Below are 288,358 nucleotides of genomic sequence, written 5' to 3' on the forward strand. Positions count from 1 at the left end.
TTGTCAGAGTGTGAGAGTGTGTTCAAATGAGTTGCTTCTGTTCCAACCTGGCATTTTCTAAATGTGGAGGGCATCCTTGCGTGTGGCAGCCATTGTGCATATTCAGACATCCCACTGGGTAACTGTCCCCAGATTCTTCCTGTTCTGCAGCTCTCTTGGTGTTTGCATTTATGTGATTGTCATGAAAACTTCCAACACAAATCCTCTTCCTTGGACTCATTGTGGCCTCCTTTAATTCACCAACTTCAACTTGGTGAGCTCATAGGTAAGCAGGCCAAAGACTCTGGTTCTCATACTCACTTCTTGGACTCAGTATCTGAAGAAAAGAGGATTTGGGTCAGGATCTTCTCACCAGGGGCTTCTGAAAGTCGCATATTTTCATAGACCTTTGAAGGGATTCACAAGATGTACCATCTCCATCACTATATTGCTCATGTTAGAAACTAAAGCAGATACTGGAGCATTGTTGGGACATACACAGAGCACCATTGTCTTGAGGAAGTGAAGTGACGGCTCAGACATACAGGTTCTCTGTAGCTGCTCCATGACAGGGTGAGGCCCCATTATAGTGAGAGAGAGAGAGAGAGAGAGAGAGAGAGAGAGAGAGAGAGAGAGAGATAGACACAGAAAGAGAGACAAAGGGAGTGAGAGACAGAGATAGTGGGAGAGAGAGAGACAGACAGACAGACGGAGAGAGACAGACACACACAGAGACAGAGGGGGTGAAAGAGAGAGAGACAGAGAGATATAGAGGGATATATATATATATATATATATATATATATATATATATATATAGAGAGAGAGAGAGAGAGAGAGAGATTGATTTGTTCTTAACAAAGTGCCTGTCTATGCAAATCTCCTCCAGCACCAGTTTTAAAGATCATAGGCAGTGGTGTCTGCTGAGCTCATTTCTCGCTCTTCCACATCTCCTGGCATCAGAACAAACTTCAAAAAAGAGGCAGCGTGGTCCCAGGTATTTAGAGAAGCCAGACATTCAATTGATAAATGATTGTTCAAAGCTGACAGGTGATATCAATTAGCATTTCTGAAGTGGGCAGTTGGCAGGTGACTGTGATTTCCTTCCTCAGTACTTCAATGCGTCTCAAAGCGGGGTCTCTTCTCACCTTCACCAGATCAAAGGCAGGTTGAGTTCCTTAGGAGTGCTGATCATCTCTTCTGTTTTACATACCAACCGCTACACCAGTGAGCCATGCAAATGAGCTATGCAAATGACCTTCCAGGCTGTACACCAGTGTGTAATGCCCTATCTGACTCTTCCATAGGACTCTCCCATGACTTACTATTTGCAGAAAGATCCAGTAGGGAGAGAGGGTCTGTGATATAGGCCACCACTGCAGGCAGTGTGGTAAGGAGTAAGTGAATAAGCACACCTACACACACACACACACACACACACACACACACTTCATTCACAGATGTACATACAAACACTGTTATATATGCACATGCATACACACACATATAGTTCAACTTATATATCCACTTACACATACATGCACACATACATGCACATACACACATATAACCCCATGCATGTACACACACACACACACACACACACACACACACACACACACACACACTTAACAGGAAAAGTGCTTTATAATTGAATGAGTGGCTCATCTGACACTGTATCAGAGGAAGGGTTCCAGTGAGTGTGAGAGAGCAGAATGAAGTGCTGACATATGCATGGATGCTCACCGGGGCAGGGATACATCCAGGTTGAAGGCTGCCCTTGCTCTGATGCCTCAGTTTTAATATGGCCAAAGACATCCCTGGAGTCCAGGGGCGGAGCTTGTGACGTGGGTGCAGTTCTCCGGCAAAGGCAAACGTCTCTGGTGCAAGTGCAATTCAACATGGGGGCTTAAAGCATTTGGGTTTATAATCCTCCCTCCCCGTGCTCTGCGAAAACCAATGTGGTGCACGGGGTTCTGTGCATGATATTTGAGATCTGATATCATCGGTATCTGGCATGGCTAGTCTCAACTCTGAGTTTCTTGGGAACACAAGATGGTAGAATGCCACCAGAAATCAAACAGCAGCTGGGCTCAGAACTGCTTTCTCTGCCTTAGGAAGCTTCGCTCTATCTTCCTTGCAATCAGGTAATATTTATTTCGCCCCTGTGGGCCTGGTGTCACGCAGGGCAATGCTTCTCTTACAGTTATCCCACTCTGCTGGCTTTTCAGATGTCCCTGGCCTATTTTGTTCTGAAATCAATTTCTTTCTTGTTAACAAAAAGGTTATTTTGTGCTCATTAAAATCACCAGATAATTGAATTTGTTTGCAATTTCAGTGAAAGTGTTTCAAAGGATGCTGGGGGTAAACGTCCCTCCTTCAAAGATAAAGCACCAGGGGCTCTTTGGTTACCAGCCTTGCCTCCCGTCTAGGTGTTCACAGTCCACTGTACCCATCAAGAAGACATAAAGAAGCATCATTATTATGCGTCCATTAGAAACAAGCATTTGATTTCCATAAAGACCTGTCCTTATCCTTCATATTAGTTACCTGCTATTTGTAATTGCTAATTTTGTTTTATTTTTTCTCATAAAGTTTCACCCAATGGTGAGTTAAAAAGAAAACAACTTGTAATTCAGACAAAAATGCTAATTGTGGATTATGCAAATAGATATTTCAGGTGACAGGGCCAGCGGTTTTGTTCTCACTGCTGCTGTAAAATTGTTGGATGTGAAATGAATTAACGATTTCAACCTGGTAAAAAATCTTCAGATGATCTTCACCGATGCAAGCCTCTGAGGCAGTCCCTATTGCAGTCAGTGAGTGGACAGCAAGGCCGTCCCTCCTGCACAGTTGTGGGTTTGATAGTCTGTATGTCTTCTGGGCACATCACATCCTGTATCTATCACACAGCCCTTCTTGGGAGGTCATCTCCTCAACCACCAGTCTAGAAAACTTGGATGACATACCCAATGCATACTGCCCTTAGAACCAGAGCTGACTCACTGAAAACCAGACTCATGTCCCCAGCCATACCCTGCCTCTATGTCGGGATGCTCTGGGTATCTCTGCAAACACAGGCAGTTCCCAAGGCCTGGGATTTGTTTACAGATATTGAGATTAACATTAGGTTTTATGGTATAGGTCCAGCTGGATGCTGGGGTGGACAGTTCCCCATCCAGGTAGGGATCAGAGAGATGGGGAGGAAAGAACCACCTAGGGAGGTCCAAGATGGCCAAGACACTGGGACACAGACAGCTAAGACCTCCACACACCATTGTTCCTATACATATATAATGGTGGTAGATCCAGCCTAACATGCCATTTAGAACATGTGAGTTATTTGCCTATGGAATTCCCCATGTAATGTTTTTGGATCAAGGTGAGAAGCTGAAACTTTGGGAAGAGAAGTCTTAGATGGGGGTGAGGTATGTGTTACTGTATTTCTTAAAGTATCCATTCCCCCAGTTATGAATTGGGAGCCACAGACATGCCATAGGCTTGAAGATGTGAAGCTTTGGGTGACAAGTGCTAGTTTGAGCAGGGTAAGATTTAAGCCTGTGACTTCTCATGCCTTAAAACCCCAGGCAGTTTCCAGGAAGAGAAGCAGGATGGTTAACCTTGGCTGCCAGCTCTGCTGTTCCTATGGGCATACTGTCAGGACAGTAGAACACGTAGGTTAACAGAGTAAAAAATTCAGCAGCAGACATCCTTGGGGCTCTTGCCTGGATTTATGGCTGATGCCTCTGTAGGGCTGTGATGCTAAATGTCCCTCAGCTCTGGGCTTTTATTTGTTTGTTTTTAATATACCCAGAACCCCCATTGACACATGCGCCAGGTCCTCTGTTGGTCTGTGACTGAGACACTCAAGTGATCAGCTGATGAAGAGGGAAGGTTACTATGGCTCAGTTTGTGGTTTCAGCCTTTGTTGGTTGACTCTATTACTTCAGACCTCTAGTGAAACATTTGTCCTCATAGAGGGACATAGTAGAATGAAAACATTTATCTCAAATAAAAGTAGAAAAAGAGACCAGGGTACCATTGCCCTTAAGGACATACCTCTAGTGATCTGAAACACTTTCACCAGGAAGGCCCTGCCTCTTGAAGTCCCTCCTGTAACACCTGGGTCTTAGGGGACAATCTCACACTGGAACACCTCAGGTCTGCACTGTGCCTGAATTGCTGTTTCCCATGACAGATGCTTTCCTGGGGTTTGTCTCCTAACTAGCTCTCTATTAACCCTTCCTGACAGTGTTCTCTACGGCAGGCCTTGGTGAATTCTATTCTCTGTTTCTTCCCCCAGCACCTTGCCTCCTTTTCCTGTTTATTAAAGAGAAACTTGAGAAAACAGAATCTCCCACCAGGTAGGAGAAAAAATCCTGGCTTGCTCAGGCTGTGCTTGCTCAAGCCTTGTCCTTTCTGGCCTTATTTCAAGCTTTTGCGCTAGGGACTAATTCATAGCTTCCATCCTCTGTCTGCCACATCACCCAGTCTGAAATGATATTAAAATCTTTGATGACTTTTACCAATTGCTTCATCAAAGTGCTAGAAGAACGTCAGATTTCTCCTCTTGTTTTCTACAGATGCTGGGCATTTTTTTCTTTATCTCTCTCTGCTTTTAGCTTATGATTGAACTAGAATGTCTATGCAAAGCCAAGAAATATCTTTTACTACCGTGAGGTAATTCGATATTTTAAGTGTAGTTTGGGTGTCTTGGCCCCTCGGAACCATGTTTGCTTTTAGACATGGCTTGGTGTCGTGGAAACAGCTGCCTCAGGACCTGACCTCTGCTGTGCACATTCACAGGAGGAGAGATGTTTGTGGTTCTTCTGGCTGGACAGCGCACTCAGCAATCCAGAGTGTGTGGCTCTCAGAGGTGAAGTGAGGCCCCTGCTGCTCCTTCATGGTTATCCTCAACGTTAGTTAAAGTATTTGTTCACTGAAGGTTGTTATAAGTGTACCTGTACCTTGGGGAGTCCATGCCTATATCCTTAGTGTCATCTCCCCATATCCCAGAGCATCCTCCAATGTACCCTACATCACCATCTCTGTGTTGAAACCCTTTTGAGACAGCATCACTTCGAATAAGAAAGTAGTTTTACTAGATAGTTTCTCTTCCTGTTACTGTGGTGAGTCCCTCTTCCTGTTGGTACGGTGGTCTTCACTTCTCTCCCCTAATGCAGGCATTTAAGAGTGACTATACTCTTAAAATGCCAGTCAATCATTGGGTACCTCTCCTCACTTTGAAAGCCTGTGTGGATCCACATTAGCATCACCTTAAAACCAAAACCACAGAACGGAAGTTCCCTGGTCTCTCTGGCCCTATCCACTTCTCCTCTTTGGTGTCCTCTGGCTAAGTTAGATGCACCTTACACAACATCTTATCCAAGGACTTTTCAAGATCACCCAGTTCCCCATATACCCATTCTGATGGGATGACCCTTCTTTGTACTCATGAAACACAAGACATTGCACTAAAGTGTCCCCCATTATTAGCTAATCTCTTTGGAGCAAGGACCACCTACATCCTTTCCAATATTGTGTCTTCAGAAACACTCACAAAGCTGAGAACTCCAGACCTTATGCTGCTAAGTCCAGGCTCAAAAGGATCTCATTTCTGGGTTTTCAATGGGATGGGATCTAAAAGTAAATCTGAATACCAGGCAGGCGTAGGAGCCGTTGACTAACGTACTAGAGGAGGAGAACAATAATGCTATGGGGTGGGAGCGGGCAGAGAAAGAAAGAGTGGTGTGGTTGGGCCTGTAGAGTCTTCCTTTGAGTTATACAGAAACAAAATACATTCTTAAAGGACAATCCAAAGGAGGAAAAGAGAGAAGACAGGGAGATAATGTCCAAGTCTTGGTAAGACAGGCTGGGCGTACATGCCAAAGAGGGCCAGCATGAACCATGGTCTTGTCTGGGGTCTAAGGGAGAGAGAGGGTGCCAAATGCCAGGACAACTCAAGGTACAAAGGTCTGTGAGGAAGATATCGGGATGAGCCTAAGGTTTGAATGGTTCTAGAAAGCAACCTTAAGAGGAGCAGAGCTAATGTGGAGGCGGGAGTCGGAGATGTGTTCAGCCAACAGGTAACATAGCTCCAAGGGAAATGGAGAGAAAAGGTTTGCCCTAGAGGAAGTTGAGGAAGACCGAAGTGAGAGGCCAGGGTCTGTCCAAGGTCTCTGTCAGATTTCTTAAAAAAACTATACATCCTCCAAGAGATTTTATAATGTAAAGAAGTGAACAGGTAGGCATAGTTTCTTTATTTTTTAAAAATATTATTTATGTATTTGTTTGCTTTAAGCTTTTCCATAAATACTGACAGTGTCCTTAATTTTAATAAAAAAACCCAAAATGAACAAAAACAGAAGTATGACCCCTGATTCTCAGACCACCTTGAGCAAGAAAAGCGCATGTGGCTTTGAAATGGTGCACTCAGCCCCTACACAGGGGTCTTCACAAAGGGGCTCTGTCACAGAGGTCCTCACACACAGTTCTTCACACAGGGATCCTCAAAAAGAGTATGCCACAATAAGTCATCATGGAAAGGTCTCCACACACATGAGTTCTTATCACACAAGGGTCCCCACACACAAGGTTCTCACAGAGGGGTTCTCAAACATACATCTCACACAGGGGTCTCTTCACACATGGTACTCTACAGGAGTCCCCACACACATGGTTCTCACACAGGGATCCCCAAACACATGGTTCTCACACAGGGACCTCAAACACATGATTCTCACACAGGGATCCCCAAACACATGACTCTCACACAGGGTTCTCCAATCCTGGTTTTCACACAGGGGTCCCCACTCATGGTTCTCACACAGGGATCCTCACTCATGATTTTCACACAGGGATCCACACACACATGGTTCTCACAAAGGGGTTCCCACTCATGGTTCTCACACAGGGGTCCCCACACATGGGTCATTACACAGGGATCCTCACTCATGGTTCTCACACAGGGACTCCCACACATGGGTCATCACACAGGGATCCCCACATAGTTCTCACACTGGGGTCCCCATACAGGGGCTCTCACAAAGGAACCTCCATAAGGGCCCTCATGCACAGAGTTCCTGACATAAGGCTCCTGACACAGGGGCCTTCATACAGTGCTCCTCGCTCTTGGCTCCTCTGCTGGCTAGTTTTATATCAATTCAACACAAGCTAGAGCTATCTGAAAGGAAGGAGCCTCACTCAAATGAGGAAATGCCTCCATGAGATCCAGCTGTAAGGCATTTTCTTAATTGATGGAGAAGGGCCCAGCCCATCATGGATGTGGCCAACCCTGGGTTGGTGGTCCCGGGTTCTATAAAAAAGCAGACTGAGGAGCCATGAGGAACAAGCCAGTAAGCAGCACCCCTCCATGGCCTCTGCACCAGCTGCTGCCTCCAAGTTCCTTACCTGTTCCTGAACTGACTTCCTTTAACAGACTGTGATGTGGAATTGTAAGCCAAAGAAATCCTTTCCTCCCCAACTCCCTTTTGGTAGTGGTGTTTTGTCATAGCTGTAGAACCCCTAACTAAGACAACTCCTCCCACATGGCTCCTCAGGCAGAGCTCCTCATACACTGTCCACATTCATTTGCTTCTGCAGAGAGCAAGTGTATTGGCAGGTAAAGTTCAGTGGTAAGCTGTAGAAATTCTGGGATGGGCCTTGCCAAATTTTATTTGAAGCTTTAATTGGATCAAGGGAATATTTTTACCTTCAAGCTAAATTAGTGATCACTAATCCCAGAGGAAAGTAATTAGCTATTGAATTTAATCTTAAAGCCAGGCAAGAGTATTTTCCATGGTGACATGAATTTGTATAGGTGTATTTAATACCCAAAACCTATTTTTATGGCTTTTATCCTAAAGAGATGGGGATTAAAATGTTGGGCTACAAACTATACCAATAGTAACATCAAGGCATGTCTGCAGTTGGTTTGAATTATAGCTGAGCTCGAAGCATTCAGAGCAGTAGGGTCCTGTGTGTGTGTGTGTGTGTGTGTGTGTGTGTGTGTGTGTGTGTGCACATGTGTATATGTGTTTGTGTGAAAGGCAGAGCTTAACCTCAGGTGTCATGCCTCAGATGCCGTTCACTTTGTTTTTTGAGATAGGGTTTATCATGGGCCCAGAACTCTCGGATTTAACTGTGGTGGTATTGTGTTCCCCAAAATATTGTGCACGCTAATAAACTTATCTAGGGTCAGAGACAGAGCAGCCACAATATTAAACACAGAGGATAGGCAGTGGTAGCACCTGCCTTTAATCCTAGCATTCCAGAGGCAGAAATCCATGTGTTCAAGGATACAGCCAAGCATGGTGACTCATCACACCTTTAATCCCAGGGAGTGATGGTAGAAAGCAGAAAGGTATATAAGGGGTGAGGACCAGAAACTAGAAGCATTTGGCTGGTTAAGCATTTGGCTGGTTAAGCATTTGACTGGTTAAGCTTTCAGACTTCTAGCAGCACAGTTTAGCTGAGAGCCATTCGGATATGAGGACACAGAGGCTTCCAGTCTGAGGAAACAAGACCAGCTGAGGAACTGGCGAGGTGAGGTAGCTGTGGCTTGTTCTGCTTCTCTGATCTTCCAGCATTCACCCCAATAACTGGCCTCAGGTTTGGTTTTATTAATAAGAACTTTTTAAGATTTCTGCTACATTTAACTGGTTTGGCTGTCCAACAGATCAGAGGAATCCGTGCAGCCCTGGGGTGATGGAGGAAGGTTCCTCCATGCTCTGCTTTTTCATGCAGATTCTGGGGCTCAAACTCAGGCCCTCATGCTTGTGTGGTAAGCACTTTCCCGATGGAGCCATCTCCCCAGCCCTCAACAGGACGTTTTTTCTTCTTTAACTTTTCCACTTTGGTGAGAAGATGCAAAGTCCCACCCAGAACACCATGCTGTGGGTCTATTATTAGAACTGATTTATCAGCCCCCAGGGGGGTACCCAGGAAATGTTTGTGTGCAATATCCTATTTTTTTATTTTTCTAAATTACATGTTTCTGACTTAGTTATTTTTCACTTTGGCATGGAGTTCTGCTGCTGTGAGCGGTCTTGCAGGATGCATATTCGTGTCCAGTATCCTGAAACCCAGAATCTGTCTGGCATTGTACCTTTATGGTCTGTTTGTTAAGGTGGAGACAGAAAAGTGTAAGGCACTGCATCTTAATTTAATAAGGAACAGTTATAAAAATATAACCTGGAATAATTGGAAATGACACTGTACGAAAATGGTAAAGCGGAAATATTTAATTGTTAGTTACCAACTTCTAGTGAGAACATTTCACAAAGACTAACTATAAAATCTGTGATTAAAAAGCTGCTGCCTGTCGAGAGGCAGGATGGACTGCTGTGGATTGCATGGGAAGTGTTATACCTCTGAGTCCGGGTGGAGAGAGCCACGCCCTCAGCCTAAGCAGCTATTGGAAAGCACTTCCGGAAATGCAACCAGGGGGAGGAAGTTAACCCTGCCATCTTTTCTTTTCCTTCCCAGTTCCCGTGAGATGAGCAGCTGTGTTCTACCCAGGGCTCCTACTGTGACACTCTGCCTCTCCTCAGACCCAAAGCAATGGGGCCAGCCAACCATCTCCCAAACTGTGAGTGAGAGTTAACTGTTCTTTTCAAGATGGTCATTTTGAGCATTTTGTCGTGATAACGGAGTTGACGAGTACAGTAGAATCATGCCTCTGCTCACCGAACAATAGCTCACAGAGGATGAGTAAGACGTCATGACAGCGAGACCTTTGCTGACCTTCTTGGGGATGGGCTGAGCACCAGACAGAGAGAAGGGGGGCTGCCAGGATCAATCCATGCAGGTCAGGAATGGAAAAAAATCTTGCATGTTGAGCTATGATTAGCGTCTTTTCTTCTCGAGGCTAATTCCTATCTTAGCTGTAAATGATGCCTGTCTCTTTAATACTTTTGAAGGTATTCACTCTCAACAAACTCTCTCTCAATGGTATATTATAAAGCCTCTATATGAATCATTAAAAAGTATCTTTATAAACTCTCCATCAGTGCTGTTTTTGTCCAGGATACCCAATAAGGTTAAACCTTTACCTGTCCATTTATGAGTGTGCAGACTCTCCCCTCTGTCTGGCTCACTTTCTGTCTCCTGGAGGTGCCTCCTGGTGGCCTTCATTTATTGCCTGCTCCGTGCCCTTGTCTTTATCAGATCCCTGTCTCCTTGAGTTCCCTTGTGAGTCTACTACATTCCTCTGACACTGGGGCCATCTCCACCCTCGCTGTCCCTGGTCTCAGCTCTCATAGTGTACAGACTGTTTCTAAATGTAGATCTCATTGTGAGCCTGGGAGGCTCACACTATCCTGGGGCCTCTAGCTAACGTGACTAAAGCCTGCTCTGTTCTTGGTATCCATACATATTCACACACCTTCTCTCTCCACGTTGCTCTTTCAGTAGCTACATTTAACTTGCCGTTTCTCAAGTTTTCTTTGTTGTTTTATGGCTATAGATTTGTACGGTCCACTTCTGTGTGAAATAGATTCGTGTTTCTTTTCTTCTGGGCAGCTCCTACTCCCTACCTCAGAAGCCCTTCCAAAGCCGCTCTCCCCTCCACAAGGTCCTTCCACCAATGCAACGGCCATGGCGTTTTGCAGATCCTTACATTTCACCCAGCTTGCAGACTTTCAGAAATGAGGCTGTCCTAGCTCCTCTGTACCCTTGGTTGCTGAAGCAGGGTTCAGGCTGAAGCAGACCCGCCCTCTTGTCTTCTCCAGTGAATCCTGCAGTGGGATCAGTCGCTTCTGTCTGGAGCAAGGTCTGCTGGCAGTGGGTTCATACCACTCTGGTTTAATCTTCCTGCACTCACTCAGTTTTAGATTTGCAAATGGCATCTTTTTCCTTTGTGATTTCCTCTTCGAAGCCCAAGGTCTCCAAGGATTTTGATTGTGTTATTGCGGGGATGTGTGTGATTGTCATTTCAAATTTGCACATCCTATGACGAACACTTGTGTGTAGATAGAAGCCAAGCACCATCTGTCATAAAGACCCTGGCTAGTCACAGCAGACCCAGTCATCATGGCAAAAATGTGGGAGAAGCTCCAACATCCCTCAATGGTGGGAACACAAACATGGCACCCAGGTATAGTGGAATACCACTCACCTCTGGAAAGGAAGGCAATTCTGATGAACAACTGAACCCTGAGGACATTATACTAGGTGATATGAAGCCAGGCATAAAGAGCAAAGACTTGTAACTTCCCTCATCTGAAGCAGGAGGGTGGTCCCTGTCAGGGGCAAAAATTATATCGGTGGTTACAAGGGTTCCAGGATCGGCATGGGAACAAACGGAGAAAGTGGGCAGAGGTCATAGTGTGAGTGTAGAACAGTACAGAGATGGTCGGTGAGGTGCACATTACGGTGTGTTGTATTTAAGGCCTCTGCAGACACAGCAGACACTCCACTGGTGTTATTCCATCACACCAGAAAAGAAAAAAACAAGCACAACAAACCCACCCGGGGTGCGTTTGAATCAGCGGGTTCATTTGTGGCAGTGGAAGGTGGATTTTGAGGGACAGTGGTTGAGGACAATTGGGCCTGTGAAGCAAGTAAAAAGGCACTGTAGCAGCCCAGATATTTATTGAGGGTTGCCTGCCTTTTTGAAAGCATTTTCTTCTTTAATTTACGTCCTTTGATAATTTTGAAAGGGCCACTGACCTGTATGTTTTTCAATCTGGCGTCCTGTTTTCTCAGGGACTGCTCACAATAGCAGACGGGCAGGCGTGACATTTCTGTGAACTTCTATTTGCTGCTCCAGCTTTGAAAATATGTTCCCGAGTTGGTCCCACTGAGGGATGGAGTCCAGGTGGATGTGTAATTATGTTTTCTGAGCCTGTGGTGGGTCTCACTCCTGACCAGTCACTGAATTCCGAAACCAAACCAACACCACTTTTTTTGTGGGGGGTGGGAGAAGAATTGATCATATAAAGTGAAGTAAACACTAGACTTGAATTTGAATTCTAGAGAAGGAAGACCAAAATTCTAAGTGCTGCCTCCTCAGAACATACAGACCAATGGCTTATAAAAAAGCGTCTCAGATAAAGCGGCATCATGGGGCTTTGTGCTGGGTTTGCCAGGCCAGTTGGGAAGGAATTATATTTTGTTGAGGCATCTGGCAAAAGATACAAGTAGAGCTAAGAAGATGAAGTCCATGGGCAGGTGCTCCTTGCATCCTTCAGCCATGGTGTCAGCTGGTAGAGATGCTGCAGGGTCCATGTAAGTTCACTCTGTGTGCTCCTGTGGCTTTTATATGAGTGAAAACACGACCTGGAACTCTCCAGTATTTAAAGCCTGGACTGACTCAGTGAATTATTAGAGATGCCAATCCATGATATTCAATTATAGGATTAGGGTATTGCTTTAAACTATCTGGAGCTCAAAGTGCCGCTGCTAGCTTCCCAGTTTCTTACGTTGCGTGTTCACTGCTTCTGTCGCCAGTTTGAGCTTCCTCAGGCACAATGCCCCACCCGAGTCATTGCACTCAGTGACAGTGAACTTGATGACTAAAGTGGAAATGTGCAGAGCAACAGAAAGCCTCCATAGAGACACTGCACTGGGCTGTAGCAACAGGCTAATGGCGGCTTCAGCTTAGCATGAGGTGTGTTTGGAGGATAAAGATTAAGCATCCATATTGAATATGCCTTTCTTGTGGAATGAGTTGATCGCGTTGGCCAGAAAGTCATCTCAGTTGTTAAAAGGTGTTCATTCATTCCCTGTAACTAACCCAAGGCATGCAGAGTGTACATCAGGTCCTGTCCCTAGAGAGAGTCAGGGTGTGGTAGGGACACTTGCCAGATGGCTGTAGCAACGCTGTCACTTAGGCAGAGGATCCCCAGGAACCGTCTGCAGACAGGGACGGGACCGCCATGAAACTGCAGGTAACTCTTGAGGAAGTTGTGTGTTTTGCACAGAGACACATAGGCCAAGGGAAGATTCACAGTGGATGTGAACAGGCATTGAGTCAGGCTTGGGAAACACCTTGTGGTAGATGACGTCACAGGAGAGAGGTGCAGTTACAGCATGGACGTCAACATGACAGGGTTCACTGCACCCCTTCTGCATTTTCTTCAGGGTCTTCAAAACCCAGCAATGTGCAATGGTGGGCGACTGTGCTGTTTTATACCACGTTCCAAGAGTCAGAGTATCCCAAGTTTGAAAATACGAGAGTGCCCCCTTTCTGGTTTCTATCCCTTTAAAAGGCCAGCTCTGTATTTGACTTCTGTGGATATTTCCTCATCTGCTAGGTGTTTCCTCATCCAATTAGAACTGTGATCAGTCCCCCGTTTTCTTGAGACAGAATGCACTGATGAGGTACGAAGCACCTTCTGCAGGGCTTTTGAGTTTCTCAGAATCTTCCCGTCTTCCCATTTTTTAAGTGACACATCTACTCCAGACGCCCAGCAGGTGGCGCTGTGAGAATGCAAATGTAAGGGCACCTTGCACCTCCCCTAGTGAGGATGATGCGGCCCCCATGCCCACATCTTTTCTTCCTTTTCTCCTCCTCCCTCCCCCTCCCCCTCCTCTTCTCCTCCTCCTTTCATAGTTTTAGGAGCCCAGCAAATTAAGTTCCCTCAGCCATTATTCAGCTCTAGTGAGAGACAAGTGGGTGACTGTCCACCCTGGGAACCTCTGAGTCCAAAACCCAGGCCTCTGGGATCACTGAAGCCCAGGCTGTGCCCAGTCAGGCTTGCCTGGAAGACGAAGACATTTCAGGAGACACTCGAAATATCTTACAATTCTGGACAACAGCAACAATAAAAGAAAACATTCTAAGTCTGTACGGTTAAAAATATTAAGTGACCTTACACTCTTTCTATAAAACAGTCAGTTAAAAACCCAGCACCAAGGGTGGAGAGCTGGCTCAGCACATCTGGCATATGGCAGCTCAAAACTGCCTGTAACTCTAGGAGATCTGACCCCCTGCTTCTGGCCCCTTTAGACTCCTGAATGAATATGGCATATATAAACTCATTCAGACATACACATATACGTATAAACAAATCTTTTTTAAAAAACGCCAGCATTGCACCTACTGCATCCAGGAAGCTGGAGGCAGGCCTGGTGTCTGTGGACCATGAAATGCCAAGACTAATACCTTACATGTTTGTTTCTGAGAGGTGGTATGGCCTACAAGGTAGGGTACCTCACTTCATAATGAATGTAGGCTCAGGCCACAGAGGCCCGGGAAACACATTAAGATTCTGTTCAAAATGAACAGTTGCACTTGGACCCAGAACCCCTTCTGAATGAGTAGATTCTGGAGTCTTTCCAGGAAAGAGTATGGCTATGTACCCTGACACTGTGGGTATCTGCCTTGCAACCCCACAGCCACCAGACAGGCAGATGTGCATAGCTCTCCTCTGGGCTTTCTGTGTTAGCACAGCTAGCTCCAATAGTTGTGACTTCCTTTTGCCATTCCATGCATGCACTCTTTGAGAGGTGGAGTACACAGAGGTTGGGTACACCCAGGGCGTGGAAGTGACCGGGCTGCTCATTCTAGCAAAGGCCATGCTCTACCTAGACACACAGGTGAACCCACTTTCCTAATCTCGCCGGCCAGTCCTGTGCATCAGGCAGGCAGAGCTGCAGGTTCCTGCAGGGTGTGGCCACAGCTTGTCATTAGTCAGAATATAAGTTTTAAGACTGGAAGATGGCTCGTTCTGGAAGGTTCTTGCCACAGAAGCCTAAAGACCTAAATTTGATCCTCAGACCCCAGTGTGATAATCCCTGTGGTTTAGGACAGAGATGGGCCGATCTCTGGGGCTTGTCAGCCAGACAATGTCACCTAATCAGTGGGTCCCAGGTCATGATGAGAGTTCCATCTCATCATGCGCATGGCTGCTGAGAAACAACATCTGGAGCCGACCTCTGACCTCCACATGCACACATACCCATGTGCATGTATACCTACCTACATGAATACACACATACATCCAACCATGCATTCACACATGTGTGCATGCACACACACACACACACACACACACACACACACACACACACACACACGCATCCACCCACCCACCCCTCACAAAATAGTAATTGACTGTGTTCAGCTCTTCCTGAGGCTAAAGCAGTTGTTGCAAGGAGCAGAGTGAGGTCATTTTATAACTATTTGATTGATCCAGGGAAATGAGTGCAGTGGGTGATTAATCTCATCTCACCCATTATCCACTCCCCTCCTCCTGAGTCCCCAGTGGCTGCTGGCCTGGTCCAGCCTTCCGCACATGCCATAAAGGAAGGGGCTACACTATTCAGATCGATCTGCTGTGTTGTCTCCTTGATGCTCTTAAAGCTGGCTTGACAGGGAGGCTGCTGAGAGTAACAGGAGGAACACATTAGGGGTTGGCTTGTGCGGTAATTAATCTGAGTCTTGTCCCATTAGTGCTGCTAATTGGCTACATGGGAGGAAAAAGCCCGGCAGCCTTGGAGAGGGGGATCACCCTAAGATCGGTTCAGCAGTTGGGATCCTTAACTGTTTGCTTTTTATTTGCTTTCTTTCCCCCTCAAACCAGCCAAACAGTCTTGTTGTGAATGTTTTTGTGAGTTAGTTTTAGACTGGGACCTCAGAGCAAGCCACTGCCCCTCGGTCATATTCCAGAAAGTTCTGAAGGTCCCTCTAATTAGGGAACTCCATGGAGCTTTGTCTTGAATTTTGTGGTCTGTCTTTTCCTCCCCATTGGTTCCTATTCTGCACAATTCACGAAAGCAAACAGGAGCATATGTCATGACTCTGTCTTTAGGAGGGAAGCAGGTGCGAGAGTCTGGGCTGTGGCTGCTCAACCATTCGTACAGCACAGAGGAGCTGGACTCACAAGTTCCACACTCAGGTCCCCGACACACACACACACACACACACACACACACACACACACACACACACACACGGACGGCCAGCTCTCTCATCGCTGAGCTTGCGGCCTCTCAGGCTTTGCTCTTAATTGTGGTTTTCTTTGATCCTCTTCTTGGCCTCTGTCCTTGTCCCTCTCAGAACCCTTCATGAGGCGTCAAAGGCTGTGTGAGGTGTACTTGAATCTTTCAGAGGACACGCCTGTCTTCCAGGGCAGGAACAATGAAGTCATGTCATTTCTAAGGCAATGGATAGAAGCGGAGATCACCATGCTAAGCAAAGAAGACAGGCTTAGAGGCACCGAGACTGCATGCTCTCTCGCATGCAGATGCTAGATTAAAAAAATAGTCATATGAGATATGACTGTGGGAGAGGGATCATGTCGGGGAGGAAGGGGTTAAACAGAATGATGGATGATCAGGAGAGAGCTACAGGATGGAGATGTGTGACTGTGTGTGTGTGTGTGTGTGTGTGTATGTATGTATGTGTGACTGTGTGTGTGTGTGTGTGTGTGTGTGTGTGTATAGAAAGCAGAAGGGACTCTCTCCAGGAGAGGGTAGAGACCACTGAGGAGCTTGAAGAGGGAGCAGGCGCAATGGTATATGTGTCTGAAAATGTCACAATGACATCTATCATTTTTTTACACTCATGGAAAACATTAATAAAAATTTAGACTAAATAAGAGGCAAAAATGGATGAAGGCACAGAAAAGAGGAAATCACGGAAATCTTATGCATTAAAAACAAAGGCTGAATAAAAACAAATCAGGGTAAAGATGTAAGAAAAAGAGGAGGGGCATGCATAAAGGGAGGCAGTTAAAATGACAAAGTCCTTAAAATTTCACAGACCGCACAGGAGATCAGTAGGTTCCGTTCTTCAAAAACAGATAGATAAAATAAACCCACCTTGGTAAATAAAATGAAAAAGAAAAAGAAATAGAGATGATAACATCAAAACAAGTTTGGGCAGAGCAACAGATTTTAAAATTCAGGAAATACATAATATTATGTTAATTGCTCATAACATTAGATAAAATTCTTTGTTTTATAAATGTCAAAGTACAAATCTTTACAATAGTGTCAAAGTTATTAAGTGGGAAACCCTGCCACAAGTGATTTAAGACTGTGGAGGTCTAAATAATCTTATTAAAGGAATGGAGTTAGTGGTTTAAAAGATTCCCAGGGGAATTTCCCAGCCCCAGATAATTTTACAGGCGAGTGCTACCACACTTAGATAATTTTACGGATGACTTCCATCCAGCCTTCAAAGACAAGCCCAAACTTCCCCAAACAGAGAGGCACGAAAAGAGGGGACATTTTGCTTCCCTAAGTCACTGAGCTGGGATGACGTGGCTGCCAAAGTCACAGGGACAGTTTCCGGAAACGGAATGCCTGGACACTCTCAAAATTCAGAAGTGAAGTCTTAGCAGACAGGAGTCAATACTGTACTGAAACACGGACTTTACAGGCTCATTCATGTTTCCTCATGGAGAGATAGGCAGTTAGGAGGAAGAACATTAGACGTTACTGAACTGGCTACCAGATTTAAAATGGGAAAAGTTTAGTTATGTCAGTAGATCCAGCCCTCTATCAAAATGTGGCATGCATTAATCAATTCAGAAGAACTTCTAGCACCAGGGGCTTCCTTTCCTTAACCCAGAAAAGCTAACTGTAGAGCGCCGATGATAAAACCAGTCCTATGGAAGAAACAGAGGCCCCTGCTTAAATAAGGAGCAAAGCATGTCTGCCCACTCAGCTCCCTCCAGCATGTTACCTGGCTCCCTGGGAACCTTCCAAACCAACCAGATGCAATCAGAAGTAGCTAAAATACCATCTACATCACAGAGGATTTGAACATAAAATTAACAGTACATGTTCAAAACTGTGTCAACATGGCAGACATTATTAAAAAGCATTGAAGGATATTGTAGTTAAGGGGAGTCTGGGCACAAATGTGGTTAGTTCCTAATACTACAGGGCTCTCAGAATTTTTCCCAGATATATAGGTATTAAGATTGAAGCTATATTTTCCTTAATATTAGGTGTTGTGGTTGACATATGGTCTAATGTGTTTCTCCCCATGAAGGTTCAAATGCTGGTGACTTGGTCCTCAGAGTGGTACTATTGGGAGGTGGTGGGGGCTTTTCGAGGTGGAGGCAAGTGTCAGTTCCTTTAGATGAATTGAGGGACCTGATACCCCTCAGCCTTCTCACTTTGAGAGGTGGTCTCTTTCTCACCTCTGTCCTCACCACTATCTATACCAAAGTGATGAGGCTAAAGAGGTCCTCGCAGATTAGACTTTCAGTGTACAATACTACGAACTAAATAGACCTGTTTTCTTGTAAGACACACAACTTAGGTATTCCATAATAGTAAAAAATGCAATAAAACATATAAGTGGATTCTAAGATGTACACATTAGAAAAGGCTGACAGTCACCCAAGCAATATTGGTAAAAAGGATAAAACAGAGGGCATTATAGAATCTGTCATTGACAGTTCAGGAACATGCTTAGGCCGCAGAGAGCCCCCATGTGTCACTGAGATGGCATGGATGGCCACAGCCTTTCTCAAGTCATAATCAACATGTGGTGGAAAGACAGAGGTTCACATCCCTCCCCCAAGGCACAAAAAAGAACTGGTGATGATGAGTTCAAGGCATAAAGTAAGAAAGGCAACATTTTAAAACGCATTGTACAAAGTGAAACAGAGCAGATACATCAAGGTAAAAAAGAATACTGTGATGCAGATAGGTATAAAAAGTTTTTATTTGTAACCTGTATAGTAAAAATTATTACATATTGAAAGGTCGTTACAAATAAATAAGGAAAAGTCAAGCAGCTAGCATAAAATTGGTGGAGACATGTTAGTAAAACCTGAAGTCCAGTGTCCATCTGCATCATGAGTGGAGAGAACAGAACCTGAATCCTGTCTAATTCTGTGTTTGGAGGCTCTGGAAGTTGCTCCAGCATGAGGACATGAGTTTGATTCCAGAACCCATGTGAAAAGAAAGATGGGCGTGCTGGTCTCCCTTGCGATCCTAGCTCTGGGGAGATGGAGACAGGCTGATCCCTCAGGTTCTCACTGGCCACCAGCGTATCCTAGTTGGTGAAGTTCCAAGTCAGTGAGAGACCCTGCCTCCAAACAAGATGGGCAGCATCTGAGGAAGAGCAGCTGAGATTTACTTCTGGCTTCCACATGTACAAACGCACACGTGTGCTGGCACCTGTACATACATGAACATGCCCCCATGCGGAAAAAATAGTTTTATCAAGTAGGCTACAGAAAATTGATTTTTGGTGATACGCTATGTTTCATGTGGTTTGGTCAAGAAAAAAAAGCATACACATGGTGAAAGGGAGGGGGTCACTATGCAGGATATCATATGACACACGTTGTAAAGCACAACACAATCCCAGGGTCCCATAGGAAGAATATACATAGGAACAAGGCAGACGTGATGCCATCCATCCTACAACTAACAGCACCATGTGCGGCTCAATATCAAAACATGAATGAATAGGAGAAAAGTGTCATTGAATTAATAAAGTTTAGAATCCCATACTTTAAAATTATTTTTTAAAGTATGAGATTTAAAACTCATGTCCTCATGCTAGAACAACTTCCAGAGCCTCCAAACACAGAATTAGACAGTACCCAGGTTCTGTTCCCTCCACTCATTTAAATTTAAAGTATAATTTTAAAGTATGTACATCTGTGTGTGTGTGTGTGTGTGTGTGTGTCATCTGTGTGAGTACGTGCAGGTGAGTTTCAGTGCCTGTGGAGACTAGAAGGGAGTGTCAGCGCTTCTGATACAGACAGTTGTGAGCCACTGGATGCCGGTGCTGACAACAGACTTTGGGTCCTCTGCAAGAACACTATGTGCTCTCAAGTGCTGAGCCGTCTCTCCAGCTCCATCACCATGATGCTTACTCTCAGTAAAACCAGACAATGAATTTTGTATATATTAAAGACATACTGAAGCAAAGTGTGTGAGGAAGACGAAGATGAGAGGGTTGTCCTGAAGAGAGAAGGTAGAAAAGGAAGACTAAGGCAAGAATAAACCCAAGCACATGCAGGGACAGCTGTTGTTTGTATAGCACCTTTGACTACAGTAACGCTGTTCACAATGCTCACTAAATTATTATGCCATCTCTGTGTTACATAAGTGATATACATGCCAAAATAATATTTGGAAGATCCAGAATCTGAATAGGTATTCCTAAGCAGACATCTTAATGCCCAACAAGCATACAAAGATGGCAAACCTCTCTAACCATCAGAGCAATGAAAATCAGCTCTTCAGTGAATCACTACATCACTTTACGTCTGTTCGCATGGTCATGATTAACACCAAAGCTAGCTAAGAAGTGTAGACCAGAACACAGGGTAATTACAACTCTTATATACCGTTGGGAATGTCATATGGTGTAGACACTTTAGGAAGACATGGCAAACCCATAAATGTTCATGCAGCAGAGTCACAGCATAATCAACTCCTGGATGCACATCCTAATAAGGGAAGCCATGTCGAGGCAAAAACTCACAGGTGAATGTTCAAAGCAATGTTACTCATGATAGTCAAAAGTGAAAGCCATTCCCAAAAAAAACTATCAGATCTCAAATAAGTAAATAAAGTGTGTATGTCTACATGACAGAATATTATTTGACAATAAAATGAACTATTGAAATATGCTATGATTTGGATGACCTTTGAGAAGAGTGTGTCAAGGGAAAGAAAGTCCCAAAGGGCCTGGGGTACAGAATCTGTACGTCTGTGGAGGTAGAAGGTAGGCCAGTGGGAAGAAGTGGGACAGCTGAGAGATGTAGGTCAGAAGCCCAATATCTTCCCAGATAATGACAATATTCAATGATTGATTGTGGTGTAGGATACATAACTGTGTGAATATGCTGGATGAAATCCAAGTGCACACATTCAGTGGGTGAATTGTGAGGAATGTAAACCACTTCTTAATAAGACTTAAATAAAAGTAAAAACCAACCAACCACTGAAATGATTGGGAGGGGAAGTTTATGTCATATTGATACATGGTCACCAATCAAGAAGGTGCAAGAAGGAAGGACAGGTCTAGGAGGAGGAGATGCCATGGACATTGATCTGGAAGTAAGGCTTCATCTAACAGAGGGTCTTTGGACAGACATGGAAGCCAGCTTATGCCCCAGCATCCTGAATTCCTGGCGATCATCAGTGTATTTTAAAAAGTCATCCCTGGGGTCCTGCCAGGTGATCTTTGATTTCCATTTAAAAATTATTTTTATCTCAAAGGAAATAAGATACATTCTTAAAGCTTATTAATCCCTATCCAGCAGGGGTCTTTTACATTTACAATGTTTTATTAGATCTTGGGGATTTCCAGCCTGGGTACCTGTAATGTAAATTGGCTAAATCACTTGAAGGTCCTTGAAGTTAAGAGTTCAAAAAACTGCAAGTCTAGTTAGTCATAGAGATTCGGGGTAAATTGAATGTGATTTCTTTATGGGCTACATTTGGTCATTTGTGCATCTTTTATCATATAGATTTTTAGAGACAAGTGATCTTGTAAAGTATGTCATTTAGCCCATTAAAACCCAGGCATCACATAAGAGCCTTTTAGATTCAGAATCAAGGGCTCATCATTCAAGTATCTTCCAGAATGATGTGAACCAAACACATATCTAGATGTGTAATTTATTTTTTTTTCTTTGGGAAAAGAAAATGAAGAAAAGTCAAAGTAAGGGCATTTTGCCAGCACATTCAAACCTTTTAAAGGGAGTCATCTGTCTTCATGATTTTCTTGCTCACTGTGAAGTTGTCCTCACATTTAGACTCACTGTCAGGTGCTGGAAGAAGTGTGTTAAGATGAAATATGATTGGATTTTGTCATTTTTTAAGTGAAGATAATTAAATCGTTAGCATAATCATTAAAGTTATGTGATTAGAAGTCGCATTTCTTATTCCCATGAAGCTGTGCAGTGAACACTCTTGCTAAGTCTTCCTACTGGAAAACAAGATAACAATTGCAACCAAAACTTCAGAAGTCAACAGAAAACTGTGCAAATGAGGCTTAGCTGGCCAAGATTTCAGACATCAGGACCCCAAGAAGGAGGTCAAAAGCAGCTGAATGCTGTTTCCTTGGTGCTCTGGCCATTTCTCATCAAAGAGTGGAGTCCTAAGATACTTAGAGGACCTTTTGAGCAACTGGGCTCTGAGAAGAGAAACCAGAAGGAGATTGGAAACTCTGGATCAACAATTAGAGATGTAAGGGTATAGCACCCTAGCCAGGCAGTAAGGAAAGAGAATCAAGTCATATCTATATCTCTATCTACATACAGCTCATTATATGTTATATAAATCATTATATATAACACATATTATATTTTGTGTATTTTATGAAAATGTTAGAGCAGCACATAGGGAATCTCATGATCACATTGCAATCAAACTGCTGTGACCCAAAGGAAAAAGTCTAACTGTTGCTAGAGAGGCCATTGCTTAAAACAAGTGATGAGACCATCAGCAAAGATAGCAGTAAGGCTAAAGTTGACTTCTGGTCCATAGTGATGTCTCATAGACATGAGGACAACACTTTTTTTTTTTTTTTGAGACAGGGTTTCTCTGTGTAGCTTTGCGCCTTTCCTGGATCTCGCTCTGTAGACCAGGCTGACCTCGAACTCACAAAGATCCGCCTGGCTCTGCCTCCCGAGTGCTGGGATTAAAGGCGTGCACCACCACCGCCCGGCAAGGACAACACCTTTTAATACTGAAAGGAACCAACCAACTAACTCAACCTGCTAAGTCAAGGGAAGTCAAGACGAGGCTGATGACTGTCTAAGCAAAACAAATAAAAAGTCAGTAAAAGAGAAAAATAAAAAGGTAATATAACCCACCAAAGGACTGCCCCTAAGGAAATATGAACAGGATTTTTTGTGACATGAGGAAAATGATCCCATTTCAAGACATGGCCATGCAGAAAACGGGGAATGTCAATTGGAAAGAATTTGTTGGTAAGGTATTTAGGTGGGCATCGAGTGTAAAACAATGATGTAATGTCTTATGCTGCTTAAAATCGGAGCAGAAGGGAAACGCCTGACCATGGAGGAAGGTGTGCAGTAGAGGACATCAGTGCTCTGAGTGTGTAGACCCACTGCACAGGCACTGAAAGTGTCCTGAGAAAAGGATAGACACCGTGCCTATGGGGATTTCCAGCCTGGGTACCTGTAATGTAAACTGGCTAAATCGCTTGAAGGTTCCTGAAGTTAAGAGTTCAGAAAAGCTGCAAGTCTAGCTACCCATAGAGATCCAGGGTAAACTGCATGTGGTTTCTTTATGGACTGTGTTTGATCATTCATGCATCTTTTATCATGCAGATTTTTAGAGACAAGTGATCTTGTAAAGTGTGTCATTTAGCCCATACTTAGAAAAGTGTATGGCCTTACTTATAAGCTGATAAAGGAGAAACCTTATTTTTAAAGTTCATTCAATTATTAAAAGTAGGTTTGGGTTAAAAAAATAATAGTTTCTAACAAGTTGTTTTGTCTTCTATCACAAATGTTTTTCTGGGGTTCAGGTGGGACCAAGTGGCAGAGTGCTTGCCTAATGGTCATGAGGCCGTGGGTTCCATCCATGGGACCACAAGAAGAAAGATTGTGCTTTACGGAGTGGTGCTGTTCACTTTTGAGACTATAGGCATTTTTCAGAGGATTCTGTTTCTCTCTGGATAGTTTTTCATGTGTTCTTTATATATTATTAAAATAACTTAGGGCAGCACATAAAACATATATTTGGTCACATTACTTAAATAATTACTGATCAAGTATTTTGGAAAAAACACCATTCCTTCCTCCTGCCTCACGTCCCTCCCTTTGCTCATTCTTTCATCTTCTTTCATTCTTCTCATTTTCTTTGCAGACGTGATGATTTCTTTTCCTGGTCATAACCATTTCCATTCAGATGATCTCCTGATATATTGTGCAGATGTCTTCTGCTCTAGCCATGCCATTGCTTAGTCCTGCCATGTGGAGTGCTGAGGTAGACACCCGTTTATGGTTAGCCGCTGCTCACCTAGTGTCCCCCGGTACTGGCATCATCCTCTGTGGTTAGTATCTGCCAAAACCCATCCAAACTCCAAAGCAGGCATTTCTACTTTTAGTTTTTCCTGTAATGAGTTTGAGGTCCAGGATGTTGCATGCCTGTGCCTTAGATCCTATAGGAGGAGATGGTGGTAACAGGACTCCCACCTGACCTTCTCAGAGTGTGTGGTTTCAATTACTGTAGTGCTTTGCCTCCATCCTGTCTCCATGGTGAGGAGCCAGGGGTGGGCTGATCCTTGGTCTCCAGGTCTCCATCATTCCCAGGCAAAAATAACATTCTGACTGCCTTTGTAGGTTCTTCACAATGATCTTTCTTATTCTTGATCCAGGGACTGGATGATAAGATGGAGAGTTGGAGCATCACGTGCCTAAGCTTTCTGTCAGTCCCAGTGGTGTTGATGTTAACAACTGTCTAAGGATTCCCTCCCCCTTCCATGACTTTCAACCAAATTATACTCAGTTCCCCAGTCATATTTTAACATTTTGCCTTAATAAACATTGATATTAAATTATAAAAGTGTTTCTCATAGTAGTGAACGCCCCACTTTTACACATGAAAACAAAAACCATAGACATCTCTGGCCCCTGCCTATCTGCCTTCTTCAGGATGTTTCTTTCCAGTAATGTCCTTCCCATCAGCTGTTTACCTGAGTTCTGTGATCAAATCAAGGAGCAGACTGTGGGAATCATAACATAGCTCATGGGGGACATTTCATGTCCAAACCATGACAGACTGTTTTTTTTTTTTTAAAAAGATTAGATGGGGGAAAACAGTAACTAATGAATTAGTGAGAGAACACTTTCCATGATATTGAACCACACCAGAGACAGATTCCCAAAATACCATGAATTACATAAACTGTTAATGTGAATTTAAAACCTCAGATGATATATAAGAATTTATTTTCATAGCGTGAACTAGAAATGTCAACTTTGTGCTGTTGTCTTTAAACAGGGTACAAAGGGATATGTTCCCCTAATACAGCTGGTAGCTATAATCATTTCCACCATGGAACAACAGATGAAAAAATATAACTGTGAAATCAGTCTATGAAAATATGCAAATGAATATACATAAAATTTGAAAAATCAAATACCCAGTTTCAAAAGAGCTAAACTCCTACTTGCTTTTAAACATGGCTAAGGAAGGGTTTTCTCTCTCTGTCTCTCTCTCTCTCTCTCTCTGAGTGTGTGTTTTCCTGATTGACTATCAGAAATCAAGTGAGCATAGAATTCCTTTTTATTGGATAAGGAGCCCTAGGATAATCTGGGTCATAGTGAGGACGTATATGCTTCCCTGTGCATTTGATGTCTATCACTAGCATGAATCTGAATTTTTAAAGTGACCTTAAATCTTGCTGTCCACCTTTTCCATCTTGCCTAAGCATCTTTCCAATTGCTTGTGGATTTCTCTGTGCTCTTAGAAAGAAAGCAAGCAAGCTACTTCCTAGGGTCAGGGATGCTGTGCCATAAGCACACTGTGAGGGATGACCATGCAGGGAGGCAGCTTTCAAACCTGCGCCGGCAGCCTAGATGTGCGGTGATGCAAAGCTGGGGGGAGGGGGCAGTCCCTGCTTAGTCACCCCATGTTCCATCATCCAAGGATGCAGCTCATCCTCTTTTTGCCTCTCTCTGGAGCTCCTGGAGGAATCATGATTTAACAAGATTATCCTTTCCGGCAGAAATGCGTTTCAAAAACCAAGTGGGGAGTTGCATGCTACAACTGGCATCCCGAAAGGAGAAAGACTATTTAATGCAAACACATAACCGTATTAAAAAGAAGGCTTTCACTTGGCAAGGGACAGACTTGGAGATGTCATTTGACATCAGGTCTTGAGGTCACAGCAAGAAAATTTCACATCTTTTATATTTCAACCCTCATCTTGAGTGGGGGCAGACTCAATAGTCTTCATAAATGAACCAGTTCTTTGGACCGTAGTGCGCAGTGGTTTTTGTCAAACAGCTTTCCTTGTCTGTTGTGGAGTTATTGGCAATCAGTAGACTGAGCAAGGCAATGTTCTGTACATGTGTGACCTTGTGGACTCAGGGGAATACTTCAGAACGAAGAATGAGGTTTCTCAAAGAACAAAACTTTCTGCCTCCAGAACTGAAAAATAGTTCTTGTGGGTTTTCCGGACTAGCCACAATTTTAAAGACTCAGACTCAATGATTTCGCTGTCACATAAAGCAGGTCCTTAAAGCCCCACCTTCTGTGAACGCATGAATGTGTTATATTTCAACAGGTGTGAGCAGACCTGTCTATGCTCATGTATATCTTATCTATTTGTTCATCTATTATTGATCATCTGTCATCACACATCTGTATATATATTGTCCTGGTTAGTCTTTTTTCCCCTATGACACAAGGTAGAGTCATTTGGGAAGAGGAAACCTCTATTAAGAAAATGACCTCAATAGACTGTGCTATGGTAAGCATATGGGGCATTTTCTTAGTTGATGATGGGTGTGGGAGTGCCCAGCTCACTGTGGGTGGTGCCATCCCTGGGAAGGTGGACTTGGGGTGTGTAAGGAAGCAAATGGAGGAAGTCGTGGCAAGCAAGGCAGTAAGCAGTGATCCTGGAGGATTTAATAACACTCGTGTGGCACAATTCTGCTACTTCTTGAGGCCTTCAGGCTCCGTATCAATTCAGCAGTGTTATTCTCACACTTCTCAGCCTCTCGACTTAGCCTGTTGATCCCATAGGCTACACAGTGGGTTAAAACAGTGGTTCTCAACCTGGGGATCGCAACCCCTTGGGGGGATTGAACAACCCTTTCACAGATATCTTGCATATCAGATATTTACATTATGATTCATAACAGTAGCAAAATTTCAGTTATAAAGTAGCAAAATTACAGTTATATAGTAGCAATGAAATAATTTTATGGATTGGGGTCACCACACTATGAGGAACTGTATTAAAGGGTCGCAGCATTGTGAAGGTTGAGAACCACTGTACTGAAGGCTGTGGACATAGACCAAAGTTCTAGGACAGCAAGGCCACTATCATCTATCTATCAAATATCCATCTTTCTTTCTCTCTTTTTCCCTTTCTCTCTCTCTCTTCTTTCTTTCTTCCTTTCTCTCTCTCCCTCCCTCCATCTCTCTCACTTTCATTTTCTTTCTTATTTCCTTATTCCTTCCTTCCTTTCTATCACCTATATCTATCTCTCTATCTATATTCTATCTATCTATCTATCTATCTATCTATCTATCTATCTGTCTATCTATAATGTATCATATATCTATCTTTGTGTTATCACTGTATTTATAATCTATTAGTGTGCTGTTTGGGAGGATGTGCCACAACGTTAGATGTTGCTGATTAATGTAGCAGCCTTAGTTCTTGCACAAAAGCCTTTGCGTTGCTGCAAAACAATATGGAACGTATATTTTGTCCATTGGAGAACTTCCTGTGACACCTCCATTCTCCAGAATCACAAAACCATTGCCTACCAGTGATGCCGTCTCCTCTGAACTCCAGCAAGCCTGAGCTTCTCAAAACATTGGCACTTCACATACAGAGTGCAGCCATGTGACCTTGGATTCAGCCTGGGATGCAGGCTGAGCCTTTGTCTGCTGTCCAGGACCTCCATGTATGTGTCACACACCTTCTTATTTGTCATGTGTTTCCTTCAGTGTCATTGCTTATACCTGTTGTAACTGTGTGTTTTGCATTACTACAATGCAATACTCTACAGTTAAGCTCTGGGTAGAAACGTTTATTTGTTTCACAGTTTGGAGGTTCAAACCATGGTCAAATGCCTCCCCACCAGTTTGGACTACTTTTGAGGGCAGTATATAAATGCAAGGGTGTGAGCCATAGAGAGTGTTCACACCACAAACCAAGAGAGACTGACAGTCTCCTCTGAGGACATATATATTGTAATATTTGGGCTTCTTACTAGCCCCAACCTCCACAGTGCCTCCTGATATCTCTGCCTTGAGACCCAGGCTTCAGTGCATGGACATTAGGTGACATTGTTCATATAAAAACTATATAGGACTAGTTGCAAGAAGATGTTATAGGAAAAATATGTACTTCTATTAGTGAGTGAACATTAGCGAACCATAAAAGTTAAAAAAAAAGCCTGGTATATATGTATATGTGCATGTGTGAGTCTGAATAAGTGTGGGTACAAGCATGTGTGTTTACATGAGTGTGTGTGTTTGTGTGTGTGCATGTGTGAGTTTGAATGAGGGTGTGTGTGTGCATGCATACACATGTGTGAGTTTGCATGAGTATGTGCATGTGTATGGATGTGTGAATGTATGGGCACATATACTTGGGTATATAAATAGTAGCACAAAATTGAAGAATTGAAACAAAGCATCAACTAGATAAAGAAATTGGCTGCAGGCAAAAGTTGCTATGCTTGAGGAAAATTAAAAAAATTAGAAAGGTATCAGTGGGCCACGAATGGGCCCCAGGTTTGAAATTGATGGACACAAAGATATGACATCAAAGAGAGGCTACATCAAGAGGAGATGTTAGGTGAAGAAGATGAGAGAGAATCTTCTGAGAGGAATGAGGGATCATTTAATCTCTCAAGAGAAAAGGAAGTCTGGTGAGAAGTCATTGAGACACTGAGGGGAGGCGGGTGGTGGCAGCTCTGTGGTTAGGGACAGGAAAAGGGCCTCATCCTAGTGGGGAATAGAGATGTTGTACTGGTCCATCTGTACGGAGAGGTTGAGTGGTTTCCATGGGAATGGCTGTTTCTCCTTAATGAAGGATAGTGAAATAGGGGAGGCTGCAGAGGATGTAGGAGATGGGTGCTGCAAACTGGTGCACACTTGCAGGGAAGGAGAACCAGAAGATGCTGCAAAGAGATGAGGCTCTAGGAAGCAGGGAGCCCCGGGCATGGTGGAGAAGTGGGTATTGGGAAACAGGAACGGTTGAGTGGAGGGTGTGAAGGGGAGACTCTGCCTGGACTCATGGCTCTCTCCTGGGACCCAGCGCAGGCTGAATATCAGCACGGATTTCTGAACAGGCAAACACAAGGGAGACAGTGCCTTGCTGCGAAGGGCGACCAAGCTTTGCGAACAAACGCGCTGTCCCAAAGCTTCCCCAGCAGTCAGCAAGCATACTTTCCCGTTTGTTTGGCGACGTGTTGATTAAATACCCACATAGAAGCAGTGCCTGGTCATGCAGACATGTATGTCCAGTCCATGCTATGCAGGAGGCTGAAGCACAAAGGCCACAAGTTCAAGACCAGCACGAGCAACTCAGCAACACTTTTTGTCAAAATAAAAATAGAAAGCAGGTGGGAGGTGTGGTTTAGTGGAAAAACACTTGGGCAACCCACTAGGGGCCCCGGGTTTAATCCCCAACATTGCAAAACAAAATGACATGTCCATTATAGAAAAGTCCATACATTCAGAACTATATGTCTTCCCCCAAACACCGAAGAGCATACCAAAGTACTGGTGCCAGTCAGCTTTCCTTGGCTGTGACAAATACCCAAGATGAGCGACTTAAAGGTGGGAAGGTTTATTTGGCTCACATTTCAGTCCATGGCTGCCTGGTCTGTTCCTGTGGTTCTAAGTCTAGGCAGAGCTTCACAGTGGGGGGAAAAGCTGCTACCATTAAGGCGGTAGGAAGCAGAGAGGCAGAGGGAGAGGCTGGGGCCAAGGTATATACTCTGTCATCGGTTCAGTAGCCAGTTGTAAGGATCAGCTTGGCCTAAAGGGCTGAGTTTTCATTGGAGGGGACCAAATACCAGAATAAAAAGCCAGGGTGGTAGCTGGGCGGCGGTGGTACGTGCCTTTAATCCCAGCACTAGGGAGGCAGAGCCAGGTGGATCTCTGTGAGTTCGAGGCCAACCTGGTTTACAGAGCGAGTTCCAGAACAGACACCAAAACAACATGGAGAAACCCTGTCTCGAAACAAACAAACAAAACAAAACAAAAAAGCCAGGGTGGGGGCAAAGCACACTCTCTGGGAAGATGGACACACTGGCACCGAGCCACGGAGCCAGTGGCCGTGGCTTGGCTCAGGTTCCCCATCCCTCTTTGGAACGAAGAAGCGGCGGCCTCAGCAGCGGCATGGCAACTGGTGTTGCTGTTTGGATTCTTCGTCCTATTTTGTAATTACTATGCATGGATTTTGCCTATTAATGAAAGGTAACGCATTTCCCCTTAATTACTTCTTTACCTGTGACCTACTTCCTAAAATTAGGGTCCCGTTTCTAACTCTCTACGACAGCCCTCTAAAGCGACCCTATCAGGAATCCACCGAGGAGGTCACAGCCCTCCAGACTTAGTCATTTCACAAAAGCCCAGCAGCTGATAACCAAGCCTTTGGCACATGACCCTTCAAGGAACATTCCAGCCAAACCGTAACTACTGCTGCAGTGGACCGGGCATGTGTCCTTCGGATGCTTGCTGCAGACTTCAGCTTAGGGGGTTTGCTGGTGAACCACACTATGTGCAGTGTGAAATGTCAGTTGTGTGAAGGTGTGCTCACTGGATTGTGCTTGTAGCGGGCACAAGAAAAAGAAGTATCCCTTTACTAAGCAATGACTTCATGTCTGACGTACAGGACTTTGAATCCAAGCGACTCACATGCCCCAACACTATTGACACAGGCCAGGGTTGCTGAGAAGCCTGGCTGCAGGGAGTAGCTGTGGAGACCCGGGATCTCCCCTCTGCGGGCAGAAGAGCTGGAGACGCGGCTGAAATGCTTGGGATATTCACTTGTGATGGGCTCACACACAGGATGAATTTAATTCCCAAGATTATCTGACAAATCGCAGGATACTCCCTCCCCTATGAAGTTTTAACCTGCCGTCAGAAAGCTCGCACTCGTAGTGATGACTCTGTGTTCTGAATCCTGGGGACAGTCCAAGGTTGATTGACACTGCACTTTTTGACAGTTCCCAGCTCTGCAGCCCTAAGCCAAACTGTCGTTTGACTGAAATACATAATCACGAGGTCAAATGAGCAGAGACACTTTTAAATGGAAAAGTTTAAAAGGATGGTTTCTGCCGCTGCTTTCCCTGACATCAGGTTTTAAAATGCTTGAAAGTCTTCAAAATATTCCTTTTGAATCTTTTTCACTGTTGTTGTCTCCCAGAAAACCTGGCAATGACCTCCTAACACTGAGATAAAACATGATAGAAAAATAAGAGGCTATGAAGCAGCCATTTCCCCCAAGCTGTTCAAATGAACCACTACAATAGGAACAAGGGGTCGAGAAATTTATCCAGCAAAGACCATGCCATGCTCACTCAGGGTTAATGATGTGGTGTTGGGTTACTAATTCCTGCCTGACTGGCCTGTAGTGTTTTCAGTTATCCATAAGTAATAGGTAGACCAAAGGACTGCACACTAGCATCGTTTGAGCCACCTCCAGTGATCAATCTTCTAAATGTTTATGTAGATGGTTAATCATAGTTTTCAAAGTCAAAGCAAGATTTAATCACTTATGTATTTCGAGGAAAAAACAACAAAAGTAAGTTAGAATTAAGTGTGAGGGAAGAGCTGGACAAAGTTGAAAAAGGAGCTGTCCTTATCAATGAAGAAGAATGATGTCATATAACAGTGTGGTGGTCTATAAAATGAAGTACTGGTTGTCTTTATAGATGTTCACAATGTCATCAGGAGTATATACTGTGCGTGCATGTTTGTGTGGGTGCATGTTCCTGTGTGTGTGCCTGTGAAGTTGTGCCCAGTGCCACAGTGCGTATGTGCAAAGAACTTCCTTCCTTCTTTCCTTCTTTCCTTCCTTCCTTCTTTCTTTCTTTCTTTCTTTCTTTCTTTCTTTCTTTCTTTCTTTCTTTCTTTCTTTCTTTCTTTCTTTCTTTCTTCTTCCTTCCTTCCTTCCTTCCTTCCTTCCTTCCTTCCTTCTTTCCCTTTCCTTTCCCTTCCTTCCTTCCTCTTTTCCTCCCTCCCTTCCTCCCTCCTTCCCTTCCTCTCTTTCTCTCTTCTTCCTTTTTTTTTCCAAGTCAGGTATCTATTCAGAAAAATCTACATTTTTTGTAACTATCCCCACAAATGAGGATTTCTTTTGCTTTGAACAGTTTTTTTTTTAATTTATTTTAATTTATTTTGCAATACAATTCAGTTCTACATATCAGTCACGGATTCCCTTGTTCTCCCCCCTCCCGTCCCCCTCACCTTCCCCCCAACGCCCCCCCCCATTCCCATCTCCTCCAGGGCAAAGCCTTCCCCACAGACTGAGGTCAACCTGGTAGACTCAGTCCAGGTAGGTCTAGTCCCCTCCTCCCAGGCCGAGCCAAACAATCCTGCATAGGCCCCAGGTTTCAAACAGCCAACTCATGCAATGAGCACAAGATCTGGTCCCACTGCCTGGATGCCTCCCAAACAGATCAAGCCAATCAACTGTCTCACCCATTCGGAGGGCCTGATCCAGTGGGGACCCCTCAGCCATTGGTTCATAGTTCATGTGTTTCCATTCATTTGGCTATTTGTCCCTGTGCTTTATCCAACCTTGGTCTCAACAATTCTCGCTCATATAAACCCTCCTCATTCTCGTTAATTGGACTCCCAGAGATCCACCCAGGGCCTAGTCATGGATCTCTGCATCCAGATCCCTCAGTAGTTGGATGAGGTTTCTAGCACAACAATCAGGGTGTTTGGCCATCCCATCACCAGAGTAGGTCAGTTCGGGCTGTATCTCGACCATTGCCGGCAGTCTGTTGTGTGGGTATCTTTGTGGATTTCTGTGGGCCTCTCTAGCACTTTGCTTCTTCCTGTTCTCATGTGGTCTTCATTTACCATGGTCTCCTATTCCTTGTTCTCCCTCTCTGTTGTTGATCCAGCTGGGATCTCCCGCTCCCCCAAGCTCTCTTTCCCTTGACCCTCGCCTTTCATTACCCCCACTCATGTCCAGGCTGTTCATGTAGATCTCATTCCATTTCTCTGTCATTGGGCGATCCCTGTGTCTTTCTTGGGGTCCTGTTTTCCGGGTAGCCTCCCTGGTGATGTGAGTAGCAGACAATTCATCCTTGTTTCATGTCTAGTATCCTGCTATGAGTGAGTACATACCATGTTTGTCTTTCTGAGTCTGGGTTACCTCACTCAGGATGATTTTTTCTAGATCCATCCATTTGTCTGCAAACCTCATGATGCCATTGTTTTTTTCTGCTGAGTAGTATTCCATTGTGTATATGTACCACATTTTGTTTATCCATTCTTCAGTTGAAGGGCATCTGGGTTGTTTCCATGTTCTGGCTATTACAAACAATGCTGATATGAACATAGCTGAACAAGTGCTCTTATGGTGTGGTTGAGCATTTCTTGGGTATATGCCCAAGAGTGGTATAGCTGGATCTTGGGGGAGATTGATTCCCAATTTTCTAAGAAAGCGCCATATTGATTTCCAAAGTGGTTGTACAAGCTTGCATTCCCACCAGCAGTGGAGGAGAGTTCCCCTAGCTCCACATCCTCTCCAGCATAAGGTGTCTTCAGTGTTTTTGATCTTAGCCATTCTGACAGGCGTAAGGTGGTATCTCAGAGTTGTTTTGATTTGCATTTCCCTGATGATTAGGGATGATGAGCAATTCCTTAAATGTCTTTCGGCCATTTGAGTTTCCTCTGTTGAGAATTCTCTGTTTAGTTCTATAGCCCATTTCTTAATTGGACTGTTGGGCATTTTGATGTCTAATTTCTTGAGTTCCTTATATATTCTGGATATCAGTCCTCTGTCAGATGTGGGGTTGGTGAAGATCTTTTCCCATTCTGTAGGCTGTCGCTTTGCCTTGTTGACCGTATCCTTTGCTCTACAAAAGCTTCTCAGTTTCAAAAGGTCCCATTGATTGATTGTTTCTCTCAGAGTCTGTGCTACTGGTGTTCTATTTAGGAAGTAGTCTCCAATGCCAATGCGTTCAAGACTACTTCCTACTTTCTCTTCTAGCAGGTTCAGAGTAGCTGGATTTATGTTGAGGTCCTTGATCCACTTGGACTTAAGTTTTGTGCACGGTGATAGATATGGATCTATTTGCAGCCTTCTACATGTTGATATCCAGTTTTGCCAGCACCATTTGTTGAAGATGCTTTCTTTTTTCCATTGTGCACTTTTGGCTTCTTTGTCAAAAATTATATGTTCATAGGTGTGCGGATTAATGTCAGGGTCTTCAATTCGATTCCATTGGTCCACATGTCGGTTTCTATGCCAGTACCAAGCTGTTTTTTTTTTTTTTTAATTTATTTTAATTTATTTTGCAATATAATTCAGTTCTACATATCGGTCACGGATTCCCTTGTTCTCTCCCCTCCCGTCCCCCTCACCTTCCCCCCAACGCCCCCCCCCCCCATTCCCATCTCCTCCAGGGCAAAGCCTTCCCCACAGACTGAGGTCAACCTGGTAGACTCAGTCCAGGTAGGTCTAGTACCCTCCTCCCAGGCCGAGCCAAACAATCCTGCATAGGCCCCAGGTTTCAAACAGCCAACTCATGCAATGAGCACAAGATCTGGTCCCACTGCCTGGATGCCTCCCAAACAGATCAAGCCAATCAACTGTCTCACCCATTCGGAGGGCCTGATCCAGTGGGGACCCCTCAGCCATTGGTTCATAGTTCATGTGTTTCCATTCATTTGGCTATTTGTCCCTGTGCTTTATCCAACCTTGGTCTCAACAATTCTCGCTCATATAAACCCTCCTCATTCTCGTTAATTGGACTCCCAGAGATCCACCCAGGGCCTAGTCATGGATCTCTGCATCCAGATCCCTCAGTAGTTGGATGAGGTTTCTAGCACAACAATTAGGGTGTTTGGCCATCCCATCACCAGAGTAGGTCAGTTCGGGCTGTCTCTCGACCATTGCCGGCAGTCTGTTGTGTGGGTATCTTTGTGGATTTCTGTGGGCCTCTCTAGCACTTTGCTTCTTCCTGTTCTCATGTGGTCTTCATTTACCATGGTCTCCTATTCCTTGTTCTCCCTCTCTGTTGTTGATCCAGCTGGGATCTCCCGCTCCCCCAAGCTCTCTTTCCCTTGACCCTCGCCTTTCATTACCCCCACTCATGTCCAGGCTGTTCATGTAGATCTCATTCCATTTCTCTGTCATTGGGCGATCCCTGTGTCTTTCTTGGGGTCCTGTTTTCCGGGTAGCCTCCCTGGTGATGTGAGTAGCAGACAATTCATCCTTGTTTCATGTCTAGTATCCTGCTATGAGTGAGTACATACCATGTTTGTCTTTCTGAGTCTGGGTTACCTCACTCAGGATGATTTTTTCTAGATCCATCCATTTGTCTGCAAACCTCATGATGCCATTGTTTTTTTCTGCTGAGTAGTATTCCATTGTGTATATGTACCACATTTTGTTTATCCATTCTTCAGTTGAAGGGCATCTGGGTTGTTTCCATGTTCTGGCTATTACAAACAATGCTGATATGAACATAGCTGAACAAGTGCTCTTATGGTGTGGTTGAGCATTTCTTGGGTATATGCCCAAGAGTGGTATAGCTGGATCTTGGGGGAGATTGATTCCCAATTTTCTAAGAAAGCGCCATATTGATTTCCAAAGTGGTTGTACAAGCTTGCATTCCCACCAGCAGTGGAGGAGAGTTCCCCTAGCTCCACATCCTCTCCAGCATAAGGTGTCTTCAGTGTTTTTGATCTTAGCCATTCTGACAGGCGTAAGGTGGTATCTCAGAGTTGTTTTGATTTGCATTTCCCTGATGATTAGGGATGATGAGCAATTCCTTAAATGTCTTTCGGCCATTTGAGTTTCCTCTGTTGAGAATTCTCTGTTTAGTTCTATAGCCCATTTCTTAATTGGACTGTTGGGCATTTTGATGTCTAATTTCTTGAGTTCCTTATATATTCTGGATATCAGTCCTCTGTCAGATGTGGGGTTGGTGAAGATCTTTTCCCATTCTGTAGGCTGTCGCTTTGCCTTGTTGACCGTATCCTTTGCTCTACAAAAGCTTCTCAGTTTCAAAAGGTCCCATTGATTGATTGTTTCTCTCAGAGTCTGTGCTACTGGTGTTCTATTTAGGAAGTAGTCTCCAATGCCAATGCGTTCAAGACTACTTCCTACTTTCTCTTCTAGCAGGTTCAGAGTAGCTGGATTTATGTTGAGGTCCTTGATCCACTTGGACTTAAGTTTTGTGCACGGTGATAGATATGGATCTATTTGCAGCCTTCTACATGTTGATATCCAGTTTTGCCAGCACCATTTGTTGAAGATGCTTTCTTTTTTCCATTGTGCACTTTTGGCTTCTTTGTCAAAAATTATATGTTCATAGGTGTGCGGATTAATGTCAGGGTCTTCAATTCGATTCCATTGGTCCACATGTCGGTTTCTATGCCAGTACCAAGCTGTTTTTTTTTTTTTTAATTTATTTTAATTTATTTTGCAATATAATTCAGTTCTACATATCGGTCACGGATTCCCTTGTTCTCTCCCCTCCCGTCCCCCTCACCTTCCCCCCAACGCCCCCCCCCCCCCATTCCCATCTCCTCCAGGGCAAAGCCTTCCCCACAGACTGAGGTCAACCTGGTAGACTCAGTCCAGGTAGGTCTAGTACCCTCCTCCCAGGCCGAGCCAAACAATCCTGCATAGGCCCCAGGTTTCAAACAGCCAACTCATGCAATGAGCACAAGATCTGGTCCCACTGCCTGGATGCCTCCCAAACAGATCAAGCCAATCAACTGTCTCACCCATTCGGAGGGCCTGATCCAGTGGGGACCCCTCAGCCATTGGTTCATAGTTCATGTGTTTCCATTCATTTGGCTATTTGTCCCTGTGCTTTATCCAACCTTGGTCTCAACAATTCTCGCTCATATAAACCCTCCTCATTCTCGTTAATTGGACTCCCAGAGATCCACCCAGGGCCTAGTCATGGATCTCTGCATCCAGATCCCTCAGTAGTTGGATGAGGTTTCTAGCACAACAATTAGGGTGTTTGGCCATCCCATCACCAGAGTAGGTCAGTTCGGGCTGTCTCTCGACCATTGCCGGCAGTCTGTTGTGTGGGTATCTTTGTGGATTTCTGTGGGCCTCTCTAGCACTTTGCTTCTTCCTGTTCTCATGTGGTCTTCATTTACCATGGTCTCCTATTCCTTGTTCTCCCTCTCTGTTGTTGATCCAGCTGGGATCTCCCGCTCCCCCAAGCTCTCTTTCCCTTGACCCTCGCCTTTCATTACCCCCACTCATGTCCAGGCTGTTCATGTAGATCTCATTCCATTTCTCTGTCATTGGGCGATCCCTGTGTCTTTCTTGGGGTCCTGTTTTCCGGGTAGCCTCCCTGGTGATGTGAGTAGCAGACAATTCATCCTTGTTTCATGTCTAGTATCCTGCTATGAGTGAGTACATACCATGTTTGTCTTTCTGAGTCTGGGTTACCTCACTCAGGATGATTTTTTCTAGATCCATCCATTTGTCTGCAAACCTCATGATGCCATTGTTTTTTTCTGCTGAGTAGTATTCCATTGTGTATATGTACCACATTTTGTTTATCCATTCTTCAGTTGAAGGGCATCTGGGTTGTTTCCATGTTCTGGCTATTACAAACAATGCTGATATGAACATAGCTGAACAAGTGCTCTTATGGTGTGGTTGAGCATTTCTTGGGTATATGCCCAAGAGTGGTATAGCTGGATCTTGGGGGAGATTGATTCCCAATTTTCTAAGAAAGCGCCATATTGATTTCCAAAGTGGTTGTACAAGCTTGCATTCCCACCAGCAGTGGAGGAGAGTTCCCCTAGCTCCACATCCTCTCCAGCATAAGGTGTCTTCAGTGTTTTTGATCTTAGCCATTCTGACAGGCGTAAGGTGGTATCTCAGAGTTGTTTTGATTTGCATTTCCCTGATGATTAGGGATGATGAGCAATTCCTTAAATGTCTTTCGGCCATTTGAGTTTCCTCTGTTGAGAATTCTCTGTTTAGTTCTATAGCCCATTTCTTAATTGGACTGTTGGGCATTTTGATGTCTAATTTCTTGAGTTCCTTATATATTCTGGATATCAGTCCTCTGTCAGATGTGGGGTTGGTGAAGATCTTTTCCCATTCTGTAGGCTGTCGCTTTGCCTTGTTGACCGTATCCTTTGCTCTACAAAAGCTTCTCAGTTTCAAAAGGTCCCATTGATTGATTGTTTCTCTCAGAGTCTGTGCTACTGGTGTTCTATTTAGGAAGTAGTCTCCAATGCCAATGCGTTCAAGACTACTTCCTACTTTCTCTTCTAGCAGGTTCAGAGTAGCTGGATTTATGTTGAGGTCCTTGATCCACTTGGACTTAAGTTTTGTGCACGGTGATAGATATGGATCTATTTGCAGCCTTCTACATGTTGATATCCAGTTTTGCCAGCACCATTTGTTGAAGATGCTTTCTTTTTTCCATTGTGCACTTTTGGCTTCTTTGTCAAAAATTATATGTTCATAGGTGTGCGGATTAATGTCAGGGTCTTCAATTCGATTCCATTGGTCCACATGTCGGTTTCTATGCCAGTACCAAGCTGTTTTTATTACTGTAGCTCTATAGTAGAGCTTGAAGTCAGGGATCGTGATGCCTCCAGAAGTTGTGTTATTGTACAGGATTCCTTTGGCTATCCTGGGTTTTTTGTTTTTCCATATGAATTTGAGTATTATTCTTTCCAGGTCTGTGAAGAATTGTGTTGGTATTTTGATGGGGAATGCATTGAATCTGTAGATTGCTTTTGGTAAGATTGCCATTTTTACTATGTTAGTCCTGCCTATCCATGAGCATGGGAGATCTTTCCATTTTCTGACATCTTCTTCAATTTCTTTTTTCAGGGACTTAAAGTTCTTGTCATATAGGTCCTTCACTTGCTTGGTTAGTGTTACCCCAAGGTATTTTATGTCATTTGTGGCTATAGTAAAGGGTGATGTATCTCTGATTTCCTTCTCCACTTCTTTGTCCATTGTATATAGGAGGGCTACTGATTTTTTTGAGTTGACCTTGTATCCTGCTATGTTGCTGAAGGTGTTTATAAGCTGTATCAGTTCCTTGGTGGAATCTTTGGGGTCGCTCAAGTATACTATCATGTCATCTGCAAATAGGGAAAGCTTGACTTCTTCCTTTCCAATTTGTATCCCCTTAATCTCCTTATGTTGTCTTATTGCTCTGGCTAGAACTTCAAGTACTATATTGAATAAGTATGGGGAGAGTGGACAGCCTTGCCTCGTTCCTGATTTTAGTGGAATTGCTTTGAGTTTCTCTCCATTTAATTTGATGTTGGCTGTTGGCTTGCTGTAAATTGCCTTTATTATGTTTAGGTATGTTCCCTGTATTCCTGATTGCTCTAATACCTTTATCATGAAGGGGTGTTGGATTTTGTCAAATGCCTTTTCTGCATCCAGTGAGATGATCATATGGTTTTTTTCTTTGAGTTTGTTTATATGGTGTATTATATTGACGGACTTTCGTATGTTGAACCACCCTTGCATCCCTGGAATGAATCCTACTTGATCATGGTGGATAATTGTTTTGATGTGTTCTTGGAGTCTGTTTGCCAGTATTTTATTGAGTATTTTTGCATCAATGTTCATGAGGGAGATCGGTCTGTAGTTCTCTTTCTTTGTTGTATCCTTGTTTGGTTTAGGAATTAGGGTAATTGTAGCCTCGTAGAAGGAGTTTGGTAATGTTCCTTCTGTTTCTATTGTGTGGAACAATTTAGAGAGTATTGGTATTAACTCTTCTTTGAAGATCTGGTAGAATTCTGCGCTGAAACCATCTGGTCCTGGGCTTTTTTTGGTTGGGAGACTTTTAATGACTGTTTCTATTTCGTTAGGGGTTATTGGACTATTTAAATAGTTTATCTGGTCTTGATTTAACTTAGGTATGTGGTACCTATCCAGAAAGTTATCCATTTCTTTTAGGTTTTCCAGTTTTGTCGAATAGAGGTTTTTGAAGTATGACCTGATGATTCTCTGGATTTCCTCAATGTCTGTTGTTATGTCCCCCTTTTCATTTCTGATTTTGTTGATTTGGATGCTCTCTCTCTGTCTTTTGGTTAGTTTGGATAAGGGCTTGTCTATCTTGTTGATTTTCTCAAAGAACCAACTCTTTGTTTCATTAATTTTTTGTATTGTTCTCTTTGTTTCTATTTTATTGATTTCAGCTCTCACTTTGATAATTTCCTGGCGTCTATTTTTCCTGGGAGACTGTGCTTCTTCTTGTTCTAGAGCTTTCAGGTATGCTGTTAAGTCTCTAGTGTGAGATTTCTCCAACTTATTTATGTGGGCATTTAGTGCTATGAATTTCCCTCTTAGTACTGCTTTCATAGTGTCCCATAAATTTGGATATGTGGTGTCTTCATTTTCATTGATCTCTAGGAAGTCTTTAATTTCTTTCTTTATTTCTTCCTTAACCCATTGGTGATTCAGTTGGGTATTATTCAGTTTCCATGAGATTGCAGGTTTTCTGTAGTTTTTGTTGTTGTTGAAATCCAACTTTAGACCATGGTGGTCTGATAGAACACAGGAGGTTATTCCAATTGTTTTGTATCTGTTTAGATTTGTTTTGTGGCCAAGTATGTGGTCAATTTTAGAGAAGGTTCCATGGGGTGCTGAGAAGAAGGTATATTCTTTTTTGTTAGGATGGAATGTTCTGTAGATATCGATTAAGTCCATTTGAGTCATGACATCAGTTAAGTCCTTTATTTCTCTGTTAAGTTTCAATTTGGGAGATCTGTCCAGTGGTGAAAGTGGGGTGTTGAGGTCTCCCACTATTAATGTGTGGGGTTTTATATGTGATTTAAGCTTTAGTAATGTTTCTTTTACATATGTGGGTGCCCTTGTGTTTGGGGCATAAATATTCAGAATTGAGACTTCATCTTGGTGGATCTTTCCTGTGATGAGTATGTAATGCCCTTCTTGATCTCTTTTGATTGATTTTAGTTTGAAGTCTATTTTGCTGGATATCAGGATGGCTACACCCGCTTGTTTCTTAAGACCGTTTGATTGGAAAGTCTTTTCCCAGCCTTTTATTTTTAGGTAGTGTCTATCTTCGAATTTGAGATGTGTTTCTTGTATGCAGCAGAAAGATGGGTCCTGCTTTCGTATCCATTCTGTAAGCCTATGTCTTTTTATAGGTGAATTAAGTCCATTGATATTGAGGGAAATTAATGACCAGTGATTGTTCATTCCTGTTATTTTTTGGTGGTGATGTGTGGGTACTTCTATACGTTGGGGTTTACTGGTGTGGCTTTATCTGTTGCCTGTGTTTTCGAGGGTGTATCTGACTTCCTTAGGTTGGAATTTTCCTTCTAGTGCTTTCTGTAGGGCTGGGTTTGTGGATAAGTATTGTTTAAATCTGGCTTTGTCATGGAATGTCTTGTTCACTCCATCTATGGTGATTGAAAGTTTTGCTGGGTATATTAGTCTAGGCTGACATCCATGGTCTCTTAGTGTCTGCATTACATCTGTCCAGGTCCTTCTGGCTTTCAAAGTCTCCATTGAGAAATCGGGTGTTATTCTGATGGGTTTGCCTTTATATGTCACTTGGCCTTTTTCCTTTGCTGCTCTTAATATTCTTTCTTTATTCTGTACGTTTAGTTGTTTAACTATTATGTGGCGAGGGGACTTTTTTGGGGGGTCTAGTCTGTTTGGTGTTCTATAAGCTTCTTGTATCTTCATAGGCATTTCCTTCTTTAAGTTGGGAAAGTTTTCTTCTATGATCTTGTTGAATATATTTTCTGTGCCCTTGAGTTGGTATTCTTCTCCTTCTTCGACCCCTATTATTCTTAAGTTTGGTCTTTTCATGGTGTCCCAAATTTCTTGGACATTTTGGTTCATGACTTTGTTGGCTTTAGTGTTTTCTTTGACTGATGAATGTATTTCTTCTACTGTATCTTCAACGCTAGAGATCCTCTCTTCCATCTCTTGCATTCTGTTGATTATACTTGCATCTGAAGTTCCCAATCGTTTTCTCAGATTTTCTATTTCCAGCATTCCTTCTGTTTGTGTCTTCTTCATTTTTTCTATTTCCCTTTTCAGGTCTTGGACTGTTTCCTTCATTTGTTTCATTGATTTTTCTTGATTTTCTCTCAGTATTTTATTGTTTTCTTCCAGGACTTTATTGATTTCTTCTAATTTGTTTGCCCTTTCCTCTAGTTGTTTACAGCGTTCTTCACATTTTTTTGTCTTTTCCTCTACACAAGCCTCTAGCTTCTTCATGATGTCATTCATAAGGCTGTTTTCTTCTGCTTCTTCCAATTTCTGATGTTCAGGTCTAGGTGTTGGAGGAGGGCTAGGGCCTGGTGATGCTGTATTGCTATTCATTTTGTTGTATATGTTTCTGCCTTGACGTCTGCCCATCTCTTTGTGGTTCGTTACTGGCCTTATCCGCACACTTGGTTCAGCCAGAGCAGTGTTCCAAAAGGGAAGTCCAGAGCAAGATGGGAGCTGGGGGCCGGCCTCTAAGTCTCAGGAAGAGGCTTGGGGCTCAGGCGGATGGGCGTGAGGGCAGGGCGTGGAGACTGCAGGGCCTGCCAGGGGTCTTGGAGAAGGGGATCCTTCCCGGTGGGGCTAGAAGGGAACCTGCCCGGTGGCCAGAACCTGGGGCCAAGTTGGGCAGGTCTTCCCTGGAGTGGCTGGTGCCCAGGGATGGGGTCTGGGGCAAGGAAGGGTACTCACCAGTTTTCCAAAAGGGAAGTCCGGAGCAAGATGGGAGCTGGGGGCCGGCCTCTAAGTCTCAGGAAGAGGCTTGGGGCTCAGGCGGATGGGCGTGGGGGCAGGGCGTGGAGACTGCAGGGCCTGCCAGGGGTCTTGGAGAAGGGGATCCTTCCCGGTGGGGCTAGCAGGGAACCTGCCCGGTGGCCAGAACCTGGGGCCAAGTTGGGCAGGTCTTCCCTGGAGTGGCTGGTGCCCAGGGATGGGGTTCGGGGCAAGGAAGGGCACTCACCAGTTTTCCAAAAGGGAAGTCCGGAGCAAGATGGGAGCTGGGGGCCAGCCTCTAAGTCTCAGGAAGAGGCTTGGGGCTCAGGGAGATGGGAGTGGGGGCAGGGCGTGGAGACTGCAGGGTCTGCCAGGGGTCTTGGAGAAGGGGGATCCTTCCAGGTGGGGCTAGCAGGGAACCTGCCCGGTGGCCAGAACCTGGGGCCAAGTTGGGCAGGTCTTCCCTGGAGTGGCTGGTGCCCAGGGATGGGGTCTGGGGCAAGGAAGGGTACTCACCAGTTTTCCAAAAGGGAAGTCCGGAGCAAGATGGGAGCTGGGGGCCGGCCTCTAAGTCTCAGGAAGAGGCTTGGGGCTCAGGCGGATGGGCGTGGGGGCAGGGGCGTGGAGACTGCAGGGCCTGCCAGGGGTCTTGGAGAAGGGGATCCTTCCCGGTGGGGCTAGCAGGGAACCTGCCCGGTGGCCAGAACCTGGGGCCAAGTTGGGCAGGTCTTCCCTGGAGTGGCTGGTGCCCAGGGATGGGGTCCGGGGCAAGGAAGGGCACTCACCAGTTTTCCAAAAGGGAAGTCCAGAGCAAGATGGGAGCTGGGGGCCGGCCTCTAAGTCTCAGGAAGAGGCTTGGGGCTCAGGGAGATGGGGGATTGGGGGCAGGGCGTGGAGACTGCAGGGCCTGCCAGGGGTCTTGGAGAAGGGGATCCTTCCCGGTGGGGCTAGCAGGGCGCTTTGAACAGTTTTATCACTGTATACCTCATATGCCGTACAGCTCCGCTAACAGCACACAGTGTTTTTTGAGGCATACTGTCTCTCAATTTACATCGCCTCACTTCATGCGCCAGGCTAGCTTCCAAGTAATTGTCTCCATCTCTGTCTCCCATTTTTCTACAGACCCTGGGATTTTGGATGCTGCCAACTCTATCTAGATTTTATGTGGGTTCCAGGGACTCAACTCAGATTATCATGCTTGCATGCCAGACACTTCAAAAAATAATTTTTGAGAATATAATTTGGTTCTAACCTTTCCCCCCTGCCCCACCTTCCCTTCAGCTAAACCTTCCATGTGCTCCACCATTCTCCTTCAAATTTGTGGCTTCTTTTTTAAACTAATTGGTATTTCATCTATGTATATATATATGCATATGTATATACATTCCTAAATATAGCCTGCTTACTCAATATAATGTTACCCGTATGTGTGTTTTCAGGGCTGACTATTTGGCACTGGGCAACCAATTGATGTGTCCTTCTCTGGAGAAGACCTCCTCTCCTAATCCCAGCTCCCCTCAGTTGTCTACAGTTCTCTGCACAGAGTTGAGGCCTCATGGGCTTTTCTCTGTCCACTTTGGCATGTTCCTTGATGTCCTCTTGTTCAGCTTGTGTTTAGACAGTTATGTTGGTGAGACTTTGAGTATAGCTTCTGATGTTACTAGGAGACACAATCTCACAGAAAACTCTCTGATCCTCTGACTCTTACAGTCTTTCTGCCCCATCTTCCTCAATGTTCTCTGAGCCTTAGGTATGGGGATGTTTTGTGTCCATGAGGGCTGGGCTCCGTAACTCTGCATTTTGATTGGTTGTAGTTATCTGTAACAGTCTCTGTCTGTGGCAAAGAGAAGTTTCCTTGATGAGGGATGAAGACTACACCTATCTGTGGGTATAAGGACAAATGTTTATAGATTGTTGGTAGGAATAATGCTGGTTTAGTAAATTAACGATTGGTGATTTCTCCTCCAATAACCATGATTTCACTAGCACTGGTTTGCTAGCTGGACTTCCAGTACCATGCATGGTATCCTTCTTGTTAGGCAGGTCTGAAGTCCAACTAGAGAACTGTTGGTTACCAGTCAAAGAATACGTGCCACTGCTGTACCTGTGGGGTTGTTGTGCCATGTTGGTCATTGATGTGGTTCCTAGGAGTCATAGCTATAAGATTGTTAGTTACCTCCCTCTCTTGGAAGATTGCATACTGCCTTCTGGTAGCATAAAAGCTGGTTCTCTGGGAGGAGGCTTTCAGGTCACTTCTAGTTCAGGGTCTCTGGGCCCTGTTTCTGAAGTTGCACTCAGACTTATCCCCCTGGCCCGATACTACGCCTTTTTAAAGATGTGAAGTGTGCTCAAACACTAAGTAAAAACAAATGTAATGAAATCAGGATTCTAGGCCAGATCTGTGAGACAAAAGTAGCTGTCTCTGCTGTGTTCTATAGTTTCTGTCTCCTTACATGAGCCTGTAACACACACATGACAGCTAACTATACATGCATTGTAGACATTTATGTATATTAGAATGCCTTATGACTGTTTGTGTATGTCTTATACATTAGGCTGATTGTGTTACTAGTGGCATCCAGTGTGTCCTTTTGTCCTTTGGCTTCTACCCCATGAGGACACAGCTTCCAGGGTGCTATCCTGCAACTGGGTCATCACCAGTTACCAGAGCTGGCTGCAATTTGACCTTGGATATACAATCACCGGAAATGAGGGATGTGAGTGTTTATTGTTTATTACTCATTCAACACTGGACATTTTGTTACAGTGACTCAGAGAAACCAAACCAGAGGAAATAAATAGGGAGTTGAAGCTAAAATGGCTTCCACGGGAGGCTGGAGGTCAGCAGCAGGTCAGGCAAGGAAGGAGGTAGATGTCACTGCATTGGTAGCATCTGCTTTTAATGTTAGTGCCACTGGTGAATATTTTATTCTTTAGGACCATGTATACATGTAATATATGTTTTGTACATATTGAAAATCACATAATAAAACCACTAAGGCATGCCATCTTTTTCCCAGCCTAGGTTTTCTTTCACCAATTCTCCTCTGAATGTTACCCTTGTCATTTCATTTAGGTTTTGAAATATTTTGTTGTACGCTGTGTTTACCACTTACATTTTTCCTTTCCAGTAAACCCATAGTTCAGAAACCATGACTCATGAATTCTTGGATTCCCAGTGTGCTACTGTGTCTAGAAAGTAGGTCAGCATTTTCTAGGGTGTGAATGGATGTGCTGCTCCAAATTTCATGTATTGAAACGTAATCACCAAGGGATGGTGTGAGGACCTGGTGACTCCAGGAGCCAATGAGATCATGGGGCTGCACTCTAGTGACTGGAAGCCCCTTTTGTAAACAGGATTCCAGGCTGCCGGTCTTTTCTTAGACTTCGTCATTTGCCCATGAGGGCATGGCAACAGCTTGCCATCTTGGATGCAGAGAATAGGCCCCAGCTCACACTGATTCTGCAACACCTTGATGCCCTTTTGGTCTCCAGATCTTATGAGAAACAAAGTCTCCACCCTTAAGAACCATGTTGTGTATGGTACTGTGATACAGCAGCAGAAAAGATGAAGGGGCTGTTCAGTGACTTTAGCTGAATGAATCAACTATACTTCTTTCAAAGCAATTTTAGCTATATAAACCTATCAGTTTTAGGGGATTTCTTTAAAACCCCAAATTTATAGGCAAATACTCTACATTCAGAATTTTTGCTATACATTAGAATAATCCTTTTCCAATTTTCAAACCAACAGAAGCTAACCCTACAGATTCCCTATAAAACATATACACTCTGCAGGCTCCCACTGAGCTTATGAATAAGCCACATGATTCATAATTGATTATGGATCAGGAACTAGAGAGTCTGCTCAATGTAACAAAGAAATACTGGACAAATCCAATCCCTGAGTCTGTAGTTTTTAGGTAGTGTTTATTGATTTTCGTTACGGCAAGCCTGGTTTTCTTGGATTAATTAGTACCACTCTTAGAAGACAGATATCATGTCTAAAGCAATCCATTTTTTTTCCTTCAAGAAATTGATATCCAACAGAAAATGACCAAAGCCTTCTGAGATTACTGTCGTACCAGAATCCATTACCCACACGCTGCAGCACTGTTTTCCACACCTGCAGAGGAGGTGATACTTAGCATTTCAGCATAGAGCCCTGTTTCCCACACCTGCAGAGGAGGTGATACTTAGCATTTCAGCATAGAGCTGGCCTTGACAGGGATCTGCTGCCTGCTTGGAGCTTTGGCGATATTTTTGCTTTGGGATTTTAAGGCACAAAATTTTTGGGTCAAAATTGATTGGTGTGAGAAAAAAATGAAGCCTTGGACAATATATTTTGTTTTAGAGAGGAGAAAATAACCCTACATGCCATACCCCAAATAGGTCGTCAGTTTAACATTTAGAGACCAAGAGACATCATGTGCATGGCTTAGATGTCAGATCTCCATCTTGGATATGATGGCGATATCGATCACAACACAGCCAGAAACTTGACCTGAAAGATAATTTTTCTTCCCATTTGAAAGTAATAAGGACATGTTTGTCACAAGATTTATACACTGGATAGAGCCAGCAAAGAAGACACTCAGTAATTGTGCTCACCTGAGTAGAAGTTTAAAGGTAATTAGGCCAGCCGCCCCTTGGAACACGGTACTGTAGGCTGTGCTATGGATTCCAGTCACTTTTGTATTCATTAACCTTTATTTGAAAACTTGCTGTCAATTGTGACGACAGCCGCATGAGTTATTATGGGGAACGTGGTATAATTAGGCTGCATTCAATCTGGAACTGCTGTAACTCAGATTTGAAGAAACCCTAAGCGTGTATTGAAACATCATCTATAACCTGACAGCCACTGCTGCTCCAGTAAATGAAGGGATGCTAAAAACTTGGTCTGTTTCTCTATTTCCTGTGGCAGAGACATACCTGCTAACCCGGTAGCATTGTGATATATGTGTCCCGATGAATTGTTATCAATTCGGTGAAGAGGGAAACAGCTGGAAATACAGCAGCTGTTGGAGTCAGTAATTGTATCATTTCCTGAATTCCATAAGGATGTGTTCATCTCCACAGACGGATTAAGTGTGTGGAATGGGATCACAATACATCTCTGCATAAGGGTCATCACTGATGAGAGCGATGACCTCTGATGTTCCCTGATCATATCATCTTGCTTTGGGGTCACGATATTTACACAAAAAGGGGACTTTAGTAGCATTCGGTTGATGCTCCCCAAATTAAGACCAGGTTATTAAGGAGCCATTGTGGTTCTACCCGTTGCTGATTGTATCTTCTCTCTATATACACTCAGAACTGGAAAGGTGCTGCAAAATATTCCCAGCAAGATGGACTTAGAACACGTTCCCTCTAGTCCCCTGAATAGTTAAGATACTGCTATGGCCAGTGGGCCAGTATGACATTTTGGGTTGCCACAGACTTCCATTAGTTCTATGTTAATGCTACTGACTTCATGAGCATCTGAGTGCTCAGGTCTATCCTCATGACTGGCAACAATAACCTTTGGGAGGTTTGTAGACCTGACCTGACCTGTTGTCACAGAATGTCCTCAAGCATGCCAGCTTTCCCTTTGCCAAACAACTGACTCCTGAAGGTCATCATGGCTTTTGTAGAGAAGATTCAGGAAAGCAGCACCCAGAGATCCTCCCTCTGGGTGATGACATCACGGGAGGTTGGAGGGTCTGGATCCCATCCTGACACAGACACATCTAGCTGGGCAACTACCCAGGGACAAGGAAGGATTTCTTTGTGAGGACTCCACGGCTGAATGCTGGTGTCACACATTTATCTGGGAGCAGATGCGCAGAAGACAGCACATGGAGTTGGTGCACCTTATCTGTGTACCTGTCGCACAGGATGGCACAGATGTGTGCTTAGAGGCCTCCATGTCCTGTGATTCCTACCATGAGATGAATGAGAGAGGTGAGCTCCTGACTTTCCCAGGCTTGAAGAATGCTGCACATAGACACATTTTTCTCCTGATCCTTACAGAAACCTGGGGGTCAACTTGACTGGGCTATTTGAGGGCATTTTCATCTCTTCCCTGTATAGTTACTGTCATCTTTGCCCTCGGTCACCTCCCTCTGCTTTCTGGTACTTGGAAATTCCTGCCATGATTGATAAGAAGCCTCTGATCCATGATGTGTGTGTGTGTGTGTGTGTGTGTGTGTGTGTGTGCTAAAGCATGCATGTGTGTGTGTATATGCTGTTTGTGTTCTACTGAGGTGATGCTGCAGTAATCCCTCATTGAAACATTTATACATCAGAAGCATCTTTGGAAATCAGACTTTGTTGCTAACAGACTGATCACCCTACATCTCATGTAACGTCCCCCAGTTAACTCAGGGGGTTATAAGGTTAATACCAAGTTCTTGGTTTGATGTACGGTATCTTTTTTTACATGGTTTCTTCTCATTCGTTTGAAAAGAGCCCTGTGTCAGACTGGGCATGCAGGCCTGAAGAAATCTGCCTCCCAGCCTCGAGGAGGTTAAGAGCCTACACAGTGACACATGGTGTTAGCATTGCTTATGACTTGGTGGGCCTGGGGTAAAGACTGATTTGGAGAAAATGGGGCACTAGGAAGTTGGTGAAGAGTAATTATCTCCTTTGAGTCTTAGAGTAGGCCAGATAAGGTGAGGCAGACAGCTTCCTGAAGGGCAAAAGGAAGCAGGAGCTCAAAGTTGGTTATGGACAAAGCCTGTCTTGGGCACAGGTGAGTACTGGCAATCAAACTTCTTATGGTGCATGAGTAGAGGGTAGTTAATAAAAGTAGGGAGGCTAGGGGATTGTAGTTTTTGGAGGAACAAGAGTTAAGTGTGGCCTCACATCAGGGTGACCATCTTGGAAACTGATATACTGACCCAGGGAACTGTCTTGGAAATCAAGCTCTAATCTGGTGAGAATGTTCTGGAAACCTCCTCCTGATGGTTCTGTGAACTACATGGTGTCAGTGTTATTGGTAACATATCAACCTTTGGTGATTGCTCAGGCGTATTTTCTGGAACAAGGAAAGAATTGAAAATGAAGTCCAGCTTTTCCTGTGGGTGGGTGAACAGCATTGCGGTCCTGTTCTGAACATGCTCATTGGCCTTTATTATCACAGTGGATAGCGTTGTTAACCCATTAACCCCTTTTCCTTCAAAATGAGCCGATGCATTTGCTGGTAGCTTTTCTGGCATTATCCCCAATAAGCTGTCTAGTTGTTCCGACTATTGAGGAAAGACCTCACCTGTCTGCAATCTGAGAAAGTTTTCCAGGGTCCTGTTTTCTTTTGGAAAAGATTCACACATGTTCAGAAAAACAACTTGGAAGGTTCTACACTGAAGACTGGGCTGGTCCCTAGCTTCTTCCCAGACCTGGTTTTCCTATATGGTTTCCACTTCCTGGTTCCTCCACCTCTTGATCCCAAACCACTCTGCCTCCCTCCTGCCTCAGGCCCTCTCACCCAGCCTCTGGATTCAGCAGAGCAGAGAAATATTCCCTGCTAAATGAAAATACAACAAAGACTTTCTGTTTGGCTTTCCAATAGGGGGAAACAAATCTGAAAATGTCCCCTACTGAACTGTGATCCCACATACTGCAGTATAGATTAGATCATTCCAGTCAGAACTTTAACAAAAGAATTTTATGAAGCTGCCTAGAGTGTCTCTCTCCTTCAGTTACTTGAGAAAGTTTCATGATTTTGCCTCAGTTAAATATCTCAGGAGGAAACTTTACATCATTTAACCTTAAGGAAATGAATAAATCAATGAAGAATTAGTTGGTGAATTGCCTGAGTTTCTTTAGAAACAGAATACATTTCTTCTCTTAAAAAGATTTCAGATTATGAATAGGTTCTTCCCAGAGACCCGAGAAGTCAAATTGCTGCCATGCCCCCACCCTGCCCCCAGTGGGCCTGCTGTCGTTCCCTGTAACAGACCAGCAGATTTCTGGCTTGCTGTAGATGAGGTTCTGTGGGATCCTCAGCACCATCCCTTCTGGTTAGCCTGACCTTCACATCTCTGCAGCTCAGAGCCACATCTGAGTTTGCAGACTGAGCTGCCACGTTCCCACACTCGAGAATGCTGTGTCTCCAAAAGCCTACACCAGTCCTTTCTCTCTGATCAAGATGGAAACGTGATAGTATGAGAATCAGTGTCCTAGGAGATTTTCCAATGGGAGACAAATACAGGAAAACCAGATTTTCAGTGTCCACACCTGTTCCTCTTTAGGGACAACACACTGCAAGCTCTCTGCCAACTGAGACTCATCCCCAGCCCTCTGGTTGATATTGCAAGATCATACCATTTTTCCTATGTTTCCCTGTGCATACACGGGCAGAAATGGGCTCTCATACAACAAAGGCAGTTAGACAGGAAATTGCACATTGTTATTTTAAATAAACCCAGTTTCTTCTTGAAGCTTTTCTTTCCAACTGGTTGTAATCTTTCCCAGCATATCATTAAGATTAGAGGTAACACAGGAATCCCAAATCAGACACTGGGCTATGTGGCATTTCCTGAAGGTATGAGTGACAGTGGCCCCTTTTCTCAGATATTAAGTTTAAATCCTCAGTTTTCCTTTTAATCACCGTAAAGTTTTATAACAAATAGAAAATAAGTCCTTAAGAACTATACACTCAGCCGGGCGGTGGTGGCGCACGCCTTTAATCCCAGCACTCGGGAGGCAAAGACAGGTAGATCTCTGTGAGTTCGAGGCCAGCCTGGACTACAGAGTGAGATCCAGGAAAGGCACAAAGTTACACAGAGAAACCCTGTCTCGAAAAACCAAAAAAAAAAAAAAAGAACTACACTCTCATTCTTTACCCGTGGGCCTCTGTTGGAATTACTAGATTGGAAGTGAAGAAGATCCTCCCACACAGTGGGGGCTCCCTTGTGGACCCTGAACTAGGCACAGACCACACCCAAACACCTGTTTTCGCAGAGAGATCCTTTATTAAGCAGGAATGAAAAGTTGAAGTGGCTGCTTTCTGACTCAGGCAGAAAAACAACAGCAAATGACCTTGCAGGTGCAATTCCTTTTATCTTTTAAAACAAATTATTAATTTATTTTATATCCTAGCCACAGTTTCCCCTCTCTCTTCTCCTTCCAGTCCCGAATCCCTGCTCTGTCCTGTAGCATGAATCTTAAAAAGTCCTATTAATAAAAATAAACCTGGGGCCAGGTATTGGGGTGAATGCTGGAAGATCAGAGAAACAGAAAAAGCCACAGTTAACCTCACCTCCACCAACTTCTCAGCTGATCTTGTTTCCTCAAACTGGAAGCCTCGGTGTCCTCATCTGAATGGATCTCAGCTGAACTGCTGCTAAAAGCTAGAAGCTTAAAAAGGCTCTAGTTCCTGGTCCTCACACCTTATATAACTTTCTGCTTCCTGCCATCACTTCCTGGGATTAAAGGTGTGTGTCACCATGCCTGGCTCTTTCCAGTGTGGCTTTGAACTCACAGAGATCTGAATGGATCTCTGCCTCCAGAATGCTAGGATTAAAGGTGTGTGTGCCACCGTTTTCTGGCCTCTATGTCTATCTAGTGGCTGTTCTGTTCTCTGACTCCAGATTAAGTTTATTAGGGTGCACAATATATTGGGGGATACAATATCACCACACTGTTCCAACCCCCCAATCTACTCCTCCTTCCTTTCTGTTTAGGAAAGGGCGGGTCTTGCATGAGTATCAACAAAACATGGCGTATCAAGTTGCAGTAAGACTAAGCATCTCCCCATGTATTAAGGCTGGGCGGGACAACCCAGTATGAGTAGGGTCCCAAAATACAGTAAAAGAGTCAGAGATAGCCTCTGTTGCCACTGTTAGGAATCCCACAAGAGGAGTAAGCTATATAACTGTAACATATATGCGGAATGTCTACTTTCATTTCCAGGCAGGCTCCCTGGATTGTCAGTTCAGTCTCTGTGAGCCCTTATGAGCCCAGGTTAGTTGATTCTGTGAGTTTTCTTTCTTTTTTTTTTTTTTTTTGGTTTTTCGAGACAGGGTTTCTCTGTGTAGCTTTGGAGCCTTTCCTGGAACTCGCTTTGGAGACCAGGCTGGCCTTGAACTCACAGAGATCCGCCTGGCTCTGCCTCCCGAGTGCTGGGATTAAAGGCGTGCGCCACCACCGCCCAGCCTGTGAGTTTTCTTATGGTGTCCTTGACCCCTCTGGCTCCTATGATCTTTTCTCCCCCTCTTCTGCATGATTCCCCAAACTCAGGCCTAATGTTTGGCTCTAGCCTAATGACAATTGGGCTAGGCACCCATGTGGTCACAGGAGATGGCCAGTTCAGGCTATATATCCATCCATTATTCCTAGGGGCCTTAGCTGGGGTCATCCTTGTAGATTCCTGGGAGATTCCCTTCCACCAGGTTTTTACCTGACTCTGAAGTGGCCCCCACTTCCAGCAGTCTCTTTTAGCATTGCCACCCCCACACTCCCTAACCTGATCACTCAAGTGCCCATCCCCATCTGCCCTCAGTCCACTCACAAAATCTCTTTTATTTCACCTTCTCTGGGAGATCCCGGTGTCCCCCAATGATCCCTCCTTGTTGCCTAGTCTCTCTGGGTCTGTGGATTGTAGCATAGTCATCCTTTATTTTACAGCTAATATCCACTTCCAAGTGAGTACATACGATGTTTGTCTTTCTCAGTCTGGGTTACCTCACTCAGGATGATTTTTTTCCCCTAGTTCTATCCATTTGCCTTCAAATTTCCTGGTGTCCTTGTTTTTAACAGCTGAGTAGTAATTCATTGTGTAAATGTACCACATTTTCTTTATCCATTCCTTAGTTGAGGGACATTTAGATTGTTTCCAGGTTCTGGCTATTACAAATAAAGCTGTTATCAACATAGTTGAGCAAGTGTCCTTGTGGTATGATTGAGCATTCTTTGGGTATATGGTCTTGTGGTAGGCTGATTCCCAGTTTTCTGAGGAACCACCACAATAACTTCCAAAGTACAAGTTTGCACTCCCATCAGCAGTGGAGAAGTGTTCCCTTTACTCCACATCCTCTCCAGCATGAGCTGTCACTTGAATTTTTGATCTTAGCCAATCTGACAGGTGTAAGATGGAACCTCAGAATGCTTTTGATTTGTATTTCTCTAATGGCTAAGGATGTTGAACATCTCAAGTGTTTCTCAGTCATTTGAGATTCTTCTGTTCAGAATTCTCTGTTTAACTCTGTACCCCAGGTTTAAATTGGATTATTTGGTTTGTTGATATCTAGTTTTATGAGTTCTTTACATATTTTGGTAATCAGCCCACTGTCAGATGTGGGATTGGTGAAGATCTTTTTCCATTCTTTATTATTATTATTGCTATTATTATTATTATTATTATTATTAAGAGATTTTCTATTTATTTTACATTTGAACCACAGATTCCCCTGGCCTCCCTCCTCCTGCTCCCCAGCTTTTCCCCCAACTCACCCCTCATTCCCACCTCCTCCAAGGCAAGGTCTCCTATGGGGAGTCAGCAAAGCCTGGTACATTTAGTTGAGGCAGGTTGAAGGCCCTCCTCCCTGCACCAAGGCTGCACGAAGTGTCTTACCATAGGTACTAGGCTTCAAAAAGCCGGCTCATGCACTAGGGATGGGTCACGATCCCATTGCCTGGGGGACCCCTAAACAGTTCAAGCTAAACAACTGTCTCGCCTATCCAGAGAGCCTAAGTTAGATTTCAACAACAACAAAAATTACAGAAAGCCTACAATCTCATGGAAACTGAATAATGCTCAAATGAATCACCAGTGGGTCAATAAATAAATAAATAAATAAATAAATAAATAAATAAATAAATAAATAAATAAAAGAAGAAAGAAAGAAAGAAAGTAAGGTTTCCTAGAATTCAATGAAAATAAAAGTACAACATGCCCAAACTTATGGGACACTATGAAAGCAGTGCTGAGAGGAAAATTCATAGCTCTAAATGCCCACATAAAGAAGATGGAGAAATCTCACACTAGTGACTTAACAGAACACCTGAAATCTCTAGAACAAAAAGAAGCAAACTCACCTAGGAGGAATTGACACTAGGAAATGATTAAATTGAGGGCTGAAATCAATGAAATAGAAACAGGGAGAAAAATACAAAGAATCAATGAAACAAAGAGTTGGTTCTTTGAGAAAATAAACAAGAGAGACAAGCCCTTATCCAAATTAGCCAAAAGGCAGAAAGAGAGCATCCAAATCAACAAAATCAGAAATGAAAAGGGAGACATAACAATAATGAGGAAATCCAGAGAATCATCAGGTCATACTTCAAAAACCTGTATTCCACAAACTTGGAAAATCTGAAAGAAATGGACAATTTTCTGGATAGGTACCACATACCAAAGTTAAATCAAGACCAGATAAATTATTTAAATTGACCAATAACCCCTAAGGAAATAGGAACACTCATTAAAAGTCTCCCAACCAAAAAGAGCCCAGGACCAAATGATTTCAGTGCAGAATTCTACCAGCGTTTCAAAGAAGAGTTAATTCCAATACTCTTCAAATTGTTCCACACAATAGAAACAGAAGGAACATTACCAAACTCTTTTCCCATTCTGTAGGCTGCTGTTTTGTCCTATTGACAATGTCCTTTGCCTTATAGACACTTCAGTTTCAGGAGGTCCCGTTTATTAATTATTGATCTTAGTGCTTGTGCTATTAGTGTTCTATTCAGAAACATGTCTCCTATGCGAAGGCTATGTGTTTATCCCCCACTTTCTCTTCTATCAGGTTCAGTGTATCTGGGTTTATGTTGAGGTCTTTGATCCTTGAATTTTGTGCAAGGTGATAGATATGGTTCTATTTGCATTCTTCTATGTGCAGACATCCAGTTAGATCAGTACCATTTGTTGAAGATGCGTCCTTTTTGACATTGTATATTTTTGGCTTCTTTGTCAAAAATAAATCGTCAATAGGTGTGTGGATTTATGTTTTGGTCTTTGATTCAATGGCATTGATTCACTTGTCTGCTTTTTTTGTTTGTTTGTTTTTGCCAATACCATGCAGTTTTTTATTTCTACAGCACTGTAGTAGAGCTTGAAATCAGGGATGGTGATACTTCTGGAAATTCCTTTACTGTACAGGATTGTTTTAGCTATCCTGAGTTTTTTGTTTTTCCATATGAAGTTGCATATTGTATTTCCAAGGTTGGTAAAGAATTATGTTGGGATTTTAATGGGGATTGCATTGAATCTGTAGATTGCTTTTGGTAAAATGACCATTTTTTACTATGTTAATACTACTGTTCCATGAGCATGGAAGATCTTTCCATCTTCTGATATCTTCTTCAGTTTCCTTCTTCAAAGACTTGAAGTTCTTGTCATACAGGACTTTCACTTGCTTAATTAGAGTTATACCAAGATATTTTATATTATTTGAGGCTACTGTAAAGGGTGTTGATTCTATGACTTCTTTCTCAGTCCATTTATCGTTTGTATATAGGAGGGCTACTGAGGTGTTTTTTGTTTGTTTATTTGTTGAGTTAATCTTGTATTCAGTCACTTGACTAAAGGTGTTTATCAGCTATAGGAGTTCCCTGGTAGAGTTTTTGGGGTTGCTTATGTATACTGTCACATCATCTATGAATAATGATACTTTGACTTCTTCCTTTCCAATTTGTATCCCCTTGATCTCCTTTAGTTTTCTTGTTGCTCTAGCTAGAATTTAAAGTACTATATTGAATAGGTATGGGGAGAGTGGACAACCTTGTTTTGTTCCTGATTTTAGTGGAATTGCTTTGAGTTTCTCTCCATTTAATTTGATGTTGACAATCAGCTTGCAGTATATTGCTTTTATTAGTATATTTAGATATGTCCCTTGTATCCCTGATCTCTTCAAGACTTTCATCATGAAGGGGTGTTGGATTTTGTCAAAGGCTTTTTCAGCATCTAATGAGATCATTATGTGTTTTCTTTCAGTTTGTTTATATGGTGGATTACATTGACAGATTTTCATATGTTGAATCATCCCTGAATCTCAGGGATGAAGCCTACTTGGTCATGGTAGATGATCTTTTTGATGTGTTCTTGGATTTGGTTTGCCAGTTATTTTATTGAGTATTTTTTGCATCAATGTTCATGAGTGAAATTGGTCTGTAATTCTTTTTCTTTGTTGAGTCTTGGTGTGACTTGGGTATCAGGGTGACTGTGTCCTCATGGAGAGAATTTGGCAATGTTCCTTCTGTTTCTATTTTGTGGAATAATCTGAAGAGTATTGGTATTAGCTCTTCAAACTAACTAAAAGGCAGAGAAAGAATATCCAAATCAACAAAATCAGAAACAAAAAGGGAGACATAACAACTGACAACAAGGAAATCCAGAGAACATTAGATCACACTTCAAAAAACCTGTACTCCACAAAATTGGAAAATCTAAAAGAAATGGACAAATTTCTTGATAGATACCACTTACCAAAGTTAAATCAAGATCAGACAAACAATTTAAATAAATTAATGGCCCCCAAGGAAATAGAAATAGTCATTAAAACTCTCCCAACTAAAAATAACCCAGGGCCAGATGGTTTTAATGCAGAATTCTGCAGGTATAATTCTTAAGAAGAAAAAAAAGGGGATGTCTGTGTCAGAATGGGCCAGATGTAGTGGTAAAGGAGATAGAGAATGAGGGAGAAGGGGAAGGGAACAAGGAAAAGGGGGCAGGGAGTATTTGTCCCAGAGGACAAAGGACTGCTTCTGGATAGAGAGGAGACAGACGGGGCACATAGATAAATGACAGTTTATAAAGGGAAAGGGGAAACCTTGTGTTAGGATGAGGTGTTTAATTTTAATATGGCATGTTTATTAGGTGAGCCAAAGGGGGTTTTGATTGTTGGACTTTGGTTGTCAGCCTCAGGAGGAGGAAATGCCCAAATAAAGGGAGTAGACCTTGGTGGCTAGCTTTAGGAATGTAATCTAATAGTTTTTTAGCAAGGTACAGGGAATGGGGGAGAAGGGCAAGGCCTTCCAGAGCCACATGCTCAAGTGGTCAAGTGTCCCTTCAGGAAAGACTTGAAGGAATCAGGAAACCACTGCAGAAAACCACAGTAAGTCAAAATGCAGAGTTGTGGAACCCAGTCCCAGTGGATACATCTAAAATCACTCCTTCACTAAGGCTCAGGGAACATTTCAGAAGAGGGGGCAGAAAAACTGTAAGAGCCAGAGCAACAGGGAGTTTGCTGTGAGATTGTGCTTCATAGTAACATCAGAAGCTACACCCAGAAAGTCTCACCAACATGAATGCCCAAACATGAACTGAACCAAACTGAGGAAATAGAGAAAAGTCCATGAGGCCTCAACCCTACACAAAGAACTAAGGGAAATGAGAACATTGAGAGTGGGAGAGATGGTTCTCCCCAGGGAAGAGCACTTCAATTCGTTGCCCAGTGCCAAGTGCTGACCCCTGAAAACATGCATATGAGTAACATTGTATGAATTGAACCAGTTATATTTAAGAATATATATATGTATATATGTATGTATAAACATATATGCATGTAATAACAATTAGTGAAGAAAAGAGTCCATGAATTTGAAGGAGAGTGGTATATAGGAGGGTTTGCTGGAAGGAAAGGGAAGTGAGAAATGTTGTAATTAAATTATAATCTCACCAATTAAGTAAGTAAAAGTAAATAAATAGAGGTACACAGTTCTGAACTTCTGTCAGAACCCAGCCAAGAGGTCTGCAATGGTTTTATCTCTTGATGTGTGAGAGATGGCCACCCAGAGTTCTGCAGCAAGCCAACCTGACCTGTGGAGAGGTCCATGGCTTTTGGCTGTGATAGAACACCAAGGCGTTACCTGAAGTTAGTTTGGACCTAAGTTTCAACCCTCATTTAGGTTCTATGTCTCTGCCCTTTCAGTGATGCTGTTGAGTGACTTCCTGGGAAGTTATGAATAAACAGCTCTCTATCCCAGCTAGGACAGTGACAGACAACAAACAAACCAAAAACAAAATAAAAAACCACCACCACCAACAAAAAACCCCAAACAATCTCATCTAAGTCTGTATTAGTGAACAGAGGGCTTATTAGTATTATTTATAGGAGCATGGGTGACTCAAAGGCAGCTGTATTACTAAGAACCACACCCAAGCATGGGTGGTGACTCCCCAAAACTATATCCCTGGGGCTCCCTGTGCTGCTCCAGCAGAGTCTTCTCTTCCCCAGCAATTGCCTACTAATAATCTAGTCTTCAGAATGGACCTCATGACTCTTAAAACTTTCTGAGCTCTCTGAGTTTTTAAGTTTTATTAGCTTCCTAAAACTTACAACTTTCTGTGTTTCCCAGTCCTGTGAGCCTCCCTCCTGCCTCCAGGAAGGAATATTCCAACTCACGACAGGTAGACAGTGGGAATCCAGAGTTTATCTCTATCACTGTGAAGCTTACACTCCTGTGCCCTTCTGACTTCACCTCCCATGTGTCCCTCCTGGGCTCCCTCAACATTTAGCCTTCTACTCAGCTCTCCCTCAAGCATTTCTTTCCACAGTCCTAATGTTGGCTTTGCCAAAGCCTGTAATGGAAAGAGCATCTCCAGCCACTTCATTTTCATTCTTGAATGTGCAACACTGTTGAAGTCACAACTGAAATTTTACCTCCTCCGGGAACCTATTTTTGAGCATGCAGCATATCTTTGGCTGTATTAACCCTGCATCTGTGATGGCTTTTCAATATAAATGAAACAGGTATGAGTTTGCTTCTAGCAGTTGAGGTGCAAAGCCCACGAAACATGTTCTCTTAATTTTCCAATGCACTCAAGTCTCATCATCTCCATCATGGGTGTTGGTGGCATTCCAACCAGCCACCTAGCTGATGTGTCCATGTTATCTCTATATGTGTTACTCCAAGTGGTCACCCAGCACCAAAGATGCCTGACTCTCTGTGTCCCATATAGCTATAGACCAGGATGCCTCTCCTCTCATTAGCTAAGCCCCTCTTTCATCAAACCTACACACTGCTCCTTTCAGAGTAACGGAGACCTTTGGGTCAATGAGGTTATGTTTTTATAAACAAATGCAATTCAATTCCTTTGGATGAAATTCGCACATGGCACTTCCAAGAGGAGTGATGCACAGTGATTCACTCTTTTGGCTGGAAGTTGGGCAGAAAGGATCTTTTCCACTTGGGTTACACACTAGTCCCCAGGCTCAACTATTTACACTTGGGTTACACACTAATCCCCAGACATGACTATTTACACTTGGATTACACACTAGTCCCCAGGCTCGACTATTTACACTTGGGTTACACACTAGTCCCCAGGCATGATTATTTATTCCCTTGAAAGGGTCATATTTTACTTGGTCAGAAGCCACTGCCGTATTCCTCATTTCTACACGGAGTGTTCACAGGGTTAAAAGTTAATGAAATCAACTGTGGCAGTACAAGGAGCCGACAGCAGACACAAATGACAAAAACATGCGAAGTGCTATGTAAGTGCCACAGCCAGCAGGCGGCCATTTTGGAGAGTAAGCGATGGAAGCAGCCTCAGGGGTGGTGGCAACTCTCCAGGGCACCTTGTCTATACTGAACAGGCAGCAATTAGCAGCCTGGAATTCGGGTATGGCTTCAAGAAAAGTAATAACAAAAGTTATCTGTGGTGTCATCTAATTTAAAAACACTTGTCTGTGGCCTGAAATTATTTCATTAACAGTCTAGAGAAATTAAAATATTTGTACAAGTTCAATGTAGCATGAATGAAGCTATGTTCAAAATTCTGAAATGGAGGAACAACATAACATAAGGAATAGAGGAAAGAATTACTGGGAAAGTTTGTGTTATATAAGGATTGGGTGAATGCTAGATGGTGAGTTTAAAGATTTATTTATTTATTTTCATTTTATGTGTATGAGTGTTTTTCCTGTGTGTATGCATGCATCCTATATACATTCAGTGGCTGGGGAAGCCAGAAGAGGCCATCAGATCTCCTGGTACTGTATTTTACAGACTGTTGTGAGCTGCCATGGAGGTGTTGGAGACCACCATATGAGTGCTAGGATCTAAATCTGCAAAAGCAGCAAGTGCTCTTAACTGCTGGGTTATCTCTCCAGCCCCAAAAGAAAGCTTAAACGTCAGTTTCTTCAGATGTAGTTCTATACAGTGCCTCTGCCGGGAAGGATAGCAGACACTGTCCACCACTGGAAAGGAGTGCCATGCTTGCATCTAGCAAGTGTATACTGACTGTGTGGAGGTGTTTGCTCTCCACCCTCTGAGTCCTCAGTCTGTGGCTGCAGCAGGTTCAGCCAAGTGGTTGTTTTCCTTGCTAGCTTCATTTCCTGGCCACGGTGAGCACCAAGTTCAGGTTTTTTAGGGACTGTAAGAACTACCTTCTCCACCAGGATTCAGCTTTCCATTTCAAACAATCCATCTACAACCTATAAACTAGAGTGATTGTCCTGATACTGATGGATCCTATATTTTATGTGTTTTATATAATGTGAGTGCCAGGGGACCAGGTGATGAATGTATTTTCATAAGCTAAAATATAAGCTTAGTATCTGCTGCAGACATCGCTGTGTGATCTTAATTGGTGATGCCAGGAGAGTGTGTTCCAAGGATGTGTTGTTTACAAACTATCCTTAATCAACAGGAAATGTGCTCTGAAAGGAGGGGCAGGATTGTGAAAACTAGAGATAAGATACACATTTTCTTATATGTAGGCAAAATTCAAATGAAATATTGAAGTAGACTGCTAGTGTGTGAGTGTGTGCATGGGAATGAAGACCCAGCAGGAAGTGTCAGCTCCTGAGAAATGGGGACTCAGGATGTAGACTATGGAGCAGTGTCTTGACCAACACTTCAAATCCTCCAGTTATTTAGTTACTATTTGGGCTGGCAAGCTTTAAATACCAACCTGCCACAACCCAGAATCATCTTGGAAGAGAGTTTTAAGGAAGGCATTGACTACAGGTAACTTGTGGCCATTGTGGGGGAGTGTCTTGATTATTAATTAACATAGAAAAAACCCAGAACATTCTGGGTGGCACCATTTCCTAGGCAGGGGGTCTTGAGTTATGTGAAAGGAGAAAACTGCATGAAATCTAACAAACAATGCACTAAGCAAGCAAGCAGGGGTGCATTTATTCTGTCTCTGTTCTTAACTGTGGAAGTCATGTGAATTAGCAGCTTATCTTCCTGCCCTGACTTCCCAGAAATGACAGACTCTTAACTTGGATTAACTGTAAGCAAAATAAACCCAACAGAAATGAAACTAGAGCACTGTGTTTATGTGCGGTAGTAGGTTCCGCCCCTGTGGCTGCTTTCTGGAGCCCATCCATGGTCCGGGCCATCGCCACCTTCTCTGCCTCCATCAACACCTTCTCTGCCTCCATCACCACCTTTCCTGTCTCCATCACCACCTTCTCTGCCTCCATCGCCACCTTCTCTGCCTCCATCACCACCTTCTCTGCCTCCATCACCACCTTCTCTGCCTCCATCACCACCTTCTCTGCCTCCATCACCACCTTCTCTGCCTCCATCACCACCTTCTCTGCCTCCATCACCACCTTCTCTGCCTCCATCACCACCTTCTCTGCCTCCATCACCACCTTCTCTGCCTCCATCACCACCTTTCCTGCCTCCATCACTACCTTTCCTGCCTCCATCACCACCTTCTCTGCCTCCATCACCACCTTTCCTGCCTCCATCACCACCTTCTCTGCCTCTATCACCACCTTCTCTGCCTCCATCACCACCTTCTCTGCCTCCATCACCACCTTCTCTGCCTCCATCACCACCTTCTTTGCCTCCATCACCACCTTCTCTGCCTCCATCTGCTGCAGGTGTCTCACTTCGATACTGTCTTTGCTCTTATTTACATTTTTGCTTTTGATGCTGTTTTACTTTTACTCATTAGACTTTGAAATATTTTTAGTTTTCTTTGTTAATGGTGGACTAAAATAAAGTGAGTTTAAAAGTCTATGCTTTGGAAATAAGATGAGGAGACTAGTGTGAAAAAGCAGTCATGAAAGTCTGGGGCTGGAGTCCACATGTGGTTCCTGAACTGGAAGGAGGGTGGGGTTAGAGACAAAAGTGGTGGCCGTAGAGAGATCCCAATACAGCCCTCGGTTGTAGAGGTTCTATTTTGAGCATTGACGATCACTGGGGTGCATGAAGCAGAAAAATAGGAACCAGAGTGTGGTTCAAAAGAATCACTGGATTTTTGCTTTGGGGCAGATCATGGGCAGAGGGATCTTTGTTTTCAATCATTTGGATAAACACGCAGATGTGTGATTACAAGGTCTCATGGTAAATGTACCAGTTCCTTTTCTGTTTCTGTGATAAAATACCATGGCCAAAAGCAACTCAGGGAGGGAAGGGTTCTTTTGGCTTACAGTTCTAGAGTTAGAGTCCACTGTGGAGGGAAAGAGTAGCAACACTCAGGGGAGGCAGCAAGAGCAGAAAGCTGGATGATCACATTTCATCCCCACACAGGAAGCAGTTGGGGGCTGGGGAAGGAAGCCAGATGGGGCCAGGCTATAGCCTCGCTCTCAGTGACAATACTTCCTCCATCCAGGCCCCATGACTTTCCCAAAGTGCACCACCAAATACAGACCAAATTCAGATACACGAGCCTGTGAGGACACATCTAATTCATAGGAAGGCTATGTTCAGAGTCATAAGACTCAGCCACACTGCCTCCCAGGGTGGCTTCACCCTTTCTCATTTCTGCCTGTAGAGAGAGCTCTCCCGCCACTCCATGTCCTTGGCAGCATTTGGCACTGTCAGCGTCTAGGTGTGGGTCCGTCTCCTGCTTATCTTGGCAGTGCCTTGCAGATTTAGTTGCATGCATGCTTTCACTCCCCTAGACGTGTCAAGCTTATCCTCCTGCAGCCCTTCCTGGCTTGTTCAGTACGGTCAGGGCCCTCTCTCTTGCTAGGATCTGAAATTTAATATTTTCTGAAATTACTTATTTATCTATATTGCAATATAATCTTAATGATTTCTAGTCTTATCTGGACATAGTACTTGGGAGACATTCCTTTTTTTGTTGTTTGTATTTTGTTTTTGTTTTCTTACTAAGATAAGGTCATGCTCTATTTGGCCCAGCACTTGCTGTGTAGCCCAGACTAGCCTCTAATTCATGGCAGTTCTCATGCCCCAGACAAGAGAGCTGAGATTTTGGACATGTATTACCACTCCTGGCTTGGAAGTTACTTTTAGCACCATCCCTCCCTTCTCCACAGTGTCCCTCTTCTGTCTCCTGCACGTGTGTGTGTGCACAGAGTGGAGTTGCACATCCAAGCAATGTCGCGCAGTGTTTATGGGCAGCAGTTTCACAGTTGAGTAGAGCCCTGGCTCTTCATGGCTCGTCGTTTTGTGTGTGTGTGTGTGTGTGTGTGTGTGTGTGTGTGTGTGTGTGTGTGTGATTGTTATGAACTTAATCAAGATAATTTAGTCCTTACGTCCTTATTTAGTTTTGGGTATAAAAATTAAGTTTCTCTTCAGAGGATAGAACATATAAGGCATTTGGTATAGTTTCCACCCTGGTGGGCAAAGTGATAGGTAGGTTGACTGGTATGGAAATCATCATATGCACCCAACACTGGGTTACCATGGCTTCCCCACCAGCTTCAGGAGGTGAAGTCCACAGAGAAGACTTGCCACATCACATACAGTCACTGGGAGACTGGCACAGCATGGGAATATTTGAGGGGTCATAAATACCACGAGTAGTCAGAGCTAGAAAATAATAGTGTTCTCAGGAATGCATTATTGATGAGGAAAAGTGAATCCCATTGGCTTACTTGAATCTTCGATTTGCATGTCTCTCCACATAGAACACACTCTCTGCAGCAACTTACTGGGATCTGCATACACTGACTGCAGTCGTAGGTTTACAATAGATGCATATAACTAGGTGATTGGATTGTCCACATTGTACTGTTTTCTAAACATTTTTTCCTCCTGGGCTATGTCATCTGAACATGCTTCCTGGCATATGTGCTCTGAAAATACTTAACTCTTGGGCTGCATTGTCTGGCCATATGCACTGTGGCTCCTGCACATGCTTTTCCCTTTTTGGCCGTGGTACAGTGGGAGTGGTGAGCCATGCTGTCACATCTGGGACAATACAGGGCTTTTTTGCAAGCCCTCTCTCTTCTGCAGCCCCTACATACAGGCCTGAACTCTGCATTCCTCAACATCATTGCACACCGCCTCCCTGCCCAGAGTGCTTCTCTTGGTCTGTTACAGCTGCCCCCGTCCTGACCACAGTGTGTCAAGTGGATGTAACCATGGAGCTGGCTGACCCAGTTTTGAAACAGGTTAATCAGAATAAATCTGACAATTATCTTTCTAGAAAGAATGTTTCATGTGATTCATTTATGAACTAGTGTAGAGAACTAGGCTCGGTGACTTTGTGGTCCTTTTCTATTTCCTTCTTATCTTATGAAGTGAGATTTAACATTTTCAGAAGGCATCTACTGAAATATTCATAGAAATGGAGCAAATTTCCATATAAAGCAGAAAAATCCAATTCAAGGCTTCCCCTCATCTTAATACTGCCTTTTCAAAGTCAATGTTTGCCAAGAAATCTGTTCACTATTTTTTGTTGTTGTTTTTTATTATAGAAGCTCATCTCATTGAAGAGTAGATTCTACTTGATCAGCCATCCTTCTAGTTTACCATGAGGACTGAATCTGTTAGGTGTTGGGCCAGCCACCCTGTTGTCTAGTCCCGATAAATAATAACAGTGTTACAAGCAGAGCCTAAGACAGTTGCTGACTGTGGGCTTTCTAAGTCAGAGCCTATGTCCATTTTCTGGGCTCACTTGGGTGAGCTGTGTAATGGAGTCTCTGTAGAGATGAATGTCTCCCACACCTACAAGGCTTTCCCATGGGTTTTGCAGCAGACTTCCTTGTGAAGAAAGTTTTATTCCCCAATGTGCTCCTGTAACACACTGGAGCCCTACAGATGGAGGCTCTGAGGGAGGATTTGACAATAGTTTATTGTCATGAATGTACAGTTACTACAGTGTAACCTTGACAGTATTAAATATCTCTTCAGGAATCCACATTCAACAAACATCTTTAGGACAAATTCAAGTAGAAATAAACCACAAGGTAAAGTCTGTCTTAAAAGCCTAAGCTTTGGTAGCACCTTCCAGAACACCTGGGCTTGCCTTGGTTCTGAAACACAGGCATTTCCTATCCTGTTTTGCATGTGGCTAGTCCAGGTATTACTGTTTTCTTTGAGGACTTAGTACTCAGTAAGTACCAAAAATACTTGCTCTCTCAAAAGCAGGAATGACTCTCCTCTTCAGTTAGTATTTATGTATCTGCTTTGTCCTTTAATTGATCAGTTTGTTATTAAATAAATACTTCACGGCTTTCTATGAGTTCGGTTCTGTGGTAACTCACTTAGACATGAGCATTGCTACCAAGCCCTTGGCTGTGTTGGTGATAGCCCATTGATCTTGCCGTTCTCCAGGGTTCAACTCAACAGTCACGTGATGCCTCTCCTGAGTAATTTACCCAGTGCTCTGGTTTAATCCAAGAGCTTCCCTGGTTGTAATGATAAATGGTCCTGTGAGCTGTATACCTGGTTTATTCTTCAGAACTGTCCCTTCTTTATCAGTTACCCATCCGGAGATGGACAATCATTCTAAAGGACATAGGCATTAGAAAAGCACAATTAAGTCTCCTTGACTAGGCTAGGTATGATGTCACATGGTAGTAATCCCAACACTTGGGAGCTTGAGGCAGGAACATTACTAGCAAGTTTAGTCTGGTCTCTTGAGCAATATTGTGTCTCAGAAAAATTATTCATTGTTTTGGTATATAAAAGGCAAACCTATTTTAAAGATGCCTTTAACCACTCAATGCCATTAAAAAAATGAATGAGAATGTAAATTTTTCAGATGTGCTTAAATAGTAGGTAGAGATGTCCAAGCTCGTGAATGTAAAAGCCAATATCCAAACATGCAGTGGCTCTAATGGGAAACAGCTTACATCAAAAAGCAGCTACAAGAAACCGACACTCATGCCACAGGCACGTTGTTGATTTGGTCTACATGTCTAGTCTTAGCAAAGGCATCTGGAATTGGAAAGCCTCAAGCCATGTAGTGATTGTAGGAATATAGACACCATGGTGTGTGAGTGTGGGTGTCTCACTTCCCATGACCTCATCATACCTAATTACCTCCCATTTGTAAATACCACCCTGACATGAGGGCAGCTACCTGCCTGTGTGCCATGGAGCACCACAGCCCACAGCCCCTTCTTCATCTGTCATGACTTTGCTTCTGGTTCCTCTTGTATTGATACACCACTTTGATAAGCGTGTTTCTTCCTAAAATGTTAAATACATGTAACATTTTAATTTTTTCTCTTCCTTTTATTTTTAAACTATAGTTAGGGTAATTTGGAGAGCACCATTCAATGCATGTCTGAGAATCAGATATTCTAAGCTGCAGTTTCCCTGGGGACCTTGACTCTGAGGAGAGTTCATACTAGTTCATTCAGTCACACAGTTAATAATATATCTCAATTTGTACTTTATGAGGGATGCCTGGCACCATGATCCTTACAATGTTTATGTGACGGAGGAAATAAAGTTAATCCCAGAAAGGATTAGTAAGCAATCTACATTAAGCTTTGTTCAGAAAGCATAGGAACAAATGCTACTCCCACTCAGTGACTTACCAAGAAAGATGCATTGTGTTGGGCTCAAACTACACAGAGAAGGAGGCCTTGCTGAGTTCTGAGGTGCTCAGGACTGGGACTCTTAAGCAGGCAGCAGCCAAGTCACATGCGTGTACAGAGGCACAGGGGTTGCTGGGAGCTAAGGTGGTTGCTGGCATGGACATTCAGTGCATACTTACAGAGGGAAAGAGTCAAGTAATATACAGACCCAAGACTGAGTAGAGAGAAGTGAGCAGAGTGCTCAAGCTGTGAGCACTGATGTGGACAGCACTCCCTGGAGGGACACACACTCCTGTTATTGACAAGTAGGTTCAGACTCTCTGGATGACATGGTGTCACCACTCAGATTTAATTCTTAGTTTTCCTCTGCTCGCCATTATTTTGTCTGTGTTTGGCTAAGAATTTGCAGTTTTACTAATGAGAATTTTCCCAGGTCCGGGAAGAGGCAAGGTCTCCAGGGTCCTCTGTGGAGGAGGAGGGTCTAATATGGTGATATTTTATTTGTATTAAAATGTTATTTGTATGTTAATAAATAAAGTTGCCCGGGGGTCAGAGCTATTAGCAAGACATAGGAAAGCAGGGCAGTGGTAGCGTACGCTTGTAATTCCAGCACTTAGTAGGCAGAGCTGGCTAAGTCTCTGTGTGTTCAGGGATACAGCCATTATTGGATACACATGCCTTTAATCTTAATACCAATCATGGAAAACCTGGAGGCCTATACAGACAGGCTGTGAGGAGGCGGTCATGTGGTTGGGTTTACAACTAATGAGAAGGCAGGACAGGAACTCTATATAAAGACTTTAACACAGGGGTAGCTCTGGTTCGGAGAGGTAGGACCACTGCAGGAGGAAGGGTAAGGTTTTGGCTCTTGGCTCTGACCTCTTGGCTTTCTTCTTTGCATTGGTTCTGTGTTTATTGTTTGATGGGAAGGTTGGATACATCTACATTTGGCGCCCAACGTGACAAGAATTCATTAAAAACCGATTGGCTTGGCTTGGCGGCAGGTCCGGTTTCCAGCCTGGGCAGCCCGGCTGCCTAGCTTGGGCCCAGGCCTGACTGACCCGCAGCTGGAACTGCTACAAACAACTCAGACCTGCCCCGCTGAACAGGGCCCCTGCCTGTAAAGCCAAGGCTTGACTCGGCTCAAGCGGCTACACTTTCTCTCTCTCTCTCTCTCTCTCTCTCTCTCTCTCTCTCTCTCTCTCTCTCGCTGGATTCACACCTCGAACACCAGGTGGCTGTGAAATTCCCTGGGATTCTACTGTTCTACCCAGACTTGGTAAGTCAATTAACATATCTATTTAAAAGAGAATTTTTTTCTACATTAAAAAAAAAAAATGGGCTTTATGTGTACATTGGAAGAAAATTGGGCTTTGTTTGAAATTTTAGGCACTCTGACAATGGAACAACTATATGAAAAGATTAATATTGATCGAATTATTCAGTTTATTACTTTTCTTATCCTCATTTTACTATTTAAAAAGATCGTCAACTTAAGTGCCAGGATAACAGTCTTAGAAAAACTTGTTAAACCGGTAAAAATGAATTATAGAGAAATTCAAATTCAGACAGAAGAAATAAATAGTGAAGTTGTTTCAAAATTGGATCGTAAGGTTACAGAAAGAAAGCCAGTTTTCACACAATCACCCTTAATTTATCCAGTAGCCGTACAGCAGCTACCTGATGAAGAGAATGAACAAAATACTTGGGTTCCAGTTGAAATGTTAGACTTACGAAGATTTAAGGAGGCAATAGCATCTTATGGCATGCACTCCCCATATGTAAAGCAAATGTTAAACACCTGGTCAACTTGTAATAGGATTATACCAAAGGACTGGCGGGAATTGGCACAGGCTGTTCTTGAACCCGGACAAAATCTCCAGTGGAAAATGTGGTTCAGTAATGAGGCTAAAAATATAGAAAGACAATGGAGGGATAGCGGAATACAAGTCTGCCAGGATCAGCTTATTGGCGAAGGCCAATATGCTTCAGTACAAACACAATGTTCATATGATGTCCAAACCCTACTTCTATGTAAAACGGCAGCTTTGAATGCATGGGACAGAGTTGAAGAACCAGGAAAAAAAACTGAGTCATTTACAAAGGTTATACAGGGCCCCAAAGAATCTTTCACAGACTTCTTACAAAGATTGACTTCAGCAGTACAAAAAATGGTCCCGAATTCAGAGGCTAGTCAGATAATAATTGAATCTTTAGCCTTTGAGAATGCAAATGCAGCGTGCAAAAGAATAATTAGGCCGTTAAAGGCAAGATCTGCACCTTTGGAAGATTGGATTAGAGATACAGTTAATGTAGAGGCTTATGACCATGATGATATGTGGGTAGGAAAAGCAATTTCAAAAGGTTTGAGCAATGTTAGATGTTTTGGATGTGGAAAGCAAGGACATTTGAAAAGGGATTGTAAACAGGTCATTCCTAGAAATAATGTTTATTCAAGGAACACTGGCAACAGAATGTCCCTTCCTTCTGGAGTATGCAGAAGGTGTGGTAAGGGAAAACACTGGACTAACGAATGTAGATCAACAAGGGACAGACAGGGTAACCCTCTGCCTCGACCTTCGGGAAACTCCCAGAGGGGCCTCAGGCAGGCCCCCACAGTAAATCCAGTTCAAACCTTTCCTGCAGTTGTAGAGGAAACCCCTACTCAAAGCAACTAAATAACCAAATGTCTATTGGAATAAATCATGTTAGTCAATATGATGAAACAGAGAAAATAGGAAATACAGGAAAAAACATAAAGAAAATTTTTTGGCAAACTTCTATTAATGAACAAAGACCAAAACTAACAATAAAAATAAATGGTGTTTTGTTGTCTGGTCTGGTAGACACAGGTGCTGACATTACCATAATTGCACCAGAATTTTGGCATCCAACTTGGCCTCTTCAGGAGGTAAACATTCAACTCTTAGGAATTGGGACATTATCTAGAGTGAAACAAAGTGTAAGATGGCTTGAATGTATAGGTCCAGAAGGACAGAAAGGAAAATTAAAACCATATATGGCTAACATAGCTATGAACCTGTGGGGTCGAGACTTGTTACAACAGTGGAATACTCAGATTAATATCCCTCCAATCTCAGAAACAAATCATAAATTAGTACATGTTTCTGAGAGAAATATTAAAAGATATTATTCTAATGAGTGCTCACCAGCCATCCATGTCATACAAGAACAGGGCACAACAACTGATAATCTTCCAAAAACATTAACAGCTCTACCTTTAAAATGGTCAACAGACAAGCCTGTATGGGTTCAGCAATGGCCTTTAACAACAGAGAAACTCCAGGCTTTACAAGAGCTGGTGGAAGAACAGTTAAATGCTCATCATATTGAAGAATCAACCAGCCCTTGGAATTCTCCTGTATTTGTTATAAAAAAAAAATCTGGTAAATGGAGAATGGTAACAGACCTTAGAGCAATTAACAAAGTAATTCAGCCAATGGGCTCTTTACAATCTGGAATTCCTTTACCTACTCTGTTACCAAAAGGCTGGCCTCTCATAGTTATTGATTTAAAAGACTGTTTCTTTTCAATACCCTTACAAGAAAAAGACAGAGAAAGATTTGCTTTCACAGTGCCTACTTATAATAATTCTCAACCGGTTAAAAGATTTCAATGGAGGGTTCTCCCACAGGGAATGTTGAATAGCCCAACTTTGTGCCAATATTTTGTAAAACAACCATTAGAAGTGGTACGTAAAAAATTTCCTAAATCTATAATTTATCATTATATGGATGACATTTTATTAGCTGATTCAAATGCAGATACTTTAGAAAGAATGTTTGAAAAAGTAAAGAAAATTTTGCCTTGCTGGGGATTACAAATTGCTTTAGAAAAGGTACAAAGAGGAGATTCTATTAATTATTTAGGATATAAAATAGAACTTCAAAAAATTAGACCTCAAAAAGTGCAAATTAGGAGAGATCGACTACAGACTCTTAATGACTTTCAAAGATTATTTGGAGATATTTCTCATCTAAGAACTATTGTTGGGGTAAAAAATGATGAACTGAATAATTTGTTTAAAACCTTAGAAGGTGATAAGGACTTAAATAGTCCAAGAGAATTATCACCTGAAGCTGAGAAAGAATTGGCCTTGGTAGAAAAGAAAGTACATGAAGGGCACGTAGATCGTATTGATCCAAAGCTGGATTGCATTTTGGTTATTTTACCGTCTAGGCATTCCCCAACAGGAATATTAATGCAAAGGGAAGATATTATATTGGAATGGATATTTTTACCAAATAAACCAAATAAAAAATTAAAAACTTATGTGGAAAAAATCTCTGACTTGATTTGGAAAGGAAAATTGAGACTTCGTCAATTAGCAGGAATAGACCCAGCAGAAATTGTCGTACCTTTAACTAAGGAGGACATTGAAAAATTATGGATAGAAAATGAAGCTTGGCAAAAAGCTTGTAGTAATTTTTTGGGAGAAATTAACAGCAAATATCCCAAAAGCAATAGAATTGATCTTATAAAGAGAGCTGATTGGATCTTGCCTCAAATTGTGAGGAAAAAACCCATATCTGGAGTTCGTACATTTTATACAGATGCCAACAAACAAGGAAAGGCAGGTTACAAATCAGAAAATTTAAGTAAAGTGGTTCAAAGTCCTTATAATTCAGTTCAAAAATCAGAATTGTATGCTATTCTGTTGGTATTAATGGATTTTTCAGAACCTCTCAATATAGTAACTGACTCTCAGTATGCTGAAAGAGTAGTATTACATATTGAGACTGCAGAATTTATCCACGATGCTTCAGAATTAACTTCATTATTTATTCAATTACAAGATACAATCAGAAAACGGAGTCATCCTTTATATATAACTCACATCCGATCCCATACTGGTCTGCCAGGCCCTCTAGCACAAGGCAATGATGAGATTGATAAATTATTGATAGGAAATGTGCTGGAGGCCTCAGAATTTCATAAAAAACATCATGTAAATAGTAAAGGTTTAAAAAAGGATTTTTCCATAACCTGGCAACAAGCCAAAGAAATAGTAAAGAAATGTCCTACTTGTTCCTTCTACAATCAAACACCATTACCAGCAGGATGTAACCCAAAGGGTACTCAGAGGAATGAAATCTGGCAGATGGACGTGTTTCACTTTGCAGAATTTGGAAAACTGAAATATGTACACCACACTATCGATACTTATTCAGGATTTCAATGGGCAACTGCTTTGAGTTCTGAAAAAGCTGATTCTGTAATCACTCATTTGCTAGAAGTTATGGCCATTATGGGTATACCTGCACAAATCAAAACTGATAATGCTCCATCATATGTCTCTGTTAAAATGAAACAGTTTTTTGCTTATTATAATATAAACCATGTTACAGGTATACCACATAATCCTACAGGTCAAGCAGTTATAGAAAGATCAAACAGAACTCTAAAGGATATGCTAAATAAACAAAAAGGAGTAACAAAAACCCCCAGAAACAGACTACATAATGCTCTATTAACTTTGAATTTTCTCAATGCCAATGAGAAAGGAACAACAGCTGCAGAGAGACATTGGATAATAGAAAAAACTACAGAATTAAATCAACCTATATACTTTAAGGATGTGCTGACCTCAGAATGGAAACCAGGGTATGTGTTACGTTGGGGACGAGGTTTTGCTTTTATTTCTACAGGAGAAGATAAGCTGTGGGTACCATCAAAATTGATAAAGGTTCGATTTGAACAAGAGAGACCTCTTAATTAGAGGAGGTGATAGTTCATCAACTATCGTAAACATCCAATTTAAACTAACTTACACCAGTAACACATGCCTTTTCATTTAATCAGATAACTTGTCAAAAAGGAACATCCCCAAAAAACCTTGGGGAAAGGTTTTTGTTTTTGTCTTTTAGGAGAATGAAGGTTAAGGAATTTGAAGAACACTGGACAAATGAGACAACTGAAGAAAAGGAACAAATCATCTATCCTAAGAAACAGAGTGAAATGGCGTATGGGTATGTCATCTAAAAAAATTTTATGTCTTCCTAAATGTTTGTTTTTGCTTTTCTTTAAAGATTTAACACTATTTAACTTCTAATAGTCCCAGTTCAATTAAAATTTAAAGCTGACTTTGGAGTTGGAGAATGGCTCTCTCCTTCTTTAAACTCAAGCATGTTGTTAAAAGGAAAATGCAAACTCCCTGTATCATGCCAGAAGAAAAGAGCCATCTTCTGCTATGGGACAGGAGAAAAGTCAAATTAATTAAGGGACTATTCTATTACGAATCTCAACTCTTTGATTCTATTCTGATTCTTTAAACTTTTCTTAAAGTATGAATTTTATATCAAAATTTACAAGATCAATATATATAGATATATATACATTTTAAACTTTGTTAAGATATAAATGGTCATATAGAGTACTAACTAATTCTAAAAAGTCGCATATATAGTCTTTGTGTTCGAGTCTCTTATCAGTTTTTTGCAGGAAATCACGGTTAGGCCTAACATCAACTGAAGTCTCCAGGAAGAAGATGGGGCCCCACAACAACAACAATTCCACGTGGACAATAATAACATCACTAAGCTGACAAACATCATCTACAGATCAGCTTTGAACTACAAAGTGCTCAGAGCAATTTTGAGAAGAGCTAGCTGAGATGATCCAGTCTCAAAGACTACTTGAATAAGGATTTGAGATAAACCCTGAATTTTGGCATTATACACAGACTGGATAACGAAGGATATATTTACCTTTCCTAGAATTTGACAATTAACCTAAAATTTTTCTTTCAGGATAAAGATACCTTCGCCCATACCCAGCAGGAAGCAATTTCAAGAATACGACGCCCACATTCCCAAAGAGGTGGTGTGGGGCGGTTGGTTTTTTTGGTCTTTTAATGGGTTTTGGGTCTGGGATAATTTTCATTGATTAGGGGGGTTGGTTACAAGTTGTTGTCAAGGGTTAGGAAAAAGGCTAAGCAAAGGAGATTAGATTTAAGGTTCTTATTAAAAAAAAAAAGAAAGAAAGAAAAGAAAAATGTAAATACTTTACATTGGATTGGATTGTTTTATATTGTATACAAATTATATATATTGAAATTGATATTGTTAGAAAATGTTATATATATTTTTCTAATTGTACCGTTCATCTAACAATGTAATGCAATTTTCTGATCCTTGAATGTTATTACCAACTATTAGGATATAAAGAAATGAAAGTTAGTAGTTAGATATTATAATAGAACTTGTAGTTATATTAGGTATGTTTTCAAGATTGAGTAGATATATTTTAGATAGACAGGTTATCTTCAAACCCTTCAGAGATCTACAGAATATGGCATTTAAAATGTTTTAATAACTTAGAAAATTTTTCTTTTTTGTTATGACTATGAGACATGTCGACTCCTGGCAGTACCAATCTACTTCAGAGAAAATATGGGCATTGAAGAAACTGCATATGGAGTTAACTTTCATTGTGGCAAAAGTTAGCCACTGGACAACAAAGTATCCTCGAATCAACAGGACAAAATGGACAAACAGGACATAAAACAAAGGATTACTGATTCTTGCCAAAACAAGTGTGGTTATGGCTTTATCAAAAGGCATCTTCAGAGGCCAGGACAATATGGCACCATCCCTGAAGTGGCCTTCGCAATTCGAAAAAGGTACAGTGCCCTTTTCTTCGAAGGCAGCTGAACAGGCAATGGGCCGATGGCCTCTGATGTGCAATGGAACAGCAGCTGAAACAGTTATTCTTGAAGAGTAACTAAGCTCACGCCTCTCAATAGTAGACTGGCATTTGATGGAGGGATATGGAGAAGAATGGGATGCTGAGATGAAGCCATATATACACAGCCAGGAAGAATGGACAGCTGAGTTGGAAAACCATCAGCAATTTCCAGAATTTGAAATCCTGAATCATGACATGACACTGGTGGAATTCAGGTGTTTCTGGTACATGGACTACTCTCACTCAATGTGAGGTTGAACTGTTGACCTTGTGTACATCCTGCTTCACAAATGAGTCTGTCGGATATGCTGGGCCTATAGGCTGAAGATGATGCCCCAGCACTTCGGAGAAACCTCAGGTGACTGTCCAGACAGCTGTCTGTTTCTGTCAACTCACAAATTTTTTGGAGGTTGCTTATGTGCACTTCCTGTTTTTATTTTTGTTAGCTAATATTATTTCCTTCTTGGGTCTCTGAGGGAGTTGAAGATTAGTTAGTTATAGTTGAAGGTTAGTTAGTTATAGTTGAAGATTAATTAGGATACATTTTGGACTTACCAAAATAGGATAGATAATGAAATTATTTTCTCTGAATTTGTCAAATACAAATGGACTAGACATTGTTTAGGTATTTATTACTTGTATATATTGTATATAGTTATTATCCTTTTGTATATAGTTTTTCTTATATTAGTTATAAGCTTTTTCTTTTTTTCCTTTTTATTAAAATAGAAAAGGGGAAATATGGTGATATTTTATTTGTATTAAAATGTTATTTGTATGTTAATAAATAAAGTTGCCCGGGGGTCAGAGCTATTAGCAAGCCATAGGAAAGCAGGGCAGTGGTAGCGTACGCTTGTAATTCCAGCACTTAGTAGGCAGAGCTGGGTAAGTCTCTGTGTGTTCAGGGATACAGCCATTATTGGATACACATGCCTTTAATCTTAATACCAATCATGGAAAACCTGGAGGCCTATACAGACAGGCTGTGAGGAGGCGGTCATGTGGTTGGGTTTACAACTAATGAGAAGGCAGGACAGGAACTCTATATAAAGACTTTAACACAGGGGTAGCTCTGGTTCGGAGAGGTAGGACCACTGCAGGAGGAAGGGTAAGGTTTTGGCTCTTGGCTCTGACCTCTTGGCTTTCTTCTTTGCATTGGTTCTGTGTTTATTGTTTGATGGGAAGGTTGGATACATCTACCTCTGTGAGGTGCCTGGAGATGAATCCCAAGTTTTTACTGTGGTGGTCAGGCTGTACTGTGGCAGATGAATACCCCGGGGCTTTTGAACCCTAGAGTGTGTCAGCCTTTCTCCACACTTCAGTTGCAACCTTGGCTTTTGGATTTCTGCAGTGTTGACTTGGTCCCTGTGGGGCCAAGCATGTTTCTGTTTGTGTTGTCTTAGGTGCAGGGAGGATCAGCCTATTCTTAACAGGTTTAACTTATAGGCAGAGAGGATGCTCCAGGGACTGAGGCTCCCATGATGTCCAACCACTGTAGAGTACGTACCTTAACGTGTTTGAGGAACTGGCAAGCAAAGTCAGAACCGAAGCCAAGAACTACAGAAGCAGAATTAGAGTCTGTCTTTTACCCTATATTTATGCCCTTAGTCTAGAAGACATAAATCCAGATAAACACACACACACACACACACACACACACACACACACACACACACACCCCTGGAAACGCTAGTGTCCCGCAGTGTCTTAGTCACTCACTTCCTATCTATCTGTGGACAGTAGAGTAATGTAGGTGGAAGACTCAAGGCAGATGTTTGAATATTTCATTTGAAATTGCCTTCCTTTGTGGATTTACTGTGAGTACTGATTTCCACTCACTTAATGTATGCTATTTGATTTATAAGCTTGATGATAATGCTATAGTTCCAGCTTCTCAATTACAAGTCAATCTTCCTCACCCACCACGCTTAGGGGAGATCAGCCCTTCACAGCTTTTGCATTGCAGATGCCTGTATTACGGGGCTGGGGTTGTCACATACCCCAGCATTACCTTCTGGCTTTGAAATCAACCTCTGATCATTTCCTGTTCTATCTAGCAGTGATTTCCTGTATAGTTTCATAAATTGAGACTTACAGATGAGTTTAACTATGCATGTTTAATTTAAGATCTACCAAATCATAAACGGTTTAAGAAAGAAAAAAATGTACTTCAGAAATTAGTTCATTACTATTTAAAAAGAGACTTAGTCACAGAAGTTTAAAAAGTTATTTGAGGAAAAAATTCTTTGGAAGAGGTAGAAAATTTCATACTTTAAAAAAAATCAATATACTTTAATTCATTAGTCAGGTTTTTCTTTTTTTTGTTTACAACATGTTAAAAAGAAGGTCCAGAGCTTCTTTACACACCCTGACCTCCACTCTAATTTCCTTAATCTGTAAATTCTTCATTATACCAGGTGTGGTGTTCCAGGCCTGTGTTCCTAGGTCTGAGGTGCTGAGGCAGTGGGATTATGATGAGTTCAAGACCAAACTGCAATAAAGTGTCCTCTATCTATCTCAGTCAGCCAAAAAAAAAGGGGAAAGCTCCAGGTGTGTTTGGAGTGTTGTCCCAGTTTATAAGCTAACATTAAAAGTGGTGTGTGTGTGTGTGTGTGTGTGTGTGTGTGTGTGTGTGTGTGTGTGTGTGTGTGTATATATGTATTTGCAAGAGACGGGGAGAGAAAGAGATAACACTGTGATCAAAAGCAATTTGAGGAGGAGAAGGTTTACTCCTCCAGCTCTCAGGTCACATCTTATCGCAGAGGACATGTCAGGGCAGGAACCTGGAGGGAGGAGCTGATGCAGAGGCCAAGGAGGAGTGCCTCCTCTTCATGGCTTACTCAGCCTCCTTACTTATAGCATCCAGGACCCTGTGCACTGGGGTCACCTGTGGTGAGCTGAGCTCTCCCACATCACCCATTAATCAAGAGAATGCCCTATAGACTACAGACATTTTCTCAGATAAAATTCCCAATTCCCAGCTGTATACAGGTTTGTGTCAAATTGACAAAAAAACCAAGCAGTGCATGTTCATTAGGTAAACAAGCTTCCTTTGTTTTCCTTCAGGTTTGGAGAAATGTATGCATGGCTATAACATTGTATTGACACCTCCTTGAGTGTCCTCTTCATCCCACAAACTCTGGCACCACTAATCTGTTCACTGTCACCATAGGTGCCCTTTTTTCCCCCCTGGGATATTCGGTTGTTATCAAGGTAAGTTTCTACCCTGTCACTGTAGTGGCTTACTACATTGTTTCTTTCTATCACTGAATAAAAATTGTTTATCCATTCATCCGTTAAAAGCATCGTGGGCTGAGGAGATGCTCAAGCGTAAAAGAATGTGCTGTGTGAGCATGAGGATGTGAGTTTGGAACTCCAGCACTCATGTAAAAAGGAGGAGTGTGGCAGTACAGACGTGTAGCCCCAGGACTAGGGGGACGGAGACAGGCAGACCCCTGGATATTGCTGGCCAGCTAGTCTGACAGAATTGATGAGCTCCAGGTTGAGTGAGAGGCCCTGTCTCAAAGAACACCAGTGGGCAGTGACCAAGAAAGATAATTGTAGACCTCTGGTTTCCAATGTGCGTGTGTGCACAGATTGTTTATCGTTTACACACACACACACACACACACACACACACACACACACACACACACACACGCTAAAAATAAAGTTATTTTGATCATTTCCAGCCTTTACCAATTATGGACAAAGCTGCGGTAAGCATCATGTGTGGGTTTTTGTGTGTATATAAACTTCCAGGTTCTTCCTAGGTGAACACATACATTGAGTCATCTAATGAAGGCATATTCAGTGTAGTCAAGAACTGCCTGACACTTGGGAGTCCCCATGTAGGGAAGGGATTCTTATGACACTTTGTCCTTTTGTGTTTTTGGTGCTGTCAGGGTGCAGGGTTACGTCCATTCTACTGGCATCTTCTTGTTTGGGTGTGGAGTGCTGTATTCTCAACTCATTGGCCAGCTGTGACCTGGTGACATGTCCAGTCTCACTCAGTTTTCAACCATTTTGTTCATTTATTCTTGAGTCTTTGTCATCTATGACTGAAAAAGAAATAGGAGAAGAAAGGACTTGACTGCTCCTCAGTGTTTTGGAGGGGAACATTTATTGTAGATGAGAGGGAGACACAATCAGAGGCAAGGACAGGGACATCTGGGAGAGTCCAGAGTAGACATGACCAGACTGAGCTGGGCCATGTGAGGAGAGAGGAAGGGAGAGGGAGTGGAAGAGAGGGGAACCAGTGCAGTAGCCAGGAGGCCAACAGTACAAAAAGGGGTGGGTAACCAAAATGCCTGGATTATATAAGGAAGAGCCTCTGGGGAAAGGAAAGCCCAGCCCCTGGGCTGGAGTGTTCAGGGCAGAGGGAGGGGTAGCCATACCCTATAACAGGTAAGAACTGATGGATGCTGGGAGAACCTGGAGGCCAGGTCCACGTTGGTATATTAATAGGTATCTCAGTCTTTTGTCCTAGTTTGAAACTTAGCAACATATGATTCTTTTTTTGCACCTCGTCTGTGGCTTCTGTTTTTCTCTGAACATTGCCTGTGGCAGAGGAGGAGTTACTCATTTTGATGGTGTCTCATTTTTCATATTTTCTTGTGTGGATCATGCTTTTTATTCTGTATGTAAAAGTCATTGCCAAACTCTAGGTTGCAGGACTTTTCTTCAGTGCTATTGTATGTGATTTATGTGCCTAATTAAGGGCTCCTAAGAACTCATTAAGGAGTTACATAAGTTGTCTTTATTTTCTGCATCTGGATTATTTACACATACAAATTTGTATTGTCTCCCTGGAATCTGTCCCAGTTGGCTGTGCTCTATTCTCTTTATACCAGGCTGGGTTTGATGTGTGAGCATTTTGTTGGGCTTTTGTGAGAGCGAGTCTCTGTTTGACTTTGTTTGAGGGGTCCTGATGTCAGAACGAAGTGAGGCATTTCTGACTTCTGGTACCTGGAACACTGTAGTGCTAGCATCGTTGACCTTCCTCAAATGTACTGTATAATACACAGGGAGCCTATCTGGGCCAGATACTTTTTGATTTTGAGAAGTTATCAGTTCCATTTCTTTAACTTGATAAAGGCCTGCCTGTTTAGGCAATCTACTTTTCTTGATGTGGGTTTCATTAGTAGTATCTTTCTGGGTGTGGTGGCACATTCCTTTAATCCCAGCAGAGACAGAGGCAGGCGCATATCTGTGAGTTCTAAAACAGCCTTCAGAGGAATTTCCATTTCTTCCTGGTGTCATGATTGTGGGCATTTAGTTATTCCTGTCATAATATTCCTTCATTATCCCTTTAATGCTCTCTATTTCAGTAGGCTGGTTCCTCTTTCATCTATAACAATAGTCCTTGTATTTTTCTCTTTTTTCACCTTATTTATCACTAGGAGACCCTTATTTATTTTACCAGTCTTGTGATCACCTAGCACCTGTGCTTGCAGATCTTCACTGTTAAGTGTTAAGATTCTCCAGTCATTGTTCCTTGCATAGGATGCTGGGATGGAAGTGTACAGTGTTAAACAATATACTTTGATAGGAAGTTTAGGGTGAGAAGAACCTGTGTCTCTCAAAAGCCTTTCAAAGCCACTTCTTTTTTTTTTTTTTTTTTTTTTTTTTTTTGTTGTTAATTCTTGACAAATTTTACTTTAAATAAAGCATCCAGAATCAAACAAGGGAGGAAAAGGAGCACGGTGAGGAAATGTTGGACCAAGCAAGACTGAAAACCAGCAGGGCAAACTATAAATTCTGCATTTCCATGTCTAATATTAAAGAGTTTATTATATGCTCTTCCCTTCTAGCCTTGCTGACTGAAACACACATATCTCTTTTGGGCTGCTTCTACCTCCTGTTAGCAGTTGCCAAGGTATCCCACGACTTTGGCATTTTCAACATCTTGTGGTCTCCAAGGCAATCTAGCTTCACCTTTACAGTTTCGTGCAGTCTCCTCTCTGGGCCTCCATGCAGGGACTGCCCTGCCACATGCCTGGCATCAGTGACTTTTCTTAACGATGGAGGGAGATTCCAGTTCCTATATCCTTCTTGACTCTATAACTAGAACCAAGTGGCAAAAGCTGCCAGGTTCTGTTGCTTGTTGGGGCTGGAAACTGGGTACCTCCTTGAATTACATTTGCATAAGATTTCTAATGTTGTTGAGGCCTAGGAAATCCCTCAGACCTTTTCCTTTCACAGTTTGCAGAGTATCTGGGTGACATCTTGCCTTTTTTTTTTTTTTTTTTTTTTTTTTTTTTTTTTTTATTAATTTATTTTGCAATACAATTCAGTTCTACATATCAGCCATGGATTCCCTTGTTCTCCCCCCTCCCGTCCCCCCTCACCTTCCCCCCAACCCCCCCCCCCCATTCCCATCTCCTCCAGGGCAAAGCCTTCCCCACAGACTGAGGTCAACCTGGTAGACTCAGTCCAGGTAGGTCTAGTCCCCTCCTCCCAGGCCGAGCCAAACAATCCTGCATAGGCCCCAGGTTTCAAACAGCCAACTCATGCAATGAGCACAAGATCTGGTCCCACTGCCTGGATGCCTCCCAAACAGATCAAGCCAATCAACTGTCTCATCCATTCAGAGGGCCTGATCCAGTGGGGACCCCTCAGCCATTGGTTCATAGTTCATGTGTTTCCATTCATTTGGCTATTTGTCCCTGTGCTTTATCCAACCTTGGTCTCAACAATTCTCGCTCATATAAACCCTCCTCATTCTCGCTAATTGGACTCCCAGAGATCCACCCGGGGCCTAGTCATGGATCTCTGCATCCAGATCCCTCAGTAGTTGGATGAGGTTTCTAGCACAACAATTAGGGTGTTTGGCCATCCCATCACCAGAGTAGGTCAGTTCGGGCTGTCTCTCGACCATTGCCAGCAGTCTGTTGTGTGGGTATCTTTGTGGATTTCTGTGGGCCTCTCTAGCACTTTGCTTCTTCCTATTCTCATGTGGTCTTTATTTACCATGGTCTCCTATTCCTTGTTCTCCCTCTCTGTTGTTGATCCAGCTGGGATCTCCCGCTCCCCCAAGCTCTCTTTCCCTCAACCCTCGCCTTTCATTACCCCCACTCATGTCCAGGCTGTTCATGTAGATCTCATTCCATTTCTCTGTCATTGGGTGATCCCTGTATCTTTCTTGGGGTCCTGTTTTCCAGGTAGCCTCCCTGGTGATGTGAGTAGCAGACAAGTCATCCTTGTTTCATGTCTAGTATCTTGCTATGAGTGAGTACATACCATGTTTGTCTTTCTGAGTCTGGGTTACCTCACTCAGGATGATTTTTTCTAGATCCATCCATTTGCCTGCAAACCTCATGATGCCATTGTTTTTCTCTGCTGAGTAGTATTCCATTGTGTATATGTACCACATTTTGTTTATCCATTCTTCAGTTGAAGGGCATCTGGGTTGTTTCCATGTTCTGGCTATTACAAACAATGCTGATATGAACATAACTGAACAAGTGCTCTTATGGTGTGGTTGAGCATTTCTTGGGTATATGCCCAAGAGTGGTATAGCTGGATCTTGGGGGAGATGGATTCCCAATTTTCTAAGAAAGCGCCATATTGATTTCCAAAGTGGTTGTACAAGCTTGCATTCCCACCAGCAGTGGAGGAGAGTTCCCCTAGCTCCACATCCTCTCCAGCATAAGGTGTCTTCAGTGTTTTTGATCTTAGCCATTCTGACAGGCGTAAGGTGGTATCTCAGAGTTGTTTTGATTTGCATTTCCCTGATGATTAGGGATGTTGAGCAGTTCCTTAAATGTCTTTCGGCCATTTGAGTTTCCTCTGTTGAGAATTCTCTGTTTAGCTCTATAGCCCATTTCTTAATTGGACTGTTGGGCATTTTGATGTCTAATTTCTTGAATTCCTTATATATTCTGGATATCAGTCCTCTGTCAGATGTGGGGTTGGTGAAGATCTTTTCCCATTCTGTAGGCTGTCGCTTTGCCTTGTTGACCGTATCCTTTGCTCTACAAAAGCTTCTCAGTTTCAAGAGGTCCCATTGATTGATTGTTTGTCTCAGAGTCTGTGCTACTGGTGTTCTATTTAGGAAGTAGTCTCCTATGCCAATGCGTTCAAGACTACTTCCTACTTTCTCTTCTAGCAGGTTCAGAGTAGCTGGATTTATGTTGAGGTCCTTGATCCACTTGGACTTAAGTTTTGTGCACGGTGATAGATATGGATCTATTTGCAGCCTTCTACATGTTGATATCCAGTTTTGCCAGCACCATTTGTTGAAGATGCTTTCTTTTTTCCATTGTGCACTTTTGGCTTCTTTGTCAAAAATTATATGTTCATAGGTGTGCGGATTAATGTCAGGGTCTTCAATTCGATTCCATTGGTCCACATGTCGGTTTCTATGCCAGTACCAAGCTGTTTTTATTACTGTAGCTCTATAGTAGAGCTTGAAGTCAGGGATCGTGATGCCTCCAGAAGTTGTGTTATTGTACAGGATTCCTTTGGCTATCCTGGGTTTTTTGTTTTTCCATATGAATTTGAGTATTATTCTTTCCAGGTCTGTGAAGAATTGTGTTGGTATTTTGATGGGGATTGCATTGAATCTGTAGATTGCTTTTGGTAAGATTGCCATTTTTACTATGTTAGTCCTGCCTATCCATGAGCATGGGAGATCTTTCCATTTTCTGACATCTTGTTCAATTTCTTTTTTCAGGGACTTAAAGTTCTTGTCATATAGGTCCTTCACTTGCTTGGTTAGTGTTACCCCAAGGTATTTTATGCCATTTGTGGCTATAGTAAAGGGTGATGTATCTCTGATTTCCTTCTCCACTTCTTTGTCCATTGTATATAGGAGGGCTACTGATTTTTTTGAGTTGATCTTGTATCCTGCTATGTTGCTGAAGGTGTTTATAAGCTGTATCAGTTCCTTGGTGGAATCTTTGGGGTCGCTCAAGTATACTATCATGTCATCTGCAAATAGGGAAAGCTTGACTTCTTCCTTTCCAATTTGTATCCCCTTAATCTCCTTATGTTGTCTTATTGCTCTGGCTAGAACTTCAAGTACTATATTGAATAAGTATGGGGAGAGTGGACAGCCTTGCCTCGTTCCTGATTTTAGTGGAATTGCTTTGAGTTTCTCTCCATTTAATTTGATGTTGGCTGTTGGCTTGCTGTAAATTGCCTTTATTATGTTTAGGTATGTTCCCTGTATTCCTGATCGCTCTAATACCTTTATCATGAAGGGGTGTTGGATTTTGTCAAATGCCTTTTCTGCATCCAGTGAGATGATCATATGGTTTTTTTCTTTGAGTTTGTTTATATGGTGTATTATATTGACGGACTTTCGTATGTTGAACCACCCTTGCATCCCTGGAATGAATCCTACTTGATCATGGTGGATAATTGTTTTGATGTGTTCTTGGAGTCTGTTTGCCAGTATTTTATTGAGTATTTTTGCATCAATGTTCATGAGGGAGATCGGTCTGTAGTTCTCTTTCTTTGTTGTATCCTTGTTTGGTTTAGGAATTAGGGTAATTGTAGCCTCGTAGAAGGAGTTTGGTAATGTTCCTTCTGTTTCTATTGTGTGGAACAATTTAGAGAGTATTGGTATTAACTCTTCTTTGAAGATCTGGTAGAATTCTGCACTGAAACCATCTGGTCCTGGGCTTTTTTTGGTTGGGAGACTTTTAATGACTGTTTCTATTTCATTAGGGGTTATTGGACTATTTAAATAGTTTATCTGGTCTTGATTTAACTTAGGTATGTGGTACCTATCCAGAAAATTATCCATTTCTTTTAGGTTTTCCAGTTTTGTCGAATAGAGGTTTTTGAAGTATGACCTGATGATTCTCTGGATTTCCTCAATGTCTGTTGTTATGTCCCCCTTTTCATTTCTGATTTTGTTGATTTGGATGCTCTCTCTCTGTCTTTTGGTTAGTTTGGATAAGGGCTTGTCTATCTTGTTGATTTTCTCAAAGAACCAACTCTTTGTTTCATTAATTTTTTGTATTGTTCTCTTTGTTTCTATTTTATTGATTTCAGCTCTCACTTTGATAATTTCCTGGCGTCTATTTTTCCTGGGAGACTGTGCTTCTTCTTGTTCTAGAGCTTTCAGGTATGCTGTTAAGTCTCTAGTGTGAGATTTCTCCAACTTATTTATGTGGGCATTTAGTGCTATGAATTTCCCTCTTAGTACTGCTTTCATAGTGTCCCATAAATTTGGATATGTGGTGTCTTCGTTTTCATTGATCTCTAGGAAGTCTTTAATTTCTTTCTTTATTTCTTCCTTAACCCATTGGTGATTCAGTTGGGTATTATTCAGTTTCCATGAGATTGCAGGTTTTCTGTAGTTTTTGTTGTTGTTGAAATCCAACTTTAGACCATGGTGGTCTGATAGAACACAGGAGGTTATTCCAATTCTTTTGTATCTGTTTAGATTTGTTTTGTGGCCAAGTATGTGGTCAATTTTAGAGAAGGTTCCATGGGGTGCTGAGAAGAAGGTATATTCTTTTTTGTTAGGATGGAATGTTCTGTAGATATCGATTAAGTCCATTTGAGTCATGACATCAGTTAAGTCCTTTATTTCTCTGTTAAGTTTCAATTTGGGAGATCTGTCCAGTGGTGAAAGTGGGGTGTTGAGGTCTCCCACTATTAATGTGTGGGGTTTTATATGTGATTTAAGCTTTAGTAATGTTTCTTTTACATATGTGGGTGCCCTTGTGTTTGGGGCATAAATATTCAGAATTGAGACTTCATCTTGGTGGATCTTTCCTGCGATGAGTATGTAATGCCCTTCTTGATCTCTTTTGATTGATTTTAGTTTGAAGTCTATTTTGCTGGATATCAGGATGGCTACACCTGCTTGTTTCTTAAGACCGTTTGATTGGAAAGTCTTTTCCCAGCCTTTTATTTTTAGGTAGTGTCTATCTTCGAATTTGAGATGTGTTTCTTGTATGCAGCAGAAAGATGGGTCCTGCTTTCGTATCCATTCTGTAAGCCTATGTCTTTTTATAGGTGAATTAAGTCCATTGATATTGAGGGAAATTAATGACCAGTGATTGTTCATTCCTGTTATTTTTTGGTGGTGATGTGTGGGTACTTCTATACGTTGGGGTTTACTGCTGTGGCTTTATCTGTTGCCTGTGTTTTCGAGGGTGTATCTGACTTCCTTAGGTTGGAATTTTCCTTCTAGTGCTTTCTGTAGGGCTGGGTTTGTGGATAAGTATTGTTTAAATCTGGCTTTGTCATGGAATGTCTTGTTCACTCCATCTATGGTGATTGAAAGTTTTGCTGGGTATATTAGTCTAGGCTGACATCCATGGTCTCTTAGTGTCTGCATTACATCTGTCCAGGTTCTTCTGGCTTTCAAAGTCTCCATTGAGAAATCGGGTGTTATTCTGATGGGTTTGCCTTTATATGTCACTTGGCCTTTTTCCTTTGCTGCTCTTAATATTCTTTCTTTATTCTGTACGTTTAGTTGTTTAACTATTATGTGGCGAGGGGACTTTTTTTGGGGGTCTAGTCTGTTTGGTGTTCTATAAGCTTCTTGTATCTTCATAGGCATTTCCTTCTTTAAGTTGGGAAAGTTTTCTTCTATGATCTTGTTGAATATATTTTCTGTGCCCTTGAGTTGGTATTCTTCTCCTTCTTCGACCCCTATTATTCTTAGGTTTGGTCTTTTCATGGTGTCCCAAATTTCTTGGACATTTTGGTTCATGACTTTGTTGGCTTTAGTGTTTTCTTTGACTGATGAATGTATTTCTTCTACTGTATCTTCAACGCTAGAGATCCTCTCTTCCATCTCTTGCATTCTGTTGATTATACTTGCATCTGAAGTTCCCAATCGTTTTCTCAGATTTTCTATTTCCAGCATTCCCTCTGTTTGTGTCTTCTTCATTTTTTCTATTTCCCTTTTCAGGTCTTGGACTGTTTCCTTCATTTGTTTCATTGATTTTTCTTGATTTTCTCTCAGTATTTTATTGTTTTCTTCCAGGACTTTATTGATTTCTTCTAATTTGTTTGCCCTTTCCTCTAGTTGTTTACAGCGTTCTTCACATTTTTTTGTCTTTTCCTCTACACAAGCCTCTAGCTTCTTCATGATGTCATTCATAAGGCTGTTTTCTTCTGCTTCTTCCAATTTCTGATGTTCAGGTCTAGGTGTTGGAGGAGGGCTAGGGCCTGGTGATGCTGTATTGCTATTCATTTTGTTGTATATGTTTCTGCCTTGACGTCTGCCCATCTCCTTGTGCTTCGTTACTGGCCTTATCCGCACACTTGGTTCAGCCAGACCAGTGTTCCAAAAGGGAAGTCCGGAGCAAGATGGGAGCTGGGGGCCGGCCTCTAAGTCTCAGGAAGAGGCTTGGGGCTCAGGCGGATGGGAGTGGGGGCAGGGCGTGGAGACTGCAGGGTCTGCCAGGGGTCTTGGAGAAGGGGATCCTTCCCGGTGGGGCAGCAGGGAACCTGCCCGGTGGCCAGAACCTGGGGCCAAGTTGGGCAGGTCTTCCCTGGAGTGGCTGGTGCCCAGGGATGGGGTCCAGGGCAAGGAAGGGCACTCACCAGTTTTCCAAAAGGGAAGTCCGGAGCAAGATGGGAGCTGGGGGCCAGCCTCTAAGTCTCAGGAAGAGGCTTGGGGCTCAGGGGGATGGGAGTGGGGGCAGGGCGTGGAGACTGCAGGGTCTGCCAGGGGTCTTGGAGAAGGGGATCCTTCCCGGTGGGGCTAGCAGGGAACCTGCCCGGTGGCCAGAACCTGGGGCCAAGTTGGGCAGGTCTTCCCTGGAGTGGCTGGTGCCCAGGGATGGGGTCTGGGGCAAGGAAGGGTACTCACCAGTTTTCCAAAAGGGAAGTCCGGAGCAAGATCTCAAAGCCACTTCTATAGACTCCAGAGGAGAGATGCCTTCAGCTACACCCATCCTGCCCCAGGACTGCAGATAGTCAGTTGGCATAGGGGCTTGCTCGTGGGTGTGGGCTGAAGCTGTGGTTAGCATGGTCCCTGGCAATACAAGGATATTAACTGTTTTCTGGAGAAAAAAAACAAACTCATACATATATTTATCACCACTTTGAAGGTAAGCACCTTCCATGCATAAAGAGAGTTCTCAAACATGAAATAGAGTGGCATGTGGTTTATTACAAGTACCGTTTACATGGAAGCTTCTAAGTAATCACTTTAAAACTGTAGAAGAGACCTAGTTGTGACTTCATTTCTTACTAAGAAGGGAAATATTTTAAGCAGGCACAATGCTTTTGTGTTCATAAGTGTCAGTCAGCATGGACCATTTCAGCTCAGTACCAGGCTCATCATTTTACAGAAGGAAGTGTGAGTGACCACCTCCAGAGAGGAGGCATGGGCCCCATCCTTTGGCATTCAGTCTGTGGCATCCTAAGATGCTTGGGATATACACACAGCACATAGATTACATTGATCAAGTTCCATTTGCTTAGAAGTTAATGTAATATTCCCATCAGCAGCTCTCAAACACGTGTCTTGACTGTGGTTTGAAAATGTGATGGAATGGTTCTATTTTCTTCCATAAATACGAGTCTGTAAGTGTAAATAATCCAGATGTAGGGAATAAAGACGATTTATGTAACTCCTTAATGAGTTCTTATGAGCCTTTAATTAAGTACATAAATCACCGAGAAGCCTTGGGCTCTAATCGCTTCTTGGATCTGCAGTTGATCCGTACAGCAAAGCGGAGCAGGAGCCTTCTACTTCTTGACTATGCTGCTCACTCCCTGTGTTCACACCTGCTGAAGTGGCGCCTGTGCGCAGGGCTCCTGTGAGAGGTAACCAGCACAAAGCCAGATCTGAATGTGAGCTGCTCATGAGCTAGGCACACAGGGACACTCTCTGTACCCTGTCCATGTCGTCATGACAATGGGGGCCTCAAGTGTGGCCAAGAAGAAAACCAGATCATGAATTCCAGGAATTAACAGTTCACCTGCAGACACAGACACTGGGAAAAAAGATGTATCAGAGGCTGGAGAGCAGGTGTGAAGAGCCAGTTCCTTCAGGGCAGAGAAGGAAGCATCTTTTGGTATGGAAAGGCCCAGGCTGACTGGAATGTATGTCGGCAATGGAGGCAGTCTGCATTTCCATAGCAGGAGAGCAAGAAAGGCTTTCCCTTAGATGACCCAGGTTGAGAGAACTCAAGAGGTTGGTCCCTTCAGTATTGTATGTGCATACATGTCCTGCACATGCATACAGGTGCTCACAGCACACACACACACACTTCACACATGTTGATATGGGCACATCTGTTTAAAAGAATAAATTATTTCTACTATGCTGGTGGTTCTTAACTCCTTAGGTGTTTGAGATCATCATGGGCAGAGATTTTATCTCTACTGAATAACTATCGATGCCGTAATGGTGGACGCTTTGCATATACGTGAGTGTTCAGCCCAAGAAAAAGCCTTAAACATCACAGAGCCCTTGATTCCTTCTTTAGATGAGAAACCTTATAATTACTTGGGCCTAAACTTAACTCCATTTCTTTTCCATATGAGATAAAGTTTTATACATAGTTCCCAAGTAAGTTGAGAAAACATAGCATGTTGTTTTTTAACAGCAGCTTATTATTGTTTAATTTAGCAATTTTATCAGCCTTTATTATTATTGTTGTTGTTGTTGTTGCTGCTGCTGCTGTTGTTGTTTTTGTGTGAGTGTGTGTGTGTATATATTGTATATGTGTGAATTCAGGCACACATATACAATGTGTATGGAGGGTCCAAAGACAACTTTTGGGAATTGGTTCTCTCCTTCCACCATGGATTCTGGGGATCCATCTCAGATCTTCAGGCTTGCATGGGTAAGTGTTTTTATCCTCTGAGCCATCTCACCTACCCCTCTGCCAAGGTTATAAGCATTGGGCAATTTCATTGTATTTTTGGTGCCAAAAGTAGGAGTTGATTTTCACTTCCTGTAAGCTGCATGAGGAAATTCAATTGATTTCATCTTCTTATTACATATGTAGGCAAGTCATAATTGTCTATGGATTTCTAGGTTTGTGAAATTTTGCCATAGAAATAAGCATTGGGTGTATTAAATTTGATAAATTTGGTTACATTTAAATTCATGCATCTAATTAAAATTACATATATTCATGCTCATAAAGTTAGCCCTGTTTCTCATTATGTTTTGAGACTAGAGACAAGTAAGATTAGAATTGTCCTGACCCACTCATTCTGACATGACACCATAGATAGTTCTCTCACTTCTGGAGGCTGGAAGTCTACCAATGGGCACAGCAGACCCCACAGGTGGTGAGGGCTGTTTCCTAGACAGTAGTAATCGTATCTTTCTGTTTGGTTATAATTTTCACCAAGCTGCTTTTCTGGATTAAATGACTCACGATATCAACACTTCTCTTACAAGCCTCCTCCACATTCCTTTGGCTGATGTTCAGAGCTTATTTGATCATCCCATGCATCTCTTATACTTAAATTTCCATTTTTCTGAACCTAGTCTCCATAGTAGGATTCTCTGAAGGGAACAGAACTTATAGAACAAATATATATAGACACACACATATATAATGTATATTCTTGTACAACAACATATAATGTATATTATATGTATATGAGATTTGTTAGATTGACTTACAGGATGTGGTCTGGGTAATCCAATAATGGATATATCATGACAGAAAGGCTGGGAATCTTGTAATTGTTCCATCCGTGAGGTTGGATGTCTCTGAAGTTCCAGGCTGGTTCTTGAGTCTAGACGATTCCTGGAGGGTTGCTAGTTTACAGTCTATGTTAGAATATTGAAGAAGTTGGATTTAATACCAATTTCAGCAGCAGGGTAGATGAACTTGCCAGTGAGAGTGAGGAAAGCAGGCAAAGAGCAAAAACTTTCTCCTTCCATGTCTCTTTATGTGGGCTGCCACTGGAAGGTGTGGACCAGATTTAGGGTGGATCTTCCTGCTTCAATCTGATTAAGAAAACCCCTCACAGGGGTGCCCAACAGCTTGGGTTTTAGTTGATTTTGACATAGTCAGGTGGACAACTAAGTTCAGCCATTGGTCTCCTAATGCGTAGATATTCGCCCTTTGGGTTTTCCTTGGAATATCATGCAACTCCACAGTTCTCATTCTCTGGGAATCCTTTGGTTGTATCAGAAGCATATTAACCTACACAAAGTGTCAGTCTGTGAGGGGTCCCTTGCAGTGTGCCACTTGCATTTTGTCCAGGGGGGGGCTCAAAAGCTGGCTTTGTGTTCTTAAGACCCTGCTTCCTCTAGCTACATAAGAACCAGAGTAGAAGCAATTATTAAACTGTACACCCCTTGGAAACAGTTAAAGGCAAAACATCTTTGCACATAGGAAAACTTTCAGGGATGTATTTTTCTCATTATGGGAGAGCAAGGATGCTATTAGTTCAGTTTAGGAAAGGTTGTGCTGAGTGGGGGAGCTCTGCCATGTGAACCATCACTTTCTAGTCCCCAGGTCTGGACATGGGCCTGTCACTGAACCTTTGGAGATGGACCCACTGCTTCCACTCCTTCGACACAGTTCTGGGTCTTGGTGTCTGATCATCCAATATGCATCCCTCTTCCTACCAAAGCTGCTATGCTACTCAGCTCAGACTTTTCTCACAACCATTTGCACTGACCCAGATATTGGCTGAATGCTGCTTGTGTATTGTGTCTTCTTACCCAAACTATGCTAAACTCACAGGAGCTGTTCAGGAAACTGCCACTAAGGCAGAGCCCACTGTGAAATGCTCCTAATTGAGAGAGCTGCAGAGTCGCTCACTACCAGGAGGTCTGTCCCTACCCCTAAAGTACTCTATCGCTTTCCCCAATACTGTCTCCTTCTAGCTATCAGCCAACAGCACAAAACTCTATCAACTGTATCAACTGGCCTGTGATGTGTGTGTGCGTGTGAGTATGCGTGTGTGTGTGTGTGTGTGTGTGTGTGTGTGTGTGTGTGTGTGTGTCAGAGGCAGAGTGCATGGTTTTACTGCACTGCAGTTAGGGTAGAAATGAAGCCACTCCTGCAACTGTAGGAGAAATGGGTCTTGTGCTCTCATCCAATATCTGTTCAGAAACTCTGCTGGAGAAGCTGGGGGTACAGTGCAGCAGGAGACATATACTGACCACTATACTGTCATCAGCTTGATAGGGTGCTGTCAGTGAGACCCTATCTTCTGAGGGGCTTCTTAGGCTTCTTACATATCCCTACATGGAGCTAAATGCCCACTCTTAAATCTTAAGGGAATGCTCATAAAATAGTAAGAGATAATGGATATCTAGGATGTGGAGGACAAGGAGTCCTCTTACACTGTTGGTGGGAATATAAATCACTGTGGCCATTATGGAAAGCAGTATGAAGCTTCCACAGCAAATTAAAAATAGAGCTACCATGTGACACAATTTCCTAACTTCTGGGAATATACCCAATGGAAATTAAGTCAATTTGCTGAAGAGATGTCTGCACTCCATGTTCTTGCAGCATTACTCACAGAAACCAAGACACGGGGTTAACCAGTGTTCATTAGTAGATGGATGAAAAAGAAATATACTGTGTCTCCAGGTATACCTTGGTGATCTGGCTTTGTGTAGCAGGGCCAATGTGTAAGTCTTGATTCCCCAGAATAGAATAAAAATTATTGTATATACATAATAGGTTATAATATGGTTTATTCTTAAAATAGAGGGAGTCTTGGCATTTGACAATGTGCTAAAACTCAGAGGACAGATTCTCTATGACCTCACTTACGTGTGTGTGATGAGATTAGCCCTACATGTCCTTGCCAGATTAACTTCAACTTTCAGGAAGTCGCCACTCAGCTGTTCTGTGTGCCAGGCTGCAGTAAAGCAAGCCTGCCTTCCCACATCTGGAGAGTGCTTCCTGAGACCAACAGGATCCCTCCTAAGAGCACAAATACAGTTCATGTCAAACTTTCTCCTGTGCATTATGTTGTGTGAGTTTTTTTTTTTTTACCTCCACTACCTTAGCCCCAGGTGACACCTTGAACCCAGTTTGTATCAGTTCTTCTGTACATTTAGAGTCAAATGAAATGAGACCTTGATTAGCAGAGGGATTGGCAACCTCAGGATAAATGGTCGTCTTTGGTCTCTCCTACCACTGGGAAAGCACCCTAATAAATGTATTTCATTCATCAGGATGAACTTGGAAGCATCATTGTTTGGGCTGTTGCTTTTGTTCCTATTTGAAGGCTGATATTAATCTTCCATTTCTCCCCTGATGTCATGCAACAATATAGACTCTAAATATATTGATTTCACACAGATAGAGTGCAGAATGATGTTGCCAGAGGCTGGGACAGGCATGGAGAGTGGGTAGATTTTTATCAAAGGGCACAGACTTTCTGCTATAAGTTTTTTTTTTTTTGGTTTTTCGAGTCTGCTATAAGTTTTGATAACCAATGTAGAACACAGTTCTTATAGCTAGCAGTGATCTACACATGAAGTTGCTAAGAGAATAGACTTTATAGGTTCTCACTGTACACTCAACAAAGTTAACCATGTGGGGTGACTGGTAGTAATTTTATAGTGTATATATGCTAGCCAACTTTTGCCTCTGTGACAAATGTCTAAGAGAAATATTTTTTTTTGAGACAAGATTTCCTGGATCTTGCTCTGTAGACCAGGCTGGCCTCAAACTCACAGAGATCTGCATGGCTCTGCTGGGATTAAAGGTGTGCGCCACTGTTACCTGGCTAAGAGAAATATTTTAGGGAGGGGGAAGATTTATTTTGGCTTGCAGGTTTAGAAGTTTCAGCCTGAGGTTGTTCGATTTGATTGCTTTGTGTCTGTGGTAATGTAGAACATTATTGCACCTGGAGATTGACAGCAGAAGTCACCCACTACTACGGCAGCCAAGGAGCAAGGACGGGGCAAACTACCTGGCGACCTACTTTGTTCAACTAAGCCCCATGTCCTATGCATCTACCACCTCCCAGTATTGCTGTCAAGTTATCATAGATTTAGTTGAGGGAAGCCACCATACCACAGTCTTTGCAACTCATATCCTAAAAAGTGTTCTACCTGGCAACCAAGCCTTGAACACACAAGTCCAACTGTAACAGCATGCATATATCAAAGTCTCATGGTAAACATTGCTTGAACTTTCATGTTACCATGGCCTCATGATTATTTGAAAGTGTGTTTGAGTGCCCAAGATGTTAAATCCATTGTAAATCATTTAGTAGGTAGTTGTAGCTATTTTAAATACAGTTTACAGCTCTCTTTAATTATATACTTTTCTTTTATCCTGGAGGTACTTCATATTCCCAGATTAGGATTGACCAAGGCCGTCTCTCATGTCTTGATGTCCCCATCCACCACTAGCATTTCTTCTTTGCTTTTCCTTCATATTTCCCAGGAGCCTTTAAAGACTTCCTTGTACATGGAATTCAGCTCTTATTTTGATAAGGCTACTGTTATGGTGTCTGTGTATTGGAAGCTTAATCCTTAAGGCAATGACGTTGAGTAGCAACGCCACTAGAAGCCTCTTCCTGCTGAATGGACTGAAGCTGTTCCATATTATCACACAAGTGGGCTTCATATGGAAGGATGCATCTTTCTCTTTCCCTCTGGAGATGATGCAGTGAGAAGGCCCTTGTCAAGGATGGCTCCTCAATCTTGGACTTCCAGACTCCAGGACTGGAGGAAACACATTTCTGTTGTTCATAAATTACTCATTCTCAGTTATCATTTGCAGTAGCACAAAAGCGAAAGCCCCTCTGGCTAGCAATCTTGAGAAGTTTGATTCTTTCAGCTAATGTCTGTATGCCTCACAAGAACAAACTAATGTCTCCATGCCAGGAAAGAACAGGGTTGGTGAGGACATTTCTTCAGAGTGTCTCCTTCAGGGTTCCCCAGGCATCTAGTTTGATGCTAACATGGGAGTTGGAGTCATTGTCTTGTTTTGTTTGGATAGAAGAGTTTGCTCCCAGTGAGTCTCAGGGACTTGTGCTCCCCAGAGCAGTTGGTGATCCTTCTGTATCCCTTTAATTTGTGTTCTGTGAGTTGCTACCCTAGGTTTAGGTCTCAGTTCAGGGTCCCAGCCTTTAGTGTTTTCTGAGCACTGTAAACTCTTGTGTTCTATTGGCCTCTTCTCCAAGGCTATGACTGTGTCCTTCCTCTCTGATGGTGTGAGTGGCCTTCTCTCTTCCCATTGGTGCAGGTCACCATCTCACAGGGGTCATTGGAGTTCAACATTCCTGACATCCAACCCTCAGTCTTAAAGATGAAGACAGGAACCATATATGTTACAATTCCATCCCTATCTTGGGTCCTTGTAGGCTCTGCAGCACAAATGCTCTTCTGGTGTAGGTATGAGGCAAGACCAATGACTTCTCCTGTGTTTGAGACCATGAGCTGCCTCCCTGGCCTGAGGAGCTCACTTGAGTTAACTGGAGTTCATCATTGATCATCTCCTGGCTGGTGCGGGAGAGCATGTTGACTTGTGTCTCTTTGCTGGTATAATTCATATCTATACATCAACATCTATTTCCATATCTGTCTCATTACCCAGATAATCTAGGTGATAAGTTGGTAAGTGACTATGTAGGCACATTTATTCACCTCTATGTGTACTCCTCTATTCCTATTTATCATCTGTGATTGGCTTAAGTATTTCTCTCAAATTTAAAAGCTGACATTTTTTTGTGCCCCCTTCTTCCTTTACATTATTTTTCTACTCTGAGATGCCCTTTTAAGCAGAGAAAACTTTTTCAAAAGTAATGTTTTCTAATTTGCATTTATTTATTATTTATTACCTTATGGTAGGAATAGACACCTTCCCTACCTCACACAATTAAGCGTCTTCCTTCTTTCATGGTTATGTCTATAACTCAAGGGTGTGAACTGGTCAAAGGAAGCCATGCTTTGAGCCAGTACATGCTTTCTTAGAATTTTAATTGTACAGGTTGGTGGCTGTGGAAGAGCACTTTATTTTAAGCTGTCTGACCCATGACTTTCTCCCACACTGTGGATGCATAATTAAAAACAATTTACATGCGACGTGCAGATGGTGCTCTTTTTGGGGTATGTATGAGAATCAGGGGAATTGAGTGCACAGTAAAATGTAAAATAATCTCAATGTATTTTACATATGATTATGCTTTAGAATCATTGGCTTAGACAAAATATGTTATTAATTCTGTCTGCTTCTGTCTACTTTCTCTATGTGTCTCCTGGACCATTGTTAACTAAAGACCTTTCTCTGCCCCCATTTCCATTGCTGGTACTGTTTGGACTTTGTAAGCAATTGAAAGATGATCTTATTCTCTGAAGTTCTAAATGTGATGGGCTGTCATGGAAGGGTTTTGAGCAGAGGAAGGTATGTGGTGGATTTTACCTCTGAGAAATCTACTCTGGCTGCTAGGGCAAAAATGTCCCTAGAGTGGCTTCTGATAAGGTTGGAGAGAAGAAGTGGCTAGTGCGTGCAAGCGCTTGGTGGCTGATTAGGTAAGTGGCCCTGAGGCCTTTGAAGACCCATTGGCTTCGGGGTACATGCTAGAAGTATTTGTTGAAGGATTTGGAGTTTTCATAGACCTTTACATTTAAGAATCATTTCCCCAATTCTCTTTTCTTTAAGTTTATTAACTTAAGAGAACTGTTAGTTTTCTTTAGCTCTTTTCCATTGGGGCTGGGAATAGATCTCAGTGGGAAAGGCCTTGCCTACCAAGCCAGATAAACCCTACTCTTCCTTGATGGGCTAACTCTTTTTATTATTATTATTATTATTATTATTATTATTATTATTATTATTATTATTAAAAAATATACCTTCCTGTGTGTCCTGCATGCCCAGTAGATGCAACATTTTATCAGCAGTCCAGGCAAGTACATTTTCTTGCCTAGATGGCTATTTTTGCTAAGAATAAGATAAACTCCATATAGAGTGTCTTCGATGCCCATCCTCCTCTCTAAAGTAAATTGGTCCTGCCAGGATCAGAGGTGTCCCACTATCCAGAAAGTCTAAGTTTTTAAAAACACTTTAAATGCCATATTCTGTGGGTCTTTGAAGTGAAGAATACCTATTTGAATTATATTTATGTATACCTAGAAAACTTAACATGACTGTAAGTTCGACTAACATAGAAGACTAGCGTCACAGACTACTCCAGTCAGAACTTGACCATAATTCTTAATTTTCTTGGGATCCACATTAGATTGCCAGCACCCTTATCCAGCAGGAAGTAGTATGAGAAGCTACACTCAAATTCCCAAAATATTGTTTATGATGTTTATTTTTATTTAAAGCAGGTTGATTATAAATGCAATCTCTTTCTAAAGAAGAAAAGGGGATATAAATATGATAGGATAAATAGTAAAACTTATTTAAAAATGTTTTACACTGCTATGGATTTTAGTTCATTGATACAAATTTAGAGTTGATTTCGTTATACTATATATATATTTCTACACTTGTTTAAAGTATTATGTTTATGTAACTCATTTAAATTGTAATGGATAATTAAGAAATACAGATTAATAACTAGTCTTCTATGATAGATGGGCTAACTCTTACAGAAAGCTTGTCTGAAGTACTTTTGATATTTGCATTATATTCACCTGAATTTAGAGAGCTTGCCTGTGTGTGCATGGGTGTGTGTGTATGTATGTGTATGAGTGTGTGTCTGTATGTATATGTCTGAGTGTGTATATGAATGTTTGTATGTGTGTGTGCATGTGTATGAGTATGTATGTATATGTGTATGTGTATGTGTGTATGTATGTGTATAAGTATGTGTCTGTATGTGTGTATGTGTCTGAGTGTGTGTATGAATGTGTATCTGTATGTGTGTATGTGTATGAGTATGTGTGTGTATGTTTATAAGTGTGTGTGTATGTATATAAGTGTATGTATGTATATGTGTGTGTGTCCACCACTTTCCTCTATGTAAAGGCCTTTAGGCCCTGTGTGGCCAGGAGTTTTCTGCTCACTGTGTCCCCTCTTGCTCTCATGGAGTTTCTTACCAAGTTGGAGATCAACAGGCCATTGTGTGAACAAAGGGTGAAGGAACTAATAAGTCACTCCTATTCTAGATACCCCTTTCCAATAGTTAAGACTGAACAAAGAAAATGGGAAGGTATAGTCCACACCTATAGACTTACCCTTTTGGTCTGCTCCTCTTGCTACAGGAGAGTACTTCTGATAGTACTCTGTGATATATCTTACTTGAGGCAGTACTGGGCTGAGTGTTAAGGTTCTGACTGCTCTCTCAGCAGGGTGCCTCTGATTTGATGCCTGTGCAGACAACTCCATCCTTGGACACAAAGCTCACCAGTGAGCTCTGAGCATGCTCAGACTATGGCTCCGGGGGTTGGTAACACTGTGGAATCTATGGGTAGGATCCTCAGGGGTTTTGCTCTGTGTGGCTTCTGCCCTCTGAATTACACCAGCAGGTAGGACACCCGATGAGGCAGAGAAAAAAATTACCACCTACTTCCCTTTTCTAGACATGTCATTGCTAGGCATAAAGTCCCTGGCTAGAGACTGGTCCTTGGGACACACAATGGTCCCCTGCCCACACAGTGGCCCAGAGCCATTTAAATCCATGGTGTCCTATACATCATTGTCCTCCACCACACTGTGCTGGACAGCTTCTTCCTTCTCTCCTTTCATGGATAACACGAACACCTTAGAGCATGGAGAGCACACTGCCAGGCTTAGTGCTTGGCTCATTTGAATGGCTCATCTCTGTGAGCTCAAGCAGGCTTTCCTAGCATGACAGATGCAGGCATTGGAGGGCCTGCACCTGGCACAGTGACGGAGGGGTGAATCTCTTGCTACTGTGAGCATCCAACAACTTTCAAAGATTTGAACTGAAAACTCACAAGACACTCACACTTAATTGCCTCTGCAGTGAAGCTAATCTTCTTACCTCATAATTGAGGTTTGTAGATGCCGAAGCAAATTCCTCCAAGTAATTTGGGTTGATAGTAGTGTGGAGCATTTTTATTTAGATAGAACCAAACCTGACCAGCATTTCATCTGGAAGAGTTAAGGATGGGTTTAGGCTTTTGATGTCTCCCATCTTCCAGGAGAGGAAGCAGTGGGTTCCCCTCATGCCACCTCTGTGGTTGGCTGGCTCTACAGTCCACAGGACTGGAGATGTGAATATGTGAAGTATTATTTTCCAAAACTTTAACCTCTACAGGGAAAATACTAGTGTTTTAAAAAGTATATACAACAACTCAGTACTCATCTTTGTTACTCTCTGTCAACCTGGGGCCACCCAGTCATTCACACCACCATAGTTCCCCTTCATTAACACCACCATAATTCCTCCTCTTCACACCACCATAGTGCCCCCCCTCATTCACATCACCATAGTGCCCCCTCATTCACACCACCATAGTGTCCCCTCATTCACACCACCATAGTGTCCCCTCATTCACACCACCATAGTGTCCCCTCGTTCACACCACCATAGTTCCCCCTCATGAACACCACCATAGTGCTCCCTCATTCACATCACCATAGTTCCCCCTCATTCACACCACCATAGTGCCTCCCTCATTCACACGACCATAGTGCCCCCTAATTCACACCACCATAGTGCCTCCCTCATTTACACCACCATAGTTCCCCCTCATTCACACCACCATAGTTCCCCCTCATTCACACCACCATAGTGCCCCCTCATTCACACCACTATAGTGCCTCCCTCATTTACACCACCATAGTTCCCCCTCATTCACACCACCATAGTGCCCCCTCATTAACACCACCATAGTGTCCCCTCATTCACACCACCATAGTGTCCCCTCATTTACACCACCATAGTGTCCCCTCATTTACACCACCATAGTGTCCCCTCATTCACACCACCATAGTGTCCCCTCATTCACACCACCATAGTGTCCCCTCATTCACACCACCATAGTGCCTCCCTCATTCACATCACCATAGTGCCCCCTCATTCACATCACCATAGTTCCCCCTCATTAACACCACCATAGTGTCCCCTCATTCACACCACCATAGTTCCCCCTCATTCCCACCACCATAGTGCCCCCTCATTCACACCACCATAGTGCCCCCCTCATTCACACCACCATAGTGCCTCCCTCATTTACACCACCATAGTTCCCCCTCATTCCCACCACCATAGTTCCCCCTCATTCACACCACCATAGTTCCCCCTCATTCCCACCACCATAGTGCCCCCTCATTCACACCACCATAGTGCCCCCCTCATTCACAACACCATAGTGCCTCCCTCATTCACACCACCATAGTTCCCCCTCATTCACACCACCATAGTGCCCCCTCATTCACATCACCATAGTGCCCTCTCATTCACATCACCATAGTTCCCCCTCATTAACACCACCATAGTGTCCCCTCATTCACACCACCATAGTGTCCCCTCGTTCACACCACCATAGTGCCTCCCTCATTCACATCACCATAGTGCCCCCTCATTCACATCACCATAGTTCCCCCTCATTAACACCACCATAGTGTCCCCTCATTCACACCACCATAGTGTCCCCTCATTCACACCACCATAGTGTCCCCTCATTTACACCACCATAGTGCCTCCCTCATTCACACCACCATAGTGCCTCCCTCATTCACACCACCATAGTGCCTCCCTCATTCACACCACCATAGTTCCCCCTCATTCCCACCACCATAGTTCCCCCTCATTCACACCACCATAGTTCCCCCTCATTCACACCACCATAGTGCCTCCCTCATTCACACCACCATAGTGCCTCCCTCATTCACACCACCATAGTGTCCCCTCATTCACACCACCATAGTGTCCCCTCATTCACACCACCATAGTGTCCCCTCGTTCACACCACCATAGTTCCCCCTCATTAACACCACCATAGTGCTCCCTCATTCACATCACCATAGTTCCCCCTCATTCACACCACCATAGTGCCTCCCTCATTTACACCACCATAGTTCCCCCTCATTCACACCACCATAGTTCCCCCTCATTCACACCACCATAGTGCCCCCTCATTCACACCACCATAGTGCCTCCCTCATTTACACCACCATAGTTTCCCCTCATTCACACCACCATAGTGCCCCCTCATTAACACCACCATAGTGTCCCCTCATTCACACCACCATAGTGTCCCCTCATTTACACCACCATAGTGTCCCCTCATTTACACCACCATAGTGTCCCCTCATTCACACCACCATAGTGTCCCCTCATTCACACCACCATAGTGTCCCCTCATTCACACCACCATAGTGCCTCCCTCATTCACACCACCATAGTGTCCCCTCGTTCACACCACCATAGTGCCTCCCTCATTCACATCACCATAGTGCCCCCTCATTCACATCACCATAGTTCCCCCTCATTAACACCACCATAGTGTCCCCTCATTCACACCACCATAGTGTCCCCTCATTCACACCACCATAGTGTCCCCTCATTTACACCACCATAGTGCCTCCCTCATTCACACCACCATAGTGCCTCCCTCATTCACACCACCATAGTGCCTCCCTCATTCACACCACCATAGTTCCCCCTCATTCCCACCACCATAGTTCCCCCTCATTCACACCACCATAGTTCCCCCTCATTCACACCACCATAGTGCCTCCCTCATTCACACCACCATAGTGCCTCCCTCATTCACACCACCATAGTGTCCCCTCATTCACACCACCATAGTGTCCCCTCATTCACACCACCATAGTGTCCCCTCGTTCACACCACCATAGTTCCCCCTCATTAACACCACCATAGTGCTCCCTCATTCACATCACCATAGTTCCCCCTCATTCACACCACCATAGTGCCTCCCTCATTCACACGACCATAGTGCCCCCTCATTCACACCACCATAGTGCCTCCCTCATTTACACCACCATAGTTCCCCCTCATTCACACCACCATAGTTCCCCCTCATTCACACCACCATAGTGCCCCCTCATTCACACCACCATAGTGCCTCCCTCATTTACACCACATTAGTTCCCCCTCATTCACACCACCATAGTGCCCCCTCATTAACACCACCATAGTGTCCCCTCATTCACACCACCATAGTGTCCCCTCATTTACACCACCATAGTGTCCTCTCATTTACACCACCATAGTGTCCCCTCATTGACACCACCATAGTGTCCCCTCATTCACACCACCATAGTGTCCCCTCATTCACACCACCATAGTGCCTCCCTCATTCACACGACCATAGTGCCCCCTCATTTACACCACCATAGTGCCTCCCTCATTCACATCACCATAGTGCCCCCTCATTCACATCACCATAGTTCCCCCTCATTAACACCACCATAGTGTCCCCTCATTCACACCACCATAGTGTCCCCTCATTCACACCACCATAGTGTCCCCTCATTCACACCACCATAGTGCCTCCCTCATTCACACCACCATAGTGCCTCCCTCATTCACACCACCATAGTGTCCCCTCATTCACACCACCATAGTGTCCCCTCGTTCACACCACCATAGTTCCCCCTCATTAACACCACCATAGTGCTCCCTCATTCACATCACCATAGTGCCTCCCTCATTCACACCACCATAGTTCCCCCTCATTCCCACCACCATAGTGCCCCCTCATTCACACCACCATAGTGCCTCCCTCATTCACATCACCATAGTGCCCCCCTCATTAACACCACCATAGTGTCCCCTCATTCACACCACCATAGTGTCCCCTCGTTCACACCACCATAGTGCCTCCCTCATTCACACCACCATAGTGTCCCCTCATTTACACCACCATAGTGTCCCCTCATTCACACCACCATAGTGTCCCCTCATTCACACCACCATAGTGTCCCCTCATTCACACCACCATAGTGTCCCCTCATTCACACCACCATAGTGCTCCCTCATTCACACCACCATAGTGCCTCCCTCATTCACACCACCATAGTTCCCCCTCATTCCCACCACCATAGTGCCCCCTCATTCACACCACCATAGTGCCTCCCTCATTCACATCACCATAGTGCCCCCCTCATTAACACCACCATAGTGTCCCCTCATTCACACCACCATAGTGTCCCCTCGTTCACACCACCATAGTGCCTCCCTCATTCACACCACCATAGTGTCCCCTCATTTACACCACCATAGTGTCCCCTCATTTACACCACCATAGTGTCCCCTCATTCACACCACCATAGTGTCCCCTCATTCACACCACCATAGTGTCCCCTCATTCACACCACCATAGTGCCTCCCTCATTCACACGACCATAGTGCCCCCTCATTCACACCACCATAGTGCCTCCCTCATTCACATCACCATAGTGCCCCCTCATTCACATCACCATAGTTCCCCCTCATTAACACCACCATAGTGTCCCCTCATTCACACCACCATAGTGTCCCCTCATTCACACCACCATAGTGTCCCCTCATTTACACCACCATAGTGCCTCCCTCATTCACACCACCATAGTGCCTCCCTCATTCACACCACCATAGTGCCTCCCTCATTCACACCATCATAGTTCCCCCTCATTCCCACCACCATAGTGTCCCCTCATTCACACCACCATAGTGTCCCCTCATTCCCACCACCATAGTTCCCCCTCATTCCCACCACCATAGTTCCCCCTCATTCACACCACCATAGTGTCCCCTCATTGACACCACCATAGTGTCCCCTCATTCACACCACCATAGTGCCCCCCTCATTCACACCACCATAGTGCCTCCCTCATTCACACCACCATAGTTCCCCCTCATTCACACCACCATAGTGCCCCCTCATTCACATCACCATAGTGCCCTCTCATTCACATCACCATAGTTCCCCCTCATTAACACCACCATAGTGTCCCCTCATTCACACCACCATAGTTCCCCCTCATTAACACCACCATAGTGTCCCCTCATTTACACCACCATAGTGTCCCCTCATTCACACCACCATAGTTCCCCCTCATTCACACCACCATAGTGCCCCCCCTCATTCACACCACCATAGTGCCTCCCTCATTCACACCACCATAGTTCCCCCTCATTCACACCACCATAGTGCCCCTACTCTACTGTCTGGAACTCAAGGTTCAATGGAGAAAACCTTTCACCATTAGGCTCAAGGCTCAGTGTCTGGAGATCACCAGGAGACAAAAGCAGATCTGATTACATCTGTCCACAAGGGGGTTGACAGAGAAATGCAGGCCACTAGAATTCAGGGTTGCCTAACATGTAAAAGAAGAAAAATACTGAGGCGAGCTAGACAAAGGACAGGAACGGGGCATCTGGGCTAAGCTGTGGATGGGACCAACAAGAGTGTGCACAAGGTTGGAGCCATCTCAAGCACAAGGCTACTCTGTGTTTGGTAGGAGAAGAGGATTACCTTCATGGCTGGGGTTTGCCTTGGCAATTGTGTATGTACTCTCTCTGTTAAAGGGAAATCTATGGTCTTCTAAACATGACTCCTTACATAGTACATAGCTTTAAATGGTGCATGTCCTGGCTGGCAGACTTGTGGTAGCTCTTAGGATCCCATGAGGGGTTCACACTCATGGTTCCTGTAGGAGCTCCAGGGAGCTAAGGTTAGACAAATAGTCCCCTACCCCTTTTGCCACCTGAGACCTAGCTTTGCAAGGATTCCAGCTGAGTCCTCACAGGCATTGTCTTGGGGTTTCTATTGCTGTGATGAAATACCATGACCAAAAAGCAAGTTGGGGAGGAAAGAGTTTATTTCAGCTTACACTTCCATATATCACTGTTCTCAGGACAGGAACTCAAACAGGGCAGGAACCTGGAGGCAAGAGCTGATGGAGAGGGCATGGAGGGGTGCTGCTTACTGGCTTGCTCCCCATGGCCTGCTCATCCTGCTTTCTGATGGAATACAGGGCTATCAGCCCAGAGATAGTACCTCCCAAAATGGGCTAGACCTTCCCCCATCAATGACTACAACTGGATCTAATGGGGACATTTTCTCAATTGAGTTTTCCTCCCTTCAGATAACTCCAGCTTGTGTCAAGTTGACTAAAGACAAGCCAGCAGTCTCCATATTTAACTTCAAGCCAAGCAGACTCCTGCCAATGCCCTGAAGCCCCTGGGGTTCACCTTGCATGGGAACTGTGCAGCCTTTGGGTGCTCCAAGGACCTCTCTATGAGCTTACTTTATTGTCTACTCTCCCATTGAGTCTGGGTCATGTGATTTCCAGTGACCCATCTCATTGCTGTGGTGTTCTGAAGAGCTCTTTGGATCGCCTCTTCTGGATTTCTCATCTCTCCAGTCCTTCTGATCTTTGTTGGAACTCATAGAAAACTGCATAGAAGACAGGTGGAATTCATGACGGAAGAGGGTGGAGCCTTCACAAGGGGTGGGAGTGAGTGGCAGCCGAAGTGAGCAGAGCAGAGCGGCGCACTCTGTAGAGGAGGGGAACATAACGGCAGATGAGAGATGACTGTGCTGATCTACATGTTAGAAGGCTTTATACCGTGTCTAAATTCTCTAGGACAGAGAGCTTCCCCTGAATAGCTTTTCCTGTCCAGGTGATTGATGGGCCCATATGCATTGGGAAGGGGCAATAGAAAGCCCTCATTCTATAGCACAGCCTCTGGCTGGCTAGTTACTAACCTTATGATCTTCTAGGAAGCTCAGAATAGCAGGTCTCCACTCAGAGATACGATTCATATCCCGTTCTTTGGAGTAACCCTCACAGTCCTTCCTGTTGATTATAAGCCCTGGCTGTGCCAGCATGGAGCTAGCTACCTAAGACTCCCTAAACTTCAAAGTCCAACAGGGTTTCCCTTTAGAGACGGAGGCTTCTGAGATGATTTTGATGGGGTTTTCTCCAAGCTATCATTTGTATTCCACAGGTCCCTGGAGCACTAACTTGCCTGTGTTCATTTTCTCCTGGTCTCTGGGGTGTGGTAGTGGCTGTTACGATGGACCTGGAAATTCAGAACACAGTGAATGGAACTCAGTGCAGCTTTGTGGAGTGCTCAATCTGTCTGCAGATTGGTCAGGGAGAAGAAACAGATTTTCTCTGGTTCCTTGTGGCTGAGGACAGTATAAATGAATGAGGCCATGTGAAGATAGATTTTTAATTTGATCATTCCAGAACTGAATTTAGAAGAACAATGCAAAGTTGATGAATTATTACTGCAAGATAAACCAATGTCTAGTATTAAGTTATATTAAACCAAATTGTATTTCTAAATGACAATCATAGACAGAAGAACCACATAAATACTTTAATCTAGAAAAGGGGACCATAGAAGAGAGTAGATGTTTAAGTTAATTTGCTTGCTAGAATAGATCTGGCATGAAACCTTACATTTTCTCCATAGTTAGTAAGGCCCTAGCTTTTGAAAACTTCTAAGCCAATTCACAGTGAATCATTAGGTAAAACTGCCCAATTCCTCAATGCATAGATTTGGATGACAAACATCTTGTTAGCTTAACTGGAACTTCTAAAGACACATTTTTCCTAATCCACCTGGAAACCTGTTGGGATATACTTGACTGACATTCTAACAGGTTTTTAATGGGCTCCAACTCAGTAATTTTCCTTGACAAGGAGCCATGCAAAGTAGGAAGATAGTATGTGTGCCACTCTGGGATGCAAAGTGACAATTGTTCTGCCGTCCCTGCTCAAGCCACCAGTTTCTATTGGTAGCAGTGAGTATTCAAGTCCAGATGAAAGATGTGGAGGAATCTGTAGCTCCGAGAGGATTGGATGATGTGATACCCAACTTCAAATAAATGTGAGTAAACTGGAACAACTAGACTCAGATTAACCGCAGGTTCTTAACAGCAACACTGCATAGATAACGGCATTGAAGAGTTAACTGGAAGGTTTAGCTTCATCCATCAAACGTGTAAGAATGTAAAAGATACTCTTGACCTCACAGAACCCAAGACATTGTAACAACCTAAAGACACCAATCAAAAATGTATTTATAGAAAATACATTGAGGAGAAATACACAGGAATGAAGATAAATTAATATGTAGATGACATCAGGAGTGTTTGTAGGGATATGACTTATGGGAGTACTTTGGGTATTCTGAAAATGCTCTTTATCTTGGTTCTGTATATAAACATATACAAATGTTTAGTAAAATCCCCACTAAAGGTTTTGAGCCTGAACAATGCCAATCATACTTAAACTAAGAAGCAGGAGAAGGTTGGGGATGTAGCTCAGAGGTAGAGCAGTTGCCTAGCATGCATGAGGTCTTGCATTTCATCTCTAACACTGGGGAGTAAAAAGAAACACATGAAAGAAATTTTACTCAGCTTGAGGAGCCAAAGCCCTCATCTTTAATAATAACATGAGCAGGGACAGTCTGTACTGAGGATTGCCTGCTGAAGAACACACCAACTTTTCATGTTCCCCACTGTGTCCTGGTCATAGTGCTAAGTCCTGGCAGGATTGGCCCCTCTGTGAGTGCCTGGGTCAGCATGATGCTGCTCACAGACCCAGTCAGCTGTGATGCCACTTTCTTAGTCTTTATGATGATGCTTGCTTCTACAAAGAACAAACAACACAAAACCAAACCAAACCAAACTTCTCAAATGAAAACTACTCTTCCTCTAACTTGGCTTTGGCTTACAGTGATAGCATTGGAGGCACGCTTAGATGAAATGGAGCGAGTGGGTGTGCCATCTGTCTGCTAAGGAGGAGGGCACCTCAGGGACTCTTTTCAACCCTCATGGTTTGAAACTGACTGCTTCCGAGGCTGAGGGTCTCAGGAAGATCAGACATTCCTCAGCCAACACTCCTGGTTTGACCTGTTTGAGGAAGATAATAAGTTTAGCTCCATCAAAAACTAGCCCAATCTATTCCTTGACATGCGAAAACAAAATACAAACACAAAAACAAATAAACAAACAAAAACTCTTACGCTCCTACCCCACATTGAATGGAATCAAAATAAGTATTTTTGTCAAATATTGTATAATAGGGGCCTTTTCTGGTTTTTATGTCTCAATCCTGTTTTTATAAAGCTTACACTGGGGACCAAACAAAGAAAGATCTTTTTAATGAAACCTAAATATTAAATCTGTTGTGTATTTTCCAAGTTACAAGAAGAAGTATTTTGGGAATTAGAACAAAGCTTGGGCTGCTTTTTCTTTTCTTTCTTAAGAATGAGATAGGGAATTGCTTTTGCCTTTATCTGGGAAGTTTTGGAACTTACCCAGGTGGTTAACTCCCTGTGTTCAGAACACAACTGTACTGTTCCTGCTTTATCTATCATTTTCTATGAAGTGCTCAAAGTTCTTGTTGTTCTAATCTGTTGCTGAGTTTTAGATGTCCTCTGAGGCTCAGGGAAAAGAAATTGAGCATTTGTTCCAGCAAATAGAAGGCCCAGTGAACAACCCAGTGTTTGAATTTTAAATAGGAGTGATTTTTAAAAATAAATAGAACAATAGCCATGAGATTTTAAAGTTCTTTAATCTTAAGTAGTTTGAATTCTAAGTTTGCAAAGATAGTTTTGTGGTGGACAAAAGTTTTTGCATTTAAAAACTCTCCTTGGGCTGTAGATGGGTCACCACTGAATGTTCATAAAACGATGAGCACCGGACAACAGATCAGCTTAAACAGATGCCTCTTAGACATGTAGTAGATATTAAAGCAGAAGTTTGGGCAGTTGGACATGGGGTTGTGTAGTTAAATCGTAAGAGATGATAAGTTAAAAACCACAGTTGACGGTCTAAGAAAGAGGTAGGACCTCATCATGTAGCCAACAACTTTGGTGCCATTGGCTTATAGATGTGTTAAAGCCTATCTTGGATGAGGTCACAAGGAACAGTGACGTTATTTTAACCAGGAGTGCTTTGAGCTTCTCTGTGGGAACTGTAGCATTTCTTTCTTCTTTCAAATGACCCCAGGAATTACATACAGTGGCATGAGGTCCTTAAGGTCTGTGTACCTTGACCATCTGTGCCAAGTTCTCCAGCTGCTGACTTCTTCTAAGGATGAAGTCTGCGGAGTCCATGTTCTCAGGGACAAACCACTGCAGTGTTCTCGGGGTTCTCAACTGTGTCTGTCCACCAGTGATCGCTGGTTCGCCTTTCAGAGAACTCACTGCTCACTGAGTCTATATTCCAGTTTCTACAGGATGGTATGTTCAACTCCTCGTGGGGCTGTTTAAATCCCAAACAAGCCATAGACCCACACACCCCACTTGACTTGCTTGGTGGGTACAACTGGCAAGAGGCTTCATTCCCCGAGTCCTTGCCATCAAGGGAAATTGGTGAACGGGTTCTAAGTGCCATTTCTTTCTTGGCCGTCTACTTGTCAAGTTTGTGAGTCCTCTGTCTTTGCCTTTATCTCCTGGCTGTTGTGTGGATCATGCCTGAGCCCTGTGGGACACGGTGCTTTGGAGAAGCCCATGCATCTCTTCGCCTCCCAGCTGAGGGAAGGCTGTGTACACTGACGTCCCTGTATCTTACAGGCTTTTCTGATGTGAGAGCAGGAAACAATGAAAGGTCACACCGGTCACTGTTCTTGTGACTGTAACAAAATACCTGGCAAAACAATGCAGGGAAGAAAGGATCATGGTTTGAGGTCATCCTAGTCCATCGTGGTGGGAAAGCGTGATGGGAGGAGTGCAAGTCAGCAGTTTTGTTGTGTCCTCAGGCAGAAAGCAGGGGTAGATGAATGAGGGTGTTTATTTGACTTTCTCCCCTCACCCCAGTTTTATAAAGTCTGGGATCTTTGTCCCATTGTCCCTGTTGGCACCACCAACATTCATGGTTTGTCTTCCTTCCTTAGTGAAACTTCTCTGGAAATGCCTTGCTGGACAAACCCAGCAGCATGTCTCCTAGGTGCTTCCAAGTCCAATTGCCTTGACAAGTCATCTGAGAGATCTTCTCTACCTACTCACACATACTGTTAAACTACTGTCTACTTGACCATAAGGATGACTTACATTTTATACACATAATTATAGACCATCCTGGGAAAGCATGCCAAGACGTAATCACAGAGTTATTTAAAGGGAGGTTGAGGCTAAAGTTGCCTGGAAGCCAGACTAACTTTTATAATAACAATTAATCAGAACCTGGAGAGCTGTCACTGTGGCTGCTAACAATAGCTGATTCTATTAACCTCAACAGGACTTTAATTACTATTGCTGTGACAAAAGGAAGGCCGGAAAATCTTTGTGGCACTTTTTGAATTAAACCTCTTACTTTTCTGCAGTGTGCAACTCACACAAGTCTTCCCAAATTCTCATGAAACTCAAGTGACAAATATACAAGTCCCTGGAATAAAAAGATGTCCAGTTATTTTTGTAAAAAAAGCCACATGGGATAGGCAGAGGGGCTTGCAGCCATGAGCAGTATTATTGGCATCTCTGGAACAGTGTGCATGTTTCTGTGCTCTGCAGATGGCAGGCAGTGGTCCTGGGTATGGAGTGAGACCCAGGAGAAGAGGAGTCAGTGTGGATGGCCACATAGGTGAGACAAAGGATGTGAAGAGAGCATCTCAGAAGTGGGGAAGTGGGGATGAGAAGGACATCACATTCAGGAAGGTGAGAGTGATACTTTGTGTGCACTGACCTGACCAGTATCAGGTGAAACCTGGACATGTTGTGACACATTGCAGACATCAGAACTTTCTCTTAGAGATTTAAACTCTCTTAACCGGAAGATGCTTCAATCCAGGTTCTGGAAACCTTTAGGAGGGGTTAAAAGGTCTAAAAATGTATAACCCCCAAGATAAATACAAAGGCAGTCTCTAGGCATTTCTGTTCAATAGAAACACAATCCAGTGAATTTGAATCTGAAGAATCAAAGTTGGAACTCATATAGAGATATTTTTTCAATTTCGGAAGTATTTTAGTCAATAAGGCTTTGGGGATAGTGGTTGGTGAACTTCCATTCACTCTACATTTGTAAGCTGCAAGATGCTTATATTAAGTTGTTTCAGGGAATAAAGAGTACATGAAGTACATGCATTACTGACCCTCTCCTACAGTTGAAAAGTCATTAGGAATAGAAAGAAATATGGAATCACTTAGGTTCAAGTTCTGTCTGATTGAAAGCCCATCTGGCAGTCACCACTCCTCTCTTGTGTGGCAAAGGTTTACAGAGGAAATGCAGACACAAGGATGAACTGGCAAGAGGCTGAAGGGCTGTGTGTAAATACCTAGAGACGCACCAACCCTGACAACCGTGGCTTAGCATGGAACCTTCTGATGGACGGAGCTGTGCAGAAGCCTGTTGCTTGCACAGAAGTTCAGGAGCAGGCGAGCTGTTGGAACCTCTCAGCCTGACTGCCACTAGCTCTGTGATCTGTATTATTCAGACATACTGTATTATATATAATGCATTTTTAGTTATTTTTGTGGGCATGATTTATTTGAACTTAAAATCGCATGTTCATGAGCCCACTATAGTTAATATATGTCTACACAGCCTTGCATAACATATTTTTTCCGTGGTAGTCGGTGCTCTATTAGTGTACATATAGCTGTATTGCTATAGTTCCCTTCTAAGTTGTAGCTTTGATAATAGAAATGTGGCATTCTTATTTAGTTTTACTTTTAAATGTTTCATTTATTCACTTATTTTTAAGTTTATTTTTTGAGAATTATATATATGATTAAGAGATTTAATTATTGCACTTCATTATATATACAATTAAATCTTTTTAGTCTGACTTCTTCGTAGGATTCCAGAAGCCCTTCATTTCTTTCAGCTAACTTGCATATTTGCTTGTGCTTGATTTGCTTTCACAAACCTTTGTAAGTTGTCTTCTGACTATAATATAATTTTGTCTTGCTCTTGGGGCAAATTAAAAAGTTTTTATCTTAATATGGATGTTAACCCTGCACATATTTGTTGGTAAATATTTTAAGGGTCTCTAAATACAGATTTATTTGTTTAGGTCACTTTTATGATTTGTGTTATAATTATTATCAGCATTTGAAATTTTATTATATGTTCCTTTAATGTGTTATCTTTGACTATCTTTTTAAATTTTGTTTTGGTATTTTGGAGAATTATATTTTTTGTCCTAGTAGTCAATTCAGCTTTACTTAACTTTAAGATTAATGCTATTCTATTCCCTTACCTAATTACTGTCTAGTATCAGTTTTAATTAAGATCTCCTCACTTCTGTAAATTTTGAGTACAATAGTTAATGAGCTTTTATCTCTTGACCATTTTCATTTCCACTTATCACCTGAATTTAGTTGCATAGCTCTCACTTAGAAAACATGCTGTAATCAACACAGGCTTGTCCTGCTTCTAGCTTTGCCCCAGATCCACAGTCCCTATCTCTGCAAAGTTGCTGGAAGAAGACCTTCCAGGGCCTGGGCCTTAGAGGCTCAGAGTGCAGATGTTGTGATTGTGAATGACTTCCCTTCCTCTCTTTCTCACTCTCCCCTCCTTTTCCACCTCTCTCTTCCAATCCATCCCTGTCACCTTCTCTCCTCACCCCTTCAATTTCAAAAGTTTGCTGGTCAGTAGTATGATTGCTAACTTCCATTCGCTTTACACCTGTTACTTATATGATACTTGTTTAAAGTTATGTTGTGGAATAAAGAGACTTGGATGAAGTATATGCATCACTGATCCTCTTGTAAGGTTGGAAGAGTTACCAGGAATAGAAAGAGTATGGCACAAGTTTATTCAGCTCTGTCTGACTTGAAAGCCCATGTGAATGACCAGTGGCTCTTTGATCCTGCAGGCCATGATCCCTCATCTCTTATGTGGCAAATGTTTACAGAAGAAATCTTGGTAGAGACCTATGAATGAACTGGACAAGCAACATGAAGCCTACAAAATGTGTGAGTTTAAATTTACAATTCAGTTGATCGGAAAGGGTTTTAACCAGAAACGGTTTTCAAGTGTTCTTAGGAAATGGAATTTGTCTTACATCTTCATGGAGTCATATGTGGAAAGCAATTACTCTGTGTCTACTTAAATCAGGCTCTCTTTCTTGGTAGAATTAAATTAGTATTCTGTCTTACATATTGATTGGGTAGAACAGCTATATTCCTAATTCACTTTGAAGTTCTATACTCACGACTAGAAAGAAACTAATAGGTATTTGTTGCTTTTGTAAACATTGATTATGTATGGTTGTATTCAAGATGAGCACGTGTGCTTCTGAAGATTGACTGAATCATTTTGTTCACAAGTAGTATTGAATATCTCATTTCTCTCCCATCTCTCTTTTGGGAAGAATGCTGACCAGGTTAGATCACAAGGTCCCTAGCACCATGGTTCATAGGACACTTACTATAGAGTTTTCAGAGTGTCTAGAGACAGGAGTCAGGGTGATGTGGTCTTGTAGGTGAGAGCTGAAAATATCACCACTGTGCTATAAAACCAGTTTACACACAGTGTGTAGATAAACAGAAATCAGCAAAAGGAAGAAAGAAAGCAGGTGTACTGGATGCTGTCACTGCATGGGTAACTGTGTCCTTCCAAAATTTACACCACAGTATAATCTCTGATACAACATCATGTAGTGGCTTGAGTGGGGATGTCCCCATGATCTTGTCTGAACACTTGGCTCCCAGTCGGTGGTGCTGTTTGAGGAAGATTGGGAAGTACAATCTTGTTGGAGGAAGTGTGTCATTGGAGACACACCTTGAGGATCTAAGGATTCACTCCATTTCCTGTTCACAGTCTTCTGCTTTGTGCTGTGGTTTGAGATGTGAGCTCTAAGCTTGCTACTCCAGCCACCAAGGCTGCCACTTGCTTTCATGCTGTCTCCGTCATTAGGGACTCTAACCCTCAGGAGCTATAAGTCAAAATAAACTATTTTCCCTGTGATTGTGTTAGTCATAGTGTTTTATCACAGCAACAGAAAAGTTGTGGTGATATTTTATTTGTATGTTAAAAAATAAAGTTTGCCTGGAGATCAGAGGACATAGATAGCCAGCCATAAACAGAAGTCAGGTGGTGGTAGCATACGCCCTTTATCCGATCACATGGCAGGCAGAATCTCTGTGTGTTCAAGGACACAGCCAAGCGTGGTGACACACGCCTTTGATCCCAGTACCAACCATAGAGACCTGGAGATCTGTACAGACAGGCAGTGACAAGGAAGTGAGGTGGCTGGGCTAAGAACCAATGAGAAGGCAGAATAGCAAGGCAATAAAGGCACAGGTTAAACAGGAAGAAACTGGTTCTCTTGGGAGAAGTGTGGTGAGTAAGGTTAGTTGGTGGCTATCACTATTTATCTGATCTCCAAGGCTTTCATTCCTATATTTGGCTCTGTGTTCCTTATTTAATAAGACTATTTAGAAATTCGTCTATAAAAAGTAACTAGTGTTATATTAGCATTGTAATATACACCATTATACAACACTAATGATCAGGTCATGAACGCTCTGCTCCATGAATGAGGGACTAGGTGGCTTAGAAGAGGGCTTGATGGGAGAGTTCACTCCTCTTCCTGCTCCTCTGGCCCTCCTGCCAAGTGGGGATGTGGCCCTACCCCATCAGAGGATGCAGAAACAGGATGCTCTATTGGAAGTGGACCCAGCTCTCCCCAGACACCACTATTGCTGGGACTCCAGTTGTAGACTTTGAGACTCCAGTGTTATGACGATTTTCTGCTCATTATAAATTATTCAGCCTCAGGTATTTTGTTATAAAAATCACAGTTTGGTGGAGACAGTACCTGCTGCTATGTCATAAATAGCCCCAGAATCATGATAGAGAACAGCAGTAGTTGTCTGATGCTTGTTGTTCAGCATGGTAGGAATTTGGACATGTCATGTTGTGTTACTGTATCGATGGTTTTTATCTACCCTGTGACATCTAATATCACGGCTGGAAGGACCTGACTGATTGGAGGGTGTGCTAGAACACCTTGGAAGGCTAGGCTTATGTGTGCATCTATGTGGCCTGAGGTTGTGTGGCTGAGGTGGTCACTCTCACACCATAACACAGGGCATCATGTTGGTATCCCTCAAGGTCTTCCAATTTCTTACATGGCAACTGTGTTCCCAAGTGAGTGTTGCAGTGGGTCAAGGCCAAAGCCACAGGGCCTTCTACGATGAAATGAATGCTATAGCTATTTCTTAATGGTGCCACAGCTATGACAGGCATTCTAGGCATAAATCACAGGCATTTCTCTTCCTGCTGTTCTGGGGACTGGAATTTGCAGGTCTAGCTATGGGCAGAGCATGCTCCTTGCGTACCTCTTTCCCTGGGTTGCAGATGGCCTTGTCTGGCTTCTCTCATGCTCACACCTTGGAGCTGCAGTCCTGTGTGTCCCTCTTTCATTTTCTGACAAGGACACAAAACAGATGGGTGAGGATCCCAGCTGAAGACCTCAGTTTAACCCCGCTTATCTCCAGATACAGTCCCATCATGCTGCAAGCTCCTTCCTTCTTACATAAAATGGGTAGACTCAAACTTCCCATCTTACTTTTGTACGGTGGTCTATGGAGCCCATTCACAGATAGCAACTTTCTGAGAAGCTCACTAAGACCCCATAAATTCTAAAGACTCAGGGAATTCTGGGAAGAGGCTTTTCAAGACACAGGAAGTAAACATCTCAGAAGGCTCAGGAAGTGGCTAAATCTGACTAGATGTACCAGGCCTCTCCCTCCCCGTGCTTATATCTAAGCAGTAAGGGCAGCTGAGGAAGAGCGAGGCCAGCTGAGATGCCTGGAAGAAGCATGTGAGGTGCCTCCAGGCTGTGCAGTGTGCTCTGGGTTCCAGCTTCGTGAGCTGCCACCCATGCTGGGGTGGGCTTTAGTGATGTAGCCATCTTTGAGTCATTTCTGTTCCCATAAGAAGCCTCTCACCCATACTCCTGTTAGTAGCCCTAATAAAAACTCATTGGTTCACCAAGTTGGATTTGGGCGGTGTCTTTAGTCTGTGGTTGGTGAATAGCCGAGAAAATTGGTACATGTTCTGTACAGATACATTTGCTTTGGTACCCACTAAACCTCGAGCCACTTACACTGAGCCATGTGCTTGGCTTTTTAAAAAACATTTTATTGTCACACAGCCTCACTAAATTGCCCAGGCTATTCCTGACCACCCTCAATTTCTTTTTAATCCTGTATTTTCAATCCAGACTTGGTTGAATCTGTAGGTGTGAAAATGCCTAGATCCATTTTACAATACTCTAAAATAAAAATTTCCCATGGCAGTAAATCAAAATTACAGAGCGAACCCTTTTGTTTCTGAAGTTGGTAATTCTCCATTGGGGGCCTATGGGAAGATTCTCAGACTTTCCTGCTCTTCCTGGGAGATTGTCTTCTGCTGGGGACTGAGGGACATTTGTATGCACAGCACCTGCTGTGGGACTTAAGCGGCTTAATAAGAAATAACCAAGGGCTTTTGTGCTGAGGTGTCAAACTGGCAAATGAAGGTACATGAAAGTTTCCTCTGAACTTTAGGAGAGGAAAAAAAAGTGAGCATGCTGCAGAATACTCTCAGGTGTTTCGCTGTCTGGGCACAGAATGCAAAGCAATTGAGGACACCTGTCTGTCTCAGACATTGCACTGGATGGAACAAACAAAGGTGATCCGTGTCCCATAAATTTCCGTTAGAGAAGGGCCTGGGAGGGACACATAGCAGAGTGCTTGAGTGCGATTTATGAAAACATACATGGCTTTTGTTCTTAAAAAAAGAAAAACCACTATTTGCAAAACATGTGCCTTAACTTCTAAGCTCTGGTCCTTTCAGACAGCAGAAATTTAGTGGCTGATGTTAGTTATGTACATTTCTTTCGTTAAAATTAAGCACTTTTACTTTTGCATCTTAAAATTTGATGGAATTGTAATTTTCCCGGGTTTTAGTAGCTCTAAATCAAAATTGGTCAAATCAATTTAAGGATAATTTAGTGAAATAAAGCATTTCTGTGCAGTCTGACAGCTTCCATGAATAATGCATCTTTAATAGCTGCCAATTAAGGTAGTTTCTGGAGACTTATGATGGAGGTGGGGATATCCCTAAGGGTGATTCATGGCACCGACTCAGGCCATTCTTTGGACAAAGTGACTGTGACAGCATATAAATGCCTATATGATAGAAATGTAACAGAAAATGTTTCCCGTGACTCTGTCTGCTCTACCCTGCTTCCTCTTGTTCCATTCTTCCAGCCAGTGATTCCAGAACTGGAACCACAGAACCTCTGAACCCAAAGGGACCTATCAAGTCATCTTTTCTAACCCGCTTTCACACCAATTCCTCATTATAATATGCAATTTCTATACATTATGCAAAGACCACAGAACCTGAGTGTGCATCAACCCCTCCAAGGATATGCAGAATCTGGAATTCCATAAGATTAAAGAAAATATTTATAATGGTCAACATCAGAAGCCTGAAATAAATGGAAGAAGCTGAGGAATATGACCAATAATCTGAGCCATGTGTGGGAAGAGGAGTATGACCAATGATGTAAGCCATGTGTGGGAAGAGGAGTATGACCAATGTGAGCCATGCATGGGAAGAAATGCCAGAGACAGACTTAGGTGAGGGTCAGAGAGGAGAAAGTCTTTGTGACATGGGCTGAACAATGCCACCCCTCTGTCATGTACAAGCCCACAGTCTTCTTGTTGAACATGGGGTAGGGATGTGGGACTCTGATACTGGCCCTGTAAAGAGGCCCTGTCCAATGTTAGCAAGTGGTGGCTCCCCCTTCTTCTGTGGGAATCCCTGTTCTAATGTATTCCCTGAGTCGTCTTCTGAGCTCCTTCTGTCGGTTCAAGCACCCAGCCCCGAGGACTGTGAGAGAAGACGGGAGAGCCTCACAGGAAGGCTACTTCTAGTGGTCCTGCCAGCTGCTCTCTCTCCTCATCCGTAGGCAGAGGTGAAGACTGGAGGAAGGTAGAAGAATCAACCACTGCGTCCATCAGTGCAGTGAAGCCAACTAGCAGCTACCATGGGAAGAGCCAGGGGTGCCAGCCTGGTAAGACAGCCCTGGGCTGGACTCTCAAGTTCCTCACTGTTTTAATGAATGGACTGCGGGTGGCAACCATGAATAGTGCCTTTGAGCTAGCCTCTGTGCTGCAGAGCTCTCTAATGTTTCAGCCCCTGCCTCTGCCAGTGCATGCTTTTCCTTTATCCTTTTCAATGGCTGACATTTCTCCAGCTGGTCTCCGTCTATGGAAACCACACCCCAGATCCGCCGTGCTCCTGCCTTTGACTCGCCATCTTAACCTTGTTCTTTGGTTACTTCAAGTATGTGACTGTCTTCTCCTCCATTGGCTCCCATGCAAAACCTGAAGAAGTCATGTGTTAGTGTCAAAGACAGGACACCTTCAAGGAGCGACGATGGCTCCCTTCACTGCTTCACGTACTTGAGTTTCAGGCAGTGTTCTGTAAGGACTGGAGAATGATCTTAGACAACTGTGCTTTTGGTTTTGAATGAGTGAGTCTATTAAGTATACAGCAAGCAAAAGAAAAGGAATATATAGTGGGTAGAGGCAGTGGTTAAAGTCGGGCACTCACAGCATCCAGCAGCAATGACCTGAGTGGCCCAGTGGAGAAAACAGACAAAAGGTAACACCATCGAATCCAAACATGTCTGCTGAAGTGAGCCAAAGGGGGCCCTGCTGAGAAACCCTGCTGGAGTTCCCAATTGAGAGAGTCTGAGTGGAGCAGAGTGTCACTTCAGGTGAAGCTTCCTAGCAAAAGATCAAGTAGCAACACAGAGAGATAACTCTGCCAAATAGAACATTTATAGTCATCCATCAAAAATGATGGAAAAGATGAGGCGGTCAGCTGAGTTCTTGATTGAGCTTCCCGTGGCTGAAGTTCAGGCTTCCTGTTCCCACTACAGGCACTTTTATATTATGAGAAATAGTTTGCCTTCTACCCGTTCTCAAGAGCACAATGTTTGTAATGCTCTCAGCTCCTGGTGGTTTTCCTTTGTCTCTGTTACTGAGTCAGGGCATCAGCCTGTCCTGAGACAAGGGGTCTTGTAAGGTGCCTGAAATGAACATGTTGATGTCTAAGACAAGAGAATCTTCTTGGATGTTGGAGTCCACTTTCAACAAGCTTAAACAGCAGAGGACAACTTACCAATACAGTGTATGTTTCAAAGTTTCAAATGGTGGAGCAGGTGCATGCTTGACAAACCCTGACTTCTGATTTCTGAGCCTGCAACATGTTTCATTTCCCTGGCAATGGAACAGATAAGAATCCAGTGTCCTCCCTGGATTCTGTCTTCCCCTATCTTGTGGAAGCTCCTGCCAGGGGCATCTGGAGAGAGATTTTGCATGTGGGAGGCATCCTTAGGATGAGGTCCTCTCTGGAAAGAACCCATTGGTGCTCACTCCATCTATAGAGGGCAATTCTGAGAGCTACATCCCTAATTACTAAAAGGAAATAGCTTCAGTTATTTGAAATATGAAAATTTTTATTTCAGTCTGACTATATTCCTGTTGATGAAAAAAAGTAACTGTCCCCTTAATGGGGATAATAGATAATTTATTTGGGAGACAATTATTAGTGAACATGACCCAGGAACACAGATTTAGGTTACTCTAAATTCCTGTTCCAACATGGAAGCAGTTTTAGGAAGCTTTTAAAGCAACATAACAAAGAAAATCATGAGTGCAGTTGGTCTTAAAATACATTGGTGGAAACATTAAGTGGGAGTTTACAGTAAGGCCGAGGAATCTCGGTGATAAGCTCAGATGCTGTCTGATGATTTGCTCAGCCTCTTGGTTACTGGCAATGGGGGTTTGGGTATGTTCCTACATTCCAGGAGGTTCTTATCTGCTATGCTCATCTAACATCTATTACAGATGTTAGACCTGATGCAAACATGGACAAGACATGGCTACTCAGGGACTACACATGGCTTTGGACCTGTAATGTCACAACCTCTCCTCATCACTGAGTTCTAGACAGTTAACCTGTCTTGGGGAGGATTTGAAAGTGCAGCTTCTTCCTGTGAAGGTGTGTGCACATTGTCAAAATTCCTTACTCATTCTGAGGGGGAGCCGAGAACTTCTTTTTGCTTGTTCCCTGTTCTGTGGTTTCCTCATTGAATTCCACATCCTAGGTCAATTAACTTAGAACAATATGTGCACAAAAGTAGTCAGGGCACTGTTGATTTGGTCCTGCAGCCAAGGAGGTGCAAATTCCCCAATATGTAGTTTTATGATGAAGTTCCATATGAGGCAAATATTAAATCTTTTAAGGGCTTTGTTGCCCTCTGATTTCAGTGCTGGAGACATGCACACATACATATGCATGTACACAAAATGAATAAATAGTTGCTAGAGCAATGGTTAAGAGGATATACCAGAGTTGTTCCATTTCCAGAACCCTTATCAAGTGGCTTGTAACCACTTGGGACTTGGAACTCCAGTTCTGGGGGATCTGATACCTCTGGTATCCATGGGAACCTGCACACATATATATACACACCACACACACATACACACACTTTAAAATTGTAAAAATAAATGTAATAAAATAAAAAGAAAAATGTATATTGAATGATAATGATAATGTAAGATGCTGGTTAATTTAAAAAAATGTATATGTATGGGCATTTTGTCTACATATATGGTGATGCTCCATAAGTATGTCTGGTGCCTATGGAGGACAGAGGAAGTATTGGATCCCATAGAACTGGAATTCTAGGTGGTTGTGAGCCACCATGTGGGTGCTGGGAATTGAACCTAGGTCCTGTGGAAGAAGAGCCAGTGCTCTTAATTACTGAGCCATCTCTCTCCAGCCTCTTAATTTTTTACAAGCACACTCTACCTTCTAGCAACATTTTAAATATACAATATAGTGTGGCCAAGGAGAGGAGCAGGGTTGTACCATGGAAGTTGATCATCTTGTAAAACCTCATCACTGTGGATTCATCAACTGAACTGAAGAGATTCAGATTTCCCATTGATCTCAGACTTCCCGTGTCGGCACAGCAAACAGGTTTTGAGACCCTGTTCCAATGGACAGAATATGTCCTCATCCCCATATGCCAAAGTACATGATATGATCTTTGTATTAAATATTTCAGCATACATTCCTATTTGGTGTGTGTCTTAGTGTTAAATCGTTGTACCCACGATTAAATTATTAACATATTCTGGATAAGTTAGGTGCAGTGCTGGGGGTATGGCTCCCATTTTGACATGAAGGCCATCAGAAGCTCGGTGACTATTCCATCTGTACTGCTTACATTCCAGAATGTGGGATCACTGACATACAGAGTGGGGTCATCCATAAACACAACAGACCCCCAACACTTAGGATGACAAGGTTTTCGCAGAAGCTTTTGAGTGTAGAGAAGTTTCCAGGAATTCAATTTAAACATCCAAACCACAAAATTTTTGGTGTATATCAGTTGTATCAAAAAAATTTAACATTTTTGGAAGGACCAGTGACCATCTACCACAAAATTCACAGTGATTCAGGACAAAGGCACTAACTCACATGTAGACAGTTCTGGCTGAGCCCTGGAGGAAGTGGAAGCCTGGGTGTCCCTTTGAGTACACAAAGCAGGCAGTCCTGCTGCCCTTGTAGCAGGGCAACCCAGTTCACCTCCTGGAGGCCAAAGGTACCTCTTGTTCACCAAGAGCTCAGAAATTCCCACCTCTCTTCTTTGGAGTAAGAGCAGAGACACCTCAGTGGTGACATGTCTGTCCTGTCACAGAAACCAAAGGGGGTAGGTCCTGTCAACACATTTCCTTGGGCAGCAGCTGCTTGTGTGGCTACAAGAGTCTCTCATGGGGACATGGAGAATCAGTGACTCTCTAAGGTGCAGCTTGGACTTGAATGCCCTCTGCCCCACCTACTGTTACACCACAGTCTACAGAGGAGGCTCCACACATCAGGATTGAGATGAGAGACAGCTACATTCAGGGACAGACAAAAAATCCCAGCTGGCCCTGCTATGAAACTCACACAGCAGTGAGGAGGGCTCCCTAACCTGCCTTGAGGCTGGCCAGGGCTTCAGCAGGGTGGAGACATGGCTTATAGTGACCAAGAGAGAAGGGATGAGGGGAATCGATGTGGATGGAGGTTGCCAGGGCAGAGCCCCGTGTGTCAGCGACAGTGTTCAGAAGTGAGATGGGTGGAGGAAGCATGGGAGGTAGGAGGGAAGGAGGCTGAGGAGGGACCATGCAAACCAGTGACACCCAGGTTCCCATGTCACCGTGCTCACTCTGATGGTTAACACTGTCAACTCGTCACAGTCACAGAGCGCACAGAGATAGATGAGTGGTGGTGCACAGATGTCAGCCTGGTCCACAGCTGGGACCTCCCAGGCTCTGCTCACGTGGGCAGAGGAGAATGCCTGCTACCCTTAGTTTTCTAACATCCTCAGGCTCTTCTACTCCCCTTCCAGAGTGAGGCAAGGCTGTGTCAGTGAGGTTAATAGAAAGGACCCACCAGGAACCCCGAGTGTCAGAATGACTTTCCAGGCTGGCAGTAAGAATTTCTGACAGCAGCCTTGTGGGGTTTGTGGCTGAGTTGTTTCTAATCCAATTGAAGTGACAGGGTGAGTCACACTTCAAAACCGTGGTAGACATGTTTGATACGCTAAAATAATTGTCGGCTTGTGTGTGTCCATTGCACACAGTGGTGGGCTCCACCAGGCTGCTTTTATCCTGGCACACCATGGACTTTAACCGGATCCACCCATCCTCCCTTTCTCCAGCCATGGCACATACTCCTGCTTTTGCTTTTCATCAAAAAAGTGTGAACCCACAAAGGAAGGAGGGTCATGTCTGCATCTGACTTACTTTGTTTTGACAAGCTTTAGTCATTTCCATTTTTCCACAATTGATATCATTTTCTTTTTGACGGTTGAATAAAACTTCAGTGTGTGTGTGTGTGTGTGTGTGTGTGTGTGTGTGTGTGTGTGTGTGTAACGTTTTCCACATCTATTCATCCTCTGAGAGACATTTAGGCTAATAACAAAACTTAACTACTGTGAACAGTGCTGCAGTATATACGGATGTGCTGGTGTCTCTGCGGTGTGTTGACTCACTTAGAGCCCTTTGGTAAATACTGAGGAGGGGTTTAGCAGGGTCACATGGTTGTTCTGATTTTAGATTTTGAAGGCCACAGTGGCTGCACCAGTTTGTACTCCCACCAGCAGCACAGAAGGACCCTTCTTTCCCCTGATCCTCACCAGCATTTGTTGTTGTTTGTTTCCCTGACGGTTCTGTTGGGGGGATTTGGAATCCGAATGTGTTTGCATTTCATAGGCGTCAAAGCGTGTTGAACATTTTTTGTGTACTTATGGGTCATTTGCGCTTCATCTCCTGGGAACTGTCTATTCCATTAGCTCATTTACTGATTACACTGTTGGACTCATTTCAAACCAAAGGTCTATCTAATTGCGGTAAAGAAAATAAGTGCAGAGGTTAAAGGTCTATAAAATCTTTAAGAGGACCTCTGGATGGATTTGTGCTGCAGCCTCTCTGGGTGGATTTGGGCTGTTTACTGTGTTAAGTTAAGCTCAGTTCACCAGGAGGAAGAGTGCAGCCTTCCAGGCAATAATCAGGTCATAGAGGATGCTCTCACATCAAAGGGAAAGGCTCACTGGCTGCTGGTAACCAGACCCTTTACTAATTGTCAAGGAGAAGAAAGGGTGAGCAGAGCCTGCTGGGTGTCAGTGTTAAAGTCCCACCATCTCCATGTCCAGCTTATTCAACTTCTCTATCACTCTTATGTAACTCTCCAGATTTGGTTGTATTGTCCTCTTGCCTCTCACCCCCCTCTCTCTCTCTTTGTTAGAGTCTGAGTTTCAACTCTCTACATTGCACAAACATACAGAGTTTACTTATGAGGTTCTCACTTGTGACAAACATCTGTGTCCTTGAGGCTAACATGTCCTGTGGTACCTGGGTGTTGGGGTGGAAACTCTAAATCTGAGCACTGGGGATTTAACACTATAGCTAAAGGGACTCCAGGACTCAGAGAGTTCATTGTAGTGTCATTTTCTTGTTAAGACTCAGGTTAGGAGCCGTGCCTTGTGCTAGACAAGAGGTCAATGTTCCATTCCTGGGTATCCCTTAGTGTCCTTAGCTAGGTGATATAGACATGTTAGTTCTTAATATTCATGCTTCTAAATTATGCATAATGAGATATAGGGGAAGATTATTTTTAAACAAATTTCTCTTTACACAGCAATTCATTGATGCAGATGTTTGGTGAGTTGTTAGTCCGTGTAGTGAGCCCTAGACAGAATAAAACCCATGGAGTCAGTTTTGGGCTGCAAGCAAATAGAATGGCCAGGGAAGTCTCCCACCAAGAGGAAAGAGAAAGCAAGGCGGAGTTCCACAGTGTGGGGGTGGGAAGACATGGGGCTTCCCACCAGAAAGGAAGAACAGGACAGCCGTAATGATCAAAACGCATTGTATCAGTATATGAAAAATTTAGAGAGTAATAAAAGATGTTACTTAAAAATGTAACACCCATCTCTTAGTTTCCTTTTAAATGTGTTTTATGGCATATTATGTTAAATATTTAAATCTAAATTTGGTAACCTAGTGATGTAAATGAGACCTATGAAACTGAGATAGGAAAAGAACAAGAATGCGTGTTCTAGTGACAGATGAGAGCTGGCAAAGGGTGGCAATAAAAATCTCCTGGGTCCTGTGGGGTGGGACCCGAGGGACCCAGGATCATGTCCTGGATTCCACCTCAGCTTAAAGTCCTCAAACCAACACATCTGTTTACGACCCATTTGGTGGCTGAGCTGAAAGTTTGGACTTCAGAAAGTTGACCATCCTATCTTGAACATGAGCTGCTGCGATGTCCAAACTGGGTGTAGGATTCTTTTACACTTCCACACTTCATGTGTTACACACTGATATACGCTGACACACTCTCACACTTTGTGTGCTTAACATGTTACATGCGGCATTGCTCAATCAGTGATGACTGAGTCTGCCTGTTAGTTTATGTGCCTCATGTGACGGGTTTATTAGGTTGAACTTGGTTCAAACTGTAGCACATGAGAGGTAGCTTGGTATCCTTCTCCCCACAGCAGGATGTTGCTGCTTCCTGTGGCATGCAGGAGGGATTGTGCCAAGGGAAGAAATGGTCTGTCCTAGGTATGTGGTGTTCATGTCTGGAAACTGCATACCCGCAGCAGGTGGGAAGCATGTGTAGTCAGAGTGAGTTGGAGATGGCCACAGGCTCTGATGCAGCTGCACATGGAAGGTGCATCCTGGCCTTTGGCACTGCCGAGGGTCTTCATGGATGGGGCAGGTGTGGCTTCTTTTCAGGAATCTACCAGCTGAGTGTTGACAAACGGACAGAAACCAAGGGTGCTGAGACTCTAGGAAGCAATGTTGTCATGGTAACTGTTGCAGGTGTGATGCTGCAGGAGGAAGGAGCTTTTTACTCTACTCACAGTACGATGCTGGGTGCCACAACAATGGCCAGTTTACAGGATTTCTCTAGATGAGAGCCAATAGAAAGACAGTATCACACAGAGATGTAGCTGGTGTTCTTCCCAGTCCCCAGAGATACATCTGTGAGTGTGTATGTGCATGTTTGCTGGGAAAATTCTACATACTGTATTTTGCTTTTTTTTTTTTTCTAAAAAAAAAAAAACTATGAGAAGATGGACTGAGGGAAAGCATGCTGGTCTCTTGTCATACAGGGAGCTGAGCAAATGACATGCATATCCTGCTATAGTGTAGCAGACCCTGGGACCTCAGGAGGTGGCCTTAGGAAGATAAACAATGAAGTTATGTATGGGCAGGTCATCCAGGTACTAAGAAGCCAGAAGTAAAAACCCACAACAGGTGCATTTATGCATTCATGTGCTAATGTTTTCCCTTCCTTCCTTTCTTCATCCCTACCACCTTCTTTCTTATTTTTCACTTCTCCTTTGAGACAGGGTATCATAATGTGCCCCAGGTTGTCCTGAAGCTGGATCCTCCTGCTTCAACCTCCAAGTGTTAGAATTGCAGCATTTACCACTATGCCTGACTCATGATACCTATTACTTCATATGCAATCCTGCACCAGGCACTGTTATCATGGTAGGATTCTATCTACAAACACAATAGAAATTCCTTTTATCCTTGAAACTATATTCCACCAGGGGAGGCATGTAGTGCATACAAATATAAGACTGCTCTCCCTCTCCCTCCCCTCCTTCCTGCTCCTTCCCTCCCCAGCATTCTATTCATTCCAGGTCTCTTTTTTCTTTACCCTTTCCCTTTATTCCTTCCCTCCTTCCCCTTCCTTTCCAGTTCCTCTCCTTTTCCCTTCCTCCCCATCCTTTCTTCTTCTCTTCTTTCTGCTTCCCTTTTCTCCCCATCCCTCCCATTCTCCCCTCTCTCCCTTTCCCTTATGCTCCCATGATGTCCCCTTAGATTCACTTTCCAAGATGGAGGGCAAATTGGAAGCAGCTCCACCTGTATATGGTACAGATCCAGAGTGAGGGAGATGAAGAAATACAGTGTGAGTGGTGAACGAGCTTGGCTCTCAAAGGGGAGACAGTCATCTATGGATAGATCATTCCTCTCTCACCATTCTTTGATTGGGGACCTCCCTGTCAGTTGGTCTCTCCCAGCTCCTGGACCACATGACCCTTTCTTCAGATTTAACCACGTAAAGGAAAGGTCCAAGACGCCTGCCTCACTCCTGCTAGACAGCGGGGAGGGGAAATTTCATTCGGGTTTTCAGTTCAATGTTCATCTCTTCAGCGGTTCTGCTCAGGGATATAATTTCTTCAGAGAGATCTGAGTTGAGCAAGTGGACCCAGCTAACCACAGGCAGTGACGGGGTGATTGCTGGCTAGTCTGGAGCCGGGATGATGAGTAGGAAAGGACAGAAAAGGACTGTCAGACAGAGCTCCACAAGGGCTAATGTACGGATTAGAAAAAGGTCCGGGAGTTGGAGACAGAGGAGACCAGATAGCTGCACTTTGAGCAGGATTAACAGAAGGCAAAAACAAACAAACAAAACCCCTGCATTTGGAGCAGGGTTAGCAGAAGGCAAAAAATTCCACACACAGCAGCACTGATGACGGAGAAGCAAAGATTGTGCGGATCTGAACAGTCCAGAGCAGGGGCAGTGGCAGATTGGATAGAATACTGAAAAGAGGAAGCTTTAATGTATGTGAGATAAAGTACCTGATATCTGACCATCTTTAGTAGACAGAGTGGAGATTTTAGTGTGCATCCTTGAAGTTTCAAATCGTGTTCTCTTTTCTTGTACCTTCTATTGTAAAAGACTCATTTTTCAAATTATGTGTGTGGGAAGGGTACTGTGGAGCCAGAAGAGAGAGTTAGACCCTTTGAATCTGGAGTTACAACTGGTTGTGAGGTGCCTGAGCCTGATGCTAGGAGCCAAGCTCAGGTTCTCTCTCCTTAAGAACAGCAAGTACTGTAACCACTAAGGCATCTCTTCAGCACTTAATATCTTGTACTTACTGCAGAGTTTAACTTAATAGCACATGTCAAGTCAAACATTTAAGTAATAACTTCCCAGCACTTAAAGAAACTTTACAATTAAAAAGGATGTATGCTCACATATTACATCCATGTATAAATATACACATATATTTTTTCCCAGTCTGATAAGACTGGTTAAGCATAAGATCCACTAAGACAGTCAGAGTTACCACCATCTTGTTCAGTGGTTCTCAACCTTCCTAAAACTGCGACCCTTTAATACAGTTCCTCATGTTGTGGTGACCCCCCCCCAACCATAAAATTATTTCATTGCTACTTCATAACTGTAATTTTGCTACTGTTATGAATCCTAATGTAAATATTTGATATGCAGGATATCGGATATATGACCCCCAGGGAGGTCATGACCCACAAGTTTAGAACTGCTGATCTAGTCCCATGACATGCTCCCAGGGGATGCAAGATATAAAACCTGAGTGCTTGTCATGATTGCCAATGAGGCTTTTAGGGATGAAAAAAAAAAAAGAATTTCTTGCTTGTATCCTAGTTTTACCACTTGGCCTACTTTTATAGCATTTTGTGTTTACATGAATTAACTTGAACTCAATCTATTTTTCAATTATCTCAAAGAATTATGTCTGTTCTTTTAATTGTATGTTTTGCCTTGTTATCAAAATTAATTGTCCTTGCAAGTTCCCTGTGGTCTGCAACCCCAGGGAGATGGCTGTTCAGCTTTCCCAGGGTGAGGCTATGCCTGGCTTACCATCTGCTCCAGGTCTGTGGGGAGGCTGTGGCTTCAGTCTCACAACTTGGCCTTCTCACTTAGCCATGGAACACGGTAGCCTTGTGTCTCAGTCAGGGTGTCTGTTGCTGTGAAGAGACACCAGGACCATGGTAACTCTTGCAAAGGAAAACATTTAATTGGGTGGTTAACAGTTTCAGAGATTCAGTCCATTATCACCATGGCAGGACACTGTAGCATGCAGGCAGACGTGGTGCTGGAGAAGGAGTTGAGAGTCCTACATCTTGACCTGCAGGCAACGGGAAGTGGTCTATGTCACTTGGATGTAGCTTGAGCATAGGAGACCTCAAAGCCCGCCCCCAAAGTGACACATTTCCTCCAACAAGGCCACACCTACTCCAACAAGACCACACCTGCTAATAGTGCCACTCACTATGGGGGCCACTTTCTTTCAAACCACACCTCTCTTGTCAAATCACCATCTAGCTCTTTAGTCAGCGACCAAACAAAACTTCCAGTCACTTCAGTCTACTACTTCTCTTAGAAGATTGGTTTGCAACAATTTTATTTTGGTGTCTATCAGAATTCTAATTGTTTCTTGAAGGCATGCTCCTCAGTTAGGTTTCTGTCAACTCTGTAGTGGGTATCTGAGAAGCTATGGCTCAGGCCCACAGTGAGTACATGAACTGTGATACCTGCCAAGGTAGCATCTCAATCTCTCAGTACAGTTCTGCATGAGGAGGGGGCAGAGGGGCCACCAAGAAGACAGACCCCAGCCTCTTCAAGACCCTCTCAGCTAATCAGAAGTGCTTGGGTCTGTGGCTAGAGTGTGTGTGTGTGTGTGTGTGTGTGTGTGTGTGTGTGTGTGTGCAGGGCACATGTGTGAACATGTCATAACTCCCATGTGGAAGGCAGAGGACAACTTGGAGGAGTCAGTTCGCTCCTTTTCCCACTTGGATCCTAGGGATAAAACTCAGGTCATTGGGCTTGGTAACAGGAGCCATCTCACTGACCCCAAACTGGGAAATTTATAATGAGAGCAAATGTATTTGTTTTAGAGTTTAAGAATTCTAAGAGCAAGGTGCATTTGGCTGGCAGGGGTTTATGGCCACCTCAGGATATGGCAGAGACTGAACTGGCATCGTTTTCCTTGTCCTCCTTGGAAAGCCAGCAATGTCATTGTGGGCCTAACTCCACTACCCCATCTAATCCTAACTACTTCTCAAAGTCCCCACCTCTGAGGATCATCCTTCAGAATCTGGGATTCATATTTCTAAGACACTCAGACCCTAGCAGAGATTCATTCAGTCTCAGCCCTTTGGGGCGGTGTCCACTCCTCCTGGTTAGGGCCACATGCACATCATGGGGGAACTGTCGGGAAAAGGGGTCTGTGCCGTTTGTTCCTGGCACGCGTGTCCTTGGCAGCACTCTTTCAGCTGAGGGTTGCTATGCTTGGACCATGGCCTGGGTACCAGCCTCATCATGGTGAAATAAAGCATCCACTCTCTCAGTCTATTCCCTAGTCTGCTCCTGCACCTTATTCTGGATAGCAAGTATATTAATGTAACATTGGCGTTTCTTTTCATGCACCTCCGTTTGCTCTTTTAAATTGAAATATTGTTTCAGGAGAATGCTTTTTTTTCCCCAGTGAAATTTACTGTAGAGGGAAAGGAGACTCTGGTATTTTTTAGAGAATTCATCAAAAAACCGAACCCTAGCAAGGAGAGTTGGGAAAGCTCTGGGATGGGCCTCCCCATGATGTTCTATTCCTGAGGTTAGCAACTATGGCATGAGTATTTTTACATCGTTCGTGCTGATATGTGTGACCTTCATTCCTGATGTTAACACTTCTGTCATGCATGGTATAGTATTGTAAAGGAATGGTTTGCTCTGAAACGGAAAAGTAGAACGGATACTGGGAACAAACGGGGAATGGACAGAATGCTCTGGCTGCTCACAGATCTTTAATTTAAATGCATTGCACTAGTGTGCACTGTGCTCCCAACAGAAAGCATTATTTCCTTTTGCACTACAGTGAGAGCAACGGCAACCTTCCCTTTCTTAATTCTTGTTAAGAACTCCAAAGTCCAGCAGTCCTCAACTGTTGTTCTTTCCTTTTCTTAAAACCGTATTAGATTTGGATGTGAAAAATTTGCAAAACTCATTTCCTATATCCATGGAAAGGAGAAAAATAAGTAAAGGATAAATTACAATTCTTTCCTCAAATACTCTGGGGTGGCTAGCACACAGACATATAGTACTTCTGGTTTGTATTTGGGCATCTCTATGAGGAAAGGTACCACAGCTATGTTTAACTTCTCTCACACGAATCCTAGGAAGGATAAGTGTCTTATAATTCACTGGGCTTCTAAAAGGTCTGGGCACACAGATCTTTCCCCTTAAAGCCTAGTTCTTGCAGGGAGTAATTAATTGTATGGAATTCTTATGTAGAAAATGAAGTTATCACTGAGTTTACTTCCAACCCCTCAGAGGGACAAAATACCTGGGCTCATCATATTATTCTTGAGAGTCAATTAAATTTTCCTTTCTCTCTTGTCCACTATTTCCCCCAGTGATTTTACTCTCTGCAGAAACCTCAGAGTTTTCCTCTTGCCTGGCAGGACAGTGGCTTCATCCGAGAACCAGAACTCTGTACAGAGAACTGTAGCACATAGTACAGATCTGTGCACTGTTAACTCTCCCTTTACTACCCAAAAATGCAGAGGATGCTTCTTGAGGTCCCTCTGATGCTGGCCACATCCTATGACCACAAGACAAGTTTCTTCAAAGTCACAGCTAACATCCCGTAGTTACGGTGATGTCTTTTCCCACACTGAACCCAAAGCTTTCTTCTCTGCTCTCTCACCATGAAAATATCTTCTGAGAAGATCAGTCTTCCACCTTCTAATTGGTAACCAGATTCTGAGATACAAAACAGTTACCCCAGCACTATTACACTGTAAGAAACGGCATAATGTGCTCACTGTGTCTCTGGTGTGCTTTGAAGCCAGCATTCACTCAAAAGTGAAATGAATTTACCAAAGAAACTAAGAGAACATCTTTTTCTGTTTTTTTTTTTTACTTTCCCACTGGGGGAAAATAAAGTTTTCCCATCCAAATGAGACAGTTATGAGAAAGAAGGCAAGGCACTAGCGTATAGTGAAGATATTTTAGGACAGTTTGTGTCTCCTAAAGGGACAATTATAATAGTGACTGTGAATTAGGGCAGGGTGGATTAGTAACCAATAACAATTTGTGACAATATTGTATTTTTGATGGCATCTCAAAGATGAGGCTGATCCAGTCATGTGATAATGGATTTATAGATACCAGAGAGGGACAGTGAGAGAACAGGAGTTATGGATGGAGTTGGGGGATGGGAGCTGAGGGGTCGTGTTTACACCAGGGGCAATGAAAACCCATGGTACTGCATGTAAAGCAGAGCTTCCATCATGTGCCTGGAAGTTGAAAGGTTGCCTCTGTGAATAAATCCCATGGAGAAGATGCTTGAGATGGGAATTTAGACACAGGGAGGTAGGTTGGTCCTGTTAAGTGAGGGGCAGTTTGAATGAAGAGGAGCTTATGGTCTGTGATATATCTAGGGGACAGAAAAACAAGACTGCTCCCACAGTCCAGGGATGGTGAGCACAGGCTATGTTTGGGGTGACCCCAGATTTCAATGTAGGGTCATCTGACTGTTCACAGGGCCTGGGAACATGAGTGCGAAATCAAGAGGTGAGATTGGAACATGTGCCTTTGAGCATTTAGCTGATAGGACCTGTGCAGCTGAAGAGGCAGCTGATTGAAACATCTTAAGCTGTAACTTCGGATACTGTGAGTACCACAGGCTGTTAAGATTAGAATTCTGACCCAGGACTGATTTCAGATGAATTTCGTATCCTTGCATTCCATATCTTCCATTTTGTCAACTAAAAAATTGTTCACACTGGCAAGAAATGAGGAGAGTTCAAACTAATGATTCCCAATGTCCAGAGATGATCGGTTCCAAACTGGATCCAACTTTATCCTCTTTCTAACTTCCTGTTTTCCTCTCTCTTCTATGGCCTTCTATATCACCCAGGCACAGACGAAAGACTCACTGACATCTCTAACATCTGGTTTCTGTTCTTTGCCCAGTGGCACCTCTGCCTGGCTTTGGCACCTCTGTAACCTCTGCAGTTCTAACAACTCCACACTCACCTGCAAGCCTTCATTCAACATTTGACCTGCTCCAATGGAGCTTCCATGACAAGATCTTCAGCCTAAAATCTCCTACAGATAACCAGCCAATGGCTCCTGCTCTTTGTGGAAAAAGAAAGCTATTTACCCTCTGACATGCCAACCACCCCATCCTCATCTACAGCTACTAGGGGCTTCAGACTCTTTGGGCAAATCCACAACTTCCCATGCAGCCCAGAACGAGGAGCTCTACAGTTTTCTGCTTCTGCAAAGCTATGTTGTCCCCAGACCCTGGTTCAGGTTTATTTAAAAAAAGCTGAGAATTTCATATATGAATACAAAGCATTTTTATAATATTCACCACTATTTTGATAGTCGCTCTCCCTAGAATCTGAGCAGCTTTGTAACGGAGACTGGGCTGTGTGTATTTATCTATTGGAGAGCACACTATATTGTGGAATGTTTGCTACAGACTATTTGTAGAATGAATAACTTTGTAACAAGAAAATATGGAGCAATTTGGCTGACTTAGCAGCTGTGTGACAGAAGGGAACCCTTAGTACATATTTACTAGATAAATGCATGAAGCAGTGTTTTCTGAGAACCGAGTTAAGAATGAAGAGCACATGAATTGATTAACTTACTTGTTAAAGAAGACATAACAAATGTATGAGCGAATGTGCCTCTGTGTACCAATGCTGGGTGAGCCCCAGCGAGCTCAGTGGGCTTGGGAAAGTGCACTGGACTTCAGTAAGCTACTTCCATTTTCTTAAACATGCCCCGGGCTGTTTTTTCTTCCATCCTGAATCCAGCTTTTTTATGCCCATGGAGTTGTGGTCACACTTTCCTGTAATTAGTTCTCTAGAGACAATAGTCCTCTACAGTGTCACAAAGAAAGCATTAGATGTTAACCTGCAGTGGGGTTTATCAACGCTACAATGTACTAGCTAATCACCATGAATCTAATTTGTGCAAGCAACCCTATGCAAGCCTGGCCCTTCCCTCCCAGTACCTTCAGTAGAGCCCACAGACTCTGAGCTGTGTTTTCTAGATAGAGATATAAATATGTAAGTTTCCCCAAGAATTGCTTCTTGGTTGTGTGTTCTTGCAATATAAACAAGTGATGTCACTCAGCAGATATGCAAAGCCATTAGGGCCTGGGAGCATATTAGACAGTGACATCCACATGTGTTAGAGATGGAGAAATGATGCATAATACTGACCTGGCAAGAACCTTGCCATACAGCCTTCTTGCGCTTCTGATCAGAGTGGGTACAGAAGAAGGGATTCTGCGGGCTGGGTAGTGTGGTCCTTGTGGTCTGTTAGATATGGTGAGAAACAGTTCCTGCTGCCTCTGAAAATTAGAGTGAGGGACTAGCTACTTTAATACCCCACTGCAAAAGAGTTAGTGAAAGAGACAGACAGACAGACAGACAGATAGGGTCTGTCTTTAATGGGTGCATGAAGTGTTGGGGCATCTGCGGACCTCCACCTTGACATGGAAACTAAATGCTAGCTGAGTTTCACAAGGCAGCATCATGGAAGGCACCGAGTTCATGTCTCCTGTCAGCAAGAGAAGCTGGTGGATGTAGACTGAGGCACAGGAAGCTCTACTCATATACCCCCACCCACCTGCCATTCTCTCAGACCTCCAACAGCCACTGTTACCATTAGAAACCTCAGTTAAAGATAATCTTAAAGAACACATACAAGAATGGACCTAGTGAAGTAAATAGATTCATTCACTCTTAGATTGTGTTATTGTAGAACATTTTGGAGACACAGAGGGGCAGTCTGAACACAAAGAAGTATTCATCATCTCAACACACAGAAATGAAACCTGCTGAAATTCCACTGGAAATCCTTCTGAAGCTCAGCTCATGCACACAAACACAGCTCCTAGAAACCACAGGGTTAGCATATGTTCCTCTCCCTCCTCCCCCTTCACCTCTTCCAATTCCTTCTCCTTTGTCTTCTATCTTTCCTACCTGCCCCCATAAAAGGGAAACTTCTATTTTGATGACAACTAGCAAATTCTATCTGAAAACATTAGAAGCTCAAAATAATATAGGAATCTTTGCAAAATACACCACCATTAAGCTAATCTATGGTTTCAATGAGAAGCTAGTAGAATACTATAGAGTTTAGTAAGAAGTACTGTGGTTTTAATTTGGTTTTGGTTTAAAAAAAATCATGGGCTGGAGAGATGGCTTAGCAGTTAAAAGCACTGGCTGCTCTTCCAGAGGTTCTGAATTCAATTTCCAGTGATCACGTGGTGGCTCACAACCATCTATAATGGGGTCTGATGCCTCTTCTGGCTTAAAGTTGTACATGCAGATAGAGCACTCAAAAAAAATTAATATTTATTTGAGAAAGCAAATGAATTACAGGGGTTTAGTAATGAGCCATAGCCTAAAATTGTCACTGAAAGGATAAGAAAAGAAAAGTGAAGTGGATACCTTTTGGCGGACCCTGCCAAGGTATGCCACTAAGAAAACACCCCACTGCAAAAGAGTTAGTGCAAGAGACAGACAGACAGACAGACAGATAGGGAAGAAACAAGAGGAAGAAGAGAGGCAAGATAGAAGTAAGAGGAAAGACAGGAAAGAAGAGGCAAGAGAGCAAGCTGTGCTTGGAAGGCACTTTTAAGGGATGCAGATGTCATAGGTGATGGTGGAGAGGCACCTGGTGACAGGTGATGATGTGACTACTTTGGCAGCAGAAGCAGGCTGCTGCTGTGGCAGAAACTAAGGGTCACTGTATCCAGTATCTCTACTCGGTCAAGTCAACCTTCAGTTTCATCTTATGACATAGGCTACCTTTATTCCAATCAATATTTGGTACTTGGGCTAAGTCTAGAGGGTCCAGTGAATTGAAAGCAGTGTACCCATTAGACATACAGAAACATCATCTTTATTAAAAAGCCAGTGTCATGATCAAGTAAACTTCATTCCATAAATACAGGAATGGTTCAACATATTTAAATCGAGAATTCTAATCCATCACAAAAGCAGTCTCAAAGGTAGTAATCACATAATAATCTCATTAGATGCAGGAAATTCCTTAGACAAAATCCAACATCTTTCATGATAAGAGTCATGGAGAACCTAGGATGGCAGGGACCATATCTCCACATAATTATGGTATACATAATAACCCTACAGCCAGCATAATGATAAATGGCAAAAACTAGAAGTTTATTTGATCACGATGAACAATCTTTCTGATGTATTTTTAAATTCAGTTTGCAAATAGTTAGTTAATAATTTTTGTTTCTATGTATATCAGAGAGATTTTTTTCTATTTTTTTGTAGTTGGATCTTTGTCTGGTTTAGGTATTAAAGTAATATTGGCTTCATAAGATGAATTGGAAGTGTTACTTTTTTAAATTATAAAGAATAATTTGATTTGAAAAAAAAAAGCCAGTGTTGGAGAAATTAACGTTACATCTTCAAAGGTCAACCAAAAAGTGAAGGAAGCATCAGATACACAGCCGTGGGCAGAGTACACAGCCTGAGTCCTACTGATTGTGAAGAATGGGTTAGGGTGCTCCTTCCTCATGCTCCACTAGAACAAGACCCATGTCTGCCCAACAGTCTGGACAAATAAGGACAGTTGGGGAAAGATGCTGATGAAACTCTGAAGCAGGCCACTCTGCTGTCCTATGACATGACCGTGGGGCGCAGCTGAAGCTCTGAATGTATAAGGATCAGATGATGTCCTGAGTGGATGTGGATACTAACATGAGCACAACCCTGTCAAGGACCCCAATGCTTCAGAGCTATGGAAATGGCAAAGCCTTCCTCTGGCACAAGTGTGAGTATTTCCAAATGATTGACCAGTGTATGCAAAACCTGGTGGCCACAGCTTCTTCCTTCCAGATGTTTCTAGCCTAAGACTGCTCTCCTACAAAACACTCCACCCCCACCCCACTGAGACTAGCTATCTCCTCCTCCTAGTGCTGTGCATAGTAAATGCACTGAGTTTCTGGGTTGTTTAGTAGGTGCTCTAATTCAGAACAAACACAACACACCCAATCCCAGCTTTTCTGTATGTGTGCCTGTCTTGTCTGCCATTTCTTTGTTCCTGAGTTGCCCTACTTGGGTTTCTAGAATCAAGCCTTGTAGAACACAGCACTTGACTCATTTTCCTCTGGGGACATGATGAAGCTTTGACAGCAGGGGGTGTTCTCCAGGTTTCTCATGTCATCTATTTCCCACATGCTTGTTATGTGCTTCCACACAAGAGTGACCTGCTCCATGTCCAGTGGGAAATCCTCCCCCGTTTTCTTCAATGTGTATTGCTCACAAGGTTCAGAAGATAGTTTGAATTCCAATTGACTCTCACTTGCAAGCTGTGACTTTTCAGGTTCAGAGATACTGGTTCAGTTTGAGACTTTTCCATCTGACCTCAAGCTCTGGGCTCATTTAATTTTTCTCCAACATGTATAGAGTATTTTTGAAATGCTTTGTTTTTTCTCCTTAAAAACTTTAAAAAGTAATGAACGTTTTTCCAAAGCAGACTTAGGCTAATGGGGAGGGGAGAGTAGGTCATTTTTATGTAGCCCTTTACTCTCATTCTTCTTTTAGCACCTTGAGTTGTTGATTCAGGAGAATATTAGCTAGGGAAGACAAGATTGGTGCATCATTGCTAACCAATTCTCCCAGTCTGTATTGGGGTTTACTCTGTGTATTGCATCAACTTGTATGTTTTGCCAGGCACATTATGCCATGCATCTGCCCTTGTAGTACCATATAGAGTACCACCCTAAGAACCATCTGCCATCTACCCGCCCATCAGCCCATCCAAAGTCCCCTGGAAACACCCATCTACTCACATCTCCACAGCTTTGCCCTTTCCAGATGGCTTGTGCGTGGACTCAGGTGGTTGGTAGCTTTTTCAGACAGGTTTCTTTCAACTATAAATGTTAATTTAAGGTCCCCCACCCCCTATCATCCTGCTGAATGTATGCAGCAAGGTTTTACTCATTCATCCCTGAAGGCTACCTTGGCTGTTTCCATGTTTTCTCCGTTATGAACAAATCTCTTTACAAATCTGTGGTAGGTTTTTACATAAATTTAGATGTCATTCATAGAAATACAAGAATCTCAGCACAGCTCCTTGGTAATATGGTTAAAACTGTCCTGAGTGTTGTAGAAACCTTCCAAGTACATTCAAAGGGCTTGTTCTTTGTTGCTGGGGTCTCTCTCCCCATGAGCACTGGGAGTTCCTGTAGGTCCTGGGCCTCACAGTGCCTTGTGTTGTTAGTAGGTCGCCATGGAGTGTCTGCCTGTTACACTTTACAGTTGAGTGGATTTGTGTTATGTTCTTTTCTCATTGTTGTGTCGAAGTACTTGACAAAAACACCTGTAGGAAGTGGTGTGAGGGCCCTGTTTGGGGGAAGATTATGGAACCTGTAGGCAACGGAGCCTGGCTTGAGGACCCACTGGGGTTCACTTCCTGTTCTCTCTCCACTTTCTGTGTGTTGGTGAAATGTGACCACTCTGATTCCTGACTGCCAGGTAGGCTGCATGTTCCTGCTACATTCCCTCCCTCGTCTTGTTGGACTCTATCCCCTCTGGAATGATAAGACCCGATAAATCCTTTCTTCACAAAAGCAAAGTGCTTTTGGTCAGGGAATTCTTTCACGGCAACAGAAAAGTAACTAACACAGGAGGAGAGGGTTTACGCTGGCTCACAGTTTGAGGGTGCAGACCGTCTTAGAGGGGAGTCATGGCAGCAAGAGCTTCATGTAGCTGGTTGTGTTGCATCAACTGTCAAGAAGCAGAAAGAGATGGATACTCACATTCAACCTTTCTCCTTTTTAAAATTCAGTCATGGCCCATGAGACAATGTCGATCACATTTAACATGGTTCTTCCCACTTCTCTTTAAGCCAGTCTAGAAAACCAATTACAGATACAGAGGTTTGTTTCCATGGTGATTCTAGATGCCATCAAATTGACAATCAGGGTTAACCACTACATTTCTTGCATGTTCATTTCTGACCTGACTGACTTTGGCAAAGAGTCTGCTAAGTCTCTTGTCTTGTCACTGTGAGGAGATGTGGAGTGATGTGTTCTGGTTGCCACACAAGTGTGCTGTATGAATACTTTCTCTAAGTCTGTCAACATGTTATTACTCATTGAACAGTGTCTTTTACAGAACAGATGTTTTAATTTAATAAAGTCAAGTGTCAATTTTCTTGCTGTGAATTACACTGTAGTTAACACTCACTATTAAGTATAAGCCTACATTTTTTTCCCATGTTATATTTTAGATGATTCTGCATTTTACATTTAGGTCTATGATAGATTTTGAGTCAGTTTGGAAAGCTGTAGGATCCATATCCAGACTCCCTCCCCTTTCTGGGGTGTGATTGCCCTATTGCCCCTGCTTTATTTGTTGAGGATGCTACACTTTTCCACAGATGTGCAGCTGCTCTGATGAAGGATCTACAGACTATGTGTGTGGGAATATTTCTATGTTCTTTAGTCTGCCTTTTAGGGCCATGGTTTGTCTATGACTCTCAATGAATATGAGACCTCAGACACTGTGCTGGGTTTGCTACCTGTTTTTCTCCGGGCATCCTTGGGTTATGCACAGGGTTAAGGTGTTAGTAGTGTGACCTGCAGAAGGTTAGGCTACAGACCAATGCTCACTGATCCTGGCTCGTTGTGACATTGTCCACACACTAGGTGGCTTAAAATCAGAGATGAATTTCTTATAGTTATGGAGGGTGAAAGTCCAAGATCTAGCTATGGGTAGGTCTGTTTTCTCATCAGATCTCTGTCCCATTTTTGTCTTGTATAGTCTTTGTTTTTATGGTCAGATTCATTTTTATTCTTCTTATTAAGGCACCAGGCTTATCAGCACCTGCTTGAGTAAGACTTTTCCTCAGGAGACACTATGAACACACACACATACACACACACATTCACACACGTTCACCTCAGGTAAAGAACCCGTAACAGACCACTGTAACTATTATACCAAAGGCCAACCAATAGGCTTATTGGGATTGCTTACAGGAGTATGGGTGAGGTGTGATTGACAGAAGGAGGGATGAATATCAACAGCAGCTGAGCTATGAAAAAGCCAGCAGAGGTGACACACGGGCCAGGAAGTGGAAAAAAACAAAACCCAATGTATGTGAGTTACGACACTGGAACAAGGTGAGAAGACACTCCCGAGAATATATGTCTAGCTTTTCCAGAGACCGATGACATTGTTTGTCAATCAGTCTAGGAGTTGCCTGAGTGTCCAGGTGAGGTAAAATGTCTGTAACCCAGGGTAGAAGTGGCTTACCCAGTAGACCTTTCACATGCAGGACCTGCACCTGCTCTCCACTGCTCAGTTAGCACCCAATGTGTCAAGCAACTGCTGAGCGTGATGGTACGACAAGGCTAGAACTGGGTTCAGGACACAGTGAAGAAGCCTTGCCTTAAAGGATCCAGGGTCTAGAGGAAGTGAGAAACCTAGGGTAGAGATCTCAGTGAACTCCAGATGGTATCAGGTCCAAATTTGTTTGTTAGTATCATTATGTATTTATTTACATTATATATTTGTTATTATTATTATCAAGTTTTGTTATGATATTAAAAAAATAAATGAAATAAATTCTTGCACTCTCTAAGTTAAAATTGTAAGTTAGTATACAGAGTAATGGGGCTCATCGTGACGTTTTCACACCTATGTGCCATCACACCCTGCTCTTTTTCACCTCCCTCTTCCACTGTCCATCCCCCACCTCCTCCCTATCTGTCTGTTTCCCTTCCTTCTTTCAGATAGTGCTCCCTTCTGCATCCTTATGCAGATTCCATCACCGTCTCTTCCCCAAGATCTCTTTGTTTTTACTCTTAATCTTTTTCTACTGTCTCCCACGTCAATGGTGTTGCAGTCTATGTTTCTCTCTCCTCCATGTTTTGTTTCTCTTAGAATTACTTTTCCAAAAACAAAAAATAGAACGACAACAACAACAACAACAAAAGAATGTCTTTTCCCTTTGCAGGGTAAGTCTCCTCACAGAGCTGTGCCTGCCATGCAAACTGGTGTAGCTACCGTGTGGAAACTTCAAAAGTTTAAAAATTAAATTGCTATGTGCTCCAGCCACCCTGCTTTTGGATATATAGCCAACCATATCTGAAAGCTGGGTCTCAAAGAAATATTTGCACATCATGCTCAGAGTGGGATTGTTCACATAAAACCAGTGTTTATAAATGAATGAATGTGGGAACAAACATTACTGACCATCCATTGGAAACATTGCTAATTAATCCTTAAAGGATACCCTGACATATTCTGCTGCTATGCTGCCCCTTCAGGGCATATTGCTAAGGGAAACATTCCAGTCTCAACAAGACAAACAATAAGTTTTGTCACTTGCATGAAGTCTCTGGAGTGGTCAGATTCATAGACACAGAAATAGTGGTACCAAAGCACCAGGAGAGGGAAATGGGGAGACTTTGATGGAGGATTACAAAGGTTCCATTTTGCAAGACCCAAAATGGGAAAACATTGAATTTTGATGGACTGTATATGCTACCTTTATAAAACCACATTAAATACCCAAACAAAAACATGGGAGGTAGCCACAGGAGAGGCCTCCGTGACAACCTCTGGCACACTGTGGGGTGGTGGATGGAAGATAATATGCAAGCAGGAAGGCTGTCTCTTGCTATGACAGACACCCTGTCATCCACCATCCCTCTTGTCTGGGTTCCATTACTAAACCAGGATGATAATCCCTGCCTGCAAGTCCCATAATGCCGTATAAAGATCAAAGAGGACTGTAATGACATAGATAAAAGTCCTAAGTCCTTCAAAAATACAGCCATTGTAGCATGTGTTCTTTCCTTGGAACTAGTTTCCGGCCACAGCAATAGATCTTGCAAGCGTCTGGGCTTACTTCATGACCGCTTTGAGGTCCTTATCTCAGAGAATTGGTTGTAATCTCATAATTTCTTTTTACAATTGAAGTAATGAACTCCTGACTCCTTTTGTGTCTTGTTTTCCCCATGTGGTGCTTGCCGCAGATACCTATTCAATATTTTAATTACCGGGGCTTCGGCTTGTCTCACACAGGCACCGCGAAGATTAATGTCTATTTGGCAATTTCAGTTTGTGATATGATTTGAGTCCCTCTGAGGAAAAGTTTTATATAAACATCTTATAATGATGAGAACGATAAGAAAGAGACCAAGAGGTAATAAAGAAATATTAAAATGAGACAAGGAAAGCTATTCTTTCTCGGAAACTCATGTAGAATAAACAAACGAGGCAGTCCTCAGTCAACACGGAGTTTTCTGTCTAGTTCTTTAAAATGCTGTGAGGGTCCCCAGGACTCCTCCAGGTGTAAGGGATGTCTGTTGAATCTTTGTTGAAGGATTAAAAGGACAGCTTCTAAAGGATGCAGGCAGTCTGTTTCTGCTTTGAGTGTCATGTGGGACAAGGGTTTTCTGTGACCTGATTGACAACTCAGAAAGATTCAGAAGTTTTGATTCCAAGCACTCTGGGCTACACCGAGGCTGTTTGGTACCTAAACTTTAGTCACACTCAGGATCCTGTGTCTCTCACTGACCTCTGGAGGTGGACACCAGGTACTCCCTTGAGCACAATCAAGAAGTCCTACCCTCAGATTTAGCAAGGTACCAGGCCATTGATTCCTTTCTGGGTAGTTTTCATGGAGACCTGGCTTGCTCAGCCATTGCTACCCAAGAATGGACAGCAGTCAGAGAAAAGATTCCACGTTTTCCAGCACAAACTAGAGGCTCAGCAGGAGCATTAGCAACACAAACCAGGTGGTAAGGATGGTTGAGATTACACAAGACACAAAATGGTACCTGGTGCCACACAAAGTGAGCGAGAGTCAATGATTGCATTGCTGTCTTTTCATATCTGTGTCCAACACCTGACAGTCATGGTCTATCCTGTTTCTCTTCTTTTTCTATCAAGCAACCCAGCCGCTGGGATGATGCTGACCACATTTAGGCTCTATTCTATGAGGTAATGCCATCTGGAAGCTCTCTCCCAGCCACACTAGGAAGTATACTGTAGTAGTTAATGTCCTGGGTTATTCTCCACCCAATCAAGTTGACAACTAATATTAAATATCACACCAGCATTGTAAAAATTAGACCAAGGAGAGGACACAGATAGGGACTTCTGCAACATTTGCACCAACTATCTACAGCTATATATGAAACTCCTTGGGTTGTAGGGAGTCCTGGGATTGTGAGGTTCTGGTCTGAGAAAAGTAGGAAAATCTACAGCCTGGTTGGGAGCACCCTAGATACAGAAACAGGTTCCAGGGTTCATAATGACTATTAGCTCCAAGTAGGACCCAAATTCTAACCTGTCCCAAGTGTCTACAATTCAGTCACAGATGACCAGATTTGGAAATAAGCCGTGTCTAATTTGGTATTGTGGAGACCCAGTTCTTCTACATTTTTCAGTTTTTCATTTCATCGCAGGAAGTATTCACTTCTAAATGTGCTCATGTTCTCCTATGTTGCTGACATGCTGACCTAAATGTTACTGTAAATAATCTGACAGCATTTTTTATAAGTAATCAGACTTTGATATATACATACATGCATACACACATATATGCACATATATGCATACATGCATATACACAATACACATACACATGTACATAAATACATATATACACATACATACATAATATATTCATTGGAGTTTCACAAGATCTTAGGACATATTTCTTTAAGGATTTAAAAAAGTTTGTATGGATGTGTGATTGCCTCTATGTAAGTTCACCACAGGTGTGCTTGATGCCTGCAGAGGCCACCAGAGGGCATCAAATCCCCTGAAACTGGAGTTACAGGTGGTCATGAGAGGCCTGAGGTAGGCACTGGGAACCTAACACAGGACCTCTGTAAGAGTGGTGCTCTTAACCACACAGACATTTTCCAGTCCAAGATTTCTTAATGTCACAGTCCTTTATTAAACATGTAGCTACTGTAAGCATCTTTATTGCTCTGATACTGTCACCTTGATACTGTCACCACCTGGACTAATGCCAGAAAGGTCCATGGTCCTGGTCCTCAAAGAAGAAGCTCAGGATGGGGACACAGGGCAGGCACCTACACATTTACCAAGATTCAGGAATTCATTCAGTACTTGTGCTCTTTATATCATTTGATTGCATAGTTTATGTGCCCTCAATTTATTCACAGTAATGCACTGAAGTTATTGTTTCTAATATTATGGTAAATTCAAGAGATACCAGGAGATGGCTCTGCCTGAGATGAGGGAGTCAGGAAGGAGCCACTTGTTCATAGTAGTGGGTGATGCTGAGCTGGATCAACATTGATGACTTAGTATTGAAACAGCAAGGTGCTGTGACTTTCTCCTGAGAGAAGAAGAGTCTTCTGGAAAAGTGGCATAAGTCTTCCATTGCAGAAATGGTCACACTTCAGGCTTATACCCTTCTTGGTAGGGCCAAAGGTGTCTTTAACAGCTCTTCTGGAAGGGATCTCCTCAGGCCTTTGGTGCAGAAGGAACTGGTATTTGTGAGGTCTTCTGGAGGGATGATGGACAGTGACAATAACAGAAGTAGTCAGATACACGTGAGAACTGGAAGCTCTTTGTGATCCCGACTCAACAGGCACAGCTTTTCTTATGGCAGCTGAGGTTGGAAGTTAACCTCTACCCCAACAGCTGGGTCACCACATCTTGAGATGACTTCATGGAAATGTTAATGCATTTGGCTATGACCTATATGCAGCAAGGAGACTTCTTTCTGTAGACACCTGGCAGGGTTGGGGAGGACAACTCTGGTCACCCCTATGGGGGTGCTACAGGGATGCTACACCCACCCAGGCAGCAGGAGGAAGACGATGGATGCAGGAGAGAGTCATCCCTCACTCCTGATGCAACTCAGAGCCCCACACCATAGTCACCAGTGCAAAAGAGCATAATGGGATTTGCCTGACATTTACTGAGCTGACTTTGATGTGGTGACCTTGAGACTAATTAGATGTACAAACAGTAAGCAAGGGGAGGCGGCCCTCACTGTCTCCTTGAGCGCTGGCTCTCTGCTCATGTGTGTATGATATCATGGTACCCATACCTGCTTCATCTCAGTCTCTGCTTTGGAAAGCTGCTCATTAGAGTTTGTCTTCTCATTTTTACCGAACATTGCTGAAATCACTGAGGAGTAAGAATCAATATTTAAACCCCAGAGATTAGATACAACAAGAATTATTTTTAGTACTTAGCAATTTCAAGTTTTTATGAAAAAAAGTGGTGTCTAGGGCTGTGCTAGGTGCAAGGAAGTAAACAGAGGCAATTGACTACAACAGCCTCTCCCCTCCCCTCCTCTTCCCTCCCCTCCATTCCTCTCTTTTCCTCTCTCTCCTCCCCTCTCCTTTCTTTCCCTCCCCTCTTCTCCCCTCCCTTCCTCACCTCTCCCCACTCTCCTCTTCTTTCCCTCTCTTTCCTTCCCATCCTCTCTCTTCAGTCATCTCTCCTCTCTTTTGTATAACAATAATATAGCGGCATCTTCATGTAGCTTCTCAAGTCAGTATCTCAGATTTTTCTCTCCTTCCTCAAATAGAAGTTCAGCAGGGACCTTGTGGGCTGAGCTATTTTATATGTTGGTTGACCAGCAAGCTCTGGGGACTTACCTGTCTCCACCTCCAATGCTGGGATTGCAAACATGCACGCCACGCTTGACTTTTTATGTGGGTGTTGAGGATTCCAAGGCAAGCTGCAGAGTGAGCACAGTGACTCACGGGCAGTTTCCTCAGCCCTGCACTGAGATACCTGCTGTGCCTTTACACATATGAGGAGATTGTCCAAGTTAAGTTAAAATGAGCAGTCACAATAAATGACAGAAGTCACTAGAGCAATATTCAAATATCAGACATGAAGCCATCTTTAGAGTTCTCACTTTCACCCTAAGTTGGCAACCAGACCTTGTATAATGAGGCCTGGGCTCAGATGTCATGGTCCTTCCTTGTCTCAATGGTGTGTCACTGTTTGGGCTGGGATATTTTTGGAACCATGACTCAATCATAAGCATGATACATGACCTATTTGTGAAGTGGATGAAGATAGGCCCAAGAAGCCAAATTAATTCTAGTTAAATTATAATGATACAAAATTATTTTATTAAAGAAATGCCATATACTCTAGAGTGTAAGTGTACTCTAGTTTTAATCTTTATGTCCCACAGCATTCTATCTTGGCCCCCAGCTCTCCATGTGATAGCAGTTGGAAGTGAAGCCTTCAGGAAGGGGTGGATTCATGTGAGGTTAGAACCATGGAGCTCTGTTATTTCTATAGGCACTTCCTCCATGTGAGAGGACACTGAGAAGATGCAGTGGTCCATGAACCAGGCAGCACTCTACACCTGGCCCTGGATTTGTCAGCACCAATACCTTGGACATTTAAGCCCCCAAACTATGAGCAGTCAGTGGCAGTGGTGTCTTAGTCCCTGCTTAGTCCTAACTTACAGCTTCTGGGGTGCACAGAGCCAGAAGGGGAGGGCTACACAGAAGATTGGGCAGGGAATACTTGGGAGTGGATGGTGTCTCCAGTAATGTTGTTGGCTGAGACTGAAGGACTGTGAGTTAATGTCCATGGTTGACCAAGAGTGCACCCAACTCCATAGTGGGGAATCACCTGTAGAGAACACAGACAGGGGAGCTACCTCTGAGTTACTTAGGTGCCTGGGTTACTTTTGTCTTTTCTGTGACTAAAAGACCTGACCAGAAGAAACTTAAGGAAGGAAGGGTTTGTTCTGGCCAACAACCTCAAGGTACAGTCCATCCTGGGAGCTGGAAAAGTCAAGTCAGAAGAGCAATGCATGCTTATGCTCAGGTCACCTCACACACTGTAAGATTTAGCCTTGAGAATAGTGCTGCCCACAGCAAGTGAACTTTCAAATCCTAGTTAACCTAATGAAGGCAGTCTCTCACAGGTGTGCTCAGAGGAGCATTTCCTCACCCACAGGTGAGTCTATATGTCATCAAGTTGACAGTTTAGGTGAACCGTCACAAGACACATTTCCTGGACAACAAAAACAGCCAGCAGATATACACCTCAGAGCCACCGTAGGTACACTTCAGGCCAGCCAAGGGGGAGTCCACAGCAAAAAGAAAGCATACAGTGGCAAACATACACAAAGGAGCCCCGTATGCTCTTGGAGAGAGTATAATTTTGTATAGTCCTTGTGGAAAACAGCATGGAATTTCTAAATAAATTGAAAGTGGGATCACCATGTGACTTAGCATTTCTGAAGGAAATGAAATAACTAGCCTCTAAGGATATTTAAGTCTTATGTTTAATGTGCTACTATTTACAACAGGAAAGATGAGGAACTGAGCTACTTAAATGACCATGAGTAAATGAATGAATGAATGAAGAAAACACGATACATAACTACAATTGATCATCAGTCAGCCTTCAAAACAAAATCTCCTGTCGTTTATCACAAGATGGTCCAACCTAGAGAACATTTTGCTGCTTGAGACTAAACAGGAACAGGAAGTCACATCATAAACGACTATCTTGCCTCAGTGTAGAATTGGAAATAAGTAAAATAAAGTCAGATACACAGAGGTACAGAAAGAAGCAGTGGTTCCCAGGGGTCTCTGGGAAGAGGAATCGAGGAAGTGCAGCCCAGAGGGTGAGAAGTGGCATTTATGTAGGCTAAATGAGATAGACAGGTAATGTACAACATGAGGGCTGTGGTTAGTAAAATGCTGCCATAGTTGATATTGATAATAAGTTGGTAGAGTTTAACTGTGCTTGCCACAAAATAAAAAAATAATACATAAAGTGAAATGAAGGATAGGTTAACTTGCTTCACTACATTAAGTATTTTTATTATTCTTGTGCATTGTGTATTATGCTATGTACCTTGAATATACATCATAAAATGTATTTTTAAGGGACCCACAAGGAATGCAGATCTATAAAAGTCCCAGTTTCAAGGCCTGGCCACAATCATAGGTGCTGGGATTTGGAAACTGTTATGTGTTGGGGTGGCTGCTATTCAGTTGCTAAAATGAGTTATTTATTTTGTTCTTGTATCTAATATGTCACTCAGTCATTGAAGGAATTATCAAGTTACATGGCTTGATCATGTTTTCACTCAACTGCTGCATCTCAATAATATATCTATTATTTGTGCCCCAATGATTTAAAGGTGACTTGAAGAGATTTACTTTTTTTTTTTTTTAAGAAGCACAATATTTCTGACAGCTAAGATCAGAGTCTGCAGGATCACATGGGGAAGGCGAAGACATAAGGCATTAAAATTCATGTCTCAAAACCCTTCCTGCTGCTCAAGTCTGAACTCAGAAGCAAAGACAAAAGCAGGAATCTCAACAAAATAAATACAAATGTGCTATTGTTCTAAGAAATAAGCATTGTTAATGGTGATGAAATCTAAAATATAACTGGTGCATGGATGCTCATATATATATTTCTCAAAGAAAGAAACTATTCACAAATGCAAAAGTGTTGGTTCAGGGACAGGTTCTTAGAACACAGGGGTGACTCCCTCCCAGTGAAATGATGTACACGGGGACCCTAGACTTACCCTGTTCGCTACTGTAGATATTTATGCCCCCACCATCTATGATATCAATCCTACCAACTCCTGAAAGAATGGGAAATCTTAAGGCATAGATTGTTTTAAAGAAAAAAATAAAGGAAAAGAAAAAATATAAATCTTGCAAGAAAGCAGAAGAAACCCTTCCATGGTATTGGTGGATCTTCATGAACTTAGGAGAAAGTTACAAGCCAGTCTCAGCCTACACCACCTAAGTGTACAGGAAGAATCAGCTGATGGGAGTGTGAGCTCTGCTGGCCAGGCTGAGCATAAAGGTAGCACATGGAAGTGACTTACCTGTAGCTTTGCCTGGAATGGACTTTCTGTTTTGAAATTAGTTTTCAACCCACTGGGCTTCTCCTAAGATATTCTCTTCATTTATACTTTTAGATCCTAGGCTTTGTCCTGAAGGACAGCTGTCTTTAGAAAGGGCCTCTGTTGTCTGGGTGTCCATAGAAGTTATGAATGTTGCACAGCATTTATCAGACTGGGATGGATGACATGCTCATCTCCATATTTATCTTTCCAGCTAGACCAGGTGATGTCTAAGGGTGCATACATGAATTATTATTTTTTCACTGTGCTCCTAGAGACTTGTACAAATATTGGTACAACATGCCTAATACATAACTTTTTAGTGAGTGTGTTGCTGCTATATGTGACTCAACCTACTCGCTGTGTTTTATATCTCTAGGCCAAATGCATGCTATGCATGGTTCTGAATCACTTCTTCAACTTGATCCCACTTTTCAGATACATTTGGCTTTAGCATGGGTGACATCATTGATAGCATTGGTGGGCAGATATATCTATGACCATAGGCATGACTACACATTGGTAGTACTAGAGATAGAACCCAGGATGTTGAGTGTGCTAGACAAGTGCTCTACCATAGAGCTATGTCCATTTTTTTCTTTAAAAATATTCTTTTAAAAATAGTCTCATTTAGTTGCCTAGAATGACTTTACATCCTCTCTGTGTCTTCAACAGAACCTGGATTAAGATCTCCCTCCCCCAACCTTTCGTAGCTGGGTTTACAGTCTGCACCCTGAAGCCCAGCTGACCACATACTCTAGAGTCAAGGGTACCCTGGCTTGAATATTTGCTGTCAGGGAATGCTTTGATTTGTGTGACTCTGAAGATGGTATTAGGACTCCTCCGGGTGCACTTGGGTCATCAGAGCTGAGGCTCAGTATTTCCATTAAGAAGTTTCAAACTGGGCCTGGAAAGATGACTCAGCGACTAGGTGCATGAGCTTCTCTTCCACAGGACCCAGGTTCAATTCCCAGCACCCACATGGCAGCTCACAACTGTCTATAATCCAGCTCCATGTGATTTGATACCGTTGTACAGACATACATGTAGACAAAATACCAATGTCCATAAAATACAAATGAATAAATCATTAAAAAAGAAGTTACAAACCTGCCTTGGGACGAAATAGTCTGCATCCACTAAGAAATAATACGCCCTGCCTGGGGAGAAATAGCCTATATCTAAATTTAAAAATTTACTCTTTTTGTTCATAAATCCAAATCCTTTTCATATTTGTTCTAAATGAGGTTATCTCTTCTAACGTCTGCTTTATGTAACCATCTGCTTTAATATGCTTTATTTTTGCAAATTAAATATTTTATATTATTTTATTGCCAACCTTTCTCTTGGAAGAAACATCTAGGTTGTTTTTTTTTTCAGCTAGATGAAAATTTCAGTCTATTTATACATGCACAGTGTTAAAACCAGGTAAAACTAGTACAGATAGCAGTGAGACTGTCATCCACCAGAGTGATTTATTTTATTTAAGTTCACTCATGTTCATTATGCACTGTTATCTCGCCTTTTTAAAATCCGACATGTGTGGGGATTTTTATTTTCTCTGTGAACTTAGTGTGTAGAGTGGGCACACTGTATCTTGCTTGGTATTTGGTTGTAACACTGATGGAATTACACAGGCTGTTCCAGTCCTCCAGGCTTTTAGTGTTGATCTTGTTTTCCGTCCCTTTTTCATATCTGTGTCTCTTGTTATTTTTATTGTTTGTGTGGCATTATTAGTGTAAACTTGTTTAAGATGAAGGTGTTCTCATCCTTTAAGTGTCATTGAGTTTGTCCTCCTTCTCATTGGCTTTGGCAGTACTTTCCATCTGCTTTCTAACCAGTCCAGCTTCAGAAAGTGAGATATACCAGTGGTGAACATCATTACCTGTAAATGTGAATTCTTTCCCTGTCCACGTGAATTCCAGAAGGGCAGTGATGCTGTGTCTAATCTCAGGAGAGTAGAGCTCACCTCTACCTTGGCCTGGATCACAGAATCCCTGGACCCCGATGCATTGGTGTCAGTCTTTGCATTTCCTATTTGAGAGCTAGTTTAGTGTCCAGTGAAAAGCAGGTACAAATGCTGATCTCACAATGCCTTGCTCCAACCTTCCCAAGGCTCTTCATCTACCTCAAGGCTCTCCATCCTCCCCAAGGCTCCCATCTACCTCAAAAATCTTTATAGTCCCCAAGGTTCTCCATCCTCTCCAAGGCTCTCCATCCTCTCCAAGGCTCTCCATCCTCCCCAAGGCTCTCCATCCTCCTCAAGGCTCTCCATCATCCCCAAGGCTCTCTATCCTTTCCAAGGCTCTCCATTCTTCCCAAGGCATCCTCCCTAAGGCTCTCCATCCTCCCCAATGCTCCCATCTACCTCAACAATCTTTATAGTCCCCAAGGCTCTCCATCCTCCCAAGGCTCCCCACCCTCCACACTATTCACCTTCTCTAAGGTTTTCCACCTCCCACCCCAAGCCTCTCCATCCTCCCAAAGATTCTGAGTTTCTACCCCTTCCTTGGGCTGTCAGTTCTGATAAGTTTTATGTTTGCAATAACAGCTTAGACAGTTCTTCTTATTTTTCTCTTCAGGGCAAAGGTGTGAACAAACACTCTTACAATTAGTAGACCTGAAAATCCTCAACCTTACAAAAGAGCCACAATTTCCTCTCATGAGTCCATCATAAGAGTCCATTTTGCTTGTCTTTGCATCCAGAGTACAGTTTTGCACAAGAAAACTTCATTGTATATTTATTGAGGTGAATAAAATCTTTCAAAATATAAAAGAACTGAAGAGAAATATGTAAATCAGTGAATTACAGCTTTCACCTTAATCTCACTTCATGACTTTTAAATTAAACCATGTTAAATCCAGATAGTCATAAAATAGGCCAAAGACATAAAAACTGATTTTTGAAACATTCATAAAATATTCTCTGGTGAACAATAACAATAATAAGATAAAATACTTTATTATGTTCTGAAAAAGCTTAATGTCAAATTGTAAATAAGAAAATTAATATGATAAAAAAAACCCAAGGATTAAAACCCAACCTTACTTTGTGATCTAGTTCAAGTGGCTTGCTTAATGGCTCTATAAACTGTTTCTTCTAGTATTGGAGACATTTTCTGCAGTCGGATAAGGCTTCCTTTACATTTATCGCCTTGCATGTGTATTCACCAACAACCTTGGTGGGTGAGAGGGACTACTGTGACACGGTAGCATTGTTTGACAGAAAGCAAAGATTCAGACAGCCAAATTGAAACTGCAAATGTGTTAGCGTATATGTAATAACATTGGCACCACATGTCAATCAAGCATTTATGGATCAAACATTTGCTGTTGACAAAGAATGCAAGGCAAAATTTCACAGATGCTGCCTCTCTCTGGCTCCTGTACAACTTCACGGCTGCTTCCTTCACTTTGGAACATGGAAGGATATTATGACATCTTGGACTGAGAGTTCATGTCATATCCCTAAAATTGGTCCCCAAGCACTCTTACACTTTGACCATTGGAAGGTGAAATGCTCAGTGGCAAACCAGATTGGCAGGAGGAAATTCTCAAAAGACCATCAGCTAGATGGGAAGGACATTCAGAAATACATACTGCTTCTCCCAAGTGCCTTCATTCTCCCTCAAGCTGTGAAATTGGTGGGACAATGGCAAAGCGATCCTGTCAGATTCTTTCTGGGACAGTGTGCACTAATATCATGTTCCTATTAAGCAGATAGTATATGTTAAGTCATAACAAGGGCCCCTTCTGGGTGGTCTGTATATATTTGTAACACAAATGAATGCAATACTCTCACTTGACCTTACCCAAAGGGCCAAAATTTGATTAATTAAAGTTCTCAAATGTTTACAATTTGAATGATACTGACATAGATGTTTAAACATAAAACTGTGGTTCGGACTCCAATAGATCTAAATAAATGGTCAAGGACACTGTATTAGTTACTTTTCTGTTACTGTAAGAAAACACCATGACTAAGGCAACTTATTAAAGAAAGAGTTTATTTAGACTTACGGTTCCATCATGGTGGGAAGCGCAGCAGTCATTGGCAGGCATGGCGACAGGCGCAGAAAGCTGAGGGCTTACATCTTTGACAGAAGGCACAAAGCAAGAGAGAGTGAGCAAGAAGTGAGGTGAAACTATGAACACTCAACACCCACACCAGCGATGTACTTTCTCGAGCTAGTCCACACCTCTTGAATCTCCCCAAACAGCACCACTAATGGAGAATCAAGTGTTCAAGTATGTGAGCCTGGGGGGGGGGGGGAAGACATTTCATTCAAACTACAAAAAATAGATTATTATTGCATAGGGATAACATGAACTCGTATATATATGTATGTATATATATGCGTGCACACGCGCGCACACATACACACACACACACATATATACATTTTAAGTGGAGGAGATATATATCAGTAGTGAAAATACAGTTTCACCTCACAATGAGCTGAAGTTGTGAGTAGCTTCAGAAAAGGTGAAACCAAAGTCAAGACCAGGAATGACTGCTCCTGGCCTCCTCAGGTCTCCAGTTCTCACCAAAGTGCACAGGGTGGCACATTTGGATTCCATGGCAAAGAGGGATGCAATCTTAATTGTGCTAAGGTTCATGGTTTGATGGAATCATGTTTTCAGGACTTTGACTCAAACCCTGCATCCTATCACATAGCACTGAAGAAGGTGAGCCACCATGGTTCTACCAAGTGCCTGCTCCAGAGTTGGAACAGCTATGCCCGTCCTTCTTAGAGTTCTTTATAGATTTGAGAAAAGAAAAATCTTTGAATTATGGTGGGAGGGGATGATAAATATAACTCTTTTAGGAATCTCACCAGCTTATATATGTTTTGACACACCAACAATTTATCATACTGCATAAAAAGTATCATCCATGACTCATGGAGAACTGCATCTCAATGGCCAATGGATGGTCTAGAAAAAGTCCTTGGGTTGTGGGACAGGAGGAGTCCAGAAGTACTGGGGCAGAGGGAAGAACAGTTAGTGTGTTCGAAACTGTGTGAACAATGGAGAATTCTAAGCAGTGTTCTCTTTTATTTCCACTGGGAGATAAAATAGTTTGAAATATGGGTCCTGATATCCACAGAAACTAACATAAATCTTTAAATGCATGAATTATTCAGACCATGGGGTGAGAAGGATATTTCAAATCATCTGTTGATTTTACATATTGTGGTAAATATGGAATATTGTGGAACAAATCCCACTTTACATCTCTAGATTTATTACTTTTGTGTTTCTATATTTGGTTTCCCAGGAAGTCTATAGAGGGGGCCTACTTGACATTCACAGCAAAATCGATTTTATTACTATTGAAATCCTACCTACAGATTATTGAATTGCTCCCAACTCCTTTTCTGTGCCATTGCGTGATGACCTTCACTCACTGAATTCGGCAACAAAATTCCATGGAGCTGATCCATGCAGAGTCACGGTGTTCTCCCTCAACTCTCTCACTCTCCCACTAATATAGACTCCTCCTCACTTCCCTGTGCCCTGTGCTTTAGTCGTCAATAAAGTGAACAGTCAATAGTACGTGGTGACTTGCCTACCTTGAATGAAAGTGAGTTTTCCTTCATGTTGAAGTGTATAAACTAAGCATCGAAAAACATGGCCTGAAGTTTGCTTTCAACCATTTAGTATACGGTGTGGGACAGTGACAGGGACCAGGAGGAACATTAAGGTATTGTGGGAAAGAAATCTTTGTTTAAAAACTTGTAACAAACGGCAGCATGTGAAAACATGATGATTTTGGTTGAACACAAAGCCTGGCAGGATGACTTGGCTCTCAAAGCCTCACAAGCATAAGGACCTGCGTTTGCTTCACGACTCCCACATAAAAAGGCTGAGTGTGGTGTTTTGTGTTCGTAATCCCAGTGCTCAGGAGGTGGATAGGCAAGAGCCCTAAGACTTGTAGACCAGCTAATCTAGAGTACCCAGCTAACTCTGGGCCAGTGAGAGGCCCTGCTAACAGTATGCTAACAGAAGTAGAGCATGCCTGAGGGAGGATGCCTGATGTTAACATATGGCCTCTTCATGCAGACATACACATGTGCAACTGCACATACACCTTGGCCCCCACACGTGAACACACACAAAGAAGAACTGAAATGTTCAATGGGGTAGATGCCAATTTAGTTTTTAATTACTTTGTATCTCATAACATGTAATACAGACACAATAGGAGAGGTCAAGAAGGCGGAATGATCAGACTGTATTTTGCAGTAAATTATGATAGTGAGTTGAGGCTACATTTGCATTCTTTAAGGAGAATTTTCATAACCTATGTTCTTTACATAGATAACCTCTGTGCTGTTTAGATAGTAGCATGCTCAGAGGTTCTATGCCTCAGGTCCTGGTTGGTCTGTTCAGCACTCCATCATAAGGATGCCTGTTTTTATAATAACATCAGGTGACATCTGTCCTGTGCACAGCATTGACTGCAGTGACGCAAGGGTCAAGCTGCTACCTTAGACACCAAGGTGACAGGGCTGAACCTCATTGGCTCCCCATGTTTTTCGCACCATAGATTCATCTTCCAAACAAATACAGCAAACTGTGCACGCAACTTTAAAACACCTCACCTGAGGCCTCCTTTTAACGTTCTGCGGGAAGATGAGAAACACTCAGAGGGTTTCACAACTGATTTGTAGCAAGATGTAGTGCCATCATGGAGAAAAGCTCTGTGAGAACATAGGGATTAACAAACCAGGCCAGTGACTTGGCTGTGGAAAATGAGTTTCACTTACAAGGATGAAAGAGAGATTTCTGTTGTTCAGATAGAATGTTCGAGTGTTTCTCAATGGAGTGTTTCAATGGAGAGAGTTTCTGCTCTTAATCGGAAGGAATTCATCTTTTTGTTTAAATGACTTGAGGAGACTTACAGAGATTCATAGTTTATGGAAAGGATTCATAGTTTATGAGCTGTGTGCCATGAGGCTTGCACACTGTATTTAACAAGCCATTCCATTTAGGCAAATTAGTTCAAAACTATGGACAGAAACAAATGGTCTCAGCTCGTTGGTATCAGCTCTCCACACCTGTTCATTTGTCGGCTTTGATCATGGGTTACTACATTTACATATTCATGTCAGCTAATGAAACGATTAGCCAGTTGAAAGAGTATATTCCTAGATAGGAAATAGGAAAACATATTTAACGGAAGTCTTTCAAAATGCAATTCTAAATGTGGGCTGGATGAGAAGGACAGTGGTGGGCAAGAGTGTACAATGCCAGGCTCCTTTGCCCTGCCCAGAAGTGAAAATCTGTATGTCCCACACTCAGAGTCCCTTCTTATCCATGTGTTCTTACAAAACCAAACTTGGAGAATGGCTCATTGTGGTGGGTTTTTTCAGAATTTCTATGACTAAGGAAAAACATTTTTTCTTACAGAAATGATAATATTTAAGAGTTAAAATGTAGAAATAATTACTCTTTCATATACAGATGCACATTTATGTTGAATAAAAGTGATAGCATCTCCCATAAAATGTAGGTCAGATATAAAACTTACATGTTACATAAACACACGCTCTGGACACAATCTTCAGGCCCCTCCTCTGTCCTCAAACCTGCTCTCAAAGTGTCATCCATGCTATCTTATTAATTAAACAAATAAAAATCCAATTGATATCTCAATTAGTATTTAAAATAATAGCTTAGAATAGAGGTCTGTTAAATTCCATTTACTCATTTTTTTATGAAATGAAAATGGACCATTGAAGTTATCATTAATCTGTCTTCATCATTTAAGAAGGAGTCTTGATTTTTCTCACTGTTATGAAATAAGACTTGATTTTAAGATGAAAGGAATCCAGAAGAGAATTCTGCCTGTTATACCATCTGATAATTGCATCAGTCCAAGACACAGCTCTGCTCTGTGATTAGGGAGACGAATAAATCTATTCTCGTCAAGCAATAAACAGTAAAGGGGGGTTGAGATGCCATCTGAAGTAATTTTTAAGAATGTCACTTGGTGAACATTTGAAAATGAAGCCATAATTACTGTGACATTGTCAAGGAGAAGCCTCGGAGCTTTGGGGGTAAGGCAGGGGGAGTTGCTTTTTGGGTGATAGCACCTTGGCCATGCTATGTCCCAGCATTACCTCATATGTTCCATAGTAAGATGAGGTATGTCACAGATTGAGGGCAGGAGTGGATACATGGCCTAGCATGGGCAGTATCTTCTCCAAGGGGAGTCTATGAGCTTCACTGGTGACATTTCACATTTACTGTATTTGGTGTCATTAGTCAGTAATTTCTATACCGCTGAACTATGAGAGCTGTCGTCAAGGGGCCTGGGAGCTCTAAGTGAACCCAGGGAAGTAAATACAAACAATATGATTTTTTTAAAACTTTTAATTAAAGTATAATTACATCACATCCCCGTTCTTTGTCCTTTCTCCACTCACTCCCATGTTCCTTCCCTCTAAACTCTCCCATACCCTCCCCATTCCTTCTCAAATTTATGGCCTCTTTTTCTTTATCATTGTTACATATATAAGTATAAATATATGAATGCTGGTCTACAAAGCGAGTTCCAGGAAAGGTGCAAAGCTACACAGAGAAACCCTGTCTCGAAAAACCAATATATATATATATGCAATCTATTAAGTCTGCTTCATGTTGGGTGTGTGTCTATGATTTCAGAGCTGATCATTTTATATTGGATAACCAATTAGAGGGCTCATTCCTGGGAGAAAAGTAATTCTCCCTCCCTCAGCAGTCATTACCTGCCTACCATTGTCTGTCTAGAGAAGGGTCCCTAGTGAGAGTTCCTCTTTCTGTATTAGCATATCTCTTGGTGTTGTCCTTGCTCAGGTCTTGTTTAGGCAGTCGTATTGTTGAGGTATCATGGATGTAGCATCCCTGTTGTTTCTAGGAGACACAATATCACAGGACTTCCTAGTCTTCTGGCTTTCACAGTCTTTCTGTGCCCTCTCCTGGGTATTCTGAGCTTTAGGTACAGGGATTATTGTGTGGATTTATCCTTTGGGCTGCATACCCTATGACCAGTGGATCTCTGCATTACAACTAGTTGTGATTTTCTGTAATGGTCTCTGCTGCAAAAATAAGCTTCTTTGATGTGGGATGAGAGCTAAGCATATCTTGTGGGTACAAGGATACATTTTAGAATCCAGCTAGGAATTAGGGTGAGATAGTAAGATGACAGTAGTAGGTTCTCTTCTAAGATCAGGACTTCACTAGCCCCTGGTAATTGGCTAGGTTTCCAGACATGCACTCTCTCCTGTTGAGTGTTAAATCCAACTAGACAGCTGTTGGTTACCACCAAGATGTGAGTAAGTGCCACTATTGTACCTTTAGAGATAGCTTGACATACTTGCCATTGTTGTGTTTCGTAGGCATCATTGCTTGGGAGGACTGTCGACTGCTTTCCTCCCTTGGCAGCTTGCATAGACCTTTCTGGTACTGCAGGAAAGGCTTCCCAGTTAGATGGAACAGGAATCTTCTGAGTCCTCTGTCTGAAATATGTGATGTCTTCAGCAATGGGGGCTTGCTTTCAACCTCTAAGAAGGAACTAAGGAATAACAAGACCTATATTATTCTGGGAGTCACTTGGACTACCTTGACCACTGACTGGAAAGGAGAATATTCATGTTGATACTGGGGACTTTGTTAGCTATTCTGTGCTCCTGTGGGGAGCATTGCCAGCCCAAGTGGCATAACTTTATTTAACCTGTATATATATGTACATACATATATAATTATATGCATTATATATAACTTAGGTAACTCTGAGATGTTATGATGCTTTGAGGCTTTATCAAGTATCCCTACTGTTATTTTCTTCCTCTCTACCTCTCCTCTGTACTGACCACGCTCTTCCCTCTCCAATTAAAGCCTCCACCCAGTTTTTCATTCCCCCTTCATATCACCTGTGTCTTGCTATCTCATTCTTCAGCCACCCCACATGGTCCCTTTTTACTTTCCTGGTTTCTGCAGCTACCCCAGGTCATATGCTCATCCCTGAAGATTTGGAGTTAGAAGCCTCAGATGAGAGAGAGCACAGTGTTTATCTTTCTGGGTCTGAGTTACATTACTCAGGATTCTGGATCCACACATATTTTCAGGCCACACTTCTCCCTAAAATATGGTGACAAATTCCATCTTTGATTTTTTTCCTTGAAGCTTACTCTGTGTGGTCATTAGGCTAGGTGTAGGCACATATGAATTCCCATCTTTATGAATGCCCTCACTCACAGAGATGCAATGGTCAAGACCCAAGCTGTTATCAGTGAAGAAGACCCTATAATCAGATACTCACTGCATTCGGAGTGGAGAGGATGGAGCAAGGGCTTCATGAAGGGGGAGAATGTGAGTGCTGGTGAGTTGCTTGTGGCTGCATGCTGTAATTAGACCATAGAGCTTTCAACTGCTGAAACAACCGAGGATTAAACAATCATCTCTAATAACTGAATGTAGCAATTTAACTCACTTTTGATTGGTCAAGATGATTATTTTCATGAAATAGCTTTTGAAATCTACTACTTAGTATGTTGGCCCGTGCCTATAATCAACTTGAGACTGAAACAGGAGGATTTACAGGAAATCAAGGCCAGACTGGGCTTCATAGTAAGTTTTAAGTCAGCTTGGGCTACAGAGTCAGACTCTGTCTCAAGCCTGCCAGCTGGCTGTCTATCCACTCATCTATCTATCAACCATCTGTATCTGTCTATCTATCTGTCTATCTATCTATCTATCTATCTATCTATCTATCTATCTGTCTGTCTGTCTGTCTGTCTGTCTGTCTATCTATCTATCTATCTATCTATCATCTATCTAATCTATCATATAATTTTATATGTAAATTGTGTATATAGCACACAGTGAATGAAAGATGGAGTAACTTAGCACAGTATTCACATTCTTCTGTTTAAGAAACAATCATTCTAAGTAGGATTTGTTTCCAGTTTTGGATGCAGGGCATATGAATTTTGACTGTGACATGGGCTGTGCACATGTTCTTATAGCATGGTTTCTTAGGGATGAATTGCAGTTACCTTCATGCTTACTGTTTCTACCATAAAGTGTAAATGGACCATTAGTTCTCTGATTGACTTAATCAATCAGACACTTAAGTGTGTGGTTTTTTTATTTGTGCGTTCAAGCATTATTCAACACTGTTTCTTGTTTCCAACTGGTGTTGGTGTGCTGGTTCAATGGGGAATAAGTTATTCTTGGTTCCACACTACATGGCTGTTGTAGAGCGGCTCAGATTATTCTGTGTGGCTGATCTGACTGGAATGCCCTAGACCAGGGGAAAGATGCCTGGGCTCTGGGAACAACGGCCTGTATACAGGGGCATTACAGTTGGCAAATGTTTTCCTCCAGTTCCACAAAGACAGACCTCTTCTTTGCTGAACCTTTAACTCTAATGAACGTGGTGGTCAAGGACCAAAGCTTAGTATGTGCATCTCTTTTTAATCGATCTTGGCAAGCTGTTGCCATAAAGATGTCAGTGCGTTAGTAAACTGGTCATCAAAACAAAAAACATGCACATGGTTTAAAAATAGAGAAAGGAAAAAGATAATGTTTTTATTGGAGAGGAGAAGGGGAGGAAGATGGCTCCTGTGTGAATCTCAGGTTTCCTCATCTGATGTAGACAGGAGTCTATGAGTGGATGGAGGAGGACAGGTTAAGAGAGTGGGTCAAGATACATCAAGATGGACATAACTAAAATGTCATTATTCACTTCCTTTCCTATTGTCTTGCCAACTGGGTATTCTATCTTCTGTATCTATGTTGTCATGTCTTATCTTGGAATGTTACTATTCCTTTTTAAACATCCCATATACATGTACTGAAGGCAATCTTATTATGTCAGAGGCCTGTGTTAGCCTATGAAATCATTGTGTTTCTGTCTTCCAGCATCAGACTTCCTGTGACATCCACAAAGTCTTCTTTATCATGTTTATGACAAAGCTGTTACCCTGCGAAGAGCAATCAGCTGCCTGTAGAATGGTGGGGAAGAGATGGCACCAATACATAACTTCTGCTTTTTTTTTTTCCTGAGAAGTAGGGTGGGTGCAGAATGGGAAGGCTGCTGGCTGTAACTGTAGTGCTGTTGGCATCCAGACGCAGCCCTGCTGGATGCCTTCTCTCAGACTGTCCCTTCATCAGCAAAGTGAGGTTAATGGTTCTTCAGAGACCGAGAGAGCCAAGGAGAGGATTAAATTAGATTGTGCTTGGATTTAGAAAGCAACCCTTATGTATTAATTTCTTTTCTCACTTCTCTGACCTAAATTATCTTCAAAGTCATGTAATAAGATACTTTTTTCTCTGATAAATTTTTTCATAATTCAAAGGAAAAATACCAAAGTAGATTTGAAATCCCTGATTTTTTTTCTTTTCCAGTTAATGTAGGCTAGATCTGATGAATACCCTATATATATTCCAACATGGGAACATTCCACACTGTCTTCTGAGACCCACGACTGTAATGCATATTTTAACTGAGAAGGATTAACTCTGTTATGGGAATAAAATCTTGAAGTTTTAAAAAATGAATTATACATATAAAATATGTAGGGATTTGTTTGAGAAGAAGCAAGACTGCACTTTAGTGAAATTAGAAAAAATACAAATAATTAAATAACCATGGATGAAGGAAACTTTTCCCTGAATAACAAAAGGGCGACCATCCCCAAAACATTGAACAGGGTCATATGCCCTGGTGAAGTCAGTCCATTGGCAATGTTCATGCCTACATGTGTGCTCACAGTCAGGACCAGAACTCCTGAGGCTGGTGAGATACCAACCTCAAGATGTATGAATCACTTCTGTTTATGATTTTGAGGGTTGTCTCCCAGGCTCGTCTTCAGACTCACTTTGTAACTGATCCTCTGGGTTGGGATCACAAGTGTGCGCCGCCATGCCTGGTTATGGTGTTGCTGCATGCCAGGCAAGTACTCTATCAAATGAGCCACATGCAATGACCTACTAGCTTAATCTTTGTACCTTAGTCTTGGTATATTTAAATACTAGGGCCAAGTCTGAACTTGAGCCCTGGGTTAAACAATGAAAGTCATACATGAGAGTGTCAGGAGGAAGGCGTATTCTCAACTTGATTAGAAACTTGACAGCCAAGAGATTATAAATATTTTAGCATTCTTTCAGAGCAGGAACAATCTGTGAAAGCTAAAAATGGGAGCTGAGTCCCAAGGAATCCACCATTATTCTGTAACGGTTCCTCTCTAGTGAGGTGGGTTCAGGGAGTTTAAGGAACCCAAGCAAGACACTGTAGAGGAGAGATGCAGTGGTACTCTAGGGTCTGACCTCTAATCAGGGGTCTCTGGCAAGATAAGGCTGGTGATACAGACGTATACAGAGACAGGAGAAGACATGGAGATAGGATAGAGACACACATCTCAAGACAGATATGTAAACACACAGATGTGGATGTTTCTTTCCAAAACTGTCTCTCTAGCTTCCTCTGCTCACACTGTGGGAAGAGAAGACAAAGAGGAGACAGTCTCTGCCTTATTTTCTTGAATCACCTGTGGACATGTGAGAACGTGGCCAGATGCTCACTACAGGGATGGTTTGCTCTCTCTGTGCCTCTCTTAGGAAAGCAGGCTAAGCTGCTCATCACCTGGACAGATTCAGCATGGGAAGGGTCCTGTTGGTGCAGGGCCAGAACCCCACACCATTGGGTCCTGGACATCAGAAGCCCGAAAGTAAAGCTGGTATCTTCAGCCTGAGAATGTGGCTGTGGGTCAGACCAGGAGACTGTGGAGTACCAGCTGCTGTCTCCAGAGGGGTCAGAGCCTTGGATTCCTCAGCTAAAGCTGGAGCTGTAAGCATGACCCTGTGACTTCCTCAGAACTTGTGGGTTCCTGTTCTTAGCTCCTGTTACATTTTCTGCCCTGGGATGATCAGGAGAATGTTTACTATAGAAGCAGACAGTGGGTGCTGACCATGTGACTCATGTGAGCTCAAGGAACAAGGGTGATGGACTGGCAAAGGCAAGGAGATAAAGAATCCAAAAGCTGAGGTAGGCTGGATACAAGCCTCTGAGGACAGGGGATATATGCTCAAGAGGCAGACATGGAGGAAAGCTCTGCACTGCAATTCCAAGATGACCTAGGGCCATGCCACTTGGCAGGGCCTGGCAGGACAGCAGAGTAGAGGGAACTTTATAAACACTCAGAAAACTTTAGGAAGGATTCTAAAACGGGAGGAAAGGAATGGAGTGGGGTGGGGTTGCATTTTTGCTGTCAGGGAAGCTTTGCAGGCATTTTTGAAATCCATCCTGTCTTTTCTGCAATGGTAAATTTTGACATCACAGTGGGGACACATCCATCTCTTACAAAGAATCCCTGTATGGTCTACAGTCAGCGAGTGGGTTGGAAATCATTCCCTTGTAGGGCAATCCTTGACTATCTCATTTTCTTGATCCAGTCTTTAATGGAATCAGCCCCTAGTTGCCTACAATCCACCCACACAGTTAAAATTATTTCCCAAAAGCACAGTAAAAGGTAAAAAGCACACACATATTTTTTTTCAAACCCTTATCGAGGAATTTATAGTGCTTTTAGCTTTTCCAAAGTAATCAAATCAGTTCCTCAGGATTCCCTTTTTACTTTTTTTCTGCACATTTCTATGGAATAAATTGTTTTTTTTACATATTTCACAATCTTAAAAGCATATTGAAACTATACAAATGCAGCCGTGCCTACAATTAAAAGCATAAATACATATGATAGTTGAGATAGTGACAATATTATAAAATATATCCTCACGTTAAAGCATGTCTTTGATTGCTCTATCCTGCTGCAAGTTTTAAAATTTCAATGTGATCTAGTGAAGAAGGGTTATTAACATATGTGTCTTAAAAGGAAACTACTTTGAGAAAATGGCCACGTGGCCCAGTGCCGTCTGCCTTTGCTCTCACTATGTGATGAATGTGTGCTGATGTAATCAGTATCACCCGCACCAGGCCTGGGAGGGCTTCTTCCATCTCGGATTGTGTGGGTTTGTGACGCTCTCCTCGCTCAGTTTGCCCTCAGGGGGTGTCGTTCTCTCTCAGGCTCCTTGTCTCTACCTGCTAGGGCTCATGATCAGTAGAAAGAGAGTTCAAGGAGATCAAATCATGGCTGATGTTTCCAAGGAGCAGCAGCTCCCAGGAGAGTAACTGACTTAGGAAAGTATCATCTGGTCTCAGGAGAAGCTGACCTCAAGCCTGGCTTCCAGAGCTTTTCTGGAAGGAGGCAAGAATGCAGCTCATCATAAGCCAGAAAACAGATTTTCTGAAATGTATGTATAATGTTCTCTCTCTCTCTCTCCCTCTCCCTCTCCCTCTCCCTCTCCCTCTCCCTCCCTCTCTCTCTCTCTCTCTCTCTCTCTCTCTCTCTTTCTCTCTTCTTCTCTCTTCCTCTCTCCTCTTCTCTTCTCTTCTCTTCTCTTCTCTCTCTCTCTCTCTCTCTCTCTCTCTCTCTTTCTGTGTGTGTGTGTGTGTGTGTGTGTGTGTGTGTGTGTGTGTGTGTGTGTGGTGTACTGTTTAAGTAATGCTCAGTGGTTGAAAAGCACACACTGCTCCTTTAGAGGACCCAAGCTTGGTTCCAAGCACTCATATTAGCTGGCTTGTAACTTCCCATACTTACAGTTCCATGAGATCTTGCGCCATCTTATGACTCTTTTAGGTATTTATACTCATGTACACATACCCATATAGACATACATAATTAATTTAAAAAATCTTTTCAAAAGATGAAATCAGAATAGACTTGCCCCAAAGGCAGAAAGCCACCCAGTATACACATTTTTATTTAATCATTTATTTATTTTGTTATTGTTTGTTTGATACAGGGTTTCTCTGTGTCTGTGTAGCCCTGGCTGTCCTGGAACTTGATCTGTAGACCAAGTTAGCCTTGAACTCACAGAGATCTGCCTGTCTCTGCCTCCTGAGTGCTAGGATAAAAGGTGTGCATCATTACTGCCAGACAACATATTTTAAAGAATTTTTGTGAATATTCATGAAATAGATGGTAGTTGCATGGAATTAGGTATCATGATAGGCCTGATCTCCCTTTTAGAGTATTTATTCTCAGTTTCTAGGAAAACTCACAAAAGAATGGGTGTGTCAAACAATGACAGGGACCTTATATTGATGTTAATTAAACAAACATTATTTTTTGAGGATGCAGACCCTTCCTTGCTGCGCATGCGTGGGAAAATGTCCTGGTGCCCTCAGTTTCTGGTGTATCAGTAACAGCCCAACTGTATCTTTAAGGATGTTTAACCACAATGAGCCATTTAATAATCAGAAAACACAGCTGCCAAGATGTACCTGTGGCTTTCCTTGGTTCCTGCATGTCTAATTCCTCAAACACCTAATATTAGAACCTGGTGTGGTAGTGTGGTGCTAATAACGGGTGAAAGAAGGTCAACTATTTAGAAATGATGGCTTGAGTATGTCAGGTAAGTTGAGGGGTTGATGGATACAAGGGGCCTTGAAATATCCCTGAGACCCTGTACTTTAGGATCACGTTTCTCTGTCCAGCTGAACCTCCAGCAAGTTCGAAGGCCAGCTAAGTGTCCAAAATGGCATTACACTGGCCTCTTAGCATAGTGAGAAAATGGCCGCATGATCCAGTGCAGTCTGCCTTTGCTGTTACTATGTGACAAGTGTGTGTTGATGTAATCAGTATCACAGGCACCAGGCTCAGACACTGAACAGAACATCTCATAGCTTGCCTTCTAAGAAGAAGTTCTCCAAAACAGGGCACAGGTGGTGGTGAGGGACTGCTGTGACAATTGCCACCGTTAATGGCTGTCTTAGCACATGAATCAGTACGCAGTGAGCTACCTGGAGCACAGGATGAACTTATTAAAACTCATCCCCAATGTCTCGGCTGGAGTAGGATAGTCCCGCCATCCAGGCAGGAGTCCAGTAATGAGAAAAAGCAGCTGGTCATGCTGCCCTTCTGTTGTGGTGGAATAACAATACTAATTAGGAACTCTTAACTATTTTTTGACCACACATTTGTGAAGACATACTAACTAATAAAAAGTAATTTATTTATTACCCCCAATTAAGTCTGATGTGTCTTCATTTGTTTCAGCTGGTCCCAGGCTGGGGTGAGTCCATGTTCAGCATGCCACCAAACACATTGCACTATACCAAGAGAATACTGTGGGCAGGTGTCTTAATAAGTTATCAGTATTAACAGTGATTAGCACCAATTCTCACAGCTGCTTGGATCTTGTTCTCCTCTGCTGCAAATCAGCAGTTTACCTGCCCCATGCCTACACAGGAGTGAATGAGGTGTACCCCATAATCAGCCATGAGGCTCAACATAGACTTGGTTGGTGATCTGCAGCTAGAGATTTCCTGCCTGGCCCACAGTCAGGATAAATCTCTGTCACCCACCAGTCCCACAGATGCTCAGACCCAACCAAGTAAACACAGAGACTTATATTGCTTACAAACTATGGCTGAGGCAGGCTTCTTGCTAACTGTTCTTATAGCTTTAATTAATCCATTTCTATAAATCTATACCTTGCCATGTGGCTCGTGGCTTACCGGCATCTTCACATGCTGCTTGTCATGGCGGTGGCAGTGTCTCTCCCACTCAGCCTTCCACTTCCCAGAATTCTCCTCTCTCCTTGTCCTGCCTACTTCCTGCCTGGCCACTGGCCAATCAGTGTTTTATTTATTGACCAATCAGAGCAATTTGACATACAGACCATCCCACAGCAGTGATCATCATGCCTGGTAAATATTTAAGTAATTTATTTTATGTCCGATTCCTACAGTTGGATTTCAGCTCTAATGGGATAGGGTTTGGGTCATAGTACACAATTTATAATACAGATTGTGCTGTGGGATGGTCTGTATGTCAAATGTGTTGCTGATTGGTCAATGAATAAATCACTGATTGGTCAGTGGTCAGGCAGGAAGTATAGGCAGGACTAACAGAGAGGAGAATGGAGAGAACAGGAAGCTGGGTGAGGGAGACACTGCCAGCCACCATCAGGACAAGGAAGATGTAAAGTACCGGTAAGCCACAAGCCATGTGGCAAGGTATAGATTAATAGAAATGGATTAATTTAAGCTGAAAGAACAGTTAGCAAGAAGCCTGCCACGGCCATACAGTTTGAAACCAATATAAGTCTCTGTGTTTGCTTGGTCGAGTCTGAGTGGTTGTGGGACTGGCGGGTGGCAGAGATTTATCCTGACTGTGGGCCAGGCAGGAAAACTCTAGCTACAAGATTGTATGTACATGTTGAGCAGCATTTGAGATATAGATAAATACCAGCTGAATCTCGGCTCCTCTAAGCACCTTGCTGAGGGTTTGGTGGTTCATGTTACTGTCCTGACCTTGCTTAATGGAGAATGCCCATCGCTGGGCATGCCTGAGGAAACTGCATTTCTTGTTTCCTATCTCCGTGACATGACCTTAGCAGACATCCTTCTCTGTACCCTTCCGGCTCTTCTCTCAGGAGAAGTGACTTTCCTTGTGGGTGACCTGGGAAGTGTTTGGCCAGGTTTCTCTCTCCACAGTCTCTCTGGTCCTCCTGCCCACAGAAGCCAGTTTGATTCAGCCAAATCTGTGGGTTGTGTACATTCTCACTTTGTAGAGGAGGAGGGGGGCTACCTGTGTGTCCTGCTAGATCAGTGTGACAGGGCAAAGGCCCCTGGGCTGGGATCATTTTGTTAGAGTCAGTCACTCTGTTTTGCATTACACAGCCTCTAATGTCCTCTGTCCATGTTTATGGTAAAAAGGGAAGGAACAGTTTTAAGTTCTGGGTACCACTGGTCACTTCAGGGGTTTCTCTACGCTTTCATGTCATTTGATAAGTATGTAATTGAGTGTATGGTAAACCATTCCTGAATACAAAAGGTTTCTGTATGTTTAAGACAGCCCCACTGACTCTGGGACACTGTTTAGGGGACAGGGACCTGAGCAGGACACTGCTGGCCATTCCCACGGAGCAGCTGTGTGCATATGTAGAGTCTGAATTTAGATCAAGATCTCGATCTGACGGGGATGAAAGAGTAAAGATGGTTGAACCAAAATCCCTCAGAAGCAAGAAATCCTCTTGAGAAATTTAAAAATTAAATCCTCTTTGCCTTGATTTGAAGTTAGTTCTTTTTAATGTGTAATATCTGAAGTATCTATTTTTGGTAACTTTTTCATAGATATTAACAATTTAATTATTTTGGTTGAATGGAAATTTTTGAACATTTTTTCCCTTTAGATTTGGGTAATTAATTATAGGATATATAGGCTTAAATATACATATGTATTTATAAAACATAAGTATTATATTCTAATATCCACGTTTTATTAATATTTTATCAAGTTTTATGAAAACTACAATCACCTTTTCAAAAGTGAGTACATTTTAAATGTTTTTATTTATTCTTTGAGAATTTCATACAATATACTTTGATCGTATCCTTTCCCCTCCAAATGCATAAGATACCACTTATGCAGAATACACACTACTGTTTAAGCATTGTATCTAAGGTACTTTTCTGTTGTGGGATACAACACCATGATCCAAATCAGCTTATAGAAGAAAGAGTTTATTTTGGCCTATGACCCCAGAGGAATAAGAGTCCATCGTGTTGGGGAGGTGTGGCAGCAGGCTGCAGTAGCAGGATGCTGAGAGATCACGTCTTCAACAAAACCCACAAAAAACTGGAAGTAGGGCCCAGTCACGAAATCTCAAAACACACTCCTCCTCGTGATGTACTTCTTCCAGGAAGGCTGTATTTTTCTTGATTTCTTCAAGACAAGTGTTCAAATATGTGAGCTTGTGGGGACATTTCTCATCCAAACCACACAAACATATTCTTTCATAGTTCAGCTACAGACATAGAGTTAGTACAGCGCTTTACTTGAGTTGTATCCTGAAGCTTCCAGAACACTAAGAAAAATATGCTAAAAGAATTACCCTTCTGTTTAGTATTTAATTGTTCTATACAACTTCTGGCTACTCATAATTGTGAAAAAATAAAAAATGACCAGGTCATGTGGGAAAGGTGCATTGCAATTGAACCACTATGGATAGCCATAAAGCTCAGGGTTTCCAGTTTTAAAGGAGTCATGCCAACATTAATCCCTGTTTGAGTCTAGAGTTATGGTGAAATGGAAATTTTAAAGACAACTTCTGAAATTGAAAAAAAAAAAGGTATCATTCACTTTTAAAAATCTCCTCCAAGGCATGAAAAATATTTAAATAAAAATAATGTCTATTTCAATCCCTAAGACACTTTTTCATATTTATAACTTTTCAGTACCTGGTGGGATTATCGAATAAGGGTTGGATGGGGACAGAGTTACAGGGTTTCCTAATTTAAAGTCATTTTAAAACCTGTTTTCTGGGAGATCAGTAGCCTCTTGGGTTCAGAAGACCTTGTAGGGTGGAAGTGCTCATTCATGGGCTGTTCCAGGCATCGCTCGCTGGCAATGAAAACATGCTGATCTCACTTCCTGCCTTGGCATTCATCTGCTGCTATCAAAGGCAGTACCATCCGCAGGTGCCTTCCATGCCAAAGATGCAAAGCAAATCACTGTTTTTGACGAGATTTTGATGCACAATTTCTCAGAGCCCAAATAAAACCTAGTCTAACCCTGGGTGGCATTCATCTCTGAAGGCATTTTTTAAAGAGTATGATAATTTTTGCGAAGTAAGTGAAACATTTAGCACTCCGTCATTATGATAAAATATAAAATATGTGCATAAAATGAAGCAGGTTTAATCCCATGAACACTCAGGGAATTGGAAACTGAACTAGGGGATTAGCATCTAGGATGAGTGATTGTAAACAGAGGTATATTTTGACAGCAAGGGTTATTAGCCCTCTCTCTCTCTTTCTCTCTTTTTCTTCCTCTTCCCCTCTCTTTTTCAAAGATGTGGTTTGCTTTTGTCTTTTTCTTTGTCTTGGCTCTTTTGAATATTTATTCATTTGGGGCTCAGCATGTGGAATGAAAATACTCCATTATTTATTGAATTTACTGATGAATGTGTTAGAATAGCTAAGTCTTTTAAAAGTTGCTGAACTTTATTATGTGTTAACATCTGAAAAACTGAAAGGAAGCATGAGCAATTGCTAGTCTTTATTTCTGTGTCTGGCAGTGGAGATCGTGTGTGTGTGTGTGTGTGTGTGTGTGTGTGTGTGTACACTCATATATCCTATCTATATAACCCATCATATCATCTCTCTCATACATATAATCTATCATCTATTATATTTATATAGATCATTGTATCTCTGTCTATTTCTATTTTCATCTCTCATCTATTTATTCTCAACCTATCATCATCTATCTTTGATCTATCTTTCTGTAGAGCTTATGTATTCTAATCTATGTGTTATATCTTTATCATTTATTCATGATCTAACCTATCTTATCTATCATTTATCTTTCAGTCACATAATTCCTTTAAGTTCATATGCATGTAATATACTAAGACACTTAGGCAGCTTTACAAGTGGCAATATATTTAGTGATTTTGTGAACTAAGAGGCATAAGGTTTATAGCTACAAAAATTGGTTAACCTACAGCCATAGACTCTTTAAGAAACCCATGTGAGATTTGTTACATAAAGATAACAGACTTCTCCCAAAGGGCCCATGCCTCATTGTATCTTTTTCAGCAATTTTATAGCAGTTCAAAGCTATTCAGGCTTTGGCAAGAAGCTTCTCTTCCCTGTCTCTCTTTCTCCAGCTCCTTACTCTAAGTTTTCCTGAGAGCCCTCATAGAGGACCAAGGGAAGAAGGTCCCCAAGACCTCTGTAGTTCAGGTTTGGCTGCATTGTGGTATCAGAACTAACAGAGATGCCCTGGTGGACAGGGATGCCATTGCTACTGCGAGTGTCTGGCCAGGTTGACTGTCAGACATACCTAGCAGTGGTATACATTTGCTTTGTCCAGAGGATCTGAATTCAGTTACAAGCACCCATATCAAGCAGTTTACAATCATGTGCAATTCTAGCTCCAGAGGACCCACCACACATTCTTTTGGAAGCCATGGGTACCTATAGCCATGTACACACACACACACACACACACACACACACACACACACACACACACATCTTTTTGATAAGGCCTGCACACACTAGTTAACCTGTGATTCTAACACTCACATACCCCACCACAGATCAGAGCAGTGTAAGAAACTTGCAGAAGACACCATGCCTGAGATCACAGAGGTCTGATCCTAGGCTTCAGGTGAAGGACCTGAGTATCATCCTGCTCAGTCAGAGTTGCAAATGACAGAGCCTAACACTACAACCCATCCTCTTATGAGGCTACTTGATGTATTCTGCCCACGTCAAAAGGGTGCACTTGACTGAAAGATGTATAAATTGCCATGTTGTAGACTCACCGGATACCCTGAATTTGCTGAGATGGACAGTCACTCTGATCTCTCCTAGTAGCATCTCTTGGCCCTGCTCTGCCGAGTACGGGCATGTCACAATTCTTACCAAGGCTATAATCGGAAGCAGAGAGTTACGCTCTGAGTGGGATGTAGGGATGTGCGATTTTTAACAATGAAATAAGTTGTGGTTGAGGTTAAAATGGCTGAACATTAAATATTTAAACAAGTCTCTCAGAAGGCCTTTTGCATTGAAAGGAATATCTGAAGGATATTTTAATTTTAGTATCAGCCTCTGGGAGGAATTTCCTACCATTTTATGATGAATTTCCAGGCTGTCATTTCTACTAACATACTCATATTCATAAATATAAGCAAAGGCATGTGCTGCCAACATCTGCATGATTGAATGCATTCAACATCCTCACACTTGAATAATGATTTTATAATATGTATTTGAATGCTATCTTTCTATCTATCTATCTATCTATCTATCTATCTATCTATCATCTATCTATCTATCTATCTATCTATCTATCTATCTATCCATCTATCATCACTCCTTTGAGAACAACTGAAGTATAAATCTCTAGGGTCAAGTAAATTTTATTGTCCCCTAGAAAACTTTATAGAAAATTTGGCCTCATTCTCAGAATTGCACAGCACCCCAAAAGCTACTTAAAATGTATCAGAGCAGCACTGAGGGCCCATCAAGGTGAAGCTGTTTACTCCTAACACAAAGAATGGAATATACCTCTCTGTAGAGACATGCCATTGTCCTTAAGAGTTAATCCAGTGGGCAGATCACCAGATACTCTAACTAAGAGACTACCCTTCAGGGAAGCAGATCCACCTTGAACTAAGCTAAAGAAAGGAGGAATAATTGTTCCTTTAATGAGATAATATGCTTTTCCTTCTCAGAATTCTCATCCCCCTTAGTGCACTTCTTCAAACTGCCGTGAGGTTCTGTTGGGTCTGCCTGCTTTACCGAGTCGTGACTCAGATAGGCATAAATTTTCCTTTAATTTGTCTTTCCTTTGTCTGCTTGCCTGAGCCGAAATACGCTTTTCCTGGAACTTTAGGCTCTGCTCTTTCTCTGAAGATCCCTTCCCTGCCATGCACCTTCTTGTTAGCCACACGGCTGACCTGCATATCTAACTCAAATAGTATACGGCATGCTCTCTGGATTTCTCCATCTTCCTCTCCCAGACCGCTACCAAGATTTACAGCCTGTCAGCCCGGGGGGCTTTTCTTTTGACATTCTAGTAAAATTGTAGATTTTCCATTTGAGTCCATTCTCAAATGGTTTTATTAACGAGTCTGATAACCCCAAAATGGGCTCCAGATTCCCTTGGTGTCAAATGCAGGTCCTCACATGGTTTTCAAATGGTTGTTCTGCAGTTCTGCAGAACCTTCTACCACAGACATATTTTGCCACTTTCCTCATTCTTCACTAAGAGCAATATTTATGAAGTGTTTCTTTGTTCAGACTGCTTACTTCACTCTCACCAAGTTTCCTTTGTCTTTCTTCAAACGTGCCATCCTTTAGTCATGGCTGAGATCCCTAGTAGGATCGGCAGCTCCTTCCTGGCTCCCTGTTATATAGGTGGCAGGGAGCACTGCCTATAGATTTTGGCTTTGTGGTGATTTGCAATAGGTTTTCTGCCCGCCCCCATCCACCGATGCAGTAAGTCAGATCAAGCCGAATTGAAAAAGTATAACAACAGGTTTATTTAAGCAAAGCAACTCTCAGGTGGGTTCTCTGGTCTGAGAGATTGAGGCCAGAGAAGCTGCACCCACAGATGAAAACAGGCAGACTTTAGGTTGTAGACAAAGGGTGATGACGTGCCTGCCATTTGGATTTATGCCCAAGTAAGGTCAAAAGCTGAGTGCTTTAGGCGCAGACTTGGGTGGCTGGTGACTTGAAGGGAGGAAGCTATAGCAGTCACCAAAAGGGTGGAGCTGGGCTTTTTGGTGCCTTCCCTTTGTTTGGAGACTCTGGACTGGGCAAGGTTTAGAGAGAGAGAGAGACAGAGAGAGAGAGAGAGAGAGAGAGAGAGAGAGGGAGAGAGGGGGGGGAGGAATGGGGCTTCCCTGATCATGTAAGGGTGAATTGGAGGTTCCAACGGAACAGTTTAAATAAGAGCGGCCCTCACAGGCTCATTTATTTCAATGCTTAGTCATCAGGGAGTGGCACTCTTTGATGAGATTAGAAGGATTAGGAGGTGTGGCCTTGTTGGAGGAAATGTATCACTGGGGGTGGGCTTTCAGGTTTCAAAAGCCCATGCTAGGCTCCATCTTCCTCTTTCTGCCTGCCTGCAGATCAGGAAATAGTTCTCAGCTACTGCTTTAGTGAAATGCATGCAGCCATGCTCCCCACCCCCACCCCCACCCCCACCCCTACCCCCCCTGCTCCCATGATAACGGACTGAACCTCTGATACTGTAAGCAAGTCCCAATTGAATTCTTTTTTTTATGAGTTACCTTGGTCATGGTATCTCTTCACAGCAATAGAACAGTTAGTATGTCAGGCATCTCTGTGTGCACTCACTTGCTCTCCTGCCACTTTCTGTTAGCACTTTTATAATTTCAGGTCCTTGGGTTAGACATTAAGACTGGATCATACTGATGCCGAAACCTGTGTAGGCCCCCTAGAGATCCTGTAGTCCTGGGAACCATTTCTCTGTGTTAAGACCTGTGTAATTTTTCTACTTTCCTGCTCTTCCTAGATCTTTTGTATTTTAAATGAGTCAGTCTCTCTGGAAACCATGCTCTCTGCCTTCTGAAGGAGGTTCTATGCTGCCTGCGGGTCAGGCATGGGGACCACAGGGTAAGGGAGGGTGGAGGTATGATGACAAAGCCTTGGGGCTCCAGCTGGTCACTGGGCCTTATGTCCTCAGGATTCTAAGAACACAGTTACCATCTCTCCACATTGCCCCCTTGATGGTTGAGGGCGCATCTCCCAGAGATGTGCCAGTCATTAGTAGGAGAATTACCTGCTGACAATTATTTTGTTTTTCTGGCAGTGAAGTGCCTCGTAATTGAGGGTCCTTTGCATTGGTGACGTCCGCTGGGCCCTGGGGAGCAGCCATCTGGACAGCAATAGCCTCTCTCCCCTGTACGCTCTTCAAGGCCAGTCAGCAACTTGGCTGTGTGAAGCGCTAACTGGATTTCTCTCCATCATGAAATGGGCCAAGAACTCATTTCCTGTCCCGAGGCAGCTGGTGACTAATCTGCATCCCCTTATTGCAAGGATGGTTCTTGCTCCTGGGGTGACCTAAATGTTCAGAGTCGATTCGCCTGCTAATTCTCCAAGTTAGCAGTTCTCCCCTGAGCAAGCAGCAGCTAATCCATTTAAGCTGGCCTCCCTCTTCCTCACCTTATTATCCTGTGGGACTTTTAGCTCAGAGTGCAGATTAAGGGAGAGTGAATGGCAAGGAAGTCACCAGCATGGTTAGAGTTGTCAGGGTAACATCAAGAGAACATATTAAAATTTAAAATATGGCTAATAGGTCAGAGATTCAACTCAAATAAAATGTAATAGGAGTTTCTGTCTTCTCCATCCTATATGACTTTATGTTGTGACATTGACCCTATTGACTGGAACTGGTCTCTGTAGGCTGATGACTCCCTTTAGCAAGAGGCTTGCAGAGGGTCCCAGGAGGACAAGGAGGGGGAGACATTTCCTCTTGGCTGTGTTCACTAGAGGACTCTGTGGGCTACAGAACTCTTTATTATAGTCTTGCTCCAGCATCCTAGCTCTTCTTAACCAACTGTAAATGTGGCAGAAACAAAATTCTCACCTGCAGGATGTAGGCGAGACCCCTGCAGAGTTCTAAATGGATTTGCAGGAGGATGGAGTGTGCTCACATGGGGAGCCCCTGCAGTACAGCACAGGCAGTACAACACACAGGCACAGTGATGGAAACACATGGCCCTATTGCTCTTTCCTCGGAAACCAGAAGACCTCAGAACAGCATGGGGACAGCCAAGCTGGGAGCAGAAGGTAGGCTCGGGACACCTGTGGGGCAACTCCTGTGGCCACTGTCCCCTGCATCCTCACTTTGCTTTCTCAGTGCTCTGTTATTTTAGGAGACCATGCTCTAGTCTCTCTGGTCCTTTGAGTTATTCATTAAGCGGCACTGTTTACTGTTCGAGAAAAAAGCCACAAGGTACAACAAAACCCACTATAAGAATTTGTTAAGGGAAGGGAACAGAACGGATGTGCATAGGCCTATGGGGAATACCGAGCAGGAAGAAGGGGGAAGGAGAAGTGGAACCCGCTTTTATAGGTTCTCCTACACCCCTCCTCCCGCACATGCACATATGGGCTTATGTATCTACGCCATGCATGAGTAGCTGCGCCACGCATGAACATAGATTACATGATCACGCAGCGCACGGATTAGGTAGTACGTAAGGCCCTGAGATGACTAAGCATCTTGTCAGCACACACACACAATCATGTAGCTGGGGGAGTGGCTAGGAATTCTAACACTTTGCCCCTACAATTCTCAAGTTGATGACTGAGAAACATCCCCTGAAATAGCCATACACACCACCACAGTGTCAAAGGAAAATGGCTCCTTTGATTGACTCCTGCCTCTGTCGGAATTCCATGCTCTCTAGCTGTTTCAGACTAGTTTCTGAGAAATAACCAAATTGTTATTTGCCAAATCACCATGCTTCACCAGGATATAATTTCTGATGTCTGTGGAGCTTGATTCTAATAAAACAGGATCATCTCCCACTGGGCTCATGATCAGAGGGTCTCTGCTCTCCTTAGACAGGAGTGTTTGGCATCTTTATGAGCCATAAGACACTAGGAGGAACAAGGTGTGGACACTTCTGTACTGATCTCACCTTAAAAACCCCTGAGGGGTGGGCTGGCAAGATGGCCTAGGGGTTAAAGGTACTTGCTGCTAAACCTGATGACTTGGGTTTGATCTTTAGGATCCACATATGGTAGAAGGAGAGAACCAATTCCAGTGTCCTCTAATCATCACACATCCCATGGTCCCCATAAATAAATAAATGTATATAATAAAAAAAAAATCCCTACGGAAAGCTGTGATTACTAAACTTGCTTCTATGGATAAAATTCACAGAGGATGACAAGTCAACTTGACCTCTGTTAATTCACATACATGTATAGACATGTATAAGTTCATGCACATGAACATTTATAAACAAATACATACATATATGCATACACTTTCAGATAATATATAAAATACATACCTCCATACATATCATATATACATATCCATACATGTTCATACACATACATACAGATATACATATGTCCATTTATACACACATATACATACATTCATATAAATGCATATATGAGCCAACAATATCCATATGCATACAAATATAAATGCATACACATATTCATATACTTTTATGTACACATACACATATATAAACACAAATACGTACATATACATATTTCAATAATGTATGTGCACATTGAGACCTTAATTTTGTTCTGATTGCATTCATTCTTTGTACACATTTAGTCAAGTGCCACACTCTTTAATATTTAAGTGCTTGCTAATTCACATGCTACTGCTTGGGTTTGAATAAATTTTTAAGAATTTAAAAATTCACAAATTTAATTAATTGCCTTCCTTTACTGTTATTTTATTTCCATGGTAATGTTTTGCTAAGAGCAAATTTAGCTATGCAAATATATGCACACTTTGTGTCTGGAAATTCCATTTAATTTTAATAAGTCAGTTAGTAGACAAAAAGCAGATATTGTTGAATTAAAAAGATTATGAATAAAGGGTGAAACAGTCACTATCTCACCAGAGGAGTTTTTATTATTCAATTATTCAGTGATGAATTAAAATGAGAAGTGTAGTGAAAAAATTGAGTTGATCCATTCAAACCATAGAGGCTAGAGCCAGAGCCATACAGTTTGGTCTCCTGAAAGACAAAAGAAAGCAATGTGAGAAGCATGCTCTGAACTCAGGGAGAAAACGGTCCAAATGAAGGAACACTAGACAATTGTGGCATAGAGTTAGTTGTTAATTCTAATTCTATAACATTTCCATAATACAGTTTTGAAAATTCAAGCTTCTTTCAAAAGACCTCTATTTGGTATCTTAAAAAGAAGAAAAGAGAGAGAAAAAGAAAAGAAATACTTAAGAGTCCATAAACCAACCATGTACCCTAAAGCCTCTAAAACCATGTATTCTAATGCTTTGCACAACGTTAGCTGAGTTTAAAAATAAAAAATAAAAAGCTGCCAAACAATTCAAGGCCACAGCAGGCCGATCCTGTAGCTGTGATTTCCTATAGCAGAATTACTGAAGCTGGCTGTCTGTAGGAGGCATTGTTGAGGCAAAGGGCACAGTCGCCTCTGGGTTTGGGCAAAGCTCCGCCATGCCTTGCCGTGTCCTGCCAGCAGGTTAACTGCTTCCATTTTGTTCAGTCTCCATGTACTCCAATTCCAGGCCAGCACTCCAAATTGCTAGCTGCCCACACATCTCATTCTTTTTTTTCTACATGTGGAAGAGATTCTGGACCCTAGATCCTACTGGAGTTCTATGAGATTCAAAGATCTGACTGTGGAGTCACAAGTTTTTCCTGTGTCCCGCCAGTCAGCAACCACTCAGACCCAAGTAAACACACAGAGGCTTATATTAACTAAAACTGCTTGGCTGTTAGCTCAGGCTAACTACTGACTAGCTCTTACACTTAAACTCAGCCCATTTCTGTTAATCTCTATTTCACCACATGTTCCATGGCTTTACCTGTGTGCTGTTACATGCTGCTCCCTGGACAGCATCCTGGTGTTTCCTGACTCAGCCTTCCAACCTTCCCACAATTCTCCTTGCTTGCTTATCCCACCTATGCTTCCTGCCTGGCTACTGGCCAATCAGCATTTTATTTATCAACCAATCAGTGAAACGTATTCACAGCATACAGAGCGATACCCACAGCATGACTGGCATCTGAACTTGGTTTCTCTAAGTAAACACAAGCATGGTAAATTTTTATTTTCATGTTAGTAGAAGTTATATTGTTTTGTTGCTTTTTCTACTGTGGGCTTTCTTATGTGGTACAGTATATGTGGTGTTTTAAAAAGTGTTTTCTTTTTTTCAAGTGTGAAGACAGGGTTTCTTTATAGTTTTTCAGCAAGGTTCTTCCGAGCCAGCATTCAGGCTTGCCTTAGCACAATTCTAAGGCATGGAATGTCATTAGGCCATCACCCACAGCAATGATGGCTGCATTAGTCCCACATCTCAAGGAAGAGCTAAGAAACAGTGCTTCCTACACAGACTTTCTGTAACCATCTGCAGATTACTTTTCAATATGCGCAGTGTGTGGTGATATCCAATCCACCTTTGTCACTTTTAAGTCCACCTCCCAGCACTTGGCTTGCTACAGTTTGTCCACACTGTCCAGAGGTGTGAGCAAGCACAACATACTTCCCAGCAGTCCCAAGCCTCACTTAGCTCCAACAGCTTTTGCATGGGAACTGCAGCTACAGCAAGGATTTCCTGCTCATCCCAGCTGTCCCTGAGGACAGGGTCACCCAAACCTTGAGGGCTCCATGAAACCCAGGTCTCCAGTGGGTGGTTGGTCCTTACCTTCCCTTTCTCCATGAAGTTTTCTGTTCTCAACTCTTCTGAGCCCCTGCTGGCCTCTTCCAACTGGCTCTTCATAGGTTGCTTCTCCTTATTGCTCTCTCCCTATCCCCTCACTGCCCCTTTGAAACAAGTCCCTTTTGTATTGGATTACCCAAGTATAATTCATTGGAGTCTGGACTGTTCCCTATCGTTATAGCTACTAATGATGCCAGTCAGTCCTGACTACTATCTACTATCCTGTGTGAAGTGACAGGAGGAGCAGGATTGCCCCAAGTAGGTACTGGTCACACTCACAGGTGACTCACAGGCAGAGATGGGAGGGAGTGTCATGCAGTCTTCCAGGAAGCTCACTCTCAATTCAACCTCAAGCATACAAGCTACCCCAGAAGATGTGGGTGACACATACTCATTTTGTACCTCCTCAAGGGCACATCCTCATGGGAGTCATGGGAGCATTTCCCCCCTCCAGCATCAGTAGGAGGAGGGCTCTAGCTGCACCCCACCCCCACTCCAAGAGCTGCCCTGCCTGAAGCTGGAGCCCATGGTTTTCTCAGTTGGTGAGTCTCTGCTCTGCTGTCTGTGGGATCTGTTCTTCCTCTACCTCTTGTAGCTGGAGAGCTTCTCTCCAGGTCCCGCCAAGCCCCACCAATCCCAGAGCCCACTTATAAAATAAACACACTGACTCTTATATTATTTAACCTGCTCAGCCATTAGCTCAGGCCTACCATTGTCTAGCTCTTACTCTTATAGCAAGTCCATTTTTGTTAATCTACATGTTGCCACGTGTTCTGTGGCTTTACCTTTTGCCTCTACATGATGCTTCCTGGACGGCAGCTGGTGTCTCCCCTCTCTGCCTTCCTGTCCTTTCCTTTTTCCTCTCTGCTAGTCCCGTCTATACTTCCTTCCTGGCTACTGGTCAATCAGTGTTTTACTTATCAAACAATCATCCACAGCAACCTCTTTCCTTCTCTGTGGGAGCCCGTTCTCAGGTTCCTCGTGGCTTTACCCAGCAGGTCCACATAGAGGATGATTAGGACCACGGGCCTGAGTGCAGGTGTCTGAGATGGTCTGTACTTGGCTGTGCTGGGGGAGGAGGTCTTTTGCTCCACCCCTTGGCATCTCTATAAAAACCCTGGGGCGGAGACAGTCGGAGCCTGTTGGAATAGGTTCCAGGCCCTCTCGAGGCTATCCTTTATTTTCTATCTGTTTATCTCCGCGATATTCTCCGCAATAAATCCTTCTATCTAATATTTCCTGCTGCTCACACTCAAGAAAACTCTGGGGAACTGTGGGGGTGGTTGGGTAAACGCCCCACACTTCTCCATCTGTTTTCTACTCTTTTCCTAGGACCAAGTTGAACCTCTTTCACAGGAACCCTCTGTAAGGACCCTTCAGGAAGCGTAAACAGTCCACTTCTAGTTCCTGAGGCCCTAGTCATGAGATTATTGTGTCTTCTGTGAGCATGTCCAATGACTCACTGTCTCTTGACATATTATGTTCACACTGCAGCCTAGTGTCAGCCCTGTGACTGTGCTCAGATGCCCCCCAAATGCCTCCTAAGTCCATGTTTCTGAAAGCAATCTGTTGCTGAGGTCACATGTGATTCGAATGATTAACTTTTATCCAACTGTTACCAAAAAAAACCATTATTAGCAACAATTTATATGTTAGTTAATCATATACCATCCAAATATTAGCAAAAATTCACTATCTATAAAAATAACTTATCAGGTAACCACATATTATCCAACTATTACCAAAAATCATCATTAAAATCAAGTGTTATAGGGATTTTAAGAGTAATAATGTTATATGCAATGTGATACAACTTAGAATATAGGCTAGCATAAAGTATGACATTGTATATATAATATATTAAAGATGTGTATACGTTTACTACAGTACAGAAATGAATTATTATATAGTTAATTATTCACTATATGTAATACATAAAGGATAAGTGTTATAAAATAGTAATTGCATATACTATTATATAAATACTTCATATATTTATATTTTAATTGTGGAAATATTTTTATTTTATTACTTATACTATTTATTTACTGCTATAAAATATGCAAATCACTTTCTGGTAAATACACTAAGTACTGAGTAAATAACAAGTGAATTACCTTGTCTATTACAGTGTGCATCAGAGCTCCAGTTTGCACCTATAGTATAGACTTATATTACCTATGTGATAATGGCACACTCAACTTTTTACTGTGTAGACAGGACTTTGATTAACTATGGAAATATATGAAAATAAGAGCAACATTTCCAGCAAAAGCAACCAGAACTGGCAACCCAGAGTAAAGATGGCTGCCAGGAGGACTCAGCATCCTCAGTACAGCACAGTTACAAGGCCACCACCCAGGGAAGGGGTGGCTGCTGTCCTGTTCCTGTGGGCCACTGGCTCGTGTCTAAAATGATCACTATAGGAATTTTCAGGTACTCCTAAATGGAGATGCATTGGACAGCCTCTTGTCCTTTTGATATAACCTTGGTTGCAGTCTTCACCCCTCTCTTCCTGTGCCGTCATTCTTTCTTTCTCTTAGGTTTATCTCACAGACATATTATACATCAAAGCCTAGAGATACTACCAATACCCTGGCAATGCCTTTGAAAAACACAATTCCAGATAAGAACCTTCACAAGTTTCTACGTGCTTATCCTTCAATATTACTCACAGTTATACATTGAGTCAGTGTTAACTTTTTCTATTGAAAAATATCTTGTTATAATGGTTTCTTGGGGAAAAGATTCAGCCCATATCCATCCATTTTCAATTGCTAGAGTTCCTGAAGTCTTTTTTATAACAGCACGTTTCTCTCTCTGTGGTCTTTTTATATTCTATTTATTTTAACAGAAGTAAAACAAAGCAGAGATTTACCCTCTATTGCCTTTACCTTGTTATCTGGCAGCTCAAATCACCTTTGCCTCATGTAAGGTCTTGCTCTTACTCCACTAGTTTTGTGTGAACCAGCTGAATGCTAAGGTCTGATGGAACTTAGGTGCTGTGTGTTTCAGGGGTGTCTGGGGTATCAGCATGGACCTGGCTGACCATCTGGTCTGTTAGGCAACACAGCCCATGATTGTTCCAGACCTTCTACTTTCATCGACATATAGGAGCACTGTGTGTCTTTTCCAAAGACTAGTACATTAGTCACTCTTCTTCTTAATGGGGACAGCTAGGGAGGAAGCATTAATTTGAGGTCTTGGTTTCAGAGGAGACATTCATTCCTGATGTGGAAGGCAGGACTGCAGAAGCTGTTTAGTGTATGGGGGCAGAGCTCATTTCAAAGTGGCCAGAAATGTACTAGCCCAAGCTGCTGTATGGAAACATGGGTAAGACATGGGAGGGGCTTACATTTAGGGCAATTGATTAAAGTCAACTGGTCTACCAGGTCTCTTTTGTAAAAAGGACATGCACCCTGCTATGGTCTGCTGATGGTTGACCAGATAGTTTCCAGACAACCTCTCTTCCCATGATTAACTGGGAGCTACCTGACCTCTGCCTCACCACAGGCTTTGTTCCTGGTAGAAATGGCCACACTGGGAGTCAGACTACAGTAGCTCTTGGAGCCACAGGCTGCAGTTCTATACCCAGAGTTCTGGGTCCCACTCCTATTCTTCCCTCCTTTCCATCATCTCATATACATTCCCACCTATATACATACATTCATGTACTACATACTACATGTACACACACTCACATGCCACACACTAGACATGACGCACATATGTATTATACACGGGTGTGTTTCATTATGATGTCCTGGCATCTACAGCCCATTCTGAGGACAGAGGAAGGGATATGGCCATTAGGAGACACTTGTGTGCCACCTCTTGTTTCAATCTCATAACATTTTTCAGTGAGCAACTATTATTTTAACAGATGATACAAATGTGGATGGATCTAGATGGTGAGGGAGATAGCCTACATGGAAACAAGGAGGTGTGAGGTGTGGAATGGATGCACTTCAACCAACATCCCAGTGTTCAATCAAGGAGGACCAAGGTGACAGTGTTTGCACTGGTTTAGGAAGCTGTAGCTCAGCAATTAGATTCAGTCTGTGTGATAGAGAACGAAGACACCATCCCTGAGTCTATAACGGTTCAAGAAAAAAACATTTTGAAATTAATGCTAATTGCATCTTTGTCAAAAAACCCCAATGACATCTTTGAAAGTTTTTGACCAATGTCTTTAATTTCATATTCTCTCCACGCGTTATCTTATTAGTATTGATAGCCCCTGATTTTTCATGTAAAATTTCCTGTGGATAGATTTCCTCCTGTGCTGGATTTAGAGTCTGTCTGCTGGTATGTGTGCTGCTTGTTGATTACAGCCAATCTTTTCGGTCTTCCTCCCTAGGACATAATTGAAATCGGTAGTTCCCTCTCCATGTCATGTGTGAGTCTGTAGTCAAACCTCCAGTGTCTTTCCCCCTTTGGTTTTGCTTTCTTCTGTCTGTGGCGCCTCCTTCCCAGGTTCATCTTAACCATGAAAACATTCAAAATGAAGCAAACAGAAGGCTACAATGACATTCAATTACCCATTTTTGCCCCAGTCTCTGACCTGCGCCCTGCCAGACCTTGGGCTATGATTTGTTTTTCCAGTTGAGTAGAATTAAAGTTCAACCCAATGAAAGGACCTTAGGTGCTCACATTTCTGAAAACTGACTTAAAGTAGCCCCGTGGTTCAAAGGAGGGAAGCATTGCCTCCTGCAGACAGATCTCTGGTGTCCCTTCAATGCTGATCACACACTTGCTTGAGGCAACCTCTCTCCAACGTCACTTATTGCAGAGGACATTATAGGCACTGGACTTTCTCTCAACAGGATTCCTCGGTGTTCCTTATACTATCAGTTTGTTCTTCCCATTGCAGTCAGTTCCGATGAATGTCCCACAGTGTGCCTTTAATCTCCCAATGAAGCAGACTGCTTTCTGTCTGGGTTTTCTCAATAAAGCTGCAGTGAATTTTCCTGGGCAAGTATTTTCTGGATGTGCTTGGTCACTTTTTCTTATTTAATAAACAAAGGAACAATGTTGCTTATTCCAAAGGTATGTGCTCATTTTAGGTTGATACTACTTTCTTCCCTTCCCCTTCTACTATTGTCTTCATCAGATCTTGGAACTTGTTTTATGGGAAGGAGTTATTAAATTTGGGCCTGGAGTGATGGCTCAGCAGTCCAGAGTACTGACTACTCTTGCAGAGGACTTGTGTTTGGTTCACAACCATCTTCAGCTTCAGGGAATCCAATGCCATCTTCTGGCCTTGGTTGGCATTGCACACACGTAGTGTACATACAAGAAAGCAAAACATTCATACACATAAATTTTAAATAAACATCTTAAAAAGATTTATTGGATTTGTGTTAATTAGTGTTTGATTAGGCTACATCTCTGTGAATTTTATATTGCTTTTTGAAGGGTGTTGAAGTTTCCCACTGTAACATTTTCTTTCTTTCTTTCTCTTTAAGCTTTTCTACTTTACTTTAAATATCTGTGGCTCCCTTGCATTGCTGTTTAAAATAGCTATGACTTCTGGGTAGATTTTTTTCTCTCTCACTATAATTAATTTTTTGTATCCTTTGCATATAGAGCCAAACTAATTCTGCAGCCTGATTGATGCTAATGAAGCCACTCCTGCTTTTTTGAGTTAATATTTACATACCTGAGTCTTATTTGCAAATACCTATGTAATTGCATTTGAGCTTATTTTCTTACAGTGTACTGTTAAATAAGGTTTTCTAATCCAGTTTGCCAACACTTGCCCTTCTTTCTTTTTTTATAGTTGAGGTTTTTATTGTAGATATGAGAGAGCAGCCAAAAGCATTTGAAAGGGTCCAGAGCAGAGAGAGAAAGGAGTAGACTGAACATGGCCAACAGACTGCACATAGCCAGGGCTGTCTTCAAGAGAACGAAGAACAGTGCGTAGTAAGAAAGCAAAAAGAGCAAGATGATAGAAAGAGATAGATAGGGATAGATGTTAGATAGATGAGAGAGAGATGATTGATAGAAGATAGATGATAGAAAGAGATAGAGATAGGCATTAGATGACAGATGATTGATAGAAGATAGATAGGTAGATAGACAGATGATAGATGATTGGTAGATAGAAGATAGTGAGAATAGCTGAATTATAAGAAAGATAAGTAGCTGGGCTAAGGGAAGGAGCTTGAAGGAGTTTAGGGTAGAGGAGGAGGTGAGAAGGGCTAGGATGCTAGCATGGGCTATGAAATGTATAACAGGTACTTATAATATACTGAGGGATCCTGGGGGCCAGCAGGAGCACTGATATGCTAATAGATGCCACAGGTAGCCATCTATCCCTTCTATCAGAGGTGACAGAAATGACTCCTTTTGGTAAACAGGAACCAGCTTCACAAGTCCCCAAGGAATGCTGGCTTTTATCTAACCACTAGAAATTCTCCTATAGTCTAGGTTGAGCTCATTTCTGGATGTTTATACAGCCTGAGACATAACATTCCAGCTTTTGGTTGATGATGAGGGATGGTGTATTCTCATCTGTAACTGCTTCAAATCTAGAGAGGGTTGTTGTGGTAGTCCCAGAGGGCTGGAATATGGGTACAGTCGGGTGGGGAGGAGAGGGGATTTTGACAATGTCAAGACACGCCTAGCTCACTGTGTAGGTTCTGCAACCACTTTGGGCTAGTGAGATGCAGGTCACTTTGTTGCAGTTGCAGGACGGAAATTGATTCCTGGATGGTGTCTGTCAGCTGAATGGAAATCTACTGAAACAGATATAGACTAGGGACAAAAGGTAAAGTTAAAGAGTTTGGGGAAAAATCTTTATCTTGGGTGTACCCTTGGAACTCCTGGGTGTTGCTAGAGTTTTCTTGACTGGCCCACAGTCAGGACAAATCTCTCTCACCCGCCAATCCCAAGCCGCTCAAACCCAATCAAGTAAACACAGAGACTTATATTGGTTACAAACTGTATGGCCGTGGCAGGCTTCTTGCTAACTGTTCTTACAGCTTAAATTAATCCATTTCTATTAGTCTATACCTTGCCACGTGGCTTGTGGCTTACCGGTACTTTACATCTTCCTTATCCTGATGGCGGCTGGCAGTGTGTCCTCCACCCAGCTTCCTGTTCTCTCTATTCTCCTCTCTGTTAGTCCCGCCTATACTTCCTGCCTGGCCACTGCCAATCAGTGATTTATTCATTGACCAATCAGCAACACATTTGACATACAGACCATCCCACAGCACTTCCCCTTTTCTTTTCTTAAAAAGGAAGGTTTTAACCTTTACACATCTCCAAAGTCAGCTTGGTATATTTGGGAATTTGGGCGTAGCTTCTCTTACTACTTCCTGCTGGAGGGGGGTGCTGTATCATCTGGGGAAACAAAGAAAATTTTAGGATCATGGAGTAGTCCGTGAGGCTGTATCATCTGAGCCAGTTGCCTTGAAACGGTTCTGGATGTTGGATCATCTGGGCCATGGTGTCATCAGAGACCTTTCAGGTGGTCTTGGCTGGTCAAACCTGATGTGTCTTAATCTGGAACAAATCCATAGCCTCTGGCTTTCTGTGGAAACAAAAGCAGAGTCTCCTTTCCAAAGTAACATATCCTTATATCCAAATTTTGAAGTCAAGGTACCTTTAAAATATACATTTTGGCATAACTCAACAGCTTTTACAATCAAATGTTTTTCTGCAGTTAAAAATCCCAAAGACAACACAATCCAGATTCTCTGTGTAATATTCATCTTCATGTGGCTTATTTTTATATTAATTTTACTGTCTCTTTAAAGACTTTATTTTTTAAAACTATGTATTCGTTTCTGTAACTGTATATATCACCTTTTTAATCTCTTTCAAGCCTACGTATATTTTACACACATTGTAAACTATTACATCTGAATCTGTCTCATTGTGAATCTATTGCCTTAAACTGCAGCAGCTGTGGCTGCTGGCTCTGCCCACCTCAGCTTCCCAACATGGCGGCAGTATGCTTACCACCAGCTCTGGGAGCCATCGTGGGTCTATGCTTTTATCCAAGCAGCGTGTAGCCCAGAAACCTCTTTTTTTTGTTTTGTACTAGCAAAGGCTAAATCCACAATGCAGCTTAATGTGCCACTTGCAGAGGCCTCATTACCGCCATATGGCGGCAGGTCGAGCGCGCACACTAGGAACCCACCAGTAGCTCAAACCGGCAGCTGCCGCTCATTTGAGAGAAACAATTAGGAACTGTTTTTAGCTTTGTTTTAGAATCTTTTTTCTCAGTTTTTAGGTGGAAACTCTTGCCACCACGTTGGATGCCATTTGTTGCTAGAGTTTTCCTGACTGGCCCACAGTCAGGACAAATCTCTCTCACCTGCCAGTCCCAAGCCGCTCAAACCCAATCAAGTAAACACAGAGACTTATATTGGTTACAAACTGTATGGCCGTGGCAGGCTTCTTGCTAACTGTTCTTACAGCTTAAATTAATCCATTTCTATTAGTCTATACCTTGCCACGTGGCTTGTGGCTTACCGGTACTTTACATCTTCCTTATCCTGATGGCGGCTGGCAGTGTCTCCTCCACCCAGCTTCCTGTTCTCTCTATTCTCCTCTCTGTTAGTCCCGCCTATACTTCCTGCCTGGCCACTGCCAATCAGTGATTTATTCATTGACCAATCAGCAACACATTTGACATACAGACCATCCCACAGCACCTGGGTCTGTCTTGTCCAGGTGATGGGGTTGGGGATAGAAAGGAGTCTCAAGACCAGGAGAAGGAAGGAGCCTACCCCCAGGAATAGGCTGTAGGCAGGAAAGCTTAGCTGTTGACCGACAGAAGAACTTTTCAGGCAAGAGGTCCCAATGTAGTACGAATTGTTAGAAAGTCTTATTAACAATAACAAACCCAGAGCCAGGTATTGGGATGAATGCTGAAAGATCAGAGAGACAGAACAGGCCACACCCCACCTCACCTCACCAACTTCTCAGCCGATCCTGTTTCCTCAAACTGAAAGCCTCTGAGTCCTCATCCGGAATGAATCTCAGCTGAACTGCTGCTAAACACCTAAAAGCTTAACCAGGCTCTAGTTCCTGGTCCTCACGCCTTATGTACCTTTTTGCTTCCTGCCATCACTTCCTAGGATTAAAGGTGTATGTCACCATGCCTGGCTGTTTCCAGTGTGACTTTGAACTCACAGAGATCCAGATGGATCTCTGCCTCTGAATGCTAGGATTAAAGGTGTGTGTGCCACCATTTTCTGACCTCTATATCTAGTGGCTGGCTGCTCTGTTCTCTGACCCCAGATAAGTTTATTAGGATATACAATATATTGGGGAACACAATATCACCACATCCTGGAGTTCGTTTGACCTGTGACAGATCCAAGATGTGACTCCTTAAAACTTACATGAATGTTTTTAAAGTATATAGAAAGAGGTAAAAGTTTTAGATGTAGTAGCACAATCATTATCTGTAATTTGTACTGAAACCCTCATTGTAGTAAAAACAGTGTCTGTAAGTAGCTGGAATAGGCTCATGTCTTTGAGCCATAGCAAACACTAAAAAGTTATCAGTGTACTAGAAGCATGTCTGGATATATATGGATTGGATAGAGATGTTTTCAGCATGATAATACTAACCAGTGCTTTACTAAGGCTAGATCAATGGTTTACCAGAACTCCATTGGTTAGTGTTAAACTTTGAACTTTGAAGTTTTAACATCCTATGTATTATTTTTAAGTCTCATTTTTTTACATACCTTAAATCACTTTCTAAGACCTTCACAACTTACATAAACTAAACTTTTTTTTTCCTTTTATCTGGAAGCATCTAATCATTTATCATGAGACATAGGTTCTTGATTACTAAGAGTTGAAAAGCAAGTTATTTTAAGTAAAGGAACAGGGAAAGTAAATTTTTAGTTAGCTACAGGATCATGGTAGCTTGAGTTTGTTATTACTTTGAAGCCTGTTTTGTGAGTTTATCTTGCTCAGCATGGAGCCTGTCAGTAAGGCAGAAATGTCTGTGAGTTTGCCTTTCTCAGCAGAAGACCTAGCAATGCTAAGAAAAGCAAGGCCTAACTTTTACATACGAAATGGATTGACCTGCAGTTGTGGCCTCCAGTGGAGGGGCTGGCTAAGGTTGGCTTGCTGTTGCTAGACTGTCTGAGAGTCAAAGCCATCATGGAGATCTGAGAAGTATAAATTACTGCCCTGGACATGCCTGATCTTGTCTGATCTTGGAAACTAAGTAGGACTGGGGCTAGTTAATACTTGGATGGGAGAAAACACTTGTCTTTTGACTATAATGATATGAACATTTCATTTTAAATATACTTTTTTAAAATAAGTTTTATTTTTATTTTATGTGTATAGGTGTTTTGCATGCATATATATACTATGTGACTGGTATTCACAGAAGTGAAAAGAAGGTGTGGATGTCCTATATCTAGTCTTACAGAGGGATATGAATCTGGGAATTGAACCCAGGTCCTCTGTAAGAACAAGTAGTGCTCTTAACCACTAAGCCACCTCTCTAGCCCCATTTAAAATATACCTTTGTTGTTAAGTTTGCAATTGTATCTTGTTCATTTTCATTGCTTTTCAGCTTCCTTTGGGCTACATAACATTTAATTTCATTTTTATTTATGTATCATTTTTGAGTGTATTCCTTATAGCGTTTTGTGACTTTACTCAGAAATGGTTGGATGAGCAGAATCCACAATGGTCTTTTTGTTCATCTTGTTCTATTCTATTAAACAGTAGAAATTTTGTCTCTATTCATTTCTTTCCTCTTCTGTTTAGAACATAATTATTGTAGATATTTCCCTCCATCCCTCCATTGAGAGGACCACAAAATATTATTACTACACTGTTATAGTATCAAATGTAAGATTGTAAACTTGAGAAGATTGATTTTGATCTTTCACAAAGTCTCCCCACAAATGGGAAAGATGTCTTCCTAATGTGTTCTGTATAACCAGAGTAGCCTTGATATCAAAACAAGATGGTGGCATCACAGAAAAGATAAACATAGACCAATGTGCTTTACCACATAGACACTATTGATTAGACTTCCATTAAGTCCCGAGAGAATTACATATGGCCGAGGTAAGGCGTCATGAGAATGGAGGGTTGATTTTACACCTGAAAGACCATTGATATAGTGTATTAACATTATAGTAATAGAATGGGAATATAATCAAACGCTTATAGGATGAAGGACAGAATCAGGTGTTCTACTCAATGGATGTAAAGGAAATAGAGCATACGTCCAATACTCTTTGATAATAAAAATACTAAAAGAACTAATAACACAACATCTTTTCTTTTGCATGCTAAAGACCATCCATGAAAATCACACTGCTGACACCCCTCTCTTCCCCATATAAGTCTTGCCTCTCGTTATGTTTACTTAGCATTGTGCTAAATATTCTAGCTGGGACAAATGGAGAGGAAGAAGACATAAGAGATACCCAGACCATAAAGGAATAAGTAAGTGCTGGCTCATGCAAGTTGTCCTCTAATGCACACATACACACACACACACACACACACACACACACACACACACACACACACACATACACACACATGCACATGCACCTTGACATGCATATATACATACAATAGCTAAATAAGTATAAGGAAGATAATTTTTTAAAGAAAAGGAGAAAAGTTATTTCTGCATGAAAACAACATAGTTGAGTTTGAAGGATATCCTAAGAAGTCCACTAAAATGTATAAATAGGTGGGAGGCCTAGCAATCCACTCACAAAAATAGTCTCTTTATGCCAGAAACTAATAATGAATTCAAGGGCAGCTTTATTCATACTATCACAAAAAAGAATAAAATGCTTGGTAATAAATTTAAAGAAGCAGAAAGTTTGCTCACTGAAAACTGCAGTACACTGTTGGAAGAAATTTAATGAGTTATGAATAAGTTGAAATACAACTCATATACTAGGATGAGAACATGTAATGTTGTCAAGATAGTGAAACATCCCAAATCGAGCTAAAGACCCCCCCATTTAATTTCAAGAGGTCATAAACAGACTCTTAGGCTCAAGTCAGTTCATTTTTTTAAATGAATACAAATTTAGTGTGGGTGGGGAAAGTCACAATCCCTGTTGCTTGAGCAACTATGTGGAAGGTTAAAAGTGAACTCACACCATGTGTAAAACTCACCCAACTGGACAACTGGCATAAGTCACAGTTGTAAAACTCCAGAATCTAGAGAAAATGTAAGCATACCTTTTTGACATTTTTATATATGGAAACGTGCATAAAATAAGACAGAAATAACCAATATTAGAGACAGCATGGAAGTCAGGGCAAGAGCATGTGCTCAGTAACCAGTCAGTATATGCTTAAAATGCTTAATGCAAAGTTACCATAAGGCCCCTCAGTCTCCTTCTATGTATAGGACCTGGAGAAGGGCAGACACATACAGACTAAAGCTTATGTTCCCGAGTTTACTGTCATCCCTCACAGTTCAAAGAGGAAAAAACTTTAATGTTGATCAGGCATAACAAACGATGGATAGACACGGTAAGTTGATCAATGGTTGAAGCATGACTTGGCAACCAAAAAATAATGAGGTACCAATCCATGCCACACCACCAATAAACATGGAAAGCAATGTGTTGGGTCAAAGGAACCATCACAGAGCAGAATATGTTAATTATTGTATGTGGAGTCTAATTTAAAGATGGTGAGTGTAATTAGTCTGAGGGCTGGCAAAAACAAGTGGATGAGAAAGAGGCAACATTGGCTAGTGCAGAAAGTCCCCTTCAGACACTAAGTGGTGCTAAGATCGAGTTGTGATGAGGGTCACCTTGTTGGGAACATTAGACATTCACAGTGAGTAAATACACCGAACTGGGCTTTGTATAAAAATGCATAGCTTAAGGAACAGTGAGAAAACCATCTAAAATAAGACACAAACTGAAAAGAGAATAAAACGAAAATAATCATCCCACGGGAAAGATGAGAGATAACTGTCAATGACTTGGGGTCATTGGTGTCTCTGAAACAAAGGGGAAAAGAGGGAACAGAAAAACAGTTTGAAGGAACAGTGTGCAAATATTTTCATCTTTGATGAAACTTTATAGAGTCTATAAGCCTCAGACAACTAAGGTGTTTAGACATATCACATTCAGCCATGGTATGTGTAAAACTTTCTATACACATTTGAGTTGTGTATAAACCACCTAGTAGATGAATAGACCCAATAGTCTGTGCAAACCTTGCACATCTAAGCTATACATAAACAACCTATGTTGCATAAAGTAGCTAAACCTTATGTGGTTAAGGTGTGTATAAACCATCTTCATTCATCTATTATGTGACAGACTTCCCCTGGGGTGTAGCTCACATGTCTACTTGCTACAGAAAATGATCCCAGGGCAGACCAAAATATGGGTATCACCAAAGTCCAACTTGGTTAACCAATGCATTTTATTTGGGTTACTTACAGGAATATTACAGAAAAGTTACTTATAAAGGTGCAGAAATGACTCATAGACAGCTGCAGCATCAAAGCCCACCTAGCATGGTCCCATGAAAACTGGCAATCTGGAGCACACTGCACAGCCTGCAGACAGTTCAATGGGTTAGAAAGTATCTTTCCAGGTGGCTTGGTTGGCCAAAGCCCCTTCCATGCAGCTCAGGTGGTTTCTGCTTCTTCCAAGTGGCTAAAAACTTCTCATCTGAAAGTGACTCTCAGCAGTCATTACTGTTTACTTGGAAGGAGGAGCCTAGTGTATCTATTCAGTTTCAGGAACTTCCTGAAGCTATTTTGAGTTGTTTATTTTCTGTCTTAAGGTGCTACCCTGGGAGACGAAATGTTTCATTAGGAAGAAACTGTTATATAACACTATGTCTAAACCTCACATATCTTAGGTATATGTAAATAACCTAAGATATTTACATTATGTATAAACTACATTATGTATAAACTACCTATACCCAAGTTGTATATGAACTATTTACATTTCAGTGATTAGCTCCTCATTCAGGAGTATATAAAAAGTACCCACTATCATGCTATGTACACCTTATCCATGTCTGTGTATGTATCCACAGTGTAGATGAATAGACCCAAGCAAACACAGGAATACAAAAACAACACAGCCAGAAATGCCCCAAACTGACATGAAAACCCAGGATAGAGAAGACGCTGCCCACAGTCACAGGAAAAGATGATATGTGGAGTAATGACAAGATGAACAGTGACAGATTTCTTATCAGAAGAAAGTGTGAGGTGGTTGGGGACACTGCAAGACTCTCTGCATTTGGGGTACCTCTTCCCCTGTGTTCCACCGTGACACCCAGGGTGACCACTGTGGAACAGTCAGTGATGGTGGTGCTGACCTAATGAGGAGCCTGAGCTTCCAGGAAATTAATAATAGAGTTGAAAATGGACTCCCTAACACATAAGCCATGCAAAAGCAAAAGCTGAACCATGGTTGCAAATACAGGTGCTGAATGTTTTAGGAAAGTTAGGTAGGATTAAAATGAGAGGTAGTCCTAAAATATTCCACTGTTAAGTTTCTGTACTTTTCAATTTTTAGTCACATGAATACTGAAAGACCTATGTAATCATTCTAATTAACTTTCATGTATATTCATATTTCACGTATAAGATGATTTTGATCAGTTTAAAACTCCACAGCTGAGGGAGAATAGCTCGGTGAAGCACTTGTCTAACATAAGCAAACTCTGGTTTCCATTCTCAACATCCACAGTAACCAAAACAAACAACCTATGCCGTCAAATCGTGTATCATTGAATGCATGCTTGAAGTAATTCAAACAGATGACTAGGAACAGAAACTTGAAAATATGCAAACTGAAACAAGCAGATAATAAGTGATCAGGATTAATTATGACGTGGGAGTTGTTGGTGTTGGTGCTGATATAAGTCATGTGACCAACAGCTTCCAAACAACAGAGTGTTCTGGGAACAGGGAAAAGAAGCTGCCCTTTTGTGAGATATCATGTGCAAAAGGCCCAAACAACAGCTGCATATTATTGCAGTATAATTTAATTCTATAAAACGTATGCTTCCAAAGAGAAACCTGTCATAAACTAGTGATGATAGAAAAACAGAAAAAATGAAAGAAATTGAAGAAAGACTTCTCATCTACCATCTGTCTATGCAATTCATCCTTCAGTCTGCCTCTCCCAACTTCTGGAATGATCTGGAAAAGCCCCCACATGATCCCATACGTTTCTCTTGGCTAATTCAAACATTTGGTATTGATTGATTGATTGATTGATTGATTGTGTGTGTGTGTGTGTTTATGCATAAAAAACTGAAGGTAGATTCTCAAACTTGGAACAAAGAACCTCTGAGTTCCTGCCAGCTGCCTGAGAAATCCTTTTGCAGAATGTTTACTTCATCGGTTTGAGCACTGGTTTTTATTTTTTATTTAATGTTTTTATACTTACAGCACACCTGACATATCAGTAAAATTTTTCTTTTTGTTTATTTCCAACACATTCTGCAGAGGCCATCCTAAATTATCCAGTACAGCCATGAAATGCAGAAGCCCTGGAAACAGTCAACACCTTGATGAAGAGCTGCTTGGTATTCATAAACCTTCATGCCTGTCAGGGAATTTTGCTGACACGTCTCAAAAGTCTGAGGAGTGAAACTGTTGTTTTGTTTGCTTCTCGAATTTCGTGGTCAAATATGCACAGAAAGGGTTTAAATCCAACTGGAGCTTCCGACGATGTCTGCAGCGAGCTTCCCGTGCAGTCTGCTTTCTGCTCTAATTTGTTCACATTGGTTTTGATGATCTAATTTAAGATGAGGAGGAATATCTCATGAATTTTTACAGCACTGGGAAGCTGGAAGAGCAGGACACAAACTAAGTTAACATGTAACTTCACAAAGGGAGTGGGTGAAGTATTCCGTGGAAACTGCTCTGACATGGAGTACCCTCTGTCCATGCAGCTGTGTCGCTGGCTCAGCCTAGAGGTTCCTAACGGGATCTGGGGATTCATGGAAAACACTTGCAGGGTTCTGGGGGAGGGTCGGGAAGCAGGGGAGACTTTTGGTCAGGCAGGGGTGACTGCTTTCAGAACCCCAGTAAGGATGCATGCAAGGGATGACCTCCCACACAGGCAGCTCAGATCTGTGTGGGAACCACCAGAAAATGGCATTCATGAGTTGGTTAGATACCCTTTCTTGTTTAGCTTCCGATATATATACATACCAGTGACACTTGTCCCTCACTTCCCTTTTTGGTCTCCATCATAGAAAGAAAATTCTGGAGGATCTAGCTGCGCTAAGGGAAGCTTTGCAAGCACACAGCACTGTCCTCAACTTGTCAAATAAAAATGCCCAACATGCTCAACATCAGGGCACTAGGGGAAGTTACATTAACGCATCCACAGGAAAAAGGACCAGGCTTGTGGAGGACCAGCGTCTGTCATAGCAGGTCTTCTGTGTTCTTGTCCACAGACACTGACTTTCCTTGCCACACTCAGGTGATTTCAGCAGCTCTCCTGATGCCCACCTGAGTAGAGTCTGCCTCTCTCTGGACAGTGTACTTGCCATGAAGTCATGCCTCACGGACTTCCCAAGGAGTGTGGTTGCCATCAATAACTGCATCCTGCACTCACTTGTGAACAGTACACAAACCTGTCCTGAATCCACTGCCTGAGCAGGGTTCCTTGAATGGGAACTTGGAATACTGTATTCCCCAGCTGTGAGTTGCTATGCAGATGGAAACTACCAGCACTGGAAAAGACATCACTCCATTTCCTCCAGATATATTCCCAGGAGTGGATTGCTGGACTCTACAGCAGGTTTTTAAGGAACTCCTATACTGTTTTTTTTTTTTTTTTTTTCATTTGCTGTACCCATTTACATTTCCACTGACAGTATACAAGGCTCTTACATCTCCACACCTGCACCACCATTTAAAAAAAGGATTGGGTCTTTGGATCCCAACCCTTCCACACAGAATTCCCTCATCTCAGCAGGAGGCCAGGCAGTCCTCTGCCAATACGTGGCAGGCACCATCAGAGATAACAGAACAGTTCCCTTTGGTCCCCGTAAAGGCAACTTAAACATATTGGCTTAAACGGGATGATTTCTCATCTGCAGATACAAGGAGCACATGGAGTTTCGAGTGGAAACACGGTGGTTGATTAAAAAAAAAAACAGTAGAAATTCAATAATAAAATTGATTAGAGAGTGTCAGTAATATAGCCTATTGACATGGGAGTTCATCACACTGAAATGAAAACTGATTCCATGTCATCAGTGAGTAGTTATGGGGAATTGGTGCACATCCCACAGCCCCCACCCACCCCCAGTTATCATTTTATCTAGTGGCTTAACAGATGAGGAAGGCAAGATGGAGATGGGCATGAGGAACAGAGCAAGGCAGGTAGGACTGATGACACCGTGTGCTGGGAGCTTGTGTTGAATCCCAAGCCTCTTTTCCAGTTCAAAGCCTTTCTGAGAATGAGCAGGTGATAACCTCCTTTGTTAGCTTAATGCAAAGAAGTATGGATTGCTGCCGTAGCCACGGATTTGAAATGGAACTCTGGAGAGCAATTTCCCCAGCAGCATCATTTCTGTTTCAATCCTGGTATTCCTTTGTTAATAGTTACTTCATAAATGAATAAATAGTCATTCCTCTCATATCTAATTCTAAATACTTGTGCTATATTTTAGGAACTGAAGAAAGTGGTATATTTGGCATGTGCATTTTAAACTTAAACGATACAGTCGTTTAACTGGAAACCACATGTTCAAAAACAAAATTGGCAACAGATTGGAAGTTCAGCATTGATTCAATGATAATTTTTTTTTTAAAATTTTCTGAGTGCCTTGAGTATCAAGAAAGATTTAGCTATGTGCAACTGCACTCAAGTGTACTGTAGAGTGTTCGGTATATGAATGATTGGCCATATTTACAGAAGCAAGATTGGACTGATTTTTCATTAAAGTTGTCTCTAGACATACAAGGAAACTTCAACTTCTTTTAATTATTTCTTTAAGTAATATGAAATGTGGTGATATTGTGTTCCCCAAAATATTATGCACCCTAATAAACTTATCTGGGGTCAGAGAACAGAACAGCCACTAGATATAGAGGCCAGAAAGTGGTGGCACACACACCTTTAATCCTATCACTTGGGAGGCAGAGATCCATCTGGATCTCTGTGAGTTCAAAGCCACACTGGGAACAGCCAGGCATGGAGACTCACACCTTTAATCCCAGGAAGTGATGGCAGAAAGCAGAAAGGTATATATGACATGAAAACCAGGAACTAAAGCTGGTTAAGCTTTTAGGCCTTTGAGCAGCAGTTCAGCTGAGATCCATTTGGATGAGGACTCAGAAGCTTCCTGTCTGAGGAAACAGGATCAGCTGAGGAACTGGCGAGGTGAGGTGGCTGTGGCTTGCTCTGCTTCTCTGATCTTCCAGCATTCACCCCAATACCCAGCTCCAGGTTTGTTTTTATTAATAAGACCTTTTAAGATTCCTGCTACAGTGAAATATAATAATAATAATAATAATAATAATAATAATAATAATAATAATAATAATAAAATACGATAACTTTTGTTGGTCCAGGAAAGAAAGTTGACACATCATTCCTGTCAGAAGATTCAGTTTATCAGGAGGAAGGACCTTGAAATTATAATCAGGTCTTAAGGTGGGAGGAGAATATTAGGCAGAAAATGGTATAATATGTGGGAGAGACCAAACATGATGGGGCTTGTCTTAGTTAGAGTTTCTATTGCTAGAATAAAATATTATGACCAAAAGAAAAGCAACCTGGGAATGAAAGGGTTCATTTTAGCTTATAATCCTTGGGTCACACCGAGAGAGCTCAGGGTAGATTCTTGGGGCAGGAACCTGGAGGCAGAAACTGAAGTAGAGACTGTGGAGAAGAACTGCTTACTGACTTGTTCCTCATGGCTTGCTCAGTTTTTTTCTCATACACCTCAGGACCACCTGCCCAGGCGTGGAAACTTCCACAATTGAATGGAACCATCTATATCAATCAGTAACCAAAAAAAAGAAAAAAAAAATGCCCCACAGGCTTGCCCACAGAAACTTGGTGGAGGCATTTTAACTGGGATAGGGTCTTAAAGCAGTGGTCCTCAACCTTCCTAATGCTGTGACCCCTTAATACAGTTCCTTGTGCTGTGGTGACCCCCAACCAAAAAACTATTTTCCTTGCTACTTCGTAACTGTAATTTTGCTTCTGTCATGAATTATAATGTAAATTTTTTGGAGATAGAGGTTTGCTAAAGGGATTGTGACCCACAGGTTGAGGACCACTGTCTTAGGGGGAAGGAGGGGCTTCACTTTAAATCACAGAGAGGTGCTTTATTAAGCGTGAAAACAGGAGAGATGGAGAGAGGAAGAGGTGTCCTGAGAGGACTAATGGGGTGGGGGGACACCAGATGACTCCTGAGAGAATTCCTAGAGAATATAGGTTTGGGGGTCTGGTGAGACATTTTGCACCACATGATTTAATTCAATATAGCATCCCTGAAAGAAGGCATGGAGGAGCCACTTACCTAATTTAAGGACTATCAAGTTACAGCATAGACTGCTTCTTAACTTTCTGACCCATGCATGGAGCTACCTGTAGGGGTAGAGGTGGCCTGATCTCTCCAGGCTGTGGGTTCTAGCCTTTTAAGAGTGTCCACTGTTTTTAAAAGGGGCAGGGCCATATTCTGACAAACATCACATCATCACATTTCTTTAAGAAATGTATGCCTTCTCTAGTAAAAATTTTAGTCTAACCACTACAAAACATAGAGTTAAATTATTTAAAGGAGCAGTTAATGTTTATGTAATCTGCTCAATAATTTTGAATTGATCCATGGGAAAGAAACTCCTTAGTCCTGAATTACAGATCTGGGCTCATCCCCAAAAGCAATACTTTGGGTAATTGTTAGAGTTGTGGAAAGCTCTAAGAGTTGTTGGGGTCAAACAATTGAGGTGCTTGCCTTTACTGGATTTAAATGTATATGTAAGTCAATGCTAGTGAAAAGCCCAAGGAGCTAGACTTCCTGCAGTCCTTATGATATGTTAGTGTATCTACTCTCCATTTTAAATCAGGCCTCTACATAATGGAAATTTACAAATAGCAGCTGGTTCTGACTTGAGTGTGACCTTTCAGTAGCCTTGGTACAGTGTGGGCCTGTGGGAAAACGCAGATTGAATCTGTGTGTGAAGATCATGTTGTTCTTATCTTCCCAATTTCAGTTTTCACAAACAGCAACAGGAACAACAAACACATCTAGGGTTGGTGAGAATGTGAAGAGCCCAGGAATATGAAAAATTGTATGCCTATAGCCTGATAATGCCTTAAAACAAGCTGCCTAACCCTTTGCCCTACATTCTCCCAGATACAGGAAAGCTGAATAGACCTAGGCTATGTAAACATCTTGAACTAACACTTTGTAATCAGAGGTTGTAAATCACAACACCAAGGGTGCACTCCATAAGAGTTGTAGACCCTAACCCTAAGAATGCTTTCCCAAGAGGCTGTAAATCCTGATATGTACTCTCTGCCCTGTGTATAACCTTTGGCTATAAAAATATGTTTATAGCCCCTCATTGGAGTCACAGAGCCAAATAACTCTCTGTGGCCCCAGCTAGTTAGAAGTTTTTTCTGTTTCCTGTGGTGTTTTAAATAAAGTTGCTTCTGGTTTATGGACGTTGGTAGTCTGCTGCCTGTTATTTGCGCAATTCCAGGGCCCAACAAATGCAGAAGTGAACTGTAGCCAGAGATTTTATACACAATATAAACTGTTTAGAGGTTTATTTAATCTGAATCTGTTTTATTGTGAATCTATTGTTTTAAACTGTAGATGACTAGGACTGAAATGACAACTTTGGCTGTTGGCTCCGCTCACCTCACCTTTCCAACATGGCGGAACTATGTTTACCATTTACCATCAGCTCAGGGGGAACCATGTTCTCCACTGACTCTGGGAGGCAGTGGGTCTATGCTTCCACCCAGTAGCATGTAGCCCCAAAACCTTTTTTTTCTTTACTAGCAAAAACTAAATCCACCACACAGTGTGCTGCTGCATGGCTCACAGATGCCACTGTGTACAGTGGCAGGAACCTGCCATACTGTAGCTCAAGCCCGCACACCACATCATCTCTGTATCACAGCTTTCCTGAGAGACACAACTAGGAAGCTGCTTTTGGCTCCATTTAGAACCCTTTTCTAAAGCTTTCTCAGGTTTTGGTGGAAATTTTTGCCCCACGTTGGGCATCCATTTGTAGCCAGAGTTTTCCTGTGTCCCACCTGGCCCGCAGTCAGGGCAAATCTCTCTCACCCACAAGTCCCACAGCCGCTGGACCCAAGTAAACACACAGAGGTTTATATTATTTATGAACTGCTCAGCCATTAGCTCAGGCTTACTACTGACTAGCTCTTTCACTTAAACTCAGCCCATTTCTGTTAATCTATACATTGCCACATTTTCCGTGGCTTTACCTGCGTGCCATTACATGCTGCTCCCTGGAGGGCCAACAGGCTGGCATCTCCTGACTCAGGCTTCTCTTCCCAGAATTCTCCTTGTCTGCTTATCCTGCCTATACTTCCTGCCTGGCTACTGACCAATCAGCATTTTATTTATCAACCAATCAGAGTGACACATTCACAGCATACAGAACATCCCACAGCAGTGAACCTACCTCCATCTTGTAGGTTCAATACTTCAAGGAATGATACAGGCGATAGGGAGTTCTGAGCCACTAGGGAAGGGCTGGACACCAGAGAATGACAAGCCAGGGTTTGTGACAACCTATACAGCTGTGCAATAGTACTAGGGTATTGGAGTGGCCACGCACAGCTATGCAGCAGTCTGTCCTGAGGCATTTGAATGACTGACCACACACACCTGTGAATTCTCCGTCATCCTCCATTTAATCAACCTAGTTGTTTCAAAATGGGCCCGAATTTGAGATCCATCACCCTCATGAAGTAAGCATAGCTGTTGATTATGGTTATGACTAATTTAATGGAATCTATAACTGAAGACATCATTTATCGTAATAGTTAACTTTATAAAGCATAGGTAACGATACAATGTTCTGATCAATTCTCTGAAGTGTGGAAGAGAGAAAGCAAGAGAGAGCTAGCTGGAGGGGACAGAATAGCAATCCACACCTGCCCCCTTTTCCTCCAGGGCTCATTCTGTTGGTTTTTGCCTGCTTAGTGTGCAGCCTATGCCATGATCCTGGTTATAAACATGGGAGAAAACAGATGACAATTTGGAGAGTGTCTGGGCTTTATGTTCTCATGAGTGTTGTTCATGGGCAGACTGTTAATAGGAAGAATAGAGAAGTGTACATAGAAAGAAAACTACATCTAGCACGGCGTCTTGCCTTAGAGTTTCACAGAGTTTAGGTTTGTTGGGGGAGGCCGGAGATGAGAGTCTGGGGACACCTACTATGGTATGCCCTTACTAAAGGAGGACAGAAGGACCCCTGTGTGCCCTTTGGTGACTTTCAGACTTGATAGGAGTACATGAAATGTTGACTCCAATCTTCTTGGAAACAAATCTGGGTTGACCCAGGCTTTGGGGTGCTGGAACTGGCATGTTTCCCTGTGCCGCCCACTCCTCAGGAGCAGCAGGACTTTGCAGCCTCCTTGTCAAGGATATTTGGAGTAAAGAAGAATAAAGAACAGCCTTGGAATTCCATTTGTTTTTTTGACAAATATTGACTGAATGTTTTTGTGGATCAGGCACTCTTCTGGAGTTCGGGACATGTGAGTAAACATGCCACTGAGAAATGCAAACATGAGTGATCAAGACAAACTGTCTCTGTGATAATATGTGTGTTATTCAGCAAATAATATGAATGAGGTAGGAAAGCAAGAGATAGAATTAAAATCAGGCCAAGGGGTGTTGGGTTACAGATGAAGCAGGGCCCCTTGTGAGGTAGTGTGGTGTGACTGAGGTGCTCCAAAGCTAAATGAAGATGACAGTGACTGTTCCATCCCAGGCAAGAGAACCAAAGTTCCTTGGAGAGACAGTCACCAAGGCACAGTATCTGAGTGCTGGCACCTCATTAAAAAAAAAAGCCAGTGCCACTAAGCAAGGAGGAAGAGCAGCCTCCAGAACCAAGATTACCTCTGAGTGCCCAGGTAACTACTTGGGCAGTCCCTTCACTATGTTAAGCCCTCCAGACTGTGTGACTTGGGAGACTGTGGAGGGTTGGAGTGGAGAAGTTGCTGAGCAAGCTGCACTGCTGAGAATGGAAAGTGAGAGCATACAGGATGAAGGTGGAGATTGGGTGCCAGGAGAGCCAGCCCAGGCAGAGAGGATGTGGAGGAAGTGGTCTGGGGATGTAAGGAAGGGGCTACATTCAGGCTAGAAAACTCTGATGTAGTCCATACTTGACGGTGAAGAACAGAGGTCCTGGTGAGGGTACCTCAGTCAGTGTTCAGATGAAAATGGTTGCTGATCACTAGATGCCTGGGGAGTGGTCTGGGGCCTGGACAGGCACTTTCCCTCTTCTACTGATGTCAACCCTGCAGGAATCCAGTCCTGCACAAATCACACACAGACTTTTCAGAGCTGCTGTAGTAGCGTTGGGAATGGACTGCTCACGATAGCAGAGGCAGTAGCATTTATTAATTCTACACTGTCATTCAATCTGCAGGAAGGAAGGAACAGAGACGGAGGGAGGGAGGGAAAGAAGGGATGGAGGGAGAGAAGAAAGAAAAAAGGAGAGGGGGAAGACAGGAAAGGGGAGAGGGAGGAAGAAAGGGAAGGGAAAGGAGTGAAAGGGGAAGGAAGGAGGAAAGGAGGAAGAGAGGGAGAGGAGGAAAAAAAAGAATGGAGGGAGAAAGGTAGGAAAGGGAGAAGTAATGGACAGAGGAAGGAAAGATGGAAGAGGGGAGGGAAAGGAGGGTAGCTAGGGAAAAGGGAAAGTGTCGAGGGATCTGGAGCATTAGGACATGGCTGTGAAGCAACTGAGCAGAATCCCCCAGAATTTTGTATTTTCCTTTATTTACATTTTCATTCTTTCTTCCATAACTTGTAGTAAAACCCACTGATCAGAAAAATCATGAAGAACATGCAGAGTAATTCTATTCTCTTTTAGAGGTTTAGTTCTGGGACTATCATATGATCCTTACTCATTTGATCAAAGGTTCTGATTTGTTTTCTTCTTAAAACGGGGCGATACACTTATGTTTGCAGCCACATTACTTACAATAGCCAAGTTACAGAAATGGCCTAACTGCCCATCAGCGGTGATTGGAGAAGAAATTGAAGAATACAGATGCAGTAGAAAATGTTCATCCGTGAAAAGAGAGGGATCTCTGGCCCATGATACAATGTGGGTGAAACTTGAAGGCATTTGTTGAACATTACGGAGATAATAGTGGCTAACGTCGCACAGCAATGTGAACATGCTCAGTAACACTCAACTGCATATGTAGAAATGCCTCACCTGGTGGAGCTCAGGTGTTTTTAACCACAATTTTAAAAGTGAAAAGAGTTCTTTTGCATCAATTTGATTAAGCAGAAAGGTGATTGATCTGAGTGGGGGCCCCCATCACATATGGAGCAGACCTAAGCCAGGAATGTAAGTTTTAGATGCCTCAGATGCTTCACAACGTGAAGCAAAATCAGGGTAGAAAATATGTAACAGATTTCTCAAGCCAAATGAATATGAAATACTTTCTTGACTACTGAAAGGAAGCAAAATTCTGTTAGTATTATTAATGCCGCTTATTGACTTTATCATCCATTTTATCGGGGACTATGGGGGTCCAGCCCCTCGATAGTCCCCTCCCATGGTCTGGGAAGAATCTACAACCAGCTGATAATTAATCTTGGGTGAAAAGAAATTGATCTATGTACACGAAACTCCTTAGTCCACACACTTTATTATTCTGTCAGTTCTCTCTCTACAAGCTTCTATTCTGTTCTCATGTCTAGCTCCTTTCTTGCCTGATTTCTCTCTACATTTATCTGCCATCCCCTCCAGGTTCTATCTTAATTCCTTCATCTTAGTTCTGCCCCTTCTAGGTTCTCATCCATCTAGTTCTTTCCCATGTCAACTCCTCTCCCATCTCCTTCTCTCTCATCTTGTTCTTCCCCATCTGGTTCTTCCTCATCTTCCATCTCATTCCTCTAGTACTCTCTTTTAGCCCTTCAGTCTAGTTCTTTCCTGTCTCAGTCTGTTCCTCTCAAGTTCTTACCCATCTAGTTCTTCCATTCTCTTTTCTCTTCTCTGTCTCCTTATTCTCTCCTTTCTCCCTAAGTCTCTCTGGAATCCAGATATAAACACAAGCAATAACAATCCTCTGGCTGAGCAAGGTCACCAGGCTTAAATTCTATGGGGTCATAAAGGTAGGTAAGAATTTTCCTCAGGTAGTGACTGTCAGGCCTTCTTTTACAACCCAAAATGGGAGTGGTAAAGGAGGAGGTCAACTGAGTGCTAATGACCAGTTAGTATATGAAAGAGGGGATCTATGTGCTCAGTCTACATTCCTAGAAGTGGTTAGGTAAGAAGTTAGGGGTCTGTTAGTAAGGTTATATAAGAAAGGAGGGTCTCACCCTAAATTGCACAAGAAATAAAGCTATCCGCCTGACCTAGGAGACAGGTGTTGTTTCTTATGGCCTTGGATGCTTGATAGACATTTTAGATAAATACACTGTTAGGAGTTCTTGGAAGGGTGCAAGAAAGTCATTTTAGGAACCAGCTAATATATATACAAAAGCTAAAATATCACTAAGACTTCTTAAGCCATGGCTTGACCTTTGGAGAAGTCCTTGACTTTTCCAAGTAGTATCTTTTGTGAAAGTAGCTGAATTCCATTACGTTTTCCTGTGACTTGCAGCACCATTTAACAACATAACCTGTGTGACCTGGAATTCCAACATTTGTTTATGGCTTTTGTCCCTCTTAAGAAAATACTTCTGAGTTCTGAAGTGGTGCACAAATACATATCAGAACCCACTCAGACTTGGGATTGTGTGAATCATGATCCTCTTAGCTTCTTTTAAAATAGTTATGTGTTTACATAAATCCAAATTCGCAGCTGTTGAAAGTAGGCTCTTGAAATTTTGTGTGATATGAATAGTCACATACCTTATGAATAACTCTATCATCAAGTATTCTACTTTGGATTAGCCTAAATGTTATTGCTTTTGGTGTATATTTAAATATATTATTTAAATATATATTTAAATATATTTCACACATAAAACACCTTTAATTTATGTAGGGTAATTAATTTCACAGATATAGAGAATTGGTTTAATTTTTATAGGGGGAGAGACTACTGATAGTTTTGTCTTGTGTCTTAGAGTTTTACTTCAGTGCTTCAACTTTTAGCTCATGTGAAAACTTGGATGGGCTTCTGCTTAGGGTCCCTACATTTTCTTGGTCGTTCAATGACATTCTTTCATTTTCCTGGGAGAGTTATACTCCATTTCTTCTGATGCTGAAATGACACTCTGGATTTTTGACTTGTGTTTATAGGCTACCCTTTTCTCTCCCAGTCTGCTTGAACCTACATGAATATGCAGTTAAATTTTAGTTCATGTTTCTGTCTTCCAATCTCTCTCTGTAATAAACCGGTAAATTAGCTCTTTCTCATTTAATGTAACTATGGTCATGATGACATCCCTAGGACACAACCTGCCACTTGGCTGTTTCCAAGTTACTTAACACATTATGCTTCTTTTTTCTTCCTTCATCCTCTTATAATTTAGTGTGTTTTATTTATTCATATGTTCTGTTTACTTATTTATATACTCACCCCATTAATGTTTGATTAAATGTGCATTCATATAAAATTATGTTTATACATTTTCATGACAAATATCCCAAGCTCCTTCAGTCTTCTCGTAAAATACATTTCCTTTCACATTGAGAAACTAAAAACAGATATGCCAGGTCCAAGGAATTATGCTTAAAGTTTGGCCCTTAGTGGACAGAATCATAAAATTGTATCTTTTTGCATGGTAATATAATTTTATGAGCAAAAATTAACTTAAGCATTTTACTCTGCTTAAGAGTAGATTCTGTTGGGGGATATTCAAATCACACTGTGAACCCCGAGTTTGCATTTGTGTTAATTAAATAAAATTAGCGTTGGGTCAGCAGGCTATGTTAGTAACTAGTTGACAGAAAGTGATCATAGAGCACCAGAGGGCCTCCGGGAAAGATAGAGAGACACAGGGAGCAGTAGGGTAGGGTTTGGAGTAGCACAGCTTTTTGTGGTTTGGCCAAGTGGAAGCACAGGTCTTCCATGGACCCTAGCAAGGAGAGAGGGTTAGCTAGTTATTACTGAGTCTCTTTAAGCTTGCAGGTTTTCACCCCAGCCTTTGAATCTCAAGTCTTATTCATAATTAGAATGACAGAGATTTAATTAAAGTTACCTCTAGTGGTAACAGCAGGGCTAGCGCCTTCAGGAGCAGAATTCTCAACAGGTTGTGGCCTGAATGGCCAGGCTGTTGCTAGATAAGCAGGCCAGTTACTGTGAGAGTTGCAATTGCTGGCTAAGATAGCAGTAGATTAAGGCATAGCCACTGTGCCAAAGTTAAAACCAGATTCCTTTTTCTTTTTCTCTGTGACTGTATTAACTTATATGGAAATTATGTCTTCTTTGAAGTTGAAGATGAAACTCACATCAGCTTCTCTGCTTCTACCCCCATTTGATCTCAGTGGGAATGAGAGATCTGTCTTGCCATGAAGATAGAACAATGGCTGGCAGAGTGTGAATACCCACGTGTGCACACTTGACTCTCCCTTTTTGCCTTGGTAACCACACAGCAGTTCTTTCCACCTCTGCCCCCAAGTGCCATAGAGAAGAGAAGTTCATTCTTGTGAAGAAATACGGATGATGCCATTTGATATTCACATCTAAAAAAAGATTCTCCAATATAAGGAATGTGTAATAAAACAGAAAGTGAAGTAAGAGGACTGTGAGTGCTCACCTCAGAGTCCATCAGGGATGCAGGGTGATAGAAGGATGCAGGGTGATGGGAAGACATGGGGTAATGGGAGGATGTGGGGTGATGGGAGGATGCAGAGTCAGAGTGTTCTGCAATTTCCCATGTACACGTTTTCCTGGCTCTGCTTGGTATTTGTATTTGTTAAGCTCTGATGATAATGACAATATAAGTAAGGAAAATGGGTTATTATAGAAAACACTTGCCTGGGGCTGCTTGGCTCTCTGGAGGAATGTCCTTGTCTACATTTCATTTTATGCACAGAGACCATGACAAAGCTGGGAAAGACTAGTGTGACCTCAGAGAACACAGATCAGTGAGTTGCTGTGAATTAATATGGCTACCCGAGAACTTTGAACCTTTGTAATGAAATTTGCTTCTACATGAACCATATGAAACATGACCCTTGTTACTCCCTTCTCCCCTTGTGGAAGAGAGCTCCCTCCCTCTGTCCCTGAAGAAACATAAATCTTTTGAGACGTGGATGAATTCAGATGACTCTTTTCATCTAAGATGACAGTCATTTTCTCTGTAAGAGGCATTGCCCTCATGTAAGGTGAATACCTTGGGACACAATATTGTCCTAAGTATCCCATTTTACTATAATTGGATTGCTACATTCACCCTATGAAGTATAGGGTGTTAAAAGACATGCGCAAAGCAAACAAGACTCAATGCTGTGACTGCTTAGAGGCATCTCCCATAGTAATGAGTCAGTTTTTCTATGTTTGGAATAAATTTGATACTTCCTAACTTCAGGCATACCTACATATGTAAGGACTTTTTATTTAGATTTTTCAGATTTTGTCTTGTGTGTCTGTGTGGGGAAATGTTTATGTAAGTGCAGGTACCTGTGGAGGCCAGAGGAGTCATACGGCTCTGGAGCTGGAAGCTCACCGTGAGTTAAAAATAACTAACACAATGACCTTAGTGCCACAGCTCCTCCCCAACCCAGAAACCCCAACTCCTTTCCCCAACCCAATCCCGAGACCACGGCTCCTCCCCAACCCAGAAACCCCAACTCCTTTCCCCAACCCAATCCCGAGACCACGGCTCCTTCTCATTGCAACCCTGAGACCATGGACATAAGGGACAGATGATCAGAAATCCTAAACGAAGTCACGTCACCTGGAACTTACTTGGGAAGTAAACTGACAGAAAAATATTTTTTTCACTAATTTACTTTTCTTAAGTTATTTATGTTTTTTAATTTGGCTCTTGGAGACAGGGTCTCACTCTGTAGCCCCCACTGTGCTGGAACTCGTACCAATCCCCCTTCCTCTGTATCCTGAGTGCTGAGACCATAGGGACAGATGCTGCTGTTTGACGGGCCTGGCCACATGCTGTGTATGCATTTATCCACACTGTTTACCACCATTCTGGTGAACCTTGTGAAAGCCTGTTCTTAAAATTTGGTGCTGTGGGATAATACTTTTGTACAGTGGTTTAATAAAATGCTGATTAGCCAGTAGCAAGGCAGGAAGTATAGGCGGGATAAGCAGACAAGGAGAATGCTGGGAAGAGGAAGGCTGAGTCAAGGGATGCCAGTCTGCCATCCAGCCAGGGAGCAGCATGTAATGGCACACAGGTAAAGCCATGGAACATGTGGCAACATGTAGATTCTCAGAAATGGGCTGAGTTTAAGTGTAACAGCTAGTCAGTAGTTAGCCTGAGCTAATGGCCAAGCAGTTTTAATTAATATAAACTTCTGAGTGATTATTTTATAAGCAGCTGCGGGGTCCATGGGGTTGGGCAGGACCGGAGAAAACTTTCAGCTACAACTTGGAATGAACGGATAAGAAAAACATGTCCTGCAGATATCATCATTCCCTGTGTGTAAACATCTCATATTTCTTTCGGATATCCTTGGGTGTCATAATAATTTATAAGTAGACACAGAAACTGTGCACCAGACACACTAATGTGAAAATATTTATTTTTCACCCATGTGCTAGATTGTTTTCTGTTAATAAAATATTTAGCCTTCCATTCATGAAATTTTAAATATTAACTAAGCATTTTCCTGTCAACAAATCTGTGTCATAGTGTTTTGAGACTGTTGGAGCTGACCTTACAGTGTCAGCGAACTTCTTCTTTAGCTGAACCATCTACACGAAGCTAGAGTGATCATGGTGCGAAGTGCATGGATGCACAGTCAAGCTGAGGCACCGTGTCTCCCATGCTCAAAGCGACACCTCCATAGCTCCTCATTATCCAAGTAGTGCCTTTCATGTCATTGAAGCACCCTGCTGCTCTGACCACTTCAGAGGATGCGGTACAAATTCTTGCTCAGTGTTTATGGACTGAAGCACTGCCATACACGGCTTGTTTTAGAAGCATTTGTTATTCATTCTGTAACTTGGAGTCCAAATCTGTTCTCAGTTTCATTCTCACCAAAGCAGTTCACACCCACCACATCTTCCTTCAAGTGCTTTTCCTTCTCTATTCTTCATAGAGTCCTACTACTGCTAACTCTCTCTCTCTCTTTCCCCTTTCCTACCACATTCCAGATTTCTCTTCTTCCTCTCTCTAACAACGAACTTCTGCACAGAGCCCCACGACATGGCTGCATTTGCTCTGCACTTAACTGTCTAGTCCTGTGTTGTTTCCTTGTAACATAACTGCTAAGCAGAACCTGCCCTGCATGACCTTGGACCAAGAACTCGGGAATTTCAGGAGGAGAGTAGACAGTATGTGCACAGAGGACCTTGGTATCTGTCAATGTCTTTCTAAATCAAAGGAAGAAATTACTATTATTATCTTTTCCCTCTACCCCAAAATGTAAAATATCACTCCCGTTATCACAAACAGAGGTTTGCAGGCAGAAATCAAGTCTGTAATGTAATCAAACCATGTACTAAGCCTCACACCCAAAACATTCTTGATTATGGATCATCCACATATCGAGCAGATTCTTTATTTGTCTTAGTACTGTATGTGTTGTTTTTTCCAGGCTAGAATATAAACTCCTTCATCCTATTTTTTTTTCAAGACAGTGTTTTTCTGTGTAATTTTGGTGCCTGTCCTGGATCTCACTCTCTAGACCAGGCTAGACTCAAACTTACAGAGATCTGCCTGGCTCTGCCTCCCGAGTGCTGGAATTAAGGCGTGCACCACCACTGCCACCCGGCCCTTCATCCTATTTCATTCCCCTTCATCTTTGCATCTGTGAAAGATGAGGTACCTGAGGAGTTATTTTGCACTAAGCCAAGGCATAACTTCACAGTGCTATGTGATGTAGACCCTATCAACTGTGTGAAACTATTTCCACCTGCCCCCCAGCATTTTCTTCCAGCTGGGTGTGTCCTCCCCATTGTCCATCTGTTCTTGAGTGTTTGGTCAACTCTCAGATGAAATGTTGTTGTTGTTGTTTTTTTCGTGCTCTATTAAATTTTTCAGAGAAAGTAGTGAGCTTGTAAGGGCTTTTGCTCTGTCTTTACTTTTTTCCCTTTCATTGAGAAGCAGAGTTAAGTCTGAGGAAGCCAGTGACAGGTGTGAATATTAAAGAAAGCTTTTTTTTTTTTTAACCCAGCACACCTCAGAATTGATGGCCCTTAAATTGTTGGTCTTTGATGATGAGATGGATTTGTTTTGTCTTGATGCTGACTAGCTTTCCAAATTACCTTTTATCAAAGCTCATATTTACATTAATGGCTCATTCTCCAGGCACATATTAACTGATCCCTGCTGGAGTTCCGTGAATCCAATCATCAGTTTAAAAGACACCAGAAAAGCATGCAAACACTAAATGCTCCTGCATGTGGTTGACTTACAATGTTAGTTTTCATGTTCTTAATACACATGTCAAGACTTTTGCTTTAAAGAAACTAAGTAGAAATACTTAGTGAACACTTATTCTTGCCTCAAAGTTAAACTAAAAGGCAGAGACATTTCACAAGAAGTGAAATCTGAAAGGAAGAGAAAAATCCAAGCCAGGGGCCTCAGAACCAAGGACAGTATGGTACTGAGCCTGGGATTTCTTACTCCAACAGTGAAAGCAATTCAAGACCCCAACAATGGATGCTCTCTGTAGCCTTGGGCAATGAAGGAAGCCTAGCAGGACAGACTCCAGCCAAAGACAGCACCTCAGAGCAACAGTCCTGCTCACTAACACCAACAAGGGCAAAGCCAGGGACCCAAATATCTACTGCTTCAAGGTCTACTAAGGTACCTTGAGGTCTGGAATTCAATGGAAACCATTGTAATCCTGAAGTACCCAGAGAAAATGGTTGTGGATGGCTAAATTGGGACCCCTACTGAGGCAGGAGACATGATGACTCACCGCACACCAGGGAGCAGAGGGCAGTGCAGAAGGCAGACTTCTGTGCCCATTTGCTGAGCTGGACTTCCTCACATTCAGAAAACTCACATTCCCATCATGCAACACAGAAACAAACAACATCAGCAGGAAATTTTTGTTCACACATAAGAGCAGGAAATGGATAAGAGAAAAGGCAGCAGAATGTTAGCATCCTCTGGGTACTTACAGAGCAATTATCAAAATGCTCCAATAGGCAACTACAAACACATTGAAACAAGTGAGCATCAACTTGATTGGCAAGCTTAGAGCTGCAATTTCAACTACCAAAAAATAAAATCCAATAGATGGGTTCAAAAAGAGAATAGATAGAGGGGTGGAGCAAAGCAGTAGTGATAATGAGGATGATAAACATTCAGACTCTAGAGAACCAATGTTTACATCCAATATTTATGTTTTCCTGAAAAGGCAGAGTTTACCAGGTTGTGCCTCTGAGCCATGTGTCTTCTTTGGTTTATATTCTGCTGTGGTAAGATGTTTCTAAAGGAGGTTTCAGGGTTACTTAACATGAAACAGCATGTTTTTGTTGTTGCTGTTTTGTTTTCTGAGCATAGGTGTCGAACAGGCATTTCAGGAGAGGGTTCCTGTATCTCTTTATGTAAATGAAAAGTGCAGCTGACAGTCTTTCAGATCTGCATTCAGGACCTTCAAGGGTCTTCTTCTACTATATGGTCACTGCTACAAGTGACCAAAATCACATTTCCAGACAGAACAAGTTTTCTGTATTTGGAATCCTCTACTGATAGGGAAAGAGGAGGAGTTCATCAGTACTGTGTGGATGTTGTTGAGGTGCACCAAAACAACAAGGCCAAATGCCTGAATGGGTAACGTAAGTGAAGGTTATTGCCAATGGAGGTGTGTTTACCTTTTGTAAATGAGATATTAAAAGTACATTTTCTACAGTTTAGTATCATGGGGCATGACAAATCACAGCTATTTGTTAATAGATAAATTGAAAACATTACACACATTTAATTTTCATTCATTTGTCTGGAATGTTGAAATGGAAGGAATGCACACTAATTTGGTATTCTATATTATACATTGTGGAGAATGCCATAAAAATAATAAACTCTTTGACTGAAATTCATATTACAATGTATGAAAAGCAAACAATGGAGTGGTACAACCACATCCAGCTCTGTGGCAAACATGGGCCACCTGCTCAGGATTTTAAATGGACTTCAAAAGATTGTAAAGGATTCAATTATAGAAACTTAAAAAGATGAGGTTGGTTTCAGGCCCTTTCTTTGAGGACAGCAGTGTAGTGGGTAGCTGTTCCAGACATTAGCCCTTAAGACCCAAGATCCGGATGTGCCAGCTCTCTTGGTTCTTGGTGATCCTGGATACTGGATGGTAGACTGAGCAGAGTTCTCCAGAGAACACCACTGGACTGCATTTCACCTCTTCTGGATCGTGTAACCTATCCCTTTATTTGTTGTAAGTTACCCCAAAATAAACCTCCCTTTTAACTACGTGGAGTTGCCTTAATAAATCCCCCATTACAGCAGGCATCAGGTGTGTGAGGTCATGTCATGCTGTGGTGTTCTTGACTATTTTTCCATTCCCTGAGAAAGTCTAAGACATATAAATAGTGCTTAAGTTTGCAGTTACATGTGAAGCGTTAAGCAAATAAGGCAATTCTAGGCCCCTTCTTAGACTTCATTAAAATGGACAGAACAGAAAACTTAAGAAGTTAAAAGCAAAATTTAATGAGGATAAGGAAAAGGTACATTTCGCAAATGCATGTGATAGGGATGAACGGACAGTCCCTGCATGAGCAGAGGGCAGAGCTGAAATGAACAGTCCACACAAGAGATGGAGAAAGAAGTTGAGATGGAACATAGACACATCCAGAGAGTCAGGACCCAAGAATCAGAAGGTATGGAGTCCTCTGAGGGAAGCTTTATAGCACAGGGTTGAAGAACAAGAGGACATGTTGTAACAGAGGTGGGCTTCACTCATTGACTCAAAGAGCCTCTGGTTCCTATAAGGTACCAAATACCTATCCTGATGCCCACTTCCTTCCTTCTCCCCTTTTCTTCTTCCAGAACTCTCAATGCATTTCATATATGCAGCTGTGTTTAGTTCAGATGTCTAGAGTGTTTCGTGTCTGCCATACCTAGAACAGTAGCTAGTCTTTGAAGAGATGCAGGATGAAGGCTTTCAGAGAAGACTGATGATTCATGTGGGCTTTATTCAAACGGCAGTCTACCATCAAGTGCCTGTTGCAGGAAATGATTTCATAGACACATGATGCTGAATTTAGTTACTGGAACAAAATTGACAGCTGTAAAACAAGTCAACTAAGATAATTGTTTCTGTATCTTGTACTGGAAAGCCCTTGATAATTAGTGGAAAATACATGCATAATAATTATCAGCTAATCACAACAATCACAAGACTGCTAAACCAACAGCACTGAGATACTTAAAGGAATTTAAATGCACAAAAGAGAAATGATAAACATGCCCATTCAGAATTCAGAAAAATATGTGTTGTTATAACGGGGGTTAAGCAAATAGGGACTAAGAAGGAATCAAATATTATAAAATAAAATTCAGAAAAAGTATGCAGGCTTTAATAGTAGTTTTGAATGATAGTGGTTTTGGTTCTCCAATTAAAAGATACAAAGTGATGGATTAATCACAAAAACAAAACAAAATGAAAACAAAAGCAAAACAAAAAATAAGTCCAACTACTTGCTACCTACAAGAAACACACTTCACAGGCAGAGATAGGCATGTGCTCAAAGTGAAAGGATGGATATCAATATTCCAAATAAATGGTACCAGAAAGCATTTAGAAATGCAACACACATTCCAACAAACATGCCAAGCCAAAAAAAGTCATAAAAGAAATGAAGAGGATCTTCATATTGATAAAGGGAATGATCAGTAACATGATATAACAATTATAAACATATGCACCTCAAAAGTTATTGCACTAAATTTTATAAAACAAACACTGCTAGACATATTGAATCAAATAGCTCTCAACACACAGTAGTAAGTTGCTTCTTTACCCCTTTCCCCCATAGATAGAGCATCCAGACCCCCCAAAAAAAATCACGCATTAGACTGTTCCATGCCAAAGCACTGAAAATACATATTCTTCTCAGACACATACACAAATTCCTCCCAAGCAGATAATATTCTAGTAAAGAGAGCAAATCTTATCAAATTTGAGGAAATTCAAACAATGCTTTGCATTTTACTACATTTTATTCGGTAAGTCTAGAAATCAACATATTCAAATCCAGTCCAATACATATTCAAAATACAGATCACAAAATAGGCTTTTGAGTAATTAGTAAGTCATCAACTAAAACACAAGTAGGGGTTGAAAAATCCCTAGAGTCAGATGAAAATGAAAACACAGCACACAGAACCCACAAATAGATTGAAAGCTGTTCTAAGATGAAAGTTTATAGCTGTCATGAAAAAAAAATATAGAACTAAATTGAATGACAGAATGATAAATTTTAAAGCATTAGGAAAATGGGAATAAACCAATCTAGACATGAGTAGAAAAATAGAAGCAATAAAGACCATAGCTAAAATGAATAAAATGGAAAATAAAAATGATAGTCCAAATACCAAATGAAAAAAAGTTAGAAAAATGAACAAGACAGACAAATTCTTGGACAAATTAACCAAAAGGAAGATAAAGATGTCACAAATGAAATTATAGGCTAAAAAAGACACTTACCACAGACCCACTATTTTGAAAACCTACGGTAAATTGAAAGGCATAGATGGAATGGTTAAATGACTCACTAGAGTTGAACCAAAGAGTATGTGCTGATAAGACACTCACGGATTCTGAACTCCTTTGTTATTGTCTCTGAGGTCAATTTTCAGGGTAGGAGCTGAAGGCACCATTCAGCACCATAAAACATTATAGTGTGTGATGGGAGATGGAAAAAGAGGGCCCAAACACGAGCATCCATGGAGAGGTGGCAGCTTATCAGCTATTCCTGAACAGAGTTCAGGAACATTGGCCTAAGTGGGTCATGTATTGTTTGACCGTCTTTGTCACCATTCATTATTCATTTGGAATTTCCATAAACAATTTATGGTAGAGAATTCCCTCTGATAGGCATATCTACCTTTCTTTTCATCTTTCTGGTTTATTCTGAGTTGTACAGAGGAAAACACAATTACATACATAAGGAACGATAAACCCAAATTGCATTGCAACATTATATATCTCTACAGCCAGTGTACAATGGATGAAAGCAAACAAATTCCCTTAGATATAGCTCTCAAATTATATAGCAAATACAATGATGATAGAATGAAATAAAAACTCTTTGTTTTGCTTCCTTTGCTCAATCTCCCTGGAAACTAACTCTGGACATGTGTCACAGTCTGTGGATAAACAAAGGAAGAGCATTACATAGCACCAGGGAGAGATCATGTCAGTGAAACTGTGTGGGATGAGGAAATCCTTTGTGGGTATTGGTGCAAGCTATTATTATAGAAGCTCATTGCAGAAGTCCATCATATCCCTGGAAGGTTATGTGAGCAAGCTATGAATAATGCACCACCAAGAGGAAGGTAGGAGCCAGCCAACTTCCTGATGGATTTGTGCAATTAAATTGAGGAGGATTGTTCTGGTGTATTCTAACTTTATTTCCCCATGAATTAGTGGAAGCTATTTATAACAAATTATATGTGAAGTTGAAGCAACTATGTCTGAGAAGGAAAATAATAACACATAGAAAGGATACTATTGTCACTACAGTTGGTAGAGTAACTTACCATAACAAGAGTGAGCACAGTACTCTCTCTGGAATCAGGTGGATGGCTGGTGGCTGGTAGTTGGCTAGTCTCTCTCTCTCTCTCTCTCTCTCTCTCTCTCTCTCTCTCTCTCTCTCTCTGTGTGTGTGTGTGTATGTGTGTGTGTATGTGTGTGTGTGCAGACTGGAGCAAGAAAGATCATTTCTAACAACACCTGCAGAAAATTGGCACATGTCTTAATTTACAAAGCACAGATAAATCAGAAAAGATATTCTGGTTAAAAATATGAAAGAAGATATATTGAAAAGTACCATGTAAATTGATGGAAACCATTTGTTTTTGGCATTCAATAAATGCTCTTACAAGTGTGTGTTATAGTTTGACTTTTAAAAATATACACATGCAGAGGCTGGAGAGATGGCTTGGCAGTTAAGAGTACTGGCTGATCTTTCAGAGGACCTGGGCTCAATTCCCAGGACCCGCATGATGGCTCACAACATCTGTACCTTTGGTTCTAGGGGATCTGATGCCCTCGTCTGGCCTCTGCATGTGGTGCAAAGATAGACATACAGGCAAAACACCCCAACACATAAAATAAAATAAAATGTGCATATATCACTTCAATTTAAAGAACTTAAATAAATTATCCTGTATTGCCTGGAGGAAAAGGTGAGAGCTGTATCATAGTTATTCAGGGATTGATTTCATGGCCAGCTGCATCCTCTACTCTGTGTGTTGGAGCACATGAACAGCCTGGAATTTCCCTTCCTGCTGTGTGATGGAAGAACTGACCTCAGAGGGCTCTGGGGACTCCATGTCGGCTCTGTGAGGCTGACAACAGTTTTGCTGATGTGTTTATATTTTTGTCATTTGTGTTTATGGCTATCTGAATTCTATTGTGCCCATTCAGTGTTATGCTCTTTAGAAGTATAAAAGAAATTCTGTTCTCTGAGAGCTTCCCAGGTTTTGAAAAGAAAGGTCTAGATATTTGCCTCTAGTTTCTTTCACTTCAACCACGTATAATGTTGTTTAACTACTCTCTTTCCTCCTCCCCACCAGTGTTGGTTACAAAATGAAAGCCAAGGTTGCTTTTATTTTATTATTTCCTGAGAGACTGAATAGATGAGGGAGCTTTCAGGGCTTTCCTGACCATGCCCATTTTGTATTTTATTAGATGAGCATGGAAAGAGAGGTATAGAGGGAAATTCAGTGGAAGGACAGTCTGTGAGCCATCTGGTCAACACAGTGTGTAAGGACACCTCCTCATTTCCATGTAGTCTGCAGAGATAGTAAGGGTTATGTCCCAGAACCCTTTAAATAGTTAGCATTGTTGTAGCTTTCTTTCAAATAATCAGACACTTTTCATAGTAATAGAAAATGGGAAACTTCTATTAGAACTCGAAGTTTGGCTGCCTACAAAGTACCATAACAACTTTAAGTCTCAAGGGATCCTACAACATGTAGGATGTGTATGAATGAAGTGTAATCCTGGCTAAGAAGTTTCCTCAGATGACTTCCCTACAAAGCTCATTGGTGATCAATGCTAAGAGAGTAAACCCCGAAGTCAAAACAGTTATCTTTCTACATCATGTCAGATTGTAATCTGCTGCATTCTCAGGCTGAGTTCTGGCAGCCAAGTCTGTGACTACTAAGATTTATAGTCTCTGAGAATCATTTCTGTATGTCAGGGTTCTCTCTAGGACATGAGAGGTCAGGACCTGAAAGGACACAAGGTGTGTGAAACCATGAGGCCTGAGGCTGGTGTTGTCTTAGCTGAAAATCAGAAGAAATCACACAGAATACTATAGGTAACTTGTTTCATCTAAAAAGAAAATCAATATTTGGTCAAAGGAAAGTCTAGGTGTACACCAGATTTATGAGTGTTTTAAATGACATACAGTATTAAATTCTTTTGAGTATGTTCCTGTGATTCAGCACAGATAAAAAATCCTTGAATCAATACTGAAACATAAAGACGTTACCCTGAAATGGCCCACTAGAGCTGCTTGCAGTAATGGTGCTATAGCAGCCAATAATTTGTTATTTAATTAAGTGCTGGGATAACATTGATTCTACATTTGCCATTTACTAGCACATACCTTGTATTCTCCGTACAATCAGAGCACATATCAGGAATGTTGATTCTGGTTTTATATTGGATGGTCTCCTGTGAGGTTGACTCTTTGAAACTGAACCTGTCAGTAGTTCTATGCAAACAAATCTACATGAGAATCACAGAGAAACACACTGGGGTTCTGGATTTTCTTCTCCTTGTGAAAGTCCCTGGCTCATAGTGATACCCCAGCACACAAGTCCTGATGACCTGTCATGTGACACTCTTCCTGGGAAAACAAGAAAAATGTCTACTCACCCCAGATAGGGAACCAATGACAGACCAAAGAACAGACCACTGAAGTCCAACTTCGTGAACCAGTTGATTTTATTTTGGTTACAGAAATATGAGTGAGGGGTTACTTACAGGAGCAGAAACTACTCAAAGACAGTTGCATTGCATTGCTAAAAGCCCACACAAGCATGAGTAACAGTTCATGAAAGCTGGAAACCTGGAGCACACTACACAGCCTACAGACAGCTCAACAAGTTGCATGATGTTCTCTCCACGTAGCTCAGTTAATAAGTGCCTCTTTCTGGAACCTTAGCTAGTCTCTGCTTCATTCAGGTAGCTTGTTTTGTCTGCCTCTCACAGGCAGCTTAGCTGATTCGAGAGTCATCTTCTAGGCAGCTCTCTTTGTCTGAGAGTCTTCTAAGACATCTTGCATCATCTCTGCTTCTTCCAGGTGGTTCAGCTGGTCTGAGTCTCTTCTAAATAGTTCAGGTTATCTGGGAATGTTCTAGCCAGTGCTGCCTGTCTCATCAGTCCTTACTGCTTCCATGTGCTTGAGGAGGGAGGGGCCTGGTGGATCTGGTCAGCTTCAGGGACTTCCTGAAGCCTTTAAGTTGTTTACTTCCTGAGTTTAATGAGCTTCCCTACAGGATAGAACCTCCCCTCACAGCGTCCTGTTGTTTCACCTCCCTTTAGAACATCCTGTATCTTCATCAGCTTCCCTTCAGGATGGATGGTTTTATGTAGGAGGAAAATGGAAATAGTAACAAAACATGACCCCATCCCCAATCCTGTAAAGTTCATGATCAGAAGTGTTAGCATGCCGAGAGCTGGTTTCGCTATGGGGGGTGTCAGGACATGTACACCCACACTGAGTGATGGATAAGAGCCTATAGAGGAAGTCCTACTGGGGCTTTAGTCCACAGCCCCAAATCAGCCCAATTCAGGGTTATTACCTGTTGTGGGATGTCTTTCTGTATGCTGTGAATATATGTGGCTCCCATTGGATAACAAGTGAAGCTGCATTAGCCTACAGCAGGCAGAATAAGGTTAGGCAGTACATTCAAACTGAAGACAAGATGAAGAAGTGGGGAGTCAGGAGAGTTGTGAGCCCACCACTGAAGGAGCAATAAGATGTCAGCAGACCGTTAACACCACGATCACATGGCAGCATATAGAGTTATAGAAATGAGCTAATTGGAGATGAAAGAGCTAGCTAGCAAGAAGCTAAAGCCAGAGGCCATACAGTTTGATATTAATATAAGTCTCTGAGTAATTATTTTATAAGTGGTTGTGGGACTGTGGGTGGGGAGATTGGCCCAGACTGCTGGACAAGGCAGGACCAGAGAAACTTCCGTCTATAGTTACTCACCAAAATGACCACCTTGAGGGATGGCTCTCCCACCCTTCCTGTAGCAGGTCACCTCTGCTTTCTCATCACAGAACCTCAGTGTTCTATGCTTTGTGATGGAAATGAAGTTTATCCATCCAGAGATCATCCAACTGAGACCAAATGGCACCATCAGCTGCTTCTCATGGTTTTGTTATATTTTGCAGAAATAAAACGCTTGGGCGCATGCCACTGTGTGGAGTGGACAGGCTGACCGAGGCATGTCTGTTACTGCATTTTTCTTCTTGGGAAATGTCTAGGGAGTTGAGACCCATGACTAAGACTTCAGAACAGTCAGGCTACAAGGGCTCATGAGGCATTGAGGACCGTGTGCTACAAAAACCTCAGTTTTTCAAAATGACCATTGAGGACCGTATGCTACAAAAACCTCAGTTTTTCAAAATGACCATTGAGGACCGTGTGCTACAAAAACCTCAGTTTTTCAAAATGACCGCTTTTGACAGAGAAGAGCAAACATGACATCCCTGTACTTGTGCCTCCCTCTGTGTCTCAGTGACTTCAGTATTTTATAACACAGGGGTCTCCGAACTCCAGGGGAAAGCCGTGTTCCCATAAAATGTAGAATTTATAAACATGTGGAAGCATAAAATTCAAAAGACGTATTCATATTATCTTTTGATAACTAGCATTATATTCAAGCCATATTAACTTCTAAATCTATAAATAGAATCAGCTTAAATTTTAGCACAATGCACAATGCAGATATTTCAAAAGGAAAAAATATTTGGTATTGCGATAGAGAAATGTCATCAGCTACATTTACCTAGTGAAATGCACAGCTGAGAACTTGAGAACCAGAACAATAGCACTCATTTTTGCCGGTCTTTTTCATTTAATTAACATTTTTTTTCATGAAATATATTTTGATCAGACTCTTTCCTCTCCACCAAGATCTTAAACACTCAACTTCTCTAGCTCCCTCAAAAACAAAAACAAGACAAAAAAAAAAAAAAAAAAAAAAAAGAAAATAAGAAACAGTGTTCACAGTTTAACATGGCTGAATCTGCTTGAATTATCTGTGGCCTTCCAAAGACTCTGAATAGGTTCACATGCAATATCTCACCACAAAGAAAGACTAGATAAAACTTCTGCCCCACATGAGATATTGGATCCGAAGGTATACCCTGCTCAATTGCTAACATGAAAAGGATGGTAAATCAATGGGTTCCTCCAAATCTTCTGTTGCCTTTTTCTCTTTGGTTGAGATTCATATTCTTAAGTAGCCTCAGCTTTTGGTGGGGACAAATGATTCACCGTGACGGCAGCTCTGTATGATGGGAAATCCTTAGTGGATAGCACGTGAGGGAGTTCAGTCAGAGGTATGGAGGACATGTAAACCAGATTCTATGAAAATAAAGTCCCTATTTCCCTAGGGAAAAAAAAATCTATATAAATAACTGAAACAAAAAGGTATCTGTAGAATACACACAAAGAATGGGAAGTGGGGTGAGAATTATTTTTCTCTACATCTTTAAAAGTCTTTCTGAATGTTTCGTGCATTTTGGCCTCCTGTGAATTCCACTTTCCCTCACATTTTTTTTTTATGTTATCCAGAGTAATAAATATTCAGTCATATCCTCTTGGAAGAATTAAAAGGATGGAATTGAGGTTTAGAAGACACTGGGCATTTGCTTATGCAAATAGAATAATACATTTAAAACAGAGAAATTACACATACATACCTAATTAGAATGAGTCTTTCTGGCTAAATGAACTCTCTTAAATCACAAAGGCGGATAATTTAAGAATAAAGCCCTGCTAGATGAAGGGTAATTACCACTTGCTACAATAAGATTTTTGCTACTAAAATGAAGAAAATGATTTCCACAGAAGGAAAAAAAATTTCAAATGGTTTTTTTTAAAAGTGAGTTTTTGTTAATAAGGATAATTTCTGTCCCAGTGGTACTTTGCATTAGCCCTGGTCTATCCCACAGCTTACTCACCACACGTGGCCCAACTCCAGCTTCCGTTCTGGAAATGTAGGATTTTATGGGTTTCGCTGTCTTCCCATATATGAAGGGATGTCTTTGGCACAGGGACTAATGAGCTGAGAGCTTTTCCTTCTCTCTCTATTCCTCTTGTGTTGTAAGTAAACACCAATCACATGATCCAATGTAAATATGCTTCTTGTTTTTAAATGATGATAGGTATATTTTTGGAAGAAAAAAATCTCAGTCTTTTACTATATTTATATTTGGTACTCTGCCTCTGTCCTGGCTATATATTTTTCCCCTTTATATTCTCTGTACCTCTGTACTGGCACAAGAGAAGTCTGCCAACTAGACCCATCATTACCAAGAACCTAGACATAGCAACCATAACAACCAAGGAAAGGCTGCTATTCTTAGCCAAAGGATGGGGGATGAGAGAGACCAGAAGAGTCTTTGGTATCCTCATTCCTACCCTGACACCCAAGTATGGTGTTGTAGAATTCAACAGATCAAGTAAAGCCCAGACTTCCTAGCCAGCACTGTGCAGCCCAGCTTGAGAATCCAGCTTTCTCAACTGGCATTGAGCAGTCTGGCCTGGGGTTATGGTGGTATTTTGTTTGTGATCTAACAAATAAAGCTTGCCTGAAGATCAGAGTGCAGAGATAAGGCACTAGTTAGCCATAGAGGCCAGGCAGTGGTGGCACAGGCCTTTAGTCCCAGCACTAGGGAGGTGGAGACAGGAAGTGATATGGCTGGGCAGAAAGGAATATAAGGCAGGAGGAGACAGGAAAGCATTGCATTTAGTCTGAGGATTTGTGGAGACAGGATTCTTGCTCTCCTTTCAGCTGAGGATTTCGTAGAGGTAAGAACTAGTGGCTGGCTGCTCTGATTCTCTGATCTTTCAGTATTTACCCTTATATCTGGCTCCAGGTTTTTAATTAAGACCAATTAGGATTCATGCTACATGGGAGTGGTGGCAAAATTTGCCTCCTGTCCCTGATCCAGCTCAGGGCAGAGGCAGGTGTGTAGTTCACATGGCGCAATATTAGCAAAGTCTCTTGTTTCTGACCTTTCAGCTAACAGCCTAAAGAGACCCAAGCACAGGGGATTCTCTTTCCCATAGGCTGTCTGTCACCAGCAATTACAGACCTCCAGAGAAGAATGGTCCAGCTAGGCATCAGGAGCCAGAGCAGACCAGAATAGCTGTGCAAGGTCTCAGAAAAAGAATGTGTCAGATAGAAGTCCGAAAAAGGGCTCTGGATCCAAGTAACTGGGTGGCGGGGGGCAGTCTTTGTTCATGGATAGGAGACTCAATGTCATCAAGACCCCATTTCTCCCCAAAATGTGTGGACTAATCCAAATCCTCTCAGCAGACTATATTGTAGTTATTGACAGATGGATCTGAAAGTAGCCACAGGAAAGGGCAAGGCTCATGACAATCATCACAATATAGAAAAAGGTGGGGAGGAAGAAAAGATTGAGAGGATGGAGAGGAGGGGGAGGAGGAAAAGAGGAGGAGGAGGAGGAGGAGGAGGAGGAGGAGGAGGAGGAGGAGAAGGCAGAGGCTTAAAGACTGGTGCTGCCAGACTTCAAGGTGCTATATACCAACAGTGATGATACTGCGACATTGGTAAAAACACCGACAGCACACTGTGGAGCAGAATAGAGATGCCAAAGTAGATACAATAAGTACAGTCCATTGAATGTTCACGAAGGAGTGAGAGAAACTTAATGGAGAATGAGACGGCTTCTCAATAAATGGTGCTGGGCATCTATATGTCATAACATTAACCTGAGTACTTCATATTGTCATAAGATTTCACTAGAAATGTATCACAGACATGAATGCAGACTGTATTACTATAGAATTTCCACACAAAGAAAAATCAATAAGAGAAAAATGAGAACCAAGAAAAAGTAGGAGAGAAATAAACAGGGTGGGAAAAAGTCCTATAATAAAATCCTTCAACTGAATATGACATAAATACACCAAAGGTAGAGATTTCAGAGTGAAGGCAAAGGCAAAATCCAGTAGCAATTCTAGGTACAGGGAGCTCACTTCATACACAGGAGAATGGGGACAATCAGATGTTGTGGACACTGTAATGGAAAGTAGGCTTTGCTCCTATGGATATGAATAAGGGAGTGGGAGCCAGATCCATTTCTGTAGAGTGAGGAAAGTCACATTAAGAGGAGAGCCCTCAATCCACCAGGAAAGTTCTGCAGTGCATTTTGGCTAAATGGCAGGGATGCAAACCATCAAACAGCATGGTCAGATTGAAATGAGAAATGAAAATATCCTTGTGGTTGGCAGAGGCAGCTTATGGGATTACTGGACAGGAAACCAGCCAGAAACCAGAACAGAACATATACAGAACCAGAGCCGCCAGCCTGCAGAGAGTATGTGTGTTTTTTTTCTGAGTACCCAGAAATGCTGAGCAATGTAGATTTTTCTGGCTGCAAAGAAATCCTATCAGATCTTAAAGAATGAAACATGTGAACTTTCCACACGTAATGGAGTGAGTCAGAGCATCAATATGGAAAGTAGTGGGAAAACTGAAACAGAATATCAGACATCACGTTTCTGAATGATCTGCTGGTCAAAGTGGATTCATATGAACCCAATGGATCAGCTATAAGCTGGACAACCTAGAGGGGATTGTTCAAGATTTCAAAAACTATGAATGAAAATGACCAAGATTGAAGAGATGAATGGAATCATTCTTTAATTAAAGAAATTATACTTGCAAATTAAAATTTGATAAAGAAATGTGTGGGCCTGGTGGTTTTGTGACTGATGCTACCAAACATTAAAACAAGAATGAACAGGCAATTTGTGCATTTTCTTTTAGAGAGAGAAGTGGGATGGGTGAGGAATTTCGCACCCATCCTCAGGGGCTTGAGGCTTGCAGCCAACATTGAGGACTACCGTAAACATGGCTGCAGCAGTGATGTTAGATCACAGACTGGCATACACTCCTTCAATGTTGAAACCCATTCTATGCAATTAACCCTACAATGATCTTAAAACAAATCCTGTAATCATATCAGATGAAGCAGATATTTGTCAAAAAAAAAAAAAAGTCAAGTCTGAATACTTTGTCCTCTGTAATTAAGAACAAGGAATTGCTATCCTGTTACCAAAAGCTACACATACATAGTCCAACACACAGACATGAGTGTGTGTATGTCTGGTGTAATCAAGTCTCAGGACTTGTTCTTTATTGACCTTCTGGCTTTGATCTTGCTCAACTGGGTGGGGTCAGCTTATGGCTTTTCCTGGGTCCAGGTGTTGCCTGCCAGAAGCTGTGTCTGAGCCTCTAAGCCTGTCATGGCAGCTGTGTGGTCAAGCTGTTTTGGAACCCCCTCCCCCAATACTTTTCTCTCCTAGTGCACAGGGTAGCAAGGACCATGGTGGGACAGCTTTCTTTGTGACACATGACACGGTAGTAGCCTGCTTGTACATCAAGCCAGAGCAGAAGAAATCTTTCTAGGTGGAGCTAATGCTGAACATTCTGTGACTGTTTTCCTACCATGACCTGCTTTGGGGAGAACTCCAGTCCCCTGCTGGTCAGACCAGTGGGAAACAGCACGCAGGACTTTTGTTTTGTCCACTTGAGCTCCTTGTACACAAAGGATATAGCCAAGGCTAGCAAGCAACAACAGACACTGGTAAAAGTGAGGGTGGTGGACTTCACAAATTCAACAAATGCTATAACTCATATTCAGAAGTTATGCTCTGTATCTAGAATAATTTACATTTAAGTGTTCCCGGTGATCAATGTTTGTAGTGAGCATATACTAATCACCCTAATGTGGTTAGCACACTGTGTACGTGGGTCACAATATCATACTGTACTTTCTCCTAATCATTAATTTCATATAAAATGTCTTTATTAGATAAGTCAGGGTTGTCTAGAGGAACAGAACCAATTGAATTTGTATGTATGATAAAGGAGATTGTTAGGCTGGCTCACATGATAAGGGTAGGGCTGGGTAATACAACAATGGCTGTCTTCCTACTGAATGTGCCAAGAACTCAATAAATAGTTTCTCTGGATGCTTCAGCAGTCCCAGTCTAGTGCTGAAGGTCCTGAAGATTCTTGGAGAGGAATGATGGTCTTCTGTCTACATTGGAAGGCTGAAGATGTTGGGTTCTGATTTTAGTGAAGGATGCTGATGGCAGTAGCATCAGCAACAGGGGGATAGATTCACTAGCAAGGAAGAAGTTAAACAGGTAGACAAGCAGCCCTGTTTCTCCCTTGGACTTCTCTGTATCTGGGCCACTGCTTTAAGATGTTGCCCCTCTGGAGGAAGGTCTTTCCTCTCAGTTAGTCCTTCCTGGAAATGCTCTCGTAGGCCCACCCAGAGGTGTGCCTCTTCGCCGATTTCAGTGCCTATCAAATCCACAATCCAGGTCACATTCTTTAATTTCACAATTTCTGTTGCGTCGTGTACACACCAGCAATGCCCAGGAGCTAGTCAACATCTCTGGTTGTTTTAGCTGGAGATCCTGGGGGGTTGTAGACACTCCTAGAACACCTCCCTTCCAGAAGTTTCACTTGATGTGAATTTGGTTTCCCACACTCATTTGCAGATGACATTAATCTGAGCAATAACGTTCATTCACAGTGACTCCAGTCACATGTTTTTTGCAGAGATAGGGTAGAAAGGATGTTTAACAGTGATTTGAGTGACATGCACAAGAGTTATGTAGTTAATTGTGTCATGCTTCAATGGAGAAAAATGCTGATGGCTTCAATTGCAGCACACCTAATAATGTTATTTGGAAAAATTGCTCATACTACAGGCATTATTATAATTCTTACGTCTATATGAGAATGATCGGCTTGAATTTTGCATATAGAGAAATTGATTTTCTCCAGTTGAATATATTATCAGAGAATAATATTTTTTCTTCAGTTGTAATTGAGACATTTTGCTGACATCAAAAATCAAACAATTGACTAATACTAGTAGGCAGATACAGAATAGATTGCATTTAGTTTGTAATCTGAGAAGATGGACTCATTTTGTTTAGAAATAAAACTTATATCTAAGCAAGCCTTGAAATTAGTTAGAAGTTATAGGAAGCTGGGGAAGGCTCGAGTGAATGTGTATTATTGGCATGGGCATAGCCACATCAGAGGCCAATAATTTAGATCCATAAGAAATTATCAAAACCTTTCCCTTACAAGTCCATCTAGAAATTGGCAAAACCTTCTTCTGGTCCAAGTGTGAATGTTGACAGTGTGTGCAAAAATTAGTAACCATAGCTTCCTTCACCTAGATATTTACACCCTGAGTCTGCTTGTGTACAGAGGCCTCCTGCAAAGACTAACTAAATCTTCCCCACTATTTCATCTATATTAAAAACATTAAGGTTTTCCATCTGATCACAGGTTTTCTGTATGTATGTCTGTGGGTCTGTCCTTTCTACATTACCTTCCTAGTTATGTTACTCCCATTCAAGTTTCTAGGACCAAGCCTTGCAGGATGAGGCAGGCAGTGGCATTTCTTTTGTTTTGATTGTTGGTGGAGATTGTTGAATTTCATATATAAAACTCCACTCTCTCACTGTTTTGAGGGAAACACTGCCTGACTTAGATATAGATACTTGAAGATTTCTGTTGAAGAAGACAGAGCTCACGACTTAGAGCCTGGTAAGTGACAGATGGACTTTGGATCTTCTCTTAATGGGGATGCTATTCCCTTTGGCTTCATATTGGTGAGGAAGGTACCAATAGACCACATGGCATTGAACAGGGTCTTCTGTCTTGCAGGATCACCGCATTGACTCTGGGATGTGAACATGTTTTGATCTTCTATTTTGTTTCATCTATGAGTCAGTTTTTTGCCAGTACCATACTGATTTTGTTACTATGGCTCTGTAATACATACTGATATCTGGAATGACAATCTATCCAGCATTGTTCTTTTGCTCAGGATTGCTTTGGCTATTCTTGGTCTATTGTGATTCCATGAGAAGTTTAGAAATATTTTTTTCTATTTCTGTGAAGAATGTTGTAGGGATTTTGATTGGGAGTGCATTGAATCTATAAGTGGCAATATTAATTCACAATATTAATTCTACCAGTCCGTGATTATGGAAAATCTTTCCATTCGTTTAGTGTTCTCATCAACCTCTTTCTTCAGAGATGTAAAACTTTCATTGTAGAGGTATTTAATATCCTTGGCTAGGTTGATCCCAAGATATTTATTTTCTTTGAAGCTATTATAAATATGAGTGTGTTCATTATCTCTTTCTTGGCATGTTGTTGTTGTATAGAAAAACTACTGGTTTTTCTAAGTTGATTTTATTTCCTGGTACTTTGCTGAAATTGTTGATCATTTCTGGAAGTTATTTGGTGGAATGTTTGGGATCTCTTATGTAAAATATCGTATCTGGAAAAATAGGAATAATTGGACCTCTTTTTTCCCACTTGTACTCTTTAATTTTCTTCTCTTGATTTTTTGTTCTGGCAAGTGCTCCAAACATTATTTTGAAAAGAAATGGGGACCTGCCTCTTTTTATACCAGCACTTTCTCAAGTCATCCATCATTTGTGAATACCTAGATGAAAAAATAATTCAATTCTTCATGATATCTGAACTAATGAAAGAGAGTGGTGAACTACCAGAAAAACACAGATACAATTCTGTTGAAATATAATGGCTCTCTTTAATCCATACAGATCCAGATTTTCAATATGTAGGTTGTCATCACCTACCTCTATTGGGGAAGTTAGTACTGCAATATGAGGCCAGCTGAGATGCATGTGTGGAAATGCTTTGATTGAGATAGAGTGCAGCTTCTGAAAGATCTGAAGCTATCTGTAAGCATTTGCAGATACTCCTGATGAACCAATGCAAATTATATCTTCTGCCCATTGTATCAGCTGCGTGTGCACTGATACAGTGGAGTTAGGAATAATTAGGAATAAAAGTGCTATTAGGTAAGTGAGAAATGGTTTAGAGCTCTGATGAAATCTTCTCAAGTTTCATATCTGTTTCTCCCCTTCATCATTTGACTCATACTCCAAGTACAAAGATACTTTTGCAAGATCAGTTTACAGTGCACTTACACACAAGTGAGAGGACTAAGCAAAAGGAAAAGCTTTGTCTCTGAGGATGTCTCCATTCCTTGGCATCACGCAGCTTAGCAGATGCTCTCCTTTAGTTAGTAAGTTATTGATGCTGCATCTGCTCGTGCTGAGTTTGACAAATAGAATTTTTGTAAATGCACTAACTCAAGCATTCCAAGCCAAGTGTGTAAAAGTCTTCTTAAGCCATGCCGCAAACCAAATGGAGCTCCTTTTGAAACAATGGTTGGCTAAATGGACCACTTTATCTTGATACCTGTCTAAGGTTTGATATATGCAAAGGTAAAGACACATATGCCTGTATATTTATATGGAGATCTGAGCAATACTTCAAGCCAGAGGAAATTTCGCTTTAATGGTTCAATTGAAAATGGTCTATTACGGCTGACCAAAGTATTTAACACTCTGTGGGAATATATAACTTTGACATTTAGGGGAAATCATAGTTTCTGTAGAATCCATTTCTATGAGGTAAAGGAATATGGCCACTGGGCCTGTGCTGCCTTAGGCTGCTCCCTGTTTCTCCCCTCTTTGTTCCATGATTTATTTTTTTTGAGAAAAACAATTTATAAGTACATTTGCTTTAAATAATAGGATTAGACCAAGATAAAGATAGCTTGTCTTGGGATGGCTGCTTCTTTCACAAACACACAATGAACACTTCACAATGCCTTACTTAAGTTTTGTCTGTCTCAGTTTTGTTTCTGGAACCAAGAAACAACAATCAAATAAAACACAGAGTCAAATTTGTTTATCTGACTATGAATAATAACCTATACAACAATGTCAAAACATTAGGGGGAGATTCCCTGTAGCTTCAGTGTTCAGGAAGGATGCTGAGCTGCCTGGTGCTTAGAGGATTCAAATTTTCAGTAGTTGGTTTGCTAGGATTGCAGTAGTTGATGGACATATAGGAAGGAAAGCCATGTGCTGGATCTCTTGATTTTGTAGACCTCTAAGTGTGGTTGGAGGTCAGTGAGGCACAGGTGAGGCACACTGTGCTAGCTCACAATGCCCTGATCTCCTGCTCTCAGGGGACATTCGGTGTCACAGGCTTCTCCCTCCCCCAGTACACTTGAAAGTACTGACTTTCTTCATTGACCAACATCTTTTGTCTGTCCTCTATGCTCTTTTTTCCTTCTTTCCTTCCTTCCTTCTTTCCTTCCTTCCTTCCCCCCTCCTTCCTTCCTCCTCCTCTGCCCCCTCTCTCTCTTTCATCTGTCTGTTTTTTTTTTTTTTTAAGAAACTAGAAAATGTGATCTGAATGACAAACCTACAGTGTTTTTCAAGGTAAGTAGTTGAAGAAAGGGGTCCCACTCTTGGGTCTCCTCAGATTCACAGCTGCCCCTCCTCTAACACTGAAGGGGGAGTGTATGAATGTGGCAGAAACCTTAGAGTTAAAGATGCCTTAGAGTTAAAACTTAACATCTGGTGATGGACAGCTAGGCTGGTTCCACTTCCTTCTTTCATGAGTTGAGTAGAAATAAAACATGGATATCAAGTGTCTTTGTGGTAGGAGATGGAGACTTTGGATATACTCATAGAAGTGGTATAGCTGAGTCAAATGGTAGTTCTATTTTTAGTTTTTTGAGCAACCTCCACTCTGATTTCCACAATGGCTATACCAGCTTGTATTCCTCAAGCAGCATCCTCTCCAACATTTGTTATCATCCCTCTGTCTCTCTGTCTCTGTCTCTGTATCTCTTTCTCTCTCTCTCTTTGGCTTTCTGAGAAGATTTCTCTGTGCAGAACTGGCTGTCCAGGAACTCACTTTGTAGACCAGGCTGGCCTTGAACTCAGAGATCCTTCTGCTTCTGCCTCCCATGTGCTGGGATTAAAGGCATGGGCCACCACCACCTGGAGTCAGATTTCTTGATAATGGCCATTCTTGATAATGGTTGTACCTTAAGGTAGTTTAAATTCGCATTTTTCTAATGACTAGGTATGTTAAACATTATTTAAAAACTATGATGACATTTTTTAAAATTAATTTGTTCTTGATCTCATACATGAACATAATGTGTTCTGATCACTCTGTCCTCCTACTCTCTCTTATCTTCCTCCCATTACCATCAATAAAATACTTCTAAGCCATTTGTGTTTGGAGAACTATCTGTTCATTGTATTAACCCATTTCATTTTCTGATTGGCAGTTTAGTTTTTTGTTGTTAATTTTTTGCAGTTCTTTTGAAATTCAGAAAGATAAAAACTGTATGTGGATAGGCACCTGTGTTGTATACGTATAAAATTGGTTTAAGTGTGGCTAAAGCCTAAAAAGATGGAAAGGAACCCAAAGGAAGATAATGTTAGGTGATGAGGAAGGATGCGGAGGAGGCAGAGGACTCAAGGAGAATTTACAAAGCAGGGTAAGTGGGGTGTCAAGGGGGACAGATTCTGCAGAAGCACCTGGTAGAAATACACCTTCAAATGAGAGAGGCTGAGAGCATCGGCCTCACACCAGATCAGTCAGTAGAATGATGGAGGAGTAGGGGCAGATGATGGCAGGGAGCAAGGCTGGAAACAGACAAAATAGTGCCACAGTTCCTGAGAAAGGACACCGTCGTTATGCACAAAAGTCTCTCAGTTAGAAATTCTCTAGGTTCTTTTATGCTTAAGATATAGACACTTCCTGAGGTTTTGCCTAGAGGCAGAGAATGAGTTCTCTTTGCCATGTGTCTGAAGTGACACCAAGGGGAACGAACCAAGATGTCCCTAGTCCTGCGTGCCTCCCACAGGGGAAGGACAGAGAAAGAACAAAACGTCTTTTCACAAATAAATGATTACCTAGAATGTATAATCAGAACCAAAGCTCGAAGTCAGAGATAAAGAGGCTATTTAACTCATTTACTGAAGACAATAGCTAATATGGGAAATAAATAGGAACTTCTATATATTAACGGATGGTTTGAATTTGTAATCATAGATAGAAAACAGTGGAAATGCATTTATAGTGAAAAGGAAATCTGATAACCATGAGAAGTTTTAACAGGGAGATTCAGAACACTTATATAAAACATCCAGAGAAAACGGGGCAGACCTGCTGAAGATGTGCTACATGCTGGACAGGAAGGTTTTACTCCATGAGGTGATGATGGTTCTGAAATTGACTCACAGACTGAATGAGAAACAATGGTGGGATTAGGCTGATCTGAGCCTGTGTTTATGGGGATAAATGGGGGCTTTCCAGAAGGCACACTTTCAGAGATGACATGGTACAGGGTTTGCACTCTCAGAGAAACCCCCTGATGGTGACATGGGCCAGTCATTCAACTTTAAACATCCAAAGGAGGAGTTAGAGAGATGGGCAGTTAGAGTGCATGCTGCTGTAGCCAAGGACCCACATCTTGGGGCTCACTCACAGCTGCCTGGACTCCAGCTCTAGGAGATCTGATGCCTGCTTCTGGCCTCTGTGGGCACTTGTACATAAGTGCATGTACACACAAACATACATGTGCATGTAATTTAAAAATAATACAAGTAAATATTTAAAAACTATCCATGCAGGTGATCACTAGTTGTCAAGTTAGGACAAAAACAAGAGTGCATGAGGGAGACATGATCATGTCTTTTATATTTACTTTATTAATTAATAGTATATATGTAAGGGTAATATTTGTCAAAGCATAGGGTTTAGTATACAGGGTATACTAAAGGCAGCTAAACTATCAAGATTTCTCCTGGATAATTCAGAAGTAGACAGCTACACCACTGAAATGTCCTAATCCTGGAGGAAGCTTCAACCTCTTACACAGTCTCCTGAATGAGGGAAGGGCCTTACAAGGATCTCAAGAAGGCTCCTGGTTTCTGTGAGCTGTGTGAAACCCTGTGCTCTTACCCCCATGAAGGGATGCTACGGGATTGTTGTTATGAGGGACTGATACTGGTGAGGATAACCACCTAATTCAAGACAAGAAAGTCATATTCAACCTGGAAGAGATGTATATACATCATCTGACCTCATAAGACTGGGTGGAATCAGATGATCTCCCACACAACCCTTTCCTTCCTTCAGGACTAATCTCTGCAGCTGGTTGAGCAGGTGTCGTGGGATAGACCCCTGGTATTTCTTCAAACTGTGGCCAGAGGTTGGGACAAATGCATCTTCATGATTCCGTAGTGGGCACCGGAGTTCTCCAGGTAACTTCTTTCTCCAAAAAGCCCCCAAACCCTCAAAAGTGCTGAGTCCACCTGCTCCTTAGAAGTCCCCCATGTGACAAGTGCAAGGGATCCCACCTCTGCTACCTGCTTGAGGCTGCTGAGAATTCCTGAGTTCTTTCCACTTGGTCCACAGAGCTGTCACTCCATTAGAAGGGAATGATGCCTCCCCTTTTTCTTTGCTTTTATGTTGCTGTGACAAACATCATGATAAAAGCACTTTGGGGAGGAAAGTGTGTATTTCATCTTACAGGTTACAGCCTATCATGAAGGGAAGCAAAGGCAGGAAATCCAGACAGGAGCTTGAAGCAAAAACCACAAAGGAATGCTGCTCACTGGTTTGCTTGACATGCTCTAATCACTAGTTTTCTTAAACAGCCCAGGACTACCTTCATGAGAAGGGTTCCTCCCACCGTGGGGTGGGCTACATCAGTTCAATCAGAAATCAAGAAAACACCCAATAGACGTGCCAGCAGACCATGCTGCTGGAGGCAATTCTTCAGTCAAAGTACCCTCTTCTTAAGTGTGACAACCAAGATTAGCCATCATTGGTATGTTGGGCTCATCTTCAGATTTAAGGAAACTCCAAAGTGTTCTGAGCCTGGCATGGTGAGCTCTGACTGTTTCTCATGTATTCTCTGAGAGCTGATGTCACCAGAGTTATTTATCTGAAGTCATTTGCTCAGTCACCTTTTATATAACAGCCCAATTCCATGCTCACCCATAATCACTGGAATCTTGGTTAGCTTATACGCATACTAACCCAGCCTAGTCGGATTCATTTTTAGAGATGTTCACCGAGGAATTGTCTAATGAAATTCCAGTAAAAGGAGCAATAAATGTCTTTCTTGCTAATTAAGTGGTTATAGAATCTTTACCCTGTTTTATGAGGCAATAACTTGGCTCCTGGGCAGACAGATTTTAAGCCGAGGATTCTGTTCTCATTATCCCATAAAGTAACTCCTCAGCCATCACCTCTGTAGAGCTCTGAGTTCGCAGATCCTTGTGTTTGTTTACAAAGGGCAAATGAGAACTGGATACCTGATTGTGTCCCGCCTCTTCCTCCGTGGCCTCTCATTATGCTGGGATTGGACCCAGAAGCTAGTGAGGAAGTAGCCATGAAGAAACCAGATAGGAATCCCATGACTCTACTTTGTATGAATCCTGTGACTCTACCTTGTCCTGTCTATTTTTCTTTTCTTCTTGTTTTCCTTTTCTTAGAGACAGGACCTCAGTGGGGTGACCTCAAACTCTCCCTGCCCCAGCCTCCCCCTAAGTGCTGGAATAGTAGTTCTCACTGCCACACCAGGCTGCCTTCTCTTCTTCCATTAGCATACAAAACAGAGAGATGCTGGTGCTCAAAAGGACTTATAACGCTGGGGGCACAATGTTCAGTTAAGTTAAATTTATTTTTTACCAAGCTGTTCGGTGTTTGGTACCAAGATTTTAGACTATAAAACTGTTAAAGTAAAACCACAGGATAGGACCTTAAAACACACCACTCAACTCTTGGGAGATTTAAACTAATAATATTTAAAAAAATTATTTTGAGTACTTTTCAAATTATGTATGTGTGTTTGTATTTGTGTGTGAGTATGTGAACATTAGTGCAGGTGCCCAGTGAGTCCAGGGAGGGTATTAGATTATCTGGAGTTGGAGTTGCAAGGCAGTTGTGAGGACCCTGATGCGAGTGCTGGAAACTGACTATGGATCCTCTGCAAGAGCAGTACTTTGGTGAATTAGTAAGTAAAAACCATGGACAAAATACAAAATTTCATGTTTTCAGATAAGAGACTAAAAGGAGTGATTTAAACATGAATAGGGCTGGAGAGATGGCTCAGTGGTTAGGAGCCCTCACGACGCTTCTGGAGAATGTGTATTCAGTTCCTAGTATCCACATGGCAGCTCACAACCATCTGTAACTCCAGTTTCTGGGCATCAAAGACCCTCTTCTGGCCTCCATAAGCACCAGGCACATATGTCATACCTGTAGACAAAACACACATACACATAAAATAAAGAACTTCCCCCTTTTTTAAAATGAACAAATACAAATAAATGGAAAGTGGTCTAATGGAACATGCCACTGGGAAAGCAGGCTTCAAGCCTGGATAGCCGCAGGCTTGAGGATTCTCATTTCGTGCCTCCTGGATGGAGTGTCCTCCACCTAGACTTGTGGTCAGTGCTTGAAATGATGAAGCCATTTCTCTCAGAATATTATTTTTCTGCGTACTCCCAACACTAATGTGATTAGAAAATAAAATTGCCTCTCAATTGTTAGGCATTTGCCGTGTGCTTCACTCCAGGGGATAATCAGACAAGACACTGACCATTGCATCCTCAATCATCTACTGGGCACTGCCACTCACCTAAGAAATTGGGTTTGTGCCTACAGCAAAGTAAATTATTTTTGGACATGTTAATCATTATGAAATCATAATGGATCGGGTCTGATACACAAGTCATGCTGACACAGCACTTTGTGGTTTGTGATCGCATGTGTAAGTGGGGACATCCAACAAAGCAATATGACCTGTAGTTCCATTCTGTAGCCTGGGAGATGCCTGAGGGAAAATTCCAGACTTCCAGAAGCCTCCAACAGTGGTGCATTTTGAATGTGCCTTCCTCCGGCACTCAGCCATTACATTCTGTGTAATCTGGAAGTTTGCAAATGTCCACTGCTGTATTTTCACATAAAACCAATAATGGCATTATCAAAATATGTATTCAATGCAGGGAAATTAAAGATGGCCGACAGGCCTTACCTGAAGCTTCATTACTCAGAAGAATATTCCAGACTCTCGGAGCAAACTGACAAATGCAATTAGCTGGAATGAGTAGACGACAACTCACAGGGACAGTACTTCATGAAGACCAGGCCCATGTGTCCCATGTGCTAAAGGACTAGTCCCCAGTGTGGTGTTTCTAGGATCAAATTCAAGTTGGCTGAATTTAGGACATGATATAGTAGGGAGATAAACACATGAAGGAAATGCTGAAACTAAGATTGCTATGGGATGTTCTGTATGTTAAATGTGTTGCTATGATTGGTTAATAAATAAAACACTTATTGACCAGTAGCCAGGCAGGAAGTATAGGCAGGACAAGGAGAGAGGAGAATTCTGGGAAGTGGAAGGCTGAGGCACAGAAACATTGCCAGCCGCTACCATGAGAAGATGTTAAGATACTGGTAAGCCACGAGCCACATGGCAACTTATAGATTAATAGAAATGGGTTAATTTAAGATAGAAAAAGTAGATAGCAAGAAGCCTGCCATGGCCATAAAGTTTGCAAGCAATATAAGTCTCTGCGTGTTTACTTGGTTGGGTCTGAGCGGCTGCAGGACTGGCAGGTGAGAGAGATTTGTCCTGACCTGGACCAGGCAGAACTGGAGAAAACTCCAGCTACATAAGATGAATGCATTGTTATGGTGAAATGCAAATTTCTAAAAGATATATTCCAAAAAACAGCTTATTGAAAAAAAATGAAGGGGATTTCAGGTGAATGACCACTGCTAAAAATGCTTATAATGAATTGTCCTTTATTCATGAGTCCTATTTTTTATTATCACTCATCAATGATCCATTTAACTACAACCATAGGTCTCATATTAATTTGGAACATGGTGTTTAGCTCTTCTCTTGGGTCACATCTTTCCCATGGTTAGGTGCTTTATTTCCTTTGTGTTCGTTATTTATGATCTTTCTCTTCCTCTCTTCTTTTCAACCAAGGTTTACAAATACCCATTGTTTTTTGTTTCTGTACTTAGGATTGAACCCAAGCCCTTGTGTGTATGCAAGGCAGGAACTTTACCCCTGAGTTACATCTCCAGGCAAGCCTGTTGTGTTTTGCTCTTTGTTATATTTATTCCATCCTGAGATGTCGTGTGTGCAAATGGACAGTTTTTCTTCTCCCAGGTTTTCTGGATCCCCACACTCCTTGTCTTTTGATTAGCCTCCTGGGTTCCATCATTGTGTTTTTGTAGTTAAGCCCCATTGTTTTGAAACCTAATGCCATCATGCTTTGGGTTTGTTATTTATTGCAAAGAGAGTGACTGGTTGGTTTTGCCTACATTTCATGGTTGCACACGAACACACTGTGTTTCTATAAGGAAGGGTTTAGCTTGCATTCTTGGTGGCACAGAGCATGCACATTACTATGAAAAGCTACTTGGAGCAATGTCCTCTGTCAGCTCCCTGGCACTGGGCTAGGGGGAGCCTCTGATAGTGTTTCTAGAAGTCTTGGCTCTTTACTGCTCTGTGCTGGTTTGCTCGACCACGCTATGCTGACAGTGTGACTTCTGCTGATTTCTTGCCACTGCACCCTGGGGCTCTGGAGCTTTGGACCTGATAAAAAAGGGATAGAAGAAACCTGAACATGGGCTTCTGAGAGCATCCCAGTTGGCAACACTGCTTATGTACTTCTTATCATCAACTGGGTAATTGATTTTGCCCTTTGTGTGGCCATAGGGACCCCCAGAAGCTTGTGTATGCCTGGTTAAGGCCTATTTCAGACACTTTGTCATTTGACTGTACATTGTTCCCATGGGTGAAGTGACAATCTTACTTAAATTGTAAATCTTGCAAAAACTCTGTTTTCAATTAAAGTGATATGTTCCAAAGGGCTGTCCACATTCCACAGGGGGATCATTGGTGATAGATTTAGAGAGACCCTCATCTGTGCCTTTTGAGGGGAGCAGAGTCTCTCTATGTAGCCCTGGCTGGCCTGGAACTTGCTATCTAGGACCAGGCTGGCCTCAGACTCCAGAGATCCTCCTGCCTCTGCCTCCCAAGTTCTGGGATTAAAGGCGTGCACCACTATATCCAACTTTGTCTGTGCCTCTTTTGACTTGACTTTTCTTACCAAAATCATATCATTGAAACTAGTCATTAGTGATGTTGTGATTTCATGATCTTTTCAATCTGGTGTGCATGCGTGCATGTGTGTGTATGTGTGTGTACATACATGAAAATCTGTCTTGTTTGGTTTTACTGGTAATCAACTATTGTCTCTGGACCATCCACAGCTCTTCTCAGATGTCATATGGACCTCATTGTGATTGACAATGTGGTTATTGTGCAAAAGACTCTAGGATTCCACTTACCTTTTTTTCTGATCATTTACTCTCCCCACTATAATTAACCAGAATAGTTGACAGAAACAACTCATGGGAGAAAAGACTTATTTCAGATCACAGTTTGGGAGGTTCCAGACTGTCACAATGTATTATTTACTTTTCTATTGTGGTAATAGACACCATGACCAAGATAACTTAAGTAAAATAGTTTATAATGGCTTATGGCTCCAGAAAGTGAGAGTCCCTAAGGGTAGGAACACCAGAGCAGCACATGGCAGGCATGGTGGACAGGTATCACATCTTGAGCAGCAAGTCGGAAGCAGACAGAGCCAACCAGAAGTAGAGTGAGGTTCTTAATTCTCCAAGACCAATTCCAGTGACAAGCTGAAATGATAAGTGGCGCTTGTTACCACACAGAAAGGTCATGGTCACGACAGAACCCAGTATCAGTTTCAGAGTTGTATCAGGAGGAAGATGGGTGTGGGGGGTACAAGAGAATCAGGCCTGGGAAGGAGCATGTACAGAGAGCAGAGAGAAAGATGGTGGGGTGGTGGGGGTAGAGAGCAGACCAGAGCAGAGAGGGTGGAGTCTGCGTCCAGCTTTTTAAGGGTTCCAGGTGAACATGCACACAGGCAGGCTTACAGAGCTACACCACAAATTTGCTGATTGCATGACCACACTGCGCATGTAGTCACCAGCGCACACTGATGACATAAGATGCAAGACCCTTTGCTTTACTCCTGAACTGCACATGTGCGGTCATGCAGCTGGAGTGAGGGCAGAATTCTAACACATGCTTCTTTGAGAAGGCCACAGCACCAAAACCTCCCAAACACTATCATCAACCGTGACCAAGTATTCAAACATAGAAGACTATGGGGAACCTTTCTTGTTCAAAACACCAAACATGCCAAGAAGGTCATGATGGAATGGGGTAGGGGTGAGGTTTGTGACTGTGGGCTTTCTCCTTCTCCATTTAATTCTACCCCTAGTGTCTATGGTGGTGCCATCTATGTTGAGAAAGGGCTGTCACCCCTTAGCCAATATTCTCTGGAAGCATACCCTCAGACACACCTAAAAGTATGCTTTACTGAGCTCTAAAACACATCTCAGTCCAATCAAACTGAAATTTAAGATGTATCATCTTTTTTCCACTGTTCTACTTCAATGTAACTCCATTGTTTGACTTCTTGTCCATTATAATTGTTCTTCCTCAAAAATATACTGGGAATATTGATATAATGCTAAGTTTTTCTAATCTAGCCCATATTTATGTTTATCCTAATTTATCCTATGTGTTTATAGTCACCCCCATTATCCCTATTGTTTGAAAATAAACCCTAGTTAAGATGGAGGGAGAATATTGTGTTCCTTGAGAAAAGATGTGGGAATCCTTTGGAACAAAATGCAAAATGAAATCACATCCTCACCATGAGAACTTTCAGCTCATGGCAATGAGCACAATTTTCAAAAATGTCAGCATGTTCCATTGTTTGTACAGCAGTATATTTCACATTTTATTTTTTATTACACTGGTATTGCTCAGCAGTCCCACGTAAACAGACCATATCTTTTGAGTCCACCAGAGTTTTGAAAAGGTGTTTTGGTGACAAGCAGTAACTCAGAGCAACTAGAGCTAACCCTGTGTGGCTGTGGAGCTCAGCGTGGCTCCCCCTTGCAGCTTCCCTGATCTCTGAAGAGGTCAGAAAGATCTCCATCCGCTCCAGGTCTTGCCTAAGGTCTGTGTCTGCATCTAAGGTAGGCGTGTGCGTGACCCCCTCCTAGTGTGGATCGTGCTCACTGCAGTTCTTATAGATGTCTGATGTTTGTCCCTTGTAACAAAATTCTTTTTACCCCTTGTCATCGACTGGTCCCATCAAATCCTGACATGAAAATTCTACTGTGCGGTGGCTGACTGTGGTGAGCAATTCCACGTTTACCTCTCTTCAAACACTGTTGATTCTTAGCTGCATCTGTATATCTAAGATCATAAGACAATTCCTGGATTTCCCATGCACAAAGGGTTTCACTGGGTGAATTGGGAAGTGTGAGTTGACAGGTGCCTGGGAGATCAGTGCCTCACTCCCTGAGCATGGTAGTGAGGAGTATGGTAAGACCAGACAGGATCAGCTCAGCAGGGGTCTGTCATCAACTGTTTCATACATTCCAGGTGTTCAGAGGCACTTGCTCTTCCCAGCTCTGTGTTTCAGAATCCCTGGATCTGTCTATAGGAGGCAGTCTGTTCAGGAAGCTTTGGAAATGTGCCCCTCCCCCTTTAACAATTCTACCTTTCTCAGTTCTTGCACTCTTTCCCGCGGTTATACGATGCTATAGTCTGAATCCATCAATGTGTCAAAGCATCCGTCTCCTTTTTTTCTTTCTTTTTGCTTTTTACTACTTGTAGCTATTACCCCACATTCTTATACTACTCTATTCCATAGGCTTGTGTCTGCCTGCTCAATGGCAGGATGAGAGCTCCCCAGATGTCCTAGAAGGAAAGCAGGGTCTTCTTCTTCAGATTTGGTGCCACTGGATGGTCTTCTCAGATGCCATTAGGATGGCTTTAATAATGCACAGCTGTTGAAGTCTGTCAGTGTTTACTGTGGACTCAATGACAGGACTATACAGCATTTTATTTTTTTTTTAATGATTGACATGGAGAAGTGCTAGGAGAGTCATGTTTGCTTGAATCAGATCCTCCCCATTGTACTTCACATCCTTATGTTTCTGGGTAACACTAGCCTCACAAAATGAAATGCTCTCCTTTTTTATTTTCTGGAAGGGCTTCTGTTTGCTCAGTATTAATTTTCCGTTAATTATCTGGCAGAATTTACCACCAAAATTCCAGCACCTGAGTTTTGTTTAGGAGAAGTTTGTTAGCACAGACCCAGTCTCTTCGGTAAATCTGAATGGGTACATTTTCTGGTCTCTTTTGACTATGCCTGGTACTTTATTCTACAGAGCTAACATTGGGGACACAGAATATCAGCGAGGATAGAGGCCTTGAGTCTAGTTTTGGTTCTGCTGGTGGTCCTTGGAAATATGGGACTTATCTTCAGGTATTTAGGATTCAGTTTCTTTATCTTTGAAACGAAGATACTGGAGTTGGGGTGACTGGCTCCTTCACCAAATGCGAGGCTAAGCCTTGGCTTCCCAGAAGGGTCTGCCTTCTGGGATGTCTATACCATCCCTCCCAAAGCTTAGGAAATACCACAGAAGAGAAAATGGAAAGAGCAGAATAAAGTATAAATATAAGATGTGGGGGTAGGGTGATATTGTGGATTCCAAAATTTCCCCACATGAGGGATGGAGATAAAAAATCATACCTAGGAAAAGCTCAGATCAGTCCAGCAATAGACAGATCTGAACAGGCTAGCCAGGTTAAGCCAAGCAAAAGAATCAGTCAACATACACGAAAAGAGAAAAAGGCTCCTCATAGCTCACCCAGCTCAATTTCTAGGGTATAATCCCAAATGACCTGACATACAAAGAACTAAGAAAGTAGAGTATATTTTCAATAGAAATGAAATGAGCCAAAAGCCACCTGAAACAGTCCAGATGTTGAACTGCAGACGTGGATGTAAAGAAGTCATTGCACTTATGCTCAGTGAAGAGAAACTGAATGTACTCTCCACAAATGAATGAGAAACTTGGCATAGAAAGAGAGCCATGCAAAGTGAAGCATCAGAATTTAAAATGAGAAGGCGCAAGGCAGACGGAACAGCCTCAGAGAAAACAGAGAGGAAGAAGGAGTAGCTCAACCCAGAGATGGAACTTTTAAACTTTAAGAACATATCAGGTAAGAAGGAAATTGAAGAGTGAAATACAACCCTGGAGTTTCATGAGTTTGCATGAACTCATGATATTTGGAATTACTGTTGTGGGGGATGGGGTAAGTTTCAAAAGATCTCTGGTTATAAGTTAGTGAATTTGTGGATTATACATCCTGAATATCAATCTTGAGCATTTGTGGTCACACATGAGAGGATCAAGGAATGCAGTGGGAGAGTGTACTGGCAGTTCTGGGGTAGAAAAGCGTGGCCCTGAGTGTCCGTGATGAAGGCAAGGCAGCATGCTGTCAGTATACTGCAGAACAGGAAGCCTGGGGCCTGGGGAGATGGCTGGTGGGATGAAGGACCTGCTGCCCAAGCAAGAGGAACTCTATTTGGATTCCCAGCACCAAGTAAAATCTGGGTGTGGCAGCACGCATCTGTAAATCCAGTGCTGCGCGAACAGAAGGCAGGGGTAGGCAAATCCTTGGAGCTCACTGGTTAATCAATGTAGTTCTAACAGCAAGTTCCAGGTTTGTGAGCGATTCGAAATACAAGGTGGAAAGAGATTGGGGAGGATACCAGTGAACCTCTGTCCTCCACATATGCGCATGGGCTCCACACATGCACACCCACAGGAAATCATGGAATATTCTAGAGAGAAGGTATACCCAATTCAGGTGCAGAGGTGCCCCATCAAGCTGCAGCATCCATTTTCTGGTGTCAACTCCTGTTTTCAGATGATGGAAATGGCATCCGTAGTTAGGAAGGGGTTTGTCTTCCTCTTCCTTCTGTGCCCGGCTTAGCTTCTGGGCTCTGATTAAGCAGAGAACTAAACTTCTTTGAATGACTAAATCGAAGAGTTACCAGCAGAAGTCGATGTATTAATATTTTTTTTATGGAACATTTGCTTCCATGCTCCTATTTCACAATTAGCACAATTTGAAGTGATATTTACAGTAACTAATGGTCCAGCTCTTATAAATCAAGTGTGGTTGATATTCTGCTTTAATTAATCACATTTTCATTCGATATGCAAGAACTATAAATTGTGGGTGGAAAAAGACCAACCTGTCATCTGAAGTTTAAACTACAACTATTTCCTAGCAGTTTGAAGTTCCTCACATTCAGGATTCTCTAGATGGGTTGACTGGTATGGGACCTTGAAAATGGCAAACCCTTCCCTTGTGGGGCTCTGGAGATAGCTCAGTGGGAAGCATGAGGAGCCCAGCACCATGTGACAAGCAGGGTGTCCTGGTCCCACCTGTAACGCCTTTACTGAAGTAGATGGAGACAGCAGGATTTGGGGAGGCTTGCTGACTTCTAGCCTAGCTGAGAAAACACAGTGTGAGTCCCAGGTTCAGAGAGAGACTCTGCCCCAAAGGAATAAAGTAGGGAGTGATAGAGGAGGATAGTGAGGGATAAAAAGGGATAGAGAGAGGAATGCTGTCCTCTGGCCCTGCCTGCATGTACACACCCCTACACACATGCACACACACACACACACACACACACACACACACACACACACCCCTCCACACAACATACACACACACACACACACACCCCCCATAATACATGAGCACACACACACACACACACACACACACACACCATAATACATGAGCACACACACACACACACACACACACACACCATAATACATGAGCACATACACATACCATACATACAAAAGCATAAACACACACAAACCTACATATATGCACATCCCTACACACACACACACACACACACACACACACACACACTTGCACCACATTCACACATTTGCACATAAAGTTTTGTTCTAAGATTATGTTGTCTGTATTGTCTTCTTCATGCTGTATTTGCTGCAAACTGTTATATTTCAATTCCATTTCGATTGTAAGTTTGGCTCTAGGATCGGCTTCCTCACCTCTCGGTTCATTTCATTGTAGCAACAGAGTGAATGTGAGAATGAGCTTAAAATAAAGTGGTCAGAGCCTCCTCTTTGCTTTAAATAGCCCTGGGTCATTAAGGACACTGTATTGCTTACTTGAAATTGGATAGGAGAGTTGATGTGGCATGCTCTCATCATTAAGAAGAAAAGAAAAAGAAAAAGAAACTAAATAAGAATGAAAACAAAGAAAATGCCCTGTGAGATTATAGCTGGGCTGTTAATTTAAATATTCCAACCGTGTCACGACATATGTATGTGCTCAGTCAAAACACTGCATACTTGAATATGTACAATTTTACTTGTACCCTGTTACTTGGTAGCTAGAAAAAAAATGAAGTTGGATAGAAGTATGAAATTGATGGTTTTATTTTTATCAATTAGATAGTAGAGAAGTAAATATTGCAATCCAGAGTGTGCCTCATGATTTAATTATTCTGTATATACCACGGTATGTATATGTATCGAGGAAAATTGACTGAGTCCAGATCTAGGGCGTGAAAACCTGAGGAGGATTCTGGAGCATTTTCTATTTTCTGGAAGCAGATTATTGCTGCAGACCGGGGCTTGCAAAAGCTGTGGTCACAGGCACAAGCAGAAGAAACAATGAGAGGAAAACATCAATCTGCTGGTGGATATAAACCATGTTCAAAAATCACAAAATCCAAGTCTCAATTCACTGTATTGGGATGACACCAAGAATCTAACTTATTATTTTAAAATATTAACCAAAATGTCATCACGATTCACCATGATTTTCTTAAACAGAAATTCATTCCAGGCAAATGGTACCCTTGAATTTCTGTGGCTCTTATAGCCAAATGCTACAGTTAAGCAAGTTAAACAGCAGAAATGTCGTTTCCCACAGTTCTGAAGGTCAAAAATCCAAAGTCTGTATTTCTTGAGCAGGGTAACATAACTTAGAGGCTTGCACGGGTCCTTCTAGCTGCCATTCAGAGATTTCCTGTTATCATCAGCAAAGAATGAGCAGGCATCCATCTGCCTCCATCTTTGTGTGACCGTCTCTTCTTCTGTCTGTCTGGCTCTGTGCCCTTCTCATGCCAACTTGTCACGGGCTTGAGGCAGGCCCAGAACATTTAGCTGACCTCACCTAGAGGACCTTAGTTAAGGGCCTCTGCACAGACATTTTTCCAATAAGGTAGCTGTCAGTTTCCAGGAGTGAAGACAGGAGGATAACTGCGGGGAATCATTCCATCTGGAACAGATGGGGAGGACTCTGCAGAAATATTCAGTCAAGATGTTAAAAACATAAACCGTAATATCATAATTGCAAAGCACCATTTGAAATAATGGCTGAAAGTAAGGACAATAAGTATCAAATGGAGTTAAAAAGAAGGACAAGCAGGTTTAATGGTGTTCCCATAGGCTCCCAATACCTAGGAAGTGGTTTTTAACCAGAAAGAAGAAAATTCAGAATTTTTTCAAATTTGAGATTGAGAGAGCATTATAAACTGATTGCTGTTTAATTGCAGAGGTAAGAAAATAGTCTTAGTGGACTCCAGCTACAAAGTCTGGACTAGGGAAGGTTTTATAGCCCAAGGGTTCCTGGGATGAGTCTAGCTTAGAAGAAGGAGTGCCCAGCCACAGCCACATAGAGCACTCTGCTCCTTTAGATAAGACAAAGATAACCAGTACCCAGATAATACTGCCATCAGGGACATTTGGGGATTTGCTGCATCTTAAAGAATCCTAAGAAGATACCATACTTAGGGAGGATATTAGGACATTTTCTTTTTTAAGAATCCTTGTGTTTTAGAAATGTATATTGAGTTTTAGTTGGTTGAAAATACAGTATTTGAAAATTTTAAAAGAATAATCTTGGAAGAGTAAAAAATAGAAATTGTGTTAGATTTTTTTTCTTATTGTTTTTTGAGAAACTCTCCCAATGTAGCTGAGGCTGTCAACCTTGTAGTCCTCCTGCCTCAGCCTCTCAATGCTAAGGTTTTAGGTACCCCTGCTACAGGCTGGATTTTAGATAAATAGACTTAGTCATGATCTGACCATTATGGTACAAGATAACATAAACATGAAATTCTTTTACTAAATAACTCCACCCTTGAAGTGTTAATAAGAGAGATTGCATAAAAACCACTTGGAATAAATTCTAATAAAGTAGTATCGTTCAAACACACAAACACATACCATCTCATTCATAGTTTTTTCTATACTTTCAATAATTAGCTTCAATTTCAAAGTGTTTCCTGTCACTGATGACCCAAGGGATTCTGCACTTAGTAAGAAAATCCCCTAAGAGTTTTCGTGATTATGATCCTATCGGAGTCGCTGATTGGCTTGGAGAAGGTCCTGCTGTTTCCTCGAACATATTTTCTCACTATATAAGTAAAACATATGCTACTGCTTAGATTTATGGTCAGATACGTCAACCTTTTCCTTATTTGCTAGAACTAGATGGTGTAATTCAAAGCCAAGTGTCATTCAGCAGGAATTATTTGCCACCAGGTCCTCAGTAGAAGAAGATTTGTATCCAAAGCCCAGGATCCTTCCAACAAGGATGTTCATTTTATTTAACTGAATTATTTCATACTTGTGAGATCTTGTGCATGGGTCCAAAGCAAACCCTCAAGATATTTCCCATGCTCCCAGGTGAGGACCCACTATGAAAGTGATTAACACTCTCAGAAGGGCAGAGTAGAATCATGGACCATCCTGATGTCAGACATTGGTACCTGCCCCTGTGCTCTGTCACCATCCAAGCAGAATGAAAATGGAATCTTTACATTTCACTCCTTTGTTCAAGAAGACAACTGAGATGGATGCTCCAACATAGATAGATACTACAATATAGGTGGGTACCCAACCACATTTGGGTACCGAAAAAGATGCATACTCAACATAGGGGCTCAGAGCATGGAGTTTGGGTGGATACAGATTCCAATTCAGAATTGACTAAGGGCATTTATTGTCTTGGTTAGCAGGGTATGCAATGTGCCCTGTGTGGTTAGTCACTTTTCCTGTTGCCATGACAAAGTTCTCTGACAAAAGCCACTTAAAGGAGAAAGAGTTTGGTCTCCGTTTTGGTTGAGTATATAGTCCATCATGGAGAAGTTCTAGAGATTGGAGTCTACAACGGGCCACATTATGTACACCGTCAGGAGGAAGAGATCAATGAACAGCTGCTTGGGTGACTTTCTCCTTTTTTTAAGTGCAACCCAGGACCCAAAACAAGGGGATGAAGCTGCCTGCCTAGTTTTAGTGTGGGTTTTCCCGCCTCAACCTGATCAATGTAATCCCTGATAGGCATGGACAAAGGCTAAATGATCTGCAGAATTCCAGATCCTGTCACACTGACCACACTAGCCTCACATCCTGTCCTGTGAGCCTTCCTTTGTCACCTGTGAAGTACGGTTCTAGCCGACCCCCAACCTGTGAGGGGTACTTGGGTGATGGACTATTTGCATATTCAGAATGTGGTTATTTGGGGGATATCTCACAGCTCCAACACATCATCCATTTGAATCTTACAGATACCTTACACATGGTGGAAAGGCCATTTGTATGATCTTAAAATACTTATGCATGAAACAGTTTCATGGTATGGGATTTTCTATTCATGACACCAGAAAGTTTCATATTTGGGTTGATTTTGGATTCCAGAGACTTAATCTTCAATTTAGTTAGACCATGGGGAACTTTTCTGTGTCTAGCTTGATTCACTTAACATACTTCACACTGTGGCAAAGGAAACGACTTCCTTTTAAAGACTGAGTGATAAACACAAAAACACACCTATATAAACACCCAACACCCCCCTCTGTCTCTCTCTGTGTCTGTCTGTGTCTGTCTGTCTATCTGTCTCTGCCTCTGTCTCTCTGTCTCTGTCTCTGTCTCTCTCTCTCTCTCTCTCTCTCACACACACACACACACACACACACACACACACACACACACACACACCACCATTTTCTTTGTCTATGCAGCCTCCAATAGATGTTTGGTTGTTTTAAGTATCCCAGCTGTTGTATAAATAAAAAAGTGTGTTTAACTGTAGAATGGATTTTCTTGTCCTTTTTTTTATGTTCAGAACAGCACTGATGTTCAGATCAGCAGAGCCAGTCCCTTACTCTACAGACTGAGGCACCTCTTCATCTATGCACCTGTCAATATTGCCAGAATAAAGTGGGCTTGGCTTCCTGCCTCTTCACAGTGTTAGAGGATGCACTTTCACAACAAATTTCAGTATAACTTTTGTACCACACCCATACCATTGTCATAATTTGGGAGACCAAGGTAATGATTTTTAGCCAGAGGACATATTTCAATGACAGGACAATTTCACATCAGTTTCCATGATATTCCATCTCTGTTGTGTTTTCATTGTGCATTTAGTTTCTGGAAATTCCATCTATCAAATCTGTGTTCAATGGACTATTTTGCATGTGCTTACAGTGTGACTTTTGAATAAATAAATATATCCTCAGTCCAGTGTGCTCACAATGATAGCACTATGCTGTAAGTACAGCAGCTAATGCAGTGTGCTTCTGAGTGTCACCTAAACCAGCAAGGCAGGACGGAGGAACAATGCTCATCTTACAGTTCCTAAGTGGATTACTATGCAGGGGGCTGGCCCTTTTTGCACAGTAGGGAAGTTCCTGACAGAGGTCTGGGTCCAGGGTCATCACCTATATGTGCCATGGAAATGTCTGGAACAGGGTCAGGTCTTTGAAGACATGAATGCAGGAAGATGAGTCATGAAGAAACCTGACCTTGGAATGGTAGCAACATTTAGAGCATGGAGAAAGGAAACTGACAGGGTAGGTTCAAGGTGAACCCAGCATGGGTGAGGGAACAGTGAGCTCATTTCTCAGGCTTCAGACAGGCTCCAGTTAGCTCCACCTTTGCCAGGCACCAACTGACCCTCCAACTGTATTGTCCACTCCCCAGTCACTTGGGATGGAGTCAGGCTGTGGCTGGTCTATGATTCTGCAACTTGTTCTGCATGCTCGGAACAGGGCAGCCATGACTCACTTTAGTCACCAGTGGGCAGTGCCAATCCCAGATTGAGAGACTGACTGGATAGCATGAAATTTGTAATTTCCTTTATCAAAAACGCCATCAGAAGAGTGAAAGGAGTCATTCAAATATGGAAGACACACGCCCAAATGTATCCTAAGAAAGACCGAACCCACAATGTAAGAAACATCCCACAAGCACTTAGATATCCCCACTGTTGAGGGTGTCATCCCTATAATCTTCACCATCACCAGACCCACAGAGAGCTGGTGGGAAGGTGGTGGGCAGCTCCTGGGAGGGATTCTCTTAGCTGGCTGCTTGGGAGGAGCCCTGCGCCTCTAAGGAGCAATGTCTCCTCCCGAGGAGGAGCAGGTGATGTGAGAATGTTTGCTGGGAAGGTTTTCTGGGCTGTCTCTGAATGGGTGCTCTGGGAGGGGTGTGTGGGATGGAAGAAGTTGACTTTCAGGCAATGCTATTTGCTATTTCATTAGGTTGTTCCTTTCATACCTAGGTCAGATCTGAGTCTCTGGCTGGTTGTCCAAGGTTTGTAGGGTACATGGAAGAAGTGACATTGGAATCTGGCTGCTGGACTGAGAACAGGTGAGGCAAGGCAGGTTGTCAGTGTCTACAGAACCCTGCCGTTTCTAAGAAGAGAATCATTTTATCTGTGAGGTAGACAACTTTATGGTATAGATTTACAAAACAGTGAAAAGGGGTGGTATTAGGGAAAGAAAAGGAAAGATAGAGAGGGGAAGAGGGAAAGAGATGGAGGGAGGAAAAAAGAAGAGGAGCTGGAGAGGAGGGGATAAGCTTCAATCATGTATTATTTATAAGCATTTTAAATGAAATCTAACAATATGACTTCAGCATAAGATAAAATGACCATGAAGAAAACAGACTCTGTGATAGTGGTCCTCAACCTCTGGGGTTTCAACCCCACAGGGATCGAACATCAGATGTCCTGAATGTTTATATTACCATTCATAACAGTAGCAAAATTACAACTATGAAGTAGCAATGAAATCATTTTGTGGTTGGGAGTCACTACAACATGAGGAACTGTGTTAAAGGGTCGCAGCCTTAGGAAGGTTGAGAACCACTGCTCTAAGAAGTGATGTCCTCATATGTCATGGGAATCTGCAGGCACTAGTGCCCCGTGGAACCCATGGTCCTGTGCCATGGGACCATTTGTGCTCATAGTGAGGGGGTCTCATTAATTCTAACCTCTACATTGGGGATCCATTCACTTTCTGATGTGCTTTACTCTCTAGAAACTCTGGAAAGAAACTGCTATTTCTGAAGAAAAGTAAAAGCAAACAGGGCAAACACTGAAGGCTGCAGAAAGTACTGAGGGCTCCTGACACTGACTCACTCAGTAAATTAAATGTGAGATTGACACTATAAGGTCAACACAAGCAGACTGGCAATGTGCTGCTGCCTCTCTAGGCACTGGCAACTAGTGGGTGTGGCCATGTAAATACTTAGGTGTGAAGAAGTGGGCACTGCTAGTGGATGTGGCCATGTAAATAGATAAAAAAACAACAGGATGGAAAAAATGTTCAGAGCATCAACATTTTAAGAATGGAGTTTCACTTTTTGTCATTAGAAAATGGAATATGAATTGTTTTAGAGTAATGCATAAATCTTTAAAACTAAATGTTCTAATAACAATGCCTTTTATTTGAGAATAAATCCAGACATGTGAGAATTAAGGCACAAAAAAAGGTTAGTTTACTGCAAACCACTGCACCAGATCATTTGTGGGAGAGCTGGGTCAAGTTTGCATCTGATTTTCTCAGTCCAAGGTTCTGACACATATAGATTCATTAATGTTATTACACTTTTTACTTTCTATTCAAAGATACGATGATTTCTTATAGATTAATGCTTAAAAGGAGATTAAAGAAAAACAACTTCATGCATTTTCTGGACAACACCTCTTGGGAATTCTTGAACCAGCTCTGCTATGATTGCATCTTCTCAAATGCAGGTGTGGAAGCCTAATCCCTAAATGGGTTTTTAGAAGGCGTGGCCTGTGGGGGCCTGTGGGAGGTGGTTAGTTCAAAAAGGTAGACTTCTTGAAGGAGATTTCCGCCTTCGTAAAACAGACTTTCATGGAAACAAACCAGAAAGCTGTTTATGATAATGATGGTGAGATTGATTGATGGTGAGAGTGATGCTAAAGATGGTGGTGATGATGATGATGGTGGTGATGATTGTGGTGATGAGGATAACACTGGTGGTGATGATGATGGTGATGATTGTGGTGATGAGGATGATAACACTGATGGTGATGATGATGGTGATGATTGTGGTGATGAGGATGATAACACTGGTGGTGATGTTGATGATGGTGGTGATGATTGTGGTGATGAGGATGATAACACTGGTGGTGATGTTGATGATGGTGGTGATGATTGTGGTGATGAGGATGATAATACTGGTGGTGGTGTTGATGATAGTGATGATTGTGGTGATGAGGATGATAACACTGGTGATGATGGTAAAGATGGTAACGATGTGGTGATGGTGGTCCTAATAATGGTGGTGGTGGTGAAGGTAGCAATTGCCGTGATGTGGTGCTGATATTGGCAGCAATAATAAGCACTTGTACTGTATTCTGAACACTCAGCACTTGCATTTATATCATTGGGCAGATGAATTTGATATTTACCTTCTGAAGGAAGTGGTTCTCTAGACACTGAGAGGCTTGGCGCATTATTGGGGGTCACTCATGAAGTTTTTGGTACAGTTAGATTTCCAAACACCTCCAGGACTTAATATATATATATGACTGCTTACCCAAAATATCTGGAGTTCGTATTTACAGACAAGGAAAAAATAACAACTCCCACATCAGGCATGAATGCCTCTGTTCCCAAGTGTGGGCTCACTGTTTATAAACTGGGGGAAGAGAGGGCCTTTCTATCTATGTCCCAGTAGGTTAATGGTTGAGAGGAACGTATACAAATAGTTCACTGGAAAAAAAAAACAAAGGAATGGAGTAACAGCTTCCTTAGATGAAAGCTAAACCCTTGTCTGAGACTTACACTCCGTCTGCCTTTTGTAGTAATATTCTCCCTTCCAAACAATCTTGGTTACACATAAGATGATTTTTCGAAACATCATAAACAAGATTTGCAACTTAAATGTAGTAACTCTCAAAGGGAAAAAAATCACATTTCCCCCTTTAAATTGGCACCAGCAAATTTAGAACTTTATTCTAAAATAAATGCCTTCTATCTCCCCAAGAGACTAGAATCTTACTGTGCCTGCATACTCAGGGGATCTTTAGTTTTTACTTTGGGAAAACAAGGTCTCCTTTCACTTGTCCCAGGGTTCACACACCCTGTGATGAATTCCACAGGCATTTTAAACTTTAGTTTGTAATGTTGTTGGTTCAGTTCACCGACATAAACCATGTTACTAGGTGAGAATAAAACCATGCCAGTCACCCACAATACAGGCCACTGAAGTGAACAGTCTGTGAGCCTGTGGGAACAGCGGCTGAGGAAACCCACACAGGGTCCTGCCTTCCCTAGCCTTGGACATGGCTTTAATATTCATAGAGTTAAGTTTTGCAGGTGGATAGGGTGTGGACAACAGTATTCTTCTTGTGGTCTGGTTAATTAGGATAATCATTTTTATGATACATGTACGAGTTTTAAGTAAGCAATATGTTAGACATTGATGAGTAACTGTCTTGTTTTCATTTACCTGAACATTTGACCACCTGTAACATGCACTTGGAGGTAGGGATCAGACTAGAATATTTTCCTTCATCTACAGCAGTAGCTGCTATGGCCCTCGAAGCAGACAAAGCCAGGAGCCTTGCTCTTGGGGCGTAGCCATCTGCAACCATGGTAAGCTATAACTATAAGCTCTGATTTACAGTTTTGACACGAGAATTAGTCCATCTCATGCCGTTTAGCACCTCTTCCAAAATGGTGAGCTAAGCAGTTATCTACAACATCACACATTTCTCTGGGTGTGCAGTGGCGGCTTGGGGGGCAGGGGGTAGCAGAAGAAGCAGGGTGTGGAGTGTGGAGGAGGCAGCCCCTCTGCAAGGCTTTGATGGTGGGGAGGGCTTCTTGCCAGGCTCCTTGTGCTTCTCCAGTACAGGATGCTTCCTAATTTTGCTAAGTAAGTCGTGTGAACTTTCTCTGTGTCCTACCAAACAGCAATTATTTTGAATCTCACTATGATATCAGTCTCCTCTCTGTCTCCCCCAGGGCTTAGCCTAAGGCTTTTTTTTCTACTAGAAGCTACCTATTAAATGGTTATGTCTTTAAATATTAATATCAGTATTTACATGCAGCTGTATTATGTTTAAAACTTCCTTTTGCATTAAAAAAAAAAGAAGAAGAAGCGATCCTGTCAGTAGATGGCGAGCTTGCTACACAGAAAGGGTGAGGCTGTTTTCTTGTTAAAAGCCTCAGTTTTGATAAAAGACTATTTAAAACTTCTTTAAATTATAATCATTCAGTTTACTGTAAACAGACCTGCTAACTAACCTATTATCCATGCTTATGTCAAATATCCAATCTTAAAGATACTTGATTATAGGAAACTAGAATTGCCAGAACAAGGAAATGGATACTAGTTTGGGGCCTTATTAAAATAAACAGCTGCTCCTAAGTGGCAGATAGTCCGCAAAAAACCATGAAGAAAAAAAACAAACTAAAACAGAAAAACAGCCCTCTCCCCAGAAAGAAAACCCCAGAACAAACAAGAGCTGTTTGCTGTGGCTACCTATCCTGCTCAGAGCAGCGTCTACTTTATGTCTTTAAAAAAAAAATGTCAGTGAACATGGAAAGAAAAGTGGCCTATGGACATCACCCACTGGAAAGTGGAAAGAGGAAGTTCAGAGAAAAAAAATAAAAGAGTTAAATTCTTAATAAGGACTTATACAATCAAAAAAAAATCATGAAGCGGCCTGCAGATGCACAGCCCAGGTGATTATGAATAGAAGTACCTTTTGTGGGGTGGCTTCTCTATTTGATTAGGGTTCTGGACAGTTTGGTCACTTTTACCTGCTACTAAATTCTGTTAATCTCCTATCAAGACGTTTGTGGGTCTTTAACATTCAACTTTATACCAAGGTTTGATTGCCATACAACAGAGAGAAGCACAGATAAATAATACAGACAGCAAAGGTTTCTTCACGCTGGTGATTATTTCCACCGCAGTGCACAAGCTTGTTAATTTCATGCAATGTCACTTGCCAGTTCTTGAGTTAGATTCCTGGGCTGTGGGAGTCCTCAGAAAGCCCTTTCCTATGCCAATATTTCGAAGTGTTCCTCTGTGTTTTCTTCTAGTAGTTTCACAGTTCCAGGTGCCGTTATCAAGGGGTTTGATCTACTTGGAGTTGACCTCGTTCGTGCAAGATGAGTGACAAGGATCTAGTTTTATCCCTCTGTGTGGGGCTACCCAGTTTCCTTCGCACATTTATTGAAAAAGGACATCTTTCTGATGTATGTTTTTGGCAGCTTTATGAAAAACCGAATAGCTTGCTGCTGTGGGTGTCTATCGGGGTCCTCTGTTCTATTCCGTTGGTCTACACAGTACTATCAGGTGCAGGCCAAGGACTCAAATGCCCATGGATGCATTGTCACTCAACGCACTACAGGGACCATTAGGGAGAAGAGAATGGAACAGCAGTGGGGGAAGGGCTGAATAAAAAGAAAGTGTATGCAAGTGTACCCACATGCATACACACACGCACACACACACAAAACCATAATGATGTCCATTACTTTGTATTCTATCTTCACATCTTCACAAATTATTTTAAAGAGGAGAAAAGATGGAATAATATTTTGTAAAAAAAAAAATCATTGCTGAAAGACAGACACTTGTAGGGGATGGTGAGATGTGTAAATACTCCCTTTTGTGGAATAATAGTCTACTCGTCTATTTTAGAACCCCTCAAAACAAGGTGTCAGGAAGCCATAGCTATTTCCCTATCGTCATGGTTAGTTTTGCCTCTGGGGAATGCGGGCATCACCCAGCAGAGTGCTAGACGCAGATCTGTGGGCACAAGAGGGCTGGAGCTCTTTGTGCTGTTAGGTGGATCTTTCCATTTGTGCACTGGTGAGTCAGCAGCATTCACGTGGCGGCTTCACTCACATCTGTGGTGCCTGCACTGGGGTGTGGGCACACGGCCTTTCTCATCATGTGAAGCCTCTCTTGGTCCCCTTTTCAGTGAATGACCAAGAGGAAAGCACTAAATTCAGCAGTCTCCCAGACCATGTTACGCCCACGTATGAGAAGCTTTTTATTCTTTACTTTTTGTTTTGTTCTGTGGTTTTGAGTCAGGGTCTTAGTATGTTCTCCAGTCTGGCCTTGAACTCTAGTCCCCTTTGCCTCAGACTTCCAAGTTCCAGGTTGATAAGCATGGACTGCCAGACCTGTTTTTTTTTCTGTCCTTTTTCCAAATAAAAGCAAATAAAGGATTTTAAGTGAATATATTATGGAATCACACATGCATATGGTTTTCATCAATTTATCACATCTCATAATATATAATTTGTAATCATTATCTGACATAAATAATATTCACCGTGTATAGTTCTTCTATTCATATTTGTGGAAACAATTCATAGAGGTTAGACACTGTCAGGCTTAACCTCAGTATCAATGAATAGCAACCCACAGGCAGCTTTGTAGTGGTTATAGCTGTCTATAATTTGTGGCATGTCTTGTTCCTAAATGCTTATGACTTTTTGAGACATCCTGCCAGGCTGGATCCCCCCACATACTCTTTTTCTTTAATCTTGAATGTGATGTTTCTAATACCATGAAAACATTCAGGATGACATTTATACTTTATCTAAATCCTTTTTTTTTCTTCCCTAAGTAGAGACTTTTCAATAATACTTGTCCTATCTGGTAAAATTCACATTCTTTTGAGATTGATTTTCAGAGAATATTCATTTAGATAATGTTGAGAACTGACAAGGTTCTCTGATTGCAGGTGACTGATTGTTCAAGGTTGCTCTTATGCATCTAAAAGCAATGGCAAACAGCAAGTAGAGGAGTATGCTTTAAAAGACGTCAAAGAACAGGCATTCTTAAGGCATAAAGAGCTCATTCTAAACTCCTTTTCTCCATGTTTAGATTATGACACAGTGGGCCCAAGGACTCACGGAAGATCACTCAGCTCTTCCAAGAATGATCTGTGGGTGAATACTGTGAACTGTGCAGTGCAGGGAAGGCACCAATAAACTCCTTCAACACCTTGTAAAAACACATATATTGTAATTGGCAGGAGCTCGATGAGGACAGAGGAATTCACTGTACTAGTTTTCTTCTCTATTGCTGTGATAAAACACTGACCAAAACCAACTTGGGCACGAGAGGGCTTATTCCATCTTCAGTACTTTATGATTTTATAATGGAGGGAAGCCCAGGCAGGAACTCAAGACAGGAACGTGGAGGCAGGAAATGAGGCCGAAACCATGGAGGAATGCTGCTCTGTAGCTGAAGTTTTCTCTGGTCCTTCCCAACCCCACAGACCCTGCAGCCGCTTATAAAATAATCACTCAGAAGCTTAAATTAATTAAAACTGCTTGGCCATTAGCTCAGGCCTACCACTGACTAGCTCTTACACTTAAATTAACCCATAATTCTTATTTATGTTTAGCCATGTGGCTTGGTACTTTTTCTCAGTTCTGCCTTCACATCTTGCTTCCTCTGTGTCTGGTTGGCGACCTCTGACTCAGCCTTCCTGTTCCCAGCATTCTCCTCTCTGCTTATCCCACCTATACTACACTTCCTGCCTGGCTACTGGCCAATCAACATTTTATTTATCAACCAATGGGAGCAACACATTCACAGCATGCAGAGCACCATCATCATCACTGCTCACTGGGTTTCTCCCCATTGCTTATTCTGTCTGCTTTTTAAATACAATCCAGAACCACCTGTTCATGAGTGCCATTGCCCACAGTGGGCTGGACTGGTCTCCATCAATTAGCAGTTAAGGAAATGCCTCTCAGTCTAGTCTGAGGAGCCAGGTCTTTAATGGAGGTCCCCTCATCCTAGATGTGTCAGGCAGACAGCTGAATCTAACTAGGACACAGACAGAGTTAACATTTTATTTCCTAAGTGGCTTACTTTGGGTCCAAACTGTGCCTCAATTATAAACCAAAATAGGGAAGATCTGATCTTGGATGTGGTATAGTTACTTGGCGGAGTGCCAGAACTTAAAACAGGCATGCACTTGTTACCCTCAAGATCATGTGATGTTGAGATTCCTTGTCTGGCTTCTGTATTGCAACAGTGTGAAATCCTGCTCAAATCCCAGTATATTACTGATAGATAAATGCAAGAACAGTCAGCAAGGCATATGTTTATCAAAATAGCTTTGCTATCTCTTTTTTTGGACTCTTGCTTGTATTTTAACAGATTTAAAATGACATGTGGAGAATAAATTTAAAGCCAAATGTCATAGCACAAGCTTGTAAGACCAGGACTCAAGAATCTGAGGCAGGAGCAATTGAAAGTTCGAGACCACCCTGGGGCATAGAGACATATCAAATACATACTAAGCCAAAGTTGAGATTTTTTTTATAGTCTCGAAAAAGAAAGCCAAACACCACCACCAATAAAAAAAGCTCATGGATGAGTGTGTGACTCAGTGATATACACGTTATGCAACATTTTAAAGGTTTATTTTGCTTTACTATTCAATCCTGACCCTCGCCCCCCAACAACTGTGACTGCTACATCCCTAGATAAGGACAGTGGGCTTGATCAGGGCATCTTCCCTTTACTTCCTTCCTGATGCCATTTCTACCCTTAGAAGTTCCTCCCACTATTATTGTTCAGCTCGAATGCCACTTCCTTGCTGTGATGCTCAGCGGTGAATGCAATGTCTCTCCATGGGCCTTCCCTCTTGATACAGCTCTCATTATCTACCTTGCGATGCATATACATTATTGTCCTGTTTGGGTCTTTCTGCCTCCTCAGGTGCACAAAGATAATGTTCATTTTTGTGTTTGAAAGAATAAAAGGCAACTGTGAATGTGCGGCTCATGGCGGGTGACACAGATACCTGGCTTTAGGATGACATGGCCCTTCTCTTGTCTTGTCCAGTACCAGTTGGGTCCTATTAATACTGCTGTGGGGTTTGTTCTCCTTGATCTGTTAAATCCTGGTACAGCCCTTGGTACAGCATCATGGATATGCATGTTCTCAGCTCCAGCGAAGCTTAACTCTGCTCAGTATTTCCTCATCTTAAATTTTTTACCCGTGTTATTTCTCCAGCTTGTGGTAAAATTAGCAATGTAGAGATATGTGTTGCGTTCACCTGAGAATTTATGATTAGTATTAAAGTATTCATTTTTTAGAGAGGCCCTATAGTCTTTTAATGTTAAAATAATACAATCATCAATAACTATTTCTGAGTGATTGTAGCATGCTATAATGGATACAGACATTTGCACATAATCTCTATTTACTTTCCAGTATTTTGAGTTCTGTACAGTTATTTAATCCAACTTTACAGCTGAGGAAATGGACCCACATGAGCTCAACCCTCAGAATCAAAGCCTGGATTGAAACCCAGATCTCCTGGCCTTAATTTCACCTTCCACTTTGGATCCCATCACCAAATGTCCTGATACTTCTGTTTGCTGCCAAATTGTGGTCCATTATTAGAAACTTATTTTTATCAGGCATGTGGGGATGTGAGCTCATGACCCTTGGTGACTGGTGACTACAACTTGAGAAGAGAGAACTGGGGGTGGGATGGGTGTCCAACTTAGAGCGTTGACTTTCTATCCAATAGTCACCCATTTGGAATGAAATGCAGGCAAGCCCCATGGACAGCACCGGTTAAGGTTAAGATGTGCAGTGAAAATTAAATGTCTGAAATATGTCTCCATCCTTAGATTTCCTTGTTGATAATTTAGAGCCTCATTCAATCCTGACTTTTAAAAGTCATTTCATTCCTCATGCATGACGGAAGTAGGGAAGAAGCAAGTTTTGTTTGGCGAATGTTTTAATTTAAATATATAAAAATAGAAATATAGCATGTGTACTCATCTCTAATATGCATGATCTATAAATAGTGGGAAAAATCTCTTGTTGCTATAGTAACTAGGCATTTCTTTGGGTATATCTATTTTTGTGCTATATTGAGGTGCAAAGGCATTTTTTTCTCGTGGGTTTCCCTACTGTGGAGGTATTCTACCAAAGTGCTCATAACTCCCACCTGGCCTCCTGCTCTCAGGTTGTGGGCGTCAGGCGTGGCTTTGACATGTGTCATGGTACCTGGACTGTACAGCTGTGGTAGTCACAGCCAGTATACACAGCTGCCTCTGAGGCTGCTGGGCTGTTCCCAGACTTTCAAGCCTCTTAATTTCCACTGCCACATTGTTAGGAGCTTTGAGAAGTGATTTGGGGCTCCGAGTAGTGCTCTAAGCCAGTCACTGGGGGCACACACCTTTAATCCCAACACTTAGGAGGCAGAGGCAGGTGGATCTCTGTAAGTTCAGGGCCAGCCTGGTCTACAGAGTGAGTTCCAGGACAGCCAGGGCTACACAGAGAAACCCTGTCTCAAAAAACAAGCAAACAAAACAATAACAACAGAATGTTGCTCCAAGAGGACTGTGTCTCTTGTAAGGGAGCTTCTTAGGAAATGTTGCTACACTCTCCCCTCTCTCCCTCCCTTTCTGTCTCCTCCCTTGTTTCTTCTCTCCCACTCTTCCTTCTCTCTTCCTCCCCTTCTCTTCCTTTTCCCCTCTCCCTCTCTGTCTCTCTCTGCATCTCCCCCCATGCCCTAGCAGGTGATGGTGCATTGCAGATCTCCCCTCACAAGGTGTCCCTTGGACTTCCTAGGCATTGTAAGAGACACGTCTGTCTGTAGTGAATGGCCCACTCTCAGGTAGGTATTCAGTTGCAGCGGTATAGAATACCAGAGTGAGAGAAAGGCAAAAACAAAGTGGAATAAAAATGTTGCATGGGGAAGGTCATGGCAAAGTGGCCTCTGCCCTGCAACATTCAGGAACAATGGAAACAAAAGGCCAACTGGGAAATGTTGAGGACAATTTGCTAGGAAGCCGACAACATGGAGCCCCTCCTGTGATGTCCTTTCTGTTCTTTTCCAGGTAGACAAAGCTAACCTTGTCATCAGAAATGAAGTGACTTTTTTTTTAACCTACTCATGATCTAGCTTCTATGGAGTCTTCTAGAATGGTCTGTGGAGATATTTCTTCCTTCTAATGCACACTAAACAGCTCCTGTATGCCAGGCCTGCAGCCAGCCCCCAAGTTGACAACCAGAGCAGGGCTGCAGGGTGAGAGATCCTGCCTGGTTCTCTTTCTACTTCTAGTGAATCTTCCCACAGGACCCTTGCCTCTCCCTCCCAGCAGCTTCAAAGCAAGGCTGTCTCAGAGGCTTTGCAGAGAAATACCTTAAAGGTCTGTACTTGCAGCTAATCTGTTGATGCTAAGAATGTGTGTGTCCTGCCACTGTTCTCAGTGGGAAGTGGTTACATGCAACACTGCCCCCTGCCGTGCCTGTGTGCTGGAGGTGTTAGGCAGAGAAATCCCAGGGATTATTTACTACAGTACAGTCATGAGTACCCAGGATAGTGACAGTCCCCACATGCTCAGTCTCAAAGAATCTTCTCCCTAGGTCTCTGCCAGCTCATCTGTCTCCTTGACCCAGGTATGCAGTGTCTTCTGGCCTCTTATCTTTTCTTCCTACATGAGCTCCTTCCTGGTAGCATTCATAAACAAGGACAACAGATCACAGAGACCAAGACCCAAAGCAGCAACTGATGTTCCATAACTGAGGGGTAGAGTAACAAGGGAGCAGCTGAGAGTTGGCTCTGACCCAAGCTGCAGAGAATAATCCACAGAAGAGTCATAGGAAGTCATGGGACCCCGGGGAACTTTAAAAGCTAGCATGTCTATCCAATCAGAACCAACAGGCTGTTGTTTGGGAGTGGCGAGGCTTCCTTTAGTCTCCTTTGACAGAGACTCATGGGCAGATGGAAAAGATAGACTATTTCTCAGAGAAATAAGGACACCAGAATATGCTCTGACCACAGCCTATCAGGCAGGGTGCTGGAGGGCTAGCCAGAGGGTTTCTTTGAGCATTCCTGAATCATGAGCCAAAGCAACGAAATGGAAAGCTGGCCTTGTTGGCCAAGTCCAGGCTGCTCTGACTGGTTCTTCAGAGGACTGAAGGCAGTTTGGTTCCACATGTGGCTGACTATTGCTCTCTGGAGCATCATTTCCACAGGCTGCTGCCATCCAGTTAGAGCTTCACACCCCCAATCCCTGTGCTGCCTCTTAGAGGTTATCACTGTGGGTTTCAGGCCCTGTACCTTCCATTCCCCTGTGGGCTGGTTCTTTCATCCCCAGCAATGGTTCTGTGTCTTCCCAGGAAGAGTTCCAGTCTTCCCTCACATTTGCAATACAGGAGCTCCTCGCTCTCATTTGGTACTCTCTTCCTCATGGAACCTCCTCCCACATTTTCCCTGTGTTGTCTCAAGGAAATATCTAGACCTGGGAGGATTCTGTTCTTTTTTAGCCTGCATATCTGCGTTAGGAATGCTTGCTGGGTTGACTCTGTTTCAATGTCTAACAGACATCTTAAATTTAATTTGTCCAAAGTCAGAATGCTGACTGCCTAAACCCTGACAATCAAAGCATCTTCTCTCAATCTCCCAACTAAACATTGAGCAGCTCTAAATCCCACTGGCCTTTCCTCTTCTGAGAAAAGATTAAGAGCTCTTCATAAACAAGAGGGAAGAAGCAACAAAAAAATAAACAAATATATCTACTCTCCTGTCTGGCAACAAAGGGACAAAAGTAAAATGGACCAGTTCAGTTGAGTTTATGAGTCACTCTTGCTTTGGAATGACAGGAAATTCTAAACCAACCTTACTAATGCTTTGACCCTTTAATACTGTTCCTCATTTTGTAGTGACCCCCCCACCACCATAAAAGTATTTCCATTGCTACTTTATAACTGTAATTTTGCTACTGCTATGAATTGTCATGTAAATATCTTTGTTTCCTGTTGGTCTTAGGTGACTCCTGTGAAAGGTCATTTGATCCCCAAAGGAGTCATGATCCACAGGTTCTAGAAGGAATTTTAATGTGGCAGATGAAAGATCTGGTATCTGTGTTGCATGATACACACACACACACACACACACACACACACACACACAAACACACACACACACACACATTTAGGGATATTCAGATGACTCCATGGTACATTCAGAAGTGGGGTTCCTAGCTACAAAGTTGTGCTTAGTGAAAGCTTAATTCTTCCACTTGCTGGTGCTGTATTTTCCTTCAGCTGTTCACCAGTGGGATACCATCGGTTGGCACCTTATCACTCTCGGTCACTGTGCCTCCCCCCTGACTCTTGGACAGGTAGGATGGTGACTCAGCAGCATTCTCAGGTTGCTGTGGTGACTATTTATAACACTCCCTCGTTACTGAAAAGTGCAGTGAGAGGAATCTCAAAGCATAACGCTGAGTCATCCCGGCAGGTCTCGTAGGGAGGAAGGTGTACTCGGTGCTTGTCTCCAACATCTTGTCTGTGGAAATCTTAACTCACAAGGTGATCGTGTTAGGAAGGCTGTTCACTCCTTTGGGCTATGGATCCACAGCCGGGCAGGGTACTTTCCATTTATAATCCAGCACTCAGGAGACTGAGGCAGGAATATTACCATGAGTTTGTGGCTAGCCTGGTTTGCAAGGTGAGTTCCAGAAGGGTCTGGGATATGGAGTAAGACCCTGTCACAAAACAAAGGAAAAATAGAAGGAAACCACCAAGAGCCCTTTGACCCCAAACTTCCAGGTATGGGAAGGGATCTATGGTAGTTTGAATGATAATAGCCCACATAGGCTTCATATATTTGAGTACTTGGTCCCCAATTGGTGGAACTGTTTGGAAAGGATTAGAAGGTGTGGCCTTATTGGAAGATGAGCATCCTGAAGGTGGACTTTGAGTGTTCAAAAACCCATGCTATTTCCAGTTAGCTCTCTTTGCCTCTTACATGTAGATTAGGATGTAAGCTCTCAACCACTGCTCAAGTGCCATGCCTGTCTGCCTTCCCTGCTGGAGCTTACAGAATACAAGAAGGAAGCTCTGATGTTTAAGTCTGAGGCATTCTTCTAGAGTGACCAGAACTGAGCAGGGAAGCAATTAGGAGAGAGGGGCTGTCACAGAACTGGAGCTCTGACTAGACAGATCTGGGCCTTCTGGAGCGCTGGCATAACAACCACCAGCACCTCTCCTGCAGAAATTGATTAACGCTGGCAAAGTGTGGAAGCCTCCTCATGCAGGTGACCCAGATAGCTAGGGATATCATGGCTCCATGTCTGTGTAGACAGTTCTTAACACAGTTATGACTAAAGAAATGTTGATACTGATTTTAGAGAATGGCCAGGAATCAACTGAAAGAAGAAAAAGTGTAAGGTGACCTCATCATGTTGTAGAAGGTAAAGTTTGAAAGTACTTTTGATTCCTCTTGTTCACCAGGAAAGGAACTTCTTTGTCTTTTTATTTGAAAAGGCAATATACTACACAGAATTAATTTCCTAGTTCTTGATAAAAAGCTCTATTTCTAGCAACTTGAGTTAGCATCTCAATTTGAAAGCATTTAACCTTGCTTGGATTGGTGTTGGTAGGCAGCAAGAGAATGAGCATCCTGGAAGGATTAATGTGCAATGGGAATGTGCTTGAGGGAACATTGATTTCAGTACTGTTTCTCAGTACTGTTTCTGGTTTTTTGTTTTTTTTTCAGTTGAGGGTTATGGCTATAATTAGGAACGGTGAAATAGGAAACATGCCTGAGAAACTTAATTTCCAAAGGAATGAGTGTTCTTGCAGAGAAAGACCAATGGTGATGAGTTTTTTTACTTTTCTAATCTTTAATTTCTTTTGTAAGTTTATTTCTCCCAAGTAATGATTCTTTCCTTATGACGAATAAAGCCAAAAAAATCTTTGTAACTATGCAAAGCAACTAAAGAATTTTTATATAATATATTTATATGGATGGTATTTTCATAAACATTTTTAAAACTCTCAGGAAATTGAAAAACTGACTAAGAATATTCAGACAACAAAAGAGGAGAAAGAGGAGGGAGAGGGAGGCTGGAAGGGAGATGAAGAGAGAGGTTAGAAGGGAGATGGAAAGAGGAAAGAGAGGGAGGGAGAGAGCACAGAGCCAGCTCCTGCCCTCTGTCTTGTGATGCACTGTACCATTAGAACAAGGCTGTGGGACCGGGACCGGTCTCTTCAGAGCCTGAGGCAAGGCTTCCCTGTGGTTCATGAAGATGTTGAAATGTAACAGTATGTCAATATTACTCAACCACAAGCCAAAATGGAGCCACTAAAGCCACTTGTTTCTTGGGGACCTAAGTTGATAAACTGACTAAAACTGCCCTGAGGACTGGGCTTGCCAGGTATTTTCACTCTGTGAAAGAAGGAAGTAGGTATTGTATGCTTCTGGTGTCACCCAAGAAAGGCAAAGCATAGCAATTGAAGGACAGTGCTTACCTCCAAGTGTCTTGGTTGATTACTATGTGTGTGTGTGTGGGGGGGGGGGTGGCAGGGCTGGCTGTGTTTGCCCAGCAGGGAAGCTTCTGGTAGAGGTCTGGGTCCTGTGTGATCTCTCATCTGTCTCATAGAAATCCTTGAACAGGGCAAGTCCTTGAAGGCATGCATGCAGGGAGCAGGAAGAGAAGTTCTGAAGAAACCTGGCCCTGGAGAGCAGCAACATTTAGAACACAGAAAGTAGAGACAGACAGGGTGGGTCCAAGATGGACCCATTATACATGGAGGAATCATGAAGAAGACGTGCAAGGAAATACTACTGTGAGGTCAAAAGGAATGGTGGGTAAATAGTAGCTATGCAACTAGACAAGGTCTTTATCCTACACAGTGTATGCTAACATGCCAGTGGGACTGTTGGTTCAGGATGTTCATGGATGGATTCCTTCTGATGCAGGGAATCAATGTCTTTGGATCCAATTGTTGGTTTTAACGCAGCGGCGCCGTGATATTTATTATGCGGCGCTGTTATCATGTGAGAAAGGCCAGGAGGCATGACAAAACCCACTATCAGAGCTTTATTAGGAGAAGGGAGGGACAGAAGAGAGTGTGACCAGGCCTGTGGAGGACACGTGCAGGGAGGAGGAGAAGAGAGGGGAGGAGTCTGTGTCCCACTTCTTATGGATTCCCCTGCACATGCGCATTCATGTAGCTGGGGGAGTAGCCAGGAATTCCAACACCAATTATCTCACAAGATACTCCATGGAACTCATTTCCAGCTGTCATTCATGACATAATTGGTCCTTTGAATTTTCCCTCTTCTTACAAGTCTTTCGGGGAGTAGTAGTATTCCCCATATGGTGTCTTTGTTCCCCCCAGTACACTTTATACTGTGGGACACATGGGTAGAAGTCAGACAAATGGAATCAGAAAGCTCATAGACTCAATCAGCTGATAAGCTTAAATTTAAAATAAGACAACTAAATGTTGAAGTTGCTTTCATAATTAGATTCAGCTAATTTTCACCTATCATCATGAAGTTATCTGTTTTAAATATATGGCGAGATGCGTGCTTTCTTGTTTCCCTAATCCTCAGTGTGATTTAGACTTCAGATGACAGGGCTGACAGAAGCTAGTTAAGACAGACTTGGGGGATTTAAGGAAAACCCATCTCAAAGTTTGTTTATAAACATGTACAGATTAATGGATATTTTAATCATGAGAGAGCTCTTTTTTTCATGTGTTATTTATTTTATCAATTTGAGATAGTGTGGAGAATTTGGCTTTTTGTATTTGTTTTTTTTTTAAATTGGAAATAGAGTTTTCTCTCATACAATATGTCCCTACCGCAGTTTCCTCTCCCTCTACTCCTTCCAGCTTCCTGTAGCACCTCCCCTCTCCCAGAGGTCCACTCCCCCTTCCTCTCTGTTTCCCTTCAGAAAAGAGCAGGCCTCCAAGAGACAACAACCAAACAGGATAAAAATTGGCTTTTTAATTTTTTCCCTTTAATTTATCTATTTTATTTCCAACTTCGGATGTAAGTATTTGTTGAGAATGGCTTTTCTCACAACATTAGAGCAAGGAGGTCTGTGCCCGATGTCACCTGGGCCATACTCTATCATGACTCTGGGCCAGCCCCAAATGTCCTGTGCAAAGACATGGCCAGCTGTGACCTCTCGAGCTATTAGCTTTCCCAGGGTCCTCCTCCCTCCTCCTGTGAAGTTCTCTGTGGTGTCACAGTGTATTAGCGTCAACCTTTTGCCCCTTCTGTTCCTTTGGGATGTTTTTTCAAAGAGATGAAGAAGCCATTGCTTTTATTTCTCTGGGGATCTTACCGTGAACTTTGTGTTTCCAACTCACAGATCACACCCTGGGCTCTGGGTGATAGATACTGGGATAGTGTCCAAATGAAAGGAACATCCAGTCTCAGCCTCCATTTACCAAACAAGAGTCAGTACATGCTGCTGGGATGCCGGGACTCTGAGATAAGTTTGCACAGAAGTTCAGGATCTCTGGAAGCCCGGCCATGCCTACACCTCAGTGTCTACACCAAACATGGGGTTCAGAGGAAGCTCTCATTTTGAATTCTGAGCATCTTGGCTCACTGCAGCTTTCCAATACCCAGAAAAGAAATGTCCCAGCGCAATCAGGAGAAATGTATGCATGCTTGAATGTCTGCCTCTTCAGACCACATGCCGTGTCTGAACAAGCGCCCTGATTTCATGTAAATAAACGGTTTAATGGACTTTATTTTACTTTGTATCATAAATAGAAAGAGATTCAGAAAGCAAAGGAAGACAGCAGGAGATGTGGGTTCCCTGAAAAATACAGTGTCAGGACCCCATGAGGTCCTGCTCAGTGCTACAGAGAAATGACAAAGGAAACGACAAGTCAAAGTGGGGAAACTCTTGGATAGCTTGAGGGGAGCGGGGAAGAAAGTTGGAAATATGACAGCTTTATTTTAAACAACAATGTGGATAAATTATTGCATTCATTTAAATTCATGTCAAATGGAAGCTAGAAATAGGCTGGGAAGATGCTCCCAGAGAATGCTTTGTTCCCTTTAGGCACTGACAGTTCTCTTAATGTGTCCTATAGAATACCTGACGCCCCATGACCTTTTGTCTGACGTTTGAGCCAATCACAGATCTATCAAGACAACCAATGGGGGTTCTCCTTCTTGCATTGACCTTTACTTTCCAGGAAGGTGAACTTTATGGGCCACTTGGTTCAGGAGAGAAGTTACATGATGGAAAGCTTGGAAATGCTGTGGGAAATGTTTGAAAATCTTGAGATGTAGACTCAGGGCTCAAGCCTTTCATTATTCCCTCTTCATTTTGAAATGGATTTATAACTTTGTACTCTAATTTCCCCAACATCTAACACCTATGATAATAATTTAGAGGAATCATGTGTCCTTGTCCCAGAACTGACTTCATGTGTTTGCTACTTCTCTCTCCCCACCCTCCTTTCCATGTGCACACACATGCAGGGCACATGAATAGTCAGGTCTACACAATTATGCACACGAATGCTTACACATTTTTCTGAAGCCATTGAGGAGATGTTAAAGACACTGTGTCCTTTCTCATTAGAATTCTTTGTTATTTTCTAGGAATAAGGATATGATTTTCTACAACCACAAATAGAATGAAACATCCTGATAACTGTGAAGACATTCCAAAGAGACATGTGTACCCCTTCCTTCAAGTGTCTTCCTATGGAGATAAGGCACAAAAAGGAGTTGGAATTTTCCCAGCAGATTCATGCTGGGGCCAGGCTCAGGGAATACCACAGCTGAGTCAATGATGGGACAATGGTGGGCGGGGCCACACCTCCACCAGAGCAGCTTAGCTATGCACATCCCTTGCTCTCTATTTAAACCTAAACCTCCTCTCAGGACCTCAATGATTTAAAGCAGCAGTTTCTCAACCTGTGGGTCACACCCCAGGGGTTGCCTAAGATCAGTAGAAAACACAAATGTTTACATTACAACTCCTAACAGCAGCAAAATTACAGTTATGAAGTAGCAAGGAAAATAATTTTATAGTTGGGGGGGGTCACCCAATATAAGGAACTGTATTAAAGGGTCACAGCATTAGGAAGGCTGAGAACCACTGATTTCAAGTGTCCACAGGAATTCTATACTAGGGGAAGGGGAGACCCTTCCTGCAGACCCAGGAGGAAACCTTCTCCCAGGATGAGACTTCCCATAGTTCTGATTACTTGCCAGGCCACTTTCAGGATACACTCGAGTCAAAATAATAATTGCCAGTGATGGACAGGACTGCTCAGTTACACATATCTCTTGTCCTCTGTGAAAGCTAAACCTTATGTAAGGACCCCTGAAGACAGAACTGGCCGGGGTTGGGGTAGGGCCACTAGATTCTTGTCTGTCCCCCTTCCCTATGTGGCCATATTGGATGAGTCTCTTCCTCTACCTGTCTCTTAAATTGCTGTATTGAGTGTGTATGGGTGTTTGTGCCCAGCTTGTTGAGGCTGCCAGAGTTCAGGCTTTGATTCTAAGTCTCCGGGAACATCAAAACCCCTGGCACTTCCCTGATTCTCGTGCACAACTTATTGAAAGATCATCTTCTGCTTTTACCCCACCTCTGAGTTACATTTGCTGAAGGACTCTGATTAATTTTAGTAGGAAAGTATATTTGCATGTAAACCTGAAGATCTGGCTGCATGTGTGGCTACTAAGCTGTCATTGGTTCTAGGCTGTGTTAAGTAGCAGCAGTGGGATGCATGCAGGTTGTTGATGCTGCTTTCCCATCGGCCTGGGCCTGTCATCGGTGGATGTCTATCATCTACAATCTGTTTCCAATCTATCTGTCATCTATTACCTATCTATCATCCATCTATCTATCTACCTATCTATCATCAATCAATCATCTATTTGTCATCATCTATCATCTCTGTCATCTATTTTGTATTTATCATGTATTTGTATATTATCTCTCTTCCATTATCTACTTATTATTAACCATCTATTATCTATCTATCTATCTATCTATCTATCTATCTATCTATCTATCTATCTATCTATCTATCTATCATCTATCTGTCTGTCTATCTATCTTCTATCATCTATCTATCTATCTATCTTCTATCTATCTATCTATCTATCTATCTATCTATCTATCTATCTATCCATCTATCTATCCATTATCATCCATTTTGCTTTCTACCTATCATTTATCATCTATTTGTCTTCTATTATCTAGCTATTTGTCCTCTACCATCAACCATCTAGCTATCTTTCAGTGTTAATCCTGTAAATACTGGTAGTTCTGATTCTAAGTTCATTCCAACCCTGTAGGTTAAATCCTCATCTTCAATTTTTTCCATAGTATTTCAACTCCCCAACAAAAATATATTTTTAAAAAATGAAACAAGCCGGGCGGTGGTGGCGCACGCCTTTAATCCCAGCACTCGGGAGGCAGAGCCAGGCGGATCTCTGTGAGTTCGAGGCCAGCCTGGGCTACCAAGTGAGTTCCAGGAGAGGCGCAAAGCTACACAGAGAAACCCTGTCTCGAAAAACCAAAAAAAAAAAAAAAAAAAAAAAATGAAACAAATAATAAACAACCCACCTGATTGCCATGATGCTCTCTATTGAGAAATTTGGAGATTGTCTCAAGCATGCAATGCAAAATACTTGATTTTAGAATTATCCATCCATATGACTATGGGCAGCCAGAATCCTCAGAGTGTAGCTGGTTTTGTTCAGCACTGAGCCCACATTCCTTGGCTGTCCCATGTTGATGGGGATTGGAGTATCCCTCACTAAATCTCTCTGCTGTTTCCCAGTTCTGGAAGATTCCACTACTACTAGATTTTCTTTTCAGTGGATTTTCATTTAAAATCTTATAGATGAATTATGTTAATACATTTTTCTCAGTTTTGAACTTGAGTGCTTAACTTAAGGGGTTTGGGGGTATCGTGTGTGGCATTGTTGTTGATAATGTGATTGGCATATATTTCTGCCTAGTTTGAAGTTTGTATATTCTTTCTCTGACTGGCTCACTCAGAATATATTTTTTTACATTTTGAGATAATCTATTTTTCATATTTTCCTTTCATGGGTACTCACATGTCTCCTAGGCTTAGGTTTTGATTTTCCTGTGGATTTGTTGTTGTTGGGATTTTACATATAAGAATTGTTATTCATTTTGGGTTTGTTTGTCTATAAGTTTGTTCCTGGTGATATTTAGCTGGGGGACAGGCATTACACATTCCCTGGTTTTTCATACTGATCAGCCACCCCACTGTCACTGTTCTATGTCACCCCTGACTAACTACATAGTTAAATCCCCTTACTCTATGTAGACACAGACTTTTCTTTAAGTTTGGTCTAGCTGATGGCATTGTGGCTTTTCTTCCTAGTGAGCCTGGGATGGATCATGAACTTGAAGTCAGTTAATCCATTGTACTATTGAGTGATGTTCCTCAGGGCTCTTCACACTGTGGTGGGTGATGGAAGTTGTAGTATTTCTTCCTATGAAAAATAGAGAATATTCAAACAGACGGGATCATTTTCAGCATTAAAACGAATGAAAAAAAATAGAATAGTCATAAGTCAGCTGCAGCCTCTATCAGGGAAAGCAGATGTAATTAAAGTCCAATTTAAAGATGATTGATCCTAAGTTGCAATTTTTGGCTATTTTCCTTTGGTATTTAAACAGACCTAAAGCTTATTATAATTTTGTTTTATTAAATGATTCAACAGTCTTGGTTTCAGCTATATGTTATTTTTCTGACTAGATAATCACATGAGGTTGATTGTTTTAGCTCTGAATTTTCTTCATTACCATATGGACATTTTCTCCTGTTTTTAGTTGAAAGAAGAATTGTCATAAAGAAAGTATTCTTTCTGTCTTTATCAGCAGTCTTTCCATTGAGATTATAACTCTAATAACTCAATTGAAATTCATATTCAATTATTTAAATGGTGCCTATTCTCTTATGCCTAACTCCCTGCTTATAATAGCCTTCCTTTCCTATAGAATTTAAATAATTACAGTTTTTCCAACATCTGAGGGCCTTTTGGCTTTCTGCTATCTTATACCCAGAGCCCTTTTCAAGTACACGTTTTATAACTTTCCTTGTCCATCTGGCACCCGTTGGCTTGAGAGAGTCAAGAACACACAAGAAATCTGTCTTTGCCTTTGCAAAAGTCCTGGTAGTTTGGGAAGTTTGGCTTCTCAGACCCCACGCAGTGTGCACTGTACTCACCATGCTGGCAAGCAGGGGTGGGGGCTGGGAATGAGCTACTAGAGAGTGGCTTTACTCCAATGGGAGCAAGCTGAGAGAGAATCATCGGGTACTCGTTCTTCCCGGATGGTCATTGCTCTTGGACCTTCTTCCACAGGATGTACTGTCCCATGATGGTACTTGTCTCAGTTTTAAATTTTCCAACTTGAATTATCCCAAGGTGTCATCAAACACCAAGATGAGCTTTTGTTCCAGGACTGGGCACAGCTTGAATCTAAGACTGACTTCATACCAACTTACCTTTCAAGGATGTGGCCAGGACATTGAACAGCACTTAGTGGGGAGTAGGGGGAGGGTGGGGTGGTAGTGGGAGGTTTTACTTATTTTCTTTCTTTATTATTATCTTTATTCTTCTTGCCTTTCATTATCTGCTAAGCAAATCAAGTTAACTTTGACCATGATTGTGTTGGAAACTAAACTGGTGAAAATGATGAGAAATCACATAGTTTTACTTTTACCTCAATTGAACTAAGTTTTTTCCTCTGCTGACTTTCTTACATTCTTATCCATCAACTGATTTCCTTGCTTCTTTGGTCTGCTTATTGATATTGTCTTTGAATTCATCCATAATTTTTATAAATAGATTTTTAGAGCCTTTGGCATTTTAACCATTCCAGTATCATGGCATTGAGCAATGGAAGACTTGGGGTCTTTGGGGAGTTTGTGTTGTCCACCTTGTTGTGCTTCTTGTTTCTGTGTTGTGATTGGTGTATCTGTTGCTATGGACATATGGACATATGCCATGATCTTTTTAGTGAGAAGCTCTTGTTTAAGAGCTTAATCTCTAATATCATTCACAGAGGATAACACAAATCACTGTGGCAGAAACACCACCCAAGCAAGGAAGATTTAGAAATATACATTATACCACCAATGAGTATAGAACTAAAAAATGGGATAAATAGTTGAGTCTTTAATAGAACAGTTTCCATTTCAAGAAGATGCCCACTTGTAGTTCTCCAAGGTTTGTAGAGTGACAAACTGACTTCCTCTTGAGTGCTAGCCAGTCACTCAGAGGAGCCATTGTCTCACCAAATACCCAGAGTAGACTTGAAGTTTTGCTGGAACTGTGGGTTTTCTGGTAGGAAGGACTGCTGGACTATTCTCAGTGTATCTTCCTGAGTGACCTTTAGAATGAGGTTTCCCCTTCCCTTTCCCTCTGGAAGGCCTTCAAGGTGGCTACCCACCAATCCAGAGTTTTCTTGAGTGAGAGCAGCAGGAAATATTAGATAGAAGGATTTAGATTGTGGAGATGAACAGATAGAAGAAAATACAGGATAGCCCCGAGAGGGCCTGGAACCTATTCCAATGGGCCCTGACTGTCTCTGCCCTAGGGTATTTATAGGAATGCCAAAGGGTGGAGCAAAAGACCTCCCCCCAGCACAACCAAGTGCAGACCATCTCAGACACCTGCACTCAGGCCCGTGGTCCAATCACCCCCTCTATGCAGACCTGCTGGGTAAAGCCACGAGGAACCTGAAAATGGGCTTCCACAAAGGCCACAGCTGGAACCCTCCGTTCCTTGCTCCCTCTTGTTGGGTCACCACGCCTTCTTTCTCTGTTTTCAGTTGTCTCATCATCCCCTTTGCTATTTGGGATGCTTTCACAATCGTCCTCTCTTTGGGATTTAGTCTGCCCTTCTTTATTTTGAAATTTCTTACTTTGCATCACGAAGAAGCAGTTTTGACTCCACCATCTTACCCTGGAAGTCCCTGTATTAACTCCTGCTTCCCTTTCCCCTTTCATACGATTTCCTCAGGCACAATGACCACAGATTTTGATGTTGTACATTGCTCAAACCACCAAACAGTTGTAAGTCTCCCAGCAAAGCTTTTATGACTATTTTCTCTCAGGAAGTCAAGTCTTATGAAAGCACTATAAGCCTGTATATACTATGTGTTATTTTCTTGCATGTGTGCTCATCTTGTTTTTCCAAAAATTACTTTTTAAAGTCCTACAAGGCACAGATGTTAATATAAATTGAATCACTGCATGTAAATTGAATTTCCTTCTGTCTACTAGAGGAAGTGTACGTTGGAAGCATGATGATAAATTATTTATTCCTACTTTGAGGAGACCAAAATAAAAATGTATCCTCTATCAGTTTGGCAAAATTGAAACATCAAATTTTCACTTATAACTGGATAGTGACTGAATATTTTTTATAAAAAATGCATTAATTTTTACATTTTAGGTTCTTAAGTACATGCAAAGAGAACTCTGCTTTGGGTGAGAATTTTGTGGATCACTTTTAGTGACAAAAAGACTTATTATTATTTCAGGTTTTTCCATGCTCCATGTGTAAAGAACAATTAATCATTTCCTTAATTTAAATGTTCATTTTTTTCATGCAGATTAAAATATATGCACCAAACAATGATGAAAGGTTTACTGATTTACTTATTGTCATAGAAATACTCTTATTTATTTCTTCCAGTAGCAATTTATATGTTAAAAGAAATAAATACTTGATAGTATCCATGGCCCTTCAGAATTTTTATGTGTGTACTAGTTTTACCTGTAATTACACTCATTCTCATATGCATACACACATATATATGTATACATGTAAGAACATACAAAAGTTAATCTGTCATTCTGTGTCTTTATTTCATAAGTTTTAGGTGGGAATAATAAGAATGCTGGCAGTATCAGATCACTGCAGTTATACTTATGGCTTCAGGAGAGTGTCTTATGAGTCTCTTTAGGAACTTTCTTTTTGAAATCATTACTTTTGCTATATCTACTTAACAATCTTATATTTCCTTTTCTGACACTAAGCTTTCAAGCAATAGGTCAACATTTATTACAAAATTTAACTATCTAAAATTAGTTGTTATATAATTGATCAAATAAATGGATGTATGGATGGATTAATGGTTGGGAAAAAGGGTAGTTGAATAGATAAGTAGGTAGATGGAAGATTAAATAGATGAGTGGGTGGGTGGGTGAATGGATGGATGAGAAAATGAATGTTTGAATAGATAGGTGAATGGTTGGATGGGTAGGTGGGTAGAAGACTGAATGGATGGGTAGATAGATGATGAGAAGTGTGTAATTAGATAAATAGGTCAAATGGTTAGGGGAGTGTAATCATCCTATTACAGAATAGACATGAAGATAGAGGTGTAGTATGTAAGATGCCTACTTCTTGACCAAGGCAGTAAATCATGTGCTTATCTGACATAATAGTTTCATATTATAAAATCTAACCCTCATCATTTTGTTTATAAGTGCATTTACATCATGACTAAAATTTACTTTATTTTATTTTATTTATTTTTGAGACAGAGTCTTACTCTTTAGCCAAGGCTAACCTGGAACTCAGTATGGCCTTGGAACTCATGGATATCCTCTTGCCTCAGTCTTCTGACTACTTGAAATACAAACCTATGCCACCATGCCTAGCTTAAGAAAATGTTCTGATATAAATTTATGGACAATATACATTTATTTTATAAACGTTGTGATATGAGGTCCAGAAGAGAGAAGACTGAGACTTGTACTGACTTGTAACGAATAAGTGAATACTCTATTCCAGACAGCGCTAAACACATTTCATGTTATTTAATTTAGTCTTCTGAATAATTATGTTGTGAATAATGAAGGTGAGAGAAAGCATTGTCAACAAACACTTGTTTCTTTGGTTCAGAGTCATCACAGGTACACATTGTTCAATGATTAGTTTACCCAAGAATCAGAGAGAAAGAACAGGGTGTGAATTGTTGGCAGGAGAGTCTGCAGTGTTTACTCATTGTACTCATGATCCAGATTGGTCCTTGCCTATAATGGTTCTTTAGTTAGCCACAGGGCTCAAGGTGTTCACTGACATGAGAACATGCAATAGAAAAACCTGGGAATGTTTATAATGGATTTCCAGCTTTCCTGCTCTCAACAGCATCTCCACTGCACTGGGGTGAGTACAGACTAACCCACAGGAAATGTGGAGGGGATGGCAGAGGAAGGCTGCCCCTAGAAGCCCCAAAAGCAAAAGCTTCTGAGTCACAGGTGACCTCAGTGATATAAGTGACCCCACACTTCACCAGCAGATTCTATTCACTAATGCTGACTCTAGAATTGAGAAGAAATAGGAATATGGTTTATTATGTAACAATAGATGGACCATAGAAACATTTTGTTTAAATCTGCTGAACACCAAGCAGAGTTATGGATACTTTTTAGACACAGAATTATAATTTTTCCTATAATAGCTCTCAGAATCGCATTAAAACCCAGGATCTGGGAAGTGAGGAAGTTTCCTCAAAGTGAGGCAAATGGTAGGTGTTACTTGCAGAATTTAGAATATTGACTGTTGACTACAAGAGAAGACTGTTGCTAGAGAAGAGTCATGAATGCACCCTGACATGTAAGTGAGAAAAATCAATTTTTTTAACTAAAATGTTCTAAATTAGGACTAATATAAGTTGTGAAAATCTTCATCAATGTTGTAAAAGTCATTTCTCTGGAAGTGAAGAAATCATTTAACAAGAGCCACCTGTTCCTTGAGCTCTGCTTTTCCGGTCTCTAGACAAGGAGTGAAAGCTTTGCTGTACTCTCCTCCTCCAATCTAAAGAGTTACCCCAGTTTCTGAGCCAAGCTCATAATCAGGAATTTGTGTGATGCCTCATGATTGTAATCCTTAAGAACATGCCTGTAGGTTTCGTTCTAAAGAGCAGTCACATGGAAACTCTATCACTCTCTATTTTACCCCAATCTGCTTCCATGTAAGTAAACATTCATGAAAAACAATAACGTGGTCTTTATATATTTAAGGGATTTTATGAGTGATGAGTTATTCCAATGTCTGTTTTCACAGCCTAAGAGTCATTCATCATCCAATAACTGCTCAGCAAGACTTGTTTTGGAATCATAGACACAAACTGCCCCTGAGGAGGATGCTTCCCACCCTTTCTTCTGGGGTTCTCATCTTTTTGTATCTATTCTGCTAATGTCAAGAACTGAGTTGTCCTCTCCCGCAAGGCAGAGTCCCTTCTCCATGTCATTTTTGGCATGGACCTGTCCCTCTGCAATCTGTCCTTCCTCATCTTCTTCAAGGGTCACTATTGCAGTGTTACGTGATCAACACTCCAAAGTCTCCTACCCTCTACTCTCTGTGTCTGAGCAGCATGGAGACTCTCTATCGCCATTTAAGTCCACCAGGTTAACAGTTGCCTTAGTCTCTAGATGTCTCAGTCTCTAGGTCACACCTTTGATTTCTATTGTCCCTCTGAGGAAGCTCCCTTCATCTCAGACCTTGGATTTTCTCTGCTGGTCCTTGGTCTCATTGCACAGTGATTGGAAATTCCCTTGTCTCTAGAAGCATGGTGTGTACTGTCCATCTGAAACGCTGGCATTTCCAAGTGGCATACCCAATCACCACCTGCATTTTGCAGTCAGAACTCATATTTGCTCTCAAATTTTTGGATATAAGCTTTTTATGGCAGGGAGGGTAGAACACCAGTGAACTATAATGCTACAACTATGAGATGATTGACATGAGGTTACATTGATGTAAACAGTCACGATAAAGTGAAGGGGGTTCCCCATGCTGACCACTGCACTTACACTGCATACCATGCTGTCATAGCTCAGTGTAGAGATGAGAATCAATGAAAAGGAATATTTATTAAAAAGGTGTTTTTCTCAGAAGACAAGGACACACAATATTAGACCCATAGTTGATTTCATTTAAAAATATGATTTTATTTAAAAATATCTCCTATGACTTGATGTATACTGTTTCATTTTAATAACCACAGTTATGTTTTTCAATCTATTTTTCCTGTTAAAAAGAGTGGCACAAATGATAAAGATGATGTCCAATTTTTAATGCTACTGTCACTGGATTAGCATGCTACAAGCTAATGAGGAAAATCCCAGACTAATGGGGAAGATGCTGCCTATCAAAAACCTACCACACAAAATTCTGTGAAGTTGCAATTGTACATGAAGATAAGTAATAATATTTTAAAGGATAACTTGCTTGTGCTATGTATCCAAGATAGAGACCATGGGGATTCTATTTAAAATTTTATGAATTATTAGTGTGTATATTTGAGTGCATGGTATGTACTCATGATGTGGAGGGTACCCCTATCAAGTGGTGTGTGTGTGTGTGTGTGTGTGTAGCTAGAGTTTTCTCCAGTTCTGCCTGGCCCACGGTCAAGACAAATCTGTCTTACCCGCCAATCCTGCAGCTGCTCAGACCCAACCAAGTAAACACACAGAGACTTAGATTTCTTACGAACTGTATGGCTGTGGCAGGCTTCTTGCTAACTGTTCTTATATCAACCTATTTCTATTAATCTATAAGTTGTCATGTGGCTCATGGCTTACTGGTGTCTTAACATGCTGCTTCTCATCACGGTGGCTGGCAATGTCTCTCTGCCTCAGCCTTCCACTTCCCAGCATTCACTTCTCTGTTTGTCCCACCTATACTTCCTGCCTGGCTACTGGCCAATCAGCATTTTAATTATACAGAGCGATATCCACAGCATGTGTGTGTGTAGGTCAGGGGAGAGCTTTGTGGACCCAGTCCTCTTTCCATCCTCTCATGGGGCCTCTGGATGGACCTCATGTCACCAAGCTTGCATGCTAAGTGCTTTTGTCCGTTGAATCATCTTTGCTGGCTCCAGATCTCACAGATCCCCAAAACACTAAATTAAAATTTGCCTGGGTTGGTTCTTCAGTTAGATGCCTATTGCTTTACAGATTAACACACATGCAGCTTAAAGATGTGGAATGACCTTCCCATGGCCAGGGTAGGGGGAGCACTCTTAGAAAAACTGTTTTTAGGTGCCAGTCTATACCAGCTCCCTTCCCCTGACAGATGGCAGAAGTGAGTCCTTGTGTATAACTGCATATTCTGAGGCAAGTCTACCTGACTTGGGCAGAACAAATGCTATCAGATGACAAGCTTTGAGGTCTGATTTATCTGGTAGGAGACACTGAGTAAATCCAGTGAGAGAAGATGGTGTGGACACAATAACACAGTGGTTTGTTGAGGCTTTCATAAGTGGGTAGTGGGAGGTAGGTTAATACTAGTCAGCACTCAGTCCCCTATAATCTACCAAGTCATATTCAAATCAAGTTTATGATAATTAGAAAAAAATCTTACATTTGTTAATCAGAGTTTAAATATGTACATGTGCCTGAAACCCACACATACCATACTGTTTCCTGCTCTAAGCCCGAACTCTACCCACTATCATGCCTCTTCTTTTTGCCCTTTTTAAAAATAAGAGATCCTCAAAGTCACATAACAACAACATAAACAAAAATTCCAGCCTTGGTCTGCATCAAACCGTGGAGCTTCTCTGTTGTGCTCGGGGCTCTTACCATGCTACCCAGTCACATTCCCTTAAATTACCATAAGTGCTGTGATGTGAAAGGGGAACAAAAGAGCTCAGGGGGCCCACAAACGACTGGACTTGGGTGAGTCCTCTGCCAAGAGGCCGTTTTCAGCCTATTGCATGGACTGTTGAAAGCAAAAGCTCCTCAGTTATTCCTCTTTCCATTAGGAGACTCGAGATTTACAACCGGGCTGTTGGAGAGACCAGACACCAGCTAACACACGGTGCTGGGACACAAGCTAGTCCTGAAGGCAGAACTTGCGAGATCCAGTGTCACACAGGTCTTCAGTCCCACCTGTGGACTTCCTCTAGGGGTTCACAGCCAGACTCTAATTCTAGGACACAAACTCGTCTTTAAATGTCACTAATAACTGTATGTGAGAACCTTGAATGATGGCTTTAAATGTCACACCAAAACGGAGGCAGAGTGCAACGTCGAAGACACACAGGCAGGAAAAGATTTACCTTAATCCAAAGGAAAAAATTTGTAAGGTTTTAAACTTTTAAAAATAGAGCCACACTGGGGTGAATTGCAAAATGGATGGTGTTGGGGCCGTCAAAGGGGGTGGCAGGATGTCCAAGGAAGCCAAGTTTTCATGTCTATAAAACACATACATGGTAGATTAACTACACACGACTGAATGTTTTGTTTGAATTCTCGGTGGGTGTTCTTTCTCTCTTTTAAAAACAAAACAAAACAAAAAACCATGGAGTCCAATTTGCATTGACTGACTGTTCTTGATCTTGGGGCCTGCTCTGGAGTGTGGCTACTATCCCCAACATCACTGCATTGAGGAGAACTGAGTTTGCTTCTCCTAACATTTATAAATTACAGACACCTTTATCAGGGTGGGACTCCGTGCTCCCCCCTCCTCTCTATGATGGGATGTTTGTCTAGCCTGAGCTTACGCAGATCGGTCACAGTATCTGAGTTCATCTGTCCTGACGGATCTGGAAAGACTGTTTCCTTAAAGTCGTCTACTATGCCTGGCTCTTCTACCCTTTCTGCCTCCCCTTCTCCATAGATCCCTGAGCCTTGAGGGGAGGGCTGTGATGTAGACATCCTATTTAGGTCTGAGAATGTTAAAGTTTACTATTTTCTGCACATTGTACAGTTGTGAGTCTCAGTGTTAATTAATAACTTCTACAAGAAGAAGCTTTTGTGACACGTGCTGAGCAATGTACTTACCTAAGAGTATAGCAATATGTCATTAGGAATAATTTTATTTCTGTGTTCATTTACTAGAATAAAAGTAGTAGGCTTTCCCAAGGGCCCTTGACCTAGCTAGTCTCAGGTTCTTAGCTTCCTTCACAGGGTCAGGTATGGGTTTCATCTGGTGGATCAGGCTTAAATCCAATAAAAAAAAAAAAAGAATTTGCTTACTTCCATAATGCTTGTGCCACTATTGAACCATGGGCATATCTTGTAGATAGATCATTACTATAGCTCCCATGGTTCACAGCTAGGTGAGATTGATGATTACTTTCCTCATCCAGTAGATGCATAGATGTATAGTACCTTCTAGTACTGTGGATGTTAGCTAGAGTGGGTGAAGATTCTAGTTGAGTACCAGCTAAATTTCTCCATGTTCTACATCACTGGTATGTGGCACCTTCAGCAATAGGGCCTTACCTTTGAGTTTTAGAGGGTAACTAATAGCATTGGCAATAGTACATAATGTTTGGAGGGTTTATGGGACCCTCTAGACAATAACTCAAAAAGATGTTACCTATTTCTGATATTGGAGGTTTCCATTTAGTAACATATGATGTCTGGTTGGGCTATTGCCCCCCACGTTAGGTGATTTTTTTTTAATATATATGATGTATATGTAAGTGATGTAATTGTATATATTTTATGAAGCTTCTACAGTATTAGGTTTCCACATGGCTCTGCAAAAGGCCTTTATTTCTCCCCATGGCTTCTCCTCTACCCTGTCCTCCCGTTATCCAAAGATCCTGTGGTCTGGATGATGGAAAGCAGCTTTGCTTGCTATTCAAAGGCTAACCTGCCATTGGTTTGCCCACTCCCAGGTGATGCCTGTTTGTGGTTAACAGTGGGGACTTCCCACAGCTCAGGCTATGACACTGTGGAGGAAGGAAGTCATGATTCTAATGATGTCAGCAGACTCGTGTCTTATACCACAGTGGCAAAAGAAACGTAGTTCATGAAACAATAATTGCTAGCCACAGAAACAGTAAAGTGGACCAGCCCATTACTTGGCCCCCATCTCCCAGGCTTGCAGCCCTGGTGATCTTCCTGGCTTGCCCACCAGCTAGTATGTTTCTATGAAGAGTTGTCACCTCACCCAAGCTACAACCAGGAGGGCTTCTTAGAATGTTACCCTAGGATGATTCCCAAGGGCCATTCAAGGTCAGTAGAGCTCTCTGTAGATGGCAGGGCAGTGGCTAAGTTGGGCTTTCCTCCACAGAATGTGACATCTTCTCTCATGGTCTCTAGGAAGGTCAGTTTTTTAGAGAAACCATCATGGCTGATGGTCATCAATGGGGGAAGGTGAAATCAGCTGCTTCCACCCCACAAAGGGCAGAGAAGAATGGGTAAGCTGTATTAACATGAACTCTAGCTCTGCTCCTGAGATGTTTGGGGATTTAATTTGAAATCTGGGTTGCAAAACTGAAGAGCATACAATAGCTGCTGAAATGCCTGAGGATAGCTTTACACTCTTAAGTAGCTTAATGTCCAAAAGAATACCAATTATTTTTGTGTGTACATTTATGTAAACATGCACATCTATATAGATGCACATGCATGCCTGTGAGAAGGTCAGTGGTCTACATTCAGTATTTTTCTGAATCATGCCCAACCTTATTTTAACAAAAGGATGAATTAACTTTTGAGACAAATTCTCTCATTACAACTGGAACTCATAAATTTAGCTACATTGATTGGACAATAGGTTCCAGAGACCCACCAGTCTCTGTCTCCCAGTGCTGGGTTACAGACATATGCCATTGCTTCCAATTTTTTATGCAACTAGGGTCTTTATGCTTGTATCAAATACTTTATAGACTGACCCATCTTCTCAGCTCTAAATACCAGATTCTTTCAGAATGGCTTCTCCCTGTTATGCTGTAGACATTTTTTAAACAGTTATCTTTTTTTTTTAAGATTTATTTATTATGTATACAGTGTTCTGCCTGCATGTACGCCTGCAGGCCAGAAGAGGGCACCAGATCTCATTACAGATGGTTGTGAGCCACCATGTGGTTTCTGGGAATTGAACTTGGGACCTCTGGAAGAGCAGTCAGTGCTCTTAACCTCTGAGCCATCTCTCCAGCCCCTGTAGACATTTTTATAAACACATGTGCTGGCTTATATCCTTTCGTTCGGGTTTTTCCTCCATGTCCAGCCTGTCTTTGTGTGATGAGTTTGGGTGCTTTGATCTTTTGTATTTAAAACTTCTGTCAACGTAATCTGTTTCTGCTTGAGTTAGGATCCACTAAAGGGTTTTACCTATTTAAACTCATTAATGTATACTCAAATCTCCTTCATAGTAGAGACTTATTCTTAAGTACCAATCGTTTCTGAAGTCCAATGTCAGACTTATTTCTTTAATTGTGATGGACCTTGTGAGTAAACCTATTTTGTTTATAAAACAAAAATTTTAAAGTTTGCATTAATGAACAGTTTTTATGGAGTTAAACACATTGATATGTAGAACATAAAGATACATAATTTTAGTATATATAACATCATACATAAATGGAAACTATCCACACATCTCTTCAGGTCTATGTGATGGGAAATGACCTCATGTCTAGAAATCATGATTATCTACTTGTCCCCACATTATTTTAACTACTAAGGGCCTTGTGCTTTCACAGCACAACTTTAAGGAGTGTTGAGAGGGGAGGAAGGCACAAAGGGGAGGGGGCAGAGCTGGAGGGTTTCATAGATGTGATGTGGAAGGAAAAGAGGAAATGCCTTGAGGGGTGGAAGGAGACTATCAAGAAGACTATCAAGGGGCAGCCAGGGCAGCAGGGGCATACACAAACGAAGTATCTAACTATATATGTGTTTGAAAATACAATAATGAAAACAATTCTGCTATATGACCACTATCATACACAAGAGAGTGCAAAAATTAATTGTAAAAGCACATGAAACCTTTTGGGATAACAGTATTGGGATTTGTGCACACCAGTGGGAAATACGCCAGCATACAAAAATAATTTCGGTGGCTTTTCTATCTAGAGAAATGCTTTGTGTTTTTAATTTTGAAGTATATTTATTTCAATAAAACAATAATAATGATGATGAGGAGGACGAGGAGGAGGACGAGGAGGAGGACGAGGAGGCAGGAGGCAAAGCCAACTCTCCCCAGCATCACCTGGAAAGTGCTGACTCATGCTTGGACTTCTCCAGGGGGATGTCCTGGCATAATGGCTTAGAAAAACTTCTGAGGTGATGCAGAGTTGCTCACTGGTTAGAAAAGAAGACTCTAGAAGTGGTCCACACAGAGCAAGGGGAAGCGGGTATGCAAAGATGCCTGGTCTGAAATCCAAGGCTCCTGAGAAGGAATTTGTGAAGGAAGCTTTGATCAATGCAGCAGGAGCTCTGAGCACCAACTACGGGGCTGGCATAAAGAGGGCTGCTGAGTCTTGGTAAAGGCCCTGGGCAGTGAGAGCAGAGACAGTGCTGACCTCACCCCCACCGTTCCTTGCCCCTGCCCCCACCAGGTGAACCTCTTTAGCTGCAGTGGTCATTATGGGATGGATGGTGATGCTGAAAACCTGTGACAGTTTGAAGGGAGCTGTGGAGGAGACCCCTTTTTTACTGCCTTGCTCAGTGTGGTCTTTCTGCTGGCACAGCTCGAAGGAGAGAGACATATCAGGCAATATGACTTAGAGACCGGGCGGGGAAAGAGCTGACTTGTGGCTTCATTCATTCACGAGTTGCTGCACTAATAAGTGCTGGCTTTGCAGAGGGTATTGTGATAGATCCTGGCTTTCTCCACCTGCAGGAGGCGCTGTTAGTAGACAGCTCAGCTCACCTGTGTCTTCCAGAAGCACTGAGAGCATCTCAGAGATCCACAGAGTACTTTACAGAGGGTGATGTATCAGACTGCAGCCCAGATTGGATCCTACATAAAATTTGTCAATGATCTGCTGCTTGGGCCTAGGGAGCACCTCCTCTCCTACACCACCTCTCCAGTAGGGAGCATCTCCCTTGAGCACCTTAGGAATGTTCAGTCAAACAAATTGGAGGAGACTTTAAGAAACAGATGCCAAAGTGAGAGGATGGGAAGAATTTACACAGAACTGCAGGGACATATATGCACATAGACAGATAGATGCACACAGACAGTAATACCCATATAAACACACAGATACATGCAGGCATACATACTAGCAGAGCCAAGGATGTGGGGGAAGCCACTGGAACTGTTGGCATATCCTGATATGTGGTCCTTTCTGCTCTTTCCTGGTGTATCTTATGGATTTGCATTTTCTCTGCACTGTTAACACTGTTTGGGTCTTAGTTTCCATTCTATTCTGTAGTTTTGTCCTGGAAACCTCACTCAAAAGATGAGCTGTACTGCTCTTTCTGGAGGCTGTTTAGGACAGTGCGGTGACTCAATTCCAATTCGGCATCATGCAGGCTGTGCAATGTGAAGGTAGCTGGCTGTGGTCTCTTGCTTTGTGTTCCGATTTCCTTGTCCCACTTTCTCCATTTATCTGTTTCCTCCACAGCTCAGAACCCACAGGGTGAAACCCTCCTGTGTGCAGAAGCATGCTGAGGCATGCAGAAGCATGCAGAGGCATGTAGAAGGCATGCTGAGGCTACTGCATAGGGGAAGCTGTACCACATGTTCATTTCTTAAAGGAGCAAGTTTGTTACCTCTGACCTACTCTAGATTCTTTGGGTCAAAGCCAGAACATGTTGGAAGCATGTGACACCCCATGACCTTGAGAAACTGGATATCATGATGAGAAAAAAGAACAGCTTTGCTCTCACTTCAAGTATTTATCTACTGTAAAAAAAAAAGAGAGATATTTTACTCAGTGCCAAATTTATTCAAGGCAACATGCTCAGGTCGAGCCCTCACAGAATAAATAATTCCTACCTAGGAGTCTGTAGAGACACCCTTTGTGCTCCTAAGAGGAGCTGGTTTTATCTAACTTGAGTTTTTGATACAGCGAATGCAAATGTAAGTGCTTCTCACTGGCTTCTCTGCATTTGCCAAGTGACTTTTTTTCTTCCTTTCAAATAGTGCAGCATTAATCAAAATGCCTCCCCAACTCAGGCAACATGTGACAAGGTTGTTTTCATTTTTCCATAGCTCATTTCCAAATTCCTCTCACACCTGAAGACAGAACATTCATTTCTCTTAACTATGGCAAGGTGGAGGATGTGAGATTGGAATTCATTCTTGCTGCCACTTTGCCATTTTGAGGTATTTTCTTAGATCATCTCAATGCAAGTATGATTAGCCAGTATACAGCTCTCTACATAACTGTAAAGCTTCACTGAATCCTCCTGAAGTTAACTAGACATCTAAAATATATTCAAAATAATAATACACTTTGCTTTAAAACCATGCATGTCAGTTACAAATAAGAGATGCACAGGGAAAGAAAATCACATTTAGACTACTCATCAAATCAGTGAGAGAACGGACCAAGATTTAAGCAACACCCTTGGAACTGTGAGCCTCACAGGGAGCAGCAGCAGGAAGTGAGCTGGGGACATGTGGGACTGCTGTGACATCCTGACCACGGAAATCTCACTGTGTGGAAAAAGGGAGTAGAGAATGGGGACTGCAGAGCCTCACCTGCCACTTGTGCCTTGAGGCCAGGGGGTCACTATCCAGGCATTGTCTCCAATACCATGGAACAAGTGTGATGGATGTACTGTTAGAGAGCTTTTTCCTAAGTAGATCTTAGAACGGTGAATGAAAATGGTGAATGAAAACGTCAGTATCTATGCCTCAGCTGATGAGTATGATAACCTAATCAAAGTGCAAGATTTTCATAGCCTTTGGCTGGAGGTGAGGGTCTTAGAAAATGAAGCCTTAAGGAAGCCATTCAATGCATGGGCAGAGGGTAGATTATCCCGCGAGGAGCCATTGAGGAAAAATAGGTGTGAAGGGAATGAGCCAGTTGCCTTCTGTGCTCTGGGAAGTCCCTGTGTCTGAGCACAAAGCACAGTGCCTCATCAACTGCTCAGAGCTGAAGAGTGGACAGGGATTGTTCTGTCTGGTTCTTTGGCTTTCTCAACCTTGAAAAGTCAAAATACAGTCCAAAGGACACTAATACCCTATGCTCTATGACTTTTCAATTGAAGATGTGAATAAATAAATGTCTATTCCCCATAGCTAGGGATCAGCATAGGCAGTAGTCCAAAGAAACAGATCTACCCAAGCAGAGAGTTTATTGGATTTCTTACATGAGAAGAGAGCTGCTTGCAGCCGCATGGGTGACTTAGAGGCACCTATGTCACTGAAAAGCCCACCTCAGGAACCTTTTAAACCTGGTAACTTTCTGAGTTTCCTGAGCCTTTAAAATTTCATTAACTTCAATAACCTGGTGAAGGTCCTTCCGTTCAAGAGAGAAAGTTTCAATTTGGAGCAGACAGCTGCATAACATTCTGGCCTTGCTGGGTAGCTTTATCAGTATCCTGAAATTCATACTTCAAGGACAGGCATGGCATCTAGAAGCCAATGAGTCTGAGTTTAGGCATCTTACCCCAGCTTTCTTGGGCCTTGCACAACTGGTCTTAGTCAGTAGAACTGAGGATTAGGATTAGGTATTGTCACACTTTTGAGAGTGGGCAGGATTCTCACCCAGACTGAAGCAAAGAAAGGTACTGAGGGGGGCCCCAGAAGAGAAGCTTGGGCTGAGCTTGGTGTGTTATAACTTGGTGGAAGTTGTTTGGAAGAGGCTAACAAAATTACCCTTCAGATGAGCTTCACTAGGAGAGATAGCATGACTGTAGGCAGCCATGGTCTGGCTTGAAGAGGGAGGGCATTAGGAGGGATGGGACACCACCCCAGAGGTGTCAGAACAAGGGAGGTCTTGGCAGGAGAGGACCTTCAGTCCCCCAGAGGAGCTTCATTAGAGAGAGCTGTTGTGTATGGCGTGACTGGGGTGCGGAGGGGAAGAGTCCCCAACCACAGAGGGGAAACGGGAATTGTGACTCTTGTTGGCTCCCTGACGCGTGTGTGGGAGTGAGGCAGTTCAAACTCCACACCACCTGATCTAACCTGTCTTGCTTTAGGTGGCCGAAGTCATAAGGTAGGAAGATACTTGAAGGAAGTCAAGTAGGAATTTGAGATTGTCCTCGGTCTAGAGGGTCAGAGGGTACTGTGTTTGTTCATAGCTTCAAAAGAGGGAAAGGGATGGTCTTTTTGTAAGAGCTATTGGGCATGTTTATCAGCTCTGTCCAGGGAGAGTGGCTGCCACATGCATGTTTTACCTGGTGTAATTATATGGTTTGGTGTAGTTAGAAGATGTTTCTAGAATTAGCATGAGATTAAACCTTAAAACCCAATCTAACCTTTCAAAAATACGTGACATGGGTCTGCCAATTCCATGTGCAATCTCAGCTCAGCAAAATGCAAAAGATTGGGGTGATCTTAATAGGCAGTGTGAGTGCTTTGTGCTTTAATGCTGCTTGATTTTTGTGCTTCTAAATTTGACTACATGGTCCTGGTTTCAATTCTCAAGCAAATTTAAAACTATATTTTTGCTGAAGAAGAGACACTAGCTTCATGTCTGGGTGAGGTAGCCATATAACCTGACTGTTCAGATAACAAGGGCATACTATTGACCCTGAAGTTTTGCATCATTTTCCCTTTAAGCAAATATCAAGTGATTTCAAAAGTAGGAATCAGTCCTAACCTACAATGAATGGAGGATTTTAGGCTGGACCAACTAAAGGTCTGTGGCTGGCTTACCCATGAGGGGAAAGGTAGTGTTGTAGATTGAATAACATTGTTTCCTAAGTGCACTCAACATCTGGCTCCGGAAACTGAGCAATGATTGAAAAATGAATCCTTATTTCCTCCTGGAAAACAGTTACACTTAGCTCTAAAGATCTGACATAAATATAATGACATAAAATCAGCATTTGATCATGGTGTCATGGTCTCTGCAACCACTTGGGTGCTCACAGACGGTATTCAATATCTAAAAGTTTGTGTAAATAAAATCACAGAAATCAGGTTTCTTTTTGCCCTACAAATAGAGTACTCTATCAGAGAGAATGATCATTATTCATAAACATGGTCACCATGGTGATGATTGTTCTAATTTGTCCTTTTATTAGTTTCACAGAGGCAGCTATGCTTGGACCGTGAAGTGCTCTAATGGTTAATGTGGGTGTTTAATGCGATGTGACAAACACATTAACCTTGAGGAAAAAATAATGACTGGAGCGAATTGTATAATTTTTATCTTTATCACTACAATGCTGTTTTGGGGAAATAATTGCCTAATAATTTCACTGCAGGAGCAATCGTGTGATAACAGGGGGTGACTAATGTTGTGTTTAATATGGAGCTCCAAACGTCTCTGCTGCCATAGTCTTGCACCCCTCACTACCTATCCCATCATTCTCCAGAAGCAGATACTGAAAATTATTCAGCATACCAGTGGAAAATGGAATCACGGGAGGAAGAGAAACATAGATGCTGGTGGATGGGACAGCTCCACTCTAGTACCTAAACTATGAGCAAATGCAGAACTGATGCAAGGAATTTTCACTGGGAATCATATGCCTTGGGCTAGAGAGGAATGTTTGTGAATTAATTTTCTTTTATGTCTCTAGACCTGAATCTTAGACACAGTTAAGGAAAGACATTAGTCATATGAGCTTTCAACACACATCCACAGGGTACCTGACATGTCTTCCCCTTGAACTTGCCTTTAGGAATGTGATTTAGCAAAATGTGTCCCTGCAGCACCCTAGCACACCTTCCACATTCTCAAGGCATATATCAAGGCATGCTATGATAGTCTAGTCACCATAGTGTGCGGACACCTGGGTCATAAGGATAGGCCATGTGGATGTCATGGATAGCAGCCCCAGCCACATTACGGGTGGCACCCAGTAGAATGATGTGAAAGGAGAGTGCCAGACCTATTACCAGATCACTATAGCCACATGAAAAATCCAGGCAAGGAAAGAATCCAGGCAAAGACCCCCTCGCTGAGTCCAACTAGCCACTAGCAGAGAGTTTATGGAAGTACTTGGCTGATACTGGTTTCTGCCACTGGGTTTTAAGATGTGAATCTTCCTGAGCTCTGTGAATTTCTCCTTAATGTTTATTTTGTGCATAAATGAGTGGTTTTCTCATTTTTGTAGGGAGGAAAGATGAGGGTTATACTTCACTGTATCTTCTTTAACAGCCATCAGAAAACAAGCAAGCAAGCAAGCAGCTAATCAAACAGCCAACCAACCAACCAGCCAGTCAGCCAGCCAGCCAGCCAGCCAACCAACCAAACATACAACCTATCAACCAACCAACCAAACAAACAAATAAACAAACACACAAACAAACAAAAAACAGCCATCAGATATTCCAAGTTCAGGGAATGAAGACGGATTTTGGTGATGTTTTTAGAATTCACCTCATTTACTCAGTCAGATTGTGACGAAAGGGTGGGATCAGCTTAAAGTGAGCATAAAAATGATTTCACAATATTTTACTTCCTAAGTTTGAAATGAACAGAAAAGAAGGGGTGTCTAGCACAGGGTATGCCATTTGTCAGCACCCACTCCTGTGTCGTCTTGGAGGACTTCCACTGACACAGACCAAGAAGAGACAGGGTTTCCTATGAGGTGAGGGTGGTTCCTAGGAAGATATCTGAGTATACATTGTCTTCTGGTTGAACAGATACATCCAGGGTAGAATTTGGGCTTTGGACCAAGTTTGCATGTATAGCACGTGTGGTGGTTTGAAAGAATATGGCCCCCATAGGGAGAGGCACTATTAGGAGGTGTGACTTTGTTGGAGGAAGTGTGTCAGGATGTAGAACTCTCAGTTTCTTCTCCAGCACTATGTCTGTCTGCACACTGCTGTGAAGATAATGGACTAAACTTCTGAAACTGT

General features: G+C 42.3%; 1 long non-coding RNA gene across 1 annotated transcript; it reads left to right on the plus strand.

Moving 5' to 3' along the window:
- The first annotated feature begins 9,464 nt into the window (after positions 1-9,464).
- On the plus strand, positions 9,465-196,364 carry LOC128118923 (uncharacterized). Its single transcript, XR_008221389.1, has 3 exons — positions 9,465-9,568; positions 112,440-112,539; positions 193,373-196,364. It is a non-coding gene; the product is annotated as an uncharacterized LOC128118923 (long non-coding RNA).
- The last annotated feature ends 91,994 nt before the right edge of the window (positions 196,365-288,358 follow it).

Source organism: Peromyscus californicus, unplaced genomic scaffold (genome assembly GCF_007827085.1).
Source record: "Peromyscus californicus insignis strain IS unplaced genomic scaffold, ASM782708v3 Scaffold_23__1_contigs__length_62951481, whole genome shotgun sequence".
Classification (NCBI taxonomy): domain Eukaryota; kingdom Metazoa; phylum Chordata; class Mammalia; order Rodentia; family Cricetidae; genus Peromyscus; species Peromyscus californicus.